The sequence below is a fragment of the Genypterus blacodes genome, unplaced genomic scaffold (genome assembly GCF_046128005.1).
Source record: "Genypterus blacodes isolate CSIRO-AG114 ecotype Tasmania unplaced genomic scaffold, CSIRO-AGI_Gbla_v1 ptg000093l_1, whole genome shotgun sequence".
Taxonomy (NCBI): domain Eukaryota; kingdom Metazoa; phylum Chordata; class Actinopteri; order Ophidiiformes; family Ophidiidae; genus Genypterus; species Genypterus blacodes.
Genome location: NW_027466897.1, coordinates 1,271,271 through 1,559,628, shown reverse-complemented (window position 1 = coordinate 1,559,628; position 288,358 = coordinate 1,271,271). Strand labels below are relative to the sequence as shown.

Sequence of the window (288,358 nt, the reverse complement as noted above, 5' to 3'; positions counted from 1 at the left end):
CAGGTGCTTACGGCTCTCCGGGAGACGCCATTAGAGAGAGACGCGGGGGGAGACGTCTACGGGTTTGACTCCTGGTTGGTGCTCGCTAAAGCGCTGGAGGCAGGGAGCGCGGTGGGTGGGTTGGTTGGTTGGGCGTTCGCGTCTTACCTGCCAGGATGGATTTGTGCGCTTTGAACTCCTGCCCTCCCACGTAGAGGCTGCAGTCTGTGAAGCGTGAACACTCCCACAGGTTCCCCAGGTCATCAGACAGCTGACACTCGGGGACCTTCAGCATGTTCATGTTGGACTGGCCCGAAATGTTCACCGAGTCCTGGACGACGCTTACCTGTGGGAAGATCACACAGAAACGTACAATTATGACGACGCTAGCAGAAGAGTTTCACTTGTGAGGTTCTTCTGGGGAAGCGAGTTCATATATGAAGAAGTCGGAAACATTAACGACAACTAGCAGACCTATCCAATGCTGGAGACCGTCAATTAAAAACCAAATCAATTACCTTTGCTCAATAATCTAATCAGGGCCAAAGTCATCCCTGCTCTAATTTGAATATAATTTGTTCATTTAAAATGCCGGTTTCTGCCACAATGATGAACTCTGCTGGACTGCTGCGAGGGGCACCGCTGGGGTCGTTTGAAAATTTAGTGGACCTCAATTAACTGCAACAATTTAATTGCATTTTTTTTGCATAATGCATTAAATTCACACATCAATATTAGGAGTTTTATTTACTCTTTATCCTCCACTACGCCAAAGACGTAGCACCTTCAACAAGTCATTCCATGTTCGTCCTTTCATTGCAGATTGTGTATATTTACAGCACATTTAGCTCATGGTTTGATGAATCTAAACACTTCTTAAAGCTGTAAACACGCTCCATGTTTGTTCAGTCAATAATTGAAATGCATGTGAATGTTTCCATGCCACCACTCTGAAGGTGCCATGTGTTGTGTCGTAAGCAATCGCAGCTTTGTTCACAAAGGCAGCACGTGTGCCATCTTGCGCACGCACACACACACACACACACACACCGATGCCAACAGATGTGTTGGCGCCTGTCCTACACAGCCGGCGTGCGTTGGCTCTTATCCAGGCGAGTGTTTCACAGCGTTTTAGCGGTGACGCGCTTCAAACCCAGACGTCACACTGACGAGCCCAACGCTGCCCTGACCAATAACGAGTGAATCAGTGTCTATTTCAGGAACACTACAGCAGTGGTCATTGCTATTAAGGATGAGGCCGGCTTCTTATTCTACAAACCCCACTGTCTGTTCACGCTCAGATTGGCAACAGCTCTTCACCAGGTTAGTAGATTGCAGCAACAGCGCCGCTCTGAACGAATATCCTACAAACTCATCCCCTCACAAACCTATTGTGACAGCCTGGAGTGCCGCTGCGTCGTGACAATCCTCCAAGGCTGTCGTTCATTTATTTCCCCGGCTGTGATGAATTGCAGGAGGACATGCGCGGCCCGTAGTCTTACCTCGCAGAATAGGGTAAGCTTATCATCTGGCAACAATCCATTGGCTTCATCCAGGAGGAAATCTCTCCTTATGAATTTCTTGAATCCCCAGTCTTTGCCTTGGACAAATCTATATGCTCTTTGGCTCTCTGCAAAAACAGAAGAATATTCTCTCACGCGTATGCACGACACCAAACAAAAACAAAAAAAGGAAGTAATGTATGAAAGGTCACGGTGGCGGTGCGTTCAGGTGTACTCACCCATTGCTTTCGTCTCCTCTCTTTTAGCATTCAACAGGGAGAATTTGAACTTTGCTCTGACTTCACTTTTTGGACAGCTAACAAGTAGTAAATACAATGACAGATAATCTTTGCTTTCATCATCCAGTCCCTTTGGATTCACACGCAGACACCTGCCGAGCACACAGACAGCGACGCATACTGGTTAGGATACAGATGGGAGACTGTAACCATTTATCAGTTCTGCAGAAACACGTATTATTATTGATGTGCAGCACTCTGAGACCTAAACAAAATGGTAAAGACGAAACTACATTCACGGCTGTGGTTGCAGAAATTCAAGGACACTTCAATCTACCAGATGAAGCATCGCGTTTTGATTCAATAACATCTTCACATCCACAAGCTTGCAATTTCCATCTATGGATGCCAGTAAATTACATCCAGAGAAGAGGAGGGAGCAGGAGTACTGACCATTTCATCTTGTCGTTGGGACCAGAGGAGAAGGTGGAGCTCTTCAACACCTCCCCCATTTCTTCTCTGCAAAAACTAAAGTTGCTGATGGTCCACATATAGGAAAACTTCACAACTTTAACCTGAAGGAAACAAAACATTTGTTGGCCTTTGTTCAACACACAGTACATCATCATGATACAAAGTATAGAGAGATCTGAGAGAAAATTGGGAGTAAGTTTGGAACGCTCTCCTGCACTTTGCTTGTACACGCAGGTTTTACAAGACAATGATTTTTTGGCAGTGCGACTCGTTTTGGATGACGTGACATTTAACAAGCCGTCTGAAGGACGTCATCGTAAAATGTCATGTCTAGTGTACAGAACAGGCTGAGTGTGTGGAGTGTGTGGTGTGTGTGTGTGTGTGTTGCCTGGACATGCCCACACCTGTGTGTAGCACCAGCTCTCTGCTACTGGTCCACTTGACATCTCCCCAGGGGGAGGAGGGGTGGTAACCCGTGACATCATCAGCTTAGTGGAACTGCTGACGTCCTTAAAGCACTAACCTGCAGCGTAAGAAGAAGAAGTAATGTGATTTGTGCAAAATCAAACAGAAAGCAAACATGTTTCTCCATTCATTTCTCTTTACATCAACACCAAACTAATGACTAATTGGGATGACCAGACTTTTTAAGATAAACACAAAATAGACATAAAACATTTACAATGACCTCATTATGATGAACCCAAATACTAACTGCAGTTGTAAGCACCTGCTTATCATGAGTTAACTGAAGCACTGGGGAACATTTGGATTTGTACGGTCGCTTCTTGTGAAAGATCACCAATTCTAACAACTTTAGGGGGATTTAGCCCTTAACCGATTCGTCTTGGAAATGTGCAGCGCATGGCTCCGGTCTGGAACCACTTAGTCACATTCTGCGACCGCGACGCAAGAAAAATGTAGGTGCACCAGCGGCCCTTAGAAGCCTCCGTGTTTCAAGTCATCATGGTCACCTGGCACTGCAAAGACTTGCAACAAAACTAAAAAGATTTGGGCGACCGTGACTTGAGCATGACGGATCAAAGCTACGCACGTCTAGTTTGAACTCATTGACTCTGTGTGCACCATGGGACCGGGGCTAAGTCACAGAGATTGCACAACTTGCAACTAAATAAGGCACAGAGCATCACAGCATAGCATTGAATAAACAGACATGGGAGACAGCCACTATCTCAAAGTCAATATGTGATATTTCCCTAAAATGATTTTAAATAATATGCGTTTCTTTTTTTTAAATGTATATATTAATAATTATATATACACAACAGATGGGAACTAATGTAGGTTGTGGCCAAACACACTGCATTTCCAAGAGCTAGAGGAAGTGGTGAGAGGCAGCTGCAGCACTGCTGTTACGCGCGTGCGTGCGTGCGTGCGTGCGTGTGTGTGTGTGTGTGTGTGTGCCGAGCAGAGACACAGGAGTTACACATCGAGCAATATGTGCCATGAAAACAATCTGTATTGACTGATTGATTCAAATCTTAATGAATACGCGATACAATAATTAACACCCACAGTTTCCTCTCTCTCTTACTACAAAACAATACAAGTGAGCGAGTAACGGAAACCATTTCATTCAGATGCCATTTCAGCCGAGGCCAAACGTAGTGAAAATCAGCCGGTTAAACCATGACCTACTTTAATCGCTGCCCTTTCATACCCTAGCGACTGCTCATTTACATGTGTTCTACTCCCTCCACAGTCACTCAGGGATTCACCTCCTTCAACACGTCGCCTTCCACAGAATGAAGTTCATATCGACGCGACCAGCTGATGGAGACGTCGCAGAGTCGGTCAGCATTGGGGAAAAAAACAGCTAAAATGTAAAATGTTGTCTTGACTGGTGGTAAACACCAAACGCTGCAAAACGACAAATCTAGGAGTTTTTTTTCCCCTTTACATGAAAAAACGCAGAGCAATTTGAAATGATTGATAAGTCGCCATGTGCATCTCCATGACAACAGGGCATAAAGTAGTGATGGAAGAACGCCGTTTGAGTCCTGTTCTTCTACCGGCTAATTCACGCTGTGTTCGCTTTCACTCTGCGTTTGTGTCCCTCAGTGTTTTGTACAGAATACAGTAGATGACCCAAAGTCACAGCGTGGAGCGGAGACCTGGCGCGTACACACACGCACTTCTCAAATGCAACTATGCATCTGCCACGGTTCCTCCGTACAGCTCGGAGTCTCCAGTCGCTGCAGCATCCCGCATCTTAAAACATGAAACTATTAAGTAAAGCACCGAGGTTACATTGGCCAATCGGATGAGGAGCTTTAGCTTTGACGCCAAAGGAAGCAGCAGCAGCAGCGTATTAGCATGCTGATTTTCATTGTTTTTACCTGGGCCCCCCCCTTACACCAGCAATGGGACACTGGTTTGCTTTTTAAACTAAGGGATCTTCCAGGGACGACCTTTTCTAATTAAAGCACTTATTCAGGGTGGGGCCACACACAGTCTCTACCATATGGCACACACACCTCAAAGTTAGCTGCATCCAAAGCTAAACATTAGCCACCAAATAGTTTCATCTAGGAGCCTCCACATCTCAGACTCAAGAGGGCCAGCACAGGTTCAACAAAATGTTTCTGTAGTATTTTCATTTGCCTTGCTCGAATTTTTGGGGTGTTTCCATGCATCGGCGTGTTTTGTGTGTGTGTATGGTATCTTATCAGTGCATGTCCTTAAGCCTGCTGTATCATCTACACTGACTCACCCATCCTAACTCTAACTGGTAAACACGTTTTGGTTTGATGCAGCTGCACCCTGAACCGTTACACTAACGCACAGATGCAAAAGGTGGCCACTCCCCATTCCTGCAGCACGCACGCACACACACACACACACACACACACACACACACACACACACACACACACACACACACACACACACACACACACACACACACACACACACACACACACACACACACACACACACACACACACACACACACACACACACACACACACACACACACACACACACACACACACACACACACACACACACACACACACACACACACACACACACACACACACACACACACACACACACACACACACACACACACACACACCATTCCCAGGGGGATTTCATCCCCCATCTCTGCTGTCCCCATGGTAACATTTTAAATGTTGACCCCATACCTGTGGATACCCGCAGCCCTACTACCGCCCCTCTCCCCCCCGCGCAGCTCTGAGACACGCCCTCACATCCAAACGCATGGATCAGCTTTTATGTTAAACGCTCGCTGGCGTACCGAGCAGCTGCTGTGTGCTCTGAGATAGAGCAGCGAACACAGAGTCGGCGAGTCTCCTGTGTATGATCTATGCACTGCAGATCAGCTGCGCTCTACTGCAACACACTTGTGTAGTCAAGTTATTGAACTTGTACTTGCAAGTGGGGAAGCAAAGGGAGAAACATGCAACAACCAAACTATTTGCTTTGTAACGTTTCACAAATGGCCTACATGGAGGCAATGTGTTGAAAACATGAAGGCTTCTGGAAATGACTTCCATACCAGGCTACAGGCCTTTTTACTAAACACACACACACAATTTGACGGAAATTCCTCCTACTTTTGCGCAGTATTTACCAATATACAAGATATAAAATCAGCAAGTAAGGTTCGGTAGCAGCTTGTCGATTCCACCGTGTGTGTTTGAAGGAAGCAGAGCACAGCAGCTTCTCTTTACAGTTTGTCAACATTACAGGCAGGGATTTTGATTAAATATCGCTCTGGACAGATCAACAGTCAGAGAATTAAGATTTTAGGATTATGAAAGATGAATCTGGTTATTCAAACAATGTTTAAACTCAGTATGTTATCGATATGTGGACAAATGCTTCCATGTAACACAGGGTTGCTTTCAACTGCAAAGTACAAGCAAACTAATGAACAGATGAACTGGGGAGGAGTAAGAAAAGTGGTATGAAATATATACATTTTCAAATGTTGTGCAATACTGCCGTCTCTGTGCTCCTTCCTGTCTCTTTCTCTCTGCCTGATCAAAGTATCTTCAGTAAGAACCGCAAAGTTTTCACCTCCTCCCAGCTGCAGTGTCCCCTCATGTATCTGTATGAATCTCTGTTCCTTCCAACTGGCAAGCTTCTTTTGTTATTTGACAGAGTGTAAAACCTCAGCGTTACTAAAATGGAGAAGTGCCACACATTTGCACCTAAAAAAAACTGAAAATGTACAAACGGAACTCATTTAGGAAGAGGACTGATTTTGTGCCACAATGGTCAATTATAACATATAAAGCCACGTTTCCCCCTTAAAGCAGAGCGTCCGTAGGGAAATTAAAACCTTCTAACCTCTTATAATGTCTTAAGTGTTCACAGATGCAATGAATTAAGTGATCACTGGATCCTTCATGGCCCTTTCTTCAGGTCCCACTCTCACTGCAGAGAAGAAGATATCACACAAAAACACACATCAGCCTGAGGAAACAAGGCCCTTAATGCTGCCACTGGTGTCACTCAAACATCTGGAAAACAAACACAAACTGTCACATCACCATGGGAACAATTGATCCCTCTATCAACGTCCATAAACAGAGATAATAACATGCCACGTTATAAATAATGAAACGCCAAATATGCCACAACAGTAACATGTTTCAGAATTCAAAGTGTCTTTCAAGTGCTTTTGGGTACCTTGAGTTGAGTAAATATACATTATTGGGGGTTTTATCCTTTATTTGACCATTTTTTGGTGTTAACTAACGACACACTGGGCCAAATTAGCTCCAATTAGCCAACTCGAGTTCCCCCTTGCAACTTTGTTTGGCTAACAGGTTAGCTCATCCATAATGCTACATAGAGACGCCATGTGAAGCTGTGTGGCGTTAGAACGTCTTAAAGTAAAGTTTATAAATGTTTATCTTGAGATAGACTGTTTCTTATTACCTTGTGTTACCAAACATGCGCGGACGTGCCTGCTTTAATTATACGAAAACAATTACAAAGCAACAACTCTGCGTTAGCTAACATGAGCTCGTGCCACCGCGACAATTAACTTCAAAGATTAACATTATTATATGTACAGACTTCCCATTTCCGTATCAGGAAACTGCTTATATTCTTTTTAAAGTAAGGACCAGAATTTACGATTTAATAGCATAAAACAGCCGCGTTAATGTGTCATATCTGTGAGCCATCTGTGTGTAGCTAAGCCTGGATAACGCTGTCTAGCATTAACGCTACACATTAGCATTACAGCGTAAATGCAGCTAGCAGATTAGCATCTGGCCACAAAACAAACCCTGTTAATCTGGAGACCTGCGCCACATTAACAGACAGGATTAAATCTAAAATTCGTTCCGTCCTTATACAAACGAATGTTATCTCCCGAGCCTAAAACCCGGTGTGAAACAAAGGCCTCCTCTAATCTGCGGCTACATGCTAAAGCGTTCCCATCTGCTGCTGGGAAAACAACGTAGGCTAACTAGCGGCTAACCGAAGCTAATGTCCCCAACGGCTGCTAAGAAAAAGTTTAAAAAAGACGTGACGATGGCTTACCTTTTAAATTCATACTTCCATATTGACCGAACAGCGCACACAGCTCTGCGTCACAGCGGCTCCCGTCACCATCCGTGTCTTTAAAGTCTTTTTCAGCCAGTCTCCTCACAGCTTTCTTTGTCTAATTTATAACTGTGCTAGCTTGAATCTCGCTAGCTGCAGGCTAAAAGAATGCTACTGCGCATGCGCGATATTTTGACAACATCCTTCTTCCCTAACATAAACCACACAAACAATGAGATAAATAAGAACAACAACAACAACAACAACAACAACAACGAGTATAGCTATTAATATGATGCTAATAACTTCATGGAATTTAAACTCTTTCTAATGCAATCGACATTTTATATAAATCATATTTTAATGATTATGTATATAAAATAAAACTTAACAGGCTCAGGAACTATCAATGAGAAAAATCACAACACCGTTTTACAAGAAATTACACACAATTTATCACACATTTTCACACACAATATGACACAAGCATTGAATTTTGAACAGTTTGTACTCTGCAATGAGATGCAACAATGCAACATATTTTAATACGGAATACAAGCTCATAAAACGTATAAAAGGCTCATGAAATACAGTCCATTGCAATTGTAAATCTTTAGATATTGAAAACATGAGGGGCGGTCCACTAACACACATGCTTGATATGTTAACACCATATCAAACAAACCATTCCTCAAAATAACAGCTTTTACTTTTGAGGTTTGAGTCCATTAAACAGTCCAGTAATGCAGAGCATAACAGTATGTGTGAGGATGACAATAATAATAATTTAGTAAATCTTCCACAGAGAGAGAGAGAGGGGGGGGGATTTTGAAAAAACGGAATATACTGTGTCGCCTGTTGCGAGTGTTAATGAGTTTGTTTAAGCAGTTTGATTTTATTTGTAAATTTGGATTGGGTTACACTTAAGCCTTAAGGTATGAAGGTATGAATGTAGTGAATTTAGTTAATGGAGGGTCGCTACATGGAAATAAATAATGTGGAAGTGTGTCGCATGAAGACAAGCTCATTATTGGCCTATTATGTACCTATAATAGCTCACTGTGATAGGCTAGATATACAGCAAAAAAAAACATGAGAAAGAGTGGAGTCTTGATATAATATAGCTTGCACAATCTACCAAACCTCTACTGCAGTTCATTCTCATCTCACTGTCTCCTTCTGATGCTTCCCGTCTAGCAAACACAAAGCAGCTTTGGGTAAGCCATTCTCTGAAACAATACTCCGTAATGACTCCCTGTAGGCCTGTGATAACTAATTCCCGTTCAGATGGATGGACACTGTTGTGCAGAATGAGCACTAAATGGTTCCTCTGTGCCAATCAGTCCACATTCATGGCCAGAAATAAAATGTTCATTCTTTGAATTTCTCCACTGTATGGTGACCACAAACACAGAGAAACCTACAGTATGTAAGTCACTTGCTTTGGTCACATTTAAGTTAAGAAACACAGCAGCAAATGTCAGATTTTGATGTATAAGCCTGCATCAAATACCTTTGATGTCATACTGATGATATTCTGACCCATCTTGAAGTGGAAGCAGTGGATGATAAGATCACTCTTGAACAGATAAAGGGATGCTTATCAGCCATTTAAATCGGTTTAATTTAAGGGGAAGGAAAGTGGGCTTTACTGAAAGTGCCCATATACAACACAGCCAAACAATTCAACAATATGAAGGCTGAAGAAATCTCATCTATATTCTTTATCTGCTATTGTTCGTTCTAAAGTACTGGCTCTCCACATTTTCAAAGGCAGAATATTCAGCAAATCTTATCAGATTTTATCAGATCATTTTTTAAAAGGCACATAGTCATATTCAGTTACAAAATGAATAAGACTGAATACCTACTTCTGTCTTTGTCCTAATTGATATCCTCTTCATCACATATGAATGACCTTCTACATGAATGGTTGTGAGAGTCACTATCACACCACTCTCATGCTATTCTGATGAACAGGACGTCTGAAAGCCGCTGCTATTATCCCTGATGACTAGTATTCTGTGATGAAAAGTGATAAAGACAGAACTTATGAGCAAGGAGAAAAAGGGCTATGGTGACAAGATGACCCCCAGTGACCTTATCAGAACACAGTTATACAGCTGTCAAGAGAAAAATGGAGCCTGACTTTTTCCCCAATGCCTTGGGAATGAGTCGTCGCACTAAACAAAGGAGATGGTTGAGGATTGCAATTTAATTTCAATTGATTAAATCTTAGTAATAAAATATATGGTAATGGACCAAATGTTGAATTAAGGAGAGGCATTTGTTGATCAAATTATCAGTCATCCTAAAGAATGTTCCTCATTCATGACAGTCCCTATATGTGTGTGTGTGTGTGTGTGTGTGTGTGTGTGTGTGTGTGTGTGTGTGTGTGTGTGTGCTAACATTAAGCCATTTTCCCTTAATCTACTCCTGCTTCTGCTTCAGCTACATTTTATTTTGTGAAATATGCAACATAATATATCATATACAAGACAGGATGGGGCTGCATTGCATTGCATGCTATACTGAGATCATTCATGTCACTCAGAAACAAACACAATATATTGAGGTGTTTCTTCAGAGGAACCTGGACATTCATTGAGATTTTTTTCACAAAGTAAAAATATTTCCCATTAAGGTTCTTTGAGCCTCCACACCAATTGTTGTATAAATCAAGTCTTTCCTCATAAAGTTAGACCCAGGGGCCTTCCGAGCATTCTCATGCAGAATGCTGCATGCTGCTAACCGGGCATGAGACTTTAGTGTCAGTTTCTCCTCAGAGCACGAATCACTGTGATGTGATACACCCAGAAAAACATCACTGCCACCGACAGAGGATTAGAAAAGAAGTGTAAGATATGTGAGGAGCTGACTTAGAGCTGAGGCAGCACAAATCTGAGCAATTATCTCACATAGGTAAGTGTGAGGCTACTAATTAAGCCTGGGCTGAGGTAAACTTTATATAGGACTGTTATTATTATGCTATCCAGCAAGCAGAAGGTAACAGGGATAAGCAGTCAAATCTTTGAATACCTCACCAACTACTTCTTAAATTATAAATCTTAAAATGGTACTAGTGGGCAGTTCTATTGTCCTGTAACAAGATGAATCTAATCTCACAAACATGAAATGTTCTATCTCCTTGAATCTCCTTGTCAAACTAATCACACAGGCTGACCATGAAAGGACAATGATGTATCAGAGATTCAAGTTTGAGGATGATAGTAATGATCAAATGTAGGACTTTATGGAATATTTCATCAAAATATGCATAGTGGAAAATTAGTACTTCCTGACAGTGAGACCGCCATCCACTCTGTGTGTCATCCAATGTGTCCTTTATCTCATTTCATTAAGGTGTAGGTCATTAATGAATGTTTTGAAATATGCACTCCTCTTATCCTTTGACTTCCTCATGAATACTGAAACACAGACAAACTCATTGTTCTAAATTATTCTTAATCATTGGGTTAGTAACTGTAGCAGTAATTTTGCAGTTTATTTGGTATATTTGACAGAACTGTTCATTGGTTTATCTCCATTGTTAGTTAGCTCTCGTTGTTGTGTCATTTTTATAATATAACCAGATCAATGTTCAATCATGTTGGATTTTTTGTTGAATCAGGAGCTCGTGAATGTGACACCCTTTGCCTGTTCAGCCTTTGTGATAAATCAATGCTCACTTTAACTCTCCAGACTTTCTTCTACAGAAATTGTGGAGCATGTGGAGCATATCACTTCCTATGTATTGTATTGATTTGATTTAAATATTCATACCTTGCATGAAAAGTCCTTGCACACATGTGCAGTGGGGGAAAAAAACCTGTCACAGATATATAGTAAAGGAATAAGACTTAAAGCCAAAAATATTTAAATTGTGCCAAATTCTGCCTCATTTGAGAATTTGATTACTGTAACTGTGTTGTACACTTGCCTGAATAAACAATCACATTATGCAATCCAATGTTATTATGGTGTATATACAGTATATTTACAAAAAAAACATTTATGACCTTAATCACAGGACTATTAAACTTTTAACACACATGTGAACCAGGGCTCATCTGACGAGTCAATCCAGCTATGGCTGATCAAACTGTGGCTTGTGTTCATGTGGGATTTGCTCCCCATGGATGAACTGTATAACAATAAAACATTAACTTTTTCTGTTTCTCCTGTTGAGTCGTTCGCCCTCTGGTGCAGCATTTAATCTAAAGTGAGAGGTAGTCCACACACTGAGCAGCTTGCTTCCAAAAGATTATGCATTAATTAATAATCTTTTTTGGGAGCAAGATGCTCTTTTCATTGTTTGATCCCAACTTGTTTTTTGCAGCATTGAAACAGACAGTTTACATGACCAATTGTGAGGTGAGGTAACTTAACCAACTGTAAGTGGTTCTATATGATGTCCACTATGTGCTTAGACAATAACCATCAACAGAGAGTTGAAAAAGCAAAGAAATGAAAAATTGTCCAAATGCCGAGAGGATGGGTGTTACACATTTGGTGGCATTAGAGAAAAAAAACATCGTTAAAAAATATGAAATTGCCTGTGGGGAGCCCAGTGTGCATTAGCTTCATGGGACTGAGGTAATCTTTCCACCGCATGACAAAGGAGAGCAGCAAGGCCAGTAGGAGTCCAGCAGCAATTTTATGTTTTACAATACATTTCACACATGAGCTGCCAGGCTACAGCTGAAGCTCACATAATCCACACAGAGATTTCGGAATATCCTCAAATATAATGAGCTTCATCCTCTGTAATCCATGCATACAGCTCTTTTAACTGCAGTAACGACTATGTTAGCCACACAACACAATGTCACACAAATGATGCTCAAGATTCTCCTTTTTAAACCTTAAGGGACCAAATGAAATGATCAATGTTTTCTAATGAATTTGGCATCTCCACGTGTGAGTCTGTTTCATAAAGTCTATTTAAATCCAGTGTTCATGCCAAACTATTCTATGAGGGATGCACTTTACTCAGTTTAGTTACCTTAAAATATATATTTATGTATATATATACAGCATAACGCCACTCTCAGTGCCTCTCTCATAATGTGCAGCTTCACTGAGCCTGGCCACTGGGCTGAGACGCCTGGGATTAATTCGGATGGGATCACTGAAAAAGTATCACAGACATTTTCTTATCTTATGTGCTAAAATCTCCAACTAATAACATGAGAGGTTTCATTTGATTTAGTAGTTTTACTCTATAATATCTTGGAATTTGAAGATATTGCATTCCGCCAACCTGATGAAATTATTATTATCATTCGAAATGAGCTGTCAATAGTGATGCATTCAGTGCTGTTTAGTAACACTCTGCAATGAAAGTATATTAAATAAAGGCAAGTAAATACCCTCAAAGTAATTCTATTTCAGCTTGTAAAATTACACAGTAATCCCATTGTCTGTCTACCTGTAATTACACCCTGTCAGTAAAGTAATTTTGAAGCAGAGAACTTGTACCTGAATTTGAATGATGCGCATTTGGGAAATGTGTGACGCAGAGAGGCTCTGGTCGGACTTGGTGGGAAATAAGCAGTGAGAAAATGTTGGAGAGTGAGAGAAATGAAACTGCAAACAAGAGGAAATTACACTTGTTTCCCCCTTCGTTCGCTCTTAATTAAGTGCTTTCCATGTTTCCCTTCCCAACACTCTTCGAGCCTTTTCAGGATTTTGACAGGGCTGATTATGTAGCATGAAGCAGATGCTCTGTTGCCAAGATGTCCATTGACAATTATTGCCATTCTTCATAGCTCATTTCCCATAGAGCGGAGAGAGAAATTGCACACAGCCTCCATGTTATTAATAGAGCCGCTTGGTATGGAAATGAGACACTAATTTAACCAGAATGCAGGTTTTTATTCTCGCTCAATTATCAAATAAGCTATGACATTGTTGAAATTTTATCTTGCTGATAGATAAAAGGTGAGCACATCCCATACATATGCATCTTTATATTTAACTCTGATAGATTGATTAAGGAGAGGAGATGGTGGAAAAAGTTGGACTATTTGTCTACTTTTGCTTTTTACAAATACCCAATGTTGCATAGTGCAGGTTGTGTGTTTTGTGGTTTGTCTGTGTTAAGCACCAGAAAAATGCTGAAGCAAACAGCACAAATGGCAGAATACAATCACTTCCACTCAGTCACAATGTTGAGTCCAGCATGCTGTCTGTCGTGTCTGTAGTGAGGATGATTGGCTGTGAGAGTTGAGGAATGAGACATTATGACACAATGGCAAGGCAGGTGTACGTCTCACTCCTCAGGCAGAGAAGTTGTTGATAGCCTGTCGTTCTTCTGGTCGGCTTCACCTGCCCGCAAACTGACTGCTGGGACCAGCTTCTTCTCCTGACAAGCTACTGTCTTCTCTGCCCTTTCATCTCCACGCTCCACAAAAGAGAGTTTAGAAGTCTTTTATCTGTGCCTGGGGCTGCACTTCTTTGTCTACCAAGAGCGGATTTCGACCAATTAAGCTTGTGGTACTAAGACAATGCTTTGAGTAGCTTAAATCATGCATCACAGCGCACAGGAAGGGCTCCAAGTGTTTTTCACCATTTCAGTCGGCATAACTGGCAAAGCCTCTTTTGAGATGCTGAAAACATGAATAGATTAATTCACCATAACCTGTTGTTTTACTGAATGTGAACACGAATCTTCTGTAGTTTCAAAGCTGCACTGTAACCTCGGATTCACTGTGACAAACGTTCAGGCTTTCAGGGTCTGCAGAGGATGCGGCATCAAAAGAGACAAACAAGCAACACAGTTGTAATCCAGCAGCTTGCTGTGGAAAACAAATTTATGCATTAATTAAGCAAAAATGTTGCTTAATTAATTATATTGATGAATACTTAGTCATAATAATATTCCATAGATTTCAAATGTTTTGATCCTCATACCAGCAGGGGGCACTTCAAGTCCCACATTTGGTACAAATATCCCGGTGAGAGAATTTTCTTTATTGTTGCTCCTTGTGAGCAGAAAACATTAGCAAAAGCATAATTTCAGTTCAAATTTTCAAAATCTAACAGAAATGGTGTTACTGCAATATCCCTGTGTTACATCATGTCACTCCTGATGTTAACTATCCAATAAAAGTGAAATGTCATCAAACATCTTGCTTTAGCTAATAACTTAAAGCATAAAATATTTATGAAAGCAAATGTGCTCTACTGAAACTCTCTCCACTCCACATTCCCCTCCACTTGTATTCACCACTTGTATTTTGCAATTGCAAAGCACATAGTGGTGCTCTGAAGAGATACCCGGCATGGATGTATTACTGAGAGACTGTCGGTGAGCAATTGCTGATTCTGGGGAGTGATAAAGAGAGCCGCGCTGTCTGAAACCTGAAAAAAAGAGGCTGGAGGGAGTCAGGTAGTACACAGACCAGGAAGGTCACCGACTGCCAAAGAAGAGCCAGAGCATCTACAAATTGTCCTCAGCTTCATCTCCATTTGCAAACACTGACAACATCAGGAACTTGAAGGAGAGGAGGAGATGAGGAGGAAGGACAAAGAAAGGCTGCATTGTAGTTTGTTGCATTTGAAGACGTGGTAAGACACATCAGTGGCTGTATTATTTGTTTTACAATGTGGAAAGACTGGAAAACAGGATTTAAATGTATACAAGCTGATCCAGAATCATGACACAATGATCTTGGCCTTTACAGGTGAAAGCAGATTGATTGGAAGATATGCAAACACGATAATCCCGCTAGACATCTTCACTATCTCTCCCTTTGCATATGGTCATTTTAAGGACATGCTTATCTCAGCTCCCATGCTAATAGATTTATTTCCTTACAACTCCTGACATTCAGTGACCAAATAATTAGCATTTGTTTTGGGATCCACACCTACTCGCATGTCCCATTTACAGAACTGAGAGCTGAGACTTTCACTAAGAGACTACGACGATGTTATTTGTGGAACCCATAAAGGATCTTTGAGAGAATTTGGTAACACCCAGTTTGCTGCAAAAATCATTATTAGCTTTCATTATTCCTAGTGTTTCAGTCTTCTGTCATCTCAGGTTCTAGGAATTTAACAGACAATTGGATCTGATTGCAGGTCTCTTCTCTTGTCGTACCTAACAGATTTTCAGAAGCGTTTTGTCTGCAGGCTTTCCCCAATCACATTTCTAAGCAGGTGCATGGCTGCCCTCCACAAATTACGTCCAGGATAATTTCATATTGATTAATGCAGATGCGTTCCTCTTGGCTTTCATACCCTACCTGGAGTCTATTTGGTATAAATTACTGAAGCCATTTTGCTGCACAAAGCCAGCCCTCTCCAATAAGGTGCTGGCTCATGTGTCGACTGGGGCCCCCCAAACTACCCCTCTGCCTGCAGGAACCACTAAAGCTTTTAATTGCCTTCTGTGCAAATGGTCCTTATGCACTTGATAAAGTATCTGGAAAGTCAGGCACGGGTTGGTAGAGGCTTCGGGGAGTCAGGGCATTTGCAGAATGTGTACGTGTGAGAAAGAGATAGAACGAGCGAGAGATAGGGCGAGAGAGAAAGAGAGAAAGATAGGAGTATATACTGTAGATAGTGAGGTGTGGTGTCTATAGTGGGTGCATCCTTTCCATGATGTTACAACCTTTATGAGTATTATGGGCGCAGGAACTACTCAGCAAAATACTTGAATAGCCCGGTTAGTGGCACAGCGGATTATTTCCTTCTGTGTACATTTGCTACAGTAGAGTGGCTGATAACCCAGGGTAAAGCGATAAACAATCAAAGTGCGGCTTCAGTGGAAATGATTGCATTCTGTACCCTGCTCCAGAGATGGGGGCCATTATTAACGCAGGTCCTGTCCTGACAACGCTATTTTCTGGAAGGTAATTGCAGATTCAGATCTCTGAGAGGGTCTGACTGAGAGTAAATGCCACCTCTTTAATTATGGTCTCCTCCACGTCTCCTCTATTGAGCCACGGAGATGTCTATCGCTCCACAGGATCCTGGGGAAAATGACTCTAATGGGAAATGACCAGTGTCTGGGAAGCTGGCTCAGATTAGAAGCGACATTTCTAATTGATGGCTAAAGAAATCCCTGGCCGGATGACTGGGAAAAGTCACTTTGGAGCAAATGTAATTGGAGTGATTGGAGCTCGTACAAGAAGCTGTGGATAATCTCTTCTGATTTAAGCCTGTGCTAATGCAGACAACAAACTCAACAAGCACAACATGAGGCTCAGCGTAGCAAATCACAAGTGTTAGAACGACATTGCCTGTTATCCAATTCTTCATACTACACAGTAACAGGGCAACATATAGGGCAAATTGTGTAAAAGAGATATTTCCTTTATTCATTGTTCTGTTTCAAGGTGGTGTGCTGTATTCTAGACAGAAGCACAGAAATCATCTTTATTCCGCAGTAACGAGCACGGGGGCCATTCATAAAACACACCGCAAGATTAATTGTGTCATTAAATGTTCCCTCATTCATAAACGCCTCTTTTTGGTTTGTGCTTAAAGAGGCGTTCATATGGTATTTACTCATTTGCATGTTGGGAAAGCTATACATGAAACACACTGTCATGCAAAAACATAGAGATGGAGACCTGTTTCAGCCTGACGGTTGATTAGTCAGTTTACTAAAATAGAAGTTTCAATCTGATCTCACACACACTGATCCTCTTCCTCAAGCATCGACATGTGTGCTCTGCCTCTCACGATGCATCCCAACAAACACACACACACTGAATTTCTGCTGCAAATGGTGTTTCACTAAATGTATTACTGCCCCCCAATGGACACGTACAGTACATGTCTGCATACCTGTTGACATTTGGTTGACATGCAGCTGGAGAAGAATAAAAGCTTTTAGGTCAATATTAGTGTGATTCAACCATACATTTGAGCAACATATTCCAAAACCACAAAAACTATAATTTGTCATATGAATTGCCTCTGAAGGCCTACAGCCTCAATCGCTCCTCATCTTTTTTCAATAGTTAGTGTTACAAAGCGCTGTTGAAGCACTCCTTTGAGAGAATGTTGGGGGTTTTCCTGCTACTGTGATTTATGCAGACAAGACAGGTTCAGGGACAGTGAGTCCATCACATACATAATTACAGCACTCCATCACAAAAAAATAGCTGCAATGCACTGGAGACCACACACCTACCTTATTCAGAGTGAAACAATCTGATGGTGATTTCAAGAAGAGCAAAGTATGTAGATGTCTGCTTGGGTTTTGTTCAGAAGCACCATTGAAGACATGAACGTGTTGGGTTTTGACAATCACAACGCAGAATTTCTATGGACTGTTACATTCTCATGCTTCTGTAAAATTGCACAGAATAAGAGAGACAATTGAATTAAAATTGTGCAGCATATGTCTGAAAAATATTACAGTTCCACATACGGTGGCACTGAACTCCACTTGCAGCAGCATTGCCAAAACATTTCATCATTTCAATGGTTCTTTGTCACAGTTTGTTTGACTTTGTATTAAAAGCATTTGAGCTTTTCACTATTTTTTAATAATTATACATCATTTTAGATGTGTAGTTTATCGAAGGTAGCACCTTGTGCAGCGACTGCGTCAGCAGACCGTGTGTTGTGGATGTTCACCAGCTCTTGAATCCATCACTGCTTTCTGTCAGGGGTAACAAATTTGCTGCTCTTTTCCGACTGTCTGGTCATTAGTTGACATTCTGGTGCAGGGCAACAGGATCTCTGAGGTTCTCCAACTGCTGTGAAATGTTGAAATGACAAAATAATAACAACATCTGTCTTGTGTCCAGTGGTATTGACACAACATTACAGGTACCAAATTGTTTGTGTTGTGAAGTGTGTCTTAAAGACACCTCAAGCTTATGACTCTTAGAGCTGCAGACTGTGTCACCGTCTCCAAGAGTTGATGGTTGATGGTTGGCAGGCATAGAAATATGTTATGGTATATCTGCGTTTGGAGTTGGAGATTTGTTTAGAGAATCAAATCTGGCTTTGGGTTAGCAGACATTCAAATATAACAGTGTCTGCATTACTACATTTATTTTTTGATTTTATTTATTGTGGTTAAGGCAAGTACCAGCAAGTAAAATATATACAGGGATGGACTCAATTGTCCCCTTGGTTGATATGAGTGTGGAGGAGTTTTTGCCAGGTGAGGAAATGCATTGATTTACTATCTAATAATGTAAGTAATACCTTTGTAATCTTACTCCAATTCATGCCAATTTCCCAAATCCTTCAACTGCATGTGAAATAACAGCTTGTCAGGTTAAAATTCAGCCTGGCTCTTAGAATTGGTCTGCCTGCTTTGAAGACATTTGGACGGCTTAAAGCTCTAGTTTGCAGGATTTTCAGACAAATACACAAACACCATATGATCTCCAACTCAAACTGTGTCACTACAGTGGAGAGGAGTGTCTCCTCCCTACTAAAGAGAGACTCCAAATAATTTATCCAAATTAAATTCTGGTGTCCAGCAGTGTCTCTTAACTAGCAGTGAGCAGACCTCAGTCCAGAGAGAGCTTCACTCAGCAGCGTCACATCCTTTGTCTCTGTGCCTCAGATCCCTTTGTTTCCTACTGCATAAAGCATTATGTGGGTCGGTACACTGTTACTATTTGCTGTGCTGTTTGCACTTTACTGAGCCTGTAATCCTACGAATCCTCATAGGATTTCTTGGTACTGAAGCTGAATACGTTTGAAGCAGTTAGCGTTTGGCAGTTTGGATATGTGAATGTGCATCGTTGCCTAGTGTAGCTTTAATCAGTGGGACCTCCCTCTCAGTCCAAAGGCTGCACTCAATTCCAAAAGTGAAACCCTCCCTCTCATATATATCTTTTTGAAATTACACTCATTTCTACCTGCTCTCAAAGGTCAACGCTCACCTCTTATTCAATAAGTATTTACTGACCTTGTCACCTACTTTGTATAGTGTGTGGACAAATGAATTAAGATTCAAGGGCCTCAGTAATGGAAAAGTGTTTTAATTTCCCCCTGACATTAAGATGTTGTGCCTCATAGGCATTTGGTGGCACATTACTCGGCGGCTGCTCTCTGGCTCTGCCATTGCCCCCCATGTTCCACTTAAACACTTCAATCACAGCAAAAGATCAAAGGAGCTGTTAAACTAATCAAGTGGAGACACAAGAGATGGAACTCTCCCTGTATTCAGTGTTTTTCCTATTAGCACTCCCTCTTTCTCTCTGCTCCTCGCTCCCCTTCCATGGCCCTATTAACGCAACAGTGAAAATTCAAAGAGGAGGTTTGCTGGCTCAATTGTCTGCAACATACACAGAGCAAACAATGATCCTAAACAAATGGGCGTGTATTGTATATGAGCCGCATTATTGAACAAGGAGCGAGAATTATCTTGGGAGTCTTGTGTCTCTGCAGTGCTTAACGATAGGGAACAGCAATTTCACTCTCATCCTCTGCAAAGTACTCGCACTATCTGCAAGGAGGTACCTGTACACTATTATATAAAGCAGACTTATCGGTTATTGGCAACAGCTCCATTAAAATAGAATGTCCTCAGTTTCGTGCAACCCACAGCTACAATTACTTACATCTGCAATTGCAGGTCATAAGAATGCATTTTCTTTTTAATATCGCTGATTCTGACACAGAAAGCCCTCAGCTCCAGTGGGAATCACTAAAATGAATACATGAAAAATATCTGACAGTAATACATCAATAGAATTCTTATCTATATCTCTTCTCAGACAGTAGCTACATTAAAGAAGTAGCAGTAGGATAATGAAAGATTTCTTCTGTAAAACAACCTTGGAAGACAAGACCCAAACTGAATTTGTAGCTGAGTGGTTTCATAATAAAACACTTGGAGGTTGAAGGACAGTCTGTGGCAGTCCTTAAAAGTCCATACTCCAGCTTAATCACACTCCAATATAGAGCTTTTGGCTTCTTTAACTGGCTCTGCAAAAACTGTCATATTGGATAATAACTTGTTATCAAGCAACTGCAAAGACGTACATTTTGTAGAAAAGGTCAAGAGGTGAGCTTCCTTTCATTTTCTCTGCGAAGAAAACAATCTCAGAGATCTAACACATCTCATTTGCTCTTAATCCAAACAACGTTAAATGGAGGTTTTTGACGGACAGATAATGTCCAAAAACACTGGAAAACAGGAGCTACTGTTTGCAACCTGCAGTGAGATCATTTAAACAGATTGTTGTGCAACATTGTTGTAGAATTGCTCATGCTGCAGGCCTGCAGACGAGCACAGGAAACGTCCGGAGCACATGATGTCACCTTTAAACATTTGTACTCCGCATAAGAGCTTCATCAAGTCCTGATTTATGATTTTTTTCAGTTGTGACCTATATACAGATATCTTATGCCAATGTAAAAAATCATTTAGTTTTAATGCAGAAATGTAATGTACTGGAAAAGGGGTTAATTTGACAGGTCTTCGCATTTCAATCAGTAATTAATTGGGTTCATTTATGAGTATAAATAAAGCAAACAATCAGTGACAATAAGCTACCGCCGAAATAAACATGGACAGCAGAACTGAAATGAAGCAATTAATGGTGGAAGATAGAAACTCATTAGTTTAATGGAGAAATTACCAAATAGAATACTGCCTAGGGGGAGTTTATTGCCTTTTCTCTTTACTGTTGATAAATGTTCTGTATCTGCGCGAATCATATGACAAAATTTCCATTTTGTGTTTCCGACAAGTGTTCCAACTCCTTAACCATAATTACAATGGTGTGTTCTTTTAATGAATGGCGTGCTGATGTGATTCATAGTTAGGTAGGAATTCAATACGAAAAACTTAGAGTGAACAGCTTCCATGCCTTTGAGAGATGTCACTACCTGTTACATAGACAGTAGACCCCCGATGGTTCGAGGGGTCCTCAGAAATAAACAGGAAGTGCTTTTCTATCCGGTCACTTGCACATGTCCTATTGTCTTTGTTTGGTCTGTGGGTATTTAAGAGTAAGACGGTTACGTTTGTGTCACCAGAGCCTCCACACGTTGCTCTGTGCGGAGGCTCGGGGGTCTGCTGGGGACAAAATGTATAACTCTTCCACTGTGCACTGCACTGCATGTGACATCAGCCACCCCCTGTATGATCAATGGACTAAGCTCGAGGCAGAATGTAATTGATATTTAGAGTTTAAATCCTAATTTCCCTAAAACATTCAGTCATAATTAGAGTCATAAATTGGAGCCATATCATTAAGAATAAATGTAATTATTTTAAAATATTCTATAAATTGGATTGAGACAATTATTATTATTATAAATTATAGTTTATGATTTAAAGAATTTCTTTCAAAGAAAACATATACATAATTAAAGCCTGCGGTCGTGTCCCTGGACTGCATTGTTGGGCCAGGAATAGTTTCTACACTGCTACACACAACTATTAAAAGCAAAACAGCAGAGACAGGAGAAGGAGAAGTTTTGATCTGATTACAGAAGAGGGAAAGTAGTTCCCGACAAGGCACATAAACTCTTTGGAGTTCTGCTTTAGTCTCCTTCTGCCAGTCCTCTCACGAGAAAGTTAATGATGCTGGCAAGAAGATGAATCACCTCAGACAGCACACAGAGCAGCTCTGACAAGTGAGCACCGGCGAGTCTGACACCTGCAAGTACCAGAAGAAAGACTAATAGTCATGTCAGCTGCTACCTGTAGGAGTTGAGCTATGTCTGTCTGTGCTGAAGGAAACAGTTTCTCCCATCAGAGAAGGTGAAAAGCAACCTGAGAGATGTGGCTGGCCGGGATATAACCAGATCTTGGAGTCGTCTGGGCCGAGGGGGAGCATTGTTTGGTCATTTCCATAATGGATTTCAAAATGGAGTTTTATGGAAAGTATTTCCGTTACACCTTTACTGCACCAGGCAACACATTGGACAATAGTTCATTGGCCATATAGATCGGATCGGATAGCATTCCGATTACAAAACGTTCTGTGAGCATTTAACAACAGCTTGTGATCTCAGCATCCAAATAAATTTTCCAGATTGCAGGTCAACGTAAGGTGTAAGTGGGGCAGTAAAACAGGACTTTTCAACAAGTAAAAGTCAGTTACTTTCTTGTCCTTCGAGCTCAAGTGTTTTCCATCATTATCACAAAATCTCACCCACAGTAAGAAGGTGCATTAAGGGAATCGGAGTCATTATAAGAGTGAACTAGTACCACATGCAAAAAGAGAAAAGTAACATTAACACACACACTTCCATTTCAGTCATGACATTTCTGGGTGAGTTGGCAATTTGCAAGTGTAGACTAAATTAATCTACACTTGCAAATTTCCAACTCACCCAGAAATGTCATGACTGAAATGGAAGTGTGTGTGTTAATGTTACTTTTCTCTTTTCTTTTATCTCCCAATGCTTATATATCATTAGTTAGACATACAATTTTGATGCTACGCAATGAATTTACAATAAATGAAGTATTAACTAGTGTTCAAACAACAGCCCATCTGTTGGAAGACACTGTTTCAATTCTGCATAAAGCAACCTGCTGATGAGCTCTCAGCAGCGCCTTTGAGACAAAACACTCACACTCGCAAATCATGCAAGAGGAGAAGAACATTTTACCACTGAGGGTTCCGTTGCTCATTTATGTATGATCACATGTAGATTTGTAGCCCAGTCAAGAGATATTATTTCTACTCGGTTTGTAATTGTTCCTTTTATGGAACAGATTCATAAATTTGCTACATTGTGCAAAAGATTCAATTCTGCTTGCTTTCTGAAAGTGCAGAACTAGAAAGACAGTCAGCCGCTGGTTAACCTATTTTTATTGGCATAATTTTGTCCCTGGCAATATTTCTCAGAGCTTCCCAGTCTATAAAAAAAGGATTTTACAACAGACTCGGGCTTGAAATGCTGGATCGGCAAAAACGCGGATCGGTGTTGAAATCCGTCCAATTTGAATAAAATTAGAGAATGTCTGGACAGCTAAAATCAGAGCCTTGTGCTAATGATAAATTCCTTCGCGTATCATCTTTTAAAGGGAAGCCATTATCAAAAACGGTAAAACAAATGTGACAGTCTGGAGAGCGTCCTTTCTCCCTGGACCCTCATAAAGTCCCCACAGGGATGGTGTGATGAACGATCCAAGGCCAGCTTTGGCCCAGGGATGCTCCAGTGAACCATGCTTTGATCTATCATCCGGCCTTCCCATATTAATGATGAGGTCACCACGTTGAGGGTCACGGCATTGCTGATAAAAGCGCAAAGCCTGCTATTTGTTATGAGCCCAACTTGACTGATCGTAACTCTTTTGATGGAAGGCGACATGATTTCACACCTCCGCGCTGTCACACCCGAGACGTGCTCGTGTTCCTCATAATATAATGTAGCTTGAGGATCACAGTGAATGAGCACTATTAGAGTCAACGCAGAACTAAATGAAGTGGCTGTAATCATTCAGAACAATGATATTTTACCATGATTTTAGTCTTTTGTGGACAGTTTGAGACCCAGACCCTGCTGATGTAACACAGAGTGTGTATTCATCCTTAAGAATCTGTAGGTTGTAGCAGATATGAGCACTGACTCGGTCTCAGTGAGGATTTTGCTGATGTATTTTGTATGTAATCAACACAGTGAAAGTGTGTTTGCTGGGTAACATATTACTCAGAATGGAAAGAATATATTAATTTACTATTAAACAACTCTAATGTAATCATCTGCATCATATCCATCACATCAGCGGCAGACAAATCTGAGTGTCTGAATGTTTTTTGATCTCTAATAAGGAATAAAATATCATCCATATCTTCTGGCCTGAGTGTGTGTGTGTACGTGTGTGTGTGGGTGTATTGTGACAGGCAGCAGTTGTACCTGTAGCGCCCGCAGGGAGAGACTTCCTGCGGTCGGCTTTCAGTCGCTTCACTGCCTGTCCCTGCAACATATGGCCTCATCGCAGGGAGAGGAGATCTCATTTGGATTGGTAATGGTATCAGCCGAAACAATCGTGACAGACTGCAGCAGTTAGACGAGGAAATCAACGTGTATGTGAACAAAAACAGGCACAATGTTAACAGGAAGGATCCCTGCTAACATTCCAACAGATGCAAAATATGGTTAGTTATTTCCGCAGCTGCTTTACATAAACATGATGAAGGTGAGCACGTCTTCGTCGCGTGACAGAGACAGAAATGATGACAAAGACATGGCAAGTATCACAATTATAAACCTTTTTCAACTTACGTTATCTATTCCGGTTACTTCCTGCTTTGGCTTGGTCACTTCTACCTGCAGACATTTCTGACCAATCAGCAGATTGAGCCGTTTAGATTCACTTTGGACTGTTTTCTGTACAAAAAACTAATTAAATCAAATAGTAAAAATTATGTTATTTGTGTGTTTCAACTCCACACTTGACCTGACCTCAAATATTGCAATAAAACACAAGTTATTATAAACCTGTGTGTGAATCTGTAATTCCATTTAGTTGTGAGACAGTATTGTACTAAAATAGAACAAAATAAAACAACATGGTAGTGTCAATTTACAGTTTACACGTGTATCTGCAGGCTTACTTTGATCATTACAGTGCAGTGATGTAAACAAGTCCCTCAGCTGATTATTAAAATAACAAAAGATCAATTTACCATTTATTTAACAGGGGGCGGATAAGCATCCACATTAGCGCTGAGTTATTGGGTGACCTTCACTTTCTTCCTCTCTGCATGTCAGGAGTACAGTGGTATGTGAATGCTGATGTTATTTAGTCGCTAATGAAAGGATGAACACAGCGGTGTCTCTAATGGCTGGCTGTGAATGTCAGCAGAGACCATAAATTAAACCGTGACATTGCACCCTGATACAAACAAGTGCGCCTCATCTCAGGGGATAGTTGCACTCCAACGTTATTCGCTGACGTTGCCGACCAATTATGTATTTTTTTTCGACGCTTCTTTGGACTCTTTCTCGTTGTGGTTCTCTCCTCGGCTGGGCCATCTCACTGGAATGAACTGAGGTCCTTTTAGTGGATCAGGGCTCAGTTACTGCACTGTGTTTTCCCCTGTTGCCTTTGTTTTGTCTCTTTTTGTCTGCAGTCTGTTGCAAGAGGAGCAGGGGATCGCTCCACATTAATTCCATGTTTTTAGGGAGATCTCCTCATATTCTGCTTCTCTATAAAACTTTTTGGTGTCTTTATTAGTTTTTAAAAAAAGATCTGTTATCATGACTCTATCTTTGCCCCATTTGATTGACAATGGTGTGTGTCATCCTCTACTGAAAGAGGATTTTCTCCGTATTCCTTTTCACTTCTCACTGCATCATCTTCATACATATCAAATTCCGTGTATCAAATGTGCTATAAACTGCAGCAACCTCCCCTAATCTCTGGCCCTTAGGGATCTCTCGAGCTTTATTGAATGAATCTCAAACATCAGAGCAATCATTGTCTGCCTGGCTGAGTGGCGTTGCACTCTGCACTCTCAGCCACGTTACGCTTCATTTGAGCCAACATCCGGCCCGAGAATGATCTGAGTGGCCAGAGGAATCATCCCAGCCGTTTTGTTTGAGTCTGGACGTCCTGGTGCTCCTCTGTATTCATTAGCAGGCTAGTCACAGCGGCTCGATGGAGCATATCCTCTCGGCGGCCCGTGGGGACTGTCAGCAGAGTGACGGAGACAGATCGCAGGTGGACCAGCGAGGAGACCTGCCATAGATTAACTCGTCTGCCAGCAGGGGGACTCCATGGCACCATTTGTTTTCAGCTCAACAGATAATTTTTCTAATTAACCTTTAAGTGCATTGCTTGATGTTGCATTCAAAAGGAGTGGAAAGACCACCGCAAACGCACTGAACCATTTGTTTATTTTTGGATGTTTACCAAAAAATAAATGTCTCTCTGTCTCTCTTTCTTTACATCTGCTCAAGTGTAGAGGACACCAAATTTGTCCCTGAGCTGTCTGCACTGTGCGGTCCAGCTTTCATGCAGCCCTGCGTAGCTGAACACACTGCAAAAGGTCATCTTAGTATTTCTGAAGATGAGCCCGTGTTTGCAGTATTGATCCATCATAACGTTGAGGGACCGGGTCACTGTTAAATTGCCAGTGTTATTTAACTGACTGTGAAAATCGGCACTAAGCCAGCAATTCTTAACAACACCATCGCAGTAGTTTAACACTTTATATCAGTCTGAACAGCTGCTTCAGAGCTTTATCAGCTCTGAGAGGGAAAACGCTCAACACTTGTTAAGTCCAGATAATTGTTATGGAAAAATGACTGAAACACAACAGCATATAAAGTGTTATTCCTCTCAGACGCGCTTGTACATAAGAAACTGTGCACATATGTTTTTATGTACCTGACAAAAATGGACTCGGTATGCGTTTAGTTCAATCACCAGACCCCATTTCAGGGACGCTGTAAAGCTTTGCAAGTTTCAGTTATCTCTCACATTATAACCTAGTGGGCCGAGGACATTCAGTGTCAAACTTCATATTTACCATCAAATGTTGCCCCCCGGGGGAAAAACAAACTGTCTCCCCTCAAATAAATCCATACTGGCTATCCCAAGAAGATTCCCCCCAAGCCTGGAGAGGTTCATACTTTAGATTAAAAATGTGTAATTCTATAGCCATCTGGCTGGAGAAAAGGAATTTAAGAGCTGTGTGGATGCCAGCCCGATGCCACATCTTGGAATGGGCTATTGCTTTCCAAATGGCTCTGGGCTGTGTCCCCCTGCTTGAATTTGTGCAGCAGCATTAGCTTGTTTTCTATTCGTCCTGCCCTCCGCTCGAAGTTTAAAAAGCAATCTTTTCTCAGAGCATGGCTGTGTTTTGATAAGGCATCTAAACTAGGTCAAGGACTCATGCTAAAGTCACTGAACAGTAATTAAAGCGCTCTGCAATGCTACAGTTCATACAGCCTCCACCACCAGCTTTGAGATAGAAATCCATTTCAGGATTTGGTGAGCCATTGTTTCACTTTCCTCATGAGTGAAATCGTTTTGCTGCCATTTTTTCTGGGAAGCAAAGTCTGTAATTAAGTGAGCTGAGTTATTATCAAGCCACTGGAGGGGCTGGAGGAGTGCAGCCCCATCACCTATCACATAATGTAAATCCTTCAAATCAGGCACTTCTATATGTAGGAGGCAGTAGAGCCACAGGAGAACCACAATGCTGTGACCTCTGTTTGGACACATTTAGAATAGATTATTGGATCCTTTCGCATGTGGAAAATACACTGGATCACATGGCACCAAGCCTCATTTCAAATTATTATCATTATCAGTATTATTCATAGTAGTGGTTGTTGTTGTTTTTAATTATCAAGAAAAATGCATTTAATGTCACTGTTGTTAAAATGTTAAAATTATAGATACAAGATCTACAGAATGTCTTTGTCTTTATTTTGTTTGCTACAAAATGTTTACATCACACATTACTCATTTACAGTATATCTATGTTAAGGGTAGTAGAGCAGACTCTCATTTTGCATATAGTCAAATGCTCATCGTGACTGTTTGCTTCTGTGTGTCGGATTATGTTGTAAGAATGTTAAAGAATTCTCCACAATATAAGAAGAAGTTGTGAAAGTCGGTGAAAGAAATAAGAAATGTATGCTGATGAAGACAATATGTGAACTCGCATGCTCACCGATGGGACCACCATTGCCTTGTGAAATCCATAATCCCTCTCTGCATGAGGATGATATTTGGCAGCAACCTCCATCTACGGTAACATTGTGCCTGTGGTCTTTTTGTTTCTACAGCGCAGCCTCTGGCCAAGCATTTGAAGTTTTTAATCTGGCGCTCCAGAGACTAAGGTCACCTTTCATTCTCCCTCGCTCCTTCTCTTTTATTTGCTCTTGCTTAGTTCTGGCAACCCCCCTATTTCACACACTATTAAAAGAAAACTGCTAATGCAGGGAATGAAGTCCTTGGCTTGTGGAATGGAAAATGATAGCATTTCTGAATTCTGTCTCTCTAAAAAGACCTTAGGCGTCTTGTGCAGGGTTTATGACCCTAAGATTAGTCACTTTTTGGAGCTGGATGTACTGCCTCAGGCTATTTCTGCCAGAAACTGATTTTCATATTGATGTGCGACGTTGAGCCCTCTCCAGTCCGCATATTGGCTCATGCATCACCTGGACTCTGCAGCTGTCAAGCCTCACTGATAGCAAGCGAAGCAGACAATTCCTGTTAATAAATAAACAAGTGAGACGCTGCTGCTACACCCGCTATTATAGCCATAAGACTGGAGGCTCGTACCAACGTTTCATTACCATTAACATTGCATGATGCTCAATCACAATTCCCTTGCCTGATTTCCTTTCACAAAGTATAATTATGATGTTTTTATGTATAACATGTCCACCCTCAAGAACACTAATAAGTAGCGATAGGACCACATTTTGAGCTACAATTACTCTCCTATTGCACATAGTTTCATCATGAGCCATTGTTTGTCTTTAGAAAATGTAACGTAGTTTAGCCCTACTTGTATTTATGTAATTTATATGATTATTCTCTTTTTTTGTGCAGGCAAACGGTTGACACTGGTGATCGTGAGAGGAGGTCAAGAAACATGGAGCATAATTTATACTACTGTCATTGTTACTCTTGTCAGTGAGGGAAAAGAGCAGTGGGAGAATTACATGGAGCGGAGCTTTGCATGTATTACACAGTAGAAACTAAGGAGGGATTATCCCAGTCCAGATGTGTCTCTCTCCCGGGATAAAATGTGCCGTCCACGAAGAAGCAGCTACATCCTGCGGCTGGTAAGCATCAAGCAGCAGGGCGTCGTCGGTCTGCTGTCTGGAGCATCGCACCGGCTGTCTCTGAATATGCAAGATTTCAGGTTTAGGAAATGGTCGCCTTTTAATGTTGTCAACATCTCATCCATCATACTTTAGAGAAACATTTACTAAGCTGACTGATTTACAGTAATGCAGCATTAGCCCCCGTTTGCTCAGAGGCAAATGTCATCCCTGTTTATGCATTTCTGAGAAGGAAACATGTATCAGTGAGTTCCAATTTACCCGTGAATAGACCTGTGAATGCCGAAGCTTCCTAAAACAAAATTGATCTATCGGTCTTCATTCCTTACATTGTAACATCCAATTTTTCAGGGATAATTGTCAGGGGAAAATATTCTTTGAGGAGGATCCCAAGGCAGTGACACCCTGTAGTTCATGAGCTATGACTGTACAGCAAAGAAACCAGCATGCATCTCTCTGTACAGATTGCATTTTATTGAACATTGCTTGTCAGCATTTTTGGTGAGCTGGTAAAATATAATTGTGTCATCCTTTATAAAGCAGTGTTGGGGTGACAGCACCCACAGAAGCTTCATTACTCTGGGTTTTATTGGGGTGTGAAGAAGGGACATTCTCTCTGTGATGAATAACATCTCTCTCGCATGAAGTCAAGGTAAAATCACACTCAGTGATTGTGTGCTCCACTGGATGTACATGGATCATTTAAAATGAAATCAATTCAGTTGAAGAATTAGGGCTTGTAGCTATAATGGTTTTTATCTGACGCTCATCAATACCTATATTGATCCACATGTAAGATCGACCCATGTGAGAGCTGGAAGAAAAGAAAATGCTACGCTCACTAATATCTGATCACTGCAACAAATGCAGTAAGACGTAGAGTGACAGTCGTTAATTCATCATCGTTTATTTGAAAATGTGTGGGAAACCCGTTCCCGTTGAATTTGAATGTTTAATCACTCCAAACGCAGCGATGTTACTCACCACTATTTCTGTTCTGCTCAAATCTAAATTTGAACAAAATTAAACTGCTGCCACAGCTGAACTGATTGACAGGGACAAACAAAGGACAACAAATAAATCTAAATTACTATTATTCTATTTCATCTTGAATCTTTGAGGAGGAATCCTCATTTACAATGCTGACAAGAAAACAGAAACAGGCCAAAAATAAATAAATGAAGACGATGATAATATATCAACAATAACAACAGAAGAATTACAATAAAAATGTGCCGAAATCAGGTATTAGAAGTGTTTGAGTGATAGCAGAGAGCTCAATTTTATAGAGGTCTGTAGTTTGTTGGAGCACAAATACTGAAGGCCATTCGTCCAGTTTCACTTTTGACAGATGGAATACGGAGCTCGACTCTATTCTGTGAACATGAACCAAGACTGTTGGTGCTGCGGGGAAGAAGTCTTGTAATGTAAAGGTGGAAGCTTACTAAGTAATTTATTTTTAAATTGATAAATACAGACGATGGTCAAGTCTCGAGGCTAAAGACTGCCGGCAAACTTTATCATGCAGGACACAGTGACATGTGTTACAGCTGCCACCTGTGATAAATGTAATGCCGAGTGGTAGACGGCGCCAGTGTGGAAGCAGCGGCTCCACCACAGACTGTATCTCCATAATCCAAAAACATATACGCAAGTAAACTTTGTATGGGATATTGGGGAGCAGCTCTTATGTCGGTTAAGAAAGCCAACTTCTGCTTTAGTTTTGCAATTAGTTTTTGAGATGAATTTGACTATTCAGTTTGTCATCAGACCAGATTCCAAGGTGTTTATAAGGAGACTTTCTCTCTGTTTGAGTACAATCTGAAGAATATATTTAAAAACTTGAATTGAGGCACTTGAAAACAACATCCATTCAGTTTGATTAGAGTTGAAAACAATCTTGAGTAGTTTTGATGTTGTTTTCCATTCGTATCAGCTGAAAAACATACAAATATCAAAGCTCCTCCTGCTTGTTAATCATGAACCACGAGTTAAGCTCTTAAATACACTCACATTTCTCCTTTAAATTAGCGGTGAGGTTTAATTTATTCTATATTTGCTTTTTACAGGTCTTGAAGCTAAACCCCAGACTCATGGCTGCAACATTCCCCTGGATTTTTTTGTACACAATTTATACAAATGTCCTTGTGTGTTCGGCACGCGTAGAGGAGAGGCAGATGCTTGAGAAGTGAGGCACAGCACAACCAGAGAGCAAGAGTGATCAGATTGAAATGTTCTGTTTAAATAAGGAGACTAATCAACTGAGTGGATTAGATGTCATTATCATTGATCACTAATATGTGTGATGCAAATACAATTTAAAACAGTGTGATAATTTACTGTCGGACAGAAATAAAAACATAAGCTTGTATTACCTGCAAACTAACATTCATTATACAAATGAGATGATATGAGATCATGTTTCACATTCTAGCAATTAGAGCTACTACAGGAAGAATGGCCTTCAGTGACTGAACAAACATGCACTTTCCAACAGTTCAGACTCTGCCAATAGCAAAATACAACACAACAACTCATGCCTCGGAATTGTGTTTAAATAGTGCAGTAGGACCACAAACAGCAGACCTGCACTGATTCACACTGGTCGTGACTGTGTGTTGCATCGGAGCTCCTCACACTCCTCTCTTATCTGGATCAGAAGGGAGCTGTGACTCTGTGAGGCTTCTAAATGAGACAGCAAATACCCACATTCACCTGTAGTTTGATTTATCAAGTCAAACAACCGTCTTTACTGAGTTTGGATTCTCACCGCGGCCATAAACAGCATTTTTATGGACGGGAGACGCGGCCGTCTTACAATTTAGCAGAACATTTCATTAGAGTGGGTTTAGCCGGGAACACCAGTGAGGCTAAATGAAAAGGAAGGACCCGTGGATCCTGATAGGAAGTTATTAAGGCAGAGGGCTCGCTCTGGGGACCCTTACTTTAAATAGAGCTCCAAACTTTCCAACTTCATTTCCTATGCACAATCAAGCTCACACCCATGAGAGAGAGGATATTTAAGATCCAATGAATGAATATGAGCCAGAAACGGCATTTAATAAAAGCAAAAGCCCAGATACACGTTGATTAATGCATAGAAGTATAATAAAGCCAAGCTGGTCTGCAGGGAAATGTAAGGTCTTATTTTCCTTTTCTCAGGATAGGGATTAAGTCCAAATATCCCTGCTGCTGGTATTAAGTGCTGGTAAGATTGCTCTGTGTCATGTTCAGTATTTTTGAATCTGTGCTGCAGGAGAGACAGTCTGCATCCAAAGTAATAATAGCAATAAAACGTAGCTGATATCATCTTTAGGGTTCGATGGAGAGGCATTTTTAAGGGCCGGTGTCGATACGCCGAAGCAGCTGATAATGAATAGTTTATGCGAATATTCCATATCTTTAAAGGCAAAATTCGTACACCAAATTGCAACCTCCACCACCTAAACGTCAAAGACAAGCTGGCTGATAAATTGGTTGCTTGGTTTAATGAAAGATTTACACTAGAAAGCCACTAAATGTGTTCAATCAATGTGTTAATGTTTTCAGATGCTGTTAAAGTTTTCTTTGCATCATAAATGTTCTAAGCAGCCCTATTGGTCGGGACTATAATGCCATTATTTCCACATCACAAAACTGCACAACTCAAATTCTCATTTGATCCAGACTAATGAAATTCTTTTAGGGTGAGCGGCTCTTTGAGGCTCGCTGACCCGTCTCATTCATCCAGTGGTAAACTCAGAGAAAGGAATAATTACTTGACGAAAACATTCATGAACAGCTGAACGGATGCAAATATGTTTTAACTGTCAGGAGGAAAGAAGCTCAGTCATGTCACAGTCTGGTCGATAGCAGATATTTAATAAATAGCACCATGATACAGGTCCTAGGCAATAAACTCTGATTCAGTCATTCAGCCTGAAAAGAGCACGACTCAAAGTCAATATGAAGTTGTGCCTCAACATGGCTATCATTTGTAAATGCCCTATGAAGCAAATTTTTCCTTCTTTATTAACTTTTCCTCTGGAGTAGGAAAATAAAAGGCCTTAACTTGAATCTATGATTGATGAATCCCAGCAGTGACCTGTGTGTTACCTGTAATTGGTGAACATATGAACAGGACAGTCAAAGAATGGAATTCCCCGTTATTATATCTCACTATAACCCAAATATGTTGCCCTTAGAGATTAACAGTGACTATTTATATTATTTAAAAGGGGCTGCAATTCTATCTATAATGACTGGGTTCACTAGATTAATGAGAAAGACAAATATCAACTTGATTAGAGCAGAAGCACCTCATTCCATTATTCTTAATTTGGAGTTAATCATTATGGGATTGATTTAAGAGACTCAGACTTTCTGTGCAGCACAGAACCTGGGAGAGAGTAAAAGTGATGTAATTAATTGATACCTGTCAACAAGACAGTATCAAGAAAAAAAAGAAAGAAATGAAAAAAGAAAATAAATGCTGTGAGTCGTCAATCAAAGAGCCATTTTGCTGGACCCAGAGCTGCTGAGGACAGCTGCTATATAACTGCAGCCGCTAAACAGGACTAATTCTCCAGAATGAAATACGCCACAGAGGCCAGCCATTTACAGAACTGCTATCAGAGCTATAATTCAAGACCCGGCCGCAGCCTCTGCCCATTAAAGTGTGTGTGATGTATTTTAGGGCCAGTTTATGTCCTGCTCTGGTGTCAGAGAGGTCTACACACTGACATGATGGCTGATAGAAAATGCCCCTGGCCTGCTACCGGTTCTCCATACATGAAGGACCGGGGGAATTTAGAAAGGCGGAGATGTGAAGATGTCAGTTTGGTCATTTAAAAATAAATAAATACAAAAATACATAAACACAATCTACCTCTGGAAACAAAAAAATGGACGCAGCCTGTGATAGCATAGATGTTTAACTTTCACCCCCACATATTCTCAAAATGTATTACGGGTCGTAAACAAACAAAGCAACTGGAAACTATGTGGAACCTGCATACAGAAAATGAATGGTGAGCTGTTCCACTAAATGACGGCGGCAGCAGATATTGATGATCCTGTAGCTCACAGTTATGCACAGAGGTTATATATTATGTATGGTGTAACATGTTTTTAGTTTTGTGCTGGTATTAATAAGTAGATGTTGTAACCTTTACAGGACACAGGTTGCATGATTATAGGATGTTAATAATGTTAAGCATCTAAAAATGACTCACATTTGTTTTGTTCTGCCGTTATGTAAAGGAAGTTGTTGTTAATTTTGCTGTTGTGTTTCTTTCACCAAACAGATTCTTTTTTCATTCTAAAAAATAAAAGTCAGGAAAACCATGAGAATAGTCTGGCATCCTCACTACGCTTAAGAGAACAGCAGGACATTCTGTTAAGTATTTCACAGCCTGCTGCTCTTAGAAAGCAAAAAAAATAATTACACACAGCTTAGGAAGACAAACACAGAATGCACAGCTCACACACACACACACACGGGCCAGATTATTGATACTGTGTAAAACAATTCATTAAATCACAAATATAAATGAAGTGTTTAATGCCCTGTTTTTGCAGCATTGTGGTTGTCGGGTCACACAGGGAAACAAATGTTCCTCATAGACTCCTGCAGACAGACAATAGACAGTAAATCCATTCTCCAGGTAATAATATAAAAATATCCAGCTGTTTAACACTTTTGTGTATAATCTATCTTCTCATGGAAAACAAAGTGTATTTATAAGTCTATGAATATATCAACATATTTTCTTCCTTGTGTAGAACTTTGTCAGTGATAAGACTCCAACTGGCATCGGAAGTAAATAGTTCTTGAGGAGCATTAGTGGCAAACAGTGTCTTGAGGTTGATTATCTCAGTGACAAATGTTCTGTCACTTCATGGTAGGAGAGAGCCCAGCGAGGACCCCCAGTAATGGAGGCTGAGCAGGTGCTAAAAGCCCACTGACATCAGGGGGGAGTGCACTGACAAGAATTTCTGATGAATTTCAATTACGGATCTATTAAGGCTAATGAGGTAAATGAGCAGCCAGAATACATTTGCGGGATAGCTGGAGACGAGACCAACCCTCATTGCTTTGACGAGACTGTGTGTGTGTGTGTGTGTGTGTGTGTGTGTGTGTGTGTGTGTGTGTGTGTGTGTGTGTGTGAGGAGGCGCAGCAGTCGGCCTTGTGTTTGTGCTAATATTACTGTATTTGCCCACCTGTTTGGGATCTGAGCAGAGCGGCTTTATATTTGTCAAATGATACATATTGTTTTTCAGCTTCCGTAAGTTTTGCTTTACAATTTCCTGAAATTTGGTTATTCCTAATAAAGTTAGAGTAGTCATAGCTGTAAACGATACTTAAACGTAAAGCCATTGCACCATCTACTGGGGAATTAATGGCCTAATGAACCGTGTAAATGTAGACGTTTCTTTATTCGCAGATATACATCGCCATCTGCTGCATGCATGGAGAATGACATCTTGTTGACGCCCATGTGGCACTGTGTGTTTTCAGGAGAAATTCATGAGACATTAACATTAAAAAAGACTTGATTAAAATATCTTTCCCATTTAAAATTTGGACTCATTAAAAACAGCTTAGCAACTTTAAAATATGTTGATAGTACAATATTGATGTTTTCTGTATGATTTTCATTCATTTACTGGCAAATGTGGTTGTGTTTTACATGTTTGGAGCACCTTGGTCAGCAGAGGACGCTAAGAGTCACTATTAGAGACACGTCAGACAGCATCAGTCAAAGAACTACAGTGTGCGGGGCTTACATTCACATTTATAACTGCAAATACTGTAATTTACACTCCACTTCCCTGGCAGGAGATAAGCCAGGCAAAATGTCTGTACATTACCTAAAGTATAATATATTTAAACATTTTCTCTGTCGTAAAATAACACAAAATGTGTGAAAAGACCGTGAAAGTGTTGATTTAATCTTACTGGTATCAAGATGTTTGTCTTTCCTCTCCTCACCGGGTTTACATGTTTAATCTTCCGAATTCCTAACCCTAACTGTCTTTACAACAAGGATCTACGTGTGAGTGTGAACTAAATAAGGGAAATAGCATCAAATTGTCGTCGGCAACGTGTTCAGCCTCATTCTTTAATTAGATAACACCCACCCCCTCCTTTTTCGTCGCTTTACTGCATTTCATGATTTTATGGGTCATTATAACATGGACATTGTGCTCCAAACTAGCCGCAACGTGTCCGGCTGATTGGTCAGTGAATGTCAGCGTCGTAAATACAATTTTAAGTAGAAGTTTATCGTTCGTTTGCTTGTGAGCTCGGTGCTGACAATCATGTGATCATTACTGACATCTAGTGGAGACCAGTGAGAGCTGCGAACAGTTTCCAAGCAAGAAAATAGATGATAAAGTTTGCTGTGATGTGAAATTATGTCCAATTTCCCTTTCAGTGTGGTATTTGATCGGATCAGTTGAAAGTTGCAATATTTTACTTATAACTGCATCACAATCCCTCCATAAAACTTTGAAAAAATAGAGAATGACAGTCCTCACAAATGACACAAATCATCAGTCATGTATTTGCATTTGGATCATGTATTTGAATTTGGCAATGTTGCCTTAAAAATATGTGTAAACTCAACATAAAAGTAGTCTTTGTTTCAATTTCCAAATTAAAGTTGAACAAGTTAATTGAACTAATCCATTTTCACTGTGTTAAGGACATATTTCAAGTTCTTTAAGTTGATTCAACTTGTGAACTTTAGTTGTTTTGACTTAATTGTCTTAGCTGAAACAATGAATAATTTCTCATTATCCATGAGAGGAAACCTGCTTTATTAACTCAAGTAAAAGTTTCCCATCCATTTAGTTTTTTCTCTTTTTCTCTTCTTTGTTCAGTACTCGCCAAAGGCTGAGGCAAGCAACAGAACACTAACACAAGCTGCCTGCAGAAACACACACACGCAGGCAGGCAGGCACACGTGCGTGCACACACACACACACACACACACACACACACACACACACACACACACACACACACACACACACACAGACACAGACACAGACACAGACACAATGGTTTCAGTAAATTGACAGAATAAGTGAAAATGGACCAGGATGGGACTAGGAATTTGGTATACAGAATTGAAAGCCCAGAGAAATTATACTGAACCTAAATGTACTTATCTGAAAACTTCATTACTTTAATTTGGGGATTTGGAATTTTGAGTAACCAGGTTAGCGGTGAAGAAAGACTCTACACTTGATCGTATACCCGCTGATATGGTGCGGCCTGATATGGAGCGTCCTCTATAAATTTCAATTGCAGTTCTAAATGGCCATCTAAGGTGAGGAGGCATTTGTCTGCTCATGCCCTCAGATTGCCAGAGAAAGCCTTCATCCTTATCTTGTCCAAAGGGTTTATGTGCAAAAGTCCAGCATTCGGGTCAATGGTTACCATGAGCAGCAGGTCTATGGTGCTCCACATACAACCAGGTTTGTTTCTAAGCATTACTAGTACCAATGTGTGAAATAAGAATACCTTGTTTAAACATACTGCAGATTTTAGGCCGGACTGTAATGAGACTTGGCTGGTAGATATAAATGAAATAGGTCAGTGGAGTATAAATGTTATATAACTTTTGGTTCAAGAGTTGCGTAACCAAAGTTCCTGGGCTGCCAGCCAGGCTGTGGGGTGAATAAAAACAGTTGACTCTCTTCTCACTCCCCACATATTCAAGGTCAGTGTTTGTTCTTACAATGGAATCTGTCGTTTAGATTACAAAGTTAGCTTTTATGAAACTGTTTTGTTACAGATTACAGGATAAATGTTTTTCACTGGATTTCTAATCACTGTGTTTAATGGATTGTAGGTGTCAGTCATGGCTGCAGAGGGAAAGCGGACAGCGGGTTATGAGGGACGTTATGTTCAAGGTTTTCAGTATTTCCTTGAACATTCAGGGGAGCATAACGCCATTCTACAGTATCTGGAAAAGGTCCTGCCAGATGAATTTAAAAGGTAAGGCAAGAAAGAATGAACAGCTGCTCACCTTTTGAGGGGATTTATTTAATTTTAAAGGGTATCTTGCCTATTATACTTCTTATTGGGAATCCCAGTAGCTGGAGGTCTCAACTAAGAACTAGTGAAAATTTGGATTATAATGAAGATACCTGATTGATACTGATCAAACTCATATCCACACCTTGTAGACATATTTTTCTTATAACTATATAACTGTATGTGCTACTGGCAAATTCAAGCTTAAAGTATGGTATCAACTTCTCAATGTTTTGCATAAATACATACAATAAATAATTTTTTTTTCTTGATTCTGTCTTTCTTGATTCTATTGGTGCAGAGTTGGAGCAGGTGAAAGGCAGATGGATGTTCTTGGGGTTGGAAGTGGAGGAGGTAAGTAAGGAAATACAGAAGGCTGTAATTGTGTAGCAGAAGAAAAATGTGCTGTAGGTTTGCAGGGCAATTCAGTATCTTGTGCCATCGTACTTCTGGAGATGGATATGATAATGAGTTCCAATGTTAGAAATACTCTTTGAAAATTAGAAAGACACTTATTTTATGGCCATGATTTTTTTTTATGCCACAAAAATGTTGTTTTGTTTGTTTTGTGGTTTATTCAAGGTGAATTAGATGCTCAGATACTCACTCTTCTGCAGTCTACATTGCCTGATGTTTCCATCGCTGCTGACGTGGTGGAACCCAGCACAGAGCTCATGGGACAATTCAAAGGTACTGACGATATTCAGAGCGCAAAAAGGTCTATTCTTCTAAATTTTCTGTATTTGGTCAACATTCTGGGAGGGTCAGCTTAGCAGGACCAATTTTAAACAGACTTGCAAGCAAGTATGAAGGGGTCCATGCATGTGGTTGTATTAACACAGACTGTAAACTGCCATGGAAAATGTAATCTTTGGAAATGTATTTATTGTCATCACAGTTGCAATATTCTAACTGTCACATTGTACTAAATCGAACTACTTAGACTGGAATATCAATTCACCTCATTCAGGCTCAGATGCAGATTTGAACCCTTCACATTTCATATTGTGGAACAATCATTTATTGTAGTTCCCTTCATCTATAGAAAATTACACTGACATCAGCATGTCATAAAGAAAACGATGCATGCATCATGAATATAGTGCCCACTATTTAGTGTCATTTGAGGAAAAAGTACACTTTCTGACAAATGTTATCTATTTGGCAAGCATATAAAGTAGGATTTGTTTGGTTTTAATCCCTAGAATCCTTATATACCAATTGCTTGTCTCTAAGTCAAACATCCAGGCACTTGTGTGTTTAGATGGGATCCCATTGCCTGTATGCTGTGCTATTAATTTAATTTAATTTACAGTCATTTAGCTTATCCAAAGCGACTTCCAACACACACAATTGAAATTTATATTGCACCCCCTCATATCACACATACACAAACACATTCATTACAGAGGGGGTGCAGGGCAGCCTTTTACGGCGCCCATAAAGCAGTTGGGCGTTCGGTGCCTTGCTCAGGGGCACCTCGGCAGTGCCCTGGAGGCAAACTGGCAACTCACCAGCTACCAGTCCACTTACTTGGTCCATACGGGACTCGAAGCGGCGACCCACTGGTTCCCAAGCTGAATCCCTATGGACTGAGCTACTGCCTCCCAGCCGCTAGGAGCTATTCATTGTATTGACTTTCGATTTATTTTATGTCCTTGCTTGTTCAATAAAATGTCTATATACTGTATTTACTGTGTGAAAGTAAGTGTCACTGTTTCAGTTCTCTGTTGTTGTTTTTTTCATGACTGCCTTGCAGCTTTGGTATCAAAGACTCCCAATCTCAAGAAGATTCCCTTTGTCTGGCATAGTGTGACAACTGAGGACTATAAGACGGAAGCCAGTGCAAAGGGAGACATGAAAAAATATGACTTCATACACATGATCCAGGTATAGAAAGAAAGCCAAGAGAGTTCTACCAAGAGCTCTACCAAGGCTGCAGAAAATGTTTTGTTATTTTGAGGGTTTTTGTAGAATAGCTGTTGATATTAAAGTTTTGTAGAATGAAGTTGAACGTGAAATCAGACTCATGACTACTGAGTTATAGCCATTTCAATTCACCATGCTGCGACTGGTCAATACCAAATAATCATTTGAAGTTACTGAAGCACTGTTATGGGTTTATCCTCACTGTGTTGTATTACTGCTTGGATTCCTTGGGGAGCATCAAGATCAGGCCATTTAAGTGTAACACATATAATTATGCCATAAACAGCCCTCCAGCCTCTCTATTCATTTTTTAATTGATTTTCTTTTTTTTCAATGATAATTTTTCTGAATACCATCTGAAAAAAGTGTAATTAAAGTTTTTTCCAAATCTGTTTGACAGATGCTCTATTATGTAGATGGCTGTGCCGAAACCCTCAAGTTCTTCCACAGCCTCCTGAAAAAGAATGGCAAGCTTATGATCATTCATGAACAAGGTCAGTAGAAGAAGACTTAATTTGTTTAATTATACAAATGTCATGCAAATATCCTATTTTGTCTTATATATGTTTACTGTATCATTTGTATGGCTTGTTTACAGCCGATGGTGGCTGGGACAACCTGTGGAAGTCTTATAAGAAGGTTCTTTGCACCAAATCCATCAGTGACTACATCTCTTCAGGAGATATTGTTTCCCACTTGAAGGGACTGGGTCTGAAGTATGAGGAGCACCCCATTCCCAACAGCTTTGACATCACTGATTGTTTCACAGAGGGTGATGAGACAGGAGAACTTTTGCTGGACTTTATGACGGATCAAGAACACTTCCACCAGTCATTCACCCCAGAGCTCAGAGCAGAAATCTTAGACCATCTCAGGAACAAGTGCAGCAGTGAAAAAGATGGCATGAGAATGTTTGACAGTAGTTTGTCCTGCATAGTAATTTATGCTTAAATATGTAATCACATTTGTGGGAAATGGATTATCTGCTTGTATGCAATTATACTCTGCCATTAGATGAAAAACTACATTTATTCAACAAACCAATATACTTTGTACTCTGAACAAGTTGGCCAATAAAAGATTGGACTCAAAACAGGACTCTTTACTGATTGAAACTTGTGTAAACTGCTCAAGATGGTGAAAGAAGCAACAGAAAAGGCAACACAAGCTGACTGCAGAAATACACGCACACGTACACACGTACACACGTACACACACACACACACACACACACACACACACACACACACACACACACACACACACGGTTTCAGGTAATTGACAGAATAAGTGAAAAATGGACCAGGAAGTGACTAGGAATTTGGGATACAGAATTCAAAGCCCAGAGAAATTATAGTGAATCCAAAAGACCTCTTATCTGAGAACTTTATTACTTTAATTTGGGGATTTGGAATTTGAGCCACCAGGTTAGTGGTGAAGAAAAGTGACGGTACACTTGATCATATACGATATGATCATACCATATACGATGATATACAATATGGTGCGGCCTGAAATGGAGTGTCCTTTATAAATATCCATGCAGTTGTATATGGTCCTGGTAGGTGTTATTTAACGTCTGTGTAGCAGTAAAGGACATCTAAAGGGAGGAGGCATTTGTCTGCTCATGGCCTCAGATTGCCCTAAGAAAGCCTTCATCCTTATCTTGACCACAGGGTTTATGTGCAAATCTCCAGCATTCGGGTATATCATTACGTTATGAGCAGCAGGTCTAAGGTGCTCCACATACAACCAGGTTTACTCACCCAGGATTGCCTCTCACTCATACCAGTGCCAATGTGTGAAATAAAAATACCTTGTTTAAGTAAATTGTAGATTTTGTGCAAGACTGCAATGAGGCTTGTCAGGTAGATATCAATGAAATCGGTGAGTGGAGTATAAATAGGAATTTATATAACTTTTGGCTCAAGAGTTGCGAAACCAAAGTTCCTGGGCTGCCAGCCAGGCTGTGGGGTGAATAAAAACTCAAGCCTGCAACATCGGTGAGCAGTCGACTCTCTTCTCACTCCCCACATAATCAAGGTCAGTGTTTGTTCTTACGATGGAATCCGCGGTTTAGATTACAAAGTTATTTTTCCTGAAACTGTTTTGTCAAGGATTACAGGATAAATATTTTTCACTGGATTTCTTATCACTGTGTTTAACGGATTGTAGGTGTCAGTCATGGCTGCAGAGGGAAAGCTGACAGCGGGTTATGAGGGACGTTATGTTCAAGGTTTTCAGTATTTCCTCAAACACACAGGGGAGCATAACGTCATTCTACAGTATCTGGAAAAGGTCCTGCTAGATGAATTTAAAAGGTAAGGCAAGATAGAATGAATAGCTGCTCACCTTTTGAGGGGATTTATTTAATTTTAAAGGGTGTCTTGCCTATTTTACTACTTGTATGGAATCCCAGTAGCTGGAGGTATGAACTAAGAACAAGTGAAAATGGTGATTATAATAAAGACACCTGATTGATACAGGTTTTCTTATAACTATACATTACATTACATTACGATCATTTAGCAGACGCTTTTATCCAAAGCGACTTACAATAAGTGTGTTCAACAAAGGTAGATAAAAGAACTTCAGGTCACAAGAAATCGTAAGCACATTACCTTCCTAAACCAACAGCTAAGAGCATAACTAGAGCTAGAGTAGAAGTGCAATAAGTTAGGTACTGTGATGAATGAGAAAAAAGGACAAATTAGAAATGAAAGATTAGAAAACAAGAGCATCAGAAGAGCTAGGACAGAGTAGGTGATGTCCTAAGAGGGAGGATCCGGGTAGTGTTTCTTGAAGATATGGGTCTTTAGCCTGCGGCGAAAGATGGGCAGCGACTCCGCTGTCCTGACATCAGTCGGGAGATCATTCCACCACTGAGGTGCCAGAACAGAGAAAAGCCGTGACCGCATCGATCACAAGCAGGGGCCGCTGAGCGCCGGGGCAGCCAGCTGCCTGGAGGCAGCAGAGCGAAGTGGTCGGCCGGGGGTGTAGGGCTTGACCATAGCCTGGAGGTATGAACTGTATGTGCTACTGGCAAATTCAAGCTTAATGTATGGTATCAACTTCTCAACGTTTTGCATGAATACATACATCAAATAATTAATCTTAATTTCTTGATTCGGTTTATTGGTGCAGAATTGGAGAAGGTAAAAGGCAGATGGATGTTCTTGGGGTTGGAAGTGGAGGAGGTAAGTAAGGAAATGCAGAAGGCTGGAATTGTGTGGAAGAAGAAAAATGTGAATGTGGGCTTGTAGGATAGCTCAGTATCTTGTACCATTGTACTTCTGGATATGGATATGATAATGAGTTCCAATGTTAGAAAATTTTAATTACATTTATTTTATGGCCATGATTTTTTTTTTATGCCACAAAAATGTTGTTTTGTGGTTTATTCAAGGGGAATTAGATGCTCAGATACTCAATCTTCTGCAGTCTACATTGCCTGAAGTCTCCATCACTGCTGACGTGGTGGAACCCAGCACAGAGCTCATGGGAAATTTCAAAGGTCCTGACGATATTCAGAGCGCAAAAGAAGAGTCACCATTCTAAATTTTCTGTATTTCCTCAACAGTCTGGGAGGGTCAGCTTAGCAGGACCAATTTTAACCAGATTTGCAAGCAAGTATGAAGGGGTCCATGCCTGTGGTTGTATAAACACAAACTGTAAACTGCCGTGGAAAATGTAATCTTTGGAGATTAATTAATTGTCATCACAGTCGCAATATTCTAACTGACACATTGTTCTAAATTAAACTACTTAGACTGGAATATCAATTCACCTCAATTTCAAAAACTATGTGAATAATTGTAGGAACATTGTTCTACTCTCACTATTGCTTCTTTCATTTTGTCTGCTAACATTGATGAATCTCTTCCCTAAAACCATTTGGCTCCCTTTCCTGTGTGCACATAGAGGGCAGGGCTTCCTCTTCTCTTTCAATCAAGCTCAGATGCAGTTTTTAACTCTTCACATTACATATTTTGGAACAATCAGTAATTGTAGTTCCCCTCATCTATAGAACATTACACTGACATTAGCATGTCATAAAGCAAATGACGCATTACTAATGAATCAAGGGATAAAAAGGTAGATATGTTTTTTATAGATATAGCCCACTATTTAGTGTCATTTGAGGAAAAAGTACACTTTTCAACAAATGTCATTATCTACATAGCATGCATATAAAGTAGGATTTGTTGGTTTTAATACGTAGAATCCTTATATACCAATTATTTGTCTCTAAGTCAAACATCCAGACACTTGTGTGTTTAGATGGGATCCCATTGCCTGTATGCTGTGCCAGGAGCTATTCATTGTATTGACTTTGTATTTAGTTATAATCCGGCTCCTGGCTTGTTCTATTACTGTGTGAAAGTTAGTGTCACTGTTTCAATGCTCTGTTTTTTTTCTCCATGACTGCCTTGCAGCTTTGGTATCAAAGACTCCCAATCTCAAGAAGATTCCCTTTGTCTGGCATAGTGTGACAACTGACGGCTATATGACAGTAGCCAACGCAAAGGGAGACATGAAAAAATATGACTTCATACACATGATCCAGGTATAGAAAGAAAGCCAAGGGAGTACACAGCTCTACCAAGGCTGCAGAAAAGGTTTTGTAGAATAACTGTTGATATTTAAGAGTTGTACAATGTAGTTGAATGCAAAATCAGACTCATGACTACTGAGTTTTAGTCATTTCAATTCACCATGCTGTGACTGGTCAACACGATTAAATCTTTTGAAGTTACTGAAACACTGTTATGGGTTTATCTTCACTTTGTTGTAGTACTGCATGCGGATTCCTTCGGGAGCATCAAGATCAGGCCTTAAAAGTGTTACAAGTAGAATTATGCCATGAACAGCCCTCCAGCCTCTCTCATTTTTTTCTCAATGCCATCTGAAGTGTAATTAAAGTTTTTTCCAAATCTTTTTGACAGATGCTCCATTATGTAGATGACTGTGCTGAACCCCTCCAGTTCTTCCACAGCCTTCTGAAAGAGAATGGCAAGCTTATGATCATTCATAATCCAGGTCAGTAGAAAAGGATTTAATTCGTATTGTTATACAAATGTCACAAAATGAGACAAATATCCTATTTTGATTCATATATACTTTATAATTTGTACGGCTTGTTTACAGTCGATGGTGGCTGGGGAAACCTGTGGAGGACTTATAAGAAGGTTCTTGGCACCAAATCCATCAGTGACTACATCTCTTCAGGAGATATTGTTTCCCACTTGAAGGGACTGGGTCAGAAGTATGAGGAGCGGACCATTCCCCAGAGCTTCGACATCACCGATTGTTTCACAGAGGGTGATGAGACGGGTGAACTTCTGCTGGACTTCCACCAGTCCTTCACCCCACAGCTCAGAGCAGAAATCTTAGACCATCTCAGGAACACGTGCAGCAGTGAAAAAGACAGCAGGATAATGTTTGACAGTAGTTTGTCCTGCATAGTAATATATGCTTAAATCTTTAGTCTTAAATGTGGGAAATGGATTAAAGGTAAAGGTGATTTATTTTGATCCCCAAGGGGAAATTATATTTCCTCACTCAGTTGTTACTTTTACATACAGCACTTATACACGGTACACACACAACATGCAGACACCCACACCCCACACAGTCCGTATACAAGTAGATGATGAGGAGAGATGCAGAGTGAGGAGGGCTGCCCCATGCAAGCGCCCAGGAGCAATTTTGGGGGTTAGGTGCCTTGCTCAATGGCTCACCTCGGCAGTGGCCCAGGAGATGTGCTGGCATCCCTCCAGCTACCAGCCATCATCCATAGTTTTTGGTCTTCGTGGGATTCGACCGGGGACCCTCCAGCTTCCAGCCAAGTCCACTCCAGACTGAGCCACTGCCGCCCCAATTATCTGCTTGTATGCAATTATCTGCCATTAGATGAAAAACTACATTTCTACAGCAGACCAATATATTGTACTCTGAATAAAATAGCCAACAAAAGATTGGACTTAAAACCGGACTGATTGATCTTTACTGATTGAAATTGGTGTGAACTGGTCAAGATGGTAAAGCACACACAGTCTAAACAAGTCAGTTAGTGGCTTGCAGGGCTTGCAGGGCCAGAAAAGCATGTGTTCAGAAGTGGCAGTCAACTGTCAAAACATAGTCTTGTACCTGTACTTGTTGGGGAACCACCTCCTCAATTCAGTTAAGACAATGCAATCAACCAGTCTCACATCAGATCGCTACTACAAGGAATGTGCACAGACAAATTGTTACGCATAAATTACATTTATTTATCAAATTAAATAGGAATAATGATCTCAGAGTATAGAATAGAGCACCTGAACCATTTAACATGGTGAACTTTAAACCCTAAATACTAATGCTTTACATTTTTGTTTTTAACTGTACTTAAATGTCCTTTTTAGTTTTAATTTTCTTTACATTTTCTCTTCTTTTCTTGTATCTAACTGTTCTTTTCTTTTTCTGATGCTTTTATTTCATTTTATTGTAAAGCACTTTGAATTGCTTTGCTGCTGAAATGTGCTATATAAATAAAATTGCCTTGCCTTGTATTGAAAAATCGTTCTGATATTCTTCTGCGTGTTCGTTTGTGGTGAATGAAGAGTAAAAGATTAGGCAAAGATGAACTGGAATCTTCAGATGAGCTTTACTGGAATAAGACTTCGGACAGCGCTGGTTCCAACTCTCTCATGCATCAAAGAAGGACACTCAAATATTTCCGTGCTTCCCTATTTATCCCGCATATACAGGGCGTCTACATAATATTCTAATTCACTGATGACAATGTAGTTTAACTATTATATATTGGTCAGCCAGCTTCAAGAGGGGCAGCGCTAAGATTCAAATCTGAGGGATGAACAGCTGTCTGTGGGGGAAAGTGGAATACTCTTTGTGTAGATTAAAGAACAACAGTACTGTGTTATTAGCCCTTTGATCTGAAGAAGCTCACCCTGACTGCCCGTCCATGCGAACCCCCTCTCTTCCTTCTTCCTGACCACAGATGTTTGAAGCTTTGATAAAGTGATACAGTGACCTCTTCACCTATTGGCAGATATGTGTTATCTAGCCCTCCTGGAGAGAGACGCTGAAATGCTCGTGTGTATTCCTCCATCTCCAGACTTTCCCGGGGCCAGCCATTTGGTTACTTGACTATATTAACCTCAGTTACTGCATTTACTTATATGTGTTTGACATTATTTGTTATATTCCAACACTTGCCTTGCCTCTGTTGGCATTACTGAAACCTGAAATCTATTTAACATAATAATTGGAAATCGTGTGAATAACATTCATATATAACACCTAATAAAAGGTTATTATCTGAAGCTAATGTCACATAATAAAGGAAAGACAAAATACTCCACAAGACAAAATCATGAATCACTCACCTAGAATTTGTAGAAAGTAATGAAAGAGCAAAGAGTGAAGAGTGAAGACAGGCTGACACTTCTCGTAAATACAGGCTGATTTGGCTCTAAGCTTCAGCCCGCCTCCTAAAGTTGGAATCAGGGATTGGAATTCTGTCTCTTTTTAATGAGCCAGAGCTAGTGGCTCAGCTCACAAAGAAGAGCCAGCTGCTTTGGCTCCCAACAACTCTTTATTTTACGATTTCTGCTTTTTATAAATCAGCCAAATTTAGTGCTGCTTTGACCGATGATTAGTATGTGTGCACACATATATAATGTAACATGTAACAGCTATGAAGGAAGTGGTGGTTTCATGATGACCAGCAATCAGTTGTCAGACAGTAGCCCCTCTAACTCCTTCTTGCAGTCAAGCACGTTCTCTGTTCTTCTACAGTTTTGGAATGTTTATTTCAGCGGTAGGTTGTCCCACATAATGATGCAAACTTCAGTGCATGTCTCCTCAGAAAAGGAAAATCCTGTTTGTAGAAATCAAGCAAAGGGAGATTGTTGTGTTATCATTAGTTTCACATTGCAACGATGTTGAAAATATGTACATTTCGTTTGCGTTCCAAGTCCTGGAACCTCTCTCCAAAGGCCTGTAGGAGTTTTGCACATTTATCAGTATAGCTTAGCTTAGCTTCAAATGAGTTCACATTTGAGAAAAGAAAGCTGTTTTCTTATTAGATTGATAATTGCCATGCATGATATGCATATATGAACTTTGCACTTCCTGTATCAGTATGGGGTTGATATATGTATACTCTGTATCAGCATATTAACATGCATGTGTTACTCATAGTGTTTGCATCTGTATTGGTAAATGCAGGAACTACAATATTCCTATAGGATGAAGTCTTGAGTGTGTAAGTTTATGCAAATCTCATTTTGATATTATTTTCAGTTAAATAGGTAATTCATTTACTCAGTAATCACAGTTAAGCAATTTATATTTTAGTTCTACATTGTTGGTTTATATTTTTGATCTACACACAACTGTGCACCGCAGGCAAAATGCTGACTTGACAAGATCTGCCAGGCTTACATTCCATTTATAACCTATTTTTATGTATGTAACCTATTTTTATGTATGTATTGTTATGGAACCACTACCAGCGCAAAAGCGTGATCACCCATGATTAATTTGAGAGGCAAGGGGGTTGTGAGGGAATTTTTCTAGCATATTGATGCTAGTTTTTGCCCGTCACTGGTTGTTTGGTTCCAGCTAAAATATGTATATCATCATGTTGGCGATATTGTAATCGCCAAAGGGGGGAATATTTATTTAAGTAGCTTCAGATTCAAACAGCTTCAGCAGCATTGGAGACACACTTTCTGGACCAACATCTGACTGTGACTCTGTGAGTAAGCTCGTCTTGTGGTGACCATCTACAGTGAAGACAGGTTATTACTGTCGTTGTTGTTGTTTGTATCATTAATAATCATGCTAACAATAATCTAAGGCGTGGGTAACAAAAGTTATGTGGATGAATGTGAAGTTTAAGCTGTGTGGGGTGGCCAGGGACTTTTGAGAAAGTACCATGACCATAATGTCAGATTGAATCCTAAACTTGACTGTTTTTGCTTTGTCATTTACCAGGTCATGTTTTGTCCATTCTGTGGGGTGAACCTTCCATCCGTCCTGGTATATTGTGGCTCATGCTGTAGAAATGTCAGGTTCCTAAGGAGTCTTCAAGATGAAGGTACGTTTCTTTCTGACAGTTAATGAGGTTCTTAAACATGATGGATTGCTATGTTTTTTTAGAGAATATACTGTCTGTTAGTCATGAATATACCATTTCATATGGTGAAATCCATAACAGAGGCATGTGGAATACAATGAATTTGAAGACATGAAAAATTAAGAAAGTGTCTTAGTCTAGTAGGCTACTGATCCCTGTAAAAAATCCTATGCAACAATTTTGAATGTTTTGCACTGTGCTACTTTTATATAAAGACATTTTCAATTAATTAATTTTAACGAGTGCATTGAATAGCTTGATTCCTCAATAACTCTAATCACTAACTACCATGTCACCCACACATGATAATCTAAACAATCTCATTTATTCACCAAAATGTTTATTATGCAGTTCATCATTTAGCCTCTAATATAGTGTCCTCCGTTCTACACCTCAGGTCCTGAAGCTAGTACTCCAGTGGATGAACTTATCCAAAAATATTTCACAGAGGGCCATAGTTATGAAATAATAGTGGACTTACTGAAAATCAAACACAACATATCAGTCAGTTTTCGCAATCTACAAAGAAGACTAAAACATGCAAGCCTGACCAGAAGGATCAACTACACTCCAATTGCTACTGTGCAGGCAGCTATTTCCGAGGAGCTAAAGGGATCAGGCCAGCTTTTAGGGTATAGAGCGATGTGGCAGATTCTGAAGCAGAAACACTCTCGTCGTCAGACGAGACGATGTGATGCGCCTAATGGCAGAGCTGGATCCATGTGGATCGCTGTAGACGTAGATTTGTTCGAAGGGCATATCATTCAATGGGACCAAACGAAACCTGGCACATTGATGGGTAAGATAAATTAAAACCTTTTGGAATTGCCATAAGTGGCTGCATTGATGGCTTCTCCAGAAAAATGATGTGGCTGAATTGTGGAAAGACCAACAACGACCCTTCAGTAATTGCTCAAAACTACATCAACTGTGTAGTTGTGTAGTGGCTCCGCACAGATTGCGGCACTGAAAATGGAATAATGGCCGCCATTCAATGTACCATGAGATCAGAGCATACAGACGTGTTTGCAGGAGCTAAAAGCCACATGTATGGCACTTCAACATCCAACCAGCGGATTGAAAGCTGGTGGTCCTACTTCCGGAAACAAAGGTTTCTGTCACTTTTAATTCATTTATATTTTACTTGACCCTGGATTATTGTATTTGCTGTATGCATTTATATTATTTCTCAGATCCTATGTATATTGCTGTGCTTTTTAAAGGAAAGGGTATATTGTAGTGAAATCTCCAAAAGGCATGAGTCAGTAGTAAGTGGACTTGTACATTAATCTAAACCTCTTGAAGAATGATGACCTGGATGAATTTGTGTTTTCTATCTAGGAGCCAATTTTGGATGGATCTGTTCAGTGACTTGAGGGAGAGGCATCTCTTCAATGGCAGCCCTGCACACACAAAGTTGGTACGACACTGCTTCCTGCGAGTCCTGCAGAAAGAGCTGGATGAATACAAGCTGTACTGGAATACTCACACCATTCGTCCTGTTCACCAATCCCGGTGCCCATCTGGTAAACCAGAGGCAATGTATTACGTACCTCAAAGGTGAGTATCAAAGAGTTTCCCTGATAGTATTTTGGATTAAGTTATATAATTTACTAATAACGACGACACTGCCATCGTCGGGTCTATGGGGGGGGATTTCACCTCCTGGAGTCACCTTATTTATTATTTATGTTGTTATTAATTACGTAAAAACTGAAATAATGTGGTGCTCTAAAATTTGTGTACTTGAATGCACTTGAAAATATTTTGTAACATTTTGATTATAAAATTTAAGATTCACAATAAAGTCTTCCCTCATGTGCAGTGCTTTCTCTAATATTTGATACTTAGTTTAACCTAAGATCATTGCTTGTCTTTGGGTCTCTGCATCCTTGTCCTGTAAGAAACTCTGGAGATAATTGGAATGACCATGAAAGTAAAACTTAACAGGAAACTTAATTGATGTGTTGCTCAGTGTGAACACTTTTCTGTACTTGCTCCTAGATTTGATGGGAGCAATTGTGGTTTCCCAGCATCTGCCCAAACCCTGAACCACAACACCAGCATCATGCCAGTGCCAGCAACTCCTGCTGGGGATGAGCATGAAACTCTCTTTGGAGAACTGCAACGACAGAGTGGTGTAAGAGCTCCTTTGCAGTGTGAATCAGCTGTAGAGAACTACATCACCCTGAAAAACATGGCTGGTCTGTAAAAAATTTAGGGACATATTTGTGTTGTGACAACACCAAAACAAACTTCTTTTTATGTGTCGTATTTGCTGTATGTCATTTTCCTCTCCCCTGTCATTTGGCAGACGCTTTTGTCCAAAGCAACGTACAAACGTCTGTAATAAAGTTGTCTATGCCTGAAAAAAAATCTTTTTTTTTTTTATAGAAACAAGCTGAAGCTGCAAGCACATTCCTGATATCAAATACAATAAAAATGTGCGGTGTCGACAACAGTCTATTTCCAATACAAAAAAAAAATAAAATGGAATATTTAATATAATGTATACAAACATGGATCTCTAGGTCAGAGTGTGACACATTATTTTAAGTAGTTTAAGCCTTGATTGTGTGACAATATTTTCAGACAAGGCTAAGTGTGAACGATAGACTATGTTTCGGAGCTACAATTACCAGAGCTGCTGAATCAGTGCTTCACTCTCCATCTGCAGGTTCCCATATCTGGAAGTAAAAAACAATATATCAGTGAGCACTTCAAATTTGATTGACAGAACTAGAGCTGAACAAATTTGAACATAAATATTGAAGTTTGTAAAATATGTGTAGGCCAGGACACTGCAACATTTACCGTAATTTAAAATGCTATTTTGGCACGTTTCATCAGAAAAATATGGCTTCTATGTAAAATCTAGAAACATTTTAATTTTCAGACAGAACTTACAATATAATCAATGTAACACACAACAAATGTGGCACTCAAGAGCTTGGACTCATGATGATCACCTCTGAATCCGACGAAGTGGTTTCCTGAGCTGTGAAATACAAGAACAGGTATAAGAGGATTTCAGACTACTCAGAACAACAACTTTTCTTGACAAACAAATCATTTTAAAAAGCTCTTCTTGGTTGGCAATTCTTTCACAATTACTTACAAGACGTAGAGAAATCTTCAGCTGTACAAATGTACAGTGTGATGCGTTGGTAGGCCTTTCCAAATGCCTCCTTGTACGCTTAAGTGTGAAAGGTACTTCTGTTCCTGGTACATTACTTATGTTTGTTTGTACCGTCAGGGTAGAGAAGTACATAGGGACACAGTTTTTGCTCAGCAGCTCTTTGCAATTCATCAGCATCCAACTCTGGTCGCACCAAGAGGGGAAGTACTGATCCTCTAACAGTCTTCAGTCCTCCATCTTTCAGCCGCATCAGGCCTACTGAAATCTACAGAGAAACATTGCAATGGCAACTATTAACTAGATCAGTGACACTATAAATACATGACAGAATGGACTGTCAGCAAATTATTAGTCTATCTCAGCAAAAAGGTTACCTTCACAACCGTCAGGTTGTCTTTTGATGGAGCTTTTTTCTTTTTAAAACATGCTCGTCTCTCCTTCTCTTTTAGACTCCAAAAAGTCTGAAATGACTCCAGTACACTTTTTCCAGGAGCCTCTGCTTCAAATAAGAGTCAAATCAATCATCAATAAGAAAGAACAGAGAGACATACAGTGTTCTCACTCATACTCATTACGTTTATAGAGTGTACATTACCTAAGCCTAATTAAAAAAAGAATGAAAGAAGCATTACCCCCACTTGTGCCAGGTGTGTCATCATCAACATCACACAGGAATTTGATGCCCTTGCCACATGAACAGCAAAACACTGGTTTCGGAGGCTGCTGGTGTCCACAAAAAGGACAATACATTATGATCTGCAAAAAACAAACAAAAAAACATCAAGTATCATTAGGTTGCTTTGGACTTCAATTGCATGAACATTTTAGCCGTCAGTTCAATACCTCATTCTGACATTATGGTCATGGTACTTTCACAAAAGTCCCTGGCCACCTCACACAGCTTAAACTTCACATTCATCCAAATAACTATTGTTACCCACGCCTAAGATTATTGTTAGCATGATTATTAATGATACAAACAACAACAACGATAGTAATAAGCTGTAGCCGTCAGTTGTTTCAACTCTCGTTAGTGGTCTCTAGGGTGGCCAGACGTCCGGCTTTGGGCCGGACAGTCCGGCTTTTCAATGTCCTGTCCGGCGTCCGGCGCAGCATCAAGCCAGACGCGTATTTGTCCTCCTTTTTTAGGCACCACCCACACAGCAAAAAGACTCCACGGATTCCCGCGGACCCCCGAAACGGACCCGTATCGGCGTCCACTTGCCCGCAATGTCAGATCCGCTGATTGGCTAAGAGCGGTGTCAGATAAATGTCCGCTATATCGTTGGTTAAAAACGTAAACAAGGCTCCGCAAGTGTGTGTCAATTTCACTTATTACTGGACAGAGGTGTACAAAAAGTTCATTGGAAACAAAATAAACTCTTGGATGCAGCCAGGAAAGAACAGAAGTATTGCAGATTTTGGTGAGTACACTAGTCTTATGATTTCACTGAGGGGCTACATGAAATATTCATATTTATTGGGTTGAAAACAATACAGATTTTTGAAGGTTGATAACAGTATTCTTGCTACGTTGTTATTTGTACCAGTCCCTGCAGGATATAAACAGGCCGAGGGGCAGTGGGGGCTTGGAAGCCATGATGACAGAGGTGCTGTTGTCTCCTGAGCTGCTACACGTGAAGAGACCCAAATACTGACACACACACACACACACACACACACACACACACACACACACACACACACACACAGATGAAGACACTGAAGACAAGTCCCCAAATGACTGAAGCACTTTAAAAATGCTATACTTTTTGAGCAGTTGAATGTAAATGTTGTTTTCTTTACAATCTCCTTTGTTGTTAACATAAAAGGTTATTTATGCTTTTCAAAAAAGCATTTTTTTATTATTATATATGTTACCTGTTATTTGTTTTTTACATTTGAGTCCACACATGTTATGCTTTGTGGCACAAAAGATTCATCTCAGTGGTCAGTTTTTGAACACCACTATGTATTGAATAAATTCAAATACTGTGAACAAACACTTTTTGACTTTTCATTAATATTTTTTCCTATTCAGCTACACAAACATCTTCAAACCACACAAAATTGTATTGTAAATGAGAGTATACCAGAGTCCTATGTACACCATGGTAATTTATTGATATGCCGCATAATGTCCTCCTTTTTGGTGTTATGGAAATGGTCACCCTAGTGGTCTCCCCGTGTTAGCCGAAGCTAAAAATTCTCCAGTTCAACTTCAAACCTGGGGCTACCTGGCCTAACCAAATAACACATTCAAAAGTACACGTAGCGACATTAAACACTATCATGTTCACTTGCTTCCTAGTTCGTTTTCCTATTCGTAGTTTCTTCGTCGTCGTCGTCGTCGTCGTCTTCTTCTCCTCACACAGGTGCGTCAGCGTCGTCTTCTACTCACACAGGTGCATCGGTAAAAACAGTCCCCGGTAACCCACTTCCGTTGTGGCTTTTTTATTTGCATCATCTTTTTTATTTTTGCACCGGCTTTTTTATTTTTGCAACGTTTCTTTTATTTGCAGTAGCGTTTCTTTTTTGCAGTTTCTTTTATTTGCATCGTCTTTTTTTAGTGTTGCACCGGCTTTTTTATTTTTGCAGCGTTTCTTTTATTTGCAGCGGCGGCGGTTCTCGGCCACCGTACATAGCCACTGGCAGTCACTGGGTTCAATAACCGGTTTCCCCCTCATCTCCATGAACTCCTGTACTTCTTCATCTCAGCCACCGCACCTTACAATGGTAAACCAGGTCTCCATACTCCAACTCCAGCTCACTCAATAGCTCCATAAACTGGCGGCTGTTAAGTCCTCTCTTTCTGATGTTCTGAAGTTTATGGTGGACACAACAATTTTCATCGCAGCATTGAGCTTCCACGAGTGTGCACACAAGCTCTCTTGGTGTATGATAACGTGGCATACAAATATCTCACTTTGAGACGACTCATTTCTTTTCTGACCAATGCAGTCAATCCCTTTTGGGTGCCAACCATGGCTGGGGCTCTGTCTGTCACCAGGCGGCTCAGCTTGTTAAACTGCAGGTCAAATTTGTTCATACAGGCACACAGGCTTACCTCCCACTTTCACAAAAAAGTAGTTGTTTATCCATTTGTCATGGAAAGAACCACATTCCTCATTAATTTTTAATTTCTCGTTTCCATGTTCCACTACCTGTCAATCACTGATGACAGGTACAACTTGCGATGAACGTTACGCTTGTGATGTGTTCAATGACACTGATCAAATATGAGACAAAAAGATTCAATGAAACATATGAGTGGGGGCTGCTTTTATTGAGTATTTCCTTCAGCATACAATGCGGTCTGTTGAAGATGTAGACTAAACAAACAGAAAGCTGATACACATCAGAAACCAACCACACCAGCTAAAGCTAAATATGAGATGAATACCATCAGGGGTTTAACATTCATATTCAAGCATGAACAATTATGCCACAGGCATCACTGTTAAACATTATCTTGCCATCTTTTTCAATGCTGCACTTGTTCCTGAGATGGTCTAAGATTTCTGCTCTGAGCTCTGGGGTGAGGCTCTTGCGGAAGCGCTCTTGTTCTGTTATGAAATACAACAAAAGTTCTCCAATCTCATCGTCTTCTTTAAAACAATGAGTGATGTCACAGGTCGTGGCAATGGGGTGCTCCTCATACTTCAGACCCAGGCTCTTCAAGTGGGAAACTACATCTCCTGAAGTGATGCGGTTGGGCCTGATGCTATTGCTGAGCTCCTGTTTGTAAGTCCTCCACAGGATGTCCCAACCAGAGTCGGCTAGAGAAGACAGAGGACCATCAATTGCAGATGAATTTCAGACACAAAATCATGTATGTTGTGTTATAGAGTAAAAGAGCTTAACATTGATGTTGCCACATCTAATTATCACTACAAGGTTTGGAAGTGGTGATTTTCAATACGTTATTTCCCAATGTGTGCCACCAAATCTGTTGGTTTGGTTTACAACACAAAATGCTGAATGGAAGCCATTGCCACCAGCAACAACAAATGATGGACAAAGCAGAGTTTCTCCCTGCTGTTGTTGCCCAATGTAGTGTTGTGTGTTTGTTTTTCAATGGACACAAAGTATTCTTAAACAAGAAAAACATTCTTCCTTTTAAGTAAAGTCAAAGACACCAGTGGCTCATGAGAAAGATGGTCATCAATAATAATAAAAAATAATGCTATTTCAAAAAAAATAATCATTTATAATATTTCTAAAAATACATGATGACACCTTTAAGGCAGTCTGTGGCATTATTTAATCCAAGTGCATTCAGTCATTTTCTACTCACCTTTGCATTGAACGATCAAAAGCTTGCCGTTCTCTTTCAGAAGGCTGTGGAAGAACTTGATGGTTTCAGTTAAGTCCTCCACATAGTAAAGCATCTGTCAAGCAGACGAGTGTGAGAAAACATGTCACGTTAAAGGTTATTATTTATACTATAGCATAAATAGCATAGATTTAAGTCTGGCTAGTATAAATGGAGTATTACAGCTGATGTTAAAAATATAACTAGAAAAAAAAGCATGTGGCAGAACGTAAGGGAAATGAATACCTGAACCATGTGTATGAAGTCAAATTTTTTCATGTCTTCCTTCGCTTTGACTTCCTTTGCATAGTCTTCACACGTCATACTGTGCCAGACAAATGGAATCTTCTTAAGGGGCTCATTGTTTGACAGCAGCTCTACAAGGCAGTTATAATAAAAACAATACAATTGATCAATTCTTTCCAGCAAATGCACATTGTAAATTATAATGAATGAATTTTTGCAAAATAAATGATGTTCAAGTTTTGCTTTGAATGGACAGTACCATTGAACTCTTCTCTAAGATCTGAGCTGGGTTCTTCAATGTCAACAGAGATGGAAACATCAGGTAAGGTAGACTGCAGGAGAGTGAGGATCTGAACATCATTCGCCCCTGGAAGGAGACAGGAAAATACCTTTGATGTGGTGTGAAAACTGCAGTATGAATATTTTTGAGCTCATTATCTACATAATAATAATAATAATAATAATAAAAATAATAAAAATAATAATAATTATAACATGGAATGTCTGCACACAGCTATATTATTGCATGAAAATTTTAAATATCAAAGACACTAAAGTAACCCTGCATGAAAGAATATGATTCAATGACAGATAAAGAAGATGAAGAGCATTTCATAGTGAATTGGCACTGCACTAGCGACACTGCAGCAGTATGACTCATTAAATACACTGTAGATGCAGTTACAAGGAGTTGTTTGCTTTTCACCAACATAGCACAAATGAGCATTTGAACAGATGAAACAGGTTTGTAGTTCCTGGGGCATAAATACAATTTCTGTCTAACAAGTCATAGCGCAGACTAACAATTCCAAACTTGTCTTAGTACCATGAAGCATGAATATGAACCTATGCTCAGATTGCGTGGCACACACTTTGTTGAGTTATGAGTGAGCAAAAACAGGCAGAATGATAATAACAATAAGAAGAAGAAACAATGAGGTGTGCAAGACACCAGGAGTAGCACTCACACTGATCAGGCAAAGTCAAGAAACTTCCCCACCCAGCCCAAAGCTCTCACTGATCCATGTGTTTCATTTCTTACCTCCACCACTTCCCACACCAAGAACATCCACTTGGCTTTGACCTGCTCCAATTCTGCATCAACAGGAGAGATGGGGATCACACGTTATAAGCATACTAAGATATAAAGAATGGCTTTTTGTCCAAAAGACTATGTATAAATATTATATTTCATGTAATGTAAGTTAAATGTAGTAAAACAAGTATCAAATTAAGCCGTACCTTTTAAATTCTGCTGGCAGGACATTGTCGTAAAACTGGAACTGGGACTCTTTTGATGTTGAGAACTTCAGGTAATTATGATAGCTTTTGGTAAGATAGCCCGCATAAAGTTCAGGCGTCTCTGCCTCTGTTGCCATGACTGAAACCTACAATTCTTTGAACACAATAATTGGCAATCATGTGATTAACATTCATAAAACCTATAACGTCCCAATAAAAAGCTGATTTTATGTAGAGATAATGTCACATCATAAAGGCGACACAATGCACTCCACTGTAAGAAAAACAAACAAACACTCACCTACAGTGTGTGGAGTGGAGAGGAAGAGCTGAGAGCACTACAACCCCTTTTGTGCACAGACTGGTTGACTCTACGCATCAGCCTGCTCCCTTTTAAGAAATCGTCTGCATCCCTCGAGGCTCGTACTTTACATGTTTACCTTTTGTGTCTCATCACTCACCATTCTCGCCTGTTCAGAAAGTGTTTACCATATAACTACACTGTGGCTTAAATGTCTCATTCTTCTCGTGGGTTAGTGTTCAGGGAGAGTTATTGGCTGGCGAGCAGAATGTTCCAAGACTTGTCTTCTACTCTGTTCTCCTCCACTTCAGTCACCGACTGTAACTCTTCCTCCAGCCCTTCAATCACATTATCCAGACCGCTCTATATTACCCTAGTGTTGGCGTCATTTACCATCACCATGATCTAAAGAAGGTTTTTAACAAGACTGAGGCCACTTCCCTGAATCTGACTGTGCCATTGACCTGTTACCTTGAACCTCTCCTGCTAAAGGAAGGCTCTCTTCTCTCTCTGCTCCATGCTACCTGGGCCCAACACTGGCACGATTATAACAGCTGGCAATTCTGTTTGTTAGCAAATGTTTCCAAATTGAATCTGGCAATAGTTCACCAAGTCAAAAATGGATTTGACAACGTGTGCAAGAAAAGATGAATTACTGTAAAATTGTGTTTCTAACCAACTAAAGCATTACATTTACATTACATTACGACCATTCGGCAGGCGCTTTTATCCAAAGCGACTTACATTATATTACCACCCTTTGCAGAGGGGGGAGCAATTGAGGGTTCGGTGCCTTGCTCAGGGGCACCTGGGCTGGGACTCGAACCGGCGACCCTCCGGTTCCCAGGCAGAAGCTCTACCCGCTGAGCTACTGCCTCCCTGAAGCGCATGATGTTGCAAAGTATCATTTGATAACATAGCTGAATCTGGGTTTGATCAAATTTGAATGGTTATTTTTGCCAGACTTAAGTTGTTGGCTTGATGGTGCAGCTTCATTTGCACTCCTTACAGTATCCTGCTACCTGCCTGCCTGCCTGCCTGCCTGCCTGCCTGCCTGCCCCCAACTGCAGACAAATCAAGACCCCGTTGAGGAGAGCCAGCATGCAGATGAGCTTCGGTTGTGTAAGCCAACTGTTTCATCATTTGCCCTCGAGGCAGCTGTTAATCAAATGTTAACACTGTTGATCACATCAGTTGGTCAACTGCTTATTTACTGTTATATGCTTAGGGTTTCAGGTACACACATGTTTATCTAAAATATTTGTACAATTTAAAGTACTGTCTTACCTACAGGGTAAAATACACAATGTGACTGATAATCTTGTCTCTTTTACTTTCCCACCCACTGGTATTGTTACATTTAAAGCCTTAGAACTTTAGATATAGTATTCATGGACATCGATGATCCCGTGCATGAAACATGACAAATACCAACAAGCACCATGTTCATATTCTTTCACATATTCTTTAATGCCTTTTTACTTTAGTGTGTCATGTACATTTTAGTTTCTTATGCAATGAAAAATGTTTGTGCAGAGACTCAATTTTATGTTTTCTTATTATTATGATTTTTTTTAAGGCCCATCATCCCCAGTTGCCTAATCTTGAGTTTGAGTTTCCCACTAGAGATAAGAAATCACAATATCTTTTGAACAGACACGATCATTTCATATCCTCATTAATGCACTTTTGTATGGTGTGACGTACCTCAGTGTTGAAGGCTTAATCTACCTGTATAGTCTGTGCGGATACTGATATTCAATTATTTTTTAAAGATTGACTTGTGATAATGAGTTCTTAAGATATTACATGTAGTCATACTGCAGTGTTCACAACACAGGCCAGATTGGCCTCTAGCTGATCTATCGGCAAAATTAAGGGACAGAAACGCACAACTTTTTCAGACTAAATGGGTGTCCTGAGAAAATGCTGTCACATTTCGAGGACCTCAGTATCATGAGGGGCTCTCTCTCTCTCTGTCTCTCTCTCTCTTGCCCAATCGCTCGCCTGAAGTTTGCTGTTCCTGACAATGTACTCTGTGAAAGTTTCTAGACGGAGTGAAATTAGACATCAAAGCTATTTGCAACAACAGAGCTAAGTCTAAAAACTGGCAGAAATAAAACAAAACATTTTTTCAAAACTAAAGCTGAACTAAAATCAGCAATCCTAAAGGTGTTCATGTAATGTTAAGGTGGACCTCAACAAAGTTGGAATTGTGACAATGGGGGCCATCAGAAGTTAAACATTCATATTTAAGCATGAACAATTATGCCGCAGCTATCACTGTTAAACATTATCTTGCCATCTTTTTCAATGCTGCACTTGTTCCTGAGATGGTCTAAGATTTCTGCTCTGAGCTCTGGGGTGAGGCTCTTGTGGAAGTGCTCTTGTTCTGTCATGAAATACAACATAAGTTCTCCCATCTCATCGTCCTCCTTAAAACAATGAGTGATGTCACAGGTCGCAGGAATTGGGTTCTCCTCAAACTTCAGACCCAGGCTCTTCAAGTGGGAAACTACATCTCCTGAATTGATGTAGTTGGGCCTGATGCTATTTCTGCGCTCCTGTTTGTAAGTCCTCCACAGGATGTCCCAGCCAGAGTCGGCTGGAGAAGACAGAGGACCATCAATTACAGATGAATTTCAGAAACAAAATCATTGTATATTGTGTTACAGAGAAAAGGAGCTTAACAGTGATATCGTGACATCTAATTATCACTAAAAGGTTTGGAAGTGGTGATTTTCAGTACAGAATTTCACACTGTGTATATAGTGTGTATAATAGCTTCATTCACATAATCTGTTGGTTTGGTTTTCAACACAAAATGCAAAATGGAAGCCATTGCTATCGCCATTGAAGTATTCAAAAACAGGAGAAACAAGACAGTGGTCATTTCAGAAACATGATCCAACACAATTCTAGCTGTTATGTGAGACTACAGTCATAATAACCACTGTCTCCAGATTTTACATTAATTACACCAAGAATCATTGATTATATTTCTAAGATTACATCATATGGCACCTTTAAGGCAGTCTGTGGCATTATTTAATTAAGTGCATTCAGTCATTTTCTACTCACCTTTGCATTGAACGATCAAAAGCTTGCCGTTCTCTTTCAGCAGGCTGTGGAAGAACTTGATGGTTTCGGAAACGTCATCCACATGGTAAAGCACCTGTCAAGCAGAAGAGTGTGAGAGAACATGTCACCGTCATGTTAAAGGTTTTTATTTATAGCATAAATAGCATAGATTTAGGTTTAGTATCAATGGAGTATTACAGCCAGTGTTTAACAATTATAACTAGGAAAAAAATAGTTAAAATTTTGAAATGTAATAATGAATGAAAATGAATAAACACTGCAAGTATAATAATAGTTATAATGATCTGGTGTTGAGTATTTCTATATTTGCTTTACCAGAGCCCCTTCATGCTTCATGTTGACACAAAGGCACAGAGACTTACTACACATTATGTCAGATGGATAATCTACTGAAACATTCAGTATACCCTCATACGAATCCATATATTTCATACTCTCTGACTCGCAGTGTGAAGCAGATTGAGCCTCCTATCTGAAAGGCATTATGGGTGACCAGCAACATCAATGGTCTGACCGATGAGCCTCATCAGACCAGCTTGTCAAATCATACAGCATGGTTATGAATACCTGCACCAGGTGTATGAAGTCAAATCTTTTCAGGTCTTCCTTCCCATTGACTTCCTTTATGTAGTCTTCAGCTGTCATATTATGCCAAGCAAATGGAATCTTCTGGAGGTGCTCAGTGTTGGACAGCAGCTCTACAAGACAGACGTGGTAGAACAAATAGAGAAAGGAGGCAAACAGGGATGTTTACTGATGAATCTTTTGAACATTGTATTTATAACACCGGTTCTGAACATAACACATTAAAGTTGACATTTTACTCATGGAAGAACAAAGTTGTAGATTCCTCCTCTCCCTAAACTTGGTTGCACATCACATCTCATTATCATGAGATGGCTGGTTAAATGACTTAAGTGGCGTAGATTGAAGGTTAATTTATAATAGCAATATTATTATCATAGACAATGATCAATTCTTTCAAACAAATGCACATTTCAAATGATAACAAATATGCCATCAGAGAAGCTCAAGTTTGCTTTGAATGGACAGTACCCTTGAACTCTCCTCTAAGATCTGAGCTGGGTTCCACAATGTCAACAGAGATGGAAACATCAGGTAACGTAGACTGCAGGAGAGTGAGGATCCGAGCATCATTCTCCCCTGAAAAGAAACAGGAAAATACCTTTGATGTGGTGTGAAAACTTCAGTATGAATATTTGTGTCATTTTTGCTTCATTTTCTCAAGTCAGTCTTTGAGTAAGGGCAGAGGATCTGCACTTAATATTAATAAAGCCTTCAACATCCAGCTACATCACATAATGTGATGCACCTGCATGAAGCAGAAGGAGGAGAATATGGAGTCTGTACACAGATATTGCATGAGAAATTAAAATATCTAACACACTCAAGTAACCATGCATGAAAGAATATGACCCAATGACAGATAAAGAAGATGAGCTGGATTTGAGGGGAATTTCATAGTGAAATGGCACCACCATGTGCGTAATCAAAGTACTGCACTAGACACTCTGCAGCAGTATGACTCATTAAATACACTTTAGATGATGTTAGAGGAGCTTGTTTGCTTTCCACCAACATAGCACAAATGAGCATTTGAACAGATGAAACAGGTTTGTAGTTCCTAGGGCATAAATACAATTTCTGTCTAACAAGTCATAGCGCAGACTAACAATTCCAAACTTGTCTTAGTACCATGAAGCATGAATATGAACCTATGCTCAGATTGCGTGGCACACACTTTGTTGAGTTATGAGTGAGCAAAAACAGGCAGAATGATAATAACAATAAGAAGAAGAAACAATGAGGTGTGCAAGACACCAGGAGTAGCACTCACACTGATCAGGCAAAGTCAAGAAACTTCCCCACCCAGCCCAAAGCTCTCACTGATCCATGTGTTTCATTTCTTACCTCCACCACTTCCCACACCAAGAACATCCACTTGGCTTTGACCTGCTCCAATTCTGCATCAACAGGAGAGATGGGGATCACACGTTATAAGCATACTAAGATATAAAGAATGGCTTTTTGTCCAAAAGACTATCTATAAATATTATATTTCATGTAATGTAAGTTAAATGTAGTAAAACAAGTATCAAATTAAGCCGTACCTTTTAAATTCTGCTGGCAGGACATTGTCGTAAAACTGGAGCTGGGACTCTTTTAAATCTGAGAGTTTCAGGAAATGATGAAAGCTTTCGGTAAGATAGCCCGCATAAAGTTCAGGCGTCTCTGCCTCTGTTGCCATGACTGAAACCTGCAATTCTTTGAACACAACAATTGCAAATCATGTGATCAACATTCATTAAGCCTACAACGTCCTTATAAAAAGATAATTTTATGTAACGATGATGTCACATCATAAAGGCGACACAATGCACTGTAAGAAAAACAAACAAACACTCACCTACAGTGTGTGGAGTGGAGAGGAAGAGCTGAGAGCACTACAACCCCTTTTGTGCACAGGCTGGTTGACTCTACGCATCAGCCTGCTCCCTTTTAAGAAATCGTCTGCATCCCTCGAGGCTCGTACTTTACATGTTTACCTTTTGTGTCTCATCACTCACCATTCTCGCCTGTTCAGAAAGTGTTTACCATATAACTACACTGTGGCTTAAATGTCTCATTCTTCTCGTGGGTTAGTGTTCAGGGAGAGTTATTGGCTGGCGAGCAGAATGTTCCAAGACTTGTCTTCTACTCTGTTCTCCTCCACTTCAGTCACCGACTGTAACTCTTCCTCCAGCCCTTCAATCACATTATCCAGACCGCTCTATATTACCCTAGTGTTGGCGTCATTTACCATCACCACGATCTAAAGAAGGTTTTTAACAAGACTGAGGCCACTTCCCTGAATCTGACTGTGCCATTGACCTGTTACCTTGAACCTCTCCTGCTAAAGGAAGGCTCTCTTCTCTCTCTGCTCCATGCTACCTGGGCCCAACACTGGCACGATTATAACAGCTGGCAATTCTGTTTGTTAGCAAATGTTGCCAAATTGAATCTGGCAATAGTTCACCAAGTCAAAAATGGATTTGACAACGTGTGCAAGAAAAGATGAATTACTGTAAAATTGTGTTTCTAACCAACTAGAGCATTACATTTACATTACATTACGACCATTCGGCAGACGCTTTTATCCAAAGCGACTTACATTAAATTACCACCCTTTGCAGAGGGGGGAGCAATTGAGGGTTCGGTGCCTTGCTCAGGGGCACCTGGGCAGGGACTCGAACCGGCAACCCTCCGGTTCCCAGGCAGAAGCTCTACCTGCTGAGCTACTGCCTCCCTGAAGCGCATGATGTTGCAAAGTATCATTTGATAACATAGCTGAATCTGGGTTTGATCAAATTTGAATGGTTATTTTTGCCAGACTAAAGTTGTTGGCTTGATGGTGCAGCTTCATTTGCACTCCTTACAGTATCCTGCTACCTGCCTGCCTGCCTGCCTGCCTGCCCCCAACTGCAGACAAATTAAGACCCCGTTGAGGAGAGCCAGCATGCAGATGAGCTTCGGTTGTGTAAGCCAACTGTTTCATCATTTGCCCTCGAGGCAGCTGTTAATCAAATGTTAACACTGTTGATCACATCAGTTGGTCAACTGCTTATTTACTGTTATATGCTTAGGGTTTCAGGTACACACATGTTTATCCAAAATATTTGTACAATTTAAAGTACTGTCTTACCTACAGGGTAAAATACACAATGTGACTGATAATCTTGTCTCTTTTACTTTCCCACCCACCGGTATTGTTACATTTAAAGCCTTAGAACTTTAGATATAGTATTCATGGACATCGATGATCCCGTGCATGAAACATGACAAATACCAACAAGCACCATGTTCATATTCTTTCACATATTCTTTAATGCCTTTTTACTTTAGTGTGTCATGTACATTTTAGTTTCTTATGCAATGAAAAATGTTTGTGCAGAGACTCAATTTTATGTTTTCTTATTATAATGATTTTTTTTAAGGCCCATCATCCCCAGTTGCCTAATCTTGAGTTTGAGTTTCCCACTAGAGATAAGAAATCACAAAATCTTTTGAACAGACACGATCATTTCATATCCTCATTAATGCACTTTTGTATGGTGTGACGTACCTCAGTGTTGAAGGCTTTATCTACCTGTATAGTCTGTGCGGATACTGATATTCAATTATTTTTTAAAGATTGACTTGTGATAATGAGTTCTAAAGATATTACATGTAGTCATACTGCAGTGTTCACAACACAGGCCAGATTGGCCTCTAGCTGATCTATCGGCAAAATTAAGGGACAGAAACGCACAACTTTTTCAGACTAAATGGGTGTCCTGAGAAAATGCTGTCACATTTCGAGGACCTCAGTATCATGAGGGGCTCTCTCTCTGTCTCTCTCTCTCTCTCTTGCCCAATCGCTCGCCTGAAGTTTGCTGTTCCTGACAATGTACTCTGTGAAAGTTTCTAGACGGAGTGAAATTAGACATCAAAGCTATTTGCAACAACAGAGCTAAGTCTAAAAACTGGCAGAAATAAAACAAAACATTTTTTCAAAACTAAAGCTGAACTAAAATCAGCAATCCTAAAGGTGTTCATGTAATGTTAAGGTGGACCTCAACAAAGTTGGAATTGTGACAATGGGGGCCATCAGAAGTTAAACATTCATATTTAAGCATGAACAATTATGCCGCAGCTATCACTGTTAAACATTATCTAGCCATCTTTTTCAATGCTGCACTTGTTCCTGAGATGGTCTAAGATTTCTGCTCTGAGCTCTGGGGTGAGGCTCTTGTGGAAGTGCTCTTGTTCTGTCATGAAATACAACATAAGTTCTCCCATCTCATCGTCCTCCTTAAAACAATGAGTGATGTCACAGGTCGCAGGAATTGGGTTCTCCTCAAACTTCAGACCCAGGCTCTTCAAGTGGGAAACTACATCTCCTGAATTGATGTAGTTGGGCCTGATGCTATTTCTGCGCTCCTGTTTGTAAGTCCTCCACAGGATGTCCCAGCCAGAGTCGGCTGGAGAAGACAGAGGACCATCAATTACAGATGAATTTCAGAAACAAAATCATTGTATATTGTGTTACAGAGAAAAGGAGCTTAACAGTGATATCGTGACATCTAATTATCACTACAAGGTTTGGAAGTGGTGATTTTCAGTACATAATTTCACACTGTGTATATAGTGTGTATAATAGCTTCATTCACATAATCTGTTGGTTTGGTTTTCAACACAAAATGCAAAATGGAAGCCATTGCTATCGCCATTGAAGTATTCAAAAACAGGAGAAACAAGACAGTGGTCATTTCAGAAACATGATCCAACACAATTCTAGCTGTTATGTGAGACTACAGTCATAATAACCACTGTCTCCAGATTTTACATTAATTACACCAAGAATCATTGATTATATTTCTAAGATTACATCATATGGCACCTTTAAGGCAGTCTGTGGCATTATTTAATTAAGTGCATTCAGTCATTTTCTACTCACCTTTGCATTGAACGATCAAAAGCTTGCCGTTCTCTTTCAGCAGGCTGTGGAAGAACTTGATGGTTTCGGAAACGTCATCCACATGGTAAAGCACCTGTCAAGCAGAAGAGTGTGAGAGAACATGTCACCGTCATGTTAAAGGTTTTTATTTATAGCATAAATAGCATAGATTTAGGTTTAGTATCAATGGAGTATTACAGCCAGTGTTTAACAATTATAACTAGGAAAAAAATAGTAAAAATTTTGAAATGTAATAATGAATGAAATGAATAAACACTGCAAGTATAATAATAGTTATAATGATCTGGTGTTGAGTATTTCTATATTTGCTTTACCAGAGCCCCTTCATGCTTCATGTTGACACAAAGGCACAGAGACTTACTACACATTATGTCAGATGGATAATCTACTGAAACATTCAGTATACCCTAATACGAATCCATATATTTCATACTCTCTGACTCGCAGTGTGAAGCAGATTGAGCCTCCTATCTGAAAGGCATTATGGGTGACCAGCAACATCAATGGTCTGACCGATGAGCCTCATCAGACCAGCTTGTCAAATCATACAGCATGGTTATGAATACCTGCACCAGGTGTATGAAGTCAAATCTTTTCAGGTCTTCCTTCCCATTGACTTCCTTTATGTAGTCTTCAGCTGTCATATTATGCCAAGCAAATGGAATCTTCTGGAGGTGCTCAGTGTTGGACAGCAGCTCTACAAGACAGACGTGGTAGAACAAATAGAGAAAGGAGGAAACAGTGATGTTTACTGATGAATCTTTTGAACATTGTATTTGTAACACCGGTTCTGAACATAACACATTAAAGTTGACATTTTACTCATGGAAGAACAAAGTTGTAGATTCCTCCTCTCCCTAAACTTGGTTGCACATCACATCTCATTATCATGAGATGGCTGGTTAAATGACTTAAGTGGCGTAGATTGAAGGTTAATTTATAATAGCAATATTATTATCATAGACAATGATCAATTCTTTCAACCAAATGCACATTTCAAATGATAACAAATATGCCATCAGAGAAGCTCAAGTTTGCTTTGAATGGACAGTACCCTTGAACTCTCCTCTAAGATCTGAGCTGGGTTCCACAATGTCAACAGAGATGGAAACATCAGGTAACGTAGACTGCAGGAGAGTGAGGATCCGAGCATCATTCTCCCCTGAAAAGAAACAGGAAAATACCTTTGATGTGGTGTGAAAACTTCAGTATGAATATTTGTGTCATTTTTGCTTCATTTTCTCAAGTCAGTCTTTGAGTAAGGGCAGAGGATCTGCACTTAATATTAATTAAGCCTTCAACATCCAGCTACATCACATAATGTGATGCACCTGCATGAAGCAGAAGGAGGAGAATATGGAGTCTGTACACAGATATTGCATGAGAAATTAAAATATCTAACACACTCAAGTAACCATGCATGAAAGAATATGACCCAATGACAGATAAAGAAGATGAGCTGGATTTGAGGGGAATTTCATAGTGAAATGGCACCACCATGTGCGTAATCAAAGTACTGCACTAGACACTCTGCAGCAGTATGACTCATTAAATACACTTTAGATGATGTTAGAGGAGCTTGTTTGCTTTCCACCAACATAGCACAAATGAGCATTTGAACAGATGAAACAGGTTTGTAGTTCCTAGGGCATAAATACAATTTCTGTCTAACAAGTCATAGCGCAGACTAACAATTCCAAACTTGTCTTAGTACCATGAAGCATGAATATGAACCTATGCTCAGATTGCGTGGCACACACTTTGTTGAGTTATGAGTGAGCAAAAACAGGCAGAATGATAATAACAATAAGAAGAAGAAACAATGAGGTGTGCAAGACACCAGGAGTAGCACTCACACTGATCAGGCAAAGTCAAGAAACTTCCCCACCCAGCCCAAAGCTCTCACTGATCCATGTGTTTCATTTCTTACCTCCACCACTTCCCACACCAAGAACATCCACTTGGCTTTGACCTGCTCCAATTCTGCATCAACAGGAGAGATGGGGATCACACGTTATAAGCATACTAAGATATAAAGAATGGCTTTTTGTCCAAAAGACTATCTATAAATATTATATTTCATGTAATGTAAGTTAAATGTAGTAAAACAAGTATCAAATTAAGCCGTACCTTTTAAATTCTGCTGGCAGGACATTGTCGTAAAACTGGAGCTGGGACTCTTTTAAATCTGAGAGTTTCAGGAAATGATGAAAGCTTTCGGTAAGATAGCCCGCATAAAGTTCAGGCGTCTCTGCCTCTGTTGCCATGACTGAAACCTGCAATTCTTTGAACACAACAATTGCAAATCATGTGATCAACATTCATTAAGCCTACAACGTCCTTATAAAAAGATAATTTTATGTAACGATGATGTCACATCATAAAGGCGACACAATGCACTGTAAGAAAAACAAACAAACACTCATCTACAGTGTGTGGAGTGGAGAGGAAGAGCTGAGAGCACTACAACCCCTTTTGTGCACAGGCTGGTTGACTCTACGCATCAGCCTGCTCCCTTTTAAGAAATCGTCTGCATCCCTCGAGGCTCGTACTTTACATGTTTACCTTTTGTGTCTCATCACTCACCATTCTCGCCTGTTCAGAAAGTGTTTACCATATAACTACACTGTGGCTTAAATGTCTCATTCTTCTCGTGGGTTAGTGTTCAGGGAGAGTTATTGGCTGGCGAGCAGAATGTTCCAAGACTTGTCTTCTACTCTGTTCTCCTCCACTTCAGTCACCGACTGTAACTCTTCCTCCAGCCCTTCAATCACATTATCCAGACCGCTCTATATTACCCTAGTGTTGGCGTCATTTACCATCACCATGATCTAAAGAAGGTTTTTAACAAGACTGAGGCCACTTCCCTGAATCTGACTGTGCCATTGACCTGTTACCTTGAACCTCTCCTGCTAAAGGAAGGCTCTCTTCTCTCTCTGCTCCATGCTACCTGGGCCCAACACTGGCACGATTATAACAGCTGGCAATTCTGTTTGTTAGCAAATGTTGCCAAATTTAATCTGGCAATAGTTCACCAAGTCAAAAATGGATTTGACAACGTGTGCAAGAAAAGATGAATTACTGTAAAATTGTGTTTCTAACCAACTAGAGCATTACATTTACATTACATTACGACCATTCGGCAGACGCTTTTATCCAAAGCGACTTACATTAAATTACCACCCTTTGCAGAGGGGGGAGCAATTGAGGGTTCGGTGCCTTGCTCAGGGGCACCTGGGCAGGGACTCCAACCGGCAACCCTCCGGTTCCCAGGCAGAAGCTCTACCTGCTGAGCTACTGCCTCCCTGAAGCGCATGATGTTGCAAAGTATCATTTGATAACATAGCTGAATCTGGGTTTGATCAAATTTGAATGGTTATTTTTGCCAGACTAAAGTTGTTGGCTTGATGGTGCAGCTTCATTTGCACTCCTTACAGTATCCTGCTACCTGCCTGCCTGCCTGCCTGCCTGCCTGCCCCCAACTGCAGACAAATTAAGACCCCGTTGAGGAGAGCCAGCATGCAGATGAGCTTCGGTTGTGTAAGCCAACTGTTTCATCATTTGCCCTCGAGGCAGCTGTTAATCAAATGTTAACACTGTTGATCACATCAGTTGGTCAACTGCTTATTTACTGTTATATGCTTAGGGTTATATGCTTAGGGTTTCAGGTACACACATGTTTATCCAAAATATTTGTACAATTTAAAGTACTGTCTTACCTACAGGGTAAAATACACAATGTGACTGATAATCTTGTCTCTTTTACTTTCCCACCCACCGGTATTGTTACATTTAAAGCCTTAGAACTTTAGATATAGTATTCATGGACATCGATGATCCCGTGCATGAAACATGACAAATACCAACAAGCACCATGTTCATATTCTTTCACATATTCTTTAATGCCTTTTTACTTTAGTGTGTCATGTACATTTTAGTTTCTTATGCAATGAAAAATGTTTGTGCAGAGACTCAATTTTATGTTTTCTTATTATTATGATTTTTTTTAAGGCCCATCATCCCCAGTTGCCTAATCTTGAGTTTGAGTTTCCCACTAGAGATAAGAAATCACAATATCTTTTGAACAGACACGATCATTTCATATCCTCATTAATGCACTTTTGTATGGTGTGACGTACCTCGGTGTTGAAGGCTTAATCTACCTGTATAGTCTGTGCGGATACTGATATTCAATTATTTTTTAAAGATTGACTTGTGATAATGAGTTCTAAAGATATTACATGTAGTCATACTGCAGTGTTCACAACACAGGCCAGATTGGCCTCTAGCTGATCTATCGGCAAAATTAAGGGACAGAAACGCACAACTTTTTCAGACTAAATGGGTGTCCTGAGAAAATGCTGTCACATTTCGAGGACCTCAGTATCATGAGGGGCTCTCTCTCTCTCTGTCTCTCTCTCTCTCTCTTGCCCAATCGCTCGCCTGAAGTTTGCTGTCCCTGACAATGTACTCTGTGAAAGTTTCTAGACGGAGTGAAATTAGACATCAAAGTTATTTGCAACAACAGAGCTAAGTCTAAAAACTGGCAGAAATAAAACAAAACATTTTTTCAAAACTAAAGCTGAACTAAAATCCAACAATCCTAAAGGTGTTTATGTAATGTTAAGGTGGACCTCAACAAAGTTGGAATTGTGACAATGGGGGCCATCAGAAGTTAAACATTCATATTTAAGCATGAACAATTATGCCGCAGCCATCACTGTTAAACATTATCTTGCCATCTTTTTCAATGCTGCACTTGTTCCTGAGATGGTCTAAGATTTCTGCTCTGAGCTCTGGGGTGAGGCTCTTGTGGAAGCGCTCTTGTCCCGTTATGAAATGCAAAACATGTTCTCCCATCTCATCGTCCTCCTTAAAACAATGAGTGATGTCACAGGTCTTGGGAATGGGGTGCTCCTCATACTTCAGACCCAGGCTCTTCAAGTGGGAAACTACATCTCCTGAAGTGATGCGGTTGGGCCTGATGCTATTGATGAGCTCCGGTTTGTAAGTCCTCCACAGGATGTCCCAGCCAGAGTCGGCTGGAGAAGACAGAGGACCATCAATTACAGATGAATTTCAGAAACAAAATCATTGTATATTGTGTTACAGAGAAAAGGAGCTTAACAGTGATATCGTGACATCTAATTATCACTACAAGGTTTGGAAGTGGTGATTTTCAGTACACACTGTGTGCCACCAAATAGCTTCATTCACATAATCTGTTGGTTTGGTGTACAACTCAAAATGCTAAATTGAAGCCATTGCCACCAGGAGCAACAAATGATGAAAAAAGCAGAGGGTTTTCTCTCTGCTGTTGTTACCCAATGTAATGTTGTGTGTTTGTTTTTCAATGGAAACACAAAGTATTCAAAAACAGGAGAAACAAGACAGTGGTCATTTCAGAAACATGATCCAACACAATTCTAGCTGTTATGTGAGACTACAGTCATAATAACCACTGTCTCCAGATTTTACATTAATTACACCAAGAATCATTGATTATATTTCTAAGATTACATCATATGGCACCTTTAAGGCAGTCTGTGGCATTATTTAATTAAGTGCATTCAGTCATTTTCTACTCACCTTTGCATAGAACGATCAAAAGCTTGCCGTTCTCTTTCAGCAGGCTGTGGAAGAACTTGATGGTTTCGGTAACGTCATCCACATAGTAAAGCACCTGTCAAGCAGAAGAGTGTGAGAGAACATGTCACCGTCATGTTAAAGGTTTTTATTTATAGCATAAATGGCATAGATTTAGGTTTAGTATCAATGGAGTATTACAGCCAGTGTTTAACAATTATAACAAGAAAAAAAAAAGTAAAGTCCAAATTTCGAAAATGTAATAATGAATGAAATGAATAAACACTGCAAGTATAATAATAGTTATAATGATCTGGTGTTGAGTATTTCTATATTTGCTTTACCAGAGCCCCTTCATGCTTCATGTTGACACAAAGGCACAGAGACTTACTACACATTATGTCAGATGGATAATCTACTGAAACATTCAGTATACCCTAATACGAATCCATATATTTCATACTCTCTGACTCGCAGTGTGAAGCAGATTGAGCCTCCTATCTGAAAGGCATTATGGGTGACCAGCAACATCAATGGTCTGACCGATGAGCCTCATCAGACCAGCTTGTCAAATCATACAGCATGGTTATGAATACCTGCACCAGGTGTATGAAGTCAAATCTTTTCAGGTCTTCCTTCCCATTGACTTCCTTCATGTAGTCTTCAGCTATCATATTATGCCAAGCAAATGGAATCTTCTGGAGGTGCTCAGTGTTGGACAGCAGCTCTACAAGACAGATGTGGTAGAACAAATAGAGAGAGGAGGAAACAGGGATGTTAACTGATGAATCTTTTGAACATCAGAGAAGCTCACGTTTTGCTTTGAATGGACAGTACCCTTGAACTCTCCTCTCAGATCTGAGCTGGGTTCCAAAATGTCAACAGAGATGGAAACATCAGGTAACGTAGACTGCAGGAGAGTGAGGATCCGAGCATCATTCGGCCCTGGAAAGAAACAGGAAAATACCTTTGATGTGGTGTGAAAACTGCAGTATGAATATTTGTTACACTTTTAGAGCTCATTTTGTCAAGTCAGTCTTTGAGTAAGGGCACAGGATCTGTGAAATGGCACCACCATGTGCGTAATCAAAGTACTGCACTAGACACTCTGCAGCAGTATGACTCATTAAATACACTTTAGATGATGTCAGAGGAGCTTGTTTGCTTTTCACCAACATAGCACAAATGAGCATTTGAACAGATGAAACAGGTTTGTAGTTCCTAGGGCATAAATACAATTTCTGTCTAACAAGGCAGACTAACAATTCCAAACTTGTCTTAGTACCATGAAGCATGAATATGAACCTATGCTCAGATTGCGTGGCACACACTTTGTTGAGTTATGAGTGAGCAAAAAAAAAAAGGCAGAATGATAATAACAATAATAAGAAGAAACAATGAGGTGTGCAAGACACCAGGAGTAGCACTTCAAGAAGAAGAAGAAGAAACACTTATATTGATCCCCAAGGGGAAATTCTTTCTTGTATAGCCCAATATCACATACAATGTCTCACAAGGCTTTACAGACCCACAAAATGAGGAAACTTCCCCACCCAGCCCAAAGCTCTCACTGATCCATGTGTTTCATTTCTTACCTCCACCACTTCCCACACCAAGAACATCCACTTGGCTTTGACCTGCTCCAATTCTGCATCAACAGGAGAGATGGGGATCACACGTTATAAGCATACTAAGATATAAAGAATGGCTTTTTGTCCAAAAGACTATCTATAAATATTATATTTCATGTAATGTAAGTTAAATGTAGTAAAACAAGTATCAAATTAAGCCGTACCTTTTAAATTCTGCTGGCAGGACATTGTCGTAAAACTGGAACTGGGACTCTTTTGATGTTGAGAATTTCAGGTAATTATGATAGCTTTTGGTAAGATAGCCCGCATAAAGTTCAGGCGTCTCTGCCTCTGTTGCCATGACTGAAACCTACAATTCTTTGAACACAATAATTGGCAATCATGTGATTAACATTCATAAAACCTATAACGTCCCAATAAAAAGCTGATTTTATGTAGAGATAATGTCACATCATAAAGGCGACACAATGCACTCCACTGTAAGAAAAACAAACAAACACTCACCTACAGTGTGTGGAGTGGAGAGGAAGAGCTGAGAGCACTACAACCCCTTTTGTGCACAGACTGGTTGACTCTACGCATCAGCCTGCTCCCTTTTAAGAAATCGTCTGCATCCCTCGAGGCTCGTACTTTACATGTTTACCTTTTGTGTCTCATCACTCACCATTCTCGCCTGTTCAGAAAGTGTTTACCATATAACTACACTGTGGCTTAAATGTCTCATTCTTCTCGTGGGTTAGTGTTCAGGGAGAGTTATTGGCTGGCGAGCAGAATGTTCCAAGACTTGTCTTCTACTCTGTTCTCCTCCACTTCAGTCACCGACTGTAACTCTTCCTCCAGCCCTTCAATCACATTATCCAGACCGCTCTATATTACCCTAGTGTTGGCGTCATTTACCATCACCATGATCTAAAGAAGGTTTTTAACAAGACTGAGGCCACTTCCCTGAATCTGACTGTGCCATTGACCTGTTACCTTGAACCTCTCCTGCTAAAGGAAGGCTCTCTTCTCTCTCTGCTCCATGCTACCTGGGCCCAACACTGGCACGATTATAACAGCTGGCAATTCTGTTTGTTAGCAAATGTTTCCAAATTGAATCTGGCAATAGTTCACCAAGTCAAAAATGGATTTGACAACGTGTGCAAGAAAAGATGAATTACTGTAAAATTGTGTTTCTAACCAACTAAAGCATTACATTTACATTACATTACGACCATTCGGCAGGCGCTTTTATCCAAAGCGACTTACATTATATTACCACCCTTTGCAGAGGGGGGAGCAATTGAGGGTTCGGTGCCTTGCTCAGGGGCACCTGGGCTGGGACTCAAACCGGCGACCCTCCGCGTCCCAGGCAGAAGCTCTACCCGCTGAGCTACTGCCTCCCTGAAGCACATGATGTTGCAAAGTATCATTTGATAACATAGCTGAATCTGGGTTTGATCAAATTTGAATGGTTATTTTTGCCAGACTAAAGTTGTTGGCTTGATGGTGCAGCTTCATTTGCACTCCTTACAGTATCCTGCTACCTGCCTGCCTGCCTGCCTGCCTGCCTGCCTGCCCCCAACTGCAGACAAATCAAGACCCCGTTGAGGAGAGCCAGCATGCAGATGAGCTTCGGTTGTGTGAGCCAACTGTTTCATCATTTGCCCTCGAGGCAGCTGTTAATCAAATGCTAACACTGTTGATCACATCAGTTGGTCAACTGCTTATTTACTGTTATATGCTTAGGGTTATATGCTTAGGGTTTCAGGTACACACATGTTTATCTAAAATATTTGTACAATTTAAAGTACTGTCTTACCTACAGGGTAAAATACACAATGTGACTGATAATCTTGTCTCTTTTACTTTCCCACCCACTGGTATTGTTACATTTAAAGCCTTAGAACTTTAGATATAGTATTCATGGACATCGATGATCCCGTGCATGAAACATGACAAATACCAACAAGCACCATGTTCATATTCTTTCACATATTCTTTAATGCCTTTTTACTTTAGTGTGTCATGTACATTTTAGTTTCTTATGCAATGAAAAATGTTTGTGCAGAGACTCAATTTTATGTTTTCTTATTATTATGATTTTTTTTAAGGCCCATCATCCCCAGTTGCCTAATCTTGAGTTTGAGTTTCCCACTAGAGATAAGAAATCACAATATCTTTTGAACAGACACGATCATTTCATATCCTCATTAATGCACTTTTGTATGGTGTGACGTACCTCGGTGTTGAAGGCTTTATCTACCTGTATAGTCTGTGCGGATACTGATATTCAATTATTTTTTAAAGATTGACTTGTGATAATGAGTTCTTAAGATATTACATGTAGTCATACTGCAGTGTTCACAACACAGGCCAGATTGGCCTCTAGCTGATCTATCGGCAAAATTAAGGGACAGAAACGCACAACTTTTTCAGACTAAATGGGTGTCCTGAGAAAATGCTGTCACATTTCGAGGACCTCAGTATCATGAGGGGCTCTCTCTCTCTCTGTCTCTCTCTCTCTCTCTTGCCCAATCGCTCGCCTGAAGTTTGCTGTTCCTGACAATGTACTCTGTGAAAGTTTCTAGACGGAGTGAAATTAGACATCAAAGCTATTTGCAACAACAGAGCTAAGTCTAAAAACTGGCAGAAATAAAACAAAACATTTTTTCAAAACTAAAGCTGAACTATAATCAGCAATCCTAAAGGTGTTCATGTAATGTTAAGGTGGACCTCAACAAAGTTGGAATTGTGACAATGGGGGCCATCAGAAGTTAAACATTCATATTTAAGCATGAACAATTATGCCGCAGCTATCACTGTTAAACATTATCTTGCCATCTTTTTCAATGCTGCACTTGTTCCTGAGATGGTCTAAGATTTCTGCTCTGAGCTCTGGGGTGAGGCTCTTGTGGAAGTGCTCTTGTTCTGTCATGAAATACAACATAAGTTCTCCCATCTCATCGTCCTCCTTAAAACAATGAGTGATGTCACAGGTCGCAGGAATTGGGTTCTCCTCAAACTTCAGACCCAGGCTCTTCAAGTGGGAAACTACATCTCCTGAATTGATGTAGTTGGGCCTGATGCTATTTCTGCGCTCCTGTTTGTAAGTCCTCCACAGGATGTCCCAGCCAGAGTCGGCTGGAGAAGACAGAGGACCATCAATTACAGATGAATTTCAGAAACAAAATCGTTGTATATTGTGTTACAGAGAAAAGGAGCTTAACAGTGATATCGTGACATCTAATTATCACTAAAAGGTTTGGAAGTGGTGATTTTCAGTACATAATTTCACACTGTGTATATAGTGTGTATAATAGCTTCATTCACATAATCTGTTGGTTTGGTTTTCAACACAAAATGCAAAATGGAAGCCATTGCTATCGCCATTGAAGTATTCAAAAACAGGAGAAACAAGACAGTGGTCATTTCAGAAACATGATCCAACACAATTCTAGCTGTTATGTGAGACTACAGTCATAATAACCACTGTCTCCAGATTTTACATTAATTACACCAAGAATCATTGATTATATTTCTAAGATTACATCATATGGCACCTTTAAGGCAGTCTGTGGCATTATTTAATTAAGTGCATTCAGTCATTTTCTACTCACCTTTGCATTGAACGATCAAAAGCTTGCCGTTCTCTTTCAGCAGGCTGTGGAAGAACTTGATGGTTTCGGAAACGTCATCCACATGGTAAAGCACCTGTCAAGCAGAAGAGTGTGAGAGAACATGTCACCGTCATGTTAAAGGTTTTTATTTATAGCATAAATAGCATAGATTTAGGTTTAGTATCAATGGAGTATTACAGCCAGTGTTTAACAATTATAACTAGGAAAAAAATAGTAAAAATTTTGAAATGTAATAATGAATGAAATGAATAAACACTGCAAGTATAATAATAGTTATAATGATCTGGTGTTGAGTATTTCTATATTTGCTTTACCAGAGCCCCTTCATGCTTCATGTTGACACAAAGGCACAGAGACTTACTACACATTATGTCAGATGGATAATCTACTGAAACATTCAGTATACCCTAATACGAATCCATATATTTCATACTCTCTGACTCGCAGTGTGAAGCAGATTGAGCCTCCTATCTGAAAGGCATTATGGGTGACCAGCAACATCAATGGTCTGACCGATGAGCCTCATCAGACCAGCTTGTCAAATCATACAGCATGGTTATGAATACCTGCACCAGGTGTATGAAGTCAAATCTTTTCAGGTCTTCCTTCCCATTGACTTCCTTTATGTAGTCTTCAGCTGTCATATTATGCCAAGCAAATGGAATCTTCTGGAGGTGCTCAGTGTTGGACAGCAGCTCTACAAGACAGACGTGGTAGAACAAATAGAGAAAGGAGGAAACAGGGATGTTTACTGATGAATCTTTTGAACATTGTATTTGTAACACCGGTTCTGAACATAACACATTAAAGTTGACATTTTACTCATGGAAGAACAAAGTTGTAGATTCCTCCTCTCCCTAAACTTGGTTGCACATCACATCTCATTATCATGAGATGGCTGGTTAAATGACTTAAGTGGCGTAGATTGAAGGTTAATTTATAATAGCAATATTATTATCATAGACAATGATCAATTCTTTCAACCAAATGCACATTTCAAATGATAACAAATATGCCATCAGAGAAGCTCAAGTTTGCTTTGAATGGACAGTACCCTTGAACTCTCCTCTAAGATCTGAGCTGGGTTCCACAATGTCAACAGAGATGGAAACATCAGGTAACGTAGACTGCAGGAGAGTGAGGATCCGAGCATCATTCTCCCCTGAAAAGAAACAGGAAAATACCTTTGATGTGGTGTGAAAACTTCAGTATGAATATTTGTGTCATTTTTGCTTCATTTTCTCAAGTCAGTCTTTGAGTAAGGGCAGAGGATCTGCACTTAATATTAATTAAGCCTTCAACATCCAGCTACATCACATAATGTGATGCACCTGCATGAAGCAGAAGGAGGAGAATATGGAGTCTGTACACAGATATTGCATGAGAAATTAAAATATCTAACACACTCAAGTAACCATGCATGAAAGAATATGACCCAATGACAGATAAAGAAGATGAGCTGGATTTGAGGGGAATTTCATAGTGAAATGGCACCACCATGTGCGTAATCAAAGTACTGCACTAGACACTCTGCAGCAGTATGACTCATTAAATACACTTTAGATGATGTTAGAGGAGCTTGTTTGCTTTCCACCAACATAGCACAAATGAGCATTTGAACAGATGAAACAGGTTTGTAGTTCCTAGGGCATAAATACAATTTCTGTCTAACAAGTCATAGCGCAGACTAACAATTCCAAACTTGTCTTAGTACCATGAAGCATGAATATGAACCTATGCTCAGATTGCGTGGCACACACTTTGTTGAGTTATGAGTGAGCAAAAACAGGCAGAATGATAATAACAATAAGAAGAAGAAACAATGAGGTGTGCAAGACACCAGGAGTAGCACTCACACTGATCAGGCAAAGTCAAGAAACTTCCCCACCCAGCCCAAAGCTCTCACTGATCCATGTGTTTCATTTCTTACCTCCACCACTTCCCACACCAAGAACATCCACTTGGCTTTGACCTGCTCCAATTCTGCATCAACAGGAGAGATGGGGATCACACGTTATAAGCATACTAAGATATAAAGAATGGCTTTTTTGTCCAAAAGACTATCTATAAATATTATATTTCATGTAATGTAAGTTAAATGTAGTAAAACAAGTATCAAATTAAGCCGTACCTTTTAAATTCTGCTGGCAGGACATTGTCGTAAAACTGGAGCTGGGACTCTTTTAAATCTGAGAGTTTCAGGAAATGATGAAAGCTTTCGGTAAGATAGCCCGCATAAAGTTCAGGCGTCTCTGCCTCTGTTGCCATGACTGAAACCTGCAATTCTTTGAACACAACAATTGCAAATCATGTGATCAACATTCATTAAGCCTACAACGTCCTTATAAAAAGATAATTTTATGTAACGATGATGTCACATCATAAAGGCGACACAATGCACTGTAAGAAAAACAAACAAACACTCACCTACAGTGTGTGGAGTGGAGAGGAAGAGCTGAGAGCACTACAACCCCTTTTGTGCACAGACTGGTTGACTCTACGCATCAGCCTGCTCCCTTTTAAGAAATCGTCTGCATCCCTCGAGGCTCGTACTTTACATGTTTACCTTTTGTGTCTCATCACTCACCATTCTCGCCTGTTCAGAAAGTGTTTACCATATAACTACACTGTGGCTTAAATGTCTCATTCTTCTCGTGGGTTAGTGTTCAGGGAGAGTTATTGGCTGGCGAGCAGAATGTTCCAAGACTTGTCTTCTACTCTGTTCTCCTCCACTTCAGTCACCGACTGTAACTCTTCCTCCAGCCCTTCAATCACATTATCCAGACCGCTCTATATTACCCTAGTGTTGGCGTCATTTACCATCACCATGATCTAAAGAAGGTTTTTAACAAGACTGAGGCCACTTCCCTGAATCTGACTGTGCCATTGACCTGTTACCTTGAACCTCTCCTGCTAAAGGAAGGCTCTCTTCTCTCTCTGCTCCATGCTACCTGGGCCCAACACTGGCACGATTATAACAGCTGGCAATTCTGTTTGTTAGCAAATGTTTCCAAATTGAATCTGGCAATAGTTCACCAAGTCAAAAATGGATTTGACAACGTGTGCAAGAAAAGATGAATTACTGTAAAATTGTGTTTCTAACCAACTAGAGCATTACATTTACATTACATTACGACCATTCGGCAGACGCTTTTATCCAAAGCGACTTACATTAAATTACCACCCTTTGCAGAGGGGGGAGCAATTGAGGGTTCGGTGCCTTGCTCAGGGGCACCTGGGCTGGGACTCAAACCGGCGACCCTCCGGTTCCCAGGCAGAAGCTCTACCTGCTGAGCTACTGCCTCCCTGAAGCGCATGATGTTGCAAAGTATCATTTGATAACATAGCTGAATCTGGGTTTGATCAAATTTGAATGGTTATTTTTGCCAGACTAAAGTTGTTGGCTTGATGGTGCAGCTTCATTTGCACTCCTTACAGTATCCTGCTACCTGCCTGCCTGCCTGCCTGCCTGCCCCCAACTGCAGACAAATTAAGACCCCGTTGAGGAGAGCCAGCATGCAGATGAGCTTCGGTTGTGTAAGCCAACTGTTTCATCATTTGCCCTCGAGGCAGCTGTTAATCAAATGTTAACACTGTTGATCACATCAGTTGGTCAACTGCTTATTTACTGTTATATGCTTAGGGTTTCAGGTACACACATGTTTATCCAAAATATTTGTACAATTTAAAGTACTGTCTTACCTACAGGGTAAAATACACAATGTGACTGATAATCTTGTCTCTTTTACTTTCCCACCCACCGGTATTGTTACATTTAAAGCCTTAGAACTTTAGATATAGTATTCATGGACATCGATGATCCCGTGCATGAAACATGACAAATACCAACAAGCACCATGTTCATATTCCTTCACATATTCTTTAATGCCTTTTTACTTTAGTGTGTCATGTACATTTTAGTTTCTTATGCAATGAAAAATGTTTGTGCAGAGACTCAATTTTATGTTTTCTTATTATTATGATTTTTTTTAAGGCCCATCATCCCCAGTTGCCTAATCTTGAGTTTGAGTTTCCCACTAGAGATAAGAAATCACAATATCTTTTGAACAGACACGATCATTTCATATCCTCATTAATGCACTTTTGTATGGTGTGACGTACCTCGGTGTTGAAGGCTTTATCTACCTGTATAGTCTGTGCGGATACTGATATTCAATTATTTTTTAAAGATTGACTTGTGATAATGAGTTCTAAAGATATTACATGTAGTCATACTGCAGTGTTCACAACACAGGCCAGATTGGCCTCTAGCTGATCTATCGGCAAAATTAAGGGACAGAAACGCACAACTTTTTCAGACTAAATGGGTGTCCTGAGAAAATGCTGTCACATTTCGAGGACCTCAGTATCATGAGGGGCTCTCTCTCTCTCTGTCTCTCTCTCTCTCTCTTGCCCAATCGCTCGCCTGAAGTTTGCTGTTCCTGACAATGTACTCTGTGAAAGTTTCTAGACGGAGTGAAATTAGACATCAAAGTTATTTGCAACAACAGAGCTAAGTCTAAAAACTGGCAGAAATAAAACAAAACATTTTTTCAAAACTAAAGCTGAACTAAAATCAGCAATCCTAAAGGTGTTCATGTAATGTTAAGGTGGACCTCAACAAAGTTGGAATTGTGACAATGGGGGCCATCAGAAGTTAAACATTCATATTTAAGCATGAACAATTATGCCGCAGCTATCACTGTTAAACATTATCTTGCCATCTTTTTCAATGCTGCACTTGTTCCTGAGATGGTCTAAGATTTCTGCTCTGAGCTCTGGGGTGAGGCTCTTGTGGAAGTGCTCTTGTTCTGTCATGAAATACAACATAAGTTCTCCCATCTCATCGTCCTCCTTAAAACAATGAGTGATGTCACAGGTCGCAGGAATTGGGTTCTCCTCAAACTTCAGACCCAGGCTCTTCAAGTGGGAAACTACATCTCCTGAATTGATGTAGTTGGGCCTGATGCTATTTCTGCGCTCCTGTTTGTAAGTCCTCCACAGGATGTCCCAGCCAGAGTCGGCTGGAGAAGACAGAGGACCATCAATTACAGATGAATTTCAGAAACAAAATCATTGTATATTGTGTTACAGAGAAAAGGAGCTTAACAGTGATATCGTGACATCTAATTATCACTAAAAGGTTTGGAAGTGGTGATTTTCAGTACATAATTTCACACTGTGTATATAGTGTGTATAATAGCTTCATTCACATAATCTGTTGGTTTGGTTTTCAACACAAAATGCAAAATGGAAGCCATTGCTATCGCCATTGAAGTATTCAAAAACAGGAGAAACAAGACAGTGGTCATTTCAGAAACATGATCCAACACAATTCTAGCTGTTATGTGAGACTACAGTCATAATAACCACTGTCTCCAGATTTTACATTAATTACACCAAGAATCATTGATTATATTTCTAAGATTACATCATATGGCACCTTTAAGGCAGTCTGTGGCATTATTTAATTAAGTGCATTCAGTCATTTTCTACTCACCTTTGCATTGAACGATCAAAAGCTTGCCGTTCTCTTTCAGCAGGCTGTGGAAGAACTTGATGGTTTCGGAAACGTCATCCACATGGTAAAGCACCTGTCAAGCAGAAGAGTGTGAGAGAACATGTCACCGTCATGTTAAAGGTTTTTATTTATAGCATAAATAGCATAGATTTAGGTTTAGTATCAATGGAGTATTACAGCCAGTGTTTAACAATTATAACAAGAAAAAAAATAGTAAAAATTTTGAAATGTAATAATGAATGAAATGAATAAACACTGCAAGTATAATAATAGTTATAATGATCTGGTGTTGAGTATTTCTATATTTGCTTTACCAGAGCCCCTTCATGCTTCATGTTGACACAAAGGCACAGAGACTTACTACACATTATGTCAGATGGATAATCTACTGAAACATTCAGTATACCCTAATACGAATCCATATATTTCATACTCTCTGACTCGCAGTGTGAAGCAGATTGAGCCTCCTATCTGAAAGGCATTATGGGTGACCAGCAACATCAATGGTCTGACCGATGAGCCTCATCAGACCAGCTTGTCAAATCATACAGCATGGTTATGAATACCTGCACCAGGTGTATGAAGTCAAATCTTTTCAGGTCTTCCTTCCCATTGACTTCCTTTATGTAGTCTTCAGCTGTCATATTATGCCAAGCAAATGGAATCTTCTGGAGGTGCTCAGTGTTGGACAGCAGCTCTACAAGACAGACGTGGTAGAACAAATAGAGAAAGGAGGAAACAGGGATGTTTACTGATGAATCTTTTGAACATTGTATTTGTAACACCGGTTCTGAACATAACACATTAAAGTTGACATTTTACTCATGGAAGAACAAAGTTGTAGATTCCTCCTCTCCCTAAACTTGGTTGCACATCACATCTCATTATCATGAGATGGCTGGTTAAATGACTTAAGTGGCGTAGATTGAAGGTTAATTTATAATAGCAATATTATTATCATAGACAATGATCAATTCTTTCAACCAAATGCACATTTCAAATGATAACAAATATGCCATCAGAGAAGCTCAAGTTTGCTTTGAATGGACAGTACCCTTGAACTCTCCTCTAAGATCTGAGCTGGGTTCCACAATGTCAACAGAGATGGAAACATCAGGTAACGTAGACTGCAGGAGAGTGAGGATCCGAGCATCATTCTCCCCTGAAAAGAAACAGGAAAATACCTTTGATGTGGTGTGAAAACTTCAGTATGAATATTTGTGTCATTTTTGCTTCATTTTCTCAAGTCAGTCTTTGAGTAAGGGCAGAGGATCTGCACTTAATATTAATTAAGCCTTCAACATCCAGCTACATCACATAATGTGATGCACCTGCATGAAGCAGAAGGAGGAGAATATGGAGTCTGTACACAGATATTGCATGAGAAATTAAAATATCTAACACACTCAAGTAACCATGCATGAAAGAATATGACCCAATGACAGATAAAGAAGATGAGCTGGATTTGAGGGGAATTTCATAGTGAAATGGCACCACCATGTGCGTAATCAAAGTACTGCACTAGACACTCTGCAGCAGTATGACTCATTAAATACACTTTAGATGATGTTAGAGGAGCTTGTTTGCTTTCCACCAACATAGCACAAATGAGCATTTGAACAGATGAAACAGGTTTGTAGTTCCTAGGGCATAAATACAATTTCTGTCTAACAAGTCATAGCGCAGACTAACAATTCCAAACTTGTCTTAGTACCATGAAGCATGAATATGAACCTATGCTCAGATTGCGTGGCACACACTTTGTTGAGTTATGAGTGAGCAAAAACAGGCAGAATGATAATAACAATAAGAAGAAGAAACAATGAGGTGTGCAAGACACCAGGAGTAGCACTCACACTGATCAGGCAAAGTCAAGACACTTCCCCACCCAGCCCAAAGCTCTCACTGATCCATGTGTTTCATTTCTTACCTCCACCACTTCCCACACCAAGAACATCCACTTGGCTTTGACCTGCTCCAATTCTGCATCAACAGGAGAGATGGGGATCACACGTTATAAGCATACTAAGATATAAAGAATGGCTTTTTGTCCAAAAGACTATCTATAAATATTATATTTCATGTAATGTAAGTTAAATGTAGTAAAACAAGTATCAAATTAAGCCGTACCTTTTAAATTCTGCTGGCAGGACATTGTCGTAAAACTGGAGCTGGGACTCTTTTAAATCTGAGAGTTTCAGGAAATGATGAAAGCTTTCGGTAAGATAGCCCGCATAAAGTTCAGGCGTCTCTGCCTCTGTTGCCATGACTGAAACCTGCAATTCTTTGAACACAACAATTGCAAATCATGTGATCAACATTCATTAAGCCTACAACGTCCTTATAAAAAGATAATTTTATGTAACGATGATGTCACATCATAAAGGCGACACAATGCACTGTAAGAAAAACAAACAAACACTCACCTACAGTGTGTGGAGTGGAGAGGAAGAGCTGAGAGCACTACAACCCCTTTTGTGCACAGGCTGGTTGACTCTACGCATCAGCCTGCTCCCTTTTAAGAAATCGTCTGCATCCCTCGAGGCTCGTACTTTACATGTTTACCTTTTGTGTCTCATCACTCACCATTCTCGCCTGTTCAGAAAGTGTTTACCATATAACTACACTGTGGCTTAAATGTCTCATTCTTCTCGTGGGTTAGTGTTCAGGGAGAGTTATTGGCTGGCGAGCAGAATGTTCCAAGACTTGTCTTCTACTCTGTTCTCCTCCACTTCAGTCACCGACTGTAACTCTTCCTCCAGCCCTTCAATCACATTATCCAGACCGCTCTATATTACCCTAGTGTTGGCGTCATTTACCATCACCATGATCTAAAGAAGGTTTTTAACAAGACTGAGGCCACTTCCCTGAATCTGACTGTGCCATTGACCTGTTACCTTGAACCTCTCCTGCTAAAGGAAGGCTCTCTTCTCTCTCTGCTCCATGCTACCTGGGCCCAACACTGGCACGATTATAACAGCTGGCAATTCTGTTTGTTAGCAAATGTTGCCAAATTTAATCTGGCAATAGTTCACCAAGTCAAAAATGGATTTGACAACGTGTGCAAGAAAAGATGAATTACTGTAAAATTGTGTTTCTAACCAACTAGAGCATTACATTTACATTACATTACGACCATTCGGCAGACGCTTTTATCCAAAGCGACTTACATTAAATTACCACCCTTTGCAGAGGGGGGAGCAATTGAGGGTTCGGTGCCTTGCTCAGGGGCACCTGGGCAGGGACTCCAACCGGCAACCCTCCGGTTCCCAGGCAGAAGCTCTACCTGCTGAGCTACTGCCTCCCTGAAGCGCATGATGTTGCAAAGTATCATTTGATAACATAGCTGAATCTGGGTTTGATCAAATTTGAATGGTTATTTTTGCCAGACTAAAGTTGTTGGCTTGATGGTGCAGCTTCATTTGCACTCCTTACAGTATCCTGCTACCTGCCTGCCTGCCTGCCTGCCTGCCCCCAACTGCAGACAAATTAAGACCCCGTTGAGGAGAGCCAGCATGCAGATGAGCTTCGGTTGTGTAAGCCAACTGTTTCATCATTTGCCCTCGAGGCAGCTGTTAATCAAATGCTAACACTGTTGATCACATCAGTTGGTCAACTGCTTATTTACTGTTATATGCTTAGGGTTATATGCTTAGGGTTTCAGGTACACACATGTTTATCCAAAATATTTGTACAATTTAAAGTACTGTCTTACCTACAGGGTAAAATACACAATGTGACTGATAATCTTGTCTCTTTTACTTTCCCACCCACCGGTATTGTTACATTTAAAGCCTTAGAACTTTAGATATAGTATTCATGGACATCGATGATCCCGTGCATGAAACATGACAAATACCAACAAGCACCATGTTCATATTCTTTCACATATTCTTTAATGCCTTTTTACTTTAGTGTGTCATGTACATTTTAGTTTCTTATGCAATGAAAAATGTTTGTGCAGAGACTCAATTTTATGTTTTCTTATTATTATGATTTTTTTTAAGGCCCATCATCCCCAGTTGCCTAATCTTGAGTTTGAGTTTCCCACTAGAGATAAGAAATCACAATATCTTTTGAACAGACACGATCATTTCATATCCTCATTAATGCACTTTTGTATGGTGTGACGTACCTCGGTGTTGAAGGCTTTATCTACCTGTATAGTCTGTGCGGATACTGATATTCAATTATTTTTTAAAGATTGACTTGTGATAATGAGTTCTAAAGATATTACATGTAGTCATACTGCAGTGTTCACAACACAGGCCAGATTGGCCTCTAGCTGATCTATCGGCAAAATTAAGGGACAGAAACGCACAACTTTTTCAGACTAAATGGGTGTCCTGAGAAAATGCTGTCACATTTCGAGGACCTCAGTATCATGAGGGGCTCTCTCTCTCTCTGTCTCTCTCTCTCTCTCTTGCCCAATCGCTCGCCTGAAGTTTGCTGTTCCTGACAATGTACTCTGTGAAAGTTTCTAGACGGAGTGAAATTAGACATCAAAGTTATTTGCAACAACAGAGCTAAGTCTAAAAACTGGCAGAAATAAAACAAAACATTTTTTCAAAACTAAAGCTGAACTAAAATCCAACAATCCTAAAGGTGTTTATGTAATGTTAAGGTGGACCTCAACAAAGTTGGAATTGTGACAATGGGGGCCATCAGAAGTTAAACATTCATATTTAAGCATGAACAATTATGCCGCAGCCATCACTGTTAAACATTATCTTGCCATCTTTTTCAATGCTGCACTTGTTCCTGAGATGGTCTAAGATTTCTGCTCTGAGCTCTGGGGTGAGGCTCTTGTGGAAGCGCTCTTGTCCCGTTATGAAATGCAAAACATGTTCTCCCATCTCATCGTCCTCCTTAAAACAATGAGTGATGTCACAGGTCTTGGGAATGGGGTGCTCCTCATACTTCAGACCCAGGCTCTTCAAGTGGGAAACTACATCTCCTGAAGTGATGCGGTTGGGCCTGATGCTATTGATGAGCTCCGGTTTGTAAGTCCTCCACAGGATGTCCCAACCAGAGTCGGCTAGAGAAGACAGAGGACCATCAATTACAGATGAATTTCAGAAACAAAATCATTGTATATTGTGTTACAGAGAAAAGGAGCTTAACAGTGATATCGTGACATCTAATTATCACTACAAGGTTTGGAAGTGGTGATTTTCAGTACACACTGTGTGCCACCAAATAGCTTCATTCACATAATCTGTTGGTTTGGTGTACAACTCAAAATGCTAAATTGAAGCCATTGCCACCAGGAGCAACAAATGATGAAAAAAGCAGAGGGTTTTCTCTCTGCTGTTGTTACCCAATGTAATGTTGTGTGTTTGTTTTTCAATGGAAACACAAAGTATTCAAAAACAGGAGAAACAAGACAGTGGTCATTTCAGAAACATGATCCAACACAATTCTAGCTGTTATGTGAGACTACAGTCATAATAACCACTGTCTCCAGATTTTACATTAATTACACCAAGAATCATTGATTATATTTCTAAGATTACATCATATGGCACCTTTAAGGCAGTCTGTGGCATTATTTAATTAAGTGCATTCAGTCATTTTCTACTCACCTTTGCATAGAACGATCAAAAGCTTGCCGTTCTCTTTCAGCAGGCTGTGGAAGAACTTGATGGTTTCGGTAACGTCATCCACATAGTAAAGCACCTGTCAAGCAGAAGAGTGTGAGAGAACATGTCACCGTCATGTTAAAGGTTTTTATTTATAGCATAAATGGCATAGATTTAGGTTTAGTATCAATGGAGTATTACAGCCAGTGTTTAACAATTATAACAAGAAAAAAAAAAGTAAAGTCCAAAATTTGGAAAATGTAATAATGAATGAAATGAATAAACACTGCAAGTATAATAATAGTTATAATGATCTGGTGTTGAGTATTTCTATATTTGCTTTACCAGAGCCCCTTCATGCTTCATGTTGACACAAAGGCACAGAGACTTACTACACATTATGTCAGATGGATAATCTACTGAAACATTCAGTATACCCTAATACGAATCCATATATTTCATACTCTCTGACTCGCAGTGTGAAGCAGATTGAGCCTCCTATCTGAAAGGCATTATGGGTGACCAGCAACATCAATGGTCTGACCGATGAGCCTCATCAGACCAGCTTGTCAAATCATACAGCATGGTTATGAATACCTGCACCAGGTGTATGAAGTCAAATCTTTTCAGGTCTTCCTTCCCATTGACTTCCTTCATGTAGTCTTCAGCTATCATATTATGCCAAGCAAATGGAATCTTCTGGAGGTGCTCAGTGTTGGACAGCAGCTCTACAAGACAGATGTGGTAGAACAAATAGAGAGAGGAGGAAACAGGGATGTTAACTGATGAATCTTTTGAACATCAGAGAAGCTCAAGTTTTGCTTTGAATGGACAGTACCCTTGAACTCTCCTCTAAGATCTGAGCTGGGTTCCAAAATGTCAACAGAGATGGAAACATCAGGTAACGTAGACTGCAGGAGAGTGAGGATCCGAGCATCATTCGGCCCTGGAAAGAAACAGGAAAATACCTTTGATGTGGTGTGAAAACTGCAGTATGAATATTTGTTACACTTTTAGAGCTCATTTTGTCAAGTCAGTCTTTGAGTAAGGGCACAGGATCTGTGAAATGGCACCACCATGTGCGTAATCAAAGTACTGCACTAGACACTCTGCAGCAGTATGACTCATTAAATACACTTTAGATGATGTCAGAGGAGCTTGTTTGCTTTTCACCAACATAGCACAAATGAGCATTTGAACAGATGAAACAGGTTTGTAGTTCCTGGAGCATAAATACAATTGATGTCTAACAAGGCAGACTAACAATTCCAAACTTGTCTTAGTACCATGAAGCATGAATATGAACCTATGCTCAGATTGTGTGGCACACACTTTGTTGAGTTATGAGTGAGCAAAAAAAAAAAGGCAGAATGATAATAACAATAATAAGAAGAAACAATGAGGTGTGCAAGACACCAGGAGTAGCACTTCAAGAAGAAGAAGAAGAAACGCTTATATTGATCCCCAAGGGGAAATTCTTTCTTGTATAGCCCAATATCACATACAATGTCTCACAAGGCTTTACAGACCCACAAAATGAGGAAACTTCCCCACCCAGCCCAAAGCTCTCACTGATCCATGTGTTTCATTTCTTACCTCCACCACTTCCCACACCAAGAACATCCACTTGGCTTTGACCTGCTCCAATTCTGCATCAACAGGAGAGATGGGGATCACACGTTATAAGCATACTAAGATATAAAGAATGGCTTTTTGTCCAAAAGACTATCTATAAATATTATATTTCATGTAATGTAAGTTAAATGTAGTAAAACAAGTATCAAATTAAGCCGTACCTTTTAAATTCTGCTGGCAGGACATTGTCGTAAAACTGGAACTGGGACTCTTTTGATGTTGAGAATTTCAGGTAATTATGATAGCTTTTGGTAAGATAGCCCGCATAAAGTTCAGGCGTCTCTGCCTCTGTTGCCATGACTGAAACCTACAATTCTTTGAACACAATAATTGGCAATCATGTGATTAACATTCATAAAACCTATAACGTCCCAATAAAAAGCTGATTTTATGTAGAGATAATGTCACATCATAAAGGCGACACAATGCACTCCACTGTAAGAAAAACAAACAAACACTCACCTACAGTGTGTGGAGTGGAGAGGAAGAGCTGAGAGCACTACAACCCCTTTTGTGCACAGACTGGTTGACTCTACGCATCAGCCTGCTCCCTTTTAAGAAATCGTCTGCATCCCTCGAGGCTCGTATTTTACATGTTTACCTTTTGTGTCTCATCACTCACCATTCTCGCCTGTTCAGAAAGTGTTTACCATATAACTACACTGTGGCTTAAATGTCTCATTCTTCTCGTGGGTTAGTGTTCAGGGAGAGTTATTGGCTGGCGAGCAGAATGTTCCAAGACTTGTCTTCTACTCTGTTCTCCTCCACTTCAGTCACCGACTGTAACTCTTCCTCCAGCCCTTCAATCACATTATCCAGACCGCTCTATATTACCCTAGTGTTGGCGTCATTTACCATCACCATGATCTAAAGAAGGTTTTTAACAAGACTGAGGCCACTTCCCTGAATCTGACTGTGCCATTGACCTGTTACCTTGAACCTCTCCTGCTAAAGGAAGGCTCTCTTCTCTCTCTGCTCCATGCTACCTGGGCCCAACACTGGCACGATTATAACAGCTGGCAATTCTGTTTGTTAGCAAATGTTTCCAAATTGAATCTGGCAATAGTTCACCAAGTCAAAAATGGATTTGACAACGTGTGCAAGAAAAGATGAATTACTGTAAAATTGTGTTTCTAACCAACTAAAGCATTACATTTACATTACATTACGACCATTCGGCAGGCGCTTTTATCCAAAGCGACTTACATTATATTACCACCCTTTTCAGAGGGGGGAGCAATTGAGGGTTCGGTGCCTTGCTCAGGGGCACCTGGGCTGGGACTCGAACCGGCGACCCTCCGGTTCCCAGGCAGAAGCTCTACCCGCTGAGCTACTGCCTCCCTGAAGCGCATGATGTTGCAAAGTATCATTTGATAACATAGCTGAATCTGGGTTTGATCAAATTTGAATGGTTATTTTTGCCAGACTTAAGTTGTTGGCTTGATGGTGCAGCTTCATTTGCACTCCTTACAGTATCCTGCTACCTGCCTGCCTGCCTGCCTGCCTGCCTGCCTGCCTGCCTGCCTGCCTGCCCCCAACTGCAGACAAATCAAGACCCCGTTGAGGAGAGCCAGCATGCAGATGAGCTTCGGTTGTGTAAGCCAACTGTTTCATCATTTGCCCTCGAGGCAGCTGTTAATCAAATGCTAACACTGTTGATCACATCAGTTGGTCAACTGCTTATTTACTGTTATATGCTTAGGGTTATATGCTTAGGGTTTCAGGTACACACATGTTTATCCAAAATATTTGTACAATTTAAAGTACTGTCTTACCTACAGGGTAAAATACACAATGTGACTGATAATCTTGTCTCTTTTACTTTCCCACCCACTGGTATTGTTACATTTAAAGCCTTAGAACTTTAGATATAGTATTCATGGACATCGATGATCCCGTGCATGAAACATGACAAATACCAACAAGCACCATGTTCATATTCTTTCACATATTCTTTAATGCCTTTTTACTTTAGTGTGTCATGTACATTTTAGTTTCTAATGCAATGAAAAATGTTTTTGCAGAGACTCAATTTTATGTTTTCTTATTATTATGATTTTTTTTAAGGCCCATCATCCCCAGTTGCCTAATCTTGAGTTTGAGTTTCCCACTAGAGATAAGAAATCACAAAATCTTTTGAACAGACACGATCATTTCATATCCTCATTAATGCACTTTTGTATGGTGTGACGTACCTCGGTGTTGAAGGCTTTATCTACCTGTATAGTCTGTGCGGATACTGATATTCAATTATTTTTTAAAGATTGACTTGTGATAATGAGTTCTAAAGATATTACATGTAGTCATACTGCAGTGTTCACAACACAGGCCAGATTGGCCTCTAGCTGATCTATCGGCAAAATTAAGGGACAGAAACGCACAACTTTTTCAGACTAAATGGGTGTCCTGAGAAAATGCTGTCACATTTCGAGGACCTCAGTATCATAAGGGGCTCTCTCTCTCTCTGTCTCTCTCTCTCTTGCCCAATCACTCGCCTGAAGTTTGCTGTTCCTGACAATGTACTCTGTGAAAGTTTCTAGACGGAGTGAAATTAGACATCAAAGCTATTTGCAACAACAGAGCTAAGTCTAAAAACTGGCAGAAATAAAACAAAACATTTTTTCAAAACTAAAGCTGAACTAAAATCCAACAATCCTAAAGCTGTTTATGTAATGTTAAGGTGGACCTCAACAAAGTTGGAATTGTGACAATGGGGGCCATCAGAAGTTAAACATTCATATTTAAGCATGAACAATTATGCCGCAGCTATCACTGTTAAACATTATCTTGCCATCTTTTTCAATGCTGCACTTGTTCCTGAGATGGTCTAAGATTTCTGCTCTGAGCTCTGGGGTGAGGCTCTTGTGGAAGTGCTCTTGTTCTGTCATGAAATACAACATAAGTTCTCCCATCTCATCGTCCTCCTTAAAACAATGAGTGATGTCACAGGTCGCAGGAATTGGGTTCTCCTCAAACTTCAGACCCAGGCTCTTCAAGTGGGAAACTACATCTCCTGAATTGATGTAGTTGGGCCTGATGCTATTTCTGCGCTCCTGTTTGTAAGTCCTCCACAGGATGTCCCAGCCAGAGTCGGCTGGAGAAGACAGAGGACCATCAATTACAGATGCATTTCAGAAACAAAATCATTGTATATTGTGTTACAGAGAAAAGGAGCTTAACAGTGATATCGTGACATCTAATTATCACTAAAAGGTTTGGAAGTGGTGATTTTCAGTACATAATTTCACACTGTGTATATAGTGTGTATAATAGCTTCATTCACATCATCTGTTGGTTTGGTTTTCAACACAAAATGCAAAATGGAAGCCATTGCTATCGCCATTGAAGTATTCAAAAACAGGAGAAACAAGACAGTGGTCATTTCAGAAACATGATCCAACACAATTCTAGCTGTTATGTGAGACTACAGTCATAATAACCACTGTCTCCAGATTTTACATTAATTACACCAAGAATCATTGATTATATTTCTAAGATTACATCATATGGCACCTTTAAGGCAGTCTGTGGCATTATTTGATTAAGTGCATTCAGTCATTTTCTACTCACCTTTGCATTGAACGATCAAAAGCTTGCCGTTCTCTTTCAGCAGGCTGTGGAAGAACTTGATGGTTTCGGAAACGTCATCCACATGGTAAAGCACCTGTCAAGCAGAAGAGTGTGAGAGAACATGTCACCGTCATGTTAAAGGTTTTTATTTATAGCATAAATAGCATAGATTTAGGTTTAGTATCAATGGAGTATTACAGCCAGTGTTTAACAATTATAACTAGGAAAAAAATAGTAAAAATTTTGAAATGTAATAATGAATGAAATGAATAAACACTGCAAGTATAATAATAGTTATAATGATCTGGTGTTGAGTATTTCTATATTTGCTTTACCAGAGCCCCTTCATGCTTCATGTTGACACAAAGGCACAGAGACTTACTACACATTATGTCAGATGGATAATCTACTGAAACATTCAGTATACCCTAATACGAATCCATATATTTCATACTCTCTGACTCGCAGTGTGAAGCAGATTGAGCCTCCTATCTGAAAGGCATTATGGGTGACCAGCAACATCAATGGTCTGACCGATGAGCCTCATCAGACCAGCTTGTCAAATCATACAGCATGGTTATGAATACCTGCACCAGGTGTATGAAGTCAAATCTTTTCAGGTCTTCCTTCCCATTGACTTCCTTTATGTAGTCTTCAGCTGTCATATTATGCCAAGCAAATGGAATCTTCTGGAGGTGCTCAGTGTTGGACAGCAGCTCTACAAGACAGACGTGGTAGAACAAATAGAGAAAGGAGGAAACAGGGATGTTTACTGATGAATCTTTTGAACATTGTATTTGTAACACCGGTTCTGAACATAACACATTAAAGTTGACATTTTACTCATGGAAGAACAAAGTTGTAGATTCCTCCTCTCCCTAAACTTGGTTGCACATCACATCTCATTATCATGAGATGGCTGGTTAAATGACTTAAGTGGCGTAGATTGAAGGTTAATTTATAATAGCAATATTATTATCATAGACAATGATCAATTCTTTCAACCAAATGCACATTTCAAATGATAACAAATATGCCATCAGAGAAGCTCAAGTTTGCTTTGAATGGACAGTACCCTTGAACTCTCCTCTAAGATCTGAGCTGGGTTCCACAATGTCAACAGAGATGGAAACATCAGGTAACGTAGACTGCAGGAGAGTGAGGATCCGAGCATCATTCTCCCCTGAAAAGAAACAGGAAAATACCTTTGATGTGGTGTGAAAACTTCAGTATGAATATTTGTGTCATTTTTGCTTCATTTTCTCAAGTCAGTCTTTGAGTAAGGGCAGAGGATCTGCACTTAATATTAATTAAGCCTTCAACATCCAGCTACATCACATAATGTGATGCACCTGCATGAAGCAGAAGGAGGAGAATATGGAGTCTGTACACAGATATTGCATGAGAAATTAAAATATCTAACACACTCAAGTAACCATGCATGAAAGAATATGACCCAATGACAGATAAAGAAGATGAGCTGGATTTGAGGGGAATTTCATAGTGAAATGGCACCACCATGTGCGTAATCAAAGTACTGCACTAGACACTCTGCAGCAGTATGACTCATTAAATACACTTTAGATGATGTTAGAGGAGCTTGTTTGCTTTCCACCAACATAGCACAAATGAGCATTTGAACAGATGAAACAGGTTTGTAGTTCCTAGGGCATAAATACAATTTCTGTCTAACAAGTCATAGCGCAGACTAACAATTCCAAACTTGTCTTAGTACCATGAAGCATGAATATGAACCTATGCTCAGATTGCGTGGCACACACTTTGTTGAGTTATGAGTGAGCAAAAACAGGCAGAATGATAATAACAATAAGAAGAAGAAACAATGAGGTGTGCAAGACACCAGGAGTAGCACTCACACTGATCAGGCAAAGTCAAGAAACTTCCCCACCCAGCCCAAAGCTCTCACTGATCCATGTGTTTCATTTCTTACCTCCACCACTTCCCACACCAAGAACATCCACTTGGCTTTGACCTGCTCCAATTCTGCATCAACAGGAGAGATGGGGATCACACGTTATAAGCATACTAAGATATAAAGAATGGCTTTTTTGTCCAAAAGACTATCTATAAATATTATATTTCATGTAATGTAAGTTAAATGTAGTAAAACAAGTATCAAATTAAGCCGTACCTTTTAAATTCTGCTGGCAGGACATTGTCGTAAAACTGGAGCTGGGACTCTTTTAAATCTGAGAGTTTCAGGAAATGATGAAAGCTTTCGGTAAGATAGCCCGCATAAAGTTCAGGCGTCTCTGCCTCTGTTGCCATGACTGAAACCTGCAATTCTTTGAACACAACAATTGCAAATCATGTGATCAACATTCATTAAGCCTACAACGTCCTTATAAAAAGATAATTTTATGTAACGATGATGTCACATCATAAAGGCGACACAATGCACTGTAAGAAAAACAAACAAACACTCACCTACAGTGTGTGGAGTGGAGAGGAAGAGCTGAGAGCACTACAACCCCTTTTGTGCACAGACTGGTTGACTCTACGCATCAGCCTGCTCCCTTTTAAGAAATCGTCTGCATCCCTCGAGGCTCGTACTTTACATGTTTACCTTTTGTGTCTCATCACTCACCATTCTCGCCTGTTCAGAAAGTGTTTACCATATAACTACACTGTGGCTTAAATGTCTCATTCTTCTCGTGGGTTAGTGTTCAGGGAGAGTTATTGGCTGGCGAGCAGAATGTTCCAAGACTTGTCTTCTACTCTGTTCTCCTCCACTTCAGTCACCGACTGTAACTCTTCCTCCAGCCCTTCAATCACATTATCCAGACCGCTCTATATTACCCTAGTGTTGGCGTCATTTACCATCACCATGATCTAAAGAAGGTTTTTAACAAGACTGAGGCCACTTCCCTGAATCTGACTGTGCCATTGACCTGTTACCTTGAACCTCTCCTGCTAAAGGAAGGCTCTCTTCTCTCTCTGCTCCATGCTACCTGGGCCCAACACTGGCACGATTATAACAGCTGGCAATTCTGTTTGTTAGCAAATGTTTCCAAATTGAATCTGGCAATAGTTCACCAAGTCAAAAATGGATTTGACAACGTGTGCAAGAAAAGATGAATTACTGTAAAATTGTGTTTCTAACCAACTAGAGCATTACATTTACATTACATTACGACCATTCGGCAGACGCTTTTATCCAAAGCGACTTACATTAAATTACCACCCTTTGCAGAGGGGGGAGCAATTGAGGGTTCGGTGCCTTGCTCAGGGGCACCTGGGCAGGGACTCCAACCGGCGACCCTCCGGTTCCCAGGCAGAAGCTCTACCTGCTGAGCTACTGCCTCCCTGAAGCGCATGATGTTGCAAAGTATCATTTGATAACATAGCTGAATCTGGGTTTGATCAAATTTGAATGGTTATTTTTGCCAGACTAAAGTTGTTGGCTTGATGGTGCAGCTTCATTTGCACTCCTTACAGTATCCTGCTACCTGCCTGCCTGCCTGCCTGCCTGCCCCCAACTGCAGACAAATTAAGACCCCGTTGAGGAGAGCCAGCATGCAGATGAGCTTCGGTTGTGTAAGCCAACTGTTTCATCATTTGCCCTCGAGGCAGCTGTTAATCAAATGTTAACACTGTTGATCACATCAGTTGGTCAACTGCTTATTTACTGTTATATGCTTAGGGTTTCAGGTACACACATGTTTATCCAAAATATTTGTACAATTTAAAGTACTGTCTTACCTACAGGGTAAAATACACAATGTGACTGATAATCTTGTCTCTTTTACTTTCCCACCCACTGGTATTGTTACATTTAAAGCCTTAGAACTTTAGATATAGTATTCATGGACATCGATGATCCCGTGCATGAAACATGACAAATACCAACAAGCACCATGTTCATATTCTTTCACATATTCTTTAATGCCTTTTTACTTTAGTGTGTCATGTACATTTTAGTTTCTTATGCAATGAAAAATGTTTGTGCAGAGACTCAATTTTATGTTTTCTTATTATAATGATTTTTTTTAAGGCCCATCATCCCCAGTTGCCTAATCTTGAGTTTGAGTTTCCCACTAGAGATAAGAAATCACAATATCTTTTGAACAGACACGATCATTTCATATCCTCATTAATGCACTTTTGTATGGTGTGACGTACCTCGGTGTTGAAGGCTTTATCTACCTGTATAGTCTGTGCGGATACTGATATTCAATTATTTTTTAAAGATTGACTTGTGATAATGAGTTCTAAAGATATTACATGTAGTCATACTGCAGTGTTCACAACACAGGCCAGATTGGCCTCTAGCTGATCTATCGGCAAAATTAAGGGACAGAAACGCACAACTTTTTCAGACTAAATGGGTGTCCTGAGAAAATGCTGTCACATTTCGAGGACCTCAGTATCATGAGGGGCTCTCTCTCTCTCTGTCTCTCTCTCTCTCTCTTGCCCAATCGCTCGCCTGAAGTTTGCTGTTCCTGACAATGTACTCTGTGAAAGTTTCTAGACGGAGTGAAATTAGACATCAAAGTTATTTGCAACAACAGAGCTAAGTCTAAAAACTGGCAGAAATAAAACAAAACATTTTTTCAAAACTAAAGCTGAACTAAAATCAGCAATCCTTAAGGTGTTCATGTAATGTTAAGGTGGACCTCAACAAAGTTGGAATTGTGACAATGGGGGCCATCAGAAGTTAAACATTCATATTTAAGCATGAACAATTATGCCGCAGCTATCACTGTTAAACATTATCTTGCCATCTTTTTCAATGCTGCACTTGTTCCTGAGATGGTCTAAGATTTCTGCTCTGAGCTCTGGGGTGAGGCTCTTGTGGAAGTGCTCTTGTTCTGTCATGAAATACAACATAAGTTCTCCCATCTCATCGTCCTCCTTAAAACAATGAGTGATGTCACAGGTCGCAGGAATTGGGTTCTCCTCAAACTTCAGACCCAGGCTCTTCAAGTGGGAAACTACATCTCCTGAATTGATGTAGTTGGGCCTGATGCTATTTCTGCGCTCCTGTTTGTAAGTCCTCCACAGGATGTCCCAGCCAGAGTCGGCTGGAGAAGACAGAGGACCATCAATTACAGATGAATTTCAGAAACAAAATCATTGTATATTGTGTTACAGAGAAAAGGAGCTTAACAGTGATATCGTGACATCTAATTATCACTAAAAGGTTTGGAAGTGGTGATTTTCAGTACATAATTTCACACTGTGTATATAGTGTGTATAATAGCTTCATTCACATAATCTGTTGGTTTGGTTTTCAACACAAAATGCAAAATGGAAGCCATTGCTATCGCCATTGAAGTATTCAAAAACAGGAGAAACAAGACAGTGGTCATTTCAGAAACATGATCCAACACAATTCTAGCTGTTATGTGAGACTACAGTCATAATAACCACTGTCTCCAGATTTTACATTAATTACACCAAGAATCATTGATTATATTTCTAAGATTACATCATATGGCACCTTTAAGGCAGTCTGTGGCATTATTTAATTAAGTGCATTCAGTCATTTTCTACTCACCTTTGCATTGAACGATCAAAAGCTTGCCGTTCTCTTTCAGCAGGCTGTGGAAGAACTTGATGGTTTCGGAAACGTCATCCACATGGTAAAGCACCTGTCAAGCAGAAGAGTGTGAGAGAACATGTCACCGTCATGTTAAAGGTTTTTATTTATAGCATAAATAGCATAGATTTAGGTTTAGTATCAATGGAGTATTACAGCCAGTGTTTAACAATTATAACTAGGAAAAAAATAGTAAAAATTTTGAAATGTAATAATGAATGAAATGAATAAACACTGCAAGTATAATAATAGTTATAATGATCTGGTGTTGAGTATTTCTATATTTGCTTTACCAGAGCCCCTTCATGCTTCATGTTGACACAAAGGCACAGAGACTTACTACACATTATGTCAGATGGATAATCTACTGAAACATTCAGTATACCCTAATACGAATCCATATATTTCATACTCTCTGACTCGCAGTGTGAAGCAGATTGAGCCTCCTATCTGAAAGGCATTATGGGTGACCAGCAACATCAATGGTCTGACCGATGAGCCTCATCAGACCAGCTTGTCAAATCATACAGCATGGTTATGAATACCTGCACCAGGTGTATGAAGTCAAATCTTTTCAGGTCTTCCTTCCCATTGACTTCCTTTATGTAGTCTTCAGCTGTCATATTATGCCAAGCAAATGGAATCTTCTGGAGGTGCTCAGTGTTGGACAGCAGCTCTACAAGACAGACGTGGTAGAACAAATAGAGAAAGGAGGAAACAGGGATGTTTACTGATGAATCTTTTGAACATTGTATTTGTAACACCGGTTCTGAACATAACACATTAAAGTTGACATTTTACTCATGGAAGAACAAAGTTGTAGATTCCTCCTCTCCCTAAACTTGGTTGCACATCACATCTCATTATCATGAGATGGCTGGTTAAATGACTTAAGTGGCGTAGATTGAAGGTTAATTTATAATAGCAATATTATTATCATAGACAATGATCAATTCTTTCAACCAAATGCACATTTCAAATGATAACAAATATGCCATCAGAGAAGCTCAAGTTTGCTTTGAATGGACAGTACCCTTGAACTCTCCTCTAAGATCTGAGCTGGGTTCCACAATGTCAACAGAGATGGAAACATCAGGTAACGTAGACTGCAGGAGAGTGAGGATCCGAGCATCATTCTCCCCTGAAAAGAAACAGGAAAATACCTTTGATGTGGTGTGAAAACTTCAGTATGAATATTTGTGTCATTTTTGCTTCATTTTCTCAAGTCAGTCTTTGAGTAAGGGCAGAGGATCTGCACTTAATATTAATTAAGCCTTCAACATCCAGCTACATCACATAATGTGATGCACCTGCATGAAGCAGAAGGAGGAGAATATGGAGTCTGTACACAGATATTGCATGAGAAATTAAAATATCTAACACACTCAAGTAACCATGCATGAAAGAATATGACCCAATGACAGATAAAGAAGATGAGCTGGATTTGAGGGGAATTTCATAGTGAAATGGCACCACCATGTGCGTAATCAAAGTACTGCACTAGACACTCTGCAGCAGTATGACTCATTAAATACACTTTAGATGATGTTAGAGGAGCTTGTTTGCTTTCCACCAACATAGCACAAATGAGCATTTGAACAGATGAAACAGGTTTGTAGTTCCTAGGGCATAAATACAATTTCTGTCTAACAAGTCATAGCGCAGACTAACAATTCCAAACTTGTCTTAGTACCATGAAGCATGAATATGAACCTATGCTCAGATTGCGTGGCACACACTTTGTTGAGTTATGAGTGAGCAAAAACAGGCAGAATGATAATAACAATAAGAAGAAGAAACAATGAGGTGTGCAAGACACCAGGAGTAGCACTCACACTGATCAGGCAAAGTCAAGAAACTTCCCCACCCAGCCCAAAGCTCTCACTGATCCATGTGTTTCATTTCTTACCTCCACCACTTCCCACACCAAGAACATCCACTTGGCTTTGACCTGCTCCAATTCTGCATCAACAGGAGAGATGGGGATCACACGTTATAAGCATACTAAGATATAAAGAATGGCTTTTTTGTCCAAAAGACTATCTATAAATATTATATTTCATGTAATGTAAGTTAAATGTAGTAAAACAAGTATCAAATTAAGCCGTACCTTTTAAATTCTGCTGGCAGGACATTGTCGTAAAACTGGAGCTGGGACTCTTTTAAATCTGAGAGTTTCAGGAAATGATGAAAGCTTTCGGTAAGATAGCCCGCATAAAGTTCAGGCGTCTCTGCCTCTGTTGCCATGACTGAAACCTGCAATTCTTTGAACACAACAATTGCAAATCATGTGATCAACATTCATTAAGCCTACAACGTCCTTATAAAAAGATAATTTTATGTAACGATGATGTCACATCATAAAGGCGACACAATGCACTGTAAGAAAAACAAACAAACACTCACCTACAGTGTGTGGAGTGGAGAGGAAGAGCTGAGAGCACTACAACCCCTTTTGTGCACAGGCTGGTTGACTCTACGCATCAGCCTGCTCCCTTTTAAGAAATCGTCTGCATCCCTCGAGGCTCGTACTTTACATGTTTACCTTTTGTGTCTCATCACTCACCATTCTCGCCTGTTCAGAAAGTGTTTACCATATAACTACACTGTGGCTTAAATGTCTCATTCTTCTCGTGGGTTAGTGTTCAGGGAGAGTTATTGGCTGGCGAGCAGAATGTTCCAAGACTTGTCTTCTACTCTGTTCTCCTCCACTTCAGTCACCGACTGTAACTCTTCCTCCAGCCCTTCAATCACATTATCCAGACCGCTCTATATTACCCTAGTGTTGGCGTCATTTACCATCACCATGATCTAAAGAAGGTTTTTAACAAGACTGAGGCCACTTCCCTGAATCTGACTGTGCCATTGACCTGTTACCTTGAACCTCTCCTGCTAAAGGAAGGCTCTCTTCTCTCTCTGCTCCATGCTACCTGGGCCCAACACTGGCACGATTAAAACATCTGGCAATTCTGTTTGTTAGCAAATGTTGCCAAATTTAATCTGGCAATAGTTCACCAAGTCAAAAATGGATTTGACAACGTGTGCAAGAAAAGATGAATTACTGTAAAATTGTGTTTCTAACCAACTAGAGCATTACATTTACATTACATTACGACCATTCGGCAGACGCTTTTATCCAAAGCGACTTACATTAAATTACCACCCTTTGCAGAGGGGGGAGCAATTGAGGGTTCGGTGCCTTGCTCAGGGGCACCTGGGCAGGGACTCCAACCGGCAACCCTCCGGTTCCCAGGCAGAAGCTCTACCTGCTGAGCTACTGCCTCCCTGAAGCGCATGATGTTGCAAAGTATCATTTGATAACATAGCTGAATCTGGGTTTGATCAAATTTGAATGGTTATTTTTGCCAGACTAAAGTTGTTGGCTTGATGGTGCAGCTTCATTTGCACTCCTTACAGTATCCTGCTACCTGCCTGCCTGCCTGCCTGCCTGCCCCCAACTGCAGACAAATTAAGACCCCGTTGAGGAGAGCCAGCATGCAGATGAGCTTCGGTTGTGTAAGCCAACTGTTTCATCATTTGCCCTCGAGGCAGCTGTTAATCAAATGTTAACACTGTTGATCACATCAGTTGGTCAACTGCTTATTTACTGTTATATGCTTAGGGTTTCAGGTACACACATGTTTATCCAAAATATTTGTACAATTTAAAGTACTGTCTTACCTACAGGGTAAAATACACAATGTGACTGATAATCTTGTCTCTTTTACTTTCCCACCCACCGGTATTGTTACATTTAAAGCCTTAGAACTTTAGATATAGTATTCATGGACATCGATGATCCCGTGCATGAAACATGACAAATACCAACAAGCACCATGTTCATATTCTTTCACATATTCTTTAATGCCTTTTTACTTTAGTGTGTCATGTACATTTTAGTTTCTTATGCAATGAAAAATGTTTGTGCAGAGACTCAATTTTATGTTTTCTTATTATAATGATTTTTTTTAAGGCCCATCATCCCCAGTTGCCTAATCTTGAGTTTGAGTTTCCCACTAGAGATAAGAAATCACAAAATCTTTTGAACAGACACGATCATTTCATATCCTCATTAATGCACTTTTGTATGGTGTGACGTACCTCGGTGTTGAAGGCTTTATCTACCTGTATAGTCTGTGCGGATACTGATATTCAATTATTTTTTAAAGATTGACTTGTGATAATGAGTTCTAAAGATATTACATGTAGTCATACTGCAGTGTTCACAACACAGGCCAGATTGGCCTCTAGCTGATCTATCGGCAAAATTAAGGGACAGAAACGCACAACTTTTTCAGACTAAATGGGTGTCCTGAGAAAATGCTGTCACATTTCGAGGACCTCAGTATCATGAGGGGCTCTCTCTCTGTCTCTCTCTCTCTCTCTTGCCCAATCGCTCGCCTGAAGTTTGCTGTTCCTGACAATGTACTCTGTGAAAGTTTCTAGACGGAGTGAAATTAGACATCAAAGTTATTTGCAACAACAGAGCTAAGTCTAAAAACTGGCAGAAATAAAACAAAAAATTTTTTCAAAACTAAAGCTGAACTAAAATCAGCAATCCTAAAGGTGTTCATGTAATGTTAAGGTGGACCTCAACAAAGTTGGAATTGTGACAATGGGGGCCATCAGAAGTTAAACATTCATATTTAAGCATGAACAATTATGCCGCAGCTATCACTGTTAAACATTATCTTGCCATCTTTTTCAATGCTGCACTTGTTCCTGAGATGGTCTAAGATTTCTGCTCTGAGCTCTGGGGTGAGGCTCTTGTGGAAGTGCTCTTGTTCTGTCATGAAATACAACATAAGTTCTCCCATCTCATCGTCCTCCTTAAAACAATGAGTGATGTCACAGGTCGCAGGAATTGGGTTCTCCTCAAACTTCAGACCCAGGCTCTTCAAGTGGGAAACTACATCTCCTGAATTGATGTAGTTGGGCCTGATGCTATTTCTGCGCTCCTGTTTGTAAGTCCTCCACAGGATGTCCCAGCCAGAGTCGGCTGGAGAAGACAGAGGACCATCAATTACAGATGAATTTCAGAAACAAAATCATTGTATATTGTGTTACAGAGAAAAGGAGCTTAACAGTGATATCGTGACATCTAATTATCACTAAAAGGTTTGGAAGTGGTGATTTTCAGTACATAATTTCACACTGTGTATATAGTGTGTATAATAGCTTCATTCACATAATCTGTTGGTTTGGTTTTCAACACAAAATGCAAAATGGAAGCCATTGCTATCGCCATTGAAGTATTCAAAAACAGGAGAAACAAGACAGTGGTCATTTCAGAAACATGATCCAACACAATTCTAGCTGTTATGTGAGACTACAGTCATAATAACCACTGTCTCCAGATTTTACATTAATTACACCAAGAATCATTGATTATATTTCTAAGATTACATCATATGGCACCTTTAAGGCAGTCTGTGGCATTATTTAATTAAGTGCATTCAGTCATTTTCTACTCACCTTTGCATTGAACGATCAAAAGCTTGCCGTTCTCTTTCAGCAGGCTGTGGAAGAACTTGATGGTTTCGGAAACGTCATCCACATGGTAAAGCACCTGTCAAGCAGAAGAGTGTGAGAGAACATGTCACCGTCATGTTAAAGGTTTTTATTTATAGCATAAATAGCATAGATTTAGGTTTAGTATCAATGGAGTATTACAGCCAGTGTTTAACAATTATAACTAGGAAAAAAATAGTAAAAATTTTGAAATGTAATAATGAATGAAATGAATAAACACTGCAAGTATAATAATAGTTATAATGATCTGGTGTTGAGTATTTCTATATTTGCTTTACCAGAGCCCCTTCATGCTTCATGTTGACACAAAGGCACAGAGACTTACTACACATTATGTCAGATGGATAATCTACTGAAACATTCAGTATACCCTAATACGAATCCATATATTTCATACTCTCTGACTCGCAGTGTGAAGCAGATTGAGCCTCCTATCTGAAAGGCATTATGGGTGACCAGCAACATCAATGGTCTGACCGATGAGCCTCATCAGACCAGCTTGTCAAATCATACAGCATGGTTATGAATACCTGCACCAGGTGTATGAAGTCAAATCTTTTCAGGTCTTCCTTCCCATTGACTTCCTTTATGTAGTCTTCAGCTGTCATATTATGCCAAGCAAATGGAATCTTCTGGAGGTGCTCAGTGTTGGACAGCAGCTCTACAAGACAGACGTGGTAGAACAAATAGAGAAAGGAGGAAACAGGGATGTTTACTGATGAATCTTTTGAACATTGTATTTGTAACACCGGTTCTGAACATAACACATTAAAGTTGACATTTTACTCATGGAAGAACAAAGTTGTAGATTCCTCCTCTCCCTAAACTTGGTTGCACATCACATCTCATTATCATGAGATGGCTGGTTAAATGACTTAAGTGGCGTAGATTGAAGGTTAATTTATAATAGCAATATTATTATCATAGACAATGATCAATTCTTTCAACCAAATGCACATTTCAAATGATAACAAATATGCCATCAGAGAAGCTCAAGTTTGCTTTGAATGGACAGTACCCTTGAACTCTCCTCTAAGATCTGAGCTGGGTTCCACAATGTCAACAGAGATGGAAACATCAGGTAACGTAGACTGCAGGAGAGTGAGGATCCGAGCATCATTCTCCCCTGAAAAGAAACAGGAAAATACCTTTGATGTGGTGTGAAAACTTCAGTATGAATATTTGTGTCATTTTTGCTTCATTTTCTCAAGTCAGTCTTTGAGTAAGGGCAGAGGATCTGCACTTAATATTAATTAAGCCTTCAACATCCAGCTACATCACATAATGTGATGCACCTGCATGAAGCAGAAGGAGGAGAATATGGAGTCTGTACACAGATATTGCATGAGAAATTAAAATATCTAACACACTCAAGTAACCATGCATGAAAGAATATGACCCAATGACAGATAAAGAAGATGAGCTGGATTTGAGGGGAATTTCATAGTGAAATGGCACCACCATGTGCGTAATCAAAGTACTGCACTAGACACTCTGCAGCAGTATGACTCATTAAATACACTTTAGATGATGTTAGAGGAGCTTGTTTGCTTTCCACCAACATAGCACAAATGAGCATTTGAACAGATGAAACAGGTTTGTAGTTCCTAGGGCATAAATACAATTTCTGTCTAACAAGTCATAGCGCAGACTAACAATTCCAAACTTGTCTTAGTACCATGAAGCATGAATATGAACCTATGCTCAGATTGCGTGGCACACACTTTGTTGAGTTATGAGTGAGCAAAAACAGGCAGAATGATAATAACAATAAGAAGAAGAAACAATGAGGTGTGCAAGACACCAGGAGTAGCACTCACACTGATCAGGCAAAGTCAAGAAACTTCCCCACCCAGCCCAAAGCTCTCACTGATCCATGTGTTTCATTTCTTACCTCCACCACTTCCCACACCAAGAACATCCACTTGGCTTTGACCTGCTCCAATTCTGCATCAACAGGAGAGATGGGGATCACACGTTATAAGCATACTAAGATATAAAGAATGGCTTTTTTGTCCAAAAGACTATCTATAAATATTATATTTCATGTAATGTAAGTTAAATGTAGTAAAACAAGTATCAAATTAAGCCGTACCTTTTAAATTCTGCTGGCAGGACATTGTCGTAAAACTGGAGCTGGGACTCTTTTAAATCTGAGAGTTTCAGGAAATGATGAAAGCTTTCGGTAAGATAGCCCGCATAAAGTTCAGGCGTCTCTGCCTCTGTTGCCATGACTGAAACCTGCAATTCTTTGAACACAACAATTGCAAATCATGTGATCAACATTCATTAAGCCTACAACGTCCTTATAAAAAGATAATTTTATGTAACGATGATGTCACATCATAAAGGCGACACAATGCACTGTAAGAAAAACAAACAAACACTCACCTACAGTGTGTGGAGTGGAGAGGAAGAGCTGAGAGCACTACAACCCCTTTTGTGCACAGACTGGTTGACTCTACGCATCAGCCTGCTCCCTTTTAAGAAATCGTCTGCATCCCTCGAGGCTCGTACTTTACATGTTTACCTTTTGTGTCTCATCACTCACCATTCTCGCCTGTTCAGAAAGTGTTTACCATATAACTACACTGTGGCTTAAATGTCTCATTCTTCTCGTGGGTTAGTGTTCAGGGAGAGTTATTGGCTGGCGAGCAGAATGTTCCAAGACTTGTCTTCTACTCTGTTCTCCTCCACTTCAGTCACCGACTGTAACTCTTCCTCCAGCCCTTCAATCACATTATCCAGACCGCTCTATATTACCCTAGTGTTGGCGTCATTTACCATCACCATGATCTAAAGAAGGTTTTTAACAAGACTGAGGCCACTTCCCTGAATCTGACTGTGCCATTGACCTGTTACCTTGAACCTCTCCTGCTAAAGGAAGGCTCTCTTCTCTCTCTGCTCCATGCTACCTGGGCCCAACACTGGCACGATTATAACAGCTGGCAATTCTGTTTGTTAGCAAATGTTTCCAAATTGAATCTGGCAATAGTTCACCAAGTCAAAAATGGATTTGACAACGTGTGCAAGAAAAGATGAATTACTGTAAAATTGTGTTTCTAACCAACTAGAGCATTACATTTACATTACATTACGACCATTCGGCAGACGCTTTTATCCAAAGCGACTTACATTAAATTACCACCCTTTGCAGGGGGGGGAGCAATTGAGGGTTCGGTGCCTTGCTCAGGGGCACCTGGGCAGGGACTCCAACCGGCAACCCTCCGGTTCCCAGGCAGAAGCTCTACCTGCTGAGCTACTGCCTCCCTGAAGCGCATGATGTTGCAAAGTATCATTTGATAACATAGCTGAATCTGGGTTTGATCAAATTTGAATGGTTATTTTTGCCAGACTAAAGTTGTTGGCTTGATGGTGCAGCTTCATTTGCACTCCTTACAGTATCCTGCTACCTGCCTGCCTGCCTGCCTGCCTGCCCCCAACTGCAGACAAATTAAGACCCCGTTGAGGAGAGCCAGCATGCAGATGAGCTTCGGTTGTGTAAGCCAACTGTTTCATCATTTGCCCTCGAGGCAGCTGTTAATCAAATGTTAACACTGTTGATCACATCAGTTGGTCAACTGCTTATTTACTGTTATATGCTTAGGGTTTCAGGTACACACATGTTTATCCAAAATATTTGTACAATTTAAAGTACTGTCTTACCTACAGGGTAAAATACACAATGTGACTGATAATCTTGTCTCTTTTACTTTCCCACCCACTGGTATTGTTACATTTAAAGCCTTAGAACTTTAGATATAGTATTCATGGACATCGATGATCCCGTGCATGAAACATGACAAATACCAACAAGCACCATGTTCATATTCTTTCACATATTCTTTAATGCCTTTTTACTTTAGTGTGTCATGTACATTTTAGTTTCTTATGCAATGAAAAATGTTTGTGCAGAGACTCAATTTTATGTTTTCTTATTATTATGATTTTTTTTAAGGCCCATCATCCCCAGTTGCCTAATCTTGAGTTTGAGTTTCCCACTAGAGATAAGAAATCACAATATCTTTTGAACAGACACGATCATTTCATATCCTCATTAATGCACTTTTGTATGGTGTGACGTACCTCGGTGTTGAAGGCTTTATCTACCTGTATAGTCTGTGCGGATACTGATATTCAATTATTTTTTAAAGATTGACTTGTGATAATGAGTTCTAAAGATATTACATGTAGTCATACTGCAGTGTTCACAACACAGGCCAGATTGGCCTCTAGCTGATCTATCGGCAAAATTAAGGGACAGAAACGCACAACTTTTTCAGACTAAATGGGTGTCCTGAGAAAATGCTGTCACATTTCGAGGACCTCAGTATCATGAGGGGCTCTCTCTCTCTCTGTCTCTCTCTCTCTTGCCCAATCGCTCGCCTGAAGTTTGCTGTTCCTGACAATGTACTCTGTGAAAGTTTCTAGACGGAGTGAAATTAGACATCAAAGCTATTTGCAACAACAGAGCTAAGTCTAAAAACTGGCAGAAATAAAACAAAACATTTTTTCAAAACTAAAGCTGAACTAAAATCAGCAATCCTAAAGGTGTTCATGTAATGTTAAGGTGGACCTCAACAAAGTTGGAATTGTGACAATGGGGGCCATCAGAAGTTAAACATTCATATTTAAGCATGAACAATTATGCCGCAGCTATCACTGTTAAACATTATCTTGCCATCTTTTTCAATGCTGCACTTGTTCCTGAGATGGTCTAAGATTTCTGCTCTGAGCTCTGGGGTGAGGCTCTTGTGGAAGTGCTCTTGTTCTGTCATGAAATACAACATAAGTTCTCCCATCTCATCGTCCTCCTTAAAACAATGAGTGATGTCACAGGTCGCAGGAATTGGGTTCTCCTCAAACTTCAGACCCAGGCTCTTCAAGTGGGAAACTACATCTCCTGAATTGATGTAGTTGGGCCTGATGCTATTTCTGCGCTCCTGTTTGTAAGTCCTCCACAGGATGTCCCAGCCAGAGTCGGCTGGAGAAGACAGAGGACCATCAATTACAGATGAATTTCAGAAACAAAATCATTGTATATTGTGTTACAGAGAAAAGGAGCTTAACAGTGATATCGTGACATCTAATTATCACTAAAAGGTTTGGAAGTGGTGATTTTCAGTACATAATTTCACACTGTGTATATAGTGTGTATAATAGCTTCATTCACATAATCTGTTGGTTTGGTTTTCAACACAAAATGCAAAATGGAAGCCATTGCTATCGCCATTGAAGTATTCAAAAACAGGAGAAACAAGACAGTGGTCATTTCAGAAACATGATCCAACACAATTCTAGCTGTTATGTGAGACTACAGTCATAATAACCACTGTCTCCAGATTTTACATTAATTACACCAAGAATCATTGATTATATTTCTAAGATTACATCATATGGCACCTTTAAGGCAGTCTGTGGCATTATTTAATTAAGTGCATTCAGTCATTTTCTACTCACCTTTGCATTGAACGATCAAAAGCTTGCCGTTCTCTTTCAGCAGGCTGTGGAAGAACTTGATGGTTTCGGAAACGTCATCCACATGGTAAAGCACCTGTCAAGCAGAAGAGTGTGAGAGAACATGTCACCGTCATGTTAAAGGTTTTTATTTATAGCATAAATAGCATAGATTTAGGTTTAGTATCAATGGAGTATTACAGCCAGTGTTTAACAATTATAACTAGGAAAAAAATAGTAAAAATTTTGAAATGTAATAATGAATGAAATGAATAAACACTGCAAGTATAATAATAGTTATAATGATCTGGTGTTGAGTATTTCTATATTTGCTTTACCAGAGCCCCTTCATGCTTCATGTTGACACAAAGGCACAGAGACTTACTACACATTATGTCAGATGGATAATCTACTGAAACATTCAGTATACCCTAATACGAATCCATATATTTCATACTCTCTGACTCGCAGTGTGAAGCAGATTGAGCCTCCTATCTGAAAGGCATTATGGGTGACCAGCAACATCAATGGTCTGACCGATGAGCCTCATCAGACCAGCTTGTCAAATCATACAGCATGGTTATGAATACCTGCACCAGGTGTATGAAGTCAAATCTTTTCAGGTCTTCCTTCCCATTGACTTCCTTTATGTAGTCTTCAGCTGTCATATTATGCCAAGCAAATGGAATCTTCTGGAGGTGCTCAGTGTTGGACAGCAGCTCTACAAGACAGACGTGGTAGAACAAATAGAGAAAGGAGGAAACAGGGATGTTTACTGATGAATCTTTTGAACATTGTATTTGTAACACCGGTTCTGAACATAACACATTAAAGTTGACATTTTACTCATGGAAGAACAAAGTTGTAGATTCCTCCTCTCCCTAAACTTGGTTGCACATCACATCTCATTATCATGAGATGGCTGGTTAAATGACTTAAGTGGCGTAGATTGAAGGTTAATTTATAATAGCAATATTATTATCATAGACAATGATCAATTCTTTCAACCAAATGCACATTTCAAATGATAACAAATATGCCATCAGAGAAGCTCAAGTTTGCTTTGAATGGACAGTACCCTTGAACTCTCCTCTAAGATCTGAGCTGGGTTCCACAATGTCAACAGAGATGGAAACATCAGGTAACGTAGACTGCAGGAGAGTGAGGATCCGAGCATCATTCTCCCCTGAAAAGAAACAGGAAAATACCTTTGATGTGGTGTGAAAACTTCAGTATGAATATTTGTGTCATTTTTGCTTCATTTTCTCAAGTCAGTCTTTGAGTAAGGGCAGAGGATCTGCACTTAATATTAATTAAGCCTTCAACATCCAGCTACATCACATAATGTGATGCACCTGCATGAAGCAGAAGGAGGAGAATATGGAGTCTGTACACAGATATTGCATGAGAAATTAAAATATCTAACACACTCAAGTAACCATGCATGAAAGAATATGACCCAATGACAGATAAAGAAGATGAGCTGGATTTGAGGGGAATTTCATAGTGAAATGGCACCACCATGTGCGTAATCAAAGTACTGCACTAGACACTCTGCAGCAGTATGACTCATTAAATACACTTTAGATGATGTTAGAGGAGCTTGTTTGCTTTCCACCAACATAGCACAAATGAGCATTTGAACAGATGAAACAGGTTTGTAGTTCCTAGGGCATAAATACAATTTCTGTCTAACAAGTCATAGCGCAGACTAACAATTCCAAACTTGTCTTAGTACCATGAAGCATGAATATGAACCTATGCTCAGATTGCGTGGCACACACTTTGTTGAGTTATGAGTGAGCAAAAACAGGCAGAATGATAATAACAATAAGAAGAAGAAACAATGAGGTGTGCAAGACACCAGGAGTAGCACTCACACTGATCAGGCAAAGTCAAGAAACTTCCCCACCCAGCCCAAAGCTCTCACTGATCCATGTGTTTCATTTCTTACCTCCACCACTTCCCACACCAAGAACATCCACTTGGCTTTGACCTGCTCCAATTCTGCATCAACAGGAGAGATGGGGATCACACGTTATAAGCATACTAAGATATAAAGAATGGCTTTTTGTCCAAAAGACTATCTATAAATATTATATTTCATGTAATGTAAGTTAAATGTAGTAAAACAAGTATCAAATTAAGCCGTACCTTTTAAATTCTGCTGGCAGGACATTGTCGTAAAACTGGAGCTGGGACTCTTTTAAATCTGAGAGTTTCAGGAAATGATGAAAGCTTTCGGTAAGATAGCCCGCATAAAGTTCAGGCGTCTCTGCCTCTGTTGCCATGACTGAAACCTGCAATTCTTTGAACACAACAATTGCAAATCATGTGATCAACATTCATTAAGCCTACAACGTCCTTATAAAAAGATAATTTTATGTAACGATGATGTCACATCATAAAGGCGACACAATGCACTGTAAGAAAAACAAACAAACACTCACCTACAGTGTGTGGAGTGGAGAGGAAGAGCTGAGAGCACTACAACCCCTTTTGTGCACAGACTGGTTGACTCTACGCATCAGCCTGCTCCCTTTTAAGAAATCGTCTGCATCCCTCGAGGCTCGTACTTTACATGTTTACCTTTTGTGTCTCATCACTCACCATTCTCGCCTGTTCAGAAAGTGTTTACCATATAACTACACTGTGGCTTAAATGTCTCATTCTTCTCGTGGGTTAGTGTTCAGGGAGAGTTATTGGCTGGCGAGCAGAATGTTCCAAGACTTGTCTTCTACTCTGTTCTCCTCCACTTCAGTCACCGACTGTAACTCTTCCTCCAGCCCTTCAATCACATTATCCAGACCGCTCTATATTACCCTAGTGTTGGCGTCATTTACCATCACCATGATCTAAAGAAGGTTTTTAACAAGACTGAGGCCACTTCCCTGAATCTGACTGTGCCATTGACCTGTTACCTTGAACCTCTCCTGCTAAAGGAAGGCTCTCTTCTCTCTCTGCTCCATGCTACCTGGGCCCAACACTGGCACGATTATAACAGCTGGCAATTCTGTTTGTTAGCAAATGTTGCCAAATTTAATCTGGCAATAGTTCACCAAGTCAAAGATGGATAGCCAGCATGCAGATGAGCTTCGGTTGTGTAAGCCAACTGTTTCATCATTTGCCCTCGAGGCAGCTGTTAATCAAATGTTAACACTGTTGATCACATCAGTTGGTCAACTGCTTATTTACTGTTATATGCTTAGGGTTTCAGGTACACAAATGTTTATCCAAAATATTTGTACAATTTAAAGTACTGTCTTACCTACAGGGTAAAATACACAATGTGACTGATAATCTTGTCTCTTTTACTTTCCCACCCACTGGTATTGTTACATTTAAAGCCTTAGAACTTTAGATATAGTATTCATGGACATCGATGATCCCGTGCATGAAACATGACAAATACCAACAAGCACCATGTTCATATTCTTTCACATATTCTTTAATGCCTTTTTACTTTAGTGTGTCATGTACATTTTAGTTTCTTATGCAATGAAAAATGTTTGTGCAGAGACTCAATTTTATGTTTTCTTATTATTATGATTTTTTTTAAGGCCCATCATCCCCAGTTGCCTAATCTTGAGTTTGAGTTTCCCACTAGAGATAAGAAATCACAAAATCTTTTGAACAGACACGATCATTTCATATCCTCATTAATGCACTTTTGTATGGTGTGACGTACCTCGGTGTTGAAGGCTTTATCTACCTGTATAGTCTGTGCGGATACTGATATTCAATTATTTTTTAAAGATTGACTTGTGATAATGAGTTCTAAAGATATTACATGTAGTCATACTGCAGTGTTCACAACACAGGCCAGATTGGCCTCTAGCTGATCTATCGGCAAAATTAAGGGACAGAAACGCACAACTTTTTCAGACTAAATGGGTGTCCTGAGAAAATGCTGTCACATTTCGAGGACCTCAGTATCATGAGGGGCTCTCTCTCTTAGTGTCTCTCTCTCTCTTGCCCAATCGCTCGCCTGAAGTTTGTTGTTCCTGACAATGTACTCTGTGAAAGTTTCTAGACGGAGTGAAATTAGACATCAAAGCTATTTGCAACAACAGAGCTAAGTCTAAAAACTGGCAGAAATAAAACAAAACTATTTTTTCAAAACTAAAGCTGAACTAAAATCAGCAATCCTAAAGGTGTTTATGTAATGTTAAGGTGGACCTCAACAAAGTTGGAATTGTGACAATGGGGGCCATCAGTTGACCGACTGTAACTCTTCCTCCAGCCCTTCAATCACATTATCCAGACCGCTCTATATTACCCTAGTGTTGGCGTCATTTACCATCACCATGATTTGAAGAAGGTTTTTAACAAGACTTAGGCCACTTCCCTGAATCTGACTGTGCCATTGACCTGTTACCTTGAACCTCTCCTGCTAAAGGAAGGCTCTCTTCTCTCTCTGCTCCATGCTACCTGGGCCCAACACTGGCACGATTATAACAGCTGGCAATTCTGTTTGTTAGCAAATGTTGCCAAATTTAATCTGGCAATAGTTCACCAAGTCAAAAATGGATTTGACAACGTGTGCAAGAAAAGATGAATTACTGTAAAATTGTGTTTTTAACCAACTAAAGCGCATCCTCTGCAAAGTATCATATGATAACATAGCTGAATCTGGGTTTGATCAAACTTGAATGGTTATTTTTGCCAGACTAAAGTTGTTGGCTTGATGGTGCAGCTTCATTTGCACTCCTTACAGTATCCTGCTACCTGCCTGCCTGCCTGCCTGCCTGCCTGCCTGCCCCCAACTGCAGACAAATCAAGACCCCGTTGAGGAGAGCCAGCATGCAGATGAGCTTCGGTTGTGTAAGCCAACTGTTTCATCATTTGCCCTCGAGGCAGCTGTTAATCAAATGTTAACACTGTTGATCACATCAGTTGGTCAACTGCTTATTTACTGTTATATGCTTAGGGTTATATGCTTAGGGTTTCAGGTACACACATGTTTATCTAAAATATTTGTACAATTTAAAGTACTGTCTTACCTACAGGGTAAAATACACAATGTGACTGATAATCTTGTCTCTTTTACTTTCCCACCCACTGGTATTGTTACATTTAAAGCCTTAGAACTTTAGATATAGTATTCATGGACATCGATGATCCCGTGCATGAAACATGACAAATACCAACAAGCACCATGTTCATATTCTTTCACATATTCTTTAATGCCTTTTTACTTTAGTGTGTCATGTACATTTTAGTTTCTTATGCAATGAAAAATGTTTGTGCAGAGACTCAATTTTATGTTTTCTTATTATTATGATTTTTTTTAAGGCCCATCATCCCCAGTTGCCTAATCTTGAGTTTGAGTTTCCCACTAGAGATAAGAAATCACAATATCTTTTGAACAGACACTGAAGTTTGCTGTTCCTGACAATGTACTCTGTGAAAGTTTCTAGACGGAGTGAAATTAGACATCAAAGCTATTTGCAACAACAGAGCTAAGTCTAAAAACTGGCAGAAATAAAACAAAACTATTTTTTCAAAACTAAAGCTGAACTAAAATCCAACAATCCTAAAGGTGTTTATGTAATGTTAAGGTGGACCTCAACAAAGTTGGAATTGTGACAATGGGGGCCATCAGAAGTTAAACATTCATATTTAAGCATGAACAATTATGCCGCAGCTATCACTGTTAAACATTATCTTGCCATCTTTTTCAATGCTGCACTTGTTCCTGAGATGGTCTAAGATTTCTGCTCTGAGCTCTGGGGTGAGGCTCTTGTGGAAGTGCTCTTGTTCTGTTATGAAATACAACATAAGTTGTCCCATCTCATCGTCCTCCTTAAAACAATGAGTGATGTCACAGGTCGCAGGAATTGGGTTCTCCTCAAACTTCAGACCCAGGCTCTTCAAGTGGGAAACTACATCTCCTGAAGTGATGCGGTTGGGCCTGATGCTATTGATGAGCTCCTGTTTGTAAGTCCTCCACAGGATGTCCCAGCCAGAGTCGGCTGGAGAAGACAGAGGACCATCAATTACAGATGAATTTCAGAAACAAAATCATTGTATATTGTGTTACAGAGAAAAGGAGCTTAACAGTGATATCGTGACATCTAATTATCACTAAAAGGTTTGGAAGTGGTGATTTTCAGTACATAATTTCACACTGTGTATATAGTGTGTATAATAGCTTCATTCACATAATCTGTTGGTTTGGTTTTCAACACAAAATGAAAAATGGAAGCCATTGCTATCGCCATTGAAGTATTCTAAAACAGGAGAAACAAGACAGTGGTCATTTCAGAAACATGATCCAACACAATTCTAGCTGTTATGTGAGACTACAGTCATAATAACCACTGTCTCCAGATTTTACATTAATTACACCAAGAATCATTGATTATATTTCTAAGATTACATCATATGGCACCTTTAAGGCAGTCTGTGGCATTATTTAATTAAGTGCATTCAGTCATTTTCTACTCACCTTTGCATAGAACGATCAAAAGCTTGCCGTTCTCTTTCAGCAGGCTGTGGAAGAACTTGATGGTTTCGGTAACGTCATCCACATAGTAAAGCACCTGTCAAGCAGAAGAGTGTGAGAGAACATGTCACCGTCATGTTAAAGGTTTTTATTTATAGCATAAATGGCATAGATTTAGGTTTAGTATCAATGGAGTATTACAGCCAGTGTTTAACAATTATAACTAGGAAAAAAAAAGTAAAGTCCAAATTTCGAAAATGTAATAATGAATGAAATGAATAAACACTGCAAGTATAATAATAGTTATAATGATCTGGTGTTGAGTATTTCTATATTTGCTCTACCAGAGCCCCTTCATGCTTCATGTTGACACAAAGGCACAGAGACTTACTACACATTATGTCAGATGGATAATCTACTGAAACATTCAGTATACCCTAATACGAATCCATATATTTCATACTCTCTGACTCGCAGTGTGAAGCAGATTGAGCCTCCTATCTGAAAGGCATTATGGGTGACCAGCAACATCAATGGTCTGACCGATGAGCCTCATCAGACCAGCTTGTCAAATCATACAGCATGGTTATGAATACCTGCACCAGGTGTATGAAGTCAAATCTTTTCAGGTCTTCCTTCCCATTGACTTCCTTCATGTAGTCTTCAGCTGTCATATTATGCCAAACAAATGGAATCTTCTGGAGGTGCTCAGTGTTGGACAGCAGCTCTACAAGACAGACGTGGTAGAACAAATAGAGAAAGGAGGCCAACAGGGATGTTAACTGATGAATCTTTTGAACATTGTATTTGTAACACCGGTTCTGAACATAACACATTAAAGTTGACATTTTACTCATGGAAGAACAAAGTTGTAGATTCCTCCTCTCCCTAAACTTGGTTGCACATCACATCTCATTATCATGAGATGGCTGGTTAAATGACTTAAGTGGCGTAGATTGAAGGTTAATTTATAATAGCAATATTATTATCATAGACAATGATCAATTCTTTCAACCAAATGCACATTTCAAATGATAACAAATATGCCATCAGAGAAGCTCAAGTTTGCTTTGAATGGACAGTACCCTTGAACTCTCCTCTAAGATCTGAGCTGGGTTCCACAATGTCAACAGAGATGGAAACATCAGGTAACGTAGACTGCAGGAGAGTGAGGATCCGAGCATCATTCTCCCCTGAAAAGAAACAGGAAAATACCTTTGATGTGGTGTGAAAACTTCAGTATGAATATTTGTGTCATTTTTGCTTCATTTTCTCAAGTCAGTCTTTGAGTAAGGGCAGAGGATCTGCACTTAATATTAATAAAGCCTTCAACATCCAGCTACATCACATAATGTGATGCACCTGCATGAAGCAGAAGGAGGAGAATATGGAGTCTGTACACAGATATTGCATGAGAAATTAAAATATCTAACACACTCAAGTAACCATGCATGAAAGAATATGACCCAATGACAGATAAAGAAGATGAGCTGGATTTGAGGGGAATTTCATAGTGAAAGGGCACCACCATGTGCGTAATCAAAGTACTGCACTAGACACTCTGCAGCAGTATGACTCATTAAATACACTTTAGATGATGTTAGAGGAGCTTGTTTGCTTTCCACCAACATAGCACAAATGAGCATTTGAACAGATGAAACAGGTTTGTAGTTCCTAGGGCATAAATACAATTTCTGACTAACAATTCCAAACTTGTCTTAGTACCATGAAGCATGAATATGAACCTATGCTCAGATTGCGTGGCACACACTTTGTTGAGTTATGAGTGAGCAAAAACAGGCAGAATGATAATAACAATAAGAAGAAGAAACAATGAGGTGTGCAAGACACCAGGAGTAGCACTCACACTGATCAGGCAAAGTCAAGAAACTTCCCCACCCAGCCCAAAGCTCTCACTGATCCATGTGTTTCATTTCTTACCTCCACCACTTCCCACACCAAAAACATCCACTTGGCTTTGACCTGCTCCAATTCTGCATCAACAGGAGAGATGGGGATCACACGTTATAAGCATACTAAGATATAAAGAATGGCTTTTTGTCCAAAAGACTATCTATAAATATTATATTTCATGTAATGTAAGTTAAATGTAGTAAAACAAGTATCAAATTAAGCCGTACCTTTTAAATTCTGCTGGCAGGACATTGTCGTAAAACTGGAGCTGGGACTCTTTTAAATCTGAGAGTTTCAGGAAATGATGAAAGCTTTCGGTAAGATAGCCCGCATAAAGTTCAGGCGTCTCTGCCTCTGTTGCCATGACTGAAACCTGCAATTCTTTGAACACAACAATTGCAAATCATGTGATCAACATTCATTAAGCCTACAACGTCGTTATAAAAAGATAATTTTATGTAACGATGATGTCACATCATAAAGGCGACACAATGCACTGTAAGAAAAACAAACAAACACTCACCTACAGTGTGCGAAGTGGAAAGAAGGAGCCAACAGCACTGAAATTCCTTTTATGCACAGGTTTTATGGCTCTATGCAGAAGCCTGCCCCCTCAAAGGAATTGTCTGCACTTTAAGCATAAATGAAAAGATTAACTTTCTCTGTTCCCATATCTTTGAATCTTAATTAATCTTAGTTATCAAGATTATAATCTCAAGTAATCTTGTGTTTCTTAACCCACTTTATTGCAAAGTATATCATACAGTCTGCCACTTGTTTTGATCAAGCCGTCTCTTGAATCTGCTCTGCCACGTGGAAACATTTACATTCCTTTGTCGAAAGTTTTCCACCCACACATCTGTGTCCACAATGTTCACTAACATTCAACCTCAGTCCTCCCTAAAGGAGATTGCAGCATGAACCCCTTAAGGACAATCGGTCAACCATTCATTGTTACTTTTAGTGTTATGATTATGTCTACACGATATGTGTACATAAATGTTTTGTACTATTTAAAGTACTGCCCTACCTTAAAGCTAAATCACAAAGTGCATGTATGAATCATAACAGATTCTAACATCTAGTCCCTGAGTTTAGATACTGTTGTTTGTACTTGTGCATTTTTTGTTATTTTCTGTTGTTTTTTTACTTGCGTCTTGTCTCGTTTCAAGTCTTTTCACTCACTCATGTGTCACATCTGTGTCTCAATTACCATCATTATGATCTGAGGGAGTTTTTTTAACAATATTAAGGCCACTTCCCTGCCTCCTCACTGTGAATATGTGCCATTGACCTGTTACCTAGAACCTCTCTTCCTAAAGGAAGGCTCTCTTCTCTCTCTGCTCCACAAATGCAGGTCATGAAGGAGTGTGTGGGTTCAGTGCTGGAGGCAGGCCTTATTTGACCCATGTCCTTAAGGACATCGCCAGAAAAACAGATACCTCCCCCCTCTCATCTCCTCAGTCTTTGAACTATTGCAGGATGCTAAATTATTTTCCAAGTTGGATCTGTGGAATGCTTTTTTGGTAAGGATAAGGGAAGGAGTAATGGAAAACTGCCTTAAATACCACGAGTTACATAGTTACGACATTTGGCTCCACCAATGCCCCAGCTGTCTTGCAGGTGCTGGAATTTTCCAGCCTTTCCAGAACTGTCAAGTCTCAAGTTCAAGAGAGTTCAAGTGAGGTTGCAGCACAAAGAATGACCTTCTCAAGAAAAGAGAAAAGTTTTGATTTGTTTGGTCCAGGGACATTAGCATCAGGTGTCGATAACCTAAGTCAGGGGTCAGCAACCTTTACCATTTTGGCCTCCCAAAAAATCTGTCTGGTGCCGCAAAACATATTTGAGCCTTATAATGAAGCAATGCTCGCAAGCCGGAACCATCATCACTGGGTGATGTGTTGATTCTGCTACACAGTCATGTCATTATAGCATTAATTTAGTGGCTAGTATATTTATTTAGTAAATTCAACAAAACAGTATATTTCTTTAAAGCAGAGTGCAAAGGGTCAATGTGAAAGTGTTCACTACTTCTGATTGATTGATTTGATATGGGAATATTGGGTTTGATAGATTTCCTAGCAAATAATTCAATAACTAGTGCAAATACGGAAGTATAGCTTTCTTTCTTTCTTCTCCATTTGCTTTAGCAAATGCTAGAATCTTGTTAATTACTAATACAGTTGATTAAACACAACCACTTTGTATGACAAATGGAATAATTCACCCTGCAGCTTTCACATTTTCCATCTGATTCCTAAACTCATAACGATATTGATACGCCTCTATTTGTGGGGACCAAGGATCAGCACTCCCAGATTATTGTTAAAGATCACTCGGCCATCAGACTCCACACTGCAGTCGGGGTGTCGCAGTAACTTTAAGACGTCAGCTCTCAGCTCAGGTGAGGCTGTCTTGCTGAAGTTGTGGATCTCGGTGAGGAAGTCCAGCAGCAGCTCTCCTTTCTCATCCCCCTCAGTGAAGCACTCAGTGATGTCAAGCTGAGACGGCAGCTCGTAGCACTGGTAGCTCACTCCCCTGCTATCCAGCAAGCTCTTGATGTCTCCTGTGGTCACACACTGACTTATTTCCGAGCAACACAGCTGGGTGCTGAAGGTCTGCCATAGCTTCCCCCAGCCACTCTCACCTGGAATTGGTGACGTGGAAAAAATGAATAAGAATGGGTTAACACACAAAGGGAAAAACATGTTTGAAAATAAAATAGGCTGTGACATATTGTGTAAAGCTTTAACTATTCTAATTCACTTTTTAACGATTCAATCTTTCTATAGAATCTTGTGTATGGCTTGTCTACATCCTATGTAACACATCATTCTAATGCATATTGTGTCAAATTACGATTTCACTGCAGGATAACAAGCTTAAAAGGTGTCTTATTTCCATCTTCCTGGACTGGACTTTTCCCTGTCTAAGGGGGGCACAGACCCAAACCCAGGCAAAATCAAATCAAATTACCAGACACAAGAATGATTAGAAGCTTCCCGTTCTTGTTGAGGAGACTCTGGAAGAAGCTGACGGTGGCTGCAGGATCCTTCACATAGTACAGCATCTGCAGATTCCACACAGGGAATGAGCTGGTGGCTGATTGATGGAGAAACTAATTCTGATGCTATGGATGTGCAGATGTTCTGATGGGATTAAATGCTGTGGAGCACTTTGAACTAGATGTGTCACACATAGCAGCCGAGTGTGTTGGCAGAACCAACCTGGATCATATGAATGAAGTCCGCCTTCTTGGTCTTCTTGTTGGCTTTCCACTGCTCCTCAAACTCAGACGCAGTCATGTTGTTCCAGGTAAACTTGATGTAATCTAAACTTGGTTTCTGTGACACCAAAGCTGCATTAAAAGTGACACAAAACAAATGTGAAATTTAGCTTGAAGAACAGTTTTTGAAGGCCAAATATAGTAACAACACAACCAATTGTACTTAGTTGAACATGTTGACATTAAAAGGAACAAAACTGGGTAAAGCTTTCGCGCTGCTTCACATTATATTTGCATTCTCATGATCATTTCTTTGTTCAAAGAATAACAAAGGTCAAGGTTTCTTCCTTATAAATAAAACTAAAACAAACGACCCTGCTTCATTTGAGAGGTTATTTGAGTTTCACTTAGATAACCTCCCTGATTGCGCAAAACGTACGTTTATTTCAATCAAAGTACAAAGTTCAACAAGATGATCTATCATGCTGCAGAGTAGTGCTGGGGGTTGCACAATCTATTGCAATTTAATGATGCACAAAGGGGAAAGCAATAAATTATACTATAAGACACGATGAGAAAGGGTGAAAAAAAGATTCCAAAACTTTTTTTTTTTTATGTTTTCCCCCCACGTTTCACCACATAATCTTGGCATAGCTGTCAAGGTCTTCGTGGAAACTGTTAACTGTGACTGAGGAAGAGAAAAAAACAAACAAGTCCTGTCTCATTTCTTTATGAAAGAAAAGCAAAGAGTGAAAACCAGCAGGGCACCCAGCTTCATCAACAGAAAACCTGAGGAGGTTGGGATATGAAGTGCAGACACACAACTACAACACACACACAGACACAGACATCAGTATGGGTTGAAGCCCCTTTAGTACTAATAGATTTTTATTTGAGGAACTTTGTCTTTATTTTGCACCAAGGAATCACAGCCCATAAGGACCGTTTGGAGTTCATACTGTAAACTTTCTGCAATATGAGTGTGTTGATGCAATTCATACACATTATCAGAATATCAGAGAGTAGCAGAACTGTAACAACCGTACCTTTGTACTTATGTATCTCCTGGCCGCTGGGTTCCACCACCTCGGTATCCACGGTCAGCCCTGGGTGCTTCAGATGGAGCTCAGAAAGCATCTCTAAGTCGATCTCACCTACAAGCACAGGCACTTTCAAAACCACTTATTCCTGTAAATAAATGTTAACTGTAAAATAAATTATTCTCACTATAGTATCAAGATTCTTCTTCATTGACAAACATCACAAAACTAAACACTTGAAACACCTCTGGGTGACCTGGTTCAAAGATAGGCCCAGAAGTTATCAATCAACCTTTGTATCTCTCTCCTTTTCATTCTAAGATCATTTACCTACAGGCAGGCAGCTTTCTTCTCATTTGTTACTGAATCTGACACTCTGAGCACCATGTGCAAAGACTAATTTAAGTAAAGACACTCGTGTGGACAGGTGCTGAATCTTTGTAATGAGGTTGAATAAAAGCCTACAGGGGAGTTTCTGGTCATTCCAATAGATTTTACAGCCCACTGGTGAATCTGTAACCACATTCCATTATGATACTGACATGACAGCTCAGGTAAATTATAAGGACTGGCACTGGTATAACTGAAGGGTAATGGCACTCAGGGGGTGAGAAGTGAGAATGCTTGCTAACAAATGAACCTGGCTGTATTTGGAGCATTATAGGCAAAGTCCAATAAAAGGTTTGTTTGTTTCTCAAAGTAAAGATGAACCCGACTGCTGGACAGTTTAATACAAGCCTGAGACCATGATTGGCATAAAGGTTTTCCATGCAATATGACGCCATAAACATCAACAGCTACGGTTGGCTGATTCATGACGCGTCCTTCACCTATTCACCGATGTCACATAGCAGTTAATGTCTTACCAGCTCCACTTCCAACTCCAATGACATTAAGATGGGACGTTCCATCTCCAACGCTGTGGAGAGAGCAGAGGGCTGTTAGCAGTGCTGGTGCCAGCGTCAGGTCAGGTGCCTGGCCTGCACTCCACTCGCCACCACTACCGACTGATCTGTGTTTGTGATGTCCCTCGGCAACAGCAGGTGCTGGTGGAAGACAACAAACGAAAGGCTCCACTTGGAAAAGCCTGAACTTTTCATGTTCCAGACCAATTTATTGTTGTCTGAAATTGTGTGTTTTTTTGGTGTTCAAACTGTTTTTGCTCCATGCCGTGTCTAATTTTGAAACACCAATTAGTCATAGGTTCTGGCACACTGTATTTCAGTGCCGCTTTGCTGAAAACAGTGTCCTCCTCAGGCTCAGCCTCCGCTTGTCTCAGGTCTCCCCCGCTGAGTGCTAGGACCCCTGCTGTCTTGTCCTTCACAACTTCTTTTTCATCATTCCAACATTTTTGACTCTCTGAAGATGTTCTTGTTTGATTGTTTCTGCTGCAGTTTGCCAGATTTTAGTGGCAGCCTTTCTGCCTAACTACTGCCTAACCAGTATAAAGTGTTGCCACGGAACATGGAGCAGTTGACATGCAGATTTTGTTTTGTTCTAGTACACTGTGTCACTGTGCACAGTACACACAATACCCCATTCCCCTCAGATCCATCATTACACATGCATGGATTTCTATTCTAAATTATTTGTAATTACAATATCCCGCCATGTTTGATGCCAACTTTAAAAGCTTTTCAGTATCTATGGTGTCCAGTATTCTAAGGATTGATCACCTGGTCAGCATGTCTGGCAGGATGTTGTGGATGAAGTCCTGCATACACTTATGCTCAGAAGAACGCTGCAGAAAAAGCCGGAAGGCCTCCTGGTAGTAATTATCGTCATCACAAAGAGTCTTCAGTGGAAGTGCCATGATGCTTCTGGGAAAATAAGCAAATATTAAATCAACAAGCTATAAAGTAAGCTCCATGTTTTGGCCTGCTATGATATACGTATGTCAATGTAGAATTAGAAACTAGTCAAGTCAAGTTTAATGGTTGTACACATTTATGCATTTCATAAAGAGTAAGAGTACACAGTGATGTCATTTTCCATTACATTAATAACGACTGCGTTCCTTTTAAGTGTGTCAGTGTATCTTTGTATCAAAGCTGGACTGGACTGGTAAGAATGTGTATGGATCCCAACGGACTTTTATTTTGAAATCAAACTGCAATAACGAACGCTGAAACGCCACATTTTCAGAGATCAGACCTCTGTCAATAAAGTGGACTAAGAAGTCCTGATTTTTATTTTCATTTTATTTATTTTCTATCCAGCTTAGTACTGCGCATGGCTCGCTGACAACTAAATGGAACGCAGCCATTTGTCACAGCACTTCCCCCTGAATGACAAGTGAAAACACTGTGAAACAGTCTATTCAAATACGATAGTATCTGCCTCATGATTCTCTTCTCTCTCTAATGTATGGTGTTCTCGCGCACTTAGTCACTGTCACACACAGCGTCATTCACCGTTTATTTACGCAAATCGGGGAGGAAGAAACGATTTACAAATGCAAAACCTGTGGCGTCTCTACCGTTTGTTCCCTGAACGCATCACGTGATGTTTAAGCACTTACTTACGTGTCGTGCAGACTTCAGCGGGCTCAGCTCAGCTCAGCTATTTCAGGGCTGCAGAAGGATCCACCAGCTCTCTCCCTCCTCCTTCCGGAGGACCGACGACGTGTAGCGAGAGGCTTCTGTGTTTAAGAATCGGAACGGGGCAGCGCCGGAGCCTCCCTCTGGCGTCTGCGTCGTAAGCAGGTCCAAGTCCAATACACACAGCAGTGCAGGGACGCGTTAAAGCCGCCAAGCTTAGACTGCAGCTGCACTGTTTGGACTGTACTTGTTTTATGAAGGTTTCTCATTTGTCCCCATAACTCAGTCAAATCCAGGAAAACACAACTACAACACACAACAGAGACTCTTCTCTCCCTTTGACCATATTACAAATAAATGTGTCTGACCTTTATTGGCTCCAAAGTGCAACCGATGTTCTTATTAATGACATCAGCGTGCAACATCTTATAAGTCTGACCACATTGTTCTCTGATCACTTTCCTGCCTCTCCATGTTATCCTAATGAGCTCCACAATCCTTATCAACTCCATCTTGTAAGGAAATACAAATACTATTGATCATGGAAACATCGTTATTAGACTGAACATTCATTTACGCAATATTATTCCAAGTATCTATTCAGACATGTAAAAATTATGATCTGAGTAACCAACCTTGAGCATCTGTCCACCCTATGGACTCTCCTCATGCCTCCATTAAGCAACACTTCATATGTATTTAGTGAACCACAGAACCCTACAATTTCATCCATGTATGACTATGAGTATAGTGTGGATGGGAATGTACTCCATCTACTCAAAGGGCTGACAGATCATCAAAGAAACCTGTGAATATGTCTGTGTGCTATGAGAGGAGCGACTGTAAAGTGAGATGAATTAGACGTGACAACATGAGCTCGTTGCTTGAGAACGAATCAGTTGGCCGTGACACAACTACTTGAATTCAACCTTCTTTTAAGCAAAAGTGACAGTCTCAAGCAAATGAATTAGATTAGACAATAGATTTAAACACAGCATTGTGGGACCGTCATCAAGCTTGATATCTGACTGCGGGGCCCAGATGAATCTTAGAAGCTGCTTATGGAATCTGAGTAATTACAATTTCTCATGACACCAGAGTCAAGGAGATGACAGAGATCACCAGCCAGTCTCTTTCCCAGAGATTAACCAGTTTGAACAAAAGACAGCTGGAATGCTGTGATTTCTGCACATAGAATTCCACAATTTATTGGCATTTTCGTCCAGCTGTCCATGTACACACAATAATAACACAAATAGCATGGTATTACTGTAAATAATGAGTGAATGTTTTCTGGGACATAACCCAATATTTAATTTATTCTGCCATTAAATCCGCTGTTTTCTGACCAGATAAGTCACTAATTAGTTGGTCATTGTTACATAAAACACAACTGGGTTTCGTTTGACTTTGACAAATTCTTCCATGCTCCCTGGGCCAGCCAAATATTGGAGAGTTTGGCTGAAGCAAACGGTGTCTGCAGGAGGGATTGAGCTCTTTCTGCTAAAACAAATCACGCATGCCTACATACAATCAGCAGTTGAAATATGATTTGTTACAATTAACAACCATATTTGCACATTGTTAAAAGGTGCTGAATGGGTTTAGTTAACATGTGACCAAATCTTTTAGAGCAAGAAAGAACAAAGACGGACCACAGAGCAAAAGTAAAATCGTTCACACTTTGATATGCACCGGGAACTATCTAAGAATGAAAAATTTGAGATTTTGTGCCCCACCAAAGTATCTCGGGGTGATTATCTGATCAAACTATGGGATGCTCTGTAAGTGCAAAGTGGCCGCCTGGAACATTCCCAGAACTGAAGAAAAATGTTTTCTTATGTCTAAGCTGGAATCAGAATAGAGGCGGGCTTCTATTGATAGCAGAAATAAAGAAATTAAGCAATAAAATAACAGCACATTGTGTTGAAATACTTGGCATTTGTCAACGTTGGATATCAAAATCACCAAGTTGCTTATTCTTTAGAACCCTTCAGTTTGATGGCTTGTAAAACAAACAAAATTAAGGTCCTAATTTGCATTGGCATTTGAACTTGTGTACTCGATGCAATTTATCATGTTGGTACTTTCATCATAGTATGTGCATGTTTTGCCTGTTATATTGTACGAATACAACGCATCAGAAGTGCCATGTTCCAGTACAAATTTCTATTTATTTCTGAGTTAAGGAGCCTCTATTAGTTCGTTTACATGCACTCAATATGCAAAGTATTTGTCATTACTGCGATTAAAGGCACACGACGGCTCATTTGTACTCGGCGTGCAGCACCGCGCAGTGCGAGTCTGCTGATTGAGTGCGTGTGGATGTTGCGTATGCTTTAATCACAGTATAATCAAAGTTTTAAAGTGCATGTAAACGTACTGATTGTTTCATGAGAACAAAGGAAGAATCACTCCAGCGTCACTTTATCAAAATGAAGGCAAAATCTGCTGTTGGTGTTAAGAGTCCAAATATACACAACATATGGCATCATCGACACATCACAATCTGACAGCAACAACTTGCATCACAATGAAAACATTAGAAAAGTCATTTGAAAGGACAAAACAATGTGAATCAGCACTAACATAGTGCATAACGCATCTGCTTTATTCTGGGAAATTCAAAAAAAGGCTGTTTGTCGTATTTCTTCAAACATCCAGCACTGACGAGGACAAACGTCAAAAGTCTCCCGTTGGTCCACCTGTGAATGTCATGACTGACTGCTGACTCATGATGTATTTGTCACATTATAGAAGAAAAACAACCGTGTGCTTCCTTTGACTCTTGGCGAATAAACGCTCTGAACCCCCCCAACACCTGTGGATCCACTTTGTGCCGTCGAAGCCTTAAAGGCTGCAGAGTACTTTAGACTTCAGGTCCCAAACAGTGAAAAAACACAAGCAGTCCCTTCAGTCACTTACAGTCTGCTTTCCCTTGTCGTCAGTCGGCTTCCTCTTCGGAGGAGGACAGTGGGGGCAAAAGACAAAACTGCCCCATCAGCAGCAAATCACATGACCATATTTGTGCGTACCCCAAGTTCAAACCAGGCCAACAGTCAGTGGTGTGTGGTGGGGATCATACTTGAAACCTGATCTGAATGAAGTCAGGATCAAGTCCCCAACGTCAGTCCCAACGCATTCCAGTGAGGTAAAGCAGCCTGGTTACATGTCCATGTCCCCGTCATAGGCCAGGGTCAGGGGCTTCTGTGGTGGAGGGTTAGACGTCTTTGTGGTTTTGGGTGGTTTACTGGGAAGAAAAAAGAGAAACTTGGTTTAGTTCCACGCAAAAATCAAACGCAAATCCATCATCTGATCGCAGTGGTTCTCTGGTGTCATGTTTTCAAATCTGTTTCTGTTCTACACACACCTGATTTAGGTGTGTGGGACAAACTACATTCTACATACTTTTGGGCCGGCTACATACTTTTTTCCATTCAAGAAAACTCTGAACAAGGCAACACAATACATACCAGACCAGGAATGATAAGGCAATAATGAAGAGTATGAAGATGAAGCCAACGGCAGTCACGGCATAAACCCACAGCTTCAGTCTTCCATCTGTGCAGACAGAAACGGGAGCTTTGTTTGTATTTCATTTTGGATGTACAGTATGTTTACAGGTTCTATCTGAAGGGCCTGAACGCGTCACATTCTTTTAAGCAATTTGAATATCTTTGACTGTTTTGATTATGGGCCAGTTTTTGTTCAGTGCGTATCGATGCGCCAGGAAAAGTGCCGATAAAAACAGAATGGGACTTCAAATGAATTCCGCCTCCTCCCCTCGTGATCCCACAGGCGCAAAGCCCAGTTCAAAGGCGGGAGCGATCTCCACCGTGCTGGCTGAGTGCCGCAGTGATTTCCATTTCAGTACCTGGGCCAACAGGTCGCAGGGTCCACTCGTTGAAGAGGTCCTGGGCCGGGGACGACCCGGGTTTTAATCTACCGGAGTTGGTCTTCACGTCAGCTTTCTTGTTGTCCACCCCAGGGGTTCTGGTGCAGTAGTCCAAGAAGCCGAGCGTGGTCATCACTTCAGTGTAACCCTTCTCACACCCACACACGCCACTCTGGAACGGGAGAGAAGCGAGAAGAACCTCATTTACAGCCAATAAGAGATGGCTGCTGTGATCGTCTCCCGCTGACACAAAACATTGCTGACAGAAATGCTCTATGATGTGGGGAGCCTCTGGCCTACTCCTTCAAAGACATTCCAACCATTAATGTGACACTTTTGTATTATAGCCACCTTGACACTTCATAAGCTGGACTCTGTAATGGGATGATTGGTCCAGCTGGAGTTCTCACACACGCACTCAGTAAATGGAAGAAACCACTTCCAATGCGGTCATTTTAAGCAATTGCTTTCAAGCACTGTGGGTTCTTGTGTTGTTTAATTGTGGTATTATATCCATGTAAACACTATTAAATACAATGTCCAATGCTGCCACAAAGCATCGGGGCTGGAATTTTAATTTAGAATTGCAACTACATGCAGGATACTCTGAGGGGCAGTAAAAGCTCACGCTAAACATGTGCTTTGTCATTTTCATTGCTGCCCGCTTACCGTCTCCCTCACTAACACAGAGCCTGCAGGTATCTTTCAGTATTATTAATCAGATGACTTTCTAACAGGCTCTCCTTAAAATTGAATTAAACCAATGATTTGTTAAAATCCATTTGAACTCCCTACCTACTATGTGGAGTAAACAGCAAAGACACAATCTGAGAATGACTAACAGCATAATCAAGTTCTTACCGGTGTGCAGTGGGAGAAAGGTTTGGTGCATGGAGGGTGGCAGTGTCTGACCGAGGTCGGCTTTTTCTGCAGGAAACAGCCCCCTGGAAAGAGAGACACAGGTTCGTACGTTTATTGATCACTATATTAATGTATGTCACACCTGATTAATGGGTTGGGTTCACTATCACAGTCCCTGATCAATCTGTGAGCATTTTAATTCCAACAAGGAAAATTGCGTGTCATCATATCAAAGAGTGATGCCCCCGTCTCTCACCTCTCTCTCCTCCTCTGCAGAGAGAGATGAATCCTTCTGGGCTCGTATTTGCCAAAAAACAGTACATCCCAATGACAAGATCACTCAGCACTTGTATTGTATTTGCAGCACATCAAGCTCGCCCGAGGCTTTCATTTCCACACACAATTACCATTTTTCAGTTTTTTCTGCATATTTTGCTTTCCACAAATGCATGATTAAATTTATATGGATTGAAAGCCTCCTTGCTTAGAGTCTGACTTATTGATTAGTAATGTTAAGAGAGAGAGGGGAACAATCAATGTTAGCAGCAGTGAAAACGGGCGGATCAAATAAGGTGTTCAATTCAACACAGACACTAAACAACATGTCATTCATGTGCTCTGTGTGTCTGTGTAGTTCAATGAAAGATGGAAAATAAGTACTGCATGTTTGATCAATTAATTTTGATAATTTTTAGTTCAAAATTGAGGCATTTCCACAAATAAAAACTCGTATTATCTAAACATGTTATTGACAGAATGAGATTACATTTGAGAACAGGTTGTGTGTCAAAACCTGCAGTCTGAACACAATCACATACATAGAGGTGTAGATATGTATGTGTGTGTGTGTGTGTGTGTGTGTGTGTGTACAAGTGGATCATCCCGATTCATCTACCAGGTGGCTAGGAGACACTCCAACTGTTCACCTGTGACATTGACTCCATCTGAGCGCTGGCACCACACCGCTCTTTGATTGTTGCTCCATCCTCCTGTCCTCCACTGGTAATTGTAGCATTTTCCTCCTGGAGAGGCAGAGGCAGACGATGCTCGTTAGCCGTGTGTGTGTGCCGGGCATCCAGACATGACTTCAGGCTCCCACCAATATTAGCTACCACATCTTTTACAGCCCTGTTACTTCACATTATTACCAAAGACATATTGAGATAGTGGTGACACTAAAATACCATATTTTTGAATGGTTGGTAAGGTGAAGGGGTGTGTCTGTGTGTGTGTGTGTGTGGGGTGGGGGGGGGGATAAGATGGTGGAAATTGGGCGGAGAAGTATGAAAGAAAAATTAAAGATGGCTCCAATTCTGAGAGAGAAAGTCTATCATTTTCCTGAGGGCAGCTATGGGCTGAGAATTGATTTCAAACTAAAGTCAGAGACACTTGAACCTGCTAGTAGAATCAAAGAAAATCAACCCATATATGTAATATGACAAAGGACAGAATATCAGAAACACCTCAGAAAAAAGGATGTTTGAAGTCAGTGGTATGGAGTTTATCACAGATCGTCCGTGTCTCCTGCTGTTCCCTTTGTTTCCCCTTACTGTGTGTGTGTGTGTGTGTGTGTGGTTTCCTCCGTGATCACTCTCCTTCTCCCTCCTGATTACCACTGATTCATCTCACCTGCCCGGCCTGCACACCTGCGTCCCATCAAGCCGTCAACTCTCCAGCTTCCATCCACTCACTGCCAGATTGTGAGCGTTAATCCCTCACTCTCCAGATTTACTCTTCCTCGTTTTGATTCCGGTGCCTTGTTTTTGCCTTTTGAAGCCGAGATTTTCCTTCGCCCCTGTACCGCTGCCTTGTTATCAGACTTCCCGGTGTTTGATCCCCGCCTGCCTTAGCTTTGTGATTTTGTGACATGTACCTGCATGATCCTGTTTTGTTCTACCTATTTCTGTCTACTGCTGCAATTAAATACCCAGAACAAACGATGCCCACCACTGACCACAACTAACTATACTGAAACAGAAATTAAATCAATGGATGATTGCTATTAATCACCTGGATGTCTGAGAACCTTCATCGACACACAAAACAGGATTTTAAACGGCAATAATTAGAGGCGATAACAGAACACTTATGTGCACATTTCCAAAGAAGGTGATTAATGAGGAAAATAACAGACCTCCTGAGGCAGAATAGTAGGAGCCTGAGTATGTATATGAAGTTATATACTGTAGGTTATGCGGGCATGCGGTCACAAAAACTTCATTATACAACGTCGCAATGAGAGCAGCGAGGGGAAATCATAACAACACGCAGTCTTCCAAATGCAAAGAAAGCTCCTCACACAAGAGAGATGCGCTTACGTTATAGCCTTTCTATTCTTCAAACACTGGCCTTTCATTAAAGCCTAACACGTCATCTTTATATTAGGTAAGCGTCTGACGGTTTCAACAATAGCCATTTCCTGATGCCCACAACGCTGGTATTTAAAGCTGAAAGTCATTACATACCATGGCTGCTCATATATCAGTCAATCTTGGCGGAAACACTGCTCTTACATGCCTCTCCATATTGAAAGACGATAATAAAGACAAGAATAACATGAGATTGAAGAGCAACATGCAATGTTCACGCTTCCACCAGACAAGGAGATGCAGTATGGAAGGAGAAGAAGGGTTGAGGATGGTCACCAATTTCTGTCATTCTTTACTTGGTACCTTTACAGGGCGTGGTCTCAAAGACTTGACGTGGGCAGCTGTCCTGGTTCTCCGTAACCTGAATGATCACGGCTCGGGAGCGGGCTTGGCGTCCGGTGGTCTCGAAGCTTCGTCCTTCCAAACAGGTCAGCTGACAAGTGCTCCAAGAAGACCACTCGGTCAAATGGCAGTCTCCTGAAGACGGAGAGAGGTAGACACGGTCGGACTGTTAGTGTTAGGTTTATAGGCTGGCACCGTTTCAGGGATCATTTTTATCGGCTCCTGGAACACTTACAGAGAGATCGAAAGCTACTTCAAGCGCACATCTGCGGCTGATATCTTACCGAACGCACAAATAAATTACCACACATCCTGTTGGGTATTCAGAGGCAACAGCCCAACCAGACGCATAAATCATACTAGCTACAACTTGTGAGATTGTGTAAAATTGTAACATCCAAAACCCATACCTCTCTGAGGAGAAGCTCAATTCATTGGCGTTGGGAAATGCTTTAAGTAGATTAACGACGCTTGAGATACACATTGAGTGTACAAATAACATGTCAACACTCGCTTCCTCCAACATCAATATCATTTGTAATCATCGGTGAGGTCATCTTTCAGTGATAATCACATCTGCCTTGACTGCCCATTAGAGTGAACGCATCCCATTATGTTTATGTTTCATCGTCATATGGATTCATCTGCTCCTCCCTCATGCTGCTCAGATCATGGAAAACACACAGAAGTTGCAGTGTAGAACAAACACCAGTAAAGTCACAGATGTCAGCAACCACCAATCGTAGAGACAGACACGTGGATCAAACAGCACACGCACGCACGCGCACACACACACACCCACATCTGCTCCTGCCATCAAGTCTCCTGATCCAGAGCCAAGGCTTTACAGCAGAAGGTGGCTGAGTGATGAATCAAGGCTGGGATCAGAGGCGACAGAGAAAAGAGCAAAAGCAAACACTGCAAGATGGCGTCTGCTTACAGAAAAACACAGCAAGAGCCCAAAGAGACCAGAGTCCTTTGATTTGATGACGATGATTTGATTTTGTAGTGCAGCTTTAGCGTGTGCCATGAGAGACATTTGAGGTGTTTGCCCGACAGTGAGGAGTAAGAGAATCACAGCCGACAGCTGGACAGCAACAACTGCCTGCTTACACTAAGGCTTAAAAAGGACACACTCACACACACCAGTCAGTACAGGGCAGGTCATTCAGTCACTGTGCGCTACTCTTTGTTGCCATGGAGATTGTGATAAAGATGTTTTTAGGTCGACGATTCAATATTCATATTCATGCACACTAATTGGAACATTTCATGAAGTATGACAGTTTGACGTCAATGTTGCGCAATGTAAACAAACTTCAACAAGATGCGGAAAGAAAGAAAACACTTAATAAAATAACGGCGGCAGATGCATTGATCCGGAGTTGACCTTGTGATGATGCATACTGTACTGTATGTTCAGCAGCGCCTGCAGCTTTGTGTGGATGCACCTACACAACTGCACAGGTTAGATCATAAAACAGCTCTAAATAAGATCACAAATTTGCGCTGTGCCCTTCATTAAATCTGTGTAAACAACTCGCATGGAATTGGAGTCTGATTTAGGGAGGCTGTGGCTAATTAAGAAATCATTAAGAGGGACTGCCTTCTGCTGCACTTCCAGGCCAGTGCACCTCTGCTGAATGACACGCACGACTTTAGGCAGAACGTGCGTGAAATTTAGCGTAAGCAGCTTGGTAAATCCCGCGTGTGACGCGGCCTTTACCTGCTTTTATCACAGGAAAAAGAGAGGGCATCGTTCTCTCTGTGTTTACTCAAAAACCAATCTCCCACCTGCTTGTGCAGCTTGCAGTACTGCGTGCCAACAAACATTAATATGAATTGATACTGTATATTACTGAAATATTTAGCTGAACTGCTGTTGTTCCCTTTGTCTAGCTCGGCATTACAGATGCAGTAAAATGAGGCTCTCTTATGCTCTAATTTACAATAGGCTTTGTTCTGATTGCATTTGCACTTGTATGGCGTAAAAGCTTTGTTCCTGCAGTATTCATAATGTTGTGTCCCATGGCTGTTAATTGTGTCGCTGTTATTAAGCGAGTGATTGCTCCCTGAATGACATTGTGATAAGCTAATTGTTTGAATGGGCGCATGATGAGGACTTGATTTGCTTCCGGGACGTCACTTAATGCGGTGACAAAGTCTCTCTGCGAGTGTGTGCACGTCCGCGGCCGAGGCTATATATCATTGGGCGGATGCGTCTGTGGGCTTTATTATGGCTGTCGTTTGTGCCCGTGTCTCATTTTTCTTCATACTACCACACTGAATCCTGCACGCATCACTGCACACATCACCTCAGAGATACTGTAGGTGCATCACCCAAGGGTGGCACTGGCTCTGACGGGGAGCCCCATTTGGAATAAATGACTAAAAATACACGATTATTCTGTTTTAATCTTAATGGACACAATTTCATCTAGAGGGCAAAAGAAACCTTCTATTTAACTACATTTGGCTCCAAAGCTGGTGACAAAATCGAACTGTAGTTGTAGCGTTATCACCAGGACGATTTATATTCCATTTTCTGCCACCAGCTTTGGTTACGGTAGAGGAATGACTAACTTGAGACACAGGACGTCAACTTAATTTGACAAGTCAATTCCTGCAAAACTGTAGAGAATATTAAAGCTGGTCCAGATGTTCTCCGTGTGAATCGATTCTTTTCATGCGGTTACATCAATAACAATACATCAAACCGTAGAGAACTCTGTTTTGCTGTCTGTACCTGGACAGGGGATGAAGCAGGGCTGTTCCAGCTCCTGTTGGACCTGCTGTCTCACTCTGTCTCCACACAGCTTCTCCTCCACTGGCTTAGGAGACGCAGACCAGTCTCCCCAGTCCACCACACAGGACAGGCCCCTTCTACGAAGCCCCTCACCGCACTCTGCACCCTTCACACACAGACACACACTAATTTAGTCTAATACCAACACAAAACTCATTACAACAGCTTTGTTTATAACAATTACTGTGAAGTATTTTGAACCCTGTGGCAGAGAATGCTACAGTTCAAAAAGTACTATGACAGAACTGAAACATGACTTTACCTCATAAATATTTAGGGGTGTTAAAAGCACTTGGCTGAACTGCACAGTCCTGCATATTGTATATTTACTGTAGTGTGGCACACACTCAAGTATAATCAAGTTTATTTTTGTGTGTATGCGCCTTGTCACACTCTCATATTGCCCAGTGGAAATCTCATTAAGCTGAACCACTGGGTGGCGCTGTCACAGTCAAAGAGTCACGGAACACAAGCACACACTCAACATACATTACATATCTTGACGTTTTAAGCAAAAAGAAATTTTGTAATGATAATAACACGTACTTGTTAGTTTACCAAAGAGGCTATTTTGACCAAGCTAGTCCAAGCTTGAAAATAAAATAATAAAGCTTTGAAACAAGTCTCTGGAAATGAGTAAGTTAGTGTAGAACAGACTTTCCCGTTAGATTTCCATGTTTTTGTAGTTGCTGCTAGCTAGCCCTTGTCCAGCTAACGTGAGCGACATTAGTAAGACCAGAAAGCAGGGAAAAACTAAATGTCGCACATTTAGCATAGTGCGCTAACACAATTGTTCTTTGGACTCTACTTGAAGGGACAAAGCTAATTTGGTTACTCTGATAAATCTAATATTACAGCTAATTAGACCCATGAATGCACAGACTATTTGATGTTTACTGGTATGAGTTCCTGTACACATTTCACAAATATGAACACAACATTTGCACTTCATATTTCTAAACCGCACAGCCCTGCTTTTGCATTTGTGACTCCAGTCATAGAAGGTGACGGGCTGCGGGGATTTACACAGATTCAATTAAAACTGCATTCATCTGAGCTAAAGAATAACCGATAAGAGATGAGTGAACACCTCAGAGCCTCAGGTGGTCTTCAGTGGCACTCGAGTGTTCCACTTTTCATTAACAGTAAAACCAAATTTCAACTGTGGCTTCTGCACAAGGACCGTTTATTTAAGTTATAGAAATTAGACTTTCCTGAAGGCAATCAAATGATTTAATATCTTGCCATCGCTTGTTTTTTCAAAAATGAAAGATGAGCACACACTGACAACCTCAGCGGTTTGGTGGTTTTGAAAGACAGGTTCTTGTCGGTCAATTTAAAGCTCTTGTCCACTGACAACGTGGCTCTCTTGTGGCCAAAGAGACCGAAATTTAGGAATAAAATCTCTCAGTCCGACTGCTGCTGCGACCCCATGTTGAAAAAGTTTGGCTTTCATGCACAACTGACAGTGTTTGTAGTGCTGCTTGTACCTGGACAACGCAACGGGACCAATCACTCAGCAGCCACGTGTAGCAAGGCCTTATGGGACAGGACTTGGTCTGAGTGAGCTGTGTGGGACAGGGGCGTCCTTCTGCATGGGCCTCCTGCAGGATCCGCCGTGTGCGCGCAGACTCAGCTTGAGGACACAGAAATGTTGCATTTATGGAGCATTAGAGGCTGAGTTGGGCTTTATATATACGTAAATATTCAAGATGAATAATACTATGCTAATCCAGTAAACATGCACTTTGTCACATTATTAGCTCTTCTGATAAGCGATTCCCACATTCACAGTCAAACACCTTCAGAATAAAAATAGGTATGATTCAAAACTGTGACACAAACACAATCTGAGAAGCATGAACATGCATTAAAATGAAGAACAGTCAACAAAAGCCGGCTGATAATTCACAAATAAACAATCATTTACCCATAAGTACATAAAGAATAAGTGTAACAGTGTAATAATGTCTTGGTGCGAACTCAGTGAAGACCTCCATCAGCTGAAGAACCAGACAGTCAGCCAGCCATTCAGACAGACTGACTGTTTCATGTCTGTGTTAACGCCAGGGGAGGTGCTGAGCTCTGGGGTCCCCCAGGCACACACAGAAAAAAAAGACAGAAGACGCCCTGCTCTGCTCTGCTATCTCAAAAATCAAACTTTAAACATTTACGCCACAGTAGTCTCCTCGCATCGTCTTGACGTGGATACGGCACAAATCCCTCATCACCGACAGATGTGCTTCAGAAAGTGTGAAATACAGACGGAAAGATGGAGCGAAAAGCAAAGACGGAAAGGAGTGTAAATACTCTATAATGCTCTGCTCCAAAGCTTGTGTCTCGGCGCGAACGAGTAGACGAGAGGAGAGGAGAGGACAGGCAGATGCACACAAATCAACTATTGATGACTTTTCAGACGATAAGGCCGAGTCTCTAATTAGCGCGACAAAAACGGCGTCTTTTCCTGAGAAACAGCCGGTGCACTCAGGTTAAATCATTAACTTTTCCATATTACATGAGGTTAAAACGTCCTAAAGCGATGCCGAGTCCAGCCATAGGTTGGAGATTACTAATTGCACTAATTTGAAGCATATATTTTAGCAACACTGAATCATTCATGACGTCCACAGAGGTGAGCTGCGTGAGGTTTGTGCTAAATTAGGCAGCGATCCTTAAAACCTAACCTCACAAAGCAAAGGTGACCTGTTAATTAAAAAATTCCCATGTACACAGAATTATTATAAAGCTGGAAATTTACATACATTATTGACTGAAACGCAGCACTCTGTGTCCCCATACAATAAGGCGTCGGGTGAGTAACATTCATAAATATTTGAATGCATATAAATGTGTTCCTGCGTAGTTTAACATTGGTATGCGTGCGTGAGCAGGACGCATAATGAGGCAGCACCACACACATATGCTTAGTTGTTGTTGCTGCTGCTGCTTAACAAGTTGCTGTTGCCCAAGTTGCCGTCGCCCTTTACTTGGCAAACTTTGAGTGTTTGTGTGTTTACCTTGGCTGCCACAAGTGTGTGAGCATTCGGCCCACGATGACCAATCAGAGAGCAGACAGCTGACCGGACAGTCCACCACGCAGGTCTCAGACAGGCTCCACTCGTTGATCAGACCAAACTGTAGAAAACAACAGCAACGACCTGAAACAAGGGCTGGACAATTAAACCCACTAACAAGACACACTGAGAGTTTAGATTGACATAACTGGACTCCCTGCTCGCTCTCATCAATACAGTTACTTTAAATTGGGAGTTGTGATTTGCCCACTAGGGAATAAAGGCAAACGTTATTTAAAAAAATGGATGAAGTTTGTATTATCCCAATGGGAGCAGAATCCAGAAAAGAGGAAGCTTTCTAATGCAAAGTGTAAATGCAAGTGCCAGCATTGGACGCCATTATCCAAGTAACTGGATACAGGTCGCCTTTTAGAGACAAAATGAAAATTCCATAACGTTGCTTTTGTTCTTCTAAGTCGCCAAAATCTCCGTGTCCATCGTCATCGTGGGCGCTTGGTTTCCCTCAAATGATGCATTCATGATCAAAAAATCTGTTGCATTCACGCATGAAGTGACTGACCGAGGAAGGGGGTTTACCTGCTCACACATCCGTGACTCCACAACCTTGCCATCGCTCCGAACACAGTCCAAGAGGCGCAACCGTGAACCGTGTCCACAGATGGCGTTTTCACTCAGCAGGCATGTACTCCAGTCTGCACGCACACATAAACAGGGAGGGAGACAGCGAGTGGGTTAGTGAGTGAGAGGGTGAGCATGTAATCATTAACATTATCTAGTCCACCTCTGTAAAGATTGGAGATGCGGTGCAAGCAAACTGCACCAAAACGTCGTCCCATGTGGCTCAGACCGGTAGTGCACATCCACCTCACCTACCTGAGACTTTGTACTGGTAGGTGAAGCAGGTGCTGTTGAGGATGCAGGGCTCTGATTGGACCAGCTCTGGAGGCGGCGAGCTCTCGGAGGCTGGGAGGCGGAGGATGTGCCTGCTCCTGTTCCTCGCTGTTCCTTGGTCACATGACTGCACGACATTAACAGCACAATAAAACAAGTCAGACAAACTAAACGTCCCTCCTCTGTATCCTGGTGACATTTGACTTTCTGCAAATCGTTTAAATTTTTGTTCGTTTATACTTTTTAAATTACAGCTCAAAAGTCTGTGGGCGGAGAAAAACTTTAGCAGGTTTGTGCTTCTTCTACTCCCTCTAATCATAAATCATTAAATCTCTAATGACTTTTATATTTGCTTTAAATACACTCAGAAATTAAATACACAGCGTTCAAGTGCCATGTGGGGACTAACTAGCTCCATCAGTCCAGGAACTTAAACGACTGTGGAGCTTTAATGCTCAATCAGTTTCACACTTTACTGATAGCACCTTTAAACCCATTAAATTATTTGATGTGTAATCATATGAGACGTGGCCCGCTGTCTAAATGTCCTACCAGACATTCACTCTTTGGCAGAACATCTCTGTTCAGCGTGTGGTGTTACTATTGCAATGTGACTCATTGTGTGATTATGATAAAACATCATACCACAGATTGCTTCGCACCACTAGCTGGCAAATATGGCGTAACTCTCACATGTGTTGGCTGTGGCTCGGAGAAACTGCAACCGTGTACAAGAAGTCGTCCAAGGCAAATGAGCGTGAATCCAAAGAGGAATTGTGACAGCTGTGACAACATGACATCTGCCAAGGGACGGCGGTGGGGCATTGAGAGGCCACAGCACACATCCCTGCAGTCACACTACATGCCAACTGAAATACTGGTTGTGAACTAAGCAGCAAGTGGATGTATGGAGCTGTGGGAGCCTCCTGATGAGACTCTTTGGATTTGTCTCTCTCTTGCTCATGCAGTGTTGGAATATGAAGTACTCAACACCTCACTTGCTGTCCCGTTCTTATTAGCAGGCTTAATGTTTTGTAACTCTCACAGTTTCTGCTGAGCAATCCTTCCGTATTCCACACACACGCTGTGAAGGTTCTGGAACCTGACCCCCGGCTGTTCAAGAGTGGCGATAGATTTCGGCCAGGCTTCAAGCCAGACTTCACTTTCACTGCATTAATTATGCCAATTAAAACTACAGATTTAGAAAAATCTATAAAATGATTAAAAACTAAGTGAGCTGGTATATCCAGCCTCTTAAAACATTGTGCAACTCTCTCGCGCATACACACATCATCACATCCTTCAGGTCATGTCCTCTTTGAGATCTGGGGATTTCCGTGACCTGGGGTGGAATTTACTTTCAAAACTACTAACAAAACAAATCAAACAAACAGAGGATTTTCCTCAATCTGGAAGTGGGACCAAAGGCCAAAACACAGAAAGGGTTCAATACTTTTGCTCAGCAGAAGACTTTGAAACTGTAGATTTTACATTTCTTTAGTACAAGCAATTAGTCCTTTAAGAGTCCATGGTATCAGATCTGACACAAAATCACTTCATTTCTGATCAATACAGCAGCGCTTGTTGGCCAAAGCTTTCAAACAGCACAGATTTATGTCTGGACACCACAGAGTAGAGATCATCATATACACGAAATCAAGGTAAGAAGTACATGTAATAACATTATAACAGTATTACTCCTGTGCAGGGATCATTTGTTTGTGACTTTGCCCCATTCTAATCATAAATAAATGAGCAGATTGGTTTAAACAAAGGATAATCCCCCTGATATCTGAGGACGTCTCAGAAGATATGAACAAAGACAGGGAGAGAAGAAGAAAACTGTTGATTTTATGATGGACAAATTCCTTAAATCAGTAAAAACCAATGCATTAAACGGCATTACATAACAAATGTGATTCTCACCTAGGTTTTGTTATATTACTCATAAACACAGAAAGAGAGAGAGAGAGGGAGAGAGAGCAGTTTCCCCTATTAAGGATATTCAGTGTTATCCAATATTATCCATTATTTTTTCTCATTATCTGGTATAATTAACCACAATTATGCAACCCTGCTAATGCGGTGCTACAGCAACGCAGTATAGCGCCTCGCCGATTGGCAGGTTACAGCATTAGCACTTCAGCAACCGCGAAGCATCCCAGGCGCTGAATATAGCGAAAATAATGTGGTTTTGTGGGACTCTGCTACAAAACACAGTGCCACCAACCAGAGGCAAATGGCCGTGCTCGATACTGTGGAAAAGTTAAAGCAGCACCAACCGAAGGAGTAATGTTGCATGGAAATGTGAAGAGTTGCAGTGCAGGGAAGCTTCTAATGTAGAAGACAAACACCATTCCATATTCTCCCAAAAACCTGAACTCCAGACTCTTAAGCATGTCGACTCTCAACTAAACCATTTTACTCTCAACTCTCAGAGGTGGAGGCGCAGCAGGAGACGTCTCTTGGAAAAGTTCTCTTCCTAAATATGACAAAGCACAAATAATATTCACCATCCCATCACAATACTTCTAGTTCCGAAGACACCATGACATATCATAGCAGAAAATAACATTCAATAACAAATTCAGCAAAACACTGAAGTGTATCCTGCAATGCAAACAAATGTGTATGAAACCATGCACAGCCCTTCGAGGAAACAACACTGTTATCACTGTGTGCAATTATACGCTACAGCCAATTGAGCGTATCCTCAATGTTGTATAGATTCAACTGTAATCCCGAGTTTGTGTTTACTGACCATATATCTACTATAGACGTAGGTGCTGTAATGTCTTTCTGGCCATTTCAAAGTGCTGCAGTTCAATACAATCTTCCACAGTTACTATTTATCAACAGTAATGTCTTTAACGTAGCTTAAGCAAGGTGATCAGAAGAGAAACAAAGAAACATCACATGCCACTAAGCCATTGTGATACCGTATGTGTAGGTAGGAGCTTTACAATGTGTACCTCCATTAGCCCCGATGCTTCTATTGCAACCCAACGCTCACACTCTACTCCAGCCAGCTCACCACAGCTCTCCACACTACACAAACACAAGAGTCTTCATACAGGGACCATACCACCATCTGAAATGATAGTCATATTTTACAGGTGGGTGTTACATGAAGCACACCTGTTTCTATTAGGGAAGGAATTCTCTCCCTGAAGGATGACGTCATCGCTGCACAAAATCAGCTCAGTCAGTCGAAATCAGGGCGAGATACGCTGGGTGACACACTTATCCAGGGGGGATCTGGAAATGCTGCGGTGTCATTTCAGAGGCTTGTGAAGAAAAATACATTATTTAAATATGAATATATTGCGTCATTGGGGAATTGTGTATTTCTGACTCAGGGGGACTCTGGAGATAACAGCGAAAATTGGGAATTTCACAGAGTGACAGGGTTGGCATGTATGATTCAGTGACAAAGCTTTCTGTATGAAACCATGGGGCTCTGTGTGAGTCACTGGTGCACCTGCATCCAAATACTTACAGGAGACCTGTCACACACAGGGTGGTGTGTGTGTGTGTGTGTGTGTGAGTGTGTGTGTGTGTGTGTGTGAGAGAGTGAAAGTGGAGAGAGTGAAAGTGGAGAGAGTGAGCGAGAGAGGGAGATTGACCTTGAGAAATTGAGGAAGAAGCTCAGAGAAAGTGCGATGACCATGTGTGCAAGAACGTTCCATTTAAATAGAATGATTAATCAACTGAGTGGGTTTATCTATCCAATATATTGAGACATATGTGGAAAATACAGATTTCCTACAGATGACATTTACTGTCAAACTGAAAAAATGCAAATGAGGAAATAGCATTCTAACGCCTCTTTCAAAAGGTGGGTGTTATATATATATATATATATATATGTATAAAAAAGGAACCATGGCTGTGTGTGTTTAATGAATGGCAAAAGCTTTGCCGATAATCATGTTTAGATTGCAGCTCAAGAGAAACGTGGATGTCTGTGGACGCAACATGTCTGATTAAGTGATCTTGGTAACCCTCCCTTCCTAAACTGTTATGTTAGACAATAAACCCATAATAGAGCAACATGTCCATGCCAGCCGGAGCCTGAGGCTAGAAACCGTCGCGACACAAGCTACACACGTGAGGCCTGTCGGAAAATATACGGTAGTGAACAAAGGAACGTTAACGGAATTTAATTTGGTACGGCTCTGACAGCAGTTATCCAAAATGTGATTTTGAAGTGGCCAGGTTTGCAGAACAGGTTGGTAAGAGTTACTAAAGCACTGATGTGAAACAGAAATGCTGAACATGTTTTTCCTTTCATCCACTTAACACATACTGCTTAAATCAGCACACTTTTCCTGAAGAGCACAGAAAACTATCCCCACCGGCAACACACTGTTGAGTATGAGAATGCAACTGATAACTTGATAGATTATAAAATGAATCAGTCAATATTTAAACACTTGATTAATAATTTAGCCTGCGAAATATAAAAAAAATAATCATTAAAATATCTGAAGTGAAATTACTTGATTGCTGCAAAAAACTTAACTAAACTTTATATTAATACTAGATACACTAATTTGGGGTTATTTGTGGATAATAACATTAATTAAAATTATGAATTGAATACTCACATAAAGGTCCAAGTGTCAAACTATCGATCTTTACACAACTTTACACAACTGCACAATCCTTACACCAAACAAAACCAGGGACAGACAGAGGAGGAAGTATTACTACAAAAAATATCATAACTGCATTTCCCTTCATATTGGTCAGCACTAATGGCTTATCTGACCTCCCTCCTCGACCCAAGCTTTGTCTAAATCTTTAATAACCTGAGTAACAAACACTTTTTATTCCATCACTGCAACCAAACAACTGACGGACCCACTGAGCAACCAGTCAACCAACGACGGAGCCAGTCGGGCAATTAATGTGCCGTACCTGAAGGCAGCTGCTCCACGGTCCCCAGGGAGCCAGCACACAGTCGCTGGGGCACGGCAGGAAGCAGACCTGGGCTCTGGGCGGCACCTCCTCCTGATCACACAGCCTGTCCTCCACACTGATGGCCTCCCCGCTGGCCGCTCCTCTCCTCACACACCTTTGCAGTGGAGAGAGCAGAGAAACACATGCAGCAGTATCACTAACTAGTCTCTGGGGCACTTCTTACCTGGGCTCCGGTTTGTGGATTACCAAACTTTGCTAAGTTTCTGTCTGAAAATAGACGACTTTTTTTTCTTTTCGTCAGGAGTAACTTTTTGCAGGGCTGGTTTCCTTTCTCGGAACATTTAGATGTGCAAAACTGGAACACTCGGCTAAACATATATATTTCCTGTTTTGATTTGATCTGTAATGTATTAAAAGTACAATTCACACCAGAGAAAATCTGTAAAGTTCATGCACAAGAAGTACAGAAGCAAAATGTACAAAATGGTAGTTTATATAGCTTTCAAGAAATGAGAAGTAGGAGCAGGATGCAGGTGCAAAGTCAAGTCAAGTTTACCTGTATATCCCAATATTACATACAATGTATCACAGGGCTTTACAGGCCCACAACTACAAACAGATGGTTACCGACCCAGCCCAAAGGCTCTCAAGGAAGATGAGAAAAAACTCCAAAAAACTATCAGGTATAAGGAAAAAAGAAGAAACTCAAAGATCCCCTCTCCTTGAAAGGCCCGGTGTGGAATAAGAACCGCAGGTGGGAGAAAAAAGCAACAAAAGAGAATAATAATAAGTAATAAACAAGACTGAACAAAGAGACTTTTCTTTTTCTTTTCGTTTTTTAAACAGGCAATGCAGAACCTTAGCATGCGTCACAACTGATTGAGTTGCGTCTAACAGCAGGAAAATTGACTCCACATCACACAACAAACCAGACTCAAGGTCTCGCCGAGACGTGAGCCACAGGTGCTCCTGACAACAGCTGATTACTGGAGAGGCTGCATGCTGACAAAGTGGCGATGCAGAGTGCTGTGATGAAGAGGAGAGTGTGACAGGAGCCTTGTGACTTATCAGTGTTTATTGATTTTCCAAAATTGCAATAAAAACTTGAAAAACCTGGCTGGTTTGATTCAAAGATTGAAGTTATTGACCACCTATACACACGCAATGTCTTGTAATGTTGAGTATAAGTAGAACGTGTTTCACTGCTGTGTTTACACATATCAATGATGTAAACAAACCTTCAGCAGCATCGTTTCTTGTGATATTCTTTCTGTTAAAGACTTACGTGAAAATCCTAGAGGTTTCTTTTGACTGTACCTCTCAAAAAAGACACAAAGACAAAGAGATCGGGGCACATTTCAGTTGTGTACCTGCAGCAGAGAGGCTGACACCGATATCAGTTGTGCTGCGATGCATCACAGTTAAAGGCGGGTTTATAGCGCCGAGCACGATCAATGCAGCCGCGCTTGACACAATGACACAGATGCACAGTTTGGCATCTAACCTTTTCCGAGGTGCAAAATCCAATATCAACACCAACCGACTGCTAAAAAGGTCAGCACTCTACTGCTGTGGCTAATTTCACTACATCTGAAGAGAGGCTGCTGTAGAAATACCAAAAACAAATCCAACACAGCTCATTGGGATGTAGTTATTCCGATTATTTTCCCTTGGCATTGCAAGTGTTGGAATCAGTGTGAGTGCCAGCTGCAGGACCGCAGCCAGGCCACCCCTCCCAGTGTGAGCCACAGCGCCAGACATCCGCTCACTGACCTGATCTTGCGGCTTTGGACTCCCTCCCCACAGGCTGGCAGCTCGTCCACAGTGTTGATGGTGCAAATGGACCAGGGCTCAGTCCTCCACTCGTACTGGCTGCATTCACTGTAGCATGGCGTGGCCTCGTACACCTGCACACACACACACACATCCACCCACACACATCCACCCACACACATCCACACACACACAGAGAAACACAGGGGCACACACAGGAGATTGAGTGGGATAGAGGAAGAGCAACTTAGAACGCAACAGTGAATGAATTGCCACACACACACACACACACACACACACACACACACACACACACACACACACACACACACACACACACACACAGGAGCGTGCTATAGGTGAACACACACAATTGGTGTGTACATCTAATATAGAAGATATTAGGGACATATCTTTTCAAAGTACAATAATGAGGCAAATATTGATATCCTCTTTGAAATTTCTACACAAAATAACTAATAGTGCAACCGTGTGATGGTGCAGCTGCTGCTTTGGGGCCCAATGAGGTGATGTCGATGAGGAGAAGCAGGTGAGTTCTGTCTAGAATAGAAATATGTCCTTAATATTTTCTACATTCAGGGCTTGAGAGACACTGAAAAGCACAAACACAGAGGGTAGACATTGAGCAGCAGACATGGAGGGATATGCACTCTTCAGCACTGGAATAAATACACAGCAGCTGCTACTACTGAGAGGGAGGAAAACAAAGAAAATCTACATTTTATTCATATTACTCAGAAGAAAGAAAGGATCCGTGATATGAAGAGGACAAAATGGGATGTGAAGAGAAAAAAACAAAACAAAAAGATGATGAAAATACCATTCGGTTGAAGGATGTGACTTGATGGACGCCGCCCACTCCCTGCTCACACACATACACACACACGCACACGCATACGCACCGACTCTCACGTATCTGAAACGGGAACAGCCAGTCTAGCACTAACCACGCCCCTGTAAACACGTGTTTACTCTCAATCTATGTAGCCGTCTGCCCAGTAAAAGGTGTACTCTGGAGGACAATTTGTGGGGAAAAGCTATGACAAGCTGCATCGTGCGTGTATGTGTGTGCAGATTAGAGAAAGGGAATGAGTGTTGAGTATTCCCTCCCCTGCGGACCGTACAGACGCGTATTACACACCCTCATCATCTCCCATCTGTCCCTGCACATGCCCCTGCTGGGCAAACTGGCAAAAAGCTCTGCCCCCACCATCTCCACTGCTACACTATGAGGCACAATCCAAACTAAGCAGCTCATTTTCATCACCGGAAAAAACAACTCAGCCGTCATTTCCCCACACGATGTTCAGTATTTATTGAGCACTAAGACTGTCTGCGGCGTGAAATCGTAGTTACCACAGGACTTATAATGCATCACATAAGGTGCGTAGAGAGATAGCTAGCAGGTTTTACGCTATAACAGTGAGTACTACAATTTAGTCTAACCACATCTTTAAAGGTGTTCGTAACGCAGAGAATCCAAGGGCAAGACTATTATCTAAAATAAGCTGCTACAGACCAGATCCTCTCTTTGCTTATAGATGTTTTGGTTCGGTCTCTTTTACACAATCCACAACTCGTACAGAGAGGCAGAGGAATTTTACTCTTTCTTTGAGCACACCCTCGTAAGATTTACAGACACACCACATAATGATGTCTGAGGGTTCTTTACAAATGCCAATCTGAGATCCTCCAGTTGAAAAGCAGATCTCTTCACATTAATTATGTCCGTCCACACGCTGTAGCACTCTCTCCAATCAAACTATTGTTCTTTCTCCGGACCAAAAGACAGAGCAGGGGTCAGGGGAGTGTGTGTGATTGGGGCCGAGCTGGCATGCAGGTGTCTTCATTAGCTAAAGCAGAGCATAGGTACAGAATAAACAGCACTGACCTGAGCCTGTGTGGATGTCCATATTAGCAGTGCATGACAAGCCAGAAGTTGGGCAGGGGAGAGAAGAACAATGATATGATCATTAGTTTTGATTTTGCCTGTGCTGACAGAAATGCATAGACTTGGTTTGACCAAAAAAGCTGCTCTGTGGCGTGCTTCGTCTATTGTGAATCTGGTGGTTCTGCACATTTTGCCTAAGTGAATGATTCATGATGTCAAGAGAGTTTTAAACTGCTGTAGCTGGTTGCAAACAGCTGTGCCGTGTCCAAACCTGCAGCTAGGAGCAACTCAGAGAAACAAATGTGTGACTGAATGAGCATATGCTCAGTGGGGCCGTGTGCTCTGTAACCAAACAAGGTTTGACTAAAAGCAACAGTTATCTTACTGACAACTAACCACAGGCTAGTCTACTTTATTTCACACAGTAAAGAGGACATTCAAATATCCATATCCTATAACCTTAGGCTGATAGCAACTGTTCTACTGTGAGCAGGAGCAGCTGTCTGAACTAACAAAAACAATGGGAAACATTGGAGACATCCTGGACACTGCAGGTTTGATGCTGTGACAAATGGTGGAGCTCATGCACCAGTGTGAATGTTCCAAATCCTAAAACAATGTCTATGTGTATTGATTTTATGATCCATTCATTTATTCATTCATTCATGTATTCATTCTGTCTGCTCAACTGAATGACGCTACAGGCTGAGGCCAAACACAATCACTCCTTGATCACAGACGAAAACAAAACCGCAGAAAATAGAAATGAATTATTATTATTTTAAGCTGACGTGGACCATGACTTTCTGAAAACATACACACGTACACATAAACACCATTTATACAATGATGTGTATGCATTTGCACGCACAAACAGTAACACACACACACACACACCCATCCACTCATATACACATAAACACGTCTGAATGTGACAGCAGGCTCTGCTGAAGAGATGACACTTCATTGTAAACAGAAAATGAGACAGGAAGCCTTAAAGACGAGCGCCCCCCTCCTTTAAATCTCTCTAACTGTCACCAAGTGACTCAGGCTTCAAACAGAATGCGCTATTACTGTCAACAGGCCTATGGATGGAAAACAATGGCTCCACCGAGAAACACAAGATCGATCCCCATGTGATGATGAGCTCTCATATGTACTTATGAGAAGATAAGTACAAATGTGCCAACACAGAATGCAGGCATTTAGAGGATGTCTTTCTGAGCCAGACATTTGTTTATATCTTCCATTTGTGCAGAAGTGATGCATAACAGAATAGCAACAGGAGACTTATATACTTTGGCTGAAAACTATTTCAACTAAATTGTGCAGCTAAGATAAAACTATGAATATAAGGGATATAGACTGGTGCATCTGTGTGTGTGTTCAGCAGGAGAACAGAAAGCTTTGAGCATAAGCAAGTTTGAATAAAGAAATGACAGTCTGCTCCTCCAAGTAATAAAAAATTTAACAAAATGCACAGATCTTCCACTCAGGATGGATTTGCTGCTGCAGTCAGAGCTGGTCAGATGTTCGCAGCGGTGCTAATTGAAAGCTCTGTCACAAACACTGTAGAAACAACACAGGTGTATTGATCTATGAATCTATAAAATCTATATCTATGTGTTCTATCTCAGGTTTGTACAAGTATGGCGGTGGCTGCAGAACACTTCCCCTACAAATGTACAAACTTTAAGTAGAAGTTTTGTTGAATGCATCAAGGGTTCCCACTTTGTTGTTGGGCCATGGGTGGAAAACTAATAAAGGATAAGAAAACATGGAGCTGTAGCAGATGATGAGGTTAAAAGAAGGACAGGATGGTTTTTTTCATGCAGGCTTCATGCATCGACTCGTCTCATCCCCTATAAGCAGGTTGATGACCCAGGAGGGAAAAAAAAACATGTTCATTTCCACCAGGACTTCCAAAGCACAAATACAGAGGCACACAGAGATCAACCCTGATGTTATCCTTTCATGGCTCATTTTAAATGTACATTTCAAAGGGCAGGTAAAAATCTGCCCACATGTAATTATGTGGAATTACTTAATGGAATTAATCGCCTCTACCTGAGTTGGACATTGAATGTTATGCATGCATGCCTGTGTCACATTGAAAAGTAGCAACGATCAACATACAGAAAAGAGTTTTATGTGGTTTTCTGTATGTGAACCTTTGTCAACTGAAGTCCTACATCATTTAAAAATATAATTATAATAATTTGCACCAGATGCAATTAGACTACATGTGGTATGGTTGCTAGCTTTCAAACTTTGAATTGGCCAGTGTGACAAATGGTACACTTATATGAGAGTATCCATTAATAGCAGCTGTAATAAAGAGACAATGACAACCAATCGTTTAGTCGCAATTTTTAAACAGTTTTTTTTTCCCTCTGAGTCACTAGGCACTCATGCAGAGAGAGAGAAAACTGCTCTAAAATTGAATGACCATTGTTTGGTAATTTACAACCAAGGAGATCACACCATAGTTTAATAAAAAATCAGTCATCAAGCTCGATTTTTCAGCCCGGACATCATCTCTTTAGCACGCTCACTTTGAATCCATTAGAACAGATCAACTCAAAATGATAGGAACACTTTCATTCTTTTACACACATTAGAATACTAACGTTTCACAAAGGCGTATTCTCATTTGCTGTACTGCTACTACTGAAACCTACACGGGCACAGATAGAGCAAACTTATGTCAGGTTTGTTTGTGTAGTGCAATATCGATGACGACATCTCAAAGGGCTTTACAGGGCCCACGGCAACAACGCTTAACAACTCAGCACAGGCTCAAGCAAGGTAGACAGGGAAACACTCCCTACGCAATCCCTCCATCGCGGTCTGGGTCTGCCTCCGGCCACACAATGCTGCTTGGATCTCAGCCCAGTTAGACATTGGGCAGGATAGATAGGGGATCACCGCCCACAGCAATCCTCACTGTACATCTGGAATGAGGTTTGGGTTACATCTTGGCTGGGTGAGAGTTGGGGTTGAGACTGAGTACATAGTCTCACAATGCTGTGCAATCTTGCCCCAAGCTCTAAGACAGCTCTCTTTTGCCCCAGAGACCCTTCCATGTGGGATTTGCATTAAATACTACAGGGACGAGGCCAACAGGCATCCCCATCACATGCTACAACTAGCTCTTTCCACATCCAAGCAGCCCTGTGGAAGCTTCTTCCAGCTTCTTGACCTTGTCCCTAGGCATTAGTTATTTTGTCTGCTTGTCTTATTTTATTGGTCCGTACACTGAGCTCGTGATCATGTGAGCTGCTCCGTGAGGCTCTACTCCTTTCTCACCCTGACTGTCAGGTAAAATAACCACATCACACATGCGTTACATCTTACCCTCGCTTGTGAGCAACAAAGAACAAAGGTGAATCCCTCTCTCTCTCTCTGACTCTATCGTTTTGTGCCACTTGCTAGAGTGCAATGGGCTCAGATTTGAAGGATGCTGAACCTTCACCTGTACATGCTGCGTCAACAGAGTAGATAGAAACCAGCAGTGCTGCCATTACAGTCTGAATTCCCCAAGTCACATAGCCAATCCACCCCAGGCCATTCCATGATGATGAATGTTTTTCTGTCCCCTGATGCACATTTAAACATTGTTTATACAGTACAGTACATCACAATCTTGACCTCTTGCAGAGACCACTTTTATGTAATAAAATATGCCACCGATATTTACATGTGAAATGACAGAGCTGGTCCTTGTGAACATGTATGATGAAGGCTCTCCCAATGTAAATGAATACATGATATGCACCAAGCCTTAGAAAAACCTTTGGTTAATATTCCATGCAATATACATATGTGACTGGCATGGACTGATCAGCTTTTAGCAAACGTGTGGTGGGTTTGAGCAGAGGAATAAAAAGTAGCTGTAGTGAAAATGAAATTCTATCTCGCTGCGTTGTCCTGGTTGCCCCGACTTGCAAGTTCTTTCCGCTCCTCCACTGTGAAATTTTCTTCAGATTGAAAAGTAATACAATTCCACAAATCTGGAAAACTGCATTTGTTATCCCCTTGTTAAAAGGTGGAGAGCCTTTGGTGATAAAGAATTACATGCTTATTTCCAAGTTATCTGTCCTAGTCAAACGGTGCTTGAAACCCTTGTTCCTGAACAAATCAAGAAGTATCAATGTAACTTTTGGACATTTTGCCTGTCTGCAGAGGGATTCCCCAGGGGTCAGCTTTAGGCCCCTTGTTATTTACTATTGATATCAATAGTGTGGGACAAAATGCAAATCTCAATTTTTGTATGGATGATACTGTTATTTGTTATTGTCCTGAGAGTCTTACTGAAGCTTTTGAATACCTGCAATCTGCTTTAAATTCTATCCAGCAAAACTTCTGCAAATTGAAGATTGTGTTGAACGCTAGTAAAACTAAGCTGATGGTATTCACAAAAAGCAAGCAAAAGCCTCTGACCCTACCAAAAACCCTGTTACCCTTCAGGCTAAGGAAATCAAGATGCATGCTCGGGCCAGCAGATGAGCCTGGGGCATTGGTAGACAGATTCATTGGTTATATTGCATCTGTAAAGCTATTTTAGGTTCGCTCCTTCCCCTTCTTTGAGCATATTTCAAAGCAAAAAATTCTGGAAAACAGTTTACGGTCTCAAGACTTCTCTCTTTGTCTGAAACAATATGAGATTAGTTTTTGAAATTGACAAATTGGTCTGCCTTGGTGGTTTTTCTTGATAAAAAGAAAGGTTAATAAATAAATCAAAGCATATTTGTCTCAGCTCGACCGTGTCTCCAGCTATTTGACTTTGACTCTCCCTTTCCCCTATGTCTCCTGGTTTTCTCCCTGTCTGTCTGTGTGTGTGAAGGAGGTGTGGAGCCTTCCACCCCGGGCACTCTCAGGCTTCCTCCTGATTACAGCTCATTCATCTCACCTGCCCAGCCTGCATACATGCCTGCCATCAACCCAACAGCATATTTGCTCCTTTTTTTCCATCCACTCATTGCCAGATCGTCTAGTGATTCTACCAGCTCTCCAGCGTTGCCTTGTTACCTTGCCTAGTCTTGATTTCTGTGTTCAGACCTAGTTTGTGTCCTTGACCTCAAGCTGTTTCCTGGGTATTTCATCCCTGCCTGTCTCAACTACATGACTTTGCCCATGCCAGTATAATGCTGTTTTGGAATAACCTCTACCTGTCTACAATTTGGATTCAAGCCAGTTGCAATATTCTTTTATTAAAAATGTGACTTAAAAAAAGCATACATGCAGATCATTAAGAGGTTAATTAAGGCTTGTTTATTTTCCCCCAATTAAATCATCTAACACATGAAAAGTGGAAATGGAAATGATATTTATGTTGTTGAATTCCATTAATTAACGGATGTGATTTTATAAAAAAAAAGTGATAATTGTAACAGCCCTGACAGAGGTGAAAAGTGTGTTTGACACAAGGTATGAGTGGTGAATTTCTCCACACAACCCCAGTCAGCAAGACAGATGGGGCAGAGTGTGACAAAGACTGTAATCTGCAGCTGCAATCAGAGGTTAAATTGGGTCGGAACGAGCCGGTGCAGTCGTGTGGTTTATCCACTGTAATGCTGCACGGTGGATTGAACTTAAACATCCTGATCTCGAGCTATAGGTCCCATTATGACCCAGCAGTTATATTACATCATAGATTGGTTATCATCCAATTTATGTTGAAATTGCTGTACTTTTGACTTGAACATATGGATGTCCCAAAAAATGCTTCTGGGAAAGCAGAAGTGTTAGGTGAGCGTCCTTAGTATTCCATGCCAGGTAACGATCCACGGAAAAACAAGCACCTGTCTTGCATCAATCTCTCTCTCACACACACACACACACACACACACGGGCGCGCTCACCTCCCAATATACACGCCATATGGCAGAAAAGGAGGTGGGCAGGGTGGATGTGTTTGACAGAACAGGGCAAGAGTGGATGGAGCAGACATTCAAGATGTTAACAGAATCTTGACTGTCACAGTTGCTGACAGGCTGTCGAGGACAAAACTGCTGCAATTCAAGAAGAGATTGCATATTACCACTTAGTGTCTCAACATTTTGGTGGCAAGAACTTGTGGGAGTTGTGATGAAATCGGATTAGCTCGTAAAATTACAGATCCAATTTGTGTGTGTGTGTGTGTGTGGGGATCTGCAAGCTTTGCTTTGACGCTCTGTTAGCTTTCTGTTTGGGAATGCCGTAATAGATTTATAATGAGCCCTTTATTAAGATTCATATTTTTTTGGAAACTTTGTTAATTTTGGTGTGGAGTGTTTCATGAATAGATTATCCATTATGCAAATGTGGGAATACTGTTGTTAACACAGTAAAGAGGCTTACAAATGAGGGAACATGGTGGTGTTGTCTGCTCTTACCAACATGTTATGATGATCTTGAATTAGGGTTAAACATTCTTAACCCCCGCAGTGCAGCAGCACCGAAATCCATTAGCGAGCTAATTCCGTACACATGTAACTGCATGGGTGCTTAGGTTACAACTTCCAATATTCACTTTTCAGATTACATATGCTGCTGGATCAGACGAACGCACACACATTTGACCAAGTTACTTCTGGAATGTGTCTCCAACCACTTCCTGGAGCAGCCGAGCAAGCGTCCAATGCGGAGGGTAAACTGTAAACACTTGGCCTTTTTGGAAAGCTGGAGCCCAAGACACATGAAGTAACCAAGTGTTCATTTCCTCACAGAGTGATGATCTGCCCAACCGAGCTGAAATCGAGCGTGACATTTTGAATCCCGGCCCGAGCACAACACGTCTCTGAGGAATAATGTCCGTATCCAAGTTTGGACAGAGATATCAAGCTGGAACGAATAACACCCATCACTACACAGTTGTTTTCACCTGCTCGACACCGCTGACCCCCTCTTTGCAAGGCGATCCAACCAACCAGTGGGAGTTGTGAGACCAGTGACAAGTCTCAGTCAGTACCCTTGGTGTTGGTTTCACGTACTTTGAATCCCTTTATTATAGCGATGCGGCAAATCTTAAGTGACTACCTCATTAACAGCTTACTTACAGTTTACTTTACAGCCCTGTTGCTACACAGTCTGTTTGGCATTGTGGCAGCTGTAGCTCATTATTTTCATGATGCCACTCTTCCTCTCCGTCTCTCGCACCAACTTTCGCGCTCACTCAACCGTGTGAAGAGAGGATGAGCTTTCTCCAAATGTCACGTGGGTTGAGCCAGTCACTTCTGGCCGTGGCTAGAACGAGCGGAAAAGTCGTCTGGCGGGCACGAGGCCAAGGCGGCGGCTGAGGTATAGGTCAGAGCGGAGAGCAAGAGTAGTAGCGGTATGAGCGGTGTAAATATAAACGTTTGGCGACCTGGAGACTACAGCAGATGTTTGGCAGATGTACGCTTGTAAGTTCACTTTCAATGGCCAATTCTGATCGTATCAACAAGGAGCCCTTGTCTACCCCTCGGGATAAAGTCAGGAGGGCATTAGTGAGAACAACCTCCGATATCCATAGCAAAGGTTATTACACGGCACTACAACAGGGGCCGCACAGACCTTGTTAGTGGGCACTTAACCATCTGTACACAAACCTCCATAAGAACACGCTGGAATACTTTTCACACAGCTGCGCCTCATTTGCATATTGACCTCTACAAACTAAAGTGTCCTTTCAAACCCGTTCAAGCATACACACAGCATTCATAAAACACTCCACCTCTTTAAACCGTGACCCCATGAGAGATGTGCTGTCACAAAATATTCAGAGCAAAGGATAAATCCTGAATATAGAATATCAAAGACTCCCATCTGTCCACTTCTCCCCTTCCAACATTACAACCCCCCCTTGCAGGCTTAATATCGCTCTGTTTTGATGTCAAAGAAAGGACATGTCCTGCAAATCAATTCATTTGGTCTGACTGAAGAGACCAGAAAATGAACAGGTCACCCAGGAGTCCCACTGATGGATAACAAACCTTGTCAATGAGGTGTGAGCAGAATGCAGCAACTCCACTGTGTATGTATACTGCAGCAGAGGGTTGCAACACAGCTGCACTTAAAAGCCGTACAAACGCATGAAACGCGAAGGCCTCCAATTTCCAGGTGGCGTCAATCGGTGAGACCATCGACTTTTTACAAGTTTGGTGAAAATTGGAAATGAGGCGGAGGAAGGGTGAGCGCGACAGTAGAAGAGAAGCATGTATTGTGGACAAGGTGGATTTAGCGCAGCCTTAAATAATGTTCAGCCACGTGAACTCCTCTAATTCCCTTTACAAGCAGCCGAGTGTTTAATGAGCGGAGAGGAGCGATTGCGGACTTCTTTGCGGGGAAAAAAAACATCCATTAATCTCCGAGAAGCAGAGCGCCAAAGCACAAACACGCAGCACAACGCTTGTCAACATACAAATCCAAACAGTAATATAGAATATGATTAGAAAGGCAGATGCGTATTGAATTTGACGCACGCTGAGAGAGGAATTCATGCCTGTGTGTATTGTTGTTACAAGACCTAAATAATTAATAAAGGCATCTGTGCATAAATTACTAGTAGGTAATTCGTCAGATTGGAAGAGGAAGATGGTACACAGGTGAGAAGAGGCGCCGTGAGTAGGTGGCATCAAATAATACGACGTGCACCAGTAAGGATTTTGTGCTGCTGCTGAGCCTGTGCACATAATTACAGGCCTTAGATGCAAATCACTGCTTAGACTCGGCAAAGTTCTTCGCCGGACTTCACTGTGCGCCCGAGTAAACATGGACCCGTACACAACACCAGCAGCAGTATGAGTGGTATGTGTTTTCTACATTTTACACAGATCCTGTCAACAACCTTTATCTGCATCTCCTGTCATGAGTAGCCTAGAGTCTGGGAACAATGCGGTACGATACATTCCTGTCCAGACGTGTGCAGAGACAAAAGTGACTTGATAACAATGCAGGTGGATGATGAGGCTAGAATTTGTTGGTTTTGGCTGCGACTCCATACAGAAATCAAAAACGCATTATCCTAATGTGAGTCAAGGTTGAACTGTAAATGGGCAAGCGTGGAGAAAACAGATGAGTAACAAATAAATAAAAATTCAACCAATCACTCAACATCTCCCTCATCTACTCTGCCAGACGCCTCAGCAAGCCTTACCTGGTTCTTCAGGTCCAGTTTGGGACACGGTCGGCCTCCGTTGAAGGCTTTCTCCCTGAGCCACTTGGACCTGATCTGAAACCCGCCGCCGCAGGTCGAGCTGCAGGCCGACCAGGCCGACCAATCGCTGAGCTTACAGTCGAGCGGACAGGGGATATGACAATCCTCCACCATGTAGCCTGCGATGGACCGTTGGCAAACAAGATAGAGGAGTATGAGATATACAAGTCAGGGAGGAGAACCTGCATAATCTAATCTAACTAATGAGTGTCTTCTATTCCAACATAGAGCCAACAGCACACTTGCTAATTACTGAGACCTACCTGAATCTGCACAGAGCACGGGGTTAACTGGATGTGCTTGCAGGTCGATGCAGGCGACAGCTTTGTAGCGTAGACCCTGGCCACACTCCTTTACCTCCCGGTGGCCCATCCAGCTTTGCAGGGACGCGGGGGCCAAGAGTTCAGGGAGGATGCAAGTGGACCAGTTGCCATAGGGTTGGGACAAATACTCGTCGCAGGGACACGCCTCTGTCTCCTCCAGCGGGTACGACTCAGGGTTGAGGCAATGCTCCTTCTTCTTACTGCGACCTGAGTGCGAGATGGCAGAGGAGATGGAGAGGCTACGGTGCACTGGGCGGGTGATAAGAAGTTAATCAGAAAGGGCTCGAAGCTAAGTCGTCATACAGATTCATAGACACTCCTCAGAGGTGCTGAACACTCAAACAGACAGAGTTGAAAAAAACAATTACATAGCAAGAAATGAAGTCTGATCAAAGCACATTACAAATTACAATGACTTACTTGTTTTATCTATCTTGTTTCTGTTTACATCTGTGTAATGTCACTAAACTATAAGACACAAAGCTTATATTGTGGTTGTTCTTCTGTCATTAGCAGCGAGGTGTAGTGTGTAAACAAAGCGCACAGTTCAGGAGATTCTTTTCTTAAACAAATTGAAACAGCATTGGTGTATTTTTTACATTACATTACGATCATTTGGCAGACGCTTTTATCCAAAGCAACTTACATTACATTACATTACCACCCTTCGCAGAGGGGGGAGCAATTGAGGGTTCAGTGCCTTGCTCAGGGGCACATCGGCAGGGGCTCGAACCGGCGACCCTCCGGTTCCCAAGCGGAAGCTCTAAGCTCTACCCACTGAGCCACTGCCTAACCCTATTTTCATCCTTTTGTGTGTCATCAGCAAACAAATAAGTTATCTGGCAGCAGACATGGTGCGGCAACATTAAAGACCAGGGTTGGCTCCAAACTGTCTCTCTCTATATTCACTCCCAATATAGATTCATTCCCTTTCTTGTCTTTTTTTGGTACATGACTGCTTCTTCTTACAGTGTGGTTGCCATTTACTATTGATGATCCACAGACATCCCATGGTGCAAGAATTTGACAATTGAGTGGAGGCCACAGAGCAAAGATGGGAAAAGCTCCCGTCTGTGATCTGTGATACCCGGCTCAGAAGGGATTTAGGATACATGTATTGATATATTGTATCTTCTTTAGTAACTACACTGCTCTCCAAAGCATTATTAGACAGTTAGTTAGTCTGTTTCGGGACCAGTATTCTTTTTTTCTGCATGAATTTTGAATATATCCATGAACACGACATCAGGTTTCACTGTTATGATGAGATGAACATCGATTTCCTAAAGTAAAATCTGGATAAATATGCTTTAGTCCTCTCAACCTCCGATATACCAGCACAGAACAAAATGACCTTAAATGGAAAGCTCCTTTTGTAGTGTTTAAGCTTTCAATTTAAAAGTTTTAAAATGTCAATTTAAACCAGAAAACCCCAAATATAGTTTCTATCTCCTCCATCTAATGAGGACAAAAATGACCTCATTTCCCACTAAAGACCCGTGTTTGAGTGGGATATAACAGCTAAACTCTCGACGGGTTGAACTTTGTGGTATCTATGATTAGCCCTGTCCATTATATCTGATGGATATTAATAGATGAGAATGAGCAGGGATGTAGAAGAGCAGCTGGGACGAGCATGTTCCTCTCAGGCGCAGCCATTTTCAGGATCAGGACAAGTAACAGACACAACCTGTCAAGCTGTCCACCAACTGCTCAAAAATGTTTCCCTATGATTGATGGCCTGCCGTTCTGTTTTGCAACAATGAACCAAATTAATGATGTCTGCTGCTCACAACAGCTATAAATATCCTGCACTCCCTCATTGTTATTAGCATTATGTTCAGAAAATAACAATAACCCCATTAATGTGTCATTTATCTTCATGTCATTGTTAACCAAATAAGCGTGTGTGCGTCATGATTGAAAGCTACATTTTCATTTGGTTTGTATGTGATAAGGATAAAGACAATTCAAGCTTATGGAACACATGAAAGAGATTTATACATCTATTCATGGAAGATGGTGGATGGAAAATAAAAAAATCATAGTCTCCTAGATTTGTTTTCTTGTCAAAATGACAAAGGCACAATCATTGTTAAGACACTTTACCTCTCAGTTGAATCATCATACGTGTTTAAGGTGAGAATCCCCAACTTTTAGATGTGATTCGGTTGTTTTTTGGTTTATTTTCACACTCAATTCATCAAAATCACAGCGGACTTGACATTCCTCATGAAAATGCCACAGGTCGTTGACTTGATTTGTTTGATGATGTCAACGTATGACATCGCCTCTTTAATGTATGCATGCAATCATGGAAATTGCGGTTATTATCCTGATCCACCGATAGATGTCAATAATACGACAGAAAAAACTACAAAACTAAGAATCATTCTTATTAAAGAAGAAATAAATCAGGAAAATTCAACCAATTATGAAATAAATGAAAAAGAAAACCAGTTATTTGTGCAAATAATGTTTTCTGTTCTCCATTACAACTGCAGTCAACCACAAAACTACTATAACATCAATATCAAACTGGGCAAAATGATCAGAAACAGTTTCACACCAGCAGGCATCTGAGCCTCTAGAAGAGAAACAACTAAGGCAGAACTTCAGTGTGAAAAGCAAATGTTATTGTTTTTATGTTAATATCATTTTGAAGGTGGTTATTTTCTTGGTGTTCTGTTTAAATTAATCCTGTCGGTCCCAAATCAACGGAGCCAATCGACAGCTTGTACACCGTGTCTCCAGCTCCAGCCCAAATGGGGCTCTAATGAATTATGCTCCCCAAAGAATAAACAAATTACTCTTTAATTATCACAATTAAAGGAAACGCCATGCTTCTCTGCAGTACAATAAAAGCGCAAACATGATTCCTTAAACTGAGCCAGATGGAGTAAAAAGGTACAGAGGACCACACACACCACACCAGCACCTTCCTCCCTCTTCCTCCTCTGCCTGTCCAGTGAGCTGTACCATCTGTTTCTGCTCGCACAAGTGACTGCAAACACCACTCAGAGTTGGAGCTCCCTGCAATTCACCAGCAATCTGTTCACTTTACACCACTGCTGGTGGCTGAATGCGGCGTGCCAGACTGACTTCACTTTACTTTGACAACTACATCAGCGGCACAAGCAACTCAACATTGCCTCGTTCAAATGAATCGCACAATAGAATAAATATAAGATGATTTATCTACGGAATCTTGGAATAACTGCTGGACTTGGTGTGTTTAGAAATGCATTGATTCTGAGACATTTTGCAGATATGAGCAGGCGTCAGATCCAGCCTGGACTGTTTATATGCAGCGGTGCAGAGTGACTTCTGAGTAAGCTGATATATCTCAAATGAAAGTGTGTATCTGAAACTAAATCAGCTCAGATACGGCCGGACTGACAGTTTGGCTATACGGTGATTCCCATTATCAGCTCAGTGTTTGCTGAGTGCGCGTATCTGTCCTGGCTGATTCAATCCTTAAGCGGTTGAGTTATACATTGACGCGGTGCTAATGACTTGTCGAGGTGCCCGAGGTGACGCATCTCAATACTTACTGGGGACTTTACCGACTTACTTACATATAACTTTGACTCAACTTTCAGATTCTGACAGAATTCTACGTAATGATGTGAGCAACTCCACAGCGGCGCCCCTAGAGGATTCATTATGCAGATATTTAATCCAGTGACAAAGGTAACAACAGCTGTTACCATAGTGACAGTACACCAAACTGTGGGGCGGCTGTGGTAGACATAGCAATGATTAACTACTGGAAGAATCTCTCCCTCACACTGATACACAGACCTGGTTGCTGCAGACTCACATGCACTTTGGACGATTTGGGCTTCTTGGATCATAAAGTGGTCTCAGAAATAAATATTGGAGATGGAAATATGAAATCAGACAAAATGAAGAAGAACACATTTGTTTTTGTGGAAAAGGAATCAAAACAAATCAAATAAACTGCCAAAAGTAGACGGGAGTGCAACATAATCACTGGACTGGCAGGGCTACAACAGCTCTTATTTGAAATTTGTTATCCTGGGTTGAACGATACACAGAAGAAGAAGGACAAACATCTGGGCAGTATTTACATGCTGAGTGGCTCAATGATGAATCTGGATATTGGAGCTATAACCATCTGTCTACTGTCAACCTCTGCAGGAAACAAATGCAGAGCCGCCAGACACGTCATCCCCCCCACATGTAACATCTGAATACATAGACAGTGAACATGGCCAATAAAGGTGTGTGTGTGTGAGTGTGTGTGTGTGTGTGTGTGTGTGTGTGTGTGTGTGTGAGCGTAAGTGTGTGTTGTGCTTTTCATTCCCCCGAATCATCTCTGTTGTCGTTTACCCCAGAAGATGGTTACAGCTTGTTGAACATTTTGGATATTATATACAACATAAAGACAATCTATTACACCGGACAGGTACAAGTAAAGCTTTTAGTTCATTGTAAACACTAGAGCGAGTAGCAAGTACTAAAGTCGGGATGAAAGAGTTGAATTACAGAACTAATGTAGCCGTAATGACCGAACAGACACGAGCGCACACTCTTTCCAAACACACACAGCACTGAGCCAAGGTTGATTTCATGTCTTGGATGTCTGGGAGCGTTACAGAAGTCGACAGGCTCTGCTTACTGCAGCCCCTCTGGCATCCCATCAAATATTGATGAAGACAAATAGTATCCAGCCTCTTCTGCAACCGCTGCATGTAATTCAGGCTTTGCCGTCTGTACCGTAATAAGGAATTGCAAATTAACGTGGCCTAACTAACCCGGCTTAGTTCTGTTATTAATGCCTAAACTCCTGCCAACTTAGCTCAGATGTGTAGAAGGAATCATTGAAAGGCAGCTGTTCACTGGAAAATCTTCAAGTGAATGAAATGATATTTTCAAAGATAGTCTGTAAAAGAACAAACTATCCAAAACGAGACAATGCACACACACCTCAGTGAGTAGCTGCCAGTGAGAGTAAGATACAGAGCAGCCGGTGGGACGCATTACTTGTTCCTCATGTCAAGAGTTTACACCGAGTGTCTCTGGATTGTTTAATGACTTGAGAACACTTGACCTGAGAGGACAATCAATTCCCTCCAGCCGTCAGTCCGTTACAGGCTTTTGAGTAATATTTGTGTCTGGCGATGTGTGAAGAGAAACGGCGGCTTTACCTGTTAGCGAGCGTTTGCGACTCCGCGAGCTGCCGCATCCGGCGCATTCGGTGAATTTGGACCACGTTGTCAGAGTGCAGTCATCCCTGCAAGCCACCCGGCACTGTCTGATCTGAGGGGGCACGCTGCCAGCCCATCGCAGGCACTCGGTCGTACCGGCCAAGTCGCCGTCCTCCCCGAGGCAGCTGACTCCTGCAGACATAGAGGTGGACGAGGATGTCACTCCACTTAAAAGGCCGGCGCTTTTATCAACTGTTTCTTTTTTTTGGCGGGATGCAGGATTTAGCAACATCAACACCACAGCTCCTCTGTAGATGGATTAGGGTAATTTTGTGCTGGAGTTCAGAGTAAGCTTTGGTGGAGTCTGTACGTGTGGCATATTGAGCAGTTTTCACCTTCAGGATCAACTAAAATGCTAATGCAAGCATTGAAACAGAAGGCCAGATCAATGCGAGTGCTGACTCAGATCTGTTTGAACTGGACGGTAAAATGAGGTAGACACATGAAAAAAGGCAAAGAATTTACTCTAAGCAACACAATTTTACCCCAAAGAATGATACAAAGTCTGTCCGTCAGTCAGTCGGCAGCAAGATGCATCATTACTTGACTCTTTCATAGAACCGCGGCTTGTCTGACATATTGCACGGGAGGTAACAGCATGAACGAATGCCGATTATGCTCTGAAAGGAGGATTTGAGTTGATAAATATTCTGCAAGAAGCCACGGCGATCCCGCTGGTATTCTGCTGACGGCAAAACACACACAAAGAGACAAAAGCACAAACATTTTGCGAAATATGCTCCCAAAACATGTGGCAGAAGCCCAGACTGCACAGAAGAAGGTAGAAGAGAAGTGAGAGGATATAAGCAGAGAGCGCCGTGTTGCTCTGGGGAGTGATGAGCTTCTAAAAGTCAGGTATTCTCTATAAAACGGCCATTAATATGCAAATATATACAGCCAGGTGCTTCAAATTTAAATGTCGCTCTGTAGGTGTCTTTCATCTATAATTTTGTAATTCAGGGATTTCTTGCTGTGCAGAGAGGACACACATACATGACACAAAAGTACAGCAAACACACACACACGCAGAAGGGAATAGTCACGTCAAATTCGGAAAAGGAATGAACTCAGATTATGGAAAGAAGGGAATTAAATTCATTTGGGCAATAAAGAAATCAACAATGAATGCGTTGCGTTATCACAAGCTACATGTCTGCAAAGCTCAACAAAGAAGTTTGAGCCGCACAATATTATGCAATAGTACGCAAACTTAAATAGACTTAAAGACTGTGTGCCATTTAAGCAAAGAGTGAATAATGGGCTTAGGGCGCCTCGAGTGGCACACTGAATTCAGAGACTCTGCAAGTGAAGACATTTAAATGATAATAAATCAGCGCTCCTGCCCCGTGTGAGGAATCATCATCCTAATTGCCTAAGCTGACATTTCAGTTTTGAGGAAGATATCAGAGAAAGAGGAAAAAGCCTCTTGTTTATCCAGCAGCCAGATCGGAAAAACCCCTCATGGCTGTCACCATGTGTCTGATTAGTTTCCCTCTGTTCATATTCCTCTCACCTCCTACCGATCACTTGTCTCCTCTCCCCTAGCCTCCGTATTCCCTCATTTGTTCCAAGTGTATTTATACTCCCTGTTTTACTTTGTCCTTTGCCACTTCGTCTGGCGTCTCTCCTGTTTCCTTTCCTTGTATCGGCGCTCCTTGTTACCGCCTGTGCTGGTTTCCAGACGTGTTCCTGTATTCCTCAATGTTCCTCCAGCTGTTTCGCAAAGTTTGTGTAAGTTTCATGAAGTTTTTGTTCCTTTTGTGGGTTTACTTTTCTCCTGTTGTGTTCCTTGTACCCCGCCTGTCTCGGATTATAGTTTGCTTGCTCATTTTGATTTCGCCCTTCATGCACCTTAGACTATAAAGTTTTGTTAATTAGGATTGCTTCTGCCTTCATTTCCTGTGGCCTGCGTTTTCAGTCCTCCACCTTGCGCTCTCCAGTGCCTCCTCGTTAAATTTGTGACGCCGGCTTTATTCTACGGCGACCGTTGCCATGGTATTTCACGTATTCCTTCAGGGGCCCTCAGCATCTTTCAGGATTTACTGATCGACAAAACGTGCCTTTAACCCTTTGTCTATTGATTCCTATTTGACTTTTAAATTTTGCCCTCTGACAGAAACGGTTGAGTTTCTACACGCATGTGGGAAGGTCATTTACATTTAGTGCCTATTAAAAGGCACTGTGGAGGGGGAATGACGGCTATTATTAAAGGTTTTTACACAATATTCGCAATCAAAGCCACGAAACAATCCTTCCCTTACATCAACTGCTCGGCTTGGATGTTTGTCCCACTGGTGGAAGTAAAAGGGAAGTGATTCTCTAATACACTGTTACACTGATTAATGATGTGAGGCTCAGGTCCTCATTGACAAACCTGATTAAAGAGCAAGTATAAGAATTTAAAAACTGCTTTTACTTCATTTTTTTCCACACTGCAGCATGACTAATGGCTTCACTTCACTGGACCGCAACCAGTGACGATCCAGTCTTCTCATTCTCATCTTTCATTACTGACATTTTGAATTTGAACTGTGAGCCGTTCTGTGTATATTCTACATAATTATGTTTTTTTTTTGCTTCTGGTCACCTGAGGCCTTTCCTCTGTCCTCTGCTCTTCCTCGCTGACTATTTTTGTCACCGTGTCTCAGCCAACTGTCAGGGTACACCTTTAATTATACATTTACTTAGAAAGGTGAACATTTTCAGAGGCGGTTTCAAAGGACCTGGCGATGAAACGTCATGATGTCAGGTGTTTCTAAATGCATGGAGGGTGACGCTGCAGACTTGGAAAGCAAAGGAACACGCTCGCACAACCAACTTAACCCAGTCTTCTTCTTCTGATCCTTAAGCACACACAGAGACAAAAGAAGAGCTTTTAAATATGCAATTCACTCTGCATCAAAATGCGAGATGTTATTTTAAATGAAATAAAGACAGATCGGGCTCTCTTGGTGGTTTTACATCTCTACTAAAGGACTTGGAGAAAGAGAATTTCAGTTGTTTCTGTCTAAGTCAGATGAAGTGTTTGTGCTTGATTCATATTCAAATTTTTGTGGGTTTCCCCATTGTAGTGTGTTTGTTGTGCGAATGTGTTTTTGCGTTTTTTTACTCAATGTGAATCTCGGTTCTGCTGCTCATCTTGGCCAGGAGTCCTTGAAAACGAGTTCATAGCTATCAGTGGGACTTCCCTGCTAAAATAAAAGGTCGGTAAATTAAAATAATTCCAAATGATCAAGATCACGCAGAGTTTTCTCTTCTTTTGTGGGAAGTAGGGATCATTTCCAATCAACACTTGCTGCAGGATTAACAAATCAATATCTGACCTCCTGCCATGTCATGATGCACATTAGTTCTTGTTGCCTTGTGTGAACACGTAACTGGAACTGGAAGAAGCTTCCAACTGTCAGCTGTCCATTAAAATCAATTTATAGCCATTCTACCTATAAAAACTATGGGTTACTATAGCAACAATAAGTCTGCTTCCTGCGACCTTACTACTGTATTCTCATTATTATGTTCATTTCAGAACACCTTGTGCCTGCACACATCTTACAAAGCTTCATGTTGAGGACGTTTGTGACAAAGCTGAGATTGCGTCCCGTCATCTTTTTATATAGGCCGCGATTTCAATTTGTTTATGTCCCAGTTATACCATGAAGGGATGTTTTTCTGATGTTAGCCATGCATTTCTACGTCTGAAGTGACAGTAAAAGGATGGACATGCGTGCAGTTCTGCTGTTGGAATCTTTAAGGTGGCAGGATTTGGGTGTTCACACCGGGCATCCACTTCATAAAAGGAGCGCACAGGTAGGCCGGAGTTGGCGGAAGCAGCTTTTGACGAGACGAGACGCACGGCGTTCTGCACACCTCAGATAATCTGACATCAGTCACCCGGTTGCCGAGTGTTTGGATTGGTTTGCGGTGGTGCATCACATCCCGGGTGGCCTCAGACACTGCCAAGGCTCACCGTTTGGACACAGCAGGAGGAGAGAATCTCTCCGTCAGCCTGCTGCACATGAGAGGATTCGGCATCCGTCTGGGCCCGCTTCATAAAAGCTTGAGAGACGTTAGAAGCTCTCTTGTCATGCTCCACCTCACTCTGAACATGAAGCTCGACCCAAAGGGGTTTGCGCCCAGGGGTACTAATCTTTGTCTTGGTGGGAAACCTAAGACCGCAGCTCTTTAGATGATATGAAATAAATAACGATCATGACATCAAACATGTGTGAGACGATGGAAACAGAAGGCACAGCGACAGTCTTTATTCCTGCTATGATGACCTCTAACTCAAAATCAATAATGTGATCTTGCAGAGCGTATTTCAACACCCAGAATTATGTACAAAAAGAATGGATTTTATTTTGTTTTGGAGTAAAGTCTGTCTCCGTCTCTTGGGTCTTGTGGTTGTAGGACCAGGGAAGGAATGCTGCCTCTCTCTTGATTGCCCCCGCTAAAGGCTCAGGGTTCTCGCATCGAGATTATCGACTCCCAGGTAATACGTCTTGTCAGTGAGTTCCAATTTCTATTCCCTCGGGGCTGTCCACTCTTTACACTCGCATCCTGTCTGCGCTGTTCTCAATTGGACAAGGTACCGAGCGGGAGATTGGTGCAGGAGGTGGGAGAATAGCAGGCTGCGTGTTCTACACCCAGGATAAAAATCTATATTTAAACTACATCTACTGCCAACTCCAAAACTTGTACGGAAGCTGTTGAAATGTCACAGGTATTTAACTTAGCCACTTTTCTAATCATATTCAAATAAGGAGCTCCAAAGGTCAATGAGACTCGCTCTTAACCTGGCAACACTGCAGACATTTATGCCGTCTTCACCGCAGAAATAGAGCCATGGAATCCACCGGAGAAATGTCAGTCATAATTAGGCTGCAAAGTGAAAGTGAGCTGCAGCCGGAGCAGAAAAGCGGAAAAGTTCTCAAAGCGACACAATAAGCCGCTGGAAACTTCACTTGAATTGTATCAGTAAATTAAAGGGAAGTGGCAGTTTGGGGGAGGTATTGGGACATTTGCTCTCGTCTAAACGAGTCGGAAACGATCCAATTAGCACTTTTGCCTTTCTACCGATTCGGGCCAATGGCAATCGTCTCCGCGAGCCGGCTCGGAGAATAGAAGTACAATTCGTCAGCACTATTCAAGAAGACACAGATGAGAGTTGGGTTTTGTCGGCAGCAGGCACACGTGTCTCTGTACCGTATTGAGACTCTGCTTAGTCGAATGATCAACTCACCTTTCTCCAGCTAAATGTGGCTGCATATTGAGAGACGGCGTGTGTTTAGGAACATGAACCCGAGTGTTAATCTGCTCCCTGATTACACATTGCTGTATTGCTGCCAATCATAAACGTACTGATTTTCAATTGATTCACAGTGGAGATCTCGGCGGAAACTGAAATCTCCCACGTGGGTCTATCAACAACTTTTCTATCAATATTCCAAAATCTGAAATTAAGAGGAGAAAATATCCCACAAAACTAAACAGCAGTCAGCAGGGATCAATCACACACTTTTGCATTATGAGGTAAGTTTGAATATGACTCCTAATTGGCTCTAGAGTAAACCTGGTGTGGAATGAGAGACAGACCGGATGGGACACTGATGGATTGTCTACATTCTCGTGTGTGTTGCTGCGACCGCGCTGACATCAATTTATGTCAATTTCGTTCAACTGCTTACAGGAAATTTGAAGTAGAAAAATGCAACCTTGTGACTGAATCAATACCATCCACATATATAATCTCATCTGACAGAGAATAATTGCAGAAAATTGTGCCAGTAGGTTTTTCTGTATGTTTATTCATTTATGAAAATTAATTATTCAAACTGTAATATTTACAGAAGTATATTTCATATTGTGTGTGTTCCCTTGGTTTGTTCTTAAAGTGTGTATCGGTGGACTGCATTCTGTGTAAATTAGATGCTTATTTGCGGAATAAATCTCTTCTCTCCATGTCAGACTTAATGAGCACCTCCAGCTATGAGGCTCATATCCATAATCAAAACATTTGTATTCAGAAGGCAGTGAATCAAACAGATTGTTAAACACCTTCAGAACTTAACTCGGTGTGTGGGTCTACGCACTTTTGCTTCGGCCTGTATCTAAGGACACTCTCGCCTGTCTGAATCACCGCGTTCACAAATAACAGGCCGGTGTTGTCGAGGTGATCGCCAAGACAACAGACAGATTCATCTTGTTACACTTACTGGACAAATTGGCTCCTCATCTTATGTTCCCATCAGTAGCTTGTTAAAGGAAGCGGGTCTTAGAAGCTATTAGGTCTCATTAAATAAAGGACAGTGGATTTCAATGTGGACGCAGGGATTAATATGGTGGAGGAGCGACGGTACACCAGCTTCACAACAAAACACAGCAACAAAACAACAAGTCAGTACACTCACCTCTGGTCTCTAAGCCATTACCGCAAGCCTCGCCCGGTCCTGTTAGTCCACGTCGGACAGAATCTGGAACCAGCGTGCAGCTGTGCCACTTGTGCGTCCTCCAACTACACGCGGGACACAGAGAGCGAAGTGAGGACGATGATGGTTTGACATTTATCGATCCAGATCAAATGCTCTCTTCCTATGACATGTATCTTTCATGCTGTAAGCTGAGCCGGACGAGGCAAAGACAAACTCAGAGGGCTGTTAGAAGAAAAACACACAGTTTCAGGGTTCTTCGTTGTGTTTTTGTTCCTTTGTTAAAGCCTCTTTTCATTACACTCATGGACTGTGTGTGCGCGTTTGAGTCCAGTCTTCTTGGACCCTGAGAAGGATAAGTAAGGTCATGTAAAGTATTGTTGTTGTTCTGTCTGTCTAATGTGTGCGATATGAAACACTATTCCACTGTTGAACACTGTTGAAGTTGAACTTGGAGGTAGCTCTGTAAACAAATAAAACTTCTACAGGTGTTAAAACGACTTTCGGAAATGCTCAGTAACACGTCATGGCATATTCATCCGGCCGCTGAAGGCACTACTTAGATGAGGCGTATTTTGTAGAGAGGATAATCATCATATTGGTCTGCACTGTCCTCGCTCTAATACTGCTTCAGCTGTGATTTCCTTTCTCCAATACACCGCAGCATAGGACAGGACACTGGCTAAACTAAAGTACAAACAATCTGACTGACCTCAAAAGACTTCAGGCTCCCCTGAGGAACCCAGATCAGAACATTAGTATTCTCCTTCCACCTCCAATCCTTATCAATGTGAGCAACCGTCTCAATCATGATGAGGCAACCAGACTGGGCATTTAGGTCAGTCCCCATTTACTGAAAGGTGTATCTTATATTTTGTCCAACCCCATTCAAATGCACAACAAATGGCCTTTAGGGAGTTTCTAATAAAATGGCCTCTGTGTGTGTGTGTGTGTATTCAGCTAAAGACAGAATCAGTATACATCCTGTGCATTAGCGGCAGTGTACATGTTGATTCCTTTCATTCGCCTGACATTAGCGGCGGCGCATGCATGCACCTTGAGCCCTCATAACAGCGTCTATATAAAGAGGACTCCAATTATTAATCAGATAAAAGAAGGAAATGTCTGCTCAAGTTAAAAGAGAGCAGGAGTACGAATGGTGTGTGTTTACCTGTAGACCGGGCACACAGGCAGGGATTCACACTCTCTCTCTTCATATAGCGTGTCGGGGCACTCGTGACCTCCATTAGCCGACCTCTGGATGATGGTCCTGTATCGAGACTGCGTGGCGGCCGTTGTATTATCTGTCGAACGGGGAAATCTCAGTAAAAACGGGGTCGGCTTCCTTTTGTGCGCTGGGGAGGATGTTTAGCAGAACTAGCAGATGGTAAAATGACAAATGGCAAACGGGGAGACGCGGCATCAGCGGGTCCTCACAGTCCATCCCCGCCCTGATTTGTGTGCCCTTGTTGCCGCGATTGTCCTCCACTTTGTTGCAGTCTGGTTTTGAACACACACCACACTGTAATGGCTTCATTTGGCTTAGGCTCCAAGGCTCATTACCCAACACTAATTACTAAACACTGGAAATGGTGCAATTAAAAAAGTGATTACATCATCAGCGGACTCAATGGACTAAAACATATTTACAGAGACAAGATGCCTGCTCCATTCTTTCTAAACTATTACATACTTTTTGATTTCTGGGACACTTGCGGGTTAACGCATTGGCGAGACCCATTAAATATCTATTTTCCTCTTGATGAGTCAGCTTAATATAAAGGATAGTTACTACTGTCATATACATTGAATTGTAATCAGCGGGATGAGTTGCAGAAGTTAAGACAGATGAGTTTGTTCTCCTGTTATTGTTTTACTGTTAATCACATCCATTCGGCACATAACACAGACACACACTCTTATACCAATGTATTATTCTTATCATTAGAATATTGTCGCCCCAGTGAAAATAACTATGGAGCCTCTTATGTGATGCTATGTCTTCACAAGTGTGTGCAACTGTTTGAAAATTGTGAATTATAAAACAGACGTTGATGAGAGCCTTTATGCTATTTTTGCTGTAAATAAAGTGTAAATATACGCATGTTTCATCAAGATACAGTAATGTCAGAATGAGAAGTTAAAGCTCATTTAAAATTCCGGACAAAACTTCTGAGACCGAGGTTGTTTTTCCGTATTGTTGTCCGCGTTTTGCCAGTTGAAGCAATCAGGCTCATTACTCCAATCATATCAATAAAATAGAATTTGGATCTGGTTTAGACTCAAACATCTGCTTGGTCTGATGGCACATTAATATAAATGTGTTATGTAGTAACAAATACGTCAGAAACAAGCCAACGACCACTAATGTGTCGCTAACACAGCAGCGTGCAAACTGCAAACGGCCTCGCTGTAACTTTAATAATTACAGAGAAATGCGCAGAAAAACATGATGTTTATGCCAGTCATTTCTTTTGGCTTGTTTGGCTTTTGTGTCTGTGTGACCTTTAATAAGTGTCCTTGCAGTTTCTGTTAAAATATCCTAATTCAATGACAGCTGAGAGAGATTAACTGAGCACTCAAGTGTGCTGGCAGAGTGCAGTTTGTTGTTTTTGTGGCTTCAGACAGCTTTTACTCAGTGCTCGGCAGAAAGAAACAAAAATGGCCAAAAGGCAGAGAGACAGAGAAATCTCAAAATAGATGAAGGTGAATGATGGTTTATGAAGACATGGCACAAACGGATAAAGGGGAAGATGCATCTTTCAAAGCTTTCCCACATGAAAGTTAATTATTTTTCGCGCTTGTGTGTGACGCAGGCAGACAGGTGGTTGCTGATCTGCATTCATCCGGCTTTTAAAGAGGTCGGCTAACCTGGCATGCAGGTGGACGGGCAGGCTGTCCATTCGCTGAAGGGCGTCACGATGCAGTCTCTCTTGCAGGGCAGCAAACAGGGCTGGACGGTTTCCGGACGTGTAGAATCTGGACACCTAAACGGCAACAGACAAACGGCCTTAAACCTCTCCGGGCGCAACATGATATACATCCCACACCGTGCTGAGAAACGGGACGGTGCAGCGAGACGGGTGTCCTCTCCTTGACTTTACACGTCTCACCCGAGCTAATATGACTGAATGCCTCCTGCTGGCCTGTCCTGGGCAACATGACGATGATGTAAGGGACAAGGGGTGTAAATCTTTGGCCCCCCAAGGCGATGCTGTTCAATTACAACTACTTAGGGATCAATTCCATGCAAGAAAATCCTTTCGATTTCCGTGACGCATCTTTACACCCCAAGCAGGGACGTGTGTGTGTGTGTGTGTGTGTGTGTGTGTGTGTGTGTGTGTTGCTTTCACACATTTGGCTGCTTCTTCACTGTGAGAACACAAAGCATCCTTTGAGAATACAACACCACAGCTGTACTTAAAACCTCATAATACACAGTCAAATATAAAGAGTCTTTATCTTATCAAAGAATAATAAGATTAATGTGCAGTACGGCCACAGTATGACAGAGATAGACAAGACAGATATAACAATACAACTGAAATATGTACATGCTTGTGTTTGTGAAAAACACTGGGCAGCATATGGAGTGATTTACATTAGAGCGATGGCATCTGTAACCCGGGAGGAATAGCAATGTGAACCATATTTGCAGAGAAAACGGCAGAAGAAACTCATTTTAAATGTGAGAGCGTTTATCTCCCCGTACGCAGAGAAACCCCCACAGTCTTCTGTAGCCACCTGAGAGACAGAGTGTTCCAGGAGAGAAATCAATCAAAGTGCACAGCATGGATGCTAATTAAACTTGAGAAAAGTGAGGATATGCAAACTGTTTACCAATGAATCACTCCTGCCACGCCAAGGACAACCACCATGCAGGTTCTCAAGAGATACTTAGCTGACTTTCACTGCTATCTTTGACTTCAAGCATAAAACGGTCAAGTGTTTTCCCTCCATTCAAGCTGCTCGTTCACATACGGCGTCTGTAATGTGTGTGTGTGCATTGTGTCGCGTGTGCACAGTTACGGCAGGGAAACATTGATGTCGGCCTCATTAACCAACACACACAAGCAAACACACAAACACACATGTGCAGGCATGTGTGCGTGCGTAAAGTGACATCTTTCAACTCGCAACTCAAACCCGGAGCGTCACCAGAGACCCAGCGTGGCGCCACACGCTGCCACTGCAGAAAGCCAGCATGCGGAGGAACGACATCAAAGTACGCCAGAGCATAAGGAGCGAGACACATAAACCAATCCTACCCCGGCTTCATGCCTCTGCTTCTCTGCGGCTCTTTCCAGCCATGCTTGCCAGAGGGCAAGATAAGGCGGCGGAGCAGCTCGGGGGATATCATGCGCCGAGCACAAAGCGGAAGAATCAGACTTGCAGACAAAGCTTCCGTGTTTGAGGGGCGACGCAGCGGAGAACTTCAGACCGCTCGCACATTAGTCTGATTACCTCTTCAAACTTGTTTAAACATGTCATCTAATACCTCAGACACTACGGTCATACAACACCACATTACATGGAATGGGAAAACATTTTTTACTTATTGAGTGTAATAGGAGGCTTTTGTCTTTTTGTCAACACTTATCAGCACAATTTATGAAATGGAAACACAATTTGGTGTCACAATAACGGCCGCGGCTATCTCAGTTCATTTAATCAGGGAGAAGAAGGAGGAACACAATTAGGTTATTTATGAATCCATCAAATGTCTTCCCGGGAGCTTTGTCCTGACACGAAGACAACTTTAAATTGAGTCATCCCGCGAACGTCCTCGCTGACTGAGGAGATGTCGAACTAGAACAGCAGCCTCCTACCGCATCCTCCTCCTTCTATAGGAGCTGTTCAAACTGATCGAGAACATTCACGCCTTTCAATCAAATCCAAGGCGAGCAGATGTTAAACCTTCAGAATATAAACCCAGAGGCTGCAGTCTCCTGTGTGTATTCTGTCCTGTTTTTACAGTACGGGGAGCATCCTACACACACGTACAACGCTGTACTTATGCTATGCGAGGGTATGTGTGTGTGCTACACTGTGTATGCACACCGGGGGGAAAGCAGGAAACACACTGGCGTACTTGTTACTGACAGTCAGAATCAATTATAATGAATGGTAACATGCGGCGCTACGTGGCGAGGTGTTTTTCCATTAAATCCACTCTGCCTCCATACTAGATCAACACTAAGGCAGCGATTGAACTTTCAGCATATTATAGGCGAGCTCGGGCTGTTGGGAGCGCAGATGACAGATTTCATTAAAGTCTCTGCGGTTTGGATCGGATGTGAATGTGGAAAGAAGCCGCGCATACACACGCACACACGCACACTCACACACGCACACGCACGCAGACACACACACACGCACACACACGCAGACACACGCAGACACACACATGCGCGGGGGCCCCGTCGATAACATATCGGGCTAAATAAAGGCGAACTGTGAATTATTTATAAATCCTTTTATAAAGCCTCCTGGTGTGTGGGCAATGAAATTATTACAAGTGACAGACAAAAGACCTGAGCAGCGTTTGAAATGGGGTGGAAAGGAAAGAGGAGGAGATAATGGTGGAGCAGAGGCTGAAATGAATCCCGGGTTTCCACAAAAAAAAGGAAAAAAAAAAGGGGGAAGACAAATCTACTAAAGAAAGGCAGTCAGCAACATGCGAGACCTGGCTGCACTCCAGCCTCTGAGGATAGAATTACACAGCGTCTCAACTCCTCTGGGTCATTTGTCACCGGGTAAAAGCGCACAGAACACGCATATCTTCAAACAAGATCCTCTCGGTAAAAGGAGACGGCGTTCATAAACGATTTCTCCTACGCAGGAGCAACACGACGCCTCGCTCACCCTCCGCCCCCCCACTCGCCCCCTCCATGCTTTTATCAAACTCTGATACTCCCCTCACATAATTTACCATTTATCTCCCTCAGGACAGATATTCTGCTCTCCAAAATTCCCGAACCGAGCAGAGGTGACTAATTCAGATTCAGCTCCGTTGCGACTTCTTCCGCCGACGTTTTGGCGTTCCTGCCGGACTAAAGCGATTTCCCCAGACAAAATGAAGCCCGGTGATTAAAGATGATCGCGGGAGTAAAGCGTTGCAAGAATACGAGGAATATGTGGGTGAATCCTGTTACGTAACATCGGAGGAGGCAATTGGACTTCAGATCAGAAAATGGAAAACAAAGCGCAAAACTTTGAAGACGCACCATCTGTTTTGGTTAAGAATACTTCTGGATACTCTATTATTGAAGAAGTCAAATTTATCTACAGAATCACAATGCAACACCTTTTAAAAATTGATGTCATGAGGCACAGGAGGAGGCCCTCGTCATCCATCATCACTGTCAGATAGGATGAAGGCGAGCTTTAACTCAATAAGCTGCCAGACATGCCCGGTCAGGGGGAACGTACCTTTTATTTATGACGGGTCCGGCGTTCACCTTCACGCAGTTGACCCTCCGGATCTGAACGCCGACCGCACAGGCGGACGGAGTCCCATTCCAGCTGCCGCTTCCGTTGAGATTCATGGAGGCGTCTGGGATACAAGGGCCCCACGCCGAGGCCTCCCAGTAGAACACCGTGCACGGGTGATCGTTGCAGACTCTCCACTCCTCCAGGGCCGGAGCTGCTGGACACGGCCTCCCACCTGGACGGCAAGAGTGTGAAAGAGACAGATGAGGACATGAAGGTGCTTAAGGGGAGTGTTAGATCTACAGTCAGAGAGTAACGCTCTCCAGAGGCCACCTGCTCACTTCTAATCATCAGCTACTTGAATGCGGTTCGTGTTTGTATCCTCTCAAAGCGTCACTGTCTTGTTTCTGACTTCGAGCTGGAAGCCGAACGCAAATATTAACATTGATTTTCATTGCTAACTGCCCTCGCTGGCTCCTTGGCAACAGCATGAATGTTTGTGCAGGGTTGCTGAACACACACTTTCCTGCCAGTACCTTAGAGTACACGTGGAAAAAGTCAAGACACTGATGACTTTGGCAGTGCAGACGCAACTTGGAAGCGAGTTGAAGGCACAGAACAATTAAGCTCAAACTCAGCTCAGTCATGGGTTCACTCCTCACAGGACCGTCTTGCTGACAAGCAATATTACCCAGATAGATGCATATGTGTGTGTGCTTGTGATGGTCTTATTGGATCGAGGCTTAGTGGGTGTAGCTTATCTTGTGTATTTGTGCTGATGTTTCCAGCGGCATGGTCAGAAGTTTGACACTTAAAGAAATTAAAGCAGTGGTTGTTTCACACTCAAGTCACGTTATTGGGCTCGAGCCTGCAAGCCTAAAGTCTTTTGTGTCATTTGGAGAATACAGAATGTGTGTAATGCCCTCAAGTGACACCGCAACACCCAGGAGAGCAGAAATGAAGTTGTCACTGAACTAAAGCCAAATAAACACCATCAGCCCTCCAATCTATATCCACTACGCCGGCTCCTTCATACTCTCACATACTCCCACACACTCCCCATACACACACACACACACACACACACACGGCCATACGCACAGAGTCAGCAACATGGTCACACAACAACACAGTGCCCAACTTGGCTTAGGCTGCGAGATCCTTTCATCAGCTCTTATTGCAGAGATGTGTGTGGTTACAGGGATTAATTGGCTGCAGCCGGCTGCCAAGGCTCAGCTGTCATGAAAGCGCAGCGGCGGGCTTGAAGAAAAATACACAGCGCGCAAAAAACAAAAAGGAAAACTGGCCGAAGAAAGAGCCCTTGATAACGGATGGTCCCACACTTCAAAATGGTTCTGAAAGGAAAAAAGTGTCAGAATTACTCTTGGAAATAAAAGGGAGAGAAAAAAGCAGCCCGTAACAAATAAAGCCTCAGCGCTGGTCAGAATGTGTTCGGCTGAAAGTTTGGGGTCCATTGAGATTGATGAGTCACAAGTGTGTGTGTGATGGTTTGTGTTGTTTTTTAGTTAGATTTCAGTAATTTGGCCCAGTTTCCACCCAAACAATTCATCATTCATAGTTTACACTATTTCAGCATCACTGATTCGTTATGGCAGCACCCTTAAGTCAATTTGGTATATTTTGGTAGATTTAAATATATATTTTTCTGTCAGACATGGGCATCACCTGTAAATAATAAGTTAGAATCAACCACATATGACTACACAGTTTATTACCTATGACAGCAGAGAGAAACGCTGTGGGAATTTGCGCAATTTGCATTGACTGAAGCTGCGTTTTGTAATGTTTTGGACACTAGGGGGCAGAAATACACCAGAACAAACTCTCCGCAACAGACATGCACTCATTAGCAACTTATTAAGTATTGGTGAACCATTGCGCATAAAGCAAAGTGCAGTAATAAACTCGTGGAGGTTGCTGTTTGCCGGTTGCTTTACTGCTACTGTTTAGAGACTAATGCAGCAAATCATCCTCCGTGTTGCTCGGTCCAAATTCACAGTACGTTAATAGCCGCTGGTGTGAGTGGAGGAAAGCTGCTCCGCGGGGGAGGACAGAGCCCGTCTCACTGACATGTAGCGCTCCAGTTAGAGATTTTACTGTGACAAAATGTTGGACAGTTGCAAAACCAAAATAAAGACACCTACAGCGCTCTGATCTAAGAAACTTCTTGCTCCCAGGCTACAGCCCCGAAAAACATCAACACATCCAACACATCCAGCGCACTCGTTAGTGCTCATACCTCTGCCTGGGCATAATAAGGCCAGACAACATTAGTTCTAAAAATCTACCAGCCTAACGAGAATGAAACAGCTCGTCAACTTACAGCAACAGGGCTGGATTGCTTTACAACAACAACAACAATCAATGAGAAGCAAACACAGATATATGAGCAGTGGTAATAGTGGTTTGCTGGGAGGACACGAAGAAGAGAGAGTAGCTTTAATTAGATGTTTAGTGAGCATGAACCGCAGTAGTGATGGGCAAAACAACGCTACAACAGAAATTCTAATTTCATCTAAATCCAAGGCGACAAGCATCACAGCAGCCTATGTGAGATTTTATTCGAGACGTATTGAGTCGGTCGAGCAATGAACATCAAACAGAGAGAGCAACAGATGGGAGAAGATTCCCTCAGGTCAGAGGGAAAGGGGCCTTACCGTCTCCAGCCAGGGCCAACACGTTGCGAGTGCGACTCTGCCGGCCCTCCGCGGTCTTGGTGGCGCAACTGTGGGAGCAGGAGGACCAGGAGGACCAGGGGCCGACCGCACAGTCTGCAGGACAGGCCACCTCACAGGCCACCTGCACAGGGGGAGGGTCGTCCTCACACTGGGGGGCCGGTCCATCTACGCCTGGGGATGGAAGCAAAGAGAGAAAATGGAGGAATCAGCTTTTAATCAGCCACTCCACTCAAGATCCTCAGACTCATTACACTTAGGTATGCCATGTCTATACTGTTAATCATATAATACGAGAAAAGAAGCACCGGGTCCAAATGTGGGTGCTTTGTAAATGGATGTGTAATTTTTCTGGCATATAAAGATGCAGTTATGCGGCAGCTAAAATGTGTATTTTCAGAGAGAATACTACTACAGTTCCGCAGATTGGCCGTAAATACAGCCAGACATCCGACTGAGGGGCTCATTGTGAGCTCAGTCAGCATAAACACAATATGATAACTACATGGGTGGAAGAGATGGTGAGTGATGACTGCGGTCTGCAGCATTTCTCACAGTTGTTCAATTTGAATTTGAAAAAGGAAGAAAAGGGCGATAATAGCAAAGTTTAATGGATGCGACCATTTTCTTCAAGAGGAACATGGAGCGGCTGATGAAATGTCAACAGTGATGATTCATATTCATGCCAGGTGTAAATGTAATTCCACTAAATCATGTAGATAGAATCTGTATACAAGGAGCATGTTAATGCTGGAGGGAAAGGGGCTGTTTGTGGTTGTGAATGGAGGCAAGTTGGAGACGTATGCTTTGGTAAATCCCAAATCATTCATTTGAAACATAATACAATTTCATATTTGTAGAAAAGCGGTGTTTCATCCTTTGTGGGAATTAATTTTCCCTTTTTAAAATTCACAACAATCACAAGCAGGTTTTGCTTAATTCTAAAAAGACTTAAATTGTAAGGCCGTCCCATTGGAACTCCAGTTTGAAAAGCTCCTTGGCAGATTTATGCCAGTCACACACACCGTTTGTTTGCAGTGTCCTTCAATAAGGTTACAGCGTTCAAAGCGTTGAGAGAGAAAAGATCCTTTGAGTTAGTGAATAACAAACAACAGCCTTGGCTATTTAAAAAATAAATAAAAATCTACACCTAATACTGCCAACAGTCATCAGGAAACATAAGGTTTCTGTAAAGTCTCTCTGCGAGTGATAGATCAATTTCAGAAGAAGGGATGCCATCGCAGTGTCAGAACAACGCCAGCAGCCTCTAAAGCAGTGCTCTCAGATATACAGTGGTACACAGCAGTGTCGTTAACTTGTCTGAACTCTGCCACTCCATCAAAGAATATAGTTTAACAATAACAACCCCAGGGCTAGATTTGCCACCAATACATCTTTTCTCTTCTCCAAGTGAATATCCCTCATGTCACGGAGGGCAGCGGAGAGAGCAAACGTACATACGCCTCATCAGACAGAGGTGAAAATGTCGCTTGGGGAGTTTGTTGCCCTGAAAGTTAAAGCAGCAGAGATCTTCAGCCATCAAAGCAATGGATGGATATAGTCTGACTTGGAGTGGGAGGCAAAGCGCCGAACGTGACCACGCAGCAGCCATTATTCTTTGGACCGGCCATGACTTCAGTGTGTGCCCTTTCATTTCAAAACATCTGTGATTCTGAGAGAAATACTGTGGTGAGGGTGATCTAGTTTGACCGGCAGGAGCAGTGAAACGACACCTACACGCCAGGCGCAAAAAAAGTAAAACATTCCCAGCCACCAGACTCGGTTTTTTATTCGAATGTATCTGCAAATCCACCCACTTGAGCGGTGAAGTGGAGGCTGCAGCTCTGCAGCAGGAAATGTTCTAGTACTTCACTTAATTGTTTTAAACTGAAAGTGAGATCATAAGATGTGTGGGAAATGATTGTCTGAGTTCAAACTGGTTTCCACCACAGTAATTGTAAAAGTTTGACGTGCCATAGCAATAAAAGTTGGAAATACTGTAGATTGTGAGTGATTCACCCCGTCGAACCCCGATTCAGAGAAGTCCATACCTTTACTTATTCACCACCTATACTGCAGTCTGTGTGCAAATGTAGTGAAGACAAGAGACGTTTTTACTTTGAAAGCAAACAAATAAAATGAAATGCATCAAGTCCTCACTTAAAACTTTGAAAATGAATCAACTGTTATGTTCAAGCAACTTGTTCCACACTGAAGTTGTCAAAGCCGTGAGTCTTCCCTGGACTCAGATGTTACATTTTGCTCGATGGCATCATCAAACTGCATTTTGAAGAACTGGAAGAAACTAAAACGTTGGTTTTTGGCGACTCAACAAAAGTAGAACTACATGTTTTTTTTAGCCTTTACAGAATCAAACCCTGTAATCTTCTGTGTGTCGCTGTTCCAGCAAATAAAGTCAGACTGCGTCGGTTGTTTTAAATCTATTACTTTCAAATTTACATTATTCATGTGCGTGATCATTTCTTTTTAAAGGTACCTTAAAGCAATGAACTGACCAAGCAGAAACAACCACAACAGAGAAAAGATAAAGAGTTGCAAAGCCGTGAGGTTTTTAAACAAGGTTAGCTTTCAGGAAAAGTTCACTTCAGCTTCAGTTAAAGATTGTTTGGTTGTGTTTTTATGTTTAGTGAGTTGGATTTAATGGCCGGGGGTCCAGTTCTGAATAAACAGTTTACTGGCCAGCAGGATCCTTGCTGACTGACAACAGCAGCACAGTATACAGTATGTGATGGAATGGAGGCTTTCCTAGGTGTGTGTGTGTGTGTGTGTGTGTGTGTGTGTGTGTGTGTGTGTGTGTGTGTTAATTGTAGATTCCTTAAGCTGTCTGATTTTATTCATTCTTCCTCTCTTTGTCGCTATACCGCCCTTTGTTTTTAGCCTTTTTCAGGTTTATGACAGCGATAGCACCATAATGGTATAGTTTGCTGTAGCGAGTCAGTGTGTGCCGTCACAGTGAGATACACACACATCCACACCTGGAGGCACTGATACCACTTTAGCATACAAATATTGAAGCCACAGTTACAAAGAGGAGCGACAAAGAGGGGTCAGTCAGACGTAACAATGTAGACAATCAGCTCCAATTTAGGACAACAAACTATTCAAACAATCATCACTGTAATAATACATAAAAACTCTTAACCTATACTTTTGTTAACTATAGGGCCATTTTCTCTCCCCTTATAGTGGATAAGAAGTAATTATTCCAAAGTGGAGTACTTGAAGGTCACAGAGGAGTGAGGGGAGGGAGGTCAGGAAACACAAACTGGCAAAAGACTCGCACACTCTTGCCCGCAAACATGGTCGGAAGAGAAATGCATTGAGAAGATGAATGCAGAACTTCACAGCCTGCATATAGTAGGTGTGTGTGTGTGTGTGTGTGTGTGTGTGTGTGTGTGTGTGTGTGTGTGTGTGTGTGTGTGTGTGTGTGTGTGTGTGTGTGTGTGTGTGTGTGTGTGTGTGTGTCTAAGTCTGCGTGTATACTTGGAACTCCGCAAATAGATGACTGGCCTAGGGGCCCCTTTGCATTATTAATCCTTGGATGTGTAGCAGGGGTTTCCACTGCGGCTCATCGTGTTTGTGATTTCAACATGATTTCTGTTCTGCCACCCACACGCCAATTAATCTTCTTTGTTCTTATTATTCAGGTAGGTATAGAAAAATTGGGAGTCCTTGTCTGGGCTTAGAAGTTAATTATCCCGATAATCCACTATGTGGGCAGCTTTTTAAGACCACAGAGGTGAACCAGAGGAGCAACGAGGCAAATGGGACATCAGTGTGAGTATCAGAGTGAGTTCAGACAGGATAGCTGGAATCACTCACGCCATGCCTTCACTGTCGGCTCCTGTCAGTCTTGTGAACATGATTGGTGGTACTCACGCTACTTTATAGTCAGTACACACAGCGCTAAGTATGAAATGATCTGATGTGATTAGCTGTGATTTTTAGGTGAAAATGAACCATTAAGTCCTGAATTGCGCTGAAATCTTTTAATTTACCTGCCTACACACCTGTACACACACATCCAGAGAGGGTTCAGTAAGGGAGAGAGTGTTTTGTGGCTGGCCAATCACAAAAGAAAGAAAGGGCCTTCAATCAATCGTCTTGTTTTCACACAGTGTGCACGGTGGTGCTACGGTAAGACGAAATAAATGAGGATCAATGTGGGTTTTTGGTATAAAAGCGCAGCAAAAGTTGCGATGAAGATCCTGAATGAAATTAAATGTGTGACCCGACGCTGAAGCTGTGTTTCCTGTGGCTGGTAGCTTTGGATGGTGACTCAGTGTGGGGCTGAGGGGAGAGTGTGCAGTGAGTGGGAGCTGTGTGGGAGTTCCTGGATTAGTTTTTACTGAGCCTCCACTAGGCAAGCAGCCAGTCCAACTGCTACTACGGCACAACGTTTTGACAAACAGCTCACTGAAGGTGTTAAGTTGAATACTGCGTTTGGCCCCATAGCCTCTCTGTGCAAGAAAAAAATGTCTAGATTTGCCACCGTTAATTTCCCAAATTACAAGGAAAACAATGCCAGAATGGTCTTATTTACTTAGTTTACTGTCCTAACTGTGAATGGTAATTTGTGAAGTTGCAAAGTGTCTTCAATTTCTTACTTATTTTCACAGACAGAATGGCTGAAAAAGCTGTGGATCAACTTCCAAACTGGATTTGTTGGTCCCTTGCATCATGCATCTGTAAACATTTCATACTGTCTGAGCTAATTAGAGAGGAGGACGTATCCGAGGGCTCGTGAGAAAAAAAAAGCTTCTGTCTGGTGGATGTACAACTTCCAGATGAAGTGTCAGAATCCACATGAGGGGAAAGTCTCAACAGTCTCTGTGGAAAAGGTCGACGCCACGCTGTTCCTGAGTTCACAACCTCATCTGGAATTAGTCCTGAACTTATCAAACATGCTTGATATTTGCATCAGGACACCAGCATCCAGTTGATTAGGTGAGGTTCTGTGTGTGTGTGTAGGTGTGTGTGTGTAGGTGCGTGTGTGTGTGAGCAAGTGAGAGATGCTATGTCTTGTTAAAGATAGAGATAGAGAGAGAGAAATGCTGCATAGATTTAAAATGCTCAGTCAAACCTGGTGGAGCTATGGGAACAATGAGCCTGACCTGGAGAGAGATCTCTGCCCTTTTCAAAAAATCTGACGCATTAAAATATTTCATTTCCACTACGATGAAAAGAAAATGGGAAAATACTTCATTGTGATGCAAGTGCTGGTAATAAATGGAGAGAGGGGACAAGATTGCATGCATGATTTCTGAGTGTATGTAAGTACAAACACCATCTTGAAGTCTGCTCCCCTGTCTTGTTAAATCATCTTTGATTGTGCCCGCCAACCTTGCGTCAACATCAACAACAATTACAGTGAGAGGGAAACGAGAGATGTCTTTCCATGGAACAATATTTGAATGGGCGCTTTGGCCTACATAGCACCTTCTGTTTCACTAATGCCAGCGATAGATCTTCCCTAAACAAACCTCAGCTCTCTCTGCTGTCACCATAACACTTAACGCTTTATATCAGTCGAGACCCGGACCAGCCAGTGAACAAACAGAGCAGGACGGAGCCAATAGCTAAACCCTACAGTGGCTGATAGGACATTAATCTGTCATGAATCTGAAAAGCTTAACCAGCAGGGGGTAAAATCCTCAAAACGTCGCATTGGGACATAAAAGAGACTGGGAACCACCAGCAGGGACGTTAATCAGTTTGCTCATCAGAACGCGGCTATGGCACAGAAAGAAGAGGAGAAAATGTGACTGGACAAGCGCAGATATGAGGAAGGAACATGACCTCACACTTTAAAAAGGCAAATAAATCTGCACGCTGCAAGAAAATGCATTCATTCAATATTTATCTGTCCACTAGGGGGTGCAAAAAACAGACAGAAGTGTAGAAAGAAATGTTTGTAGCTGGTGTTCATTCAATACTCATAACAGAATGTAAAGCAGCCTTTGTAATAGTCAATGTGTCATTACCTGCACGTTATGCTGGGAGGTAAACGTACAGGCTTGGCTGATTTCCCCAACAAATCAGTGGACCACAGGGCTGAGTCTGAGCAGACAGCGATCAGCACGACTCCCACCGGAGACGCTGCATAGTTGCAAATGTGCTTATTGAAGTTAAGTCGCTTTGGTTTTATTTCCCTGGGCTCTGAATATTTGCTCTTGATGAGATTGTTTTGCACGAGAAAGTGTTTCATTATGGACATTTTACAAGCGTTTATCTGATTTTATACTTGTGGAAAAAAAAATGCAGATTTAGAGCAAAACTAATGAAAGCTCTCGCAAGTGGCGCAAGCGTTTGTTGAATTTGTGTTGATTACTGCAAAAGGAAGATTGTAAATTATTGGAGAAGCTGTTGGCTTACAGAATATGAAGGTAGAACATCATATGGGAAAATCCCTGACACACACTGGGAGGACCAAGGTGCAAAAAGTTGCTTCCTGTCTTTTCTGAGCACCAGAAGTCGTTCAGGCGAAAGACGTTCTCTGATTGATTGAGCTGTGAGGATTATAATTGAGATGCCCGTCAGACAAACTTTGTCAGTTGCGTTGCAGCAAAGTGCACTCTCGCTCTTGCTCTCTCCCGCCCTCTCTCTCTCCCTCTCGCTGACTTTTTATAGGTTTTACTCCAACCGCTGCATGAGTTCTCACTCAGGCATGAAACGGGGAGCAGTTTTATGCTGAGAAATTGGAAACCAAGTGCTTGTTCAATCTGCGAGTAAAGTGAAGAAAACATCGAATAACTGCAGGGTGCCTGTCACTTGCCTCAGGTTTACGGTTTTAAATTGTACCTGCCACTTTTCACACGTACACACACACATACATACACACGCGCGCGCTCTCGTTCCGCCGTCTCTTGGGGGTAACCGAGTGTAAATATACGCTGCCTTCAGAGACAATTACCTCCTTGGTTTAATATCTGCTTTTTCTGGCATGATTTGGGCCACAAACTACCGGCGTTTTGTTGTTTTGTGAGACAACAGATGGACGGAGAAATGGATAGCGGCGCAGGAGAGTCTGGACGGTTCCGACGGATGAGTTGTTGATACTCTTCCCACTGGTTTGGCCTCGTTTGCATTCGTTGGACTCGTGCCACTGTGACATCTTCACCTCGCCTGCATGAGTCCGTATCAGGCATGAGTAACACACCTCTCCTAACCGGCTGCAGCAGGAGTGAAAGCCTGTAGGGAGACAAGGGTTTCCTGTTGCCTTCAGGGTCTCTTCTGGAGGGGAGTGAACCAGGCCTGAGGTGATCGCCCCGCAGGCTCGGGTTGATGAACTGGACGTTGTTATTGCGGCTGGAAACGTATAAATGGATATTGAGCAGACAGTATATTTGCGGAGGGAGGCGTTTCCTCCACAGGGCGTCCGTGTGATTGAGCTCCTGTAGCGCGGATGTCACATGTTTAATTCAGAGACGAGTTACGTGGACATGTTAGAGGTTTGCGTGCTTTAGCTGAGGCCGGTTGCAAATTGGGTAGATTGTATTGATCTGCTTCCATCGCTTCTGAATTGACAGTCGGAGCACGTTTGCTTAATTTTGGTTTGATTTACACGATTTCGTGAAGTGTAGATATTCTCTGACGACTCAATTCTTCTCCAGTGAGGTGAGAGGAGAGAGGAAGAAGGTCAGAACATGTGGAGCTCAGTGTTGCCTTAATTAAACTGAAATATCTGGGGTTTCCTCTCATCTCCGCGGCTGTGTTGCATCATGTGGTCACGGGTTTTGGTGGTAGGATGTGAAGTTGGAAAACAGCTCCATTGCTCATCAAAAAACAAGCTCATTAATATCACAAAAACAGCCTGCATCCACATCCCATTACTGCGTGCAGAGGCAGGTAGCTGTGGGTATTATCAGGTGTAATGAGCATGTGGATTAGACCATTTATGACAAGAGATTTAACCGAACCTGAGAGGATTGTTAAACCTAGCTCCCGCCATTACCTTTTACAGGCGTGAAGTCTGGGGTTCTCACCCATTAAAAATGAAAGAGGCTGTATTATCCAGATATTAATCTAAAATTTAGAGGCCTGTTGTGAAGGCTTTTCAGTTTTCAAAGTGCAAAAAAAGCCACAAGGATCCACTCGGATTCAACTTTATTTGCAGCACTGCTGTTAACACTATGTGAAAACAGGAGTTGTGAGTGGAAACTTGTGAGATGTTGAAGTAAAACTTTGTTAAAAACATACCGTTCACTTATTTATATTTATATTTTCAGGTTCGGCCGCAAAAAACGAATTCAGTAGTGTTCTGCGTGGCGTCTCGGTGCTGGATGAAGGTTGCACCCCTGGTATAGCATCGCTGCAGATGCCGGACTACAGTTGCGCGGTGGGAATTAAGGCCGTGTTCATTACAGGAGTCTGCAACACTAACAACTGGGCCCTGACACTGCTGTGCTTGAACGGTGAGCGCAAGGAGATAATTAAGGGAAGGGAAACTTGTCAGCATTGACTAATAAAGCCGGCAAGGATCATTTCATAAGGTCTTCTGCTCAAACTATCCTATGCTCACACTTCGCAGCCTTGTCAAAACTCATTAGACCTTCGCGTTGGGTAAAGCATAGTTGGATCCTCCGCTGCTTTCCTGATAAACACACACATGATCCATTGTGGCAGAATGATAAAACCCAGGCGAAAAGGGGCACAATTGCGTTATAATCTATGGAGATGAGTAATTAAGGCCTCGTGGGAAGATGCGATCCGGACTTTTAATCACCATGGGGACGTGACTGAGCACAGCGATTCTCCAGAACGCATTACTGACGACCCTCACGGCTTTGACAGTTAGTGTGTCTGTGGTCACACTTGTATTACGTGTTGCAGTCCATGTAATAAGATACATTTCTAAAAGCATGCGGCCATATTAAGCTCTCATCCATGAACAAGTAGTATTTTGGGAGCTGCAGCAGAGACTAAAGGGAAAGAGCATGAAGATGTTAATGTAGTGTGGGGCTTGGTACAATTATCTGACAACTGCGAAAGTGGACTTCACTGCAATGATTAAAGAAATGTGATTTATAGAGAGTTTTCCAGGGCCGGTTAACGTCATTAATTAGGAGGCTGAAATGGAACTAAGTCAATATCCGTTATACGAATTAAGCAACTATCCATCAAGCAAACGAGGTGAACCTTCATGTTCCAGACTGGCGACTGTACCTTCAGCGCTGATGCAGGTCACATTCCGTACGGCGCTCCCAGGACCGCAGGTGCCTTCGGCGGGAGCGCACGTTCCCTGCGGTCGAACTTTCCACAGAGAGCAGGCGGGATCCTCGCAGGGGATGGACTCCACCAGGTGAGGGCAGGTCTCTGGGGGGCCGCTGGACTCCCACAACACCTCTCTCCTCCTGTGCCTGAAACCTGTGCGGAAGAGAGGAGACAGGCAGTGAGGAAGCCCAACTCCTTTTCTACCGTTTCTCTCTTTGTGTGGAATTTCCCGCTGAGATAGATTCATTTCAGTTTCAAAACGTGCCAAGTTACGGTCATAAAACACATTTTTTCCGACCGAACAATGTTTAAGGTACTAAATAAATGAGGAAAATGGCAACAATAGCAGGTAAACAACACATAAGCCGATCTGCAGGAGGCACTCCAGAGTTTTGCCGTCTCTGCCTGTCGGGGGAGAAACGCGGGAGCGATAATGAGCGCGATGGCACAGGAAAGAAAGTAAGGCAGCACTGGTGACTGAGGTGAGGCGACAGTCGTTGACGACGCTTTCGCAGTGGCAGCCGCCTCGACAATTACTGACTCTCACCGAATCGTTTCACCGCTCCTGCGGCTACTGTTGCCGCTGGAATTGGAGCCACCCTGCAAAGGTCTTATAGCTCCTATATGACTGATCACTTTCCTTTTGCCGAGATGGAAACGTTCAGCATTCATGGTAAAGACTTCAGCTTATACAGTTACACACATCGTCTTAATCAATGCTCACAAAGCCGACACACAGAGTGAAAAAAAAGGACTTTGTTTGAGACCGGGGGACATTTTTCGACGGCTGCAGTGAACTTGTACTTGTATGTGCACGAGGTAACGACTAAACAAGTGCCGCTCATTCAGTCCCTGTAGCTGCATTATGAGGTCACTCTGAAAGACTTCCACTCCTACTTGATGTCGTCTGAAGTTCTTGCCATTTTGCTCTCGTCAGACAGTAAAAAGCAACTAAAAAAAAAACTCAGAGAGTTCTTTTCTTTTTTTACGAAACACACCAATCTCTGTCTGGTAATCAGGTGCCTGGAAGCTGTTAAGGTTTGTTAACTTTGTGACTCATTCCGGAAAGAGGTGTCAGAGATTACGCAATCTTTCAACAGGAAATGCTTTGTGTTAATGTTAGATGAATGAAGATGAGGTGATGATGAAGGCTGCGGGGAATAAATGGAGGTGCAACATGGCATATTAACATATTAAATCAATCAAAGTATTAACCCTTAATCTACAGAATTGATTAGAAAGCTGTCCTGTATACATGTCTTGCTTAGTTATTACTTTGTGAACACATCACGTTCTAATGTGAGGCACCATCTTTGCTGTCTTCTGCTACCCGACACCGACTTCACCACACGTTCTATTACTCAGCAGAAAGATCACACACTCGGCTCGTCCCCCACAGGCCGAGCTGTCAAACCCCAGCATGCACACTGTACAAATTATACCCAGCAGTCAACTCATGGTGGGAGCCACCCGATCATGAAGCCCCATCCTTTGTGTGTGAGTGTGTGTGTGTGTGTTTGGGTGTGTGTGTGTGTGTGTGTGTGTGTGTGTGTGTGACAGTGTCCCTGCAGAGCTGTGGGATGGCAGGATGGTAACAGAAAGGTTTCCTGGTTGTGTCAAATGTATTTAAGGGAAACCGCGGTCATCGAAACCGAGGCCCAGCTCACAGCGACGCCTCCCTCCAGCTCCATCCAATCTTCTGATAGCGTTAATAAAGTCTGTCCGCTTTTAATTCAATTCCCCACACACTTCTGAAATGTGATAAGACATAAGACATAAGTGAGACGCCTGATTTGCCAACTGTGACACAAGCAGCACGGCTGGGTGACGCTTCTAACAAACACTGACAAACTCTTACTTCCCTGTCGACAGAAGAAGAAGTGTTTAACGTTGCGAGTCTCTCATGCTGAACTATTTTAGTAATCGATTGCACACTTCTTCCCTTTCAAAAGCACAATTAGATTGGTAAGAGCAGGGATGGTATCCTTTAGGACTGCAGGTAGTCATCATGATCGTTTAGAGTCACAGTGATAGGATTAAGGTAACACTTAACAAATTCCATAGTGACCACAGAGGAGTGTGTAGAAGTGTCACTTGACATTGTGACGCAGCGCGAGGCCTCGGCAGATGAACAATCTGGATCAGGACACGATGGCAGCCGGTGGTTTGTTCAGGCAGTGGCTCTTTAGAAAAACTAGCAAAGGCCAATTTGTCACAAGAGAGCTTAGGACAAAAGAGCAAATACTGTGTTTTCCACTCCTTGAAATATATTAACGGCGGTGTCGGCCAGAGGGGCCGGATCATCGCGAAGAGCTCCGGCGCTGGAGTGTGTGTGGTCACTGACCCAAACAATACACACTTCAGCCACTCCCCGGGGGGCTTTCATGCGCTCATGCAGGCACGAGGTCATGCTGCCCTTTTAGCACAGCGCTACACTAACTGCTACGCCAAAGCACACACACACACACACACACTACACATCTCTAAGGCAGTCAGAAATGACTTGTGCGCACCTGTGGAAAAAGATAAGAACACCGAGACGGCAGAAGCGCATCGCATCCTCGAGCACACACGCATGCTCACTCACACTCACACACCCACACACACACCTACTACAGTACCCGTACACAGACAGGAAGCGTTTTATCTGCTGATACATCTCTGGCCCTCCTGGGGACTGAACGCGGGCTGAACTACAGGTGTGCTCTCTTTCTGTCTTTCATCAGCTGAGGTTGTATGTAGCGCCGTCTTGCACAGCGTGTTTTCACTCAGACAGCCTCTTATCCACAAACTATTTACAATTCATACACACGCCGCCTCTCCACAGCTCTGACAACATCGCCCCCTTGTTCTGTCATTCTCCCTCCCTTTATCTCGCCCTCTCTTCCTACCTTGGTCTCTATCAGCTTCGACGCCGGCTCCCTTTCCCGTTTCAATTTGTCTTCTTTTTTTTTCCGTACACAAATCAGCGAACAAAACAATTACGTACACGTTTCAGAAACACAGCACGGCGCTTAATTGAAAACGCATTCTTCACAATAGAGAGGATTCAGCGGAGCACAATGGCCGCCGTTGTCTCGCTGAGGTTTCGCGGGGCGGCAAACGCAGTCTGGGAGAATTTAACTGTGACAGCAAACGCACCACGTGATCTCGCGCAGTCGGCTTCAATTGTTCCAGGTTCACATGAGGTCTGCGTTTCCTCATTAGCATATCTGATGAAGTTTCTGCACTTTGATAATGCGATGCGAGAGTCGAGATGTGTCCGTCCTTCTGCCCGACCATCTGTCAAAGCCCCCATCCTCGCACACACACATCCTGCTTTATGCCTTTAGACACATTTTCGCCACAGATATGAAATTAGTTCAACTTGCCTGATGGGGGACGCTACGAAGAACAGTCGAGCCTGTTAGAGCCTGAACACAGCACGAGGCGGATCACACTGGAAAATACTGAATTATGGACTATTTCAGGAGGGAGCATTGATCTGATGGTGATTAAAGAAGCCGGAGATCAAACTGTCAGAGGCTTGTTGGCCTTAAAAGTGAATCTAGGCTAAAGGTTAATGCACAGGACCAACAAGGTCCATTGTAGCGACACGTGCACATTTGGTATTGATGTGAATTCGGTTAATTGTGAAGCCCCACTAATTCCCTGCGTGATCAAACCTCTAATTCACCTCCATTATGTCCCCAAGTGTTCCTGCACAGGCGTGGCACCTGCAATGTTTACGTAATCACTATAATCTATCAAACTTTAAAGCTCTGCAGATGAGTCTCTCTCTCTCGCTCGCTCTCTCTCTGTGTCTGGTCCTTACCTTTCTTCCCCTGTGGCTCTTTGCAGTCGTCATGGAGGCAGGCCCCCCACGGTGACCACTGGGAGAGCAGGCAGTGGTGCTGACACGGGACAGAGCAGTGCTGGACGGCGGACGGAGGCTCTTCGCCGGCACACAGCTTTGTACTTACGGGTCTGGACACTGAACACACACAGGGAGAAAGAGGTTGGACGGAGAATCAGGCGCTGTGTTGTGGAGTAATGCGGGGAGAAAAGAAAGCACAGGAGGAAGATTTGCTGGTCTTTTGCTCACGTCTGAATGTTTTAATTGGAGGACGGCGGCGGCGAGCTCGGGGAGTAAAGACAGAACAGCAGAACAGGGAGATATTAGAGGTGAGAAAAGGCTCTAAACACTTCAGGGCTAAGCATGTCTGGCATCATTTAGAGATCACAGGGAGCTCGCCCACCTGTAATGGACTCTGACATTACATTTCTTTGCCTGTCCACAACACGGGGGGATTTACTCACTCTAATATTCCGTTTTGATGCACCTGCCCACATCATTGACTGACAAATTTAGATCTAAATGAGAGCCGAAAGAGAAACTAAACATTAATAAACGTCAACATTGCGCATTTTGTCCTCTTACCGAATATCATTTATACAGCGTTTGATCTCCTTTTATAAAAACAAGACGCTTGCTTGATAAAGTGTGTCATTTAGTTGTTTTTCCTCCCTGCTTTGTTCCCTAAATTGAGGAGTTCTTGTGTGCGTCAACAGAAATCAAAGGAGATGAATGTTGTGGTGATATCGCAGCGAAAGTCTGCTGCTTTACCGACGCCAAACCAAACCAAAGCGTTTACATTATCTAAAGCCGTGCAGGTCACATCAAGGTAAAAATTACAGCTTGACGTTTATTGATCTTTGTTCCCGACCGGTTCAAAGAGCGATACCTTCATTGATATTCTACAGCCGGGCCGATGCGTTGGCTTGATACGCCTCTGGTCCTCTCACATCTCTGCCAGCAACAAAGCAAAACTTCACGCGAAACGTCAAAATCAGGAACAAACACACCTCAGCTGTGCAGCGAAAGCAACTCGTCAGGACTCACGAGGCTGCAATCAAACAGACGCACGTCAGACTTCGTAGCTACACTTGAAAGCCATTAAAAACTCTCCACTGAGTTTAATTAAAGAGATAAATGAATTATTTCCGATGCTCTTCTCTTATTTATTATTACAGCTTCCCAAATATATTTCAGCCTGCGGGCCTACAAAACATTCACTTTATTTAAATGAAAGATGAGATTGTTTCATCACTGTGAGTGTTTGGGACACACATTGTGACTTCCATTTGTTGACCCTGGTTACGGTTAAAAGGTTTGGGCGCCGAAAAAGTTTGAACACATATATAATTTAAGTCACCTGCACTTTTGCGGTCGTCTTCGACTGTGACGGCTGCAGTGATTAAAGGGATCACGGGTGAATGTTCTTCGTCGGCTGCAGGTGGATTTAAGCGCGGCTGCAGCTCCATTGAGAAGCATTCGGTGGTGATTCAACTCACACTTTATGTTCTAAACCTGTTCAGTCTGTTGGGGAAATTCAGCAGATTCTGCACTTTAGCATTCTGGAAGCGGCAGAAGCGGTTTGTTCTGAATAAGAAGCGACGCAGGGGCAGAGCAGCGAAAGACGAGACGCACAAGTCAAAATTCATCTGGAAAAAAAAGGAATATAAACAGCAAATAGAAGATGAGGCAGGAGTGCAGCGTGTACAGACAAACATTGACGGGATTCTCATTTACATTTACTCCTCATCTGTGCAAAAAAAAAAGAAAACGCAGAAGAAGAAGCCAATACGTAGCGTCTCTTTAGAGCCGTCTAACCTTTGATGGATCGGCTCAGCTTGCCAATTTGGCATAATGTTTGTTAGCCCACCGTGAATGAGCCCAAAACCTCACTAGGATTTCATCTTAGTCCTCAAGATTTCCTCACAGGCGTCAACTCTTTGTCTCCAGTGTGTGAACGGCTTTAAAAGCAGTCGGCGTGCATGCAGCGGCACATTAGAGCCGTGCAAAAAGACCCTGAAATAGAGGAAAAGTAGGCACATTTTCCATTTAAGTCCATTTCTATAGTTTATGTGTAAAGCCACTAACAATGTGTGGATGTGCCTTACAGGCCCAGACGTCAGGCCAAAGCTCTCCAAGAAGCAGACTTATACAGAGACACGTGCAGAATAGAGCAAATATGACATTAAGAATTGGATTAAGCATTTATTTAATCAACCTGTTATGCATCATAGTTCCACCATTACTGTCCGAAGCAAAGTGTCAGCAGAATTTGTTTAGGAGTTGCTCGGCGGCACGATGACACCTTAATAATTTATGTCCGCACCTCACCGCACCAAAACGCAGCAGAGTTGACACAGAATCTATTTATGCTGCATCTCTGGAGTCATGGTGAGCTTTCAGAGGGCCTGGGGTTAAATGTAATGATGGAGTTTTGTTTGTGTTTCCTCCCCCTCACCCCCTCACCCTCACCCTCCTTCCTGTGATGTGGTGCTGAGTCGTCGGACACGTGAACGCAGTAGGTCTCCCTGGTCTGGATCCCGCCGCCGCACAGAATACTGATGTTGGCCGACCGCCGCGCCTGCTGGCTCAGCAAGGGAGCAATGCGACATTCGCCCCAATCGGTAGTCCTCCAAACATACCTGCAAAGAGCACACACACACACGGACACACACACACAGAGAAGGACATTTTATACTTGATCAGGTAAAGAGTTGGCCTGAGAGTACCGAAGGAGTCCGTTTGACAGCTTTTGAGCAAGTTCTTTAAAGTTTTGCAGCTAAGTGCCACCAAAGCCTCGCCAATGAGCAACGACCTTAAACTTTCAGACAAATCCCAGGGTGAAATTGAGCAGTTTACAGCAAGAGCGCATGAAGTTACTGACGCGGAGAAGGGAAAAAAAAACCCTGGAAGTTAATTCATTTTTAAATCGGCACAACAGCGGAGTGAGAGGACCCCGGGGTCCCCGCAAGGAGAGCCAGGAGCCAGGAGCCGGAAGCTGCTGGAATGCTGAGGATGAGGTACTTTTAAATGTAAAAATGTAAATCAAAACCTGCCTATTTGTGAATAGCTTGCCGCAATAACTGCATTGATTTCAGCAGCTTGACTTACAATGGACCTAGAAGTATGTAGAAGGTTAATACACAAGTTACTGCCTCGGCGTCCAGTGAGACGCCAGAGCGGAAACACGACGCCGTCCAAGGAATCAGCAGCGTGGCAGCACTTTGCACTGACGGACGATTAGAGCAAAAAAAGCTCTTTGGAAGGACCTTGTGTACTTCTTAAAAAGTAATCCATAATCCCTCCAGGAGCAAATAGATAACATAATGTATTTAAAGGGGATAAAGCTGCGGTGGACGTACAGTCAAGCCAAGTCGTTAGAGAAAAAAACTGAAAAAATGAATGAATCAAAAGACAAATTGGCCAAATCCGTCTGAAGGAGACTCGCTCTCAACGGGAGGATGAGGAGAGGAGAGAGAGGCGTTATTGTTTTCATTTAAAAAAACTTCACAACCACTGTTTTGGTGTTTGACAATGAAAGATGCGGCCATGCAGAACGCAGTAATATTCAACCAAATTTAACAAAGCGACAGCCTGTAGTAATCTATCAAATGCTTCATTCCAGTGATGAGTCGTCCCCCCCCCCCCTTTAATCATGTAAGTCCTCTGCTCCGGGGTGATCCGTGTAGCTTCAGCAAATCAAACCAAATCTACCAGCAGGGGACATAATCCTCTACTGACAACTTTTGTTTACTGCGTGTAATATCGGCTAAACTCTATCTTGAACCGCTCCGGAGAGAGAAGAATGCGGTTCGATAAAGAAAAAAAACATTCCTCAACCGTGACCTGCGCACGGGGGCTTTGGTACAACCTGAGGACACACACACACACACACACACACACACACACACACACACACACACACACACACACACACACACACACACACACACACACACACACACACACACACACACACACACACACACACACACACACACACACACACACACACACACACACACACACACACACACACACACACACACACACACACACAGGAACCAGAGGATGGAAGGATGAAAAGTTTGAAAATGTGCATGTAGGCAGGAATACAACAAAAAAGGGAAAACACCCAGAGGCTTTTCCTCCTCATCCTTATTCAGGTGAAATATCCCAGATAAGCAAATGCTAAATCATCACTTTGGTTTGATAGTTTTGACAGTATTTTGGGGGGTTTACAGCCCTTTTCTTTTTTTGTTCTAAAGAAAACGAGAGGCTGAGTGCACTTCTCCTCGGCTCTAACCTGGGGCAGTTTGGAAGTAAATCTCCGATGATGTTGCAAGCTTCTTTTTCCTCAAGGGCAGGACATCCTTGCCCTCCGCCGACGGGGATCTGTGTCGTGATCCGCGTCCGCAAGCGGTAACCGGGCGACAGGTCGGCGGAGCGGCAGGTTTTAGAGCAGGGACTCCACCGTGACCAACCGGACGTCTGGCAATCTTTGGGCATCACGCAGGTCTGGAAGGTCAAGGGGGAGTCGTCCTGGGTGCACAGACTGCAGATGGAGAAGGAAAAAGAAGAAGAATCCACTGAGAAAGGAAAAGTCAGGGAACATAATCTAGAGAAATCTGTTATATGACATTGGGAAATAAAGTTTTTAAAGAAAGACTGAGGAGAACGGAGCAGAATTATGACGAATGTGTCAGATGTGACTGAAATAGACCGGAGGGCAGATGTTTGGGGATCAAATCAACATATCAGATGTGATCTTTGCAGGTTCCTCTGCGAGATACGAGTTAAGTATACATGCACAACACCCACAACTACAACACATAACGGTGCAAAGGATCGCACACATTCACACTGCATTCAAGTCACACAATTACAGCTTTCATTGTTTAATCCTGACAATTTAATTAGTGAGGTGTGTAAGACTGTGAGCCCAATACTCATAATTGGGGTTAAATTAGAAACAAAGAATGAAGCAGAGGTCAGATGGGAAATCCAGCACATATTCAAAAAGGTCCAAACACAGATATGATGAGGAAAAACCATGTCACTCAGTAAACAATTACCCTGAATGGGCTTTGTTGTGGGTAACGGGCTCAAATCCCACAACAAAACCAGACAAACCGCACTCATCGGATCAAACACGACCTCACACTAATCTCAATATTAGAAATTAGAGCTAAATGCTTCTGAGTGGCGTCGGGGATCTATGTGACCCAGCAGGATCTGTCACTCAGGACCAAATCAAACAATGAAACAGCTTCAGTCCCACTTTAACAAGACATTAGAGCCCTGGTACTTTCTCATCGCATATTTCCCACGACTCCAGTGTCTTCAAAATGTATTCAAACGCTCGGCAAACATCATTTTACATCAGCCCTGATAAATGTGAGGCACTTAGTCGATGTTACATAAATGCGACACTTTCGCTCTCTCCAAGAATGGAAAGCAGGAGATGCACTGTGCGTAATGTTGTCCTTGTATGGAGCTTTTTTAACAATGCCAAAGCAAATACACCCTTAAAAACATTAATTACCTGCGTCTACCTGTAAATTCACCCTTGCTTGCGTAATTACACTTTGTTTTTCACTCAGCGTGCTCCCGCATGATGAGGAACGCGACCCGCTGACTCCTCTTTTCAGCGACGCGCTACATTTTTACCTCACGCTCCGCATGCTTCATCAGCGGGGAGACGCATTTCAGTAGGATTAATGTAATTAGCTGCTCGGGTCAAAACCTAGCTTATTTTGCATATCAAAGAGGTTGAATGAAATTTATATCGCCTTTTTTCTTCACTCCAGCAAACATAATAAAAAAGCGAGATCTTTTTTTTAATTTGTTTTGGATAAGCTACACTGTGTGTATGCAGCTTGTTTGCAGATCAATCAGGTGGACAGAAACAGGAACATAACGCTTAATGCTGCGTTTGCCAACTCATTAGTCAGGACCAACTTGGAGGTTTTCCCGCTGTGTTTTTAGAGCTGCAGTGTGTCTGCGTGTGATGTGGGGATTACCTCAGCATTGCATTCTTGCCGTCGCTCCGTGTGCAGCGGACGTGTCGGGTCTGATATCCCACCTCCAGCTCCCAGGACATAGGGGAGGTGTTGTGGGCCGGGGCATGGTGGTGGTTTTGGGGGTGCTGGTGCTGGTGGTGGTGAAGGTGGAGGTGGAGGTGAGAAGCTTGGTTGTGCAATTTGACGCTGCTGTTCTCCTTGGAGCCGCCGCCGCCGCCACTGCTGAAGTCCACAGTGGTCCGACCACTGAGCAGGACGTCCTTGTGATGGGGCGTGCGGCATTCGCTCCAGGCCCCGACTTTAAGGCTGTACTGGTACTCGCCCTCCCCGGCGGGGCAGGCCGAAGAGATGGAACAAGTCCTGGTCTCCGTCAAATTGGGACAGTCCGCCCCTCCGTACACGGCTGTAGCCAAGACGTGTCGAGTCCGATGCTGCAGACCAGCGCCGCAGGTCTTGCTACAGCCTGACCAGGAGGTGAAGTCGGACACCACGCAGTCTTGGGGGCATGGGATGAGGCACGCCTGCTCCATGGCAGGTTTCTGAGAAAAGAACTCGCATATGCGCGAGGTGACAGTGGTGCGGTTTGACGTGCGCACACACTGGACCCCGCGCCTCTGGATGCCGTGCTGTGCCGTGATGCACTCGGCAGTCCTCAGCTTGAGCTCGTTAGAAAAGAAAGGGACGAGAAGGCAGCCCCCCCAGGCGGACACGTCCCACTCAAAGAGGTCCTGGTGCCAGTCGCAGACTTTGAAGCAGTGGCGCTGGCTCTCAGGCTTGTCGCTGTGCTGGCAGTGGGAGTGATGCGTCGTCCAGCCCTCCATGTGGACGCACCATATCGTCCTGGTCTGGACGCCGCCAGAGCCGCAGTCTTCTCCGACGCACTGACCCCACTGGCCTGCAACCGCAGACACAAAGCATTCTTTCATTAAAGCATAGAAAACACTTGTCTAACATTCAGCAATGTGGCAATTCATGTCCAGCCACTAAACCATTGCTGCTTTATTCTGACGAGAGGAAGAAAGGAACTCAAAGTGATCAAAGCACCGGCAGACGTCAATACAACAAGTGGTTTACTGGTTACAATAGACTAGAGTATTGGTGTCAAAGTGATCGATATCTTGTGTAAAAGAGAGGCAGCAGAGCGATCACGACGCCGCACTCAGTAATTAGCATGTGTCATTACCTTACTCAATTGCAAAATTAATCTTTCTCAACGGCTCTCATCTTTTTTTTAGGGAGCAATTTCTTCAACAAAGACAAACCCTTCAAACTCTGAAAGCCTCTTGTCTGCAAACACACTCCAGGAGGAGGCATCAAAGGACCGGGGAGACGCTGGCCATGAAACATTTCCACAGATCTTTTACACAAAGACTTATATTAATCATGAATAACCTAAAAAAACAACGCAGAGGCAAGGGTGGCGTTTTGCTAGGATTCATTTCTCTTATTAATCTGGACTAAGTAGCCGTCTATGAAGGGAAATGCAGAATAAGTCGGTACTAAGCGCCAAATCTCTTGTAGTGATACTCAAGTGGAGAAATGTTGAACCGCTTGTGCCGACTTGAAATTATGAAATTCTTCAAAAACGTAAAACCAATCTGTTTCATATTAATTAAGCCCCCGTACAATATGAATACAGCGATTAAGATGTGTATTCTTCATCAGTCATACCAACAGACACACATTACAGACTACATGTTACCATATGTTCTTGGAATCTGTGTTAATAATAGCATAAAGTGAACGTGGAATTCAGAACAGACTGTAATCGTGCAATTTAATCAAATCATTTCGAACTATGCAAATATCCCTGCTAATATATTTAATCACGCTTGAATAATTTGGTTTCTTGACCTTTAGCCATCAGTTCAGGACAAGCAGACATGAATCAGAATGAGGGCCAAAAAAAAATAAAAGCGTTTTTTTTTTCTGCGGCTCCATTGATTTCTCTCTGCCTCACTCGTGCTGTCACAAGCTATGAAAAGGATCATTTGTTTCATTTCCTCTAATTGTACTTAAATTGATAAAATAATGAGATCCTACTGCTTCGCAAATTGCTTCCAAATGACAACTCACTGAAACAATTACAGCTTTTTTTTTTTTTTTCTATTGTTAACTCTTTGTTCCCTGGCCGACAATCACCACGACGACGACGACGACGCTCCTAAAGTGTGGCTTTCAGCTCGAGGGGGCAATATGTCTAAGTGCCAAAACTGTTTCGGAGTTCACGGAAGCAAATCACAGAGTTGATTCATCCTGGCGTTGGAATATTAATGGGGACTAATGCCGGTATAATCGCACGTCTTCTGCTTCATTTTGTTTCCAAAGCAGGTACGATCACTCAAAATGACCAACTAATGAGAGAAAATTACAACTAAAACTCCCGAGCGGTACATTTCCTACGATAATAACTCTTCTAAAACACGGGGATGTTTGAAATTAAATTCACTCTGAATCATAATGGAAACACTTCCCCGCATCTGATGTTCTTACAAAAATCACACACACACAGTCACATCACTTCTCTTCAACATACTTTAACTTCAACCAACTTCAGGTTCAAATAGCACCATGATGTTTTTACAAGGTGCAATCTTAGCTTTCATTTATCTTGCACAACATGAGTGAAAACAAAAAACACGACCATAAAAACAGATCGTAAAAAGAACACACAATAAAGTGCTGTGCGTGAGATGTGAGTGTAGAAACTCTTTTAAAAACCCTATTACCGTGTTTCTCAGTCGCTTTGGCACATTGGAATTCTCAAAACTACGTGTTCAACCTCCCCATCGCTCAGTCACTTGTGCTCATCATAAAAGCAATCTCTCATTCTTTTGAACAAATGAAACAACATGCTTTGGCACATTCATGCAAATGATGATGCACGATTGTCTGCTGCAGAATGTATTACACCGCTTCTCAGCCCAAAACATTTAGGAATTTGTTTATTGCATAAGTCATTACATGCAAAATGGGAGAACAAGTAGATTTTACATAAATTTGTATTAGACTTTTTTTTTTTTCGATTGATGAATTGCTCTCAGCTGAAGCATTACTTTCACTAATGAAGGGAAATGTGTGAAGCCTTGGCTCCACCAATGATCAACCAGGTCCCTAAAATAGCTCAGAGGTGCATCTCATCAACCTTCAATTGGCAAGCACATAGAGACAGAGACAACACAGTGTTCCCATGTCAAGGGAACTGAGCAGGATCTGAACAGCTGGTGAAGAAGGAGAGGAGTGAGACTGCGTGGGTAAGGGTAAGGAGGCAAAACGGAAGGAAGAGGTAGAAGAGGCTACAGGGGACTACTATTGTCGGCCATGTTCTCAATCATGGACCAACAACGTCTAGTAGTCGGGTGCAGCCCAACGTTGGGATCCATCCACACACGCCTCACATATAGTAGGCTCCACCACAGTGCACCATAGTCATACACAACAAAGCCGTCAGACTAAAAAAGACACAAAGCGCCATTATAGAAGACGACGATGTATTTGGGAACATTCCAGGAGGAGAAGGAGCTACAGTACCAATATGTGCAGGTAAAACATCTATACAGTCACTTAACAGGAGACAGTACAACATTGTAGAGTGATATACAGTACAGTAAGTAACTCGTACAGCATTTGCTATTGCTTATGTACAGGTAATGTCCAGAGGAATGTCAGGAGATATAGGTGAACTAAACTTTCCCACACAGCACCGCATGTACAATTCTGTCTTAGGGGTGTTTACTGTGTCCACATTTCTGTGCTGTAAAACAGTCTTGTCTGTTTCTTTTTGTATCTACTGCAATGATATTGGCTGTCAACAAATGACAAACTGTAAAAAAAACGTTAATGTGACTCATTTCCAATCTTGTGCAATCATTCTCCCACACACACACTGATGCCAACTATGCCAAACAGAAAAAGCGCCGCTTTGCATCTTGTCTGCAATGACTGACACCAGGACTCATTCTGATGACATGACTGACAGGTTCATTGGTATAAATATTTACTTTTGAGAGATAAACTGAACTAAAGCGACCGGGAAAAACTGTAACTTATCCTGCAACTTTGCCGTCATCCCAATGTAAGAGGATAACCCTTGTTTTGTCTCGTCTCACAGCCTGTCCGTCTCGTCTCCTCGCCCTGACGGCAGCAGTCTGTACTCAGTGTGCAACCAGTGTGGAGGGATCGCCTTAACATTCAACAAGCAAAGTTGAAAACGTATCTGTCGCCAGGCGATGGCAGGCCTCCCAGGGGTGCGCCTATCATTTTGGAAGGCATCGCAATGATTCCATTCAGCTGCTTTTTGTTGTGGACATGAAGGAGCGCCCCTTGCACGGAATACAAAAACGTTCAAAGAGTTCCACTAAAAGTTTCATCAAACACCAAAGCAATCAGTATGGTCTTGTCAGCCTTTGTATCTTGCATCAGTGTGCGCTTTGCGTGTGAGATTATCATCTCTAGATAGAAAGAAAGAAAGATAGCTAGCACATGGTTGAACTTTCTGACCTTTTCACACCATCCATTTGATTTGCTATTGATAATGAGAGGTGCAGTCTATTGTTAATCACACACACACACACACACACACACACACACACACACACACACACACACACACACACACACACACACACACACACACACACACACACACACACACACACACACACACACACACACACACACACACACACACACACACACACACACCGAAATTTGAAGTGTGGCAGCACCCATAGAAAAGCAGCAGTTGTTTGGTTCTTAGTGGTTCAACATGAATACATTCAATCATCAATAGGTGGCTTAAGGACTTTGCACCAAGGGGAGAAACCACAAAACCACATGGCCGTGAAGACAATTCTAATGTATGCATTGCTATGGCGACAAGAAACTATAGTATTTGCTGTTTTAGGACAACAAAAGGAGCAAATCCATACAGCAGCTCCGTTCCTGACACGCAGGAACTACTTTCTGAGGCGAGCACCGTACGAGCGTCTTCACTTATTACTTTGCCACTGTCGGGAGTTCCCCGCTGTGGACAGTGTAGAAGACTAATAACCCCTGAGTCTATCTGTAAATGTAGGTTGGCTCTTCTATGTAGGCTACCTAGAAAATGAATTGCATGAAACAGAAGCCGCCAACCAAACACGGCGGAAAATATAAAAATAAAATCAGTCCCTAGACGATCTTTGGAGCGGCTCGGTTTGTGTAAAGAAACATTCTGACATTGCATTGTTTGACTCAGACCATGGCGTTTGTCTCTGCATGCAGAGTGCAGCGTCTCCAGGCAGGTCCCATATGCATTTATGCTGGATTTTCATTCATAATTTAGCATTTTATAAATGCACTTGACTTGCATGAGTTCATGTCATTTATGGAGATTCCCACCGGCTTCATTAAAGCCAAAGCTTTCCCCAGAGATTCAAGCCAATACACAGAAAAGTTAAGGGAACTGTGAAGAGTTCCTATTGAAAGAAACGTGACTAAGCAAATTGTAAAGGTATCTCTGCAGGTGGCGGTATTGCTCATCTCACTGAATTCATGCATTCCTGTCAGTCGCATAGGCTCGACGAACGTGTCTGGTGTGATGTAGCACTTCCATTCTGGATTAACGACCAAAAATAGTCACTATTCTCATGTTGCAGGAGCCACTCATCAAAACAAGGACTATGGTTGAAATATTTTGGGTTTATTGGGTTTATTGTTCCTCTGTGCAGCGTTACTGCTCTCATAGCGAGTACTGCCCTCCCTCTCCTCTGCACTCTCACAAAGCTTCTTCCATACTGGTCATACTGGAGCTCCTCCATGGTCCACGCACATAATTTTAGCAGCAGTGGCATTCCGGCTCGGCGGTGTTGCTTTCCTGACTGCGGCAGGATACGCGTGTGATTTATGGAGGTGTGGGGTGATTGGGAGTGATTCCGCTGACAGGGGGAGCCAGCAAACAGGAGCGCTAGTTCCTCTCCTAAGCTCTGAATAATCACTCTCCCTACGTGTCAGCATCAGCATCTGTCATACCCTCAGCTTGGTCTCAGGAGGAACCAGACGCCCACAGCTCCTTCATACCTGTCGCGCTCAGTCACCTTGTTTAGACCTCGGGGGGTCTCCCCGTCCCCTCAGGGCTCCTGCTATATTTACAATTCCACTTATTTCCTCATTAAAGAAGAAAAAGAGTGGCGGTAGGCTGTGCAGGCTACAATACGATAAAAGGAACGGACACAAATGACTTCCAACGCGATTAAGCCCGGTCGGCGTAGCGTGACGGGACAAGTTTCTTCGTTTACAGCGCTGCTCGGCTGAATCCGTAAGTTAGACAAATGAGCGAAACAGGCTCACAATACTAATAACAGACAGAAAAAAAATCTCTACTTTACCCTGAAACCCAACAGACAGAGACAAAAGGAAAGAGACAGCAGACCGGCGCAAACTAATTGTCTGCAGAACAGCGAGCGGGGCTCCGGCCTCGCCACTGCCGAGGCTTTTGTCTCGCTTTGAATGCGTTTTTATAAAAGCGTCACAGATCAGCGAGGTCGCCAAATATTTGCCAGGTTTCCAGCTTTTAAGAGCTGTTTGTCACTTTTTAATGAGCCTTGTTTACTGGCAAAAGTTTAAATTGTTAAGCCTTTAAAAAAAAAACGATTGCTAATGTAATGCAGAACATTAGACTGCAGCTGAGGCTTAGACACCAACACTCATCTGTAATCAATTATTTACCCTATTACCTCACTTATACCGCCTTTAGGGGTTTCAAGCATTTATTGATCATTCTGATGCTTTCTAGAGGAGTTTATCCAGCTTCAATTGCTTTAGAATATGAAACACTGCTCCGTTTAGAACATTCAGCACCGACACATTACCAGAATAAAAGCACCGTACTGTTAGTGAAGTGTTTACCAATGTGCCATTCATCTACAGATAAAACAGATCAAAGACATGATACGCATTTTCAGAGGGAGCCAAACATAAGTCACCGATATTTGCTTCCTCTCTTTCAAACATCTGCTTTGTTCACTCGCCATCCATCATCGAGTTTTCTCCTGAAGTTTCACAGGTTAAGATACACGTTTCCTTTGTCACAACACTAATTAAACGACACCTATACCACTGAGTGCCATTATGCAGAGACGCCTCCCCCCATGCCATAATCTCATCAATGTAATTTATGATCGGTGAGGTGCGTCCTCATTTACAGCATTCCTATATGCAGGGATTCAGATCAGATTAACGCCAGACAGCCAATCTTCCCTCTCCAGAAGGGCCCGTCGCAACCAGGTGTTCACTTAGCGGCTTGAAGGAATTTGGGAAATTTGTGCAAAAATGTGGAAATAATCTAAGGGGACTGGCTCTCTACCAAAACAAAACAAAAAATGTGTAATGACAAGAATAATGCATGCTCATAACGTGCAATGCAATTTGAGCATTGCTATTTCTGGTAATGAGTTAGACGCAGCATCAACCTGAGGCAAACGCACCAAATGCCATTTTAATATCCAACGCTAATGAATTACACACCTTGGGAGTGGAACGCCACGCTCGTGTCCCCGGTGGGTCTCTCTAACCATTCGCTTACAGCCTCACTGCCACACTTACTCCAGCACCTAATAAATAAATGAATGACCGGCAGTATAAACGTGTTCCCACTGAAGGATGCTGCAGCGAGTAAACACACCTTTCAATGTCAATGACCAGAGACTAAAGAATACTGATTAGCCAATGCAAAGTCACAACATCAGACGTTGGGTTTGTATTGGAGCTTACAACTTCGAGTTTGGCTTCATGCGTCATTTACTTTGGGTCTTGGCCACTAGTGAGCCCCAGAGGGCTTAGGGGTGAGGAACTTTAACATTTAAAGTCTTGCACTATAAGCAGAAGGGACCTAAAGAAATCCAAAACAAACCCAAAAAAGGAAGTTCTCTCCAAAATGCACCAATTATCAACTTGGGAAAAGATGATCGTCACTTTAAGGAACCTTTGCCTGCAGCAGATGCTACAGCTACGCCGGCGCCGCTGAACCCCGTCGCCCTGATGCAGCTGTTGGAAGTGCTGCCGCCACTGATGCAGCGTGCTGAGGAGACAACACTGCAAATACCAGCAAAGGAGTTAAAGCTTGATTATCCTGTCAAAACAACAACGTCCAGGCCACATATGAATCAAGTCAAACCTTCACTGCTCAGCAGGGCCACTAAATACCATTAAATGTATTGAAATGTATAGAAAACCTCAACAATAACTGGCTAAGCTGACACATGCATCAGCAAAGACATTACTATGCATCGCCGGCTGCTGTGGTCTGATTTATCTCAAATCAATCATGAAGATGCTTATTTTAATAACAGCATTAACACTTCTACCCAAATAATCAATCATCTCTACACAGCATCATCAGTAGATCCCATCAGAGCATTATGATGCTACGGTATGTTTTTAAATTGCACTGCAGATGGTCTAGCAGTGCAGCAACAGGGGTCATGAGCAGTTGACACATACTGCAGCTTGTTTTGAGGGGAGATTGGCCACTTTAACTAATGCAACACAGCACTGTGTATACTGCAGCATGAAAGAAGTGAGAATAAGAATCAGTGTGTAGATCATGTGCCGTTAGGTTTAGGTGCTATGTTGCGTAACGGGGATGAAAGAGAAAGGACCTGAGAGCAGCACAGATCCTCTAACAACTCTAAGCATCGCCCCGATACGTGACTATAAGAGGACATGGAGCAAGGAGCATGTAGGCAGGATCCATTTCTGCACTTTAATACAGGAATATATAATAAGACATGTAGACCTTTAATCTAATGACGGTGCAAAGCTTGTGCTAATCCCAGTCGAATTCGATTTTCTCCCGGCCCATCCCATTAGCACTCCACCGGTGGAGAGGTGCGGCTGAGGTCGTGTTTGCAGATCGGTTTCAGCCTCTTCAGATGAGAATATGCAAACAATAGCAATGTTTTCCCCGCCGATTTTTAAATGCACATCAGAATTATTAATATTATCGATAGCCCGGTCGGCGCTGTGTATCAGCTTTCAGCCACGTTGGCAGAATGCGCTGCACATAACTCACACACAAATAAATGAGGAATGAATGAATACTGTATGAGCTAAATCTGCCCTCAGCTGAACCAGACACAAAGCCAGAGAGGTGCAGGCAAAGTGCTTGGATGATCCGTCCACACGCTGACATTAGAACAGCACACACACGCCGCCTGGATGAGAGGAAACGTTTGATGCTCGTGGCATAAGCAGAAAACTTTCTTCTACATACGCAGACACACTCTACATGTTGGAGATGACGCAGGATCTCGCGTTTGCCTGTTTCCTTCCTCGGCTTGATGTATTTTTCTGGGTCATTTCTGGAGTCACATTTGTCCTTGTTTCTACTTGGTGTTTCTTAACCTGCCCGCAGCGTCGGGCTGTCACAGGCTTTCAAATGGGCGCTGCAGAAAAGCCGGCGCACCTTTTTTCTTTCAGGTCGGGGGAAAACAAACAAGCAACGGGAGGTGAATTAACAATTCCCCCAAAGCAGCAAATGTAGACATGATTTCCATGTATGTTTCTGTGCCTTCACAGTAAACATCCTGCATAACATTCTTTTGCAGTTTTGAGAACTTTTCCACAAGTTATGACACACATTACTCGCCGTAATTGACAGAGAAGGTAAACTAAACTAACTTCTACTTATTTGGAGAGGAGAGCACAGGTATAAGCACCCTTTGTCATGTGGCATATAAAGATTGTGTGCAGTTTGTGTGTCTCTAAACACAGCAGAGTGGAAGACACACACATAACCATAATAACAGAAATATAACTAACATAAATCACATTTATGCTTGTTATTTCCTTTGCAGGTGGAAATGGAACTGCTTAAATCAGCTCCCGTAGACAGAAAATGGTGTCAAATGAGCGAAGACGAGGGTGTTCATGGTTCCTTGGACCCCAGCCTCCCTTCGCCGTTAAATAATTGCGTGAAAACCGTGATGAAGATTTCTATCAGGAGATCAGACGTCTCATCATTTTAAATCAGCCACCCCCCCTCCCCTGCCCGCCTTCGCTCAACTTTACAGCTAATATCGCTGCACGTCACCGACCATTTGCCCGTGTCAGTGTTACGGGCGAGAGCGGCCTTCATCTCCCATTCGAATCAATGTTTGTCTTGACTATTAAGTAACCACGGGAGACCGAGCGGGTTCATCTACGAGACACCATATTGTATTTCCTCTTAACTTCTCAATTATACACCGGGACCTCAATTTGATTTGAACCTGGACAAACCCATCCGGGGGGGGGGGGGGGGGGTTCCCCGTACGAATGGATGCGCCTACATTTAACAAATGCCACACTTTAGTCGGTATCAATATAAGAGGGGAGGGGAGGGGCGGTGCAGGTGCGGCGGCGCCCCCCCTACCCCCCCATATCGAGATGTGCTTTACCTCTGCACTGATCAGAATCTTTCTCCGTGTAATTACCTGTCTCATGTGGTCTCGGCAGGTCCCGGCACCAGCCTGTGTAGAGGTGACAAGTAATTGGATAGGATGTCATTCACTCCTCTGTCTCACCGTCTCTGCCTCTGACCTGGGATTTCTCTTGGTGCAAGCGCAGGGGCAGAACTAATGGCCATATCTACGGGCAGGCAACCTGGGGAGAGACCCTGCTGTTTTGATAATACAGGTGACAGAGGTCAGCGTGGGATAGAGATAAAGTGACAACTGTGTCTATGGCAACGCGATGTAGGTTCTATGCTGAACCTTCTGACTGGTTCTGGGGGCGGGCTGAGCACCAGCGTAGGCGATCTGAGCACTGTTGTGTCTGTGTGTGTGTGTGTCGTTTCTGTCAGATAATTGCTTCACCGGGGGATACCAACCCAAGAACAAAGATTAATTACTTTGTTCATTTATTTATTTTAAACATTTGGCTCAAACCTTGGCGCCGATGGTGCAAAGATAGTTTCTAATTAAGATAATGGGCCTGAAAATGGGGCTGTGGCCGCCCCCGATGCTGAGCCAGATAAGGTCCCAGAGGAGCATCACGGCAGTCTCTGGCCCCATTCACATCTCGCATCAAGAATGTAGCAGATATATATAGATACCTTATCCACATGAGGAAGAACTCGCATCAAGAATGCAACCTGATCTGCCAGACAGGTCCGTCTTCAACATCAGTGGAAAATGTGGGTTTCTTAATTATCCACTGGACCAAATTAAAGAATTTTAATAACTGTGATGGATGATTTGTGGGAAGACAGAGAACAATACTCCAAGCAGGAGATTCTACTTCAAACGTTACGCCTTAAATGTAAGAGATGTCACGTGGAGTCCATGTTCTTCTCCCTCAATCATTTTCATTTGATCAATATTCTCAATGCTGTCTACTCTCTGTCCCCTGAGCTCCTCTCTCCTTTCTTAGAGGTCGCGGCCTTCAGCTATTGTGCTCCTCACCTCTGATTCACTCTCATATCTACGCAGCTGGACTCAATCTAGAGCTGACAACTTTCCTCTTCAAACCTCACACCGCTCTCAAATCACTCGGTGAACCTCTCGTTTCTTGTGTCTTATAGATTTCATTATTAAGTTCTGTTACAAATAGCAACCGGAGCAACAATCTGGATTACAGTTCAGTCTTTGTTTCTCTTTTGCATATTCAGGAACACTTGATCACCGTGATTGGAACACATGGACACACACAGAAGCAGCTGCCTGCTCTTTGAAATGCACAGCTACATAAGGAGGCGTGCAGCGTCCGCGTTGTCTCGTAGCTGTCGCGTGCGTCCAGGGAATTTAAACAAGACGTTTTCTTTCCCCCCCTTTCTTTAATCAGCCCGAAAAACCCCAGCCGAGTTGGGGGCCGATTCCACCAGCAACCAAAGCTGGGAGAGTGTTTCCTGACAAAAGAAGCGATTAACGAGTCAGCCAGCCTGCAGACTGTAACCTGCAGAGGCTAAATACTTCACCTATTCTCCATCTGTCATCTGTGCTCCCTTTGTCCCTCCGTTATTAATCAGCTGCTGCCTCATTTTATGCTGATCTGTGGGAGGTCACGTAAATAATGACTGGACAAAACTAACACAGTGTGCAGCGTTCCCCGGTAACACCCATCACGCCGTGGAACTTCGCAAATGACATGCAAAACATTTCACCCACGCATTGTTGTCGGAAAATGCTGCTTTTAGGGAACATTCAACGATGGGGAAACTGCAGACGAGCTCTCAACTGTGGAAGTGAAAGAAATCACTCCGTCTTACTCTGCAAAGTTGCCACATGCACATTAGCAGCAACACAACCACCTCAACCAAAACACACAACGGTCCAGTTTGCATTTTAAGGGAACAAAAACAAAGCTATCAGACAAAGCGTAGCCGCGTTCGCTGCTTTCACAGAGTCCATTAGAGATGTGCAGACACTTTGGATTCAGATCCTCTAGGGGACCTATTGGTAAAGACAGGAAGGTAATGGCTAGTTTGGGAGCTCTGATAGATCGGGCTGGAGACGTCCCTCATCTCCCCCGGCGAGGAGCGAGGACGCTTCGGCTGCTGTGGGGAAGATTGTCCGAAGTTGAGTTAAATGGAACGCACATCATAGGAGTGTGTGAATATCAGGAATTACAGTGTGTTCATTGGATGTGTCACAATAGATATTGAGGCCGGCCAGCATGTTGTAATCTTCCAGACCAAACCATTGACTCAGGTCACAAAAGACCTGCCAGTCAAAGCGGTTCAACTGAAAGCATAAAAGCCAAAGATCACCGATGTACATTCTCAGCTCTGTCAGTAATTGCGCACGCTTGTCAGTGCCATCGGAGAGCAGAGATCGTTTTTAATTTGCAGAACAAAAGGAAAGAGAACATCGCTCATTGCATCACGGCGCATTGAACACAGCCATTTCCAGGGCGCTTGCTGTCATCGACTTCATCCTTGGATTCATGCTAAATTGTTGCGGCAATTTCACAAACGCAGAGGGACGGATGGACGCCTGAGAGACCCGCAGGTGCGACGGGGTGGATTTTTGAGACAACATTAATCTTGCTGCTGCCCATCCAGTGAAACCAGCTGTGTGGCTACGGGTGAGGCACAACCTGAGACACACACACACGCAGCGTGAGGTGAATATGCAGCGCTATATTCCAGGAACAACACAAGGTTTTGCCTCAAAGAACTCCTTTCCTGTAGACATATGATGCTAAATTAGAGATGTGGTCGGTACACTTCATTCTTTAGGGCCTTCAAAGAACCACATGACGTTCCGCCACGTCATAGTTTTGATTGCTTGGTTTGGGATTTGTCGGGGGATGTAGCTGAAAATAAATAATCGCTCGGATTCGTATGAGCTGTCTTAGGTAATAATAAACAAACATGCAGCAGAGGAAAGACAAACTCACAAAACAACAAAAGACAACTACAAACCCTCCCAAGAGACGCACAAGTATACTCGAACTAAAGATCAAACATCACTCCACTGTTTCTAATTAGACGTTCTTTTAGCAATCTCGCGTCTTGATGAAGTGCTGGGCGTGAGAGGAAGGAAAGTGATGCATGGTGCATCACAGGTAGACTAATTACGCTATGAGTGTCTTGTAAATTGGCATCCTGTAAAGTAGTAGTTAGGCGTCGTCCGTCATGTTGCAAGTTGGCAGAATATTTCATCTCCGAGATTAATGACGGGCGGCAGTGCCAGGAGGAGTTCAGCGTTCAGCTCTTCCAGATATTTCCGATAAAGAAGAGAAGAAGCCTTAAAATCATTTCCGCGCGGGACGCCTCGTTAATGAATCCGCACCGGGAGCGTTTTCATATCGTGGCGTGAAAGGTGTGAACCGATCGCAATCGCAGTTGGGAGCCGAGGTGCCAAACATGTACAACTGTGTCTGCAAAACCATATGCATTAGTTTGCCAGCTAATGTGAGTTTGTCTGTAGATAAACAAACGTAGTGTTCTCATATTAAGCACCTCAGCTATTTCACACCAGGCAGCCTCTTCAATACCGACACAAATGTTTGGTTAGTAGCCAATGGCTGCTAGGTGGTTACACACCTGCGGATATCGTTGAAATAGAACCCAAGTGAGTGATATTTGTGCCAGAGTGACATCGTTTGCTGTTTGCAGCTTGGACAACACCTCAGAAAGTTGTTTTCTATTCATTTTTCCTGTGTCGTTCAGTTGTTAGATGTAAAGAAACTGAGGCATGGCTACTTGGTAAACGGCTATTTATTGAAATTCACTTTTATTCTCAACTGTCAAATGAAAACCTGAGAGAATTTGTCTTTTTTGCGTTGCTAGTTTCTCCCATTTGTTTGGTTCAGTTGTTGAATATTGATGCTTGATGAATATGCACAACGTTTCACACAGCTCTCCCTTTGTTCTCTTGAAACACTCTTCGTTACCGCACAGTTACTTATATTTCCTTTGATGGGGTGAAAAGATAAAAGACACAAATATTACAATATATACACTTTGAAGCCAATATCGGCCCGAGCCTCCGTTTGGCATTGTCTGGTGTGAGTGAGTCTGAAGCCAAGAAAATCTGGACTGAACGAAAAACTGCATTGACAGCTGAACAAAATGTGTCGAAAACAAATATCCAAATCTAGTTTATTTGTGTAGCCCGGAATCTAACAGAAAGTCTGGAATGGCTGTTCAGACCCGCAGAACAAGCGCTTTCCAACGCAGCCCAGAACTCCTAGAGAAGACGAGTAAAAACCTTAATGGAGAGATTCCCTCTATGTGAAGGTCAAGTGTGCAGTCGAAGCCTCAAGCGGGAAATGACACAGATTACTAAGGGAGAGAAGAGACGTGATAATACGGGAAAATAAGATAAATGCCAATAGATGAGTCCTGATTCAATAATTGGGTCTCCAGTGGACAGCGGTGTCCGCAGAACCCAAGGACGCAAGCAGCTTAAGCTTTTATTGTTTTGGTTCCAATAAACCAACTGGAATGTATCACGACTTTGACAGCAAATCACATGTAAGGAACTGGAGATTTAACCTCACATCTATTATTGATCACACACCTCGGCGCTGCTCGGGCTTAACCTGTTGTGTGCCATGCAGTGTGTGTGTATTGCAGCACGGGGGGGGGGGAGCTCACGTCGTGTGTTTTTATGAGCTCGGTCTCCAGTCTGCAAGTAGTTCAGGGACGGGGCGAGAGCTACGCTTTAAGTTATTACGATTGCCGTCTCGTCTCGACTGCGCTGTCTCATAAATGCAAAATGGCAGAAGAAACAGAGCTCTGGTGGCTAATATACAGTATATAGTAAAACACTCATACATGTGTAATGTACAGCAGAGCTCACAGTTGCTGTTGCCTGGTGAGGAGAGAGGAGGGAAGCAGCTCTGTTTGACTGACTGACTGACTGGCTGGACTTAGGCTCCTAATGAACACACCTTTTACCAAGGGGGAAATAACTTTCCTCTCTACACAAGTTTAATCCAGTTCCATCATTCGGTTTGCATTATAGATGAGAATGTCAGAGACGCTGCTAAAAGGCCAACCGTGGCTCAGAGCCTCTTCAGGAAAAAGCACGTCCTCTGCCCTCTCCGTCTCTGCACTCTGATGACTCACTTTATAACCGTACGTCCCCCCATTTACCCGACAGGACCGTCAAACAATGGCACTGTTCTAATATATCTGATCTCCACATCTCAAAAATACTAACAAACCCCACTGGAAGGCAAATAGAGCTCTGATACATTTTCTGACTTCCATCTAATTAAATTTTAATGATCATTCATTTATGGAGCAGTGTGTGCTCCAGTGTGTGGGCAAACAGTCTCTCACACACACACACACACACACACACACACACACACACACACACACACACACACACACACACACACACACACACACACACACACACACACACACACACACACACACACACACACACACACACACACACACACACACACACACACACACACACACACAGCGTGTGCAGGGTGTTAACCTTTTGTTGCCCCCACAGAAAGTGAAGGCATCCCCTCTTTTACTGCAGTTCAAGCGTGGCATTTTAACCCACGCGCCGTGCCATTCTTATCTGTGGCACTTTGACTCGGCCTGTTCGTCACGTCTCCTTCGCCACCGTGTCCGCCGGGTGATGGAGCCTTCAACAGACAGCCTAATTAGCGGCGCAATAATGGCAATACAGGAAGCTCCGCTGCATTAGGCACGAGTCTAGCTCCAGCTACACTCCGGTTGCCCTCCACAACCCACTTTGAAAGCTTCACTCCATTTATGTTGAATGCCGTTTTTGAGGATATTTTGACTGTATCATTGGATTTTCTGCTGTTTTGCTGGCTCAGTCCTCATACTGCCCAATCAGCCAGTTTGAGACCACGAGCCTTGATCAAGAGGAAGCCCTGCAGGCAGCTTCACCAGCGCCCGGCACCCATCCCCCCACGCCCGTCTGTTTATCATTACACCAGTAGTCTTTCCCCCGAGTGATGTCATATTAAAATGCTACTGAAGGGCTCATTTAAAGCGCTCACTGCTTACATCTGTGAACTCCCATTTGAGCTCCACACCGGTTTCGGGCTGCAGAATATGTAATGAAATAAATCATATTCTCCACAGGGCCCAGGGCTTGAAGCTGGGGAGATCTACTCCACCTGAAGTAAAGGCACTTTGCTGAGATGAATAATTACAAAACCATTTGTTCTAAACTCCCGACAGGCACAGAAGGCATCTACAGATGTCCAAGGTGATATCATTAAACTTTCTCATTAAATAAGGTTTTTTGTACTTATGTTAATCTTATTCTAAATGAAATGTTAACAGTGGGAGTACAATATTGCTACAAAGGTTACTGTCATTGTTTGGTCCGTTTCCCTGGTGGGGTTCTTTGATGTGTGATTATGATAAAAGCTAATGAAGGAATTATGACTTTTAGTAAATTACTAAAAGTGCATACCTCCACTAAGGCCAATAGGTCCTCCAACGCTCTCTTAATGATGAAATTCTAAATCTAGCCAGGTGCTTATGGGTGTGGCCAGGTCGGAAAGTGATCACAACAAACGCTGCCATGTTTCCCCAAATGAAGTGATTAATATGTTTGCCTTTGCATGAAAGTACAGCTGAGTTGACAGAGCGGAGACATCGTGTGAAGCTCATAAGGAATGTTTGCTAAACTAATCTAACAGCAGCCGCTCACCTCTCACCAAAAAAAAAAATACATTTATATTCACAAGCCGTTTGAAACACGAAAGAAGCGGATGAAAAGTTGAGTTTTAGCGGAATGAATCAAATTGGTTTGTTGTGCCAAATAAGTCCCTCCAGCTCTCCTGATGCTCTCACAGCAAACAATTATTCCATTTCTTATCCCAAGGCACGGAAAAAAAAGAAAATGAACAAATGGCGAGATTGAATAAGGAGGAATACGGCGCCGCTGAGACGTATCGGGTCACCGGCAAAACTCTCCTGAAATGAAACTCAAATATGAAAGTGTGAAATGTTTAAAACCTCTATATGAGTTTGCTAGTGTGGTGTAGACACCTTGCTCTTCATTTCCATGCTTCTTCTCACAGAGCCACCAGTCTGTGATGTTCTGTGTATCGCAGGAGATTTGTTTTGTCAAGAGATTTCTTACTTTAAAGAATTGTGTCTTTGTCACCCTCTGATTCTCTACATTTCTTAGACCCGTTTCATGCAGGATTCCATACGCAGCGCTCAAGTGGCACCGCTGCTGCGCGACTCCCACACTGCTAGAACACGCGTCACACCAGAGGCTTCACTGCTGCGGGGCAGAACAGATACCCAGTGTTCCAAATACAGTTCAAACCTCCATGAGATGTGATTTTTTTGCAGGTGCTGGCTCCACTTAACACAGTGTGAGTTGTGATCCTCCGCAGCAGTATACGCCTTGAAAATGCTCATTCGGTCTGCGTGTACTTGAACCTGTTATCAATACTGCACAGGAGGACGTTGCACGTTATTATCACTATCATCGCACCATAGTCAGCTGGCAGCAGGCAAAAGCTGTAAGCAACTACAGATTAGACATGAGCTTGTTCCATGTAGGTGTTGGTTCTACAAAAGCTGAACAGAATACACATGCGTTTGTGTTAACTAATAAATTAACAATTCTAACCCCAAAGGAAATCTCATCAGCTATATGTATTAGATCAAGTGTATTTGCATTTCTGAAGCAATTCTGTTTGATGATGATGATTTTTTCCTCGACTTTAACCCTCTTCAAAGTGTAAATGCTTTTTTCAAAACAAATGATTTTGAATTCATTATATCTGCAGATTAGAAGTGTGAGTATAAGTGACATTGCTGCACAACAAGAGGCATTTTCACAGCAGTGGGCAGTTCTCCTTGATAGCGGCTCATCAAAGGGAAAAATCAGAACGTGACTCACACAGCAATATCAGACTGAAATCTATCTGGTTCGCCATCTCACTCTGGGTCAAAATCACACACACACACGCACGCACGCACGCACGCACGCACGCACGCACGCACCAAATGAGAAAAAAGAGAACATTACCGTCTCCCCTTTATCTCATGAATCAGGAAGGAGTCGACACCTTGTTTGCATAACTTTGACGCCATCTTTCCTGTGAAGTGAAAGTGAAAAATCCGCCCCAGGAAATAAATACTGCCGTATTAATTAGGAGACAAAAAGAAAATATGGTGATACAGAGTCGCGGGGAGAAATGAGAAATCGGAGGAAATTGGCTCGCAGCTCTTTTTTGCAGTATTGGAGTATAATCAGTCGTCGGAGAAGCTGCTCCCAGACAAAGATTAAAAACCACAAAGATGTTAACTTTGTAAGCTTTTAAGCATCTCAGTGGGCTGTAGCTTAAGCCTGACAGTTGCTGCTGCCGCCGCCCATTAAAACTATAACAATTACAACAGGACAATGACTTCTTGAAACGGCAAAATAGGTTCTTATGTGCAAAAGGAATTAGGATGAAGCTGCACCTCTCCAGAGCCTTTACGCAGTCATATTAATAACCTGCACCCAAACGTAATGATACAGCCGTAATGCTGCGTGACAGACTGCAGCAGGGGTCGAGTCTTTGTACTTTCGTTCCATTCATTGACAATTCTTTCCACTTCATTCCTGCGTGCGTGCCCGTGCGTTACACACAGCTACAAGGTCATTGTGTTTAGATTGCACAGCTATTTTACTGCAGCTATGTTTCTTTTTATGAATTCCTAACCTGATGCAAAAGTCTCCCACGAGCGTTGAATGGCTTTGCTCCGCTTTGGTACAAATCTGAGACTGAATTGTCGAGAGTTGATGTTTACTCTCGGTTCGGTTTGGTTTCACTCCGAGCGAAGCGGGAATCTATCAACAGGGGTCACGTGGGAGCGCTCGCTCTGGGGGGCAAACGAAGAATTCAATTCCTCACTTCGTAGCTGCTTTGAAAAACTCCAGGATGTGATCTTGCCCGTCTCATGTCACTGCTCACTGTAACATTTGCAGAGGCATCAGTTTAAACCATGAACTGGAGAACCTGGAGTCAGCAGGTTCACCTCATTTGCACGAGCTGGTGGCGGCGGCGGCACAATAGAGAATTTTCACTTAAGTCAGACTGTATTCCCTATTTAAAGTGATTTGTTCAGCTGGCTTTTTAATTCACTATAATTACTGCAAAGATCACCGTCCATCTGTGCAGGCGAGATATTGTTCAGCAGCTGTGTCAGGATTGTCTTTGTTTGGTTTTGCGCAGTCAGCAGACGCTCGGCTGATGTTGAACTGGCTTTAATAGATCAGGACAGAAGCTGCTCTATCCAGAAGTGACAGCAGAACTAACGAGGCGGTCGAACTTAAGGTTCTTAAAGGAAACTCAAACAAAAGGGAGCTGTAGGGAAACTAAGTGAAATCTCATTATTTGACCCGATGGACAAAATATTGGGACAAAGCCCTGGACCTACCTGACTCAGCTCTGTTATTAAAGGCTCAGGTGACACGGACATGATTGATTTTTGGCTGAACGGTCTTGATATAGCATGCACCCATGGCCATTTCTCTCATTACAGCAGTTCAGCCACATGCAACACGGACAGACTTGAGGACGTCAACATTATGACGGTTATTCCCACAGAGCTATAGATCAGACAAAGCACATGAGAACTTTGTTGACATCTACATATGTTTTGCATAAATCTGGCAGTGGAATCATGGCTCTTGTACCCGCAGGCCTATGACATCGCCTACGTAAACGATATGGTCACAGCCATTATGTCAGGAACAGTACAACTTGATGGCTTCTTAACATAAATGACCAGATGACAGTATGATATGAAGAGAAAAGCCCTTCAATAACGAAACGACAGCTACTATCTATCTTTAACTCTTGATAATAACCCCCTGTTCCCAGATTTAAACTGTTAATTGATATGTATGTTTTTCCTCATTACTCCTTTAAACCTCCATGGAGAAATTATAATGTTGGGGATTTGAGCAGAATAGGAGCATTTTGCACCCGAGTGATATGAAAACCCCTCAATGTTTAAAAGGGACTTCTGAGGGGCGAGCGGTGCCGAAAGCCCTCCTTTGAGAACATTCTCATGGGATTAGGGATCCGACTACTGGGAAAGTCCTCCCCGGCGAATCTCTTAAGAGACAGAGAGACAGACAGAGGGAGAGGTGGAGAGCTTTTACGACGACCTCACTCAGCTCCGCCCTGTCAGAGCGAGGCAGAGGGGGTGAAAATGAGATCTCGATTGCATAATCAATGTTAAGGGCTTTTTTTTAACAGAGCCGGAGCAGATTCCGTCAAGGTCACTATCGGAAGGCCGTCGTGCCGCTTACCATTTCAAATACGGCGCGTTCAATACTGATCAAATCAAAAAAAGGAGGCAAAGCGGTGAGCATTCGTTTGTTATGCCCCTTCCCTTTAGTTTGACTCTTTTCTGTTAGCAGTTTGCCCAAGGCACTATTTAAACCATGTAGAGTGCGGCTGAGCAATAGGATATCTAATTGGAGCAACATCTTGAAGACTCGGATCAATAGTCAACTTGGAATTTTCTCCACCTTGATCCTAATCAGGCCGGCTCGGTGTACTACACCTGGCCGGCCCGTGGGAGACAGGCCAGGAGGTATTTTCTTTATAGTATATCAAGTTTTAATGAGGGAACCGTTTGTGCACATTTGCAGAACTTTGCTCCGTTGCAAAGCCCGAGCCTGTATAACTGGAGAAGACTGCATAACTACATTGATTCAACAAGGGAAGACGGCCAAACAGCTTTGCGAAGACATTAATTACATGAAGAATAAGAGTGGCCTTGTTTCGGCTTCTTTCAGACTGTTAGAGTCGCTGCACTCTGGAGTTTCTCGTCCCTGTCTGATCACCTGACAACACTCGCCAATCAATCAAATCAATCAATCTTTGTTACATCCTCCTTGTAACCAACCAGCATTTCAGTTTCCCTGCTTGGTTCACTTCCTTCTGAACCTATAAGCCGTCTGTAGATCTTTTGTCTGCTTTATCTTATCTATCAAACTGTGATATTTGTTGGGCTTGCACTTTTGCAAAACAAAGCAGATATTCTGATTCTGTGTCTTCTTTGCTGTGGGTGGTTGCTGGAGAAATATGTGTCAGCTTTACTCTGATTCATTGCTTGGATATGAACTGAATCAGTCATCTTCGTACAAGTCTATCATCCGTGTACATATTGCTGTTTGTATTTTCTGAACAAATTGACAAAAACGTTGAAAAATGTCCTCTCCCAGACTGCAGGAACGGTTTGGATTAGACCCTGGGAACAGATTGGTAACAGTGAGAGGTACTGTGTTCATTCAAGCTCCAAATAACCCTGATAATGCCAGACAAACGCTTTAACTAGCAGCTGGCTGGGGTGACATCTGGGCTGCATTCTTGAAGATGTTCTGTTCCTGTTTCTTTAACACAAGTACAACACAGTGTGATGTAACTGGACTTTTCTACTGTGTAAATTGTCTGGTAAAGGCTTGTCAGAGGCCTTGACACTGTACTCTTTTGGTTCTCAATGTCAAACGACACCCTGGTAGGCAAGTTATCGCTTCTTATTCAGAGCCACACCGCAGACACATTATCTGTAATGACGCAGCAGAAGTGCAGCTGCAGATAAATATCCTGTAAAGTATAAAGTACGTTTTGTCTGACTGCCCACATACGGTTTGTGTTTTGATGCTGGAAAGCCTTCTAAGACTTTGTACTAATCCGGCAGCAGCTGAGATCCTTCTCATTAATGAAACCTTCATTGATTTCTCATCCTGTGAAGCTGAAAGTTCCCACATCATTTAGATGAACTGTAGAGGCTTAATTATTCAGCCACATTCCCCAACAGGATTTATAATACAAAATAACAACAACAACAATGGTAAGCATCATCATTATAACTTTTTAAATCCTAACATGAACTATAGTCTGCATTTTACTCAGAAACATTTTACAGAATATCACATCTTGCATCTTCCCAGCAGGTTGAAGAGTAAAAGGTGTTTCACAGTGGCAATATTTCATGTGAACCTTAATCAATAAAGGTGTTTTTTTTAGGAAAACAGTAGTAGCTTTGATGCACAGCATGTAGCCCCCGGGACGAGCTCTCGCTTGTTATCTCTGAATAAAACAGCTCCACTTCTGTTTGTTAAACTAGGCTATAAAAAATATAAATAACTTTTGATAGACATACCTGAATTGTTTTATTTAGTATTATGTTATTTCAAAAGAGTCCATCTGGCTGCGCAGTTATATCTATGACTGCTATCTATGTTTCACAATTGTTTGACCTAATTTTGAGGCCGGCATCACGACTATGCTGAGAATAGAATAGAATACAATGTCTTGATATTCATTGTACACGAGAATAAAGATATTGAAGGAGACCCTTATTCATAATAAAGGAGACTTTTTACTGAAAAATGAATGAAAAAGTGCAAGCAAACTGATAAACTTGAAAAAAATCACACATTATCCATTGCATGATGCCACCTGGAAGTTTGATGTTGGAAGATCACGGCTGCTACAAGCATCTCTAACTTTCACAGGAATAAGGATAAAAACATTTAGTTTTGTTGCAATCACTTTTGGGCAGAATTCTAACAGAAATGCACAAGAATGAAAGTGCAGATCCTCTTTACTGAGTGACAAAATGAACACAGTGTTACAAAACTAACTGTGTCAAAGTGACAGTGTCATTACAGTGTCAAGGGTATAAAGGCTTCCATAATAATGCTATTGACTTGTTTCTATTCTGGAACACATCCCATAACAACACATCAGTATCCAGATAGTGAGTCAGAGAGGTGTCGGTGAGATTATTGGGGCAAAAACTTCCAACCTACAAACAGCATCACAGCTCTTTGAGTGTGGTCATGCAATCACAAGATGAAACTCACACGTCACACTAGCGAGCACCCTGTGTTCTGCCAAAGCTCTGCAGTTGTGAGGCCAGTTGCACACCGAACCTATTAGCATGCAGAACACTGGTTCTCTGTGAATGGCTTTGCTTGATACAGACCTGACTGTACTGTACCTGTTACTACTGTGTCTGTGCTACCTAACAAATGGCCTTCAGGCTTTACTGGGTGGTTGTTAACACCTATGACCGTGCCATGTTACATTCTGATGTACTGCGTTCTAACGGGCTGCCCTGCAAATGAGCCAGAAATGTGCTATATATTTCGAGAAGGGCGAGTGAGGCCATTTCTATTTCTCTTTGAACATCCACTTTAAAGCACTGACTGAATGCTGGAAGCCGCAACATTTCCATATCCTGTTCTGTTCTCCAAGACAGTGATGAAGGTCAGGCTTAAATAGCTCCCCATCCAGCCGGATCCTGACGGCCCTGCTAAGCCACAGCTCTGGGAACTGGCTCACACAAAAGATTTACCCACAATGCCGCTGGCCTAGATAGACACACCAAACACGCGACAGGATGGCTGTGCATAATTTAGAGTGCGGCTTCCTTACATTGACAGGTCCAGAAGTAGAAAGGGTCTGCCAGCCTCATTAACTATTCAAGTATTTCATGGTCGTGATCCCTGCATGTTTAATCAATATTTGTTCACATAACCGTAACAGACTTGTGACATGACGCCTGGAGCTACGCCGCCCACAGCGACAGCAAGACATATGGATGGTCCGTTCCAGTTTTCATGCTTAAATGATTCTCTGATCCAAAACAGTAAATGTCTGCTTGGTCCTATCACTTGGTCCACTCACTCTAAAAACCTCAATAACTCACTTTTGTAGTGTCTGGTTTGGACTGATCTGAAAATCTGCAGACTCTTCTTCCAGTCAGGGAGTTTAAGGAGTTTGTTGAACATAATCAAAGTGTCAAAGTGTGTGGAGAGGTCTTCTGCTGCCCTGAAAGCTTCCTTCTTTACTTCAATATCATAGTCCCGTCAAAGTGGAACACACACCAAACACCTGCAGCTTAAAGAAACAGCACATCAAACAGCCTGTATTCACTTAGTATGCACGGTGGTGCTGAGGCAGCAGAGAGTAGAAGTGGATCAATGTGTGAGATGTGATTGACACTTGAGTCAGTGATTTCTCTTTTGTTAAACATCGGCACTTTTCTTTTCACCGCGAATGTTGTTTTCCCAAATCAGATTCCGACAGTAGGCAGTGCTACAGAGGCACAGGATCTATGTCACAGATATGAAATGATGAAATGTGTTTGCTATGCTCCTTCTTCAAGTTCATCCTATAAGTTTGTCAAATGAAATCATCACAATTTGAAGCAATGAATGTCAGCACAAAGAAGGTGTCACCAGCAGAAGCAGAGGCATCACAGCACAATTGCATCTTGCTGCTTTTATCTCTGCTGGTGTTCTTAAAGCTCAGGTTAGCTGAACCTTTAAAACGGTTTCCTATTTAAAGCAGGTGACAACTTAAATCTATTTTGGAAATGCCACAAATGTTTCATCTTAACATTTCAAGTCTTTTCTTCAGCAGCCATTTCTTTTTGACTGCGGGAAACCATTTGATAGAAATCATCGAATTAGTTTTCTTCCGGGAACAAATAAACAGCCGCAGGTGATTTCCAGAGGTGATGCCTCTTAAACGTAGGAATTCTTTCCTTATGTCTAAAGTGATTCTCATTTCCAATATGGCAACAAACCGTGAGCCATCATCGCTCCGCAAGCCTGTCAAATCCTCGCACTTGGTGTTCCGATTACATCCCTTTTGAACATACGCTCTCTCAAGTGAAATTAATCAATCTCTTTATCACTTGGCCAGTGTCATTACCCAACCACAGAGTGAGAAATGAAAGTGCTAATCGCGCAGCAAGTGGGGGCTTTTGTGCGGGGAGGCCAAGTTTCCCTCGGCAAGCTGCTTCGGAAAGGCATTTTCAATTGAATTTGTCACGCGAGTAATAGATGAATCGCAAAGATTACCTCAAATTCCTATCAGAGAGTGATATATTACATCGGTTTTCAATACGTTTCACCGGTGATAATTCATTCACCAATATTAACTACAATCTACATTCGCTGATATGGAACACGGGGCCGCATGCTAATTCTTTCTGATTACAGAGCACGGTAGGCACATGTGATACACTCTACATATATGCTGATGATGTGGTGATGAAAACAGCCGCAGCAGAACAGCTCCCGGAGTGTGCGGCCCATATCTCCTGCAGCATTTGCCGCGAACAACCTGAATTACTGTAGCCGTTGTGACTTTGACTGTGATACCTGCAAATGGCCTTCGGGCTTACGAGCCGGCTGTTAACTTCTATTAACCACGTCACGTTAATTTCCGATGCACTGCATTACAATGTGCTGCCCCACAAATTAGCCATAAACGTGAACACACTGTAAAAAGGGTAAGCGCGGCTGTTTAAAAAGAGACTAACGAGCTGAATGATTGTCCTGTAAGCCTCGCCGTCAGCGCGTTTCCGTCTCTCTCCTCTCCGACGCGCCGGGATGAAGGTCAAGCTTAATTGAAAGATAAATAGTTGCGTGCGCGTGCTACTGAAAATGTCTCCACCACACATGACTGATGCCCGGCCGTGCTTACCTGGAAATGATTATTTACCGTGCATAAACCGTGTCACATTATCGCGGCGTGCACATCGTTATGGCAACAATCTGCAGCAAGTTTGTCACCGCGAGGGCTGGAGATGGAGAGTGAGTGAGCAGGCATGTGTTATCCGAGGGACACGCCCAGGTGTGTAGGCCCGTTGATGGAATCCGATCGTGGCCACGCGGTTTGCATGCGTGTCATTTAGAGAGGAGGAGGAGGAGGATCACCTTCACCCCATGAGGAGATGTGGTGATGGCAGTGCGGTGTGTTTTTCTGCTGTAATGAGAGGTGGTAATGATTGCCTGTCTCACTGTTGTGCTTGACGCACGTGTGTGTGCGCATCACACACACACACACACACACACACACACACACACACACACACACACACACACACACACACACACACACACACACACACACACACACACACACACACACACACACACACACACACACACACACACACACACACACACACACACACACACACACACACACACACACACACACACAAAATGCAGGGCTGCAATTTGGAATGAATGGATGTGATTTGCGTCGGCTTTTTCCCATAAAAGTATTTCAACGCTCAGCTTTCAAAATAGTGAGAATGATGACCAATAATACAAATAAGCACTGCAGTTGTGACGAGCAAGCATGAACATCAAGCAGACGCAAATGGAGACAAGCAAGCGGAGGATTCCGGCTCTGTGCTGTGTGGAATAAAAACCTGATCTATGCAATGTTTACAGTGAAAGAGGGAGATTTGACCTGGATCAGTCAAACCGAAGGGCTTTGAATCACACGTTTGTTATGGCAATTATTCGGCGCCGTCACCTGCTCTCCAGGAGAAGTGATGCTCCTTTAGAAACTCGATGTCTGATTGGACCGGGATGGAGAAGAGAGACAGGAGGACGAAGACGTGGAGGTGGTTCCCAGCTCGCCGAGCCCAGGCGATGACCCCAACCTCATCTGTTAGAGTCATAGTCCAGCCTGTTGACTTTGCTTCCTCTTTTACTCCTGTGGGAGGAACATAAAAGTATATGAGTATATCATAAACGTGAACGGCAAAGATGTGGAGGGAAGGAGGCAGAGGTGAGGATCATGCATTGTGTCCGAGCATTTTTAAAACGACACAGTAGAGTAAGTGGACAAAGCTGCTGCGCCGATGAAATCTCGCCACCAGAAAGGACCTGGTGCACCGCCTTTCGTCTCCTTTTGATCACTTTTCGCAACATGAACGTGATGTCACACCTGCCTTTGCCTCCCACGCAGACCCAATATAAGTCACAGAGAAGCCAGAGAAACACGCTGAAGGGAACTTGGAGCGTTTTTATTGTGGTTTGTTTATAACGTTTCCTGTCCTTGGAGGGTTTGGGGATCAGTCCTGGATTCACTCCGCCTCTAATTGTGCCGTAGCAACAGCAAAATTAATAAACATCGCCTGAAACCTGAAACACCTGATGCTTTCATATAAAGACGTGTGGGGCTGAGGATTCACTGCACTACTTGGATATATTATGAGATAGTGTTGTGTGTGTATTGTGCGACTCCCTCCAGGGTTTGCAAACTTGACTGTAAATTAAAATAGTGCAAATAGTAGTAGTAGTAATAGTAGCTACAAAAAGATCAAGTATGACTAAGAGATCAAATTTTACATTTTACAATTTCGCTACATTATTATTTGGACAGAGAGAGAGAGAGCAAGAGAGAAAGAGAGAGAGAGACAGGCACCGTTCTGTCCACTGAACACACAACACTTTACCGTACTGAGCTGCATCACAACAATATACACAACAGTTTTTTAGAGGGATTCAAATTTGGAAGCCACAAGCCCGAGCACATCGGTGTTGACTCAGTCTTATCTGCCAAAGCTGATGGTGGATAAACTATTTAATGCTTTCGAGATTCCGGATTATTAACACATGGCTCGTCTGTGAAAACGCTGAATGCCAAATGATTTTTGCTTGATTTCATTTGGGGGGGGGGGGGGGGGGGGGGGGGTGTGATTCTGACACCGCCGCCTTCTGCTGGGATTTAACGGAGGCGCTCTTTTCCCCATTGTGCGAGAGCTTTACAGACAAATTCAGGGTTCGCCTTTGTTTGGCCAAGTGACATCATCAGTCCTGAGATATCTCGTTCTAGATGCCGCACTCCCTTTGCATTATGGGATTTGTAACTCATCCCAGAGCAACACAAGGAGTAGTGGCAAATGTCAAATCTAAAATAAGCTCTAAAAAAAAACAAACATCCAGAATCCAACTGTTTTACCTTGCGTCTCCGGGGCTGATGGTATAAATGGAGTGGCTATCGACTGCCTCACAGACAGAGCAGTCTGGCATCCAAGCAGCCGTGAGCCAATTAGACACCTCTGCTTCCTGATTACACGCCAGTCTCTCAGGCCACACTGCTCTGGAAGCCATACTTGAGCGCGCCCAGATTACAGGAGAAGAGCTCTCCCTGTGCCGATAGAACACTTCTCCGCTAACTGGGACAGGCTGTGTTCGACAGAGTGGAGCCCTCCAACACAAGAATGACCAAAATGCATCGCGGGAGGTTTGAGAATACCTCGGTGGTTCAGTAAATTGGAAAGACAACCCCTCTGTTTTGTGCTTGCACCTTTTTTGGCCCCCTACTGTAAGCCTCTGCCAGTGGTAGATGAATAAAAAAGGTATCCTAGGCTCGGATGTTTAGTATTTCTTAAGCTGCTAAATATCTGGGTCAAAGGATTCATAGCAGGCTCTTAGTGGCCACAGTAAACCTGGCGTGCAGCGCCGCGGCTCAGATGCCGCTCTGCATCCTATTAGGTACTTTAAGATCTGATGGAATGCAATCTGCCGCCGCCCTCGTCTGCGCCATTCACTCGCCGGATCCGGGAAAGTTGAGGACCCTCCAGCTCTCATAAGGGAACAGATGAGCACCTCGCTTCAACCCTTCTTTTCACAGGTGGCCGTCGTAATTAACGTGTGATTAGATCTTTCCAAATCAATGGCAAAAGCTAATTTGGTGTGCACAGGCTCTGAACAGCCGCCATTCGGCACCAGGCCCCGTGAAATACATCAATTCTGTCAGGAGAGGAAACAAAGGCATTTTGATCCCCCATCCTTTCACCAGAGATGCCACCCTGTTCCCTGGATTTCCATGTAATTATCTAAACCAGCCAGGCTCATTCTCCTCAAATCCTCCTCTCACATTCTCATTCGTGCCCATTACCGTAAATTCCTCTCCGTTATGCTGCAGCCACTACATGCAGATTAGCGTCGCTTCCAAGCCCCTCATGCACAGTGTGTGTTGCTTTTAGTTTGGTCTGCATAAAAGTAAAAGTAGAAGTCCATCTCCGTTCAACCCCAAAGTGTTTTCCTGCAGCTCTTTTCATTGGCAGCACGCGTCAGAGTGGCAACACTGAGAGAATCGGAATTGCCGTGCTGCCAAGTTCCTTACTTCCTCCGATCACAGGGGAATACGCCCGCTGTGCCGCTGGCTGTGCCGTATGGACGGAGATGCGGGAAGGTTGTCAGTTTGTCTCTGTCAGAAGTTCAATCGAAAGACACAATTTGCGCTTCAGTCATTGCTTTCCCTTTCAGGAAAGGTTGGACCTGTCTGAAGGTTTCAGCCGTGTGCAGCAAAGGCATGCGAGCGGCTCAGGGGAGACAGAGTCACACCTGTGGTAATGGGGTTCGGGCCCACATATGGAAGGTGTAAATCGGAGACCTAAAGCGTTTAGCGACACTTGACTTCCCTCTTCTTCAGACACAGCAGTAGTAATGCAAATGTTACTTATTATGCATTCCAGGTGACATCAATCAAACTTTCCTTACCTAGCGTTTTTGTAAATTGATTTATTATTTTAACCCCTACATCAGTTTGATTGACGTTTCTTGGCTTGCACTCAAACATGAATTGTCTTCTTACGCTGTTCACCCCTACATTCTATCTGACACCGCAGTACTTGCCGGAACACTTTACCTGAGCCAGATGACTTCCAATCATCCCTTTAGGTGACCCGGTTGGTTGCAGGGGGGTGAGATCCTTCTTTATGGTTTCCCCTCTGCAGTAGACGGTATCAACGCCAAGGAGGAGATTCTAGATCTGACAAGGACGGCGGATCAGCTGGGCCCGGCCTTCTGCCTGAAGCATCATGCAGGGGATTAATCCTGTGTGAATGGATGTGTAGTGCGGCACCGGTTCACTGTTTCACACCTCCGGCAGCACTGAGCGATATTAACCCTCGACGCGGCTCCAGTATCCGCCCACTGATACTACTGTTGTCGGAGGCGGGGGAGTCGGCGAGATCTGAGGCGGAAAAGGGAGACAAAAAGAAATGGGAAATGCATTTGTGTGAATAAAGTACATAGATATAAACATTTGATAGGAGCAAAATGGATGTAAAGTGTGATGGCTGTGCGCATTGGCATTCATAAGATTCTGTTTCTTTGGCGTGATGCATTGTTGATGGCTATCTTGCGTTGCGAAGGTGCACAAATGCCATAAACAGAGAAATAGGGATGAATAACAACGTTAAAACGAGGAGCCTTCATAAAGATGTATAACCTACAGGCAGCGCTCCCTCACTTTACTTCACACACTATCAGCACACTGGTCCACACCAACAACTTTACTGTGATTTATCATCCAGTCGTCTGTTCTCTCTTAGTCATTTTACTATTTATCCTAGAGGGAATTTCTCCAAAGAACATTTCCCTGCAAATTTAAAAGGATTATAAAGTACGTCAATTTTTTTACTCACTACAGTTACAGTGTGGAGATGTTTTATGATCGGCGCAGGTTGGGGCCGTTTATGAATTTTACATAAAAAGCGGCGAGGATTACGAAGACAATTTGTCCTCACTGGCGTCACGTTCTGACAGTGATATGAAAAACAAGAGGGCCCCATCCAGGAGCCGGAGGAGCTGCTTTTCTGCTCTCCTATGACATTCAATGATTACCTGTCAGCTCTCCAGCCAAGCCTGCTCATCCCGAGGAAACCCTGATTCTATTAACACCCTACCGCCCTCGTCTCCTCGTCTCCTCTCTCCCCGTCGCCCACCTTCCTCTGCGGCTGCCCCGTTCTAAGCTCGGCTCCACTATTGACCTTTCTGGCCACGCTCCTGCACACCCTCAGATCCCACTGACCGGGCTCTTATTTCCCAGGGCTTTTAAGCGCTTCGCCTCGCTATTCCATTGTAGCTCAAATAGGCTTGTCTCCTCCGCTGCAATTCCCCTCCGTCGGCTGGCAACTAAGTGAATAAAAGCCAACAAATAGGACGGAGGGAATTTGCTCCCGCTGAACGGAACAAGATCAATTTCAAACATGCGGTTTCAGGCGAGAGTAAACAATTTGTTTAATATTTATTCAATCTCCACGTCGGAATTCTATTACAGTGAAACTATATGTGCTATGGCTCAGTATATTCTCACCTCTTCTAGGTTACAGCAAATGTATTTGGCTTCAACGTGAAGGATACATTAACACTGACAAGAAGAAGAAAAAAAAAATCTGCCAGACCGACTTATTCACCATTTATGCTGTTTATTTCAATATCCTTGAATCTATCACGGTATGAAACCCTAATATCTATTTTCTTTTGATAACGTCGCTGTTAAACAATGAAGTTGCCCTTCAGTGTTGCTGAAGTAATTTCAAGGCAAAATACTGAGTAAATTTACCAGTGCAGTTTTAGTCAAACATTTGATCTGTGGGTTGGTGTTGAAATGTTTGCAAGCAGAGTGGAATAAGAGCAAACAAAAGGGAGAAAGCATCAGCGTTGACTCTTTCCATACACAGCTGCACTCTGGCTTCATTAAAACACTGGGGGCACATTTGGTTTCCTTGCTCGTCTGGTTTCAAAACACATGCAATTGAGGTGAACAGGAAATTCTCCGTATGCGTGAATGTAGCGGGCTCGTCTGTCTGTGTGTCGTCGACCCTCGTCTCCGTTGGAGATCGAAATAAACAAGCTCCCCGTGACCCGGCACAAGGAGGCGGAGGGCTAGTTTGGAGCTTTTCCACATATGAACAGAAGCGTGCGAGCACCTGCCCGCTGCCGTCTGTATCCACGTCATTTTGGACGTATAATCACTGGCGTAGTTGACACCGCCCTGACACATCTTTGACGGCTTTCTGCGCTGTGCTGCCTGGAGTTGAGTCCAGTGACAGGTACAGAAATGTCTACCAATCTCTGCGATGAGCGTCAGGTTCTAACTTCAGCCTACCTCCTGCTTCTCAACATGGTGAAGGACCTGGATACTTCAGCTGGCCTGGTGCCACTCTAAACTCCCACAGGCAAACATCTACTGTTGACACATCCGGTATACGTGTACGTCACTATAGACGCTCTGCAGCAAAAGCTTTGCACTTTCTTTCTGTTCTAATGATGGAATGTTGGGTAGATCATACAGTCCATTGTGGAAAAAGAAGTGCGGGAAACAGATAAATGCTGACAGAAAGCTTTGCCTCATTCACAGGTCAAGGCTCCTCCAAACGTCATAAAGACCCAAGAGTGGAACAAACTCTATTCAATAAGGAATAAAGAATGCTTGATGCCAATTAACTCAATAGTAACTCAACCTTACTATTCGTCAATTTCAACTCAATTCACTGTAAAAAAAAAAATGTATGGAATGGCAGTAATACCTGCAACCTTCTGTGTGACAATTTCTTTCTTTCTTTCTATCAGCAACGTTATCCCTCAGTGATACTTCACATTCCAATCTCAATAATGAAAATGAAACTTCTACAGAAACATCATCCAGCATGCCTGTATGCATCAGGAGTACAAAGATGGTTTGTAACAATATCCTAGCAGACCACTGGATCATTATGAAAGTGTTCTAGGGGTGGATTGCTGTCATCATCTTCTATTGCCATCTGTCAAAACATTCTTAATTGTCTACCCTAACCAGTTAAGTAACAAGATCATTAAGTCACGTTCTTATTATCCAAATCTCTGCAAAAATCGTTAAAGGCTTGGCAGACTCCGAGCTTTCTGCTGTTTATCCTTAAATGCAGTTTCTGTTCCTTTCACCGAACTCGTCAAACCCATAACCACATCAGTGGAAGAGTCTAGATAGTTTGCTCGCTTCCATAAATTGAAACTCACTATTTTTTAACAATGTTAAGATGCTTGTTTGTGGCCGCACCCTCACAGAAGGAGGTATCTCCGCTCTGCCGGCGGCTGGAAACGCCAGGCAGCCCCAAAAGGCAGCTCCTCCTGAAGCCAGGGGCGTGAACTCAATCACTTTTATCATTGCACGTACAATAACTCCGCCTGCCTGTAGGTGCAATAGTTTAGCATACAGAATGAGAGCGACGATAAGAAAAGGAGAGAATTTTAACTCAGACTCAACATCCGCAGATCAGTTCACCGATAGCGACGCTCCACTCCTGAGATTCAACTTCCTCACTAAAGAGGGAAAGGAGATTTTCATTTTAATTCTTCTTCATCCTTACATTGTGTTTCTTTTTTTCTTCTTCGTGCCTGGAAAAATTGGTTCGCGGCTCGGAAATCTAATCACTGAATGATCTGGCCCGAAAGCATATGCTTCTGCAGAAGATTGCCGAATTAGAGTGATTAATTACAAAGCAAATGTGATCAGACAAGGCAAATTTGAAAAAGGCAAAGATGTGGCAAAGGGATTCTTAAATATGGTCGTGCCGCTGAAGATCTCCAAATCTAATTACTTCTGTCAAATACCATTAAAGGGAGAAAATCCCTACTTACATACATGTCAGTATATTTATAGCGCGAGACCCAATTAGCAAATCTCTAAAACGTCTTCATTATAGTGTTTCTTTGAAGGCGATTAACATGTGATAAAAGGAAATTTTAACCATAAAAAGCTGCAAAATACAGAGATATTACACATAGTTCTACATCTGGTTTGGACCGCGAAAACTGTTAGCTAACGTCCTACATTATCCACATTTTTTTTCCACGAAGCAACTTCAGGACACACTTTAATCAATGCGCGGTAGCGCTAAGTGAGTAATAACAAAAGGCACAACTTCAAATAAGCGTTGTGTCAAAAATACAAACCCTGGTCTCACAATCACTGGGTCTTCTTTGTGCTTTAGTATCCACTGATCTCACACACGTTAGATACCAAGCAGGGGCCTGACAGTAACTTATACATTAACCATGTCTAAGTCAATACCATATTTATCACTTCTACACACTTTTCGGTCCACTACAGGTCAAGAGAATGTACTTTGTCCAGCCAACGTAAGAAACATGTATTAGAGGGCCAATACATCAAATGTCTGACCCAAAAAAATGAATTGCTACTCGGTGTGATTGATTGCAGCTCTGTGCCATCCACTGTTGTTACGTCAATAGTGAACTGTTTCTTTATCAACGGCAAACACAGCCACTCAGGGGGAAAGCACACATTCTAAGACGTAAATTGATTTGCTTTAATGTGAACAGAGCAGCCGCTTCGCTCCGATATTAACAGAGAATGCCTTCATGCGTCAAAGCAGCTGCAGCTCTATGAAGGCACGTACGTAGCTCACGTATTTATGTGCCATTAAGTCACTAATTTCCTTGTTCAAAGGGAACCGATGGGCTTTAGAGTAAAACATCATTAATTGATGCGACGCCTCACACAGACACGCGGAATGTTGCGTTGTTGTTGTTGCCGCTAAACGTTTCATTTTCACACGCATGTGGAAACTGATCAGAGAAAAATGAGAAGAGAGCGATCGCAGAATGTACAAGCACTGGTTTCTTTGTGGTAAACATGCTCTACAAGATGTGTTTGTCTGAGGAACGTCGGCAGCTTTAAGCCACGTCGGGTGAAAGGGCATCGCCTCTGTGAGGTAAACGAACCCCGAGCTCATCTAGAATTGTAATTGCCTCCATTTCCGGCGCTTGTCTTTCTGCATCAAATCTATCTCCTTGATGAAGCAGATGGTTAGACATGAGCCGCTTTGGGGAGAAGCATGGTCGGGGTAATCGGATGTGTTCACCTGCTCTCCAAACTCAAACCTCGGCATAACAAACAAGCTCTTAATTAACACAAGACCGATTGTGATGGTGGTCACTCCGCCCCCGCCTTTCCTTTCCATTGATTGATGGAGGGGGATGGGGGGGAGGGGAGGGGGCGGGGAGTCTCGTGGGAGTGCAGTAGAGCAGGTGACCATGTCTGACTCCAAACTGCTGAGGGGATTGGCCCCCCGAGAGAGAGAGAGAGAGAGAGGGAGAGAGGGGCCAGTTGGTGCTGAGGGGAGGAGGTGAGGTGGCCGGGATTAATTTTAAGTGGGCCCGGTTGCTGAGGCAAGCTGATAACACGGGTCAGCAGCTACAGAGACACCTGGACCCCAGAGACATGAGCGTCTCCTCTGGAGAAGAACAGTTAATATGCTGAGCGCTATCTGTGTGTGTGAGGGTGGGAGTGTGTGTGTGTGTGTGTGTGTGCGTGTGTGTGCGAGTGTGTGTGTGTGTCGGACTAGCCTGGAGAAGATGTCCAGAGATGCTGAAACCTGTTCAAAGCCAATTACACGGCGGGAGAAAGATGTGGAGGAGAGGGGAATCAGGGGTGAAATTAAAAGCCTGCTTCTTGTGATAAACGCTGACAAAAACACCATGAGTCCATTCATTACCTCCACACAGGAGGTTGCACATGTTTGTCACCTAGACAATCTAGAACAGGCAGGCAGGTCTTTGTTCATGAGAGAGTTGAAGATGATGTCCATTATATGGCTTCACGATTAATCAACATGATGGGTCTTCTTACACACGCCAATAACAGTTAAAGTCCTTATGCCAAAATGCGACCTTGATTATAAAAAGTGAAGTTAAAATGATGGAATAAAGACATTCTGTGGCTGAAACACATTGCTGTCTTGTGAGACAGAAGATTCAGTTGTTGAGTCAATATTACACTTTGACATCACGTGTGTATAATACTGAATTCTGTTCCCATCTGTTCGATTCCAGTTGTCAGAGTGAAAATCACACGTGAATCACACAGGAATAATTTTTCCCTGGCTTCCTACACATATAATTCATACTGACTTGATCACTGCTCATTCTGTTCTGCCCGTCTAAGGCAGTAGCATGTTAAAGGGTTAACATATGGCCTCGGCTGCACTCAACTTTCCTGTCAAATAACCGAAATGAGAAGCAGTCGAGATTTCTTTGCCGGTACGCACTATTTTTTATTTCATTTTGTCTGTGTGTGTATAACGTGTGAGTGCTCTCCTTCACTCACAGCGCCTCTTTAATTTCACTACAATTACTCTCAGATGTTAAAAATGTGCAGTGATGGCTGTTTGACTCGCTACTCTGCTCCAGTTAATATGCTGAGGAGGAAGACAGACAGAAAAACAGAGAGAGAGAGAGAGGGGTGGGGGGGTGGGGAAGAGATAAGTCTCTCTCTCTCCCTCTTCTTTCTTTCTCTGGTCCATGGCTGCAGATGAGCAATCCCCCACTCGTGTGCACCCCTGTGTGCGCTTGTGAGCAACAGCGATACTGCATACAAGCATGTGCCACTTCTAATGGTTTTGCATTTCAAAAGTATTGACTTCATTTTCAAGTGCGGATTTTAGGTCAATCAGCACAAACTGGGGCACCGACGGGGGAATAAATACGGAAAACAAACAAGATTGGGACTTTAGCAGATTTAGAAGCAAGCGTCTGACGAGGAGACGGCGCTCTGCACATTCTGAGATGAGGCTTCCTCGCATAAATGCACCATTCATTTGAGTCATCAAAACATTACTATTATTATTATTATTCTTCCCTCTCTCTTCTTTCTAAATGTCGGAACGTTATGTTCACTCTGTTTGATGACCTTTCCAAACCCATCAACACCGCCAGGAGCGCAAATAACCAAGGAAAGCACAGCGATGCTACTGTCTCACATTATGCTGCCTGCATATTTGAAACAATCAGGCGATCGCTCAGGGATGCGCCGACGTGTTCATTAATGTACTGAACAACATGTGTCTGACCTTATGGAGCCGGAGCTGTGGGATATATGAGGACAGGAGAGGGTTCCACTGGATTTCCCCTCATAACATAATAAAAGACATTTGTATTAAAGGTCTCCATCTCTCAGGCAGCGAAGACGGATCTCTTCTCTTGTCTATCAATCCAACGTTCATGCCTGCAAGCTCACTCTGTGTGTGTTTCAATCCGACAGCACGAACACTCGCAAGCATCCTGTAAATTAGCAACACACACACACGCTGACACATAAACAAAGCATCTTCTCAAGTCTTCTTCTCTAAAATCTGTCAACTTAAAGCTTCAGCATCAGAGCTCTGACTTCATATTTCGCTGGGCTGATGGGAAACAAGTGGGCGCTTTGTGCTTTAAGGAGGGACCAAGGTTGCTCTGAGAGATAAGAGCTTGGGGACAATAGATGAGGGACGCTTGGCAGGCCAGATGCTGACTGAGGATTATCAGAGTGCCACTATGGATGGAAAAGGACAGGAGGCAGCTGGCCCCGCTGTCTGGAACTGGGAATTATGGTTCCATGTAGAAGAAGGGGACTCAAATGGATGACTTCCTGTATTGATTGAATGGCTGATCCAGGGATTAAACCTTAACCTTATATTGATCCATTTCAGTCCGTTTGTGAAGATACAAGGGAAAGTGCCGGCTCAAAAACGCCTGTTACATTTCCCCCTCAATCATCGTTTCATTATGACTAAATTGTTGCTCAAGCTGCTACTTAGGTTGTATGCATGCACACTAATTTACAAGGGGAGCTCAGCTATTCCAATTAAAACATGAGTTCGCCTCATGCTTGGAAATTTGGGGCATCTTAAAAAAACCAAAAGCCGTTCGACAAACAAACACCTTTGGAGAATGTTGAATCCTGGAATTATGGATGTTAATGGTTGTATCTGTGTTTCAACTGTATTCTATGTATCCTGTGTGTCTCTATGTTTAATCTAGCTCCATTACGCTGTTCCATATGTTGACTTTTGTCGATTTCAATCTGATTTGGTGTTTACGTGATGTTCGAAAAAAAAAACAATACTCACTTCAATCAGAGTAGAGACAAGATGACGCTCTAACACGTAATCATACTACAAATGCATTTTCCCGGCTCCCTCTCGACAATTCACACACAGAATATACAAACAGAAAGATCCCGGTACAACCCACAAGACGGAATTATGCTGATATTTTAAACTCTATTTGTCAGGTAATCTAGCGAAAAACATTTACAAATCTGTTTTTTCACCCGGACCTGACAGGCTGTCACATTATGCGTGCTGCAAATAAGACAGTCCTGTTATGCATGACAATAAGATAACTGATGTCAGTCATGGGAGCTGGCAGTACACAGCAGGCTGATGAGCAGGAAATGGGGATGATAGGATGTAATTTGTCACTCACTCCATGGCTGTTTGTGTAGGCTACACCCAGAGAGGGAATAAGTGCCTACTTTAGCGCCGAGTACACACACAATGTTTTGGCACCAGCAATTATAGGCTCTTCATCCGGCCTGTGAGCATTTGATAGGAATTGTCCTTCAATATTTTCAGGCTTTACATGAATACACAGTGTTTATGAGTATCACAATTATTGAAATGGCCTCAGTAGATCATTTGCACCGGCGTTCAACAATAGCGCGTGTGGCTGAAACAATTTTGCGAGGATTTTGACGCCGGTTTCAAAAACTCCCCAATTTCTCAATCCAAACTGCAACTCCAAACAAATGATCAGATTCTACTTTCATTCATGTTTCTCCGTTTCCACAAATGAAAAGGTCCTAGGAAGGGGGCGGAACTAATTACCGAGGTCTGCCAAGAAGAAGAAGCAGAAGAAGAGCTAATTATCGATGTGGTGTTGTACGACCACCGCTGATGTGGGCGAACTTATTTGGAAGACACAGCCAAGTATAATAATAATAATCCATTTCTTGTGTTTTAAGTCATTACATCATTAAGATGTAAAGTCAAGGGTGCATGTTTGGTTTGAGAGAGTGAAAGGAAACGAGTCCTGCTCTGGACCGGCTTTTCAATCACATAGCACCGAGGGTTTCACCGTTGAGATTTGGTGATCAGGGCTGAAACCCAGGTGGTGCCATTATGCATGACATAATCACTTAATGCCTAATCGAGTCTTTGCACAGATTTTTCATTCATTCATAGCCTTGTGCTTCTTGAAAGGTACAGGCTGTATCGATGGAAACGACACTGAGTGAGAAACTGTATAAAATTGCCAGCGATGGCGGTCGCTGTGCTCGTTTCTCTGCAACTACAACCAGAAACTTTTTACCGTTTTAATCGATCATCTGCAGCCCTCAATCGACCGTTATCTTGATGTTTAAATTACGTTTTTAATGAATGTGTGAGATGTAACGGGTGCGAGTACCTGTCCTAGTGCCCAGAAACTCACAGTGCCTCTTTAATCCATAATGGCATTGGTCCCTTCTGCAGATGTCCCCAATTTAAAAGCAGAAGTGTGACCCACTGAGCAGCTTATTTGTTCTGAGTATTTGTCAATACCCCGACCGTAGACCAGAATCTCCAGCTGTTAGCGAAGCTGGGATCACAGAATTCAATGCAAAATAAACTAAACCCAACAATGCCGCATTTTTCAGCATAATTTTCCATTTTACCGCATACATTTCACCAAATGCAAAAGCTGATGCAGATGCAGGCATGATTACATTGTCGACCTCCATAACGTTAGTGATTGACGGTCAACGGTCATAAATAATGGGGGGGATATTCTGATATGCTGTCTAATCTAATAATCTAATCTAAACTAATCAATTGAACAATCTGCTATCAAGTATAACCTACATAAATCAAAGGTCAACGTCGTTTCTTTCAAGCATTTGTTCCAGTTTACTTTGCGACTGAAAAATAAAGCCTCTGCTTCTTGTTTTTTCTGTGTGGAAGCTGTAAGAAATATCCCACCTACAGAGAATAAAGTCGAACTTGACTCAGTGGTAGAAATGTTGCCAGAAAGACCAATAAGTGGCCGCTGTTCCATGCTGGCGGGAAGCAAAGGTCCCCTCTGTCAACGCTGCCAACTAAGAGCATGAAACACGCGCAGAAACAAACCCAGAGGATGTGGAATATTGAGTTATTGCCTTTGTATAAACCATTGGATCCTGATCAGAATAATTCACATGAAACAGAGATGAAACAACAAAAACAAGTAATTGATGTTGACAATTTGTCTAAATAGAACAGTGAAATGCGCAACATCAAATTATCCAAACCACTGAATTCACTTTGATTACTTTGCTTTGATTGCTTGTTTCAAACACAAACACTAGGGGGCAAATACACACATTTCTCATCATGTTGCTTTCAATTATAGCATGGATCAACAAATACAAATAAGCGGAATATATGAAACATTTTGAACCTCGGCACATCAAAATCTTCCACACAAAAAAAATTGGATTATTCTGCAATTTATCAGGTCCAACCCAGAGACGGAGAGATGGAGTATTGTGCTGACCTCGTGGCTTGTTGATTAATGCAACAGAAGCTCTCCTCGCCTCAATTTCAGAAATACAAAATTGCAAAAGTGTTGCGCCCAGGTGTTAGTTTAAGGGGGCGACCATGAAAAAGACAATGTAGAATACAATGCTCAGTCTGGGTAAAGAGTAGAGAAATGTGCTGAGCTTCACTTTGAAGTCAGTCTGGTCACGGCCATATTGAATACTACAATATGATTCTCAGAAGAACGGAATCAAGGGCGAAAGCGCACGATGAGTCACAGATTATTCATTGCGACTAACCCACTTAAAGCCTCACCACGTCGATCCTTTCAGCTTTCTGTCTTAGCTTAGTATCACAAGTAGAGCCACGTATTTATACTTAACGAAAGTGCAGGTTTAAGGATAGAGACCTGTTCAGTTGTGGTGTGAGAGGAGATATTTTACAAATATTTGTCAGTGTCTTCAAAAGTACCTAACCAAAGAGCTTGCATAGTTCCGACAGAAGCCGCGGCACTTTTTGTGGAGAAAGGAATCCCTAAAATCAGGTGCAAAGAAAAAAAAATACCATGTCCCTTTAGCACCCCCTACTGTTGGAATCTGATTTGACTGAAAAACTTTGACTCCCAAACAAATGCCACAAGAGGGAGTTGAGGAGGCAGATCTTACCACAATCCCAATCTTACAGGTTTCTTTAATCGTTACAGAGATTAGATGGGATCAGCGTCATCTCTTTCAGTTCTTTAGGTTAGTATACTATCAACGCAAGACACATTTCTGCAGATGTTACTGTGTATCTAATGCACCCTGTATACGAGTCACACCCTGTAGATGTTGATCATGGCGCCCTTCTGCTGTGAGTTGCTGATGTATTCTATTTGTTCCTTCCGCATCATTTTTTGAGTGTAGCTCTTTAATGCCCAGTTTCAAAGTGAATCATAGAATGCAGCCCTCACAGTGATCTATCTCTGCTTTCCACTGGTTTGGGTGGAGCTACTTTACCAGTGGCCGGCATTCAGAGAGAGAAGTCTTTCTAAATCAAAATCCATTTAGCAACAAAACAACATAAAGCACAACACTCCTGTCAGATTTTATCACCCTGACCTCCTCAGCGCTCCATGGCAACGTTCTGAAACCAAACTGCGCCGTGTTAAATCAAAACTGAACCGTTGGCTCCCCGTTTGTTACCATCCTGACACGAGCTGGTAAGAAACAAACGCAGAACAATCTACAGAGATGCAACAACAGCACGGCCTGAGCTGGGACTTGAACCAATACCTCCACAGTAAAAGTATTGCCTTCTCATCTTTCTCCACCTTCTCCTCCGTCTCCTCCTCTGGTCTGCCTCACCACAGCCTCTGCTTTACAGTGCAACAGGAAGCACTCCGTGTTGTGCAGAGAGGTTACAAAAATCACAGTTACAACCGATCGCACAATGCCTGTCATGTTTGCGCCACGGTCTCGTGCATTGTGATCGTCTGACTCGTAAAAGTGACTGATGTCGTGCCAATGATCCGTGATATCTTTTTGAATCCGCCAAACATCAGCGGAGCTTGAAGGATAATGCAAGGTGCTTTGGGGTGTCAGCGCCGAGATGAATGGCTACGCTATCACTGGTGTCTGACTCCCCTCAAAGCAAACACACGCAGCTTGAGAAGGAAGGTGTGTGTGTGGGGGGAGGGGGGAGTGGAAACCAGACTCCCAAATATATTTAGCATGCAGACTTCTACAGGCAGAGCTGAGGTACACTACACGTTACACAGAGACTGCAGGCTGCCAGGCTGAAGAGATCATTTGCAAAAACAGATAAACTCCATCTTTATGTTACCGGAGTCATATTTTTAATTGGCTATTTTAGATAATACGGTAATATCAATCAAACATTACTTGTGTTTTGTTCATTTATTTAGTTTTTCTTCACCTAAAATCTGTTTGACTGTTATCCCCCGGACTGCTTGCACAGTAAAACGTGCTTTTTACAATTCAATCATAAAGTCACTAGATGAGTTTGAGTTTTTGCAAGAGACACCAAAAAAAACTTAATTCATCCTTTTTCCATGTAAATCTAGCAGCGTTTCCCTTAAGCTTCCCAAATGGCTTCCAACTACTCAGTTTCCTTAGAAGTGTGAGAAAAAGTTCATTTTGGATGCGGGAATCAATTAATCTGAACATGGCTAATCAGAGGACGAGTGTGTGACTTTTTGCTGAGTGAGGCCTCATGAGTGTCTCCGTCTAACCCCAGAGTGGAGCGGGAAGTTTCCGTGTCTGTTGTGTACGGGGGCTGACAGGGGCCGTGCATCAGCGCCGCTCTCAGCCTGACCTTCCCTGCTGCTGAGCCCATTATGCCTCAATTAAGGACAGCGGCCTGCTGCGACCTGAATGAACAGCTGCCAGGCTCACACTGTGGTAATTCAATGAGGCTTCCGCGCTGGAGGATGTAAAACTCGATCCCGCCTATCAGACACACCTATGCACAGGGGGAAACAAATCCACTCCTGAGACTGAGGAGAACCGCAACCTGGGATCCATCAGGCTGTGTGTGGGGAACATGCTGATCCTCACCATATGGGTAATCTGATTACATGTGCGACAACAAAATCAGATTAGCGGCTGTGCTGGCAGGTAATGGATACTCTTTAAAATGTATGTTTACCCCATCACAGTCTGATTTTTTACAACCATTACAGAGACTGAGTGAGTGAGTGAGTGAGTGAGTGAGTGAGTGAGTGAGTGAGTGTTCTCTTCTAAATTATCCAAACCCAGTAAGAACAGGAAAAACATGCATTATCTCCCAAAAGCTCTGATATGCTGACTGATAACAATATTCAAATGGAGTACAGCTTAATATTACAGCTTATTATCACTTCCTCACACTTCCTGTCGTGTGTGAATAGTGACTATTTCCTGCCAGCGTTCAGACCAGAATCTAATTGTATCTGTTCAGAACTTGTTTGCATTTCTTTTTGCGTGTATTTTTGCCTGTGTGCGTGAAAGTGCGTATGTGATTTGCCGTGAGCTGTCGTATTCAGACAGCTAAATGGAAACAAACAGACCCAAAGTGTGTGGATAATTGAAGTTGTCGAAGGAACGTATTGTACCATATGGCAAATCTCTAAGAATTTAACTTCACATGTGGTCTACACTGCAGTGATTTTAACAAGGCATTTTGCTAAGTAATACTAATTTATGCATCTATGTCCATAAGGAATAGAATCTAAAATACAATACAAGAGGAAGGATTTAGCGGCGTGCTGCAAAATGTTGATTAAGCGAGAGATACGAGCAGAGGACGCACTGGTGCACCATACAGAGCTTTGCACAACAGCGACTTGTTGAACTAAAAGTCACCTAGAAACTTTTTGGTTATGATGCAAAGCGACACCAAATGGAGACAACGCAATTATAATGAAAAATGTGAAACAATACCTTTGGGCAGACAAGGTTTCCCCCAAGCCCCCAAACAATGCTATACGTTATCTGGAACTTCAGCAGGGTGTAATTACACCCAGACCTGCCTGGCTGGGACAGTGCGGTGGTCTGATTGGATCTCACCTTGACTTGACCTACTCAACCTGGGGTGGCTGAAACAACTCCCGACATCTCCACGCGGAACAATGCCTTGCTTAATCAACTGATAGAAAGTCGAGATAAAAGTGTTGTGATCCCATTAGAGTTAGGTATAACTCTCTACTTTGTGCTGACACTTCTACCGACGCCGAGGACGCAATAAAGCATCCTGCAGAGCCGCCATCACGAGGCCACTAGGAGGAGTCCTTAATGAGCGCCTTTTTTCAGAACGTGTCAGCACAACCTGGGCAGAGGACGGACGGTGACAAGTCACATGACCAAATAAGGAAGGGAAATACTGTTCAATATGTAAATATCAAGTCAGCGTAGCACCCCCTACTGATGGAATCTGGGAAAAACCTTCAGCCCACTTTAACCACTTCAGCCCCAAAGCAAAATACTAACTTCTACATTCCCTACATTATTCTCGCTCAACATGCCAAATATTGTTAAGGATGGCCTGATCGTCCTTACTACACATTCAAACCACAAAAAAGTTTCTTTCATGCGTTTTCATGCCTGGGTTATTGTCTCTTTTAGTAAACCTGGAAGTCCCCTTCATCGTCAGTTTCAATTATTTATATTTTCTACCCATTCAAAATTGTCTGCCTCTGCTTAGGTGATATAAAGGTACTCGTTTACATCCAGGAATTTGAGTAAATCTCACCCTGTCGCTCCTCGAGAAGCTCCTGCTGGAAAGCTAGAATCAAATAAAGCCTGTGTGCATGTTATCAGCATGTGTCTCTGCGTGTACAGTTAGTCTTTAGGCCCGTCTTTGTCTCTCTCAAATCGTATAATCTCCTCAGAGCTTCAGCAGCGCCGCATTAGACGGCTTCTTCACAACTGTCACATTTGAATAAACGAATCTAAATCAGGAAATGGAGTCTTGGATCAACACTCAGTAACTGACGTCTGCCATCCTGAATAATGCATAGCTCCTACAATAACAACAGTTGTAACAATGGAGTGGCAAAGGCACATGGAGGGGGAGGGGGGAGGGCAGCTGAGGAATAAGATGGTAATTGAAAACTTGACAACAGTGTTCTCTTTATTCCACATATACTTCTCCCATAAATGCTATGAAGCGATGACATACGGCTGCAACAAAGGCACTGTGTGTCGATACAAACTATTTCCTTTCATCTGCTCTAATGGCTACATGCTTATGTTTCATGTCAGTCATATTCTACAACAATCACAGACTTTAGCATTATTTATGGTTTCATTTTTGTGAGTTGAGGTTGAGTTGAGGTTGAGGCGAGGTGAGGTGAGGTGAGGTGTTGTTGGTTATTTTTTTTCAAATATTGGATTTTTACCAGCACAGTTATTTATCTAGAGGCTAAAATAATTCATGAGGTAAAACTTAAAACAGCGACAAAGAAACACGCCAGAGGGAGAAAATAACACAAACTGAGCTCCAAATGTGAATAAATAGGAATAACAGCTCCTTTTTGATCCACAACAATGGTAGAACCTTTGTGTCAGCTGGATCGCAATTACATTTTCCATTTTATTTCTGAATTTTGAAGTGTGCTACAGTCACTCCGCTATAATCATCTATAATGAACATGGATCTTTCTCTGCAAATGTGCCCCAGATTTAACAAAATCTCAGCGACCAATTAGTGGTCGTGTTGAGTTTCTTTTCTATTTGCTACTGAACAGCAATTTAATGGACAAAACTGCCATTTTGGGAGAGCGGCGTATTAATTTGAAAGAAATTTAAGCAATGACTTTTGCGTCCTTCCACCAACTTTCATCAGCCAGTTGAGAACTTTAGTTGAGCAATCCCGCAAAACCCAACCAACCATCAGACGAGGATGAAAACATGGCAGAGGAACTAAAGAAAACCAAGAATGGATGCGTGTCTGGTGATAAAAAATAAAAAAGGAAAATTTTTGACGCATGTATTCATACGAACATTAAAGCTGCATAAAAGGTGTGTATTTTAATACAGTCAAATCTTCCAATATGTCATTAATTTCCTCTTTAAACCGTCACAGAGGAATCATCTGAGTTAGAACTTTGTATCTCCAAAGCGACAGGCCCGTCTGAATCGTTACCAAGCTCCATTAAGTCGCTCCATTTCCATTTCTGACTCCATATTTTTCCTCACTCTTTTACAATTTTAATTAACCTTTAACAAGAAAACTGAGAAGATAACAACTGTTGCTCTCGATTGCGACCAATCGCATTAACAGTTTGGCAGTGTGAATTTTTCGGCAGGAGAGCTGTCGTGAAAATAAATCCATCATCCGCTTCTTTTCTCCAGCATTGCTGTTGCAATGAGATGGAAATGAGATGGAACACGGAATTTAACTGAAGGGGACTGACTTGCGATAAAGATGAGATTCTCTGGGCTTTGCACTATAAATAGAAACACACAAAATAGTCATACATAACGATTTATGTAACATTTTATGCAACTCTGAAGCAAAGTCATAGGTCTACTTGGGAAAGGACAAGGACACAGACAGCAGAGGACATGCACGCAAGTACAAGTACAAGCAACTGCACAATCTCTCTCTCACACACACACACACACACACACCTCCCTTTTTCCCTTTAATGCAAATAAGACGTCCACTTTTCATTCCCTTCCACTGTCTTGCACAGATCTGAGCAGTCATAAAAGAGTCACTGGGAGTCCACATGTACACACTGACTGACATAAGCAGAGGATGAAAACAATGCTCAGACCCTTGTGGCTTTGAGAGGACTGAGGCTTTGAGTCAATCCCATCCACTCACGAAGCTACCGACCGAGGAACTTAGTCTTTACTTATTTGTCTGGCCTTTCTCAATATTTCATCTGCTGTCTGCAACTTTGTGTGATTGGACGCTCTGTGATTCAGGCCGTCTGCACTCTTGATGGTGGACTTCTCACCCCTGCGCCTGCTTGTAATTGGTCCAAATATCACATGGCCGATTGCACCGCTTGACCTTTTTTTTTCTGCTTCTGCACTGCTTCCTCTGCTGTCAGAGCGGCGCGTGAAAATGCTCCGCTTTCTTTCCTTCTCCATCTCCTTTCCCCTTCTTTGTTATCAGTTTGCCTACATTTCTCTGTGGACGGACTTGAACAAACACCGGCTGCTCCACACATGGTTCAACACGGTCAACATGGAAGAGAAACGTATGGAAGCACAGCACGTCTATGTAATGTGGAGGGTATACCAAGCCGATATGGAGCCCAGAATGAATGTGCATGAATGTTTTCTTTAGAAATGGATTGTATGACGTGTGACTTTGGGAGCTTTGTCTCAGGAACACTTGACACCTTCAACAGCACAAAGATTCAAAATGATAATCTGCTCCAACCAGTGTGTTTGATCAATGACCTACATCTCATTTGATGTGAAATTGTGCAGAAATATGACGCTTTTGTGCTGCCAGTTTATCTGAAAAGTTATAAATAAACTGTGTATGTGATTTCTAATTCTTCATGCAAAACAACAATACTAATTATCACTCTGACAGAAAATTAGCTATTGACACCCAGAGGCTTGTTTAGGACTTCAACTTAAAACTTTAGGACCGGTCTTGACTTGTGACTTGACCTGTGACTTCTCTGCCTTTTGACTTGGGGAATTCGAGTGACACGACTTGGAGACGTACTTAGGACTCGGCCTTCGCTCCTTTACCCATTAATAGACATTACAGGAATATTTCATTTGTTTCGCAGCAGGTCTAATTGCTCAGTGCCACATGGAGCTGCGGTGTGAGAGCTCTGCCGCGTCTGCAGTCAGACAGGAGAAATGTGATTGTGCCGATAATGGAGGAAGAGGCACGGGAATATGAAAGCGGGACTTTATTGAGAATTCCGTCTCCGGTGAACGCTTCCTGGTGCACATTTACCGAAAATCCAATCAGAACGTTTTGAGGGCTGACAGCATCAATCAGTCAGTGTCAGTTTGTTGTTCATCCCTCCGGTTCAATTTGGGAGATAAACAATACAAAAAATAAAAAGTATAGCTGCTGTTTGGTTTAAGACTTAAGTAATAAGCGAAGTGAAGTGTCTGCAATAAGAGGGAGGCAAAGCTGAAAAATGACGGAAGAAAGAAGAGGATGGCGGTGAAAATGCAATGTTTCTCTCATCCTTCCTCTGTCCTGATGGCTGCGTTTTATTGCATCATAAGTGATAAATTGAACCAATCCATCATTCCTGCAGAACAATTTGCCTGTAATACAGCGACTGTGTTTTAGAAGCGGCTTCATCCGCATTGGGGTAAGCACAAAAATAACAAGCTCTTTCATATGTGACTTATCATAGGCCGCATCTTGTTACCATTACTTGAGATTTATATCTTGAAATCTATCCTTCCAGCGATTCAAAGCAGTCCATGCCAGCCTTTTAAGTCTTCCTGTGAGAATATGAGGAATATTTAATATTGATACTGTGGAGATAACACCCTCAGAGGCCGACCATCAATGTCTTTGATTAATAGCACCGCGGGCCAAGGACAGTATAATGCAACCATACACTCACGCACCCCCGCACACACAGGCAAAGGAACCAGTGTGTGAATGCTAAAACGCAGGACAGATCTTCTGAGGAGTATCGTGTCTGTCTCCTCTGAGCCAAGAGCTGCAGAGGTTTACAGCAAAGATGCATTCACACCAGGTTTAAGGACATCCACCCATCCATCACGCCATGAGTTCACCATACGCCTCTCCGTCCCGTGCAGAGTTGGAGCGGTCACCGGGCGAGGGCAAGGGTGCGGCCCTGGACAGGTGGCCTGTTCATCACAGCGGGGGAGACGCTGCGACGGACAAACTCGGCCCTGACATCTGCACCTACTGGCAATTTCAGGACCCGATCGGATCGACGCAAACAAGCAGGTTATTCCAGTTCTGCACACATTTCCTCTTTAGTTTGGTTCTGTTGGCCATCAAGGAACAATATCACCCCTAGCTCAGGTGCACGAAATAACCACAATCGCTAGAGGAGTTATAACGGGAGGACGAGTCGGCCTTGGTGGAGGTATTGTAGTCATTAATAAAACAGTGTTCAGCAGCAACAGCGTCTTCAAACCTTGAAGTAAGAAGACGTTCTGACAGAGAGAGTTTGCAGTGCCGCTGGATTAATCAACACCCAGAGGACGGAGAGCCTCGACTACATTCACTGTACCAGAAGAGTGGTTGAAGTCCTCATGTCGAGGGGAGAAAATGGTGAGTTAAGTCAGAGTAACGTCATGGTTTGATGTAAACTGAAAGGAAATTCGTCTGACTGCGATCTGGTTCATAATCAAAACATTTCGGAGAGCGTCGGGGAAATTTCAAGCCCCAACTTCGACTATGAACAAACACATAAACGCTATAAAAAGTTTGAAAGAATGAAAGCCATGTCTTCCTTCATCAGTTTGAAGTGTGTAGTTTGTTAACAGCACACTGAGCTCCTCATTACTTTGACAAAAGGGAACACGTTCGGACTGGGTTGCCTGAACAATTATTTCAATCAAGGTACAATCAAGTCGAGTCACTTAGTAAATGTGTAATTAAAAGCATAGAATCCTATTATTGACTGACATCGCCACACTGCGCTTGCCAACTTGTTAATGTTTTCAAGGGGGGGGGGGGGGAAGAAATCAGTAGGCACAGATGTCACATGAAAAATAATACAATCAATCATAATAAATAATAAATAACCGTGATGGCGCAGTTTGTTCAACAGATTAAACTCTGATGCTTCACCTGTCAGTTACAGTAAACCTGAGCCGCGATCAATAGTCACGCTAATCTACATTCACATCCATCTGCGGCTCAACAGCAGGCGGTGAATTCTCTCCGTCTCGTCAAGGACGCCGATATTATCAGCCCATCCGCCAAGACACCGGCACAAAGAACATCTAATGATTTCCTGCTATGTTTTATCCGCCTCTGTCTGGGACTCCGGGACAAGAACTTGAAAGAGCTCGAGCAAAAATAATTCACTTGGCCCCAAAAAGAGTGATAAAGTGTGTAATGCAGTGTGATGGGGGAGTTTTGAAACTGACATCTCATGTAACTCGTTTGATCAATGGCGAGTCTGGCTTTTGTAGTTTTACCGTGAGTGATGCCTGTGAAATAGATCGAGCGTGACGGGGGAAACTGTGAGACGCATCGGCTCGACTCAGCAATAACAAGAGCGGGGAGAGGTTTTCCCGCTTCAAAGGTAACCTAGCAACAGCCCCCCCCCCCGGCCCCGTGCCAAACACGTGCGTCATCACAAAAGGAAGTAGAAGGTTACGTACCTCCAACAAGGCTGAGCCAGGACTGTGCTGACGGTGGACAGAAAGACGCAGCGCTGAGGGGTGGGATTTGAACCCGCAGCCTTCATGTTGTGAGATACGAACCACTGTTCCTCTTATCTGGAGCTTGACCAAATCTTGGCCTTTATTGGGATAAATCAACTTTGCCGGATGTTTTTCTATAACATTCTTGTGTCACTTTTGACTGATTTAGTGCCTTAATATGACGTGTGTGTGGAACTGTGGTGAATGTTAATGAATCACTCACCAAATGCCAAATCTATAAACGCTTCTCGGATGTGAGGAAACCATTTGAAGTGAACCGGAGACCGGAGAGACGCTCTCTTATCTAACTTATCCTTGGTCGTCCTGTTATGTAGTTTAGCACTTGATTTTGTGCGGCAATGACCAATTTCACCTCCTCAGAGTTAACACACTACCCTATCATTAAAAAAAAAAAAACCTCACCTCCAGCCGCTCAGCTTGACCCTCTGTGTAGATTTGACTAATGGCCCCGCACAGCTCTTCAAAGTGCAAATTATCTGTGATTAGCTTGAATGAGGAAATGATGAGTCAGGAAATCAATTGTGGTCCATTTTTCCCCCCACACACCATGTGACAGCGCTCAGTCAATCATGCTCCAAGAATTTATCCACCAACACATTTTAGTGAACAAGTTGAGAGGGATCAGAAGAGCAGAGTTTAGATTGTACTGTACAGTCTGATTGCCTGCACATGAACGGTCAAATCACTCCGATCAGCAGAATGCGTCACACCAGGGTACTTCATAGTAATCATAAAGCACAATCAATGCTTTGTCCACAACTACAATGTTACTAATTATGCCTGGAGTGCATGTGATGAGTGACAGTGAGACTTACAGCTAAATGTAAAAACAAACACAATACAGGCCAAATAAAATGTAAATCACAATATTAACAAAAGCTGTGATCTAACTCAATATATTGTATATTATATGGGTAGGCTTGCTGGTTCAATTCCGGACCTGCTGAACCCTAACTGCTCCTGATGTGCGGGTTGGCTCCTTGCGTGGTAAGAACCAGCCATCAGTGTATGAATGCTGAATTTTTTACAGTAATAGCACAGATGCCTTGCTGGTGTGTTTGGTGTGAGCCGAGGAAGCCCTCGACTGGATTTATCCTGCAGACACACAAAGCTGTTATTTGTCTTGTGCGTTTGCATTACAGAGTGCTATGGATGCCTACTAAGCAAGGCGGCGGGGCGAACACGCCGGTGTGTGAGCCGAACGTGACACGTTGGGAGCTGGTTGTGATTCACAACAAGTCCATTCTCCACTTCTTATCCGAGTTTGGGTTGCGGAGGCAGCGTGCAAAGCAAAGATGCTCAGATGCTCCCCCTCCCTGTTCTCCAGCACCTCCTGGGGGATCCCACAACGTTCCCAGACCTTACCCGGCTTATTTCATTGCGAAGGAGCAGAGGTCCCACTCCGAGCTCCTCACCTCGTCCCCGAGGTGGAGCCCCGACACCCCGCGGAGAAAAACTCATTTCAGCCGCTTGTATCTGCGCCCTCATTCTCTCCGTCACTAACCTTAGCTGGTAACCGTGGGTAAGAGTTGGAATGAAAAGTGATCGGCAAATTGAAGGCTTTGCCGTCAGCCTCAGTAAGTCGGTGGTATGTTAACAATGTTGGCTTCATCAAGCTGTGACCTCCAACCACTTTACTAGACGATTTGCAGGCATCTCCAAATCTGAAGCTGTGGTTCTCTGCTGGCAAACGGTGGATTGTCCTCTCCAGCTGGGGGGGCCAGTTGATGCCCCAGGTGAAGCCTTGAGAGCCGAGACCAGAATTCCTCTCTGCACATCTCTATTCACATTCTTTTCTACCCAGTATTTAGATATACTGCCAATACAAATAATCGAGATTAAAGAGAATTACTTCAGGTAAATAATGAGCACACTGGAAACGCAGACCCTCTTAAAATGCTCTTTTTGAAGACCAGACAAGTCCAAAGCCTCACTAGAGCTTCAGGAGCGGTGAGCCCAAACAACATCCTGCTCTCTTCTAACTGTAGCACATGTGTACATGAGGACCGATTTCCATTCGGAGGATCTGGCACTTAGCCGAGAGGCACTCAGCACCAGCACAAGAACCCAGCCAGTGCCAGTCATTATCCCATTGTTTTCAGGCACACATTCGGCCCTAATTAGATGCAAAAGAGCAGAGGAACTGAATGGAGTGGTGCTGCAAATGAGGACAGAAACGTGTCGCAGAGCCAGTTGCTGCAGGTTGGAGTGTAATGAAATAATGAACTGCAATGGGATCTGACGTGGAGAGCACAAAAGGCATCAACAGGCCGCTCTTACTGCAACAGGCAGCAAAGATCTCCGCACCGCAGGTCTAAGACCCGAGTCGTGATCGACAGGATAAGAATCCTCCCAGGAGCTCATTCACAGATCTTATAAAGACTCAAACAGAAAACTATAAATACAAGCACGGGGCAGTTCTAACAGAGACGGGAAAAGTCACATTTCCGTGATCTTGGCAGGATTCCACCCACGTCCTTGCATCACGGGGATGAATCAGTTCTTTTGCCTTTTCTAAAAAAACCTGGTGGGTACACACCTCCTGCACCGTGGCTCCATATTACAAAACACAAGATGATGAGTGATCCAGCACCACCTCCAAAGAGTGCCAAGCCGCCGCCGTGCATACCAAAACAATATCGCCGATGCTTGAAATTATAATAAGGTAGTGGCTGTCGGTTCCGCCTGACACTTAGGCAGGTGGCCAAAACTTTTTGTTGAAGTGGGCCATTTATTCTAAACATTCATTTGGATTTGCTAAATTTAACTGGAACGGAACTTTGCCGCCTGGTTAAATGTGTTTTAAAAGGACGTCGACTCTTGCTTGAAGGCGGAGGATGAAACGGCGGCGTAAGAAATGCAGATGACAGAAACTAATAAACCGCTCACACACCCTCTCGTCTGTTGTCACGAGTCTTCGCCGCCGCTTCTTCTTCTTGTTATTTACCACAAAGGGAGGCAGGAGTGACGAACCGAGATATTTTTAAAACCACTAAAATGTGTCTTTGCCAGTCGGCTTGTGATGTGAAATGATCAACACAAAATACCAGGGATGTTACTGGAGGAGTGCGTGTGTGTGTATTAGTGAGGGTGTGTGTATACATAATGATGAAGGGCACAGTAATTAAGGGTAAATGAATAAATGCTAATGATATGCATTTCTCTTAGCGCTCGTCCCTGCTTGGGTGAAGGCAGACGGCCAAAACAGATGGACACCGATCACTTCAGACGCACAAACACAAACAAACGAGAGCTCACTCACCGCAAACTGGAACCATTTACAAAAACTGTAATCAAATACCAATTCAACACCTTTTAGTGATGTCATTAAGGAACATTTATTTGGGGTTTCTGAAGTATTTAGCTCCTCCGGTGTTCATGTAAGAACCTAGGATTAATATATGAACTTGTAGATACTCTGACGGCTGAGGATGTCACTTTTAACGGTTCGTTTATCATCTTCAAGTGATGATTTCAGCTGTTGGGTGCCCTCTTATTGAGCAAGTTTAATAAATCTCTCAACTGTGGCTATTGCTTCTCCTTTTAATAATAACTGGCGGTCGCACGCGTTATTTCCTATTAACACAGGATTTCACCTTTCCTCTTCTGTAAAAAGGAGGCGAAAGATTTGATGCGGTTAATCCAAAGCGACACAAATGCGACTATTAAAGATCCGGGCGGCCTCTCGCGCCCTCCAATGGGATCGCTCGCCCGCTCTCGCCATCAACTTTACATTAGCGAGAGCCGCCTCCTCATTGCCTTTGACACCCACCTCAGGTAACGCATCATATCTTCCTGAATCCGAGTGACACAATGAGCGTCTGAACTCAAAGCTTCTCCTAACCCCCCACCCGGCGGATATCAAAGTAGCATCTCATCACACGTTTTCCATTAGTGGCAGCCGAGAGCGGCGTGTTTTCACCAGAGGTCGCGTGTTCGCGCAAGGTGAACAACTCCTTTCCGCTCTCATTAGAATCAACTCCGTCTGACATCTCGGAGACAGCGGGAGAAGAGCAACAACAAAAAAAAAGGAAGAGGGAGTCAATTGAGACAGAGGGGGTTCCGTGTGCGTGAGGTGAAACGAGAGCCGTTTGACCATTAGGAGCCGAGCTTATCGCCGCGCTAATTCTATTGCATCAAAGGCAGGCCGAGTGAATATAGCCAGTGATCCAGAGTTAATAGGGGTGATGGATGCGGGCTGAAGGGCCAGTGGGCTGACAGGAGGCGCACCGGGTTGGTGACAGCTTCCTTCAGCTGCCTGACTAATGCATAAGAGCCAAAGAATAACCTGTGTGGCCAACTGGAAAGATCCTACAGGCAAATAAGCCGGCGATTTGACAAAAGACTCTCGAGATAAAGCCGTGCAATCTCAAACTGGGTGGCAGGTGGTGGTAGTGGTGGTGGTGGTGGTGGGGGTAATGGATTTGAAAAATGTTCAGGTGCCTGGGGGGGGGGGGGGGGAGGCTGGGAGGGGGAGGGGTCAGCAAATCCAATAAACTGGAGAAAGAGTTTGTGTTTGGAGTAGCGTTGGGATTTAGCAACATGGCAGCCGAGCATTACCGCCCCTCCGCTCCAACAAATCATCCAGGTCCCTCACACCCACCCCCCACCCTGCACCCCCACCCTTGCCCTCCCGTGGTGCTCCGGTCTAAGAAAAACCTTTACGAGGAAAAAAATGATTCGTCTTTGACCCCGTTTCAGTTTCCCTTCCACCGTTATCTCTATGATGACTTACATTGGGGCTTTTTAAGGTTTCAGAAAGTCACACACACTTCTTCTTCCCTTTAAAGTCCCATTATTCCCCTGCGTCGTCCCCAGTTTGCAGCGGTCGACTCCCTCTTTGTTTTTGGGCCACCCCGACTCTCCTGTGTAGAAAGTCAAAATCACAATCAAACCCGGGGACGTAAACGTGCCCACAACAAACGCAGCCGCCTCCGTCTCTGTGAAGTCGAGTCACGTTTTGACACTTCACAGGCGCTGCCGTGACCTCTCGGCGTGTAACATCGGCACACTTAGAACGTATTAAATCGCGTACAGAAAAACCTTCATCCTGCGGTGTCGCTTCTGTTGACAAGGTCACACTTTTTAAACCATTAAACACAAAACTGACTGATGTAGAAAAAGAAAGAAGAAAAAAAAAGTCCCCACGTGAACTAGACGGGAACAGCTCATTCATATATGCATGTGCCTGTATTGACAAGCGTGTAGGAACATGGAACACGTGTTTTAAAAAAAAAAAAAAAAAAAAAAAGGCGGCAGACATCAACGCGATTGATTTGACCTTCATCTGGTGTCGATCTGACGGCGTCCTGGCCGGTGTCAGCCTGGGTAATGAGATCAGAGGGTCCCTGGATGCTCCAATCGTGGTTAATGACTTCCTCCACGCACACACACTCAAAAACACTTAAGAAAACTGGAATCCCACCTTGAATTAAATCGCGGGCCATCACTGCGGCTGGCGAGGCTCCTCACTCATTCACAGCAATATGGTGAGACTCAATCCAGACCCAGTGGGTTTCCAGCCGCACCTCAAGGTCGCGGGGCCATATGAACGCCATATGAAGGCACCCCGACTGGCAAACGAGTACAAATACAAACACGCTCATGCTGTTCGTGTTGCACGTTAAGATTGCTGCAACATTATTCACATTCCATGCATATACAGAGTGTTTACAGCGGAGGATCCCCCGGTGATGCGGGGATAGTCTGACTCTGAGGCTCGCCAACTTCCCTTTGCTTTATATTTACTGGAACGCGGGCACAATATAAACTGTTGCGACGGCGCGTTTACTCCTTGGATCAGTTTGGATTCTCACGGGGGGGGGAAGAAGGGGAAGAAATAGAATAATCCGAGCAAATCAATCACAAACAAAGATTGCTTTGCTTTGCCGCATCTATCAAACAAATCCCGTCAGCAGAAGCTCGTTTGAATACGGGGGTTTAACTGTGACGGAGTTTGTTTTGTGCTGACCAAACACCTCGCACAAAACAAACTTTGCCACAGTTGTAGTTCCTTCGCCGCAGGCAAACCCAAGTCCGAACTGAACCGGACCAAAGCACCCAGGAGGGAGAACAGACCTTTTGAAGTGAACGGGCTGCTGTGTGTTGCATATATATGAAATCTATAACAAACTAATAACAGATCCCTTGCAGGTGCCTCGGTGGGAAATGTCAACAGATGCCCACAAAGGAGAATATTTGCTGCCAGCTGGTCACTCTGCTCTATTGTGTGTGTCTGTGTGTGTGTGATATGATCAGAGCGCTGATATTTAGTAAATGGCTTCATGGCTCTGTGGATCAATTACAAAGGCCAGCGACTTCCTCATCTGTGTTGTTCCAGGGCCATAGCAGCAGGTTACTGTCAGAACACACAGAGGTGTTGAATGTGTGGACTCCCAAAGCGCGATATCCCACTTTCCACTTTTGTAGCAGTTTGCTCTTCTCTCTTCTACCCGTAGCGTTTTACACGACACAAAAGCTAAGTTAAGTTTGACTGGAAATACTTTCTCACCTGATGAAATCCTGCGCCGCTCATCTTTATGGATCTCCTGTCTGTTTCACTGGCACGGCTCTGATTGATCGCCTCCGCCTGCACGTCCCGCTAACGGGTGAAGCCGTATAAAACCGGCGTCGGCGGGTGAGTACGCGTGAAACTGGCGAGCCTCCATAACCCTGCGGATCCGACGCTGTTTAAGTTCCTATATTTTGGGGGGAGGACGGTGATCCGCTGTCAAGCTTACACTGCAACAGTTTGATGTTGGTTTTTTCGGTTGGTGCTACGCTGTCATCGTGCAACACGGCGCTACGAAAGTATGGAGTCAGCGTTGTTCTTTTTCAGTGTGTTATACTCCTATACTCGGCTGCTATCGCGCTCATTTAGGGCGAATTACAGCCCGGATAGAACAAGCCAGAGGGGAATAACACAGCCTCGCTATAATATAATGTATTGATGAAATGTACAATTAAATTCTTGAAGGCAAAATCGTTCGCGTCGTCAAAACCCCGAATATCCTATTGAGAACAAAATGATTCGGGCTAATGTCTGAGCTGCTTCAGTTATCTGGGATCGTTGCAGTTCGTCACTACGGAGCGCAGGCGGCCCCTCTGAGTGCTCCACAGATGCATCCTGTCCTATTAGCTGATGGATGTCGCCGTCAAATAGGTTTCTATTGACTCCGCCGTCCCTTTGTATCAAGCGCACAGATATGATTGTGAGGCCCCGGCTGCTAAATGCTCCGCGTGTCCTCTCGACTGTCCCCACCCTTTCAACGCTCTGTGGAACACGCATAAAAGGGAACGTGGAGGAAACGTGATTCCTGCTCCTGTGTAATAACTTCTCGTCCTTGTGTGCTGCCTATTTTTTCATAACTAATTTAAGGGCGTCAGTAGCGACTCTCTCCTGCCTACGTGCTCTTAATGGAATTGATTGCTCTCAGTCACCGACGCGGATTGTAATTACGTTTACTGCACACTGTTTAACGTGGGAGTATTCCACAAGACAAGTCACTCAAACACAAATAGCAGAAACGCCGCTTGAAACATGAGTCGAGTTAGAGTCCGTGAGCGCAGGTGTCGACAGGACGAGCGGAGAAGGAAAACCGATCAAGTTTCAATCATTCAGACGCAGGGCGGGTGGCGGTAATGCTCGGCACCAGATGGATCAGGAGAGCCAGAGCCTCAGACCGAGCGAGGACATACGTACGTACAGCACCGCTCATCCCATCGCCGACTCACCGCCAGCAGATTGGCTGGCAGATGAAGTGTGTTTGCCAAGAACAACTGAGCGCCATTGTATACACAGTAATGTAATTTCTTGGCCCCGATTCTTGGTTATGTGCCCTGATAGGCTTATAAAACATTAATTGTCACATAAAATCAGCGATATAAGCGCAAATCCCTCGCGAGATCACAGCCAATGTGAGAGGTAATGTCTTTTCATTCCGGATGTTTGCTCTGAAATTAAATCTTCGCCGGCTGGCTGGCTGGAGGAGAGCACGGTGTTGTTGACTTGACCGCAGGCGCGGCACGGCGGGGCTCACGGATATCACACCCACTCATATTTCAGTCAATGATCGGGGTGGAACGCAATTAGTAACTTGGAAGGGGGGCGGCGGGAGTCACGTGACGGATCAATCGCGGCGGTAGAGGGCAGCGCGCTCATTGGGGTGATTCACAGCCCAACAGTTTGTCCCCCACTCAGGCTGATCCGCGCCGTCTATCTTCTTTATATGAAGCATTCAAGGCTGGAAATATGCATCCGTCAAACGCCCCCCATTACTCCGGCTGCCTGTCACACCTGGGGCAGCTCGCAACCAGCCAGGAAGAGGAAAGAAAGAAAAAAAAAAAAGACAGAGTGGAGCTGTCAGAGCAGAGAACCCTCAGCGGACTGAGCAGGCGGCTGCCTCCCCCATTTCTCTCACTCTAATTTCCTCAAAACGTGGATATTTTTCTGGGTCTCTGGCTGAGTAGTGGGTTAATGACAGAGGCTGAGGGGAGGAAGGAGGCAAGATTGCCTCCTTTTGCTCCAGATAGCATTAACACATACGACAAGAATGGCAACTACATACGTGCTGTGCTGTGCTCTATTAAAAAGCTCAATACGCTGCAGCTCCCTGGATGAAATGAGGGGAAAAAGCAGGTTCAGTTAAAGTTTCGACAGCCGTCCCTGCCCGCACGCAGCGACACTGCACCTCTGCAGCCGGAGTGAGGGAGTAGTGAACGTTCGCAGTTCCTTCGGATTGAAATCTGGCTGATGGTTTATCTCCTGCTCTTAATGTTCCCGCTGCAGTGTGTGGCTGGATGCTGTCTCACCTCAACGACCAATCTCTTTTCCCATCACAACGCTTCTACTCCTGCCATTCTCCCCACAGTCTCAGCCGGCGCCGCAAACTCTGTCAGGAATGAAATATAAGCGCGGGGCTGGATTACTTATGGGACCTAATGCAACTTTGCTCCGAGCTATTTTCAGATTTCATTTGGAATTCGTCAGCGTTATGAATATTCTTATGGCACAGGCGGAGGCGTCGGAGGCTGGAGTCGGTGAGGGAATATTAGCCAAAGATGAACTTGGGAGATTAGTTATCAGCATGGACCACCTTTCAACTGACTAATGACGCCTCCATCAATCATTACAGTGGAAACCGTGCAACGCTCTGGCCAGGAATTCTGTGGGGTAGCGCCCGGCGGCAGAGCCCCAACATAGGACATGATTCCGATAAGACAAATGCACCAATGGATTTAAAAAAGGGAACGGAGCGTCTTCCCTCCTGCTCATTCAAAGTGTTTGTGTGTAAAAGGCTGAACGTGGAAATATAGATTCCACAGACGGAGACAACAGGAAAGGAGTACTTGAGAGAACTGTGCACGCAAACTCAACCTCTTTAAAGAAATCTGTCAATACCAATGAGAAGTCATTATTGTGTGTAACCTCTGGTGTGACCCGAGCTTCTCCTGTGTCACACAGCAGTGGGCGGAACTCATTTCATCTCTTTCACAGTGTTCAGAACATTAAGAGTTAATGTTCCGTGCACACTTTAGCCAGTAGAAATATCAATTCAATTCACACACACACACACACACACACACACACACACACACACACACACACACACACACACACACACACACACACACACACACACACACACACACACACACACACACACACACACACACACACACACACACACACACACACACACACACACACACACACACACACACACACACACACACACACACAATTCTAGCTTCACACTGGCAGGCTGCAACAGCAGGTTGTGCTTGTTGGAGAAATCTAAATTGTGAACAATCTTAAAACGCAGCACAGAGGAGTTTAGTTCCAATTGCAAGTTGTGTGAGGGAGGAAGCAGACTGGAGATCCAAACACAGTCCAGTCACTCCCTGCTGCTGCTGCTGCTGCTGCCGCCTGAGAGAACACCTGAGCAACTCTCAATCACTTCTTACCCTCAGCTCCAATCAACTAAAACCTGTTTCTCCTCACCTGGGTATTCCTGTTCCCTGCCTTTCTGTCTCATCCCATACACACACACACGTTTAAGTCCTGCACACGGCTTCCCACACACAGCCGCCACTGATCACTGCGAGAAATCCCTGAAGTTTTCATTGCATGGCAGCCTTGATAGCTCCTTATAGAACCACCTGAGTGCCTCTCGAACATATGGAGCAACTTCACTCCCACAGTCCCTCATAAGACAATCAGATCAGAACCTCACGCCCGCTGTGGAAATCACCACAGAAACAAGAAACAACGGAGAGATCGGTGCAGTTCAGCTCAGACTGAAGCTTCATCACACCTCCTTAGTTTAAAGTGCATAAATCACAGAGAAAGCTCCTACCTGTGCTCCCGTAGATGCCGCCTCTGTGTGAAAACTGATCCTACTGTGTCTTCGCCTACGGGACAGAGTCAAAGAGAGAGAGAGGAGGGTGAAGAGAGGAAGAGAGGAAGGACGAGGAGGAGGAGGAGGAGGACCGCGGGTGAGTGAGCGAGTGCCGAAGAAGGAGGAGAAGAGAGATGAGAGAAGCCAGGGGGGATAAAGTGAGCGGAGGGAGAGGAGAGGAGAGCAGTGACAGCGCTGCTCTCACACAGCTCTGTGCTACACTGTGCGGGCTGTGGGAGGTGGTGCTTCTCAGTCAAATGACATCTGCCGCTCGCTTAAAACCCATTGGCTGAGAGCGATGATTTCCTAATAAGCCGTCCCCGCTGTCTCCAAGTGAACACACCCCCTCCTTTCCCACAGCACACACACACACAAAGCCCAACACACATACACAGAGATGTTCCGTTACCGTGGAGTCCATAAGGGATGCCTTTGCCACTCCCTCTCTCTCTCTCCCTCTCTCTCTCTCTCTGCACTTTACGTCTACACATACATTGTCTAGTTCTCACAATTGTTGTATGGAGTGTTTTTTTCTCCTGAGGCTTTCACACTTTCTTTCAAATAGCAATCATAAGAGTATGATTAGGCTTTCCTATACAGGTATACCCTTTCAAAGCTTATATTATGGAGGTGCCCTTTAATGACATCGCTCACAGAGAGGAGCGTTCAACCTTTTTTTCCCCCATTTGAAGCACCACTGCGTTGCCGCCAACAGATGCATTGCCAAACCGGCCAATTATCCGCTTTCTCTTGCCGCATCCTGAGAAAGGTGAAGCTGTGGAAAAAAAAAAAAAAAAAAACTTCCAATATCCACACAAAGAAATCACTTCTCCAACTCCCCAAAGGAAATTCCTGCACGCTGCAAACTTGTGTGAGCACAGTGTCAGCATGCTGTCTATCTGCTTACTCCCTGCTGCTGCAACCGCCGGGCTGTTTGTGTGCTGCTGCAGTGAGAGAAACCCCTCCTGCACAGAAATGTATCGCTCCTCTCCGCTCAGGTTAACAGCATGGTTGAACGGAAACAGCAGCAGTAGATTCAATGAAATTTATTAGAATGGGATATGGGGTCTCTCTCTGCCCCTCTCTCTCGCCACATATATGTTTCGCCACATATGTGTTTTGTCGTAAATACTTATTAAATATTAACACTGGCAAAATGGTGTGGGAGGTGAAATTGAGTAAATGCCTTACATGAATAATATTTCTTAAAGTGGCTTCATTGACTAAACTGATTCTGTAGCGGCTGTTACCTACTTACTAGTAACAAACGCGGTGTTATTATTGCTGTGCTGCTCCGGGGGGTTTAACCTGTTAGTTTGCACTGAAAACACTTCAGCTCTGTTGTTTTATCAGGCCGATTGCCGCTTTGTAGGATGAGTGACTGAAAATTATAGCTGTGTGTTTTGATGCATTAGGCAGCAAAGGAGAGAGACAAAGAGAATCAATTGTTAGTTTTCTTGTGTGGCAGCCACTGCTTCAAAAAAAGGTTCCCTTTGATTGGAACATGTGAGAAATTAGCAGAAGAAAGGGAAAGCGGTCAAGGCTGGATGATTTGAAAACCAATCTATGTCAAAAAAAACTAAAAAACTAAAGTATGACTTATCTTTGCCGGTGACTCGATGCTGATAATTAACAAAAGCAGTGAGCAAATGAGCACACAGATGACTGAACACCTGCGGCTCCCTCCTCACAAGACAGAACATCACTGAGTTAAAAAATCATGCGTTTCTTGAACAAAGCTGAACAAAAAGCTGTTACGTTTGTCAGAACTCAGTATAACTCATACGACTACAGGAAGTACACACAGAGAGCTATGACACAGTTGTATTTAAAAACCCAGGTCACCAATTCATGGCCATTATGAGAGACTGGGCTATGAGTCTTTCTGTTGGTGACGTGGGATCACAGCATGGTCACTCAGGGTGACTTACCGTCTCTACAATGCTTATGTTCACAACATAAATGTACCACTTATGTTCCTTCACAGTTTTCAAAAGGAAATATGGAGCAACAGACCAAGAAACTGCTGGAATTCTGCTTCTCATAAGTACTTTGGCCAGATGCCATTGTATCATTTTAAAAAAGGTTTTTAAAAAGGAATATGTGAATCACCGGGCAATGTAAAGAAACTGTTGTAGAGGGAATGAAGAGAGATTTGAACCTCTAAATGGTAAAATTATTCTAACAAAAGATAATGGGACGTAAGCAGCATGACATTGTCAACATATTACAGAAGTCTGAGCATTTCCCTTTTTCCATTCAGTTTCAGCTTCCTTCAAGACTTCATATGTATAGTCACTGGCTTTAGATACAGAAATAAATAAGAATAAGCTACAAAATACAAAACACGGTGCCCAAAAAACCCTGAATGAAATTCCGTATTTCTTATATTTATGTATATATATATTCACACTCAAGCTTACCTGTTGCGTCTTCAGAGGAGAAACAGTTGAACATGTGGCCGTTTGCCTCCATCAGGCGGTGCGTCTTTAAACGCATCATTGTTTTGGAATCGTAGTCAAATTAATATATTGTCGATGTAACTAAGATTGACAATCTATACCGGTCCGTTTTATATGCCGTGGCAGCCACACACACGTGTTGCTGATGCTCCGTTTAGGATTTGGGATTTTGTCTGGGTGGGCGGAAAGTACAAATTTGTCCAGGTGAGGGGTTCACTTCCTGGTCAGCTCCCAACCAATCACAAAACAGTTCGCAAGCACGTGACTTTTCGTTTTTTATATTATTTTATTTTATTTATTTAGGGTTTCAAATACTTATTTTGTGTTGAAACCCTTGCGCAGAACTTCACTTCCAGTTTTACTTTTTACCTCTTTGACAACAGATAACAGATTCATATACAATGGTAGAATAAAAACACATAATTCTAATACTTTTCATCATCGTCATCATTTTCTAAGCACCATCAATTTCAGAACTGTGAACAAAGACCAGTCTGTGTAGGAATACATAAGATAAAGAGAAACGAAAATGAAGATAAGATGATATATATTTGTATATATACAGTATATATGTGTGTATTTATGTATGTGTGTAATTTTAGGCGACATCAGTGAAGCCTGTCAATTAAACCAGCAAAAGGAAATGAGACCTTGCAGCTTCTGAGGAGGGAATGATTATTCTGAATCTCACTTAATGACATCTGCTGCACACTTGAATACAAAAAAGTACAAAATAATTATTTAATACCACAAATCCATAACTATGCCTCTTGACTTTGTGAACAGGGAACCAATTTGTGCGAAATCCAAGCAGGGAAACTTTGACAAGCTTTTAGGATAAGCATGCAAAAGTACTTCCATACTGTCCATTTGTAAGCATGTTTGGATGAGTTTGTTGGTATTGTTGTTTTAATCCTCTCAGCTTTGTTAAGACATTTTGACAAGCTGTACACGGTGCAATTACCTTGTGTCCCCACATAAACATGTTAACTTCAACTAGTTATGGGGATAATTGGACTTTTTCTCTATGCTCACAGTCAACATCTTCCCTTGCCTTCCCCGTGTAAGTTCGTCTTCAGAGGAAAGAAACTCCCGTGTTGACAAGAGGCACGACACAGCTGAACCATGCATGTGTTTAGTTTGCATCTTACAGACACAGTTACAGTCACACTGACGACTCTGAGAAAAGATGAGCCAGCTGGCCTCTTTGCTCTTCTAAAAGTTAAATGAATAGAAGTATTTGATGAAAAAAGAGTGTGTTTGCTTGTTTGTAATGTGAGTAGTAAATTCAGACAGCTACTTCCCTTCAAGAAGTGAATTCCAGTTTTACTCTGTTCATCTGTTATCACAAACACTTTCTCTCTGAGCTTGTGCGGGGCGATCCTATTTTGTTTTGGCAGTTGGCAGTTTCCTCCCCCCCGCCCTCCCCACCCGGTACAAACTGGCCTGCAATAGTCTGTCGCACACAAAAACGCCCTGAGACCAAATTGAAATCGAGGGACGGTATTAATCCTGACAGTAAATTCATATCGGCCAAACTCTGCTGGAACTGATAGCTGACTCGCCACCTCTCCGCCTCTGGATGCTCTTTTGCGCCCATGGAGTCACATTGGAGGCGCTACGGCTGGCTGCCTGCAGATGGCTTATCTGATTGTGCATTTTATGAAAAGCCGTTATTTCCAGCGACCAATCAGGTATTCCATCAAGTTGCCTGTCTATTTGCCTTTGAAGAATTTAACCTCACACATCACTGTCAGCCAGAGGCGAGCACCTGGAGGGATATCTCAAAATGGCTGCAGTTGGATACACTTATCATTTCCAAGTACTGGTTGAACCCATTGCTATCAGCTTCTGCACGCAATTGAATATCTCTTTAATTACACCGGAACTACGCTGAAGCAGATAGCTTATCACCTGCCTTTAAAATAGAATAAATCACATAACTCCTGACATTTATCCGATTAATTAAACTCCAACACCACAGCATGGAAACGCAACATAATATTTCCTCACAAGCAGAGAAATGGAAATAAGAGAAACCAAAGAGTTGAACAAAACTAGTCATTTCCAGCACTGAGTGGCATTATTTCTCATATGCATAGCTATAGAGCTATGAAAGCTTTAAGTACAGAGTAAATAATCTGCTTTACTATGTAAACCTGATGACTGTTGCAGCCAATCATCAGTCGCTGATTACATAGTTTTATTTTCATTTCCATTCGCTTGATTTTAAACAGTCACTATGGGCATATTGCATAAAATGTGAATTAAAAGCTAATTGGGGTTGTAAAATCTCAATAGGCAAGAGGTACTGTATAAAGCAATGAGCTTAACACAATAAAAAATAATATTGCAAGGTAATGGAATGTTTTCACAAGCCATTCTACATTTATGACTTTGTTTTCATTTTCATTATATTGCTAATTAATGATGATGAAGTAATTTAATTTTCAACTTATTCTAGACCTACATGGCTCGAATGTGAACGTCAACACCGTGTTTAAGTCTCTAGTGTATTATGATGCTGACATACAAGGAATGATACAATGTGCTATTATTAATATTTTGATGTTGTAGTTGCAGAACAGTATTCTGGTAATGCGTGGGATTCCCATGAAGAGATGAAGATGTGGGCTGCTTTGCTCAGTCTGTTTCCTCAATGACTGAGGGAAAATGGATGGGTGGGTGTAAAAATCAGAAATGGACTCATCAAAGTAAAATGATATTACCTTTGGAGACCTGCCAGCATGATGCTGGTGAAGCGGCGTTTGTGTTTTTCTTGGTTATTCGGCAGCTTTTTGGGCACTTGCATCATTACTGTGTTTTACGCAAGCCAACAAAAAGCAACAGAGTTTTTTATTCAGCCATCTCCTTTTATTGACAAAAGTGAATTCATACAAAGAGTAAACATGTTTTTTTCTTCTTGCGTCTTGCTTTGGCAGAATGTTCAGTATTTACTGAATCAAGAAGACATCAAGAAAACAGGGTGGAACAGCTAGTCACCCTTGACAGCGTGGGAGGAAACACTGCTTCAATCCATGCATACAGACAGACAGACAGACAGAGAGAGAGAGAGACAGAGAAAGCGAGAGAGAGAGAGAGAGAGAGAGAGAGAGGGGAGGAGATGCATGCTTTGCTTACCTGTTAGAGATGGATAAACCTCCTATTGACACAGAAGACATACAATTATAATAGCTATTGTTTGTCCCCAGCAATGTTCTTTTTGAAGTGCTCATTTTAAGGCAGATGGAAATGGATTTGAGCTAAATGATCATATTCCAGGTGCTTCTTTATTGTTCATGTTTCACGTTCACCAGGCATGTTAAGTACTACAAGTGGCAACTTCAGCTGCACTTGAGTTGACGAAAACACTTCCACTTCCTAAATGAACTTATTTTCAACTGGTATTTTCGAAAGTCCAACCATTCTGACAAAACCGCTCAATGTTTCTGGCAAATAAACGCAATATCACCATCGGTTGGAATGCGGGATCGGAATACTGGGAGCTGTGGAGGAGGAAACAAAGCCACCTTGCCCTGACGTAGGACCCATTCCTAAAGGAGTAATGAAAAGAGTGCAGCACAGAGACAGTGAGTAATTACAGCAGTGGCAGTGTTATCCATTACAGCTGAGAGTTGTAGGAGAATAGCGCGCGCCACCAGAAATGCTGCTCTTATTTACATTTAGACGAGCATTTTTCTCATGCCAAATCCCCCTCTGCCTCATGACAGAGTTAACAGTATTTTAATCTGCTCCTGAGAGGTACAATCATGTGACTGCAAAGCTAAGGTTCAATGGCGACCGTGATGTTGATGGAAGTGATTAAGGCCTAATCCCGATATGATTTTTCCTATCATCATTGATCCCCGTGACACAATACTCCCACCAATAAACTTGGCACAGTCATAAATGCGTTTTCACTGTAGGTTTTTCTCACACAAAAACACATTAAAAAGCATCTTGCAGCAACATACTGCAGCGATGATGAGTGCAATCTATCATTTAAATAATGCCTTTCGTATTTTTCCCAATGTGGCTTTATAAGGCCATCCATAATCCTCCAGTTTGCAGTCATATTAAAAGTAATTTAATTCTGCCAGAAATTACAGAGAGCAGATCTTTGTGGGGCTCCACAGCTTTAGGGGTTTTTCCACAGCAGCGCAAGTTTACTTACGTCTCTTTACTGCCAAAAGAAGGACAGAACAATGCACGGAAATGCACGGAAATGAAAAGACTGAAAATGTTCTCCATTAAATGTGTAATTTCGCTACTGAGAAAATGAAAAGTGTTAACTTGAAAGGGGTAAAAGCAAAGACTGAGCTTGACAATCTGCACATTTGAACGTTGCCTATGATGTCTTATGTGTGTGGCGAGTTATTGATTTGAGGATTTAATTTATTTCTCCCTGTCATTAAGTTGTTGTGACAGACTTGACAGCCGTGTGAAGTTGTTCATAAGCTTGAAAGATTTCTGTTAGATCTTGACTGCTCTTGATTTATTTACGTGTAAGTTTAAAGGTTCATTAACATTCAATTTCTACACTCTTTTTGCTTTTATCTATTCACTTGTATGTTCGAATTTATTGTTATGCCTCTTACTATAGTGCTATATGCACTATGTACATCCTTTGTTGTTGTGATTCATACTTTGCTCATAATGGAGATGACGTTCTTACCTCTGTTTCATTTGTTCCTAGACCACCAAGTTCGTCTACCTGCAGTTAAGCCCTTCAACTGGAACTGGAACCTCCACTGACTCGTTCTCTGACTCATCCATATCTGCCAACCCAATCCTCTTAAGAGGCCCTGACCCGCGATTATAATCATAGATAAAATGTCTCGCTACTTCCTCGTTTTCAATCCGTTTATTAGCAACACAGATATGATGGGGGTTGAAATTAGTTTTGAATGTCAATTTGAGGGGAGCAGCAAGGAGCAGCAGCAGCAGTGCGCCAGATGGAGAAGGTTAGTCTGGAGCCCTGTCTTTTATTACATACTGTATAAATCAAGGTGAGCTAAGCCCCGGGTGTCACTGACGGCGAGTGACACCCCTGCTTACTGATAATCGGACATAAATGCTGAAGCTCTCCACCTTAACATCTATATGTCAACTGACACGCTGAGTGAAAAGCAGTATTTTTTTTATTTCAGACTTACTCCCCCTCTCGGTACATCCAGGCTGTCAGGTGACACCACATCATCTCGGGTCATGTTGCCTGGAGCTCTCACGACGCAGGAAGAGGAACTTATTTTCATGGTACTTATATAGTACTTAAGTATCCTCACAAAACATCTTTACAAAAAGTGTTTTCAGGTGAGCCATTGCAATTTCTGTGTACATCAAAAGTATACAATATGGTATACTGGATAAGGTGGTGAGGACATGCAAAGACAAACATTGAGGTTTGTTTTGGGAGATGGTCCCTGTTTTGGCGCAGTCCACGTTTTACACATCACAATGCTATAAAGTCCTAGAAGGTGAGGATTTAACCATTTTGGAACTGGTGCCACTAGCTCCTGATCTCAACGGCTCACAATAAAGATAAATCATGTGCCAAAAACACAGCCAGGAAGCAGTTGTAGACTGACCTTTAACTTTTACACAGAGGCACACACAGAGATTACCACTGTACACACTGCGGATACATCAGACTTTAACACTCACCTCACAGGAAAATTTTTCACTCAGAGCCATGGCTGAGCTTTCATTAAAGCGATCGATTTAATCCCCCTTTCCTCAACACATCACGTTACAGAACGTACACCGTCCAAATGACAGAGCCAAACAAGTTTTCAACCCTGTTCGACCAGAAATCACCAGCAGCTACAAACTGTTCATATATTAGCTTCAGATATTTGTGTTGGCAAATTCAGAGGTTAATCAGCGACCATAAAGAGCCACGTCGCAGCTTTGTTAGTTTATCAAGAATTTCCTTTTGGGTGTCATCTGCTAGCATGTTACTTCTATCTTTGTCAATCTTTGTTTTAAAGAGGGGTGAGTGGTCTGTGTGTCCACTGGTTAATGGTATGACCAAGAGGTGCAACATATTTGACACAGTCCAGTAACACAATAACACAATCACACAATTGATTAACCATAACACCTGCTAGGCGGCTATTAGCTAACTTGCTCGATAACATTAGTTAGCTAGTCCAGTATCTTAGCATTCCAGGCTCGTTTTTTTAATTACATTTGTCTAAGGGGTGAGATAATGGACTAAATGTTTCATATTATTTTCTGGCCTTGAAACTGTAGTATCCCATTCCTGAAAATCCAATGAGGGGGATTAGAAACGTAGCTTGGTAGCACAGATGCAGGTGTGGTGCTACATGGGCTTCTAATGAGACTGTGCTGTTGTGTAAAACATGTCACGCAGAGGTGGCGATCTAAAAGGCAGGAGGAATGTGCAGAGGAGCACTGCTATAAGCCCTGCGTGTCATTTGGAGGTCAGCTCGTTTGAAGCCAGGAGCTCTCAGAAAGCCGTGCAGTCAGGGATGAATCAGGTGGACTCTGCTGCTCTTCCATGGCTGATCTTTGATCACGCAGGAGATGCATCTTCCGAAGGGTACGCACAGCGAAGATCAGCTAGTGTGCTTGGATAGTGACAATCGCTTCAAATATGATCAGTCGTCAAAATTCCTGTTCTTCTTATAGACGAGAAGCAAAGGCATCTACCGTTTTTTTTGCTCCTTATTGTCAATTTTATGCTCATATCTAGGGTGGCCAGACGTCCGGCTTTGGGCCGGACAGTCCGGCTTTTCAATGCCCTGTCCGGCGTCCGGCGCAGCATCAAGCCGGACGCGTATTTGTCCTCCTTTTTTAGGCACCACCCACACAGCAAAAAGACTCCACGGATTCGCCGCGGAGGTATCGCGGCTTCCGAAGCGGACCCGCGAAACGGACCCGTATCGGCGTCCACTTGCCCGCAATGTCAGATCCGCTGATTGGCTAAGAGCGGTGTCAGATAAATGTCCGCTATATCGTTGGTTAAAAACGTAAACAAGGCTCCGCAAGTGTGTGTCAATTTCACTTATTACTGCACAGAGGTGTACAAAAAGTTCATTGGAAACAAAATAAACTCTTGGATGCAGCCAGGAAAGAACAGAAGTATTGCAGATAGACAATCAACTATTTTGGTGAGTAAACTAGTCTTATGATTTCACTGAGGGGCTACATGAAATATTCATATTTATTGGGTTGAAAACAATACAGATTTTTGAAGGTTGATAACAGTATTCTTGCTACGTTGTTATTTGTACCAGTCCCTGCAGGATATAAACAGGCTGAGGGGCAGTGGGGGCTTGGAAGCCATGATGACAGAGGTGCTGTTGTCTCCTGAGCTGCTACATGTGAAGAGACCCAAATACTGACACACACACACACACACACACACACACACACACACACACACACACACACACACACACAGATGAAGACACTGAAGACAAGTCCCCAAATGACTGAAGCACTTTAAAAATGCTATACTTTTTGAGCAGTTGAATGTAAATGTTGTTTTCTTTACAATCTCCTTTGTTGTTAACATAAAAGGTTATTTATGCTTTTCAAAAAGCATTTTTTTATTATTATATATGTTACCTGTTATTTGTTTTTTACAACACTTTACAAACACTTTTTGACTTTTCATTAATATTTTTTCCTATTCAGCTACACAAACATCTTCAGACCACACAGAATTGTATTGTAAATGAGAGTATACCAGAGTCCTATGTACACCATGGTAATTTATTGATATGCCGCATAATGTCCTCCTTTTTGGTGTTATGGAAATGGTCACCCTACTCATATCTCAGAAGAAAACAACTTGGATTGCATTTGATTTAAATGGTTTTATGTGTATTTAATAAACTGGAAACTCAGGAGATACTGAGTGGAGAGGTGAAGTGCTCAACTTAAGAACATAAAGACCAAAGCTTCAAAATATGCAAATCCCCAAAAATAGCCAGCAGAGTGGCAGAAATGAAGAAGAAGAAGAAAAAGAAAGAAATGTCTTTATTCTGTCGCCACAATGAGCTGCTGTTGTATAGCTTTTATCTCTTTGCATTGTTACTGGATAGTGATATTTCTTGCTACTAACAGCTCAGTTGTCGTCAAAGAAATTGTGTTTCTGTGTGTGTGTGTGTGTTTCTGTGTGTGTGTGTGTGTGTGTGTGTGTGTGTGTGTGTGTGTGTGTGTGTGTGTGTGTGTGTGTGTGTGTGTGTGTGTGTGTGTGTGTGTGTGTGTGTGTAAGTAACGAGGCACAGATAAAACGAAGCCAATACCGAGGTCTGACTGTGGATGAAACCTGAGCATTTCAATATTCTGCATGAAACTTGAGCAAGACACAGAATTCGGCAGTGCTTCTGTATAATTCATATTCTGGAGTTAAAAGTGAAAACTGCCTCTGGATTCAAGGTGATGCCTCCTCTGTGATACTCTTAGCAGTAACACGAAGAAGAGGGTCATCGGATTTCTTCCACAGTGGGAGCACCGGCTCTCTCTTTCTTTGGCGCGACGTCGGGAATGATATGGGATTGCAGAGGATCACAGTGGCTGCTGAAATTTCATTTAAAATTCATTCAGCGAGTCTAATTTTACTCAGTGTGGGTGGCTGCCTGCAGTATCTGCAATGTCAAGTCTGTGTCAACAGTTAAAACAGACTTGGAGGGAAAACTCTTCAGAAATGGCAGAGGAATTTCATCCAGCCATGTCTCCAAGGAGCTGAACTGTTATATCCAGCTGCTATACACTCCAGTATACAGTAGAGTTACCTGGAATGCATGAATCAATCTGAGCATGCCTGTATAATGGTGTTGTGGACAGACATTCATATTACTCGCAATTGCAAAATGTTCATACTGCCCATATACTGTTAATGTTCTTCCTGCCCTAAATTTGCTTTATATAGACAAATATGAACAGTGCAATTGCTCTCGCAGGGGATTGGAGACTCTTGGAGGATATGTTGGCCTGCATTAACAAAGAGTAAATGTATATTTTAGAGGAAGGGTTATAGGTGAGGTGTTTTATACACTGAATTTACAACAAGAGGACCATATTCATTCAAACCACGACAAAGGTATGACATTGTGGTGTCGAATGCAGGTTGGAATAGAGCATTCAGAGGCCTGGACAGGTAGCAACATATCAAGATTACCTTACACGTCTTCAGATGAACACGTTGGAGGGTAGCATCTGGTTGTAAGCACTGGATGTTCTGCTTTTTGGACGTCTGAAGGCAGCAAGTCTTCATCACTTCAGTTTCTCCTCAATATAAGTAAAAGTCTCGAGTGAAACCCAGCTGTGTCAATCTTCAGAACATCCCCCCTACTATATAACACTATGGGAAATAACTTAAAGTACAATATAAAAGTCAAATTTTACCCATTTCCTCTAAAACTCTCTCCTCTACATACTGTTTTTATGGACAAACAACCATCACTACCTCTTCTTCCTCCTCCTCCTCCTCCCCTCAAGTCTAACTTCACTCCTTCATTGCCAATTAACATAATGTGATGCACATGTGGTTTGTAAGGTAATTGAGAATGCATTTGAGTAATTTGTGGAGACACAGCTGACTGACTCTTCGCTGATTCTCTGCACACAACTGCGAAGAATCCATCTTGTGTACAGTTTGTCTTGTCCCCCCCCCCCCCCACGTTGCACACTGTCTGAAAAATATTGTTTAATCAATGACCTGAAAGCACTTTGGTGGTATCAGCAGATCCAGCTCTCCTTCATCTCCCCTGACGGTTTCTTGATGACTGTTTGCTCTATTATGTCATCTCTTATACCTTTTCCACACATCTGGTCGGTCAGCGGCAACATTCACATCGCCGGCTATCTCACCTTCACTTAATGCTGAGCAGGGAAATAGGGGGAAAGTGTGTGGCTGGCTGCCCCTGTGTAGATACGTGAGGTGTATATTTTAGGATGAGATTGACTGGTGAAGGAGTAAATCTGAGGGTACAAGCTGTGAAAGCGTGACAGGGACCCAGGAACAAGCCCTCTGCAAACTTGCGCAGGGGTGTAAAATCAAGACTGACATTCACTCCCAGAGTTTAAATTCGCATGGAAGCCAAAAACACCGGGTCTCAGTTTGATGGGAAAAGCACACCACCAAAACTATATAAGAAAGACGTTTTGATGTCAGAGTTTGATGCAGAATTACAGGAAATACCAAGGGTGATTTTCTTTGACGGACAATTCAAGACTCTTCCATCCAACAGCACCGATTTTCACACTGCGTCCTATCATGTAACTGAACTTATAAACCTAACAAATGTCATGCGGCCCCCTGTCTCCCTCTCACCCCGCTGTCGGTATATTACGCACTGAGTTTGACACCTTCCATTTTGCCCCTGACATCATTCACTATTACACATCACAATGGGAAGAATCTTATCTGCGGCTATCATCCAGGGCCACGGCAAAGTAATGCAACGTCTGAATTACAAAAGTGACATGTGACTCAGAGAATGTCCATTTATATATTGTCCCTAGACTTAAATTTAAGAAACCGTCTCCTACTGCTTCTTCACATTGCCAAGGCAATTTCCTGTGCCCACAGGAGGTAGTAAATATAGTTAATGTGCTGAGGCTGCAATGTTTGGCCAACATGCTTTTAACAATCAGACATGAGATACTGGAGTGATTCTGTCCACAATTGGTATTTGAAATCCTGAACTATAAACTAGTCTTGGAAGCGACGAACAAAGAGGATTTGCGTTGCCAAAAAAGGCATCAAAACTTCTAAGGGACAAAGAATTGAATAATGACTCCTCAGTTTGTGGTCAGGATGGAGATGTAAATGAATGTAAGTGTGAAGAAAGACTGAAGAAATGAAGGATTCAAAGTAGAAATTAGTTCTTAATACAAGCAGGTGTATTGCAATCACTAACATGGACTTTGCTGTGGTGTTTGAACGACCTTGATGTTTAACTTTAGTGACTTTTTAATTGTAAATGGATTCCCTGGGTCGTCAAACATTCATATAGACCACAGAGATCAACTTTAAATGCAGGATAGAATACGTGTCTGTCTGTGCATACTTAAAGACTCTACATGCTACTTGAGGCGCTAATCACTTTGTGTTGAATGGCCACACAAAGTAACTTAGAGTTGGAGGAAACAACAGGGACGCATAGTGGCAAATGAATGGCTGGTGTTTGGGAGACATAATTGTTCGTTTCACTCTGCACTGCTGTAGTAATTGTAAGTAATTTAATTTAGGTAATAAGGTGAATATGGAGTGCGGAGGTGGTGGATGTTGAGGGCACAGTTGGCATGATTGCATGCGTGTTAAGTCTTTGCTTCTAATCTGATTAAGGCAATAAATGTGTCTTTCCTAATACCATGTGAAAATCAGCATTTAATTGGAGTTGGCGTAAGCAGGGTTGGTGCACAGACCACCATTTTATAACCCTAAGTCTCAGTCAGTGCAGAGTAGCACGACAGCAGCTACTGAAACAGGAAATCCTTTCACCTGAGATTACTATAGACCGACTTTTGTGTATCTTTGTTAATTTCCTGCAACCTGAGGCAGCACAGAGTCATAACAGTCCTACTAAGTGACTCGCTGCCATGGTAACCATAAAAGCACCAGTCGATACGATCCGCCTGACATTCCGAGACCTGTAACCACGTGAGTAGCAGTGGACTGCAGACCCCTAACAAGTAAGATCATTTGAAATGTTCTGCTTCTGGCATCACACAAGATTTAACTGTTCAATTCTCTGTTCCACTGTTGACTTAATTCTGCCCATCGACCAGGCGAGAGCACAGGGTTGCACACAGTTTGTGCAATTCCTGCTGCAGATGCACCCAATGCTGAATGTTCAAAGATGCTATTTATGGGATATTTTTGAATTTAAGCTCCCTTAACTACATTTAAAACACAACTCTACAGTTTATCCAGGAAGTACAAAGAGTCAATGTCATAGCGGGTCACCTCCTGCAGCTATAGTTGAGGCTGTGTTTGGATGTTGCAGCTCTCTGTGGATACCATCTGCAGGTCGCTAGTTAGATTGCCTATGGTCTGACACGATTCAATCACAAATCAATAGCGCATCACACGCCCGGTCCTGGTGGATGTGTTTGGCAATTTCCATTTTGCTGTTTATTTGATTGATACACTGCATTTGTATTGTGGAAATATAACAGTTCTTTCACTCACGGCTTCATTCTTCCTTTCTCTCTGCTAATTATGGCCTCCCTCAGTGTGGTGGTGTGATTATGGTTTGTTAACTTAATGAGGTGCAGGCACAGAGGTTTCCTGCATGTTGGCCCTTTTTTATGACCCTTTGTTCCTATCTCTCTCACACACATACACACACAGGGTCCATGTTCAATTATCCTCACTTCACAACAGAGTGATAGTGATACGTATGTGATGCCGAACAAGTCACAGCAGCAGGTTTGAGTACTCAGATACTAATTCATTATATTGGGACATGAATACAAATGTAGTATTTGGGGTATTCTATTTTTACCTTAAACTAAAATGGACCCAGCAGTACATAAAAGTGATAAATATTGTGCAATTTTGCCTCAGTTAATGCATAAATTACTGTCACATGTAAATAGGCAGGTACTTGCCGATAACCTATGCATTCACTCCAATATTCATTATGCTGTCTTCTTAAATTCATGACAATCCTGTTTGACATCAGTAAGATTGTGTATTAGCCTTAAAAACATGAATCGAGGTACATCATAGGTCTGTACAGGGCAAAAGCTTAGTAAAGCCTCTCCTCCCCCCCTGTATCGCTTCGACCATCTCCGTCCTCGGCATCCGGTTGGTTCACTTGTCTGCAGCGGGGCACCATTCATCTCAGTGACAGGAGACAGGCGGCTCTTGACATAGGTCAACTGTGCTGCACAATGATGAGCCCTCCGACTGAGGCACTTCTCAGCTTGTCCACCCATTCATTATTCATAAACAAGTCACCGGAAAAAGTTTAATTGCTGCAAATTACCGCCTACTGAAGCTTGAAGATGATGCAATTTAGATTTTGAGACATTGTATTAATGGAACATCAAACTAGGGAAGTGCAAGTTGGCATATGGCTAATGTAGATTCATAGGGGTCATTAAACTGTTGTCATTTCACTCAGTTTCGTCATAAAAGGCACTTCTGAGCTTAAAAGCGTTTCTCCATGATAACAGACAATTTCAGCGACAGATCAGTTCAAAATGTTGAGGGGCAGTGACAGGAATGACATCAAGCATTGCACCTTCATTTCATTACAATCTGTAAAGAGGTTTCCCCTTGTTGCATTGTGTAGAAAAAGAGTGCAGTCTTGCAGAGTTTATGTGTTTATAACTACATGGTTCAAACTCACCTAGAAATAGAAATGAACCATCTTTTACGTTTGATAACCATTGAGTGTTTTTCCTTGAAAAAAGGACAAGTTGGTAGGTATCAGTTGACCTACGGCACAATCCTATACAAGTACACATGGCAGCACCTTTCCTATAGCAATCAGAGAGCTCCGCAGCTCCACTACATTGGCAATTTCATCGGGAACACAATTGGCACAGGGGCAAGATTGTACAGGGAGGATCAATCTGTGGCTAGGAAAGCTGGCAGGGGGTCTTGTCCTTGTCAAGGCACTAGTGACTCCTACTGGCTGGCTGGCTGGCTGGCGTGCCTGTAACCCTTTAAAACATGCTCAATATTGACGTCTGGTGATTGAACTTGAATTTACACCTTTCATTTTCATTATCCAGATGCTCCCTGGATTGTGATTAGAATCTCAGCAGGTGGGCTGATCCGCTATGTTGTCTGTCTTTCCTAGAATCAGGCATTCTAATGTGGGAGTAAAGTGGGGAATTAGTTCTCTCGTTGTTATCAAGTTGTGTGGACATAAACAGTTTGTTTTTCAATTTCAAAGTGACGATAAAGTAAGCCCAGAATTATTTGTCATATCTAATTATACACATTAAGCAGAGGAGCTCTTGTCTGTTCATCTTTTCACAATAAAGGGACATTGGAAAAACAGCTGAATGGAAATCAGATATTAGCCTGTCCAGTTGCTAAAGGGGGTAAATCAGCGAATGGCAGATAACAGCCAATGGCCATCAGAGGAGCTATTTAAGAGCTGCAGCAAGCTAAAAAGGGAGTGTGGTGATGGCAGGCCTTTTGTTCTACGCCTTCACTGCAGCCAGGGCCTCTTTCTGTCTGAGTCTGCCTCTTTCCCTCCATCAAGAGCAAAGATAAGGGTCGGTCCCAGCGAGAGAAGGAGGAAAGGACAGATTAGAGAGAAAATCTTGTGCACAGAAACACCAATGGCTCCCCCAGGACGGTAAAGGACTGGTTTAATGTCAGCCCTGCACCCCCGTCAGTCTGACAAAAGGAACAATGTCCACTATTTCATCAGAAGAGGATTCCGAGCAGGAGTGGAGACAGTGGATGAGAACGTGTACAGAGAAAGCAATCAAAGGGAAACAGCCGGGAATCATTGTCAAGGTCGCGACCAAGAAGATTTCCTTGTTTTTTGTCTCATGAATTGACATTGTATGGACATGATCAACACGCCTGTTCTATTGTTTCCTGTTCTATTGTTTCCTGTTCTACTTTTCTTTCAGATCTTTTCACACCAGGAAGCCGCTACTTTCAGCCTCTATTCATGTCAGAACCTGGTTACTCTCCAATCGGGATGAAGTTGTTTGTGACAGCTGATCATGCCAGTATCAAAACACAAACTGTTTTATACCTCATCACTTTGGTAAATGCACAATCGGTCTTACTGCTACAGGCTTGTCAATGTTTTAGTTCTCCTCTTTTTTTGGATAATAAGATTAGAAAGTTATTACGTGGAGATATATCCTTTGCGTGAGAACACACTGTTTCACTTTATCATCCTCCACCTGTCCATCAGATGTCCCCACTGAGTGTCACACACACAGGATGAGGCACATGCAATAAAAGACAGAAGGATGCTCCAAAAGGGTAAAAAGACTTCAGTCTTCCCCCTTCATCTCAGCCAGGTGTCATCAAATCCCGAGCAGGACTCCGTGTCACCACCCTCGAAGGTGACAGACAATCCATTAACACATTACCTGGAACAGCACATAAAACTTTACAGCCATGACATCTTCAATTTATCAGGCCATCACCACTGGTTTAGATGCCTGGCAAAAACCTGACACTCCTGCCTGCTGACTCAAAGCTTGATTGAAGTCCAACCATCCTCTCTTGACAAATTGGAGCGATTCATCTTTATTGCACTTTGAAAAATCCAAATTTATATCATCTTCTATGTCTTGAGGTCAAATTCTGATATATTTTATAGGTATTTCTGCATATGTCTTTAATATTTACAAATTGAGAAAATTTAATTTGGGACGTGTCATGACAGATTTCAGCTGATTCATTACAGCTTAATCCTGCATTTATCAACTATCTGACTTGGTCTCAGATCATATAGATGAGATGAAGGCTGAAATTGACCTCAGAGAATCCATTGCTAGTGTTAAGACTTCAGCAGCAGCTCAGCATCCGGCCAGGAGTGAAAACCAGAGTTAATATTCGATGGACTCTCCTGTTCCAACACATAAATGAACACTTGCTCCTTTTCCATCTCTTCCAGGAGTGAGTGACACCAGCATCCTGCGGTTGGAGCTGGAGAAGTGTCAGGAGCTCCACACTGTGAATCCACACAAGTGATGCGGAGCAGATTGTGACCCACCAACATCTTCCACTGTGCTTCAGGGGACAGCATGGAATTTGGGAATGTGTGTAACATGACAGGCTGACAGAGAAAGTGACAACACCTGTTTACACTTTGACAGAACAAAGTGGTGGTTGGCAGAAAGAAGACATGGTACACTTTACATTGGTTACAGTGTTCTTTGGAGTTTATTCTGAAAGATTTTTGGAGAACACAGGCGTTATTGTATTTCACAAACAAAAGACATGTAGTTTGTTTGTGCAATAGACAGTATATACATGTACACTATAGACCTACATTATACATGCAATGCTGCAGGATGTCAGTCATATTGAGGCTACATATATAGGACACATATGAAACAGTTTGTGTGGCGGAATATTTGAATATTTATGGGGAAAAACCAGCAAATAGCAAAAGCTTTCAAACGGTACACAGACAAGAGAAACAACAGTTGTAAGAGATTTTAAATCTATACCAAATCAGGCAGCAGAGACATGATAGTATGCTCTGTATCTAATATCCTAATATCTATGAATGTGATACACACTTTCCCCCAGAAGCAGAACTATGATGTGTCGGTGTCGTTCACCGTAAAGGGTTCTATTGTTTCTGCTTAACCTGTGTGAGCAGGACTGACAAAATTACAGCAGCTACCAGCACAGTTGTGACGATGATAAGAGGTTTTATGGGCACAACTTGGCAGTGCAAATGCTGTTTCATTAGGAGGAGAAGGTCAAACTTATCCATCTCCCTTTTTGAGATGAATGAACAATTGTGGGGCAACTAAAGGATCATCAATTGACTAACATTGATGTAGGGAAACAAGCTGATGCGACTAATTGCTTAAAAATTAGTTAAGGGGGTTTTATATTTCTATTTATTATTATTCTGTTTTTAGCAAAACAGGGCTATGAAGCGCAGCCATCAGTGCTAAGGCTTTAATTAGCATGTTAAATGAGTAATTTTTCAACTGTATCATTAGCAGGTGTCTAAGATGAAGCCTGATTATTACTCGTTTATTAATTAGCACAGAGGTGACCTGTAAAGACTTCTTAGAATAGTATGACAAATTCAAAAAAAACAAATTCTGCTGCCAGGCTCAGCACTGTCAGGCAGTTCTCTTTCTTTGTTGTACTGCTTCTTTCAAAGATTTCTCACAGACGCCGGCTGCATTTATCCTTAATGCATAGTGTAAATAAATATGTGGTGAATAAATGTGGTGTTTTTCCCACCCGAGGTGTCTTTAGCTTAAACACAGCTGACACACAAGCAGGCCAGTGTGAAATCTCTGAGGGACGTCGAGTCGGGGAAAGTCGTCCCCCCCCCCACAGTCGATGTTTGAATAATGTATGAGAGATCTGGAGACATCAGTTAGAGATGCTGCCAATATGAGCCGAAGCCCTGCCCACCCCCGTGGCTGCTGCCCTTCACCACAACCTTTAAAAAGTAGATTCCCCTGATAGAGAGCCACTTCCTTTCTCAAATTAATGATAAGATTGAAATAAGCCATTTAGTTGTTACAATAATGTGTGTATCGGTACATTTGGAGGACGGGACTGATGAGAACTTCCCCCTATCGATACAAGAACAAAGACATGCCAGACAGTCTATTCTGTGCCTTTAGAAAAAAAAAAGGGTTCAAAGAAAATTAAACACATTCATTTAACGGTCTGAGATGCTGCTGATGGAGGTTCTCCTGATGTTCCTGAGATATCTCAGGACCACAGAGGAGACGAGTAGCTTTTAAAGGAGATAAAAGCCAACGTGGTCTTTCTATTTCTATTTCTCACATAAATGTTTAACATTTAGCAGCCCTGAAGGAAAAGAGAAGTCTGTGAAGTTAAACCTCCTTGGGGCTTGATTCATTCAACGAACTAACTGGAGTAAATTCTGCTGCTCTGGGAAAGACTAAAAATTCTGGTTCGACTTGTAAAAGTTTAGCAAACAGCAAAAACTTCTCCGGTAAGAATAAGTGTTCTTTGACAGGCTCGATGTTTTTCTGTTTTATCAGTTTTATCATCGTCATGAATTTTAGAGGAAGTCAGAAAACCAATGATACTGTATGTTTAACACAAAGCACTGTTAAACTAAATGGGGTGACGACATTAAAGCTCTTTGAGAAGCATTAAATATTGTATATTGTATTATGTATATATGTACTTCATATTTTTACACGTATTTTAACACTTCTTAATTATTTATTATCCTGTTAAACTTATTTTATTTATTCTATTTTGAAATATTGCTGATTCATGTCTTGACTACATGGCAAACAACACAGTATAGTCAGTATATTAGCATGTAAAATACTGTTTGTTGTTGTTGTTTGTTGTTATGATGGCTGTACTTCATATTTATGATTGGGACTATCAATGATTAATTCTGCCCGGGAATATGTTCTCTACATATCGACAAATCATAAATATTAAAACATATCTTAACATATCTGTAGGTCCATGGTAACTAAGGTGTGTTTGAGATGAATACGATTTTTTAATTATAGAGAGAAGATGCCAACTTCTGTGGAAAGTGCCAGCGTAGTTCATTGGTTGACCTATAGGGCGGTGATGGATTTCTGGGTGAATCACATGACGATTAGCGACTTGTGTAATGTGATTGAAAACTGACCCACCGCCCATGGAAGTGCCTAACAAATGCATCGACTAGCTGTGTGAAACAGCACTACCACAAGGGGGCAGCACTTCATGGTGTTGAAAGTGCCTCTTGGCAGCTTTTGGTTTCCAGGTCACTGTCACTGTACTTGTGTCTGGCTTTGTTTCACACTGCCTGAGTGGGAAGGAAATGACTCTAACTTTAAGAGGAAAGTCTTGATTGACACAAAACTTGACTTGAAAGCTCAAAATGGACACTCTGACCTCAATGAGAATTTGCCCTTGTAAAACTCTGCTTGCATTCAATGTAATTTGGTGAAGATTGTCATTTCTGTCAAAGGATGCAGGGCTAAAAATAGTTTATTAGCATCTTTGTGCTTCCTATTCTTGCCTCCTTGACGTCTCTCAAGTTGACTAAACCTGTTAAGTAGATGACACTGTTCACAGGTAACGGGAAGAGACAAGAAACACTGTTAACAAGAGAGCTGCAAAGAAGAGCAGTCATCACAGTGTGTGTAAACTATATGACAATCTTCCACTCACAGAACACACTTAGCAAGTATTCAAATAGCAAAGAGTATTCAGTGTACATCTCCTGTAATGCAGCAACGCCCTGGGAGATGCTGTGTATTCAGCTGAGCAGTCAGAACACTGGGAGGAGAGTGATAACAGACAACACACACACAGGCCTACAGCGAAACATGAAATGCAGTAAACCTGTTGACTGAGCGGACTCATACAGAGGTAAAGCTCTCCAGGCTGTATGATCCAAACATCACCTAAAGGCACCGACGGAAGGAAACAAATGTATTATGTCTTCCTTCTCCCATTGGAGAGTGAGAGCAGGAAGGGAGGGCGACAAGTATTGACTGAGCTTTCTCCTCCTATTGATAATTAAAAAACTGACCCTTTCTCCCTCCTTTTGATAGTCAAGGATCTAACATATTCCCTTACCAACATTGCAAGTTTATGCAAGGTGAAAGTAAAAGAGTATATTAGATTGATATATGTTTATGAGAATGTTATGGCAGGCTCTCTTTGGTCACAGGAGGGTGCCTGCTAAATCTGTCCGTCTGTGGCAGCGTCTATTTGATTGACGACCAAGGATTTCTTCACATTTCTCGTCTGTCGGAGCCTTTACGCTGCGCAGGTGAGCCTGCGTGGAACCTTGCACTTTAGGTAACCCTGCCTCTGCACATATTGTGTATCCCGAGCGATGAAATCAGTGTGTGGCCTGAGGGGGCCCTCGACCGTGACACCACCGTCACGCAAAAGAGAGCTGTTTCATTCTAACGATAAGTGATAACAGTATGACAGCTGGGTGGTTTTCAAACTGTATTTTGCTGACATGTATCAGTGATCAATAAGCCCACACAGTTTGTTCTTCAGCTTGTAAGGGTCGCCTGTTCCTGCATGAAGAAGCTGAAGTCTGGAATCTTCTGCATAGACCTCAATGTTGGGCTGCTGAATGGTGTGTTTAACATTATCAAGCCATCGTTTATTAAACATTTTAAGAGATAAATGTTGTTTTGGACAGCAGACAATGGGTGTAAATTTTCATTATTCCACAAATCTGCATCAGATAGCAGTTAGTTTGATGAATGAATGAATAAATAAATGATACTGAAATTTAGTATTTGAGGATTTTTGTGTATTAGAAGAAAATAATATGTTGCAAAATGCTTTGTAATGATCATGGCTCATGATTGGAGCTGTGACTTCTGTGTCATAAATCCTGTCGTGAATTCTTTGTTAACAGTAACAGATGAGAATTGTTCTGCATTCTATTGTCAACATGAAAATGGAAAAACTAAACTCGATCCTGCCCGCGACCTGCAATCCTTATCTGGTAAATAATAAATATAGCTGTTGTGTATTTGTTGCCTCTGTATCAATGGCGACTTGTATGAGTAATCTTTTTCTTTTTAGGTTCCATCATACCAAGTTTGAGAGATACAAAAATGTTTTAGAATATGTTTGAAATTGATGACAGCCTTGATTCAGTTTATTTTAATGGAAGTTTAGATCTGATCACTCACATTCTAGTGGAGCTGCATCTCTCTGCTCTGTGCATCTCACACACACACACACACACACACACACACACACACTCACCCCACCACCACCTCTGCAACAGAACTCACAACAGAGACACAGACAGAGACACAGCCCCGAAGCAGAGTATTGAAGTTTCCTTAGGAAGCAGCACAAAGTCTGACTCTTACATATGCAACAGCTCATTAACATGCAGTTTATTGCATCGGTTCTCACCTGGTAAAGGTGTTTCGCTGTGCCAACTAACGCCAGAGAAGCTATATTAATATTTTGCATGATGCTGCAAAGGCACAGTCACACATTATTTATTCACTGACAGATCAAGTGCCAATCTAACACACACACGCATTGATACTTTATATTGTGTATTATTTTGTATACATAGTGGCTCTGTGATCTGAGGCAGTGGTTCCCAACCCTTGGTCCTGGAGTACCCCCATCTCTCCCTGCTCTGCCCACACCAGGGTCGGGAACTGCTGGTCTAAAGCAGAGGTGAACAAAGTTACAGTATTGGTGTCCTTCCACATTCTAAAAGCTGTGGCTGCCTGGTGTCTCAGCTGTAGAGGTGTGAGGTTTAGACATTATTATGGCTCCAACTGCAGCTTAGATTACACCTGCGCCTGAAACTATAATGGGATCCATAATAACACGACTCCAACTACTGAATCCAAATGACAACTTATCTCCTTCCTGCACTCAGAGGGAGAAAGACTGAGTGAGAGAGAGAGAGCGAGAGAGAGAGAGAGAGAGAGAGAGAGAGAGAGAGAGAGAGAGAGAGAGAGAGACCATTCATATTCAAATGTTCATTCATATTCACATTTTCAGTTATACAGCTCTGTGAATTGTGAATTTTGTCTCTGCTCAAGTTCTGGATCATGGGTAGAAACCGGTGAAATTGGGGATTGTTTTTTGAATGTAATTATTATTTTAGACGGATGTTATTTTTATGTGTGACCCCAAATGCATTTCAAATGACTAAACTGCTATTGTGGGGCTCTAAGCAGCTGATCAGGATGCTCAATATGTGGACCCGGCACTGCGCCAGACTAAAAAGAAACCTTTTGACTTTGTCGGACTATCGGATAACACTTGTAAGGTTTCTTATTGTGACATTGTTAAGGTAACTGTTAGAGTGGACCCATACTAATTTCTCTGGGAAAGCGCGACACAAAATCGATAATATTGCAAGAGGAGTCGCCATGATTGTGCACATCATTTACCAGAGAGCCGGAATGGAATAAAAGAAGATAACGAGATAAACGCAGGAGCAACGACGGAATAAATATAGAGATCTACTGCTAATGTAGTAATATCTCATGATATTGTGACAAAGGGGAAAGTGGTGAAACGGTTTCTCAACATGCAGCACGTGTCCACCTCATATACGCCACCGGACTGGACAAAATGTTCAAGCGTGGTCGAGTACATGGCGGTCTTATATAGCAGCAACACAGGTCACAGCCTTGACCACTGAATGGACTCAATTACCCTCTGACACCACGTGAACAAAAACTAACCATTATCAGCTTCAAACACATCGTATTTATAGCAAAGCTGCTCTATTGGATTGTTCAGGTCAGTGTCACACGCCTCAGTTTTCTTTGATGGTGAACATTTGTTTCCTCTCAAATCTCTCTCTGAGTGTTACTCAACTGAAATGAAGGTCCGTGCCCGAGCCGCTGCTGTTAACATATTTACGGCGTTGTAGCGCGTCGTCATCTAGGGTGGAAGGTTCGCCGATGGCAGGTCTGCAAGGTAAATATAGCACAAGTGTGTCCAATGCGGTGTGGACCTGTCTCTATCAGGCAGACAGGCTCCACGACAGCTGTGCCTGTACCTGCAGCTCTCAATAACTCCTTAGAAGCATGAAACTCTTTGCCTGAATCATTGGCTGAATCACCCAGCCTGAGCTTCACTGCCTCAGAGCGTCGACAAGCTGCACTTTCTCCAATACAAGTGATACAGAGATGTATATTTAACCATATGTAGTATTTTGATTAATACCTGAGTAGAATGATGAGATATTTTTGTTTGGTTCTGAGATTATAAACACGGCCTTTGCTTTTCTGTTCGCTGGTTTCTCTGCCAGCTTTAATTTGCCGCCGTGAGTACAAACAATTATAGCAAAGGCAAAAGCTGAGAAGGAGCCACTTTGAGGAAGGAGCTGCATGGAAGATGTAAAGGAGTGAACCGTGTAGATTTGACAGTTCAGCAGTGGCAGATGATTTGGTGGGGTTGAAGGCAGGGAGGGAGGTGTGTATGTGTGTGCGCGTGTGTGTGTGTGTGCGCGTGTGTGGCGAGTGGGGAGGGAGGAGGGTTCATTATCTCCTAATTACACGAGATAGAGCAGAGGCTTACTGAGCGCGTGCAATAGAACACCTGCAGACTCATAGACAGTCCCTTCAGACGCTGCTGCCAAGCGTGGAAAAACGCTCCATGCGAACCAAAGGATTAGAGCTCGTGATACTGCTGAAAGTACCAGCGAAAAAAACCAGAGGAAAAGTGGAGGAAAGAATATGACAGTAGCAGTTTTCAGCTTCACCCTGAGAAAATAAATGTAGCCCCTCCAGTCAGTAATTGAATAGACTTCTGTCGCCAAAAGCCTGCTGACCACCAAGACAACCCAGACAATTCCAGCCACCCCCGGCATGACAATGAAGCAGATGCTCACCTGTGAGAGACACGTCTTTGAGAATGTGCCGAACGCTGCCAGCACAGAAATGGCCACAGGACACACGAGGTAAACACTTATGGCTGGGCGAGCCGCTGTGCTGCACCGGTTTGACAATGAAAGGATGCTTATGTTATTGTATCCGGGCCAAGCATTTTAAAATAGCTACTTTTTCTTTTAAATCCAGTACATTTTTAAAGCTGGACCAGCTCTGAGCACACGCGAACGGCCGACTGAAGGCAGAAAGATAAAGAATAAGACGAGTGGGTGTCAGTTGACCCTGGTGTTTGTTTAAACTCACCCATTCACTCCCATGCAAAAGAGCGTATTGGATGTTTTGAGCTTTCCTGAATTTAACAGCAATTCTCTTTTCTCTCAGGCAGAATCCGTTGTGACGAGCAATCTCTCTCCCTGCTTCACACACTCAATCTATGACAACGGGACCAGTCTTTTCAGTGTGCGGCTGACCTGAAAAACACATTCAAATCCAGGGCTATTGAGCTCTTTTCGGGTGGGATCTGCTTATGACAGAGACAATATGTGTCTTCATCCTTCATCTTCAAGTAAACTCATTCCCCACACAAAAGGTTTAGAGCTGAAGGGCGCCGCCGGCACCTTCCGTCACTGATTTAAAAGCGGCCCCTCGTCTGCCTCTGCTGCATAATGAGAAGATACTGTGCCGTCTAGTGGGGGCCTTGATAACAGCACTATTACATGCTCAATAATGGGGAAACATATTGATGTGTACGTTCAGGCTTTGCATTTGTTCACCATTAATCATAAATCCTGCTCCTCTCCAAATAAGGGCAATAACACAAAACCCTAAAACTGTAAATAGTCCCAATTCATCTCATTATTTGCTTGCATGGGTTTGTGTGTCAGGCTTACAGGGCACCGGCTAAACAGGAGAAAAAAGGAGAAATAATAATTGGTTACCTGGAGAACCCTCCTGCTCCTCCTCCTCCTCCTCCTCCTCCTCTTCCTCCTCCTCATCCAAGGCTCGATTCTATTCACACAAACAGGTAAAGGAATTAGCCTTGCCGAACTGAAGGCAAACCTCCTGGGAGTTCACGCAGGGAGACATTGACATCACAACTTCCCGCACTCCGAGGACGTGGAGGTAATTCATTTGGTTCAATATCAGGCTGGTTCAGACGATGAAATTACATAACATCCCAGCACTGCAGTGACACGTTGTCTCTGTTGCTTAATGGAGTTCTGCACATAGAGACACAAGAGCCACAAGTAAGAGCTCCAGGTGGTATAGAACGGGAAGAGAACTATAATAGCCCCATACTCTCCTGCCTGCTCTCTCTCACTCACACACACACACACACACACACACAGTGGATAAGAGACTAATGGGTGACAGCAGACAGACCTCCAGCTGCAGAAATAGACAGTGGACTCGGCCTGGTCGCTGCATCCAATTAGCAATCAGAACAAAGCCTCATCCCTGAGGCTAATGGAAATGTAGATAAGAACGTATGGACAAATTAGACGTAAGGTATAATAAGAAGATGGCTGATGGAGACAGGGATCCTTTTAAAGATGCTATCTACGCGCTCACTGGCTGTGGCCCCTGCATCTGCTTCTGCGTCTGCTGACCAAGCATTCACCCGCAGAGTGAAGAAGAGAAAAAAAGTAGAAGAAGAAGAAGACAAGATAATTACGTCATATAATAAGGAATTACACTGGCAGAGGTTCAGAGGATGGCAGATCGCGTTTGTCAGCAAGGCACCAAAGCCTTGTGAAGCTTTGTGTTTGACACATAACACGCTCGCGGTGGCGAATCTATTCACATGATGTGCTCCTCTCTCTCTCTCTCTCTCTCTCTCTCTCTCTCTCTCTCTCTCTCTCTCTCTCTCTCTCTCTCTCTCTCTCTCTCTCTCTCTCTCTCTCTCTCTCTCTTTCCCCTCGCTCACTTTCTTTCCTCGCAGAAGAATGAAGAGTAAGTGGCGAGGAGTCAGTCTCTCGGTGCCAGCTCCTTTTCCATTACACTGTCTGAATCTGTGCCTCTGCGGGGACCAGGACTTTCTGTCTGTCGTCATGCATATTTCATGTTATTTCCATTCTAATTGCATCAATGAGCATTGAATGGAGAGCCGCATGTGGCGTGTGGTGGCTGGTATGACTACAGGGCAGGAGTTACAACATGCTTCAGACTAGTTTCTCGGGATGACTCCCTTCGTGTAATAAAGCTCTGGGCTGCTCGGGGGATGATGGAGGTGGTATGTGGGGGTGTTCTGCATGCAGCTGAAGGTGATTTGTAAGTATGGCGTGGGTGGATCAGTGCGTGTGTGTGTGTGGCTGAGGATGGTTTTCTCTGCATTTCATCACCTTGCATTATCCTTTGTGGAGTTATTGTTTGTTTGTAAGCAAAGAATTGATTTTCTATTTCTCTTTCTTTTTTTAGTGAAGCTTGGTAAAGGTTCAGATATGTGTTTACTCGGTTGGCAGGAGAGCAGTGTGTGTTCAGATGAAAGGTGCCGGTTCACTTCGGTAAATTATGCTGGAATTTGTCACAGAGCTTTCCGCTGCCATGAAATCACCCAATTTAGGCAGATTTCCAAAAGTCTAAATGTCAGGATGTAAGCACAGCGTTCATCCTGGCCCCATAACCTCACACAAACTAATAACACGTCACACACACACTCAGGCTTAAGATACAATTTAAAACTTCTCTCTTCCTTTGATTGAGATGAACTGCAAATGAAGAGTGCCAACGTGTTTTCAGGGGACCAAAATCTGTGTTAGTGAAGAGCTGTAAATGATGAAGGTAATTAAACAATGCTAATTATGCTCCTTCAACCAACAGCTAATTAGATTCTGTCTCACTGCTGCAAGATAAAGCAAATCTGCTTCTACATGTAAGGCAGAAAGGTAAAAAGATTAGTAATATGTTCTTGTTATAATGCAGCACACAAGTTCCATATACTCTCCAGCTCTCAATCCTATAATTACAGAACATCACTGAGAAGAAATAGCTAAGACAGATATTTACCTCAAGCAGCTTTTCATTTAAAATAGCTGAGCTGCATTCAAATCTTCCTAGAGACTCTTTGTTGCCAAGCAACATGAAACTGAGGTACTTTATGGCATTCTAGTGATAGACTTTCCCCTTCAGGCATTGACAATTCATATCTGAGATAAACACGTGCATAATCGTCTGACCTCCACAAAACCAAAATTTGAATCTTGCTGAGATTTACTGCTGATACGCAGTTGCACCTCCAATACAAAGGATCTCCTCCCAGTACGTCTACATGCATGATAAAACTTTGATTATACTGCAATTACGGCAATAAATGGATTTCCTTCACACACGATGTACGCACTATAATGCCACTGAAATAGGCACAAATCAAGGTCTGCGTACTCTGAGTAACAGACTTAAATTATGCAAATGTAAATCAATTTATTCAGGCATGTTAAACGTCTTATTCTGAGCGTGGGCATTCCTCTGCGACGCCTCATGTGTGCTGATTCTGTGCATGAGTACAACTTAATCACATATTTTTGCCTCTAATTGCAAAGAGGACAAACGCTCGAGCGTCATAGCATCCTTTAAGTCTTCATTCATGTACGGGACAGACAGAATAGAGCATGAAAGCTGAACACTGAACACAGGCAGAAGTCAATAAAAAACAAACTGAAAAGTCCCCAGTGGAAAGTTGCTCTGAAAACACCTCAGTCTCAGAGACGCAAAGAGAATAAGAACAAAAACATTTACATTTCCCTCTAATCCCTGCAGAGCCTATTGCTTTTCACAGGCCCGAGGTTTCCCATTAAATGCGTGCTTAGGGAATTTGGCC

The 288,358-nt window shown here is 42.3% G+C and overlaps 16 protein-coding genes, 3 long non-coding RNA genes and 1 pseudogene across 22 annotated transcripts in view; 4 read left to right on the top strand and 16 right to left on the bottom strand.

Annotated features, from left to right (window-relative positions):
* The window catches only part of LOC143007733 (speckle-type POZ protein-like A), an 11,252-nt gene extending 3,329 nt beyond the window's left edge, over positions 1-7,923 (bottom strand). Inside the window, exons 1-7 of one of the 2 annotated variants that reach the window (XM_076159183.1) lie at positions 7,745-7,923; positions 6,539-6,625; positions 2,599-2,717; positions 2,174-2,295; positions 1,721-1,872; positions 1,482-1,609; positions 148-325 (exon numbers count right to left, since the gene is read on the bottom strand). In XM_076159183.1, the coding sequence (XP_076015298.1) occupies positions 148-325; positions 1,482-1,609; positions 1,721-1,872; positions 2,174-2,295; positions 2,599-2,679 (661 nt within the window). In that variant the 5' untranslated portion in view covers positions 2,680-2,717; positions 6,539-6,625; positions 7,745-7,923. The remainder of the gene's footprint in view (positions 1-147; positions 326-1,481; positions 1,610-1,720; positions 1,873-2,173; positions 2,296-2,598; positions 2,718-6,538; positions 6,626-7,744) is intronic. The other variant, XM_076159184.1, reaches the window with a different exon arrangement.
* Positions 7,924-37,866: 29,943 nt separating this feature from the next.
* LOC143007664 (histamine N-methyltransferase-like) lies at positions 37,867-41,477 on the top strand. 2 transcript variants are annotated; one of them, XM_076159084.1, is made up of 8 exons: positions 37,867-37,919; positions 38,076-38,164; positions 38,297-38,442; positions 38,783-38,835; positions 39,064-39,171; positions 40,241-40,371; positions 40,811-40,904; positions 41,009-41,477. In XM_076159084.1, exons 3-8 carry the CDS (start codon positions 38,306-38,308, stop codon positions 41,359-41,361), a joined length of 876 nt encoding a protein of 291 aa, XP_076015199.1. In that variant the 5' UTR covers positions 37,867-37,919; positions 38,076-38,164; positions 38,297-38,305; the 3' UTR covers positions 41,362-41,477. The 2 variants fall into 2 exon arrangements, with proteins under 2 accessions (XP_076015199.1, XP_076015200.1); XM_076159085.1 differs by having other exon boundaries at positions 37,886-38,164.
* Positions 41,478-42,424: 947 nt separating this feature from the next.
* On the top strand, positions 42,425-46,503 carry LOC143007665 (histamine N-methyltransferase-like). The gene is made up of 6 exons (XM_076159086.1): positions 42,425-42,453; positions 42,586-42,731; positions 43,555-43,607; positions 44,847-44,977; positions 45,357-45,450; positions 45,559-46,503. Exons 2-6 carry the CDS (start codon positions 42,595-42,597, stop codon positions 45,888-45,890), a joined length of 747 nt encoding a protein of 248 aa, XP_076015201.1. The 5' UTR covers positions 42,425-42,453; positions 42,586-42,594; the 3' UTR covers positions 45,891-46,503.
* Positions 46,504-52,822: 6,319 nt separating this feature from the next.
* On the bottom strand, positions 52,823-53,642 carry LOC143007740 (uncharacterized). The gene is made up of 3 exons (XR_012964514.1): positions 53,330-53,642; positions 53,072-53,193; positions 52,823-52,962 (listed from the first exon to the last, which is right to left on the bottom strand). It is a non-coding gene; the product is annotated as an uncharacterized LOC143007740 (long non-coding RNA).
* A 2,372-nt stretch (positions 53,643-56,014) lies between these two features.
* Positions 56,015-58,858, bottom strand: LOC143007744 (histamine N-methyltransferase-like). The gene is made up of 7 exons (XM_076159192.1): positions 58,802-58,858; positions 58,501-58,654; positions 58,301-58,353; positions 57,518-57,625; positions 57,259-57,389; positions 56,995-57,088; positions 56,015-56,476 (listed from the first exon to the last, which is right to left on the bottom strand). The coding sequence occupies exons 2-7, from the start codon at positions 58,635-58,637 to the stop codon at positions 56,124-56,126; spliced, it is 876 nt and encodes a 291-aa protein (XP_076015307.1). The 5' UTR covers positions 58,638-58,654; positions 58,802-58,858; the 3' UTR covers positions 56,015-56,123.
* A 1,753-nt stretch (positions 58,859-60,611) lies between these two features.
* On the bottom strand, positions 60,612-64,642 carry LOC143007728 (histamine N-methyltransferase-like). Its single transcript, XM_076159178.1, has 6 exons — positions 64,036-64,642; positions 63,836-63,888; positions 62,960-63,067; positions 62,471-62,601; positions 61,883-61,976; positions 60,612-61,406 (listed from the first exon to the last, which is right to left on the bottom strand). Exons 1-6 carry the CDS (start codon positions 64,170-64,172, stop codon positions 61,054-61,056), a joined length of 876 nt encoding a protein of 291 aa, XP_076015293.1. The 5' UTR covers positions 64,173-64,642; the 3' UTR covers positions 60,612-61,053.
* A 1,394-nt stretch (positions 64,643-66,036) lies between these two features.
* Positions 66,037-69,824, bottom strand: LOC143007722 (histamine N-methyltransferase-like; annotated as a pseudogene).
* Positions 69,825-71,997: 2,173 nt separating this feature from the next.
* LOC143007654 (histamine N-methyltransferase-like) lies at positions 71,998-74,302 on the bottom strand. Its single transcript, XM_076159070.1, has 5 exons — positions 74,293-74,302; positions 73,845-73,952; positions 73,604-73,797; positions 73,011-73,104; positions 71,998-72,463 (listed from the first exon to the last, which is right to left on the bottom strand). The coding sequence occupies exons 1-5, from the start codon at positions 74,300-74,302 to the stop codon at positions 72,111-72,113; spliced, it is 759 nt and encodes a 252-aa protein (XP_076015185.1). The 3' UTR covers positions 71,998-72,110.
* A 2,999-nt stretch (positions 74,303-77,301) lies between these two features.
* On the bottom strand, positions 77,302-80,650 carry LOC143007732 (histamine N-methyltransferase-like). The gene is made up of 6 exons (XM_076159182.1): positions 80,351-80,650; positions 80,150-80,202; positions 79,274-79,381; positions 78,786-78,916; positions 78,199-78,292; positions 77,302-77,722 (listed from the first exon to the last, which is right to left on the bottom strand). Exons 1-6 carry the CDS (start codon positions 80,485-80,487, stop codon positions 77,370-77,372), a joined length of 876 nt encoding a protein of 291 aa, XP_076015297.1. The 5' UTR covers positions 80,488-80,650; the 3' UTR covers positions 77,302-77,369.
* Positions 80,651-82,097: 1,447 nt separating this feature from the next.
* On the bottom strand, positions 82,098-86,539 carry LOC143007639 (histamine N-methyltransferase-like). The gene is made up of 6 exons (XM_076159047.1): positions 85,871-86,539; positions 85,671-85,723; positions 84,795-84,902; positions 84,307-84,437; positions 83,720-83,813; positions 82,098-83,243 (listed from the first exon to the last, which is right to left on the bottom strand). Exons 1-6 carry the CDS (start codon positions 86,005-86,007, stop codon positions 82,891-82,893), a joined length of 876 nt encoding a protein of 291 aa, XP_076015162.1. The 5' UTR covers positions 86,008-86,539; the 3' UTR covers positions 82,098-82,890.
* Positions 86,540-88,425: 1,886 nt separating this feature from the next.
* On the bottom strand, positions 88,426-90,618 carry LOC143007653 (histamine N-methyltransferase-like). Its single transcript, XM_076159069.1, has 5 exons — positions 90,609-90,618; positions 90,161-90,268; positions 89,920-90,050; positions 89,326-89,419; positions 88,426-88,778 (listed from the first exon to the last, which is right to left on the bottom strand). The coding sequence occupies exons 1-5, from the start codon at positions 90,616-90,618 to the stop codon at positions 88,426-88,428; spliced, it is 696 nt and encodes a 231-aa protein (XP_076015184.1).
* A 2,364-nt stretch (positions 90,619-92,982) lies between these two features.
* LOC143007726 (histamine N-methyltransferase-like) lies at positions 92,983-96,979 on the bottom strand. Its single transcript, XM_076159175.1, has 6 exons — positions 96,680-96,979; positions 96,479-96,531; positions 95,603-95,710; positions 95,115-95,245; positions 94,528-94,621; positions 92,983-94,051 (listed from the first exon to the last, which is right to left on the bottom strand). Exons 1-6 carry the CDS (start codon positions 96,814-96,816, stop codon positions 93,699-93,701), a joined length of 876 nt encoding a protein of 291 aa, XP_076015290.1. The 5' UTR covers positions 96,817-96,979; the 3' UTR covers positions 92,983-93,698.
* Positions 96,980-99,151: 2,172 nt separating this feature from the next.
* Positions 99,152-102,869, bottom strand: LOC143007731 (histamine N-methyltransferase-like). The gene is made up of 6 exons (XM_076159181.1): positions 102,201-102,869; positions 102,000-102,052; positions 101,124-101,231; positions 100,636-100,766; positions 100,049-100,142; positions 99,152-99,572 (listed from the first exon to the last, which is right to left on the bottom strand). Exons 1-6 carry the CDS (start codon positions 102,335-102,337, stop codon positions 99,220-99,222), a joined length of 876 nt encoding a protein of 291 aa, XP_076015296.1. The 5' UTR covers positions 102,338-102,869; the 3' UTR covers positions 99,152-99,219.
* Positions 102,870-104,661: 1,792 nt separating this feature from the next.
* Positions 104,662-108,017, bottom strand: LOC143007735 (histamine N-methyltransferase-like). Its single transcript, XM_076159185.1, has 6 exons — positions 107,718-108,017; positions 107,517-107,569; positions 106,641-106,748; positions 106,153-106,283; positions 105,566-105,659; positions 104,662-105,089 (listed from the first exon to the last, which is right to left on the bottom strand). The coding sequence occupies exons 1-6, from the start codon at positions 107,852-107,854 to the stop codon at positions 104,737-104,739; spliced, it is 876 nt and encodes a 291-aa protein (XP_076015300.1). The 5' UTR covers positions 107,855-108,017; the 3' UTR covers positions 104,662-104,736.
* Positions 108,018-109,990: 1,973 nt separating this feature from the next.
* Positions 109,991-113,533, bottom strand: LOC143007749 (histamine N-methyltransferase-like). Its single transcript, XM_076159198.1, has 6 exons — positions 113,234-113,533; positions 113,034-113,086; positions 112,158-112,265; positions 111,670-111,800; positions 111,083-111,176; positions 109,991-110,606 (listed from the first exon to the last, which is right to left on the bottom strand). The coding sequence occupies exons 1-6, from the start codon at positions 113,368-113,370 to the stop codon at positions 110,254-110,256; spliced, it is 876 nt and encodes a 291-aa protein (XP_076015313.1). The 5' UTR covers positions 113,371-113,533; the 3' UTR covers positions 109,991-110,253.
* Positions 113,534-114,257: 724 nt separating this feature from the next.
* LOC143007750 (uncharacterized) lies at positions 114,258-116,574 on the top strand. The gene is made up of 2 exons (XR_012964516.1): positions 114,258-114,306; positions 116,452-116,574. It is a non-coding gene; the product is annotated as an uncharacterized LOC143007750 (long non-coding RNA).
* Positions 116,257-120,073, bottom strand: LOC143007748 (histamine N-methyltransferase-like). The gene is made up of 7 exons (XM_076159196.1): positions 119,965-120,073; positions 119,669-119,822; positions 119,469-119,521; positions 118,613-118,720; positions 118,124-118,254; positions 117,531-117,624; positions 116,257-117,054 (listed from the first exon to the last, which is right to left on the bottom strand). The coding sequence occupies exons 2-7, from the start codon at positions 119,803-119,805 to the stop codon at positions 116,702-116,704; spliced, it is 876 nt and encodes a 291-aa protein (XP_076015311.1). The 5' UTR covers positions 119,806-119,822; positions 119,965-120,073; the 3' UTR covers positions 116,257-116,701.
* A 1,517-nt stretch (positions 120,074-121,590) lies between these two features.
* On the bottom strand, positions 121,591-126,436 carry hnmt (histamine N-methyltransferase). Of its 2 annotated transcripts, none has more exons than XM_076159195.1 (7): positions 126,229-126,436; positions 125,384-125,527; positions 124,574-124,626; positions 123,714-123,821; positions 122,669-122,799; positions 122,418-122,511; positions 121,591-122,088 (listed from the first exon to the last, which is right to left on the bottom strand). In XM_076159195.1, the coding sequence occupies exons 2-7, from the start codon at positions 125,518-125,520 to the stop codon at positions 121,727-121,729; spliced, it is 885 nt and encodes a 294-aa protein (XP_076015310.1). In that variant the 5' UTR covers positions 125,521-125,527; positions 126,229-126,436; the 3' UTR covers positions 121,591-121,726. The 2 variants fall into 2 exon arrangements, with proteins under 2 accessions (XP_076015310.1, XP_076015309.1); XM_076159194.1 differs by having other exon boundaries at positions 126,233-126,435.
* A 1,037-nt stretch (positions 126,437-127,473) lies between these two features.
* On the bottom strand, positions 127,474-230,501 carry thsd7ba (thrombospondin, type I, domain containing 7Ba). The gene is made up of 30 exons (XM_076159068.1): positions 230,474-230,501; positions 228,594-228,686; positions 225,231-225,413; positions 198,441-199,335; positions 196,724-196,972; positions 194,890-195,059; positions 192,397-192,555; positions 188,535-188,735; positions 179,331-179,522; positions 176,653-176,887; positions 173,092-173,207; positions 171,392-171,524; positions 170,203-170,306; positions 163,733-163,924; positions 158,499-158,765; positions 158,176-158,354; positions 149,058-149,063; positions 147,146-147,279; positions 145,370-145,526; positions 140,429-140,573; positions 140,132-140,247; positions 139,538-139,655; positions 138,011-138,156; positions 136,461-136,626; positions 133,676-133,849; positions 131,930-132,025; positions 131,004-131,086; positions 130,122-130,314; positions 129,721-129,808; positions 127,474-129,497 (listed from the first exon to the last, which is right to left on the bottom strand). The coding sequence occupies exons 1-30, from the start codon at positions 230,499-230,501 to the stop codon at positions 129,413-129,415; spliced, it is 5,103 nt and encodes a 1,700-aa protein (XP_076015183.1). The 3' UTR covers positions 127,474-129,412.
* A 37,750-nt stretch (positions 230,502-268,251) lies between these two features.
* LOC143007742 (uncharacterized) lies at positions 268,252-268,978 on the top strand. Its single transcript, XR_012964515.1, has 2 exons — positions 268,252-268,667; positions 268,794-268,978. It is a non-coding gene; the product is annotated as an uncharacterized LOC143007742 (long non-coding RNA).
* Positions 268,979-288,358: the final 19,380 nt, after the last annotated feature.

Coding starts and splice junctions, on each gene's coding strand:
- LOC143007664 (XM_076159084.1), top strand. CDS start 38,306: ATGGCTGCAGAGGGAAAGCGGACAGCGGGTTATGAGGGACGTTATGTT. Junction 38,836..39,063: donor TGGGGTTGGAAGTGGAGGAG/GTAAGTAAGGAA, acceptor GGTTTATTCAAG/GTGAATTAGATGCTCAGATA. Junction 40,905..41,008: donor TATGATCATTCATGAACAAG/GTCAGTAGAAGA, acceptor GCTTGTTTACAG/CCGATGGTGGCTGGGACAAC.
- LOC143007665 (XM_076159086.1), top strand. CDS start 42,595: ATGGCTGCAGAGGGAAAGCTGACAGCGGGTTATGAGGGACGTTATGTT. Junction 43,608..44,846: donor TGGGGTTGGAAGTGGAGGAG/GTAAGTAAGGAA, acceptor ACTGCCTTGCAG/CTTTGGTATCAAAGACTCCC. Junction 44,978..45,356: donor ACTTCATACACATGATCCAG/GTATAGAAAGAA, acceptor TCTTTTTGACAG/ATGCTCCATTATGTAGATGA.
- LOC143007744 (XM_076159192.1), bottom strand. CDS start 58,637: ATGGCAACAGAGGCAGAGACGCCTGAACTTTATGCGGGCTATCTTACC. Junction 57,626..58,300: donor TGGTGTGGGAAGTGGTGGAG/GTAAGAAATGAA, acceptor GTCTCCTTCCAG/GGGCGAATGATGTTCAGATC. Junction 56,477..56,994: donor TTTGATCGTTCAATGCAAAG/GTGAGTAGAAAA, acceptor TGTCTTCTCTAG/CCGACTCTGGTTGGGACATC.
- LOC143007728 (XM_076159178.1), bottom strand. CDS start 64,172: ATGGCAACAGAGGCAGAGACGCCTGAACTTTATGCGGGCTATCTTACC. Junction 63,889..64,035: donor CTGCCAGCAGAATTTAAAAG/GTACGGCTTAAT, acceptor CTGTTGATGCAG/AATTGGAGCAGGTCAAAGCC. Junction 62,602..62,959: donor TCTTAGAGGAGAGTTCAAGG/GTACTGTCCATT, acceptor TCTGTCTTGTAG/AGCTGCTGTCCAACACTGAG.
- LOC143007654 (XM_076159070.1), bottom strand. Junction 73,798..73,844: donor TCTGAGAGGAGAGTTCAAGG/GTACTGTCCATT, acceptor GATGTTCAAAAG/ATTCATCAGTTAACATCCCT. Junction 72,464..73,010: donor TTTGATCGTTCTATGCAAAG/GTGAGTAGAAAA, acceptor TGTCTTCTCCAG/CCGACTCTGGCTGGGACATC.
- LOC143007732 (XM_076159182.1), bottom strand. CDS start 80,487: ATGGCAACAGAGGCAGAGACGCCTGAACTTTATGCGGGCTATCTTACC. Junction 78,293..78,785: donor ACTTCATACACCTGGTGCAG/GTATTCATAACC, acceptor TCTGCTTGACAG/GTGCTTTACCATGTGGATGA. Junction 77,723..78,198: donor TTTGATCGTTCAATGCAAAG/GTGAGTAGAAAA, acceptor TGTCTTCTCCAG/CCGACTCTGGCTGGGACATC.
- LOC143007639 (XM_076159047.1), bottom strand. CDS start 86,007: ATGGCAACAGAGGCAGAGACGCCTGAACTTTATGCGGGCTATCTTACC. Junction 84,438..84,794: donor TCTTAGAGGAGAGTTCAAGG/GTACTGTCCATT, acceptor TCTGTCTTGTAG/AGCTGCTGTCCAACACTGAG. Junction 83,244..83,719: donor TTTGATCGTTCAATGCAAAG/GTGAGTAGAAAA, acceptor TGTCTTCTCCAG/CCGACTCTGGCTGGGACATC.
- LOC143007653 (XM_076159069.1), bottom strand. Junction 90,051..90,160: donor TCTTAGAGGAGAGTTCAAGG/GTACTGTCCATT, acceptor TCTGTCTTGTAG/AGCTGCTGTCCAACACTGAG. Junction 88,779..89,325: donor TTTGATCGTTCTATGCAAAG/GTGAGTAGAAAA, acceptor TGTCTTCTCTAG/CCGACTCTGGTTGGGACATC.
- LOC143007726 (XM_076159175.1), bottom strand. CDS start 96,816: ATGGCAACAGAGGCAGAGACGCCTGAACTTTATGCGGGCTATCTTACC. Junction 95,711..96,478: donor TGGTGTGGGAAGTGGTGGAG/GTAAGAAATGAA, acceptor GTTTCTTTTCAG/GGGAGAATGATGCTCGGATC. Junction 95,246..95,602: donor TCTTAGAGGAGAGTTCAAGG/GTACTGTCCATT, acceptor TCTGTCTTGTAG/AGCTGCTGTCCAACACTGAG.
- LOC143007731 (XM_076159181.1), bottom strand. CDS start 102,337: ATGGCAACAGAGGCAGAGACGCCTGAACTTTATGCGGGCTATCTTACC. Junction 102,053..102,200: donor CTGCCAGCAGAATTTAAAAG/GTACGGCTTAAT, acceptor CTGTTGATGCAG/AATTGGAGCAGGTCAAAGCC. Junction 100,767..101,123: donor TCTTAGAGGAGAGTTCAAGG/GTACTGTCCATT, acceptor TCTGTCTTGTAG/AGCTGCTGTCCAACACTGAG.
- LOC143007735 (XM_076159185.1), bottom strand. CDS start 107,854: ATGGCAACAGAGGCAGAGACGCCTGAACTTTATGCGGGCTATCTTACC. Junction 106,749..107,516: donor TGGTGTGGGAAGTGGTGGAG/GTAAGAAATGAA, acceptor GTTTCTTTTCAG/GGGAGAATGATGCTCGGATC. Junction 106,284..106,640: donor TCTTAGAGGAGAGTTCAAGG/GTACTGTCCATT, acceptor TCTGTCTTGTAG/AGCTGCTGTCCAACACTGAG.
- LOC143007749 (XM_076159198.1), bottom strand. CDS start 113,370: ATGGCAACAGAGGCAGAGACGCCTGAACTTTATGCGGGCTATCTTACC. Junction 112,266..113,033: donor TGGTGTGGGAAGTGGTGGAG/GTAAGAAATGAA, acceptor GTTTCTTTTCAG/GGGAGAATGATGCTCGGATC. Junction 111,801..112,157: donor TCTTAGAGGAGAGTTCAAGG/GTACTGTCCATT, acceptor TCTGTCTTGTAG/AGCTGCTGTCCAACACTGAG.
- LOC143007748 (XM_076159196.1), bottom strand. CDS start 119,805: ATGGCAACAGAGGCAGAGACGCCTGAACTTTATGCGGGCTATCTTACC. Junction 118,721..119,468: donor TGGTGTGGGAAGTGGTGGAG/GTAAGAAATGAA, acceptor GTTTCTTTTCAG/GGGAGAATGATGCTCGGATC. Junction 117,055..117,530: donor TTTGATCGTTCTATGCAAAG/GTGAGTAGAAAA, acceptor TGTCTTCTCCAG/CCGACTCTGGCTGGGACATC.
- hnmt (XM_076159195.1), bottom strand. CDS start 125,520: ATGGCACTTCCACTGAAGACTCTTTGTGATGACGATAATTACTACCAG. Junction 122,800..123,713: donor GGAGATACATAAGTACAAAG/GTACGGTTGTTA, acceptor CTTTTAATGCAG/CTTTGGTGTCACAGAAACCA. Junction 122,089..122,417: donor TCTAATCATTCTTGTGTCTG/GTAATTTGATTT, acceptor CACCAATTCCAG/GTGAGAGTGGCTGGGGGAAG.
- thsd7ba (XM_076159068.1), bottom strand. CDS start 230,501: ATGTGTCAGGGCGGTGTCAACTACGCCA. Junction 225,414..228,593: donor ATCGCTCAGTGCTGCCGGAG/GTGTGAAACAGT, acceptor TTCCTCCCACAG/GAGTAAAAGAGGAAGCAAAG. Junction 173,208..176,652: donor GGACCCGTCATAAATAAAAG/GTACGTTCCCCC, acceptor GTTGCCGTTTAG/GTGTCCAGATTCTACACGTC.